The sequence below is a fragment of the Budorcas taxicolor genome, chromosome 14 (genome assembly GCF_023091745.1).
Source record: "Budorcas taxicolor isolate Tak-1 chromosome 14, Takin1.1, whole genome shotgun sequence".
NCBI classification, from domain to species: Eukaryota; Metazoa; Chordata; class Mammalia; order Artiodactyla; family Bovidae; genus Budorcas; species Budorcas taxicolor.
In genome coordinates, this window is record NC_068923.1 from 13,750,061 (window position 1) to 13,988,761 (window position 238,701).

The window sequence follows — 238,701 nt, forward strand, 5'->3', positions numbered from 1 at the left end:
AAAAGTGATACCAGCTGGAAAATTACAGACTATTTATAAAGCAATGAAAGCAAAACACTTTATTCTCACATCTATGGAACTCAGTGTAAAGTATAAAATATAAAATATCCACTGAGTATTTTCCAGACAAAAATATATAAATATATCACCTTAAATACTTTTTCTTTATTAAAGAAGGTGAAAGGATTTATCTTAAAACTTAGAAAAAGGAACATTTCTCTGCATTGGCAATAAGCAATCAGAAAATGTAACAGAAAATGAAATCTCTTCTACAGACAGCAAGACACTCTGAAATACTGGGGAATTAACAAAGAGCACTCAAGACACTCAAAGAGCACTCAGAGACTCAGGGTTGGACATTGCTCAAATGGAACTTAATACATGGCAACAGTAGCTCCACCATAAATAGCAGGAGGGCGGGTTGTTCATCGGAAAGTGTTGAGAAAACGGCCTCCCTCAATGGAGAAAAGCAAAAGCAGACCCTGACCTAACAACACGCACAGTGGTGGTCTCTAAATGAACTACAAACCTACAAATGGACAGCAAGGAATGAGTAAAATACAAAGGAAATATTTTTCAGACCCTAGGATGGAAGGGATGCTCTGAAACCACTTCATATGACTGGGCTGGAAATGCTAGGACCCTAGGTAATGCTGGTCAGCACTTGAAGTTCAAATATTCTTCTCTTATGTAAAGTCACAAGTCTGTATGGCAATTTCCCCTAGACAGTAATCAGAGACCTGGGTTCCCCACCTGAGGATTTTCCACTGGCTAATTCAGAGGGAAGAGAACAGGTAACAGGGATAACGAGCTGCTTCTCCACTCTTCCTATGTAGTCCCCGCTACAGCAAGATGTAGCCCCTGCTAAGAGAACAAACCAAGTCCCATCCAGTCCCTGAAGCAGCTCAGCTGAATCCCTCTGGACAAGGTGCAGCTTCTCCACCAGGTCCTTGAACTAAAGGTGACCTGGCCTGTGCCTTACGCCCAACTTGCAGTATGGAGAAGGAGGAGGATGGCAAACAGCAGCATCCAAGCTGCCTGCCGTGTCCAAGGGTTAGTGTGTTGTGGGGCTGCTGTGCATATGGTATGGATACTTTAAATGCAATGATTGCACACACTTAAGTGAGCTGAGCCATTGTCTCTGTGCAGGGTGTGCATCGTCCCCTGTGGGCAACTTTACATGAGTGCTGGAGGCCCTCTCCTGGTGGGGAGGCATCCCTGGGACAGCACCCAGTACTCATACTCAGCTCCAGGAGGAGAGCTATGGGCCCTGTGCCTCACCAGGTCTGACTTGGCTCTCCAGCACCTTCACTGTCCATGACCTATCCTCATACCCACCTGAGAAGTGAGGCAAGAGGCTGCGCTGGTCAGGACTGCCCAGATGTAGAGGGGCCACTGATTGGCAGTTGGGAACTAGGTTAGCTTCCATTTAGTTCCACATGCAAAGGCCCCATCTAGTCATGGGTTAAAGCTCTGGGTCCCCTGTCTTGTGTTCATTGCTTTCTACGTGCCTGCTCTCCTCCTGTCTCTCTCCAGCTCATGGTACCATGAGACCATCTGCAGTGCTGGGCTTGCTGACCACACTCGGTCAGCACAAGTCACAGGCCACAGGCAGTGGGAAACTCCCTGCCAAGCTGTGCTCTCCTCCCCCTGTGCCTATATCTGTCTTCCTGAAGCCTGAGTCTCTCTAGGGGGGCTCTGCTGAAAGTGGCAAGAAGGAACCAATCCTCACCAACAGTCCATACAATTCTGAACCAACTTCTGTAGGGTGATGGTTATAGTTGTAACTAGTCTACTAATGTATCTCAAGCAAGGGTCATATCAAATGTTGTGCCATACATAGCAAGGGTCACCAGCTTCCACCTGTAACACCTCTGCCCTCACTTCAGTTCAGTTCAGTTCAGTCGCTCAGTCATGTCCGACTCTTTGCAACCCCATGGACTGCAGCGTACCAATCTTCTCTGTCCATCACCAACTCCTGGAGCTTACTCAAACTCATGTCCATGGAGTCAGTGATGCCATCCAACCATCTCATCTTCTGTCATCTCCTTCTCCTCCTGCCTTCAATCTTTTCTAGCATCAGGGTCTTTTCCAATGAGTCAGTTCTTCGCATCATGTGGCCAAAGTACTGGAGCTTCAGCTTCAGCATCAGTCCTTCCAGCGAATATTCAGGATTGATTTCCTTTAAGATTGACTACCCTCACTGCCTGACTATTAAGCCAACTGCACATGGAGTAGGTTCTGTTGCAGCACCAACCTACTCTCTGGTATCAAGTACTGGATTAGTTAGAATAAAGTTCAACTGATGTAAAGTGGCTTCAGTGCGGCAGAGGTCTGTTTGTGCCTTTTCAGGGCTGTATGCCTGAAGAGGGAGGAGCATGGGCCCCACCCTGCCCAGAGCTCAGTCACTATTTCAGCCAGTCGGAACAGGACAAGGTGAGACCCTGAAGATGCACAGGTCCCTTCAGCCTGTGGACCACATGACACATCTCACAGCATCGCCCTTGGAAACATCACCTTTGCTTGGATGGGCAAGTGTCAGGTAAAATTCCACTCTGGAAAGGACAGGGAGAATGAAAACACAGTGAGGAAGATGAACAGGCTCTCCACATCCACCACAGGGAAAATAACATGGTCCACACAAAGCCAGGCAGCAGCAACAGGAAACAGAAGATGAAAAACAGATAGATATCCAAGACAAAACCCACAAAAATGTGCCCAGCGAAAGGACATTTGAATAGACCATGGCTGATACTAAGATAAAAGGTAAAGGTCTGTGGACTGAGTCAGCACTTTTGTTCAGCAATTGATAACCATCATTATCTCTGTGTATTAATTACAGTTTTAAGAAATGTCAAAGCCATCTGTGGTAAAGTGTGCTTAGGAAGAGTATCACCAAGAGGTGGACTTTCCTACCAACTTTTCAAAATTCTCCAATGAATAAAGACCAATACAACCTCTAGATATACAAGAGCCTGGGAGATAAGGCCTGAGCCATAGGTCAAGTCAATGTAAGGAGGGACGGTCCGTTAACTTCTAAGAGAAAGTTTCTTTGAAAGCAGGGAAAGTGGAATAAACTTATTACTGAAAAGTGCCTGAACAGCTCATACTGCTCACTTGACTGCATTCTCGCTCTGCCTCACTCACAATGCACTGCCCATTGCACCCCCTCCAGGTCCAACTCATCTGTCCCCTCCAAAGGGTATGCACACGTGGTGCCAGCTTCTCATCAGACTCCCAGAACCACTTTCAGTTGCCAGACTTGTTTCCAGAGCTGCCTGTCAGGGACTGTTTCTGCTGAATCTCTCATAACCTATTCCAACCATTTTGATGCTAATCTTTCCTCCACAAAAAAACCAGACGGCAGTACCATAGAAAGTTCTGGAGAAGGGTTCTGAAGACATGGGAGGGAACTCACATGAGGAACCAGGGCAGCAACTCTGAAGACTGTGCTCAGGAAATTAGCTCCCAGGAAGCAAGCAGCATCTCAAGCACCTGGCGGCAAGAACACAGGCACCGAGACACCACTGGGCCACGTTGCCCCGGGGAGGGGAAAGCATGTCTGCAGCTCACAGTCAGGATCCAAAGCCGACAAACTCCCCACACAGCAACCGTAACCAACCCATGGGAAGCCAGCTGGTGCCATGACTTCATCAGGAGGACCTGCCTCCCCCACCAGAGTCTCTCAGTAAGAGGCCACACAGTGATGGGGACAGCTCTGCCCACTCGCCTCCTCTCCCCCAGAAGTGGATAGAGAACACACCAACGCAATTTGTCAGCTGTCTCCCAGCCCCTTGCCAGCCTGTGTCCACCCGAGTTCAGCCCGTAGTAAACCCCAGTTTACAGGAGTCTCTTGACTTTTCAGCAGGATGTCAACAGTTTGAATTTACACAGAAGTCTCATCTAATTTCTTAACAAACTCTGCAATGTGCCTAAGGCTTCTCAACCAAAAAGGGACAACCCCTTTGAAGTTAAAGTTATCACATCCCTCACAATAGAACAAAACATTTTGAAAAGGCCCTAAAAGCAAACAAATAAGAAAACCTCAGGACTTCCCTAGTGGTCTAGTGGTTAAGAGTTTGCCTTTCAATGCAGGCAATGTGGGTTGGATCTCTAGTCTGGGAGCTAAGATCCCACATATCTCGAGGCCAAAAAACCAAAACAAAAGCAGAAGCAATATTGTAATATCTTGAACAAAGACTTTTAAAATGGTCCATATCAAAAAAGAAAAAGAAGAAAACCCCAATCCAGTTCCATCAGGCTTGAAAGTCCATGGATCCCAGTTACTTTTCTTGAAGCTGAAATAGATGATGAAGATGAAAGAAAAAGGCAGGGGATAATGAAACACTTCATTGTACACTAAGGCCTGTGTTGTAAAAACATGATCTAAGAAAATATATTTGAGCTGAACTGCGTTCATTTAAAACACTCAAACAGAGAGCTATCCTCTGAATCTGAAGGAAGGTATGCTGCCCTGGAATGTTTACCATGTAATCTGGCAACCTGCTTCAGTGAGCAGCACACTGACAGTTTAATTCCTTAAGGGTTGAATTTCCAAAATGAAAGTCATAAAGTGAGCTTTCTCATTAGTAGGGCTCTACTGCTGTGAAATAAAGGAGAATTTATGACAGAATGAGTCACTCTCCACAGGGCAACTTCTGCTGCTGCAGGAATGCTGCCTGCGCACCTAACAGTTTCCCACAGTCATCATATAGATGGGCTTGCCCTCCAATGTGGAGTCTGTGTGCTTCCCTATGATTAATAAGACCTCTTCTCAGGCAGAAGGTTTCCCCACATCTACTACACATGTAAGGTTGCTCTGCACTGTGGGTTCTCTGATGTTGAGTGAGGTTGACAGCTTTGTTGGAAGGATCTCCCACATTCAGTGCATTTGTAGGGCTTCTCTCCAGTGTGGATTCTCTGGTGCTGGAGGAGGGACAGGCGTGCCCTGAACACTCTCCCATACTTGGTGCACATATAGGGCTTCCCTCCATTGAGAACCATCTGATGCTGAGTAAGCTGAGAATGCTGGCTGAAGGCCTTGCTGCACTTGCTACACCAGTAAGGCTTCTCATCAATGTGGACTTTGAGATGCTGAATGAGGAGGGGGAAGACATTGAAGGCCTTCCCACACTCACTGCATGCATAAGGGCTCTCCCCAGCATGTATTCTTTGATAGTGGATGAGACGTGTGCTCTGGCTGAAGGCTTTCCCACAGTCACCGCATTCATAGGGCTTTTCCCCTTTGTGCGTCCTCTCGTACTTATCATAATTATCTTTCCAAAGGTCTTCCCATAATTGTCACACTCGTGGGGCCTCTCTCCAGCGTGAACCTTATGATGCTGCACCATGGAGGAGAGCACACTGAAGTCTTTGTCATACTTACTGCACTTATAGGGCTTCTCGCTACTGTGTGTCCTCTGATGGTGAATGAGACTAAAACTCTGGTTGAAGGCTTTCCCACACTATCACACTCATAGGGCTTCTCTCCAGGGAGAATTTGCTGATGCTGAATAAGGTGTCCCTTGTGGCTGAAGGTTTTCACACACTTACACCCGTAAGGATTCTCCCTAGTGTGAATACTCTGATGTGGGATGAAGCAAAGGTGAGCCCTGAAGAGTTTTCCACACTCATTGCAGACATAAGGCTTCTCTCCAGTGTGAACCTTCTTATGTTGAATAACCTGTAAGCACTGATGGAAGGATTTTCCACATTCACTACACTCATAGGTTTTCTTCATGTCTGAGTTCTCTGCTGTTGGATAAGAGAAAATCATGTGTTAAAGGCTTAACCGCACTCACCACAATCATGGGGCTTCTCTCCAGAATGGGTTCTCTGATGCTGTCTCCAGAAGTCCTCCCCACACTCCACACATGTGTATGGCTTCTCTGCACTGCATACTCTCTGATGATGGATCAGGTCGGAGACATAACTAAAGGCTTTTCCACACTGACTGCACTCACAGGGCTTTGCCCCACAGTGGACTGTAAGAGGCTGAATGTAAGGTGGATGTGTACTAAGAGCTTTCTCATGTGTGTCACACTCATGGAGTCTTTCTCCAGTGTGAGTGTTACAGTGAATTCTCTGGTACTCGGAGCAAAAGCTTTTCCATACACAGCACAGTTTTCAAAGGGTTTTCTGGACTGTTGATGCTCTGGTTCTCACTGAAAACTGAACTCTGCCTGGGCACTTTCACAAAAACATCTGCATGACAAGTTCATTCTCCTACACAGACACCCTGAAGGTTAAAGGAGGTCCACAGTTGACTGCAAGTTTTCTCCACAAGACATACTCTGAGAGAGACTCTCCCTGAAGATGGCCTACTGTTTTTGTCAGGATTCACATCTGCAGTGCAGTCTTCAGCAGCACTGAGCTCTGGGCCTCTCTCCTCTTTGGAGGTCCTCACACCTGCCACTGTCACTGGCCTGAACTGGGTCTTCTGGGAGAATTCCTCCTTCAATCCCTCTACTGGAGGTTTCTCCCAGCAATTCTGTATCCCTCCCTCCATTTTAGATATCTCTTCAAAATCAGATCCCTTGGAAATACTCCTTACATGTCCTGATTTTGTTCTCTAGAAGTCCACTTTTCAGAAATTTCCTGCTTTGGAGCCAGTTCTGTATTTTCCATCCTATATTCACAGCATAAAAGAATGGAAGAAAGAGTTATTCATGTTTTATTGCAGGAAATACTTAAAAGCATAAAGTAGGAACATTTATATGAACCAATTATCTCCTAGGATGATTTAGATTCTCAGAATACAAAACCAAAATATGACCCCACTGGGAAGAGAAAAGAGAAGGCAAGGACAGAGAAGCAATTGCTCAGAGCCGTGAAAGCTGGCATGGGAGGGAGGGAGGGAGAGAAGAAACCCAAGGTCAAAGACCTCCCTCTGAGATGGACTAACAGGCACAGATGGGGCAGGAGCTTCCAGGTGTGACCTGAGGAAGAGATGCCCTCAGAAAGTGAGGAGGGAGACTGGCATGCTTAGTTGTCCATGGCTAACACTAACAGACATTCAAACATTTATTGATGTCAGGACCTGCCCAACATCGAACTGACCTGAGGGAGTGGTGCCATAGAAAAATAAAGAAAACAAGACTCAGAAATAAAGTAGGGATCAGGGGGCTGATGTGGCATCAGGGGATGCCATTTGCAGGCAAAACCCCAGATCCTAATCCTTGCATGCTTTTTTATTGCTAACATCCACTTCCTTGTGTGTGCTCTAGAGATATCTGTTTTTTACAATCTCAGATCAGGGATAAATATATACAATTCACAGTCCTCAATGTCAAACCTTCAGGCCTTTCATGACTCTGTTTAGCCCTTCAGCTAGTGATGACCTTTCTCAGCAACCGCTCAAGGCTCTGGTTATGAGAACAGTCACTAATGGTTTTCCATCAGTCGCATCAGTACTTCAATATCTTGTTTTCAAGATGTTTTCCCACGATGTACTTTTTACTGCTCCCAGCCTTTGCCTGGGGGTGATGAGAAAGTCATTCTTATTTTTCAAAGAAGACCTATTAATTATAGTACAGGCCTGTGCATAGCATATTCCCTACAGTTGAAAAATAAATGTATCAAAAATAACTTATAATAAATGAAGGGCATACAGAGTAATGAGTAGTGGGAAAAATTCTTTGATCTAGACAATTTGGTTATGCAGAAGTAAATTATGGAAAATAGGAAAAAACAGAAACTAAGAAGCAATCTACCCATTCAATAGCAGGTGCAGCACAAGGTGACAAATCCAGACATGTACATCAGTGCATGCCACATGTCTCCAATGTGTAAAAGTACCTGAAAATTTGTAAAAACTATGACACAACAGAATTCTGTGATTCAATGAAAGGGAATTTACCAAAAACAAAACTACCCCTCGAAAAGCACTGAATTATGTGGCTACAAAGCCTGTGGGAAGATAAGCCTTGTGAGAACTGTGAGAGGAAGGCCTGTTCTGAGAGACCATGAAAGCACAATGGGCTCTCTCTTTTGAAAACATTGGTTATTATTAGAGCTGTGACTTTCAGACTGTTTAGTCAGAATGGAGAAACTGGGCTGAAAATATTAATAGGGTAGGCTCTAATATGGGCCAGGTCATCTTTGCAGAACTTCTTCCAGTGCTTCAAAGGCATTGATTCCACTATTCAAGTCTGGAAGGTAAAAAGCGAACAATAATTAATTCCAGAAACAGAGGAGCAGCCTAAAGAAGCAGGTCATAGATGGTAAATGTCCTGAATTCTTGTGGCTTCTGCCAGGGGCATCTGAGGAGTTAAGAGTCCTCCACTGCCGGGAGCCAGCACAGGAGATCCCACCCATGACAAGGTCATGTGGAGGAGACCTGACAGGCAAGGCAGATCAGGACTCAAGGGACTCCTTGGACCTGCTCGAGCATCTACCCCAAACCAAAATCTGTCTACTGTTTACTATATTATGCCTTTCACCAACTCTTCTGACATTAACAGGGGGTTATCCCCGACCAACTTTCTCTGGAGAAAATCAACTTAGGGCTCTAGTTGATAAGTCTCCTGGGCATGAAAGGAGCATTTCAATTCAAACCCCCCTGTTAGCATTCTAGCTTGCTTGGCAGGTTTATCCAGACTCTTGCAACTACTCATATGTTTGTTCACAACATCCCAACCATGACACAGGAAGCCTAAGCATTCTAAAACTGTAGAGCCCTTCGAGGGGTGAAAAAGTTTTATTAAAATAATACTGATGAAGGGTTTCATTGTTGAGCCAATGCTTGCTGCCAAATTCCCATATCCCTTATCCATTGTGTGCCTGGGAGTGCATATTAGAATGTAGGAAAAACAAGTAGTAGCCTTGGCATTAGCAACATTAGACCTTGAGTTAATAAGTTCTTTCTTTGTTGTAACCCACTGCACCTTTGCTCTATAAAAATGTAACTCTGTTTAAGTATTCTAACGGTGATGCAGATTAAGGAATTTAAGAAAAAACACTTCAAGGGAAAATAAGTTTTCTGGTTGACCAACCTTTATCAAAAAAGAGTCATAAAATGTCAACAGGCCTCCGGGCCAGAAGATAATGTACAAAACATAAGACCCTTGTTTATGAAACAGTATGCAGGAAAATACCTGGTTTTGATAAAGGTTAAAACTGATGGAATGTTGAGCTGACTCTGCATGACTCTGCATCTTTCACTTTGCTCTATGTACAACTCAGGGTATAAAAGCCCCTTTTGAAAATAAAGTTATGGGCCTTGCTCACCGAAGCTTGGTCTCCCCGTGTCATTCTTTTGTTCGCTGACGCCGTTCATCCTGAGGGTATCCCTGGACTCTGCTGAGGCTGGACCCCAGCATTCCACATTCTGGGACTAGAGTCTGAAAAGATGATCCTCATCAAGAGGTGTTATGTCACCAACTAGAAAGCAGAATGAAGACTGTGACAAAACAAGAGACCACAAAACAGAGTGACCTGTGAGTTGAGAAGCAGTGTCTCACACCAGTTCATGCTGCCTCCGATGTCGGGAGTCCTTGGTTGCCTGTTTGTATTTTATGATTTTAAATGTTACTATTTATTTAGCTCTTTCAAAACATTGAAGTATAATTGATGCCTGTTTATATTTTAAATTAAGGCAATAAAAAATACTTGGGAACTCTATGAATGAGCGTGTTTATGAATCAGAAATGCATTTGAGTGAGATGGTGGCTATAAGGCCAGGACACCCCTAAATGTCAAAATTTGGAAGCCTTTACCTAGAGTTATTTGGTTTTTTGAAGCAATCCCCTTGTTTCTGCCCTATGTAGAAGATATTTTATTGCTGGGTGTTCTTTTTGCAGGACTAGAGGAAGGATATGGAAGGATCAGCTGTCTTCTGTATTTAGTTTTTTAATCTGGTATCTAAGGATTCAGGTTTGACTTTTTTTTTAATCCTTCATAAGTGATAGAATATTTTTCATCAGGAAGTGTAAAATGTCTTGTTGTATCTCTTTTTGTGATATTAGTAGCCAATAAAAATTATAATTTTCTTAATTTTAAAAATTGGCACATTCCACAACTACTGAAGCCACATACAGCAACTACTGAAGCCCATGTGCCTAGACTCTGTGCTCTGCAACAAGAAGCCACTGCCATGAGAAGCCTGAACACCGCAACTAGAGTAGCCCTGCTTGCCACAACTAGAGAAAAGTCCACATACAGAAATGAAGACCCAATGCAACCAAAAGAAATAAAATGAAAATTTGGAATTGCAGGAATTTCCTGGCAGTCTAGTGGTTAGGACTCAGCCCTTCCACTACTAGGGCCTGGATTCAATCCTTGGTTGGGGAACTGAGATGTCACAATTTGAGCAGCACGGTCAAAAAATAAGCAAATTTTTAAAAATTGGAGCTTCAAAATACTAATTTCTAATTTGGGCCTCCCTGGTAGCTCAACTGGTAAAGAATCCACCTGCAATGCAGGACACCCCGGTTTGATTCCTGGTCTGGAGGATCCCCTGGAGAAGGGATAGGCTACCCACTCCAGTATTCTCAGGCTTCCTTGGTGGCTCAGATGGTAAAGAATCCACCTACAATGCAGGTAGACCTGGGTTTAATCCCTGGGTTAGGAAGATCCCCTGGAGGAGGGCCTGGCAACCCACTCCAGTATTCTTGCCTAGAGAATCCCCATGGACAGAGAAGCCTGGCAGTCTATAGTCCTTTGGGGTCACAAAGAGTTGGACAAGACTGAGTGACTAAGCACATACACAATTTCTAATTTGGTCATTCTTTTTTTTTTGGCTAGAACTTCTATGAAGGAACTTCTACTCATCAATTGTCTAGTTATCCTGAGGGATAAAACACTTAGTAAAAGCAGAATCAACCCTTTATTCTTTTATTTGCCAGTTTTCAAAATAACAAACCAAGTCCCTAGCATTCCTCAAAGGGGACCAGTGAGTCAGAAATTCTCCCCTGGGTATTAGAGCAGCCCTAACAAGCCCTAAGACCAACCCCTAGATGTGACAAGGTGATCAAATGACATTTTATCTGTCACCAGGAGACTTAATCCTCTTTCATGAGTGTAACATCATATAAAGTCTCTATAGCTTTTAATCTATAATAATTAACAATTAAATGACAAGAAACCAGGAGAAAAAATATACAACTGAAACAACTTCACAGGTGGTTCAGATATTATTAAGAAACAGTTTAAAACAAATAAAACAATGATTAGTATACGTAAGAAAACAAAGAGCTACAGAATGCACTAGAAGTCAAATAAAAATTAAAATTCAGAGTTCAATAGACAAGAGAATTCATTGGCAGATAGCAGGTAACAAAACAGAGGATTAGGTAACTGGAAAGTACATAAGTAAAAGTATTCAGGTTAAAACACAGTGAGGAAAAAGCAGGGCGGAGAATATAGAAAAGAGCATAAGGAGTAGGTACAACCAGGCAGGAAGCATATTGTGAGTATCTCACAGTCCTGGGAAGAGAGGAGAAAAGGAACAGGTAAAAAAAAAAAATAGTTTAAGAAATTTTGGCCTAGGTGATCCAGTGGTTAAGAATCCACCTGCCAGCACTATTTACAATAGCTAGAACATAAAAGCAACCTAGATGTCCATCGACAGATGAATGGATAAAGAAGCTGTGGTACATATACACAGTGGAATATTAATCAGCCATAAAAAGGAACACATTTGAGTCTGTTCTAATGAGGTGGATGAACCTAGAATCTATTATACAGAGTGAAATGAGTCAGAAAGAGAAAGATAAATACCATACTCTAACACATATATACGGAATCTAGACAAATGGTACCGAAGAATTTACTTACAGAGCAACAGTGGAGAAACAAAGAGAATAGACTTATGGACGTGGGAAGAGGAGAAGAGAGGGTGAGATGTACGGAAAGAGTAACATGGAAATTTACATTACCACATGTAAAATAGACAGCCAAGGGGAATTTGCTGTATGGCTCAGGAGACTCAAACAGAGGTTCTGTATCAACCTAGAGAGGTGGGATGGGGAGGGAGACAGGAGGGAGGTTCAAAACGGAGGAGATATATGTATACCTATGGCTGATTCATGTTGAGGTTTGACAGAAAACAGCAAAATTTTGTAAAGCAATTATCCTTCAAGAAAAAATAAATTAATTAAAAAAATCTGTCTGCAGCCCAAAATAATAAATAAATAAAAGATTTAGGATTTTATTTTTAAAAAAGAAATACTGGCCTACATTTTTCCACAACTGGCTAGTGTCTGTAAGCCATAGATTCAAAAAGCTTGAAGAACCTAAGTAAGGTCAATGCAAAGAACACACTCATGGGTATAATACAGTCAAACTGTTGAAAACTGAAAAAAAAAAAAAAATCAAAAGTAACAAGAGGAAAAAGATGTATCATCTTCAAAGCAAAATAATACTGCAGACTGGCTTTTCAACTTCAGAAGTGGGAGATAGTAGACAAAAGGACAATTTTAATGTACTGAAGAAAATAACTGCCAACCTAGAATTCTAGGTTCAGCAAAAATATTCTTCAAAATTGAAAGCCAGGACACTGTGATGATAGTGGAATGAACTCTTGAATCTATATCACAGCAGAACACAGCTGGCAAGAATCATTAAAATAAAACAGAAAACCCAGCCCAAACTAACAACCTTCTTAATGTCTCTGGAAATTGTACTAAGGGTGAATAGCAAATTAAGCAATGTTTATTCAACAAAATTCTACTAAAACTTTGTCGGAAAAACAAGAGTGTGTGGCATCTGAACCATGGCTCATTGCACACCCACCCAGCTCAGCATGATGGATGTTCTGCTCAGGTGCGACTAAGGAGGAGCTTCCTCTCTGCTCGATATCCAGGGAAAGTGCCCACATCTCACCAGGTTAGGCTGCCAGCATTTATCACCCCCTCCAAGTCGATCTGTTGATCTGTTGCTACTAGAGAAGAGCAGAAGGCAATTACTAAGGGCTCCCAAAAGAAAGAAGCAGCTGGGCCAAAGCAGAAACAACGCTCAGTTTTGGATGTGTCTGGTGGTGAAAGTAAACTCTGATGCTGTAAAGAATAATATTGCATAGAAACTTGAAATGTTAGGTCCATGAATCAAAGTAAATTGGACATAGTTAAGCAGGAGATGGAAAGAATGAACATCACCATCTTAGGAATCAGTGAACTAAAATGAATGGAAATCAGTCAGTTCAGTCACTCAGTCATATCTGACCCTTTGCGACCCCGTAGACTGCAGCACACCAGGCCTCCCTCTCCATCGCCAACTTCCAGAGTTTACTCAAACTCATGTCCATTGAGTTGGTGATGCCATCCAACCATCTCATCCTCTGTCATCCCCTTCTCCCCCCACCTTCAATATTTCCCAGCATCAGGGCCTTTTCCAGTGAGTCAGTTCTTTACATCAGGTGGCCAAAGTATAGGACTTCCAGCTTCAGCATCAGTCCTTCCAATGAATGTTCAGGACTGATTTCCTTTAGGATGAACTGGTTGGAACTCCTTGCAGTCCAAGAGACTCTCTAGAGTTTTCTCCAACACCATAGTTCAAAAGCATCAATTCTTTGGCCCTCAGCCTTCTTTATGGTCCAGCTCTCACATCCATACATGACTACTGGAAAAACCATAGCTTTGATTAGACAGACATTTGTTGGCTTTTTAATATGCTGTCTAGGTTGGTCATAACTTTTCTTCCAAAGAGCAAGCCTCTTTTAATTTCATGGCTGCAGTCACCATCTGCAGTAATTTTTGGAGCCTGCAAAAATAGTCTGTCACTGTTCCCATTGTTTCCCCATCTATTTGCCATGAAGTGATGGGACCAGATGCCATGATCTTAGTTTTCTGAATGCTGAGTTTTAAGCCAACTTTTTCACTCTCTTCTTTCACTTTCATCAAGAGGTTCTTTAGTTCTTCGATTTCTGCCATAAGGATGGTGTCATCTGCATATCTGAGGTTATTGATTCTCCCGGCAATCTTGATTCCAGCTTGGGCTTCATCCAGCCCGGCATTTTGCTTAATGTACTCTGCATATAAGTGAAATAAGCAGGTTGACAATATACAGTCTTGATGTCCTCCTTTCCCAATTTGGAACCAGTCTGTTGTTCCATCTCCAGTTCTAACTGTAGCTTCCCAATCTGCATATAGATTTCTCAGGAGGCAGGTCACATGGTCTGGTGTTCCCATCTCTTTCAGAATTTTCCACATTTTATTGCAATCCACACAGTCAAAGGCTTTGGTGTAGTCAGTAAAGCAGAAGTAGATGTTTTTCTGGAATTCTCTTGCTTTTTCAATAATCCAATGGATGTTGGCCTTTTCTAAATCCAGCTCGAACATCTGGAAGTTCGTGGTTCACATACCATTGAAACTTGGCTTGGAGAATTTTGAGCATTACTTTGCTAGCATGTGAGGTGAGTTCAATTGTGCAGTATTCTGAGCATTCTTTGGCATTGTCTTTCTTTGGGATTGGAATGAAACTGAAAAATGAATGGGAATGGGTGAATTTAATTCAGATGACCATTATATCTACTACTGTGGCAAGAAACCCTTGGAAGAAATGTAGTAGCCCTCATAGTCAACAGAAGAGTCCAATATGTAATACTTGGGTGCAATCTCAAAAATGACAGAATGATCTCAGTTTGCTTCCAAGGTGACCCATTCAACATCACAGTGATCCAAGTCTATGCCCAGTCACTAATATGATGACTCTACCCATGGACATCACCAGATGGTCAATAATGAAATCAGATTGATTGTGTTCTTTGCAGCTGAAGATGGAGAAGCTCTATACAGTTGACAAAAATAAGACCTGGAGCTGACTGTTGCTCAGATCATGATCTCCTTATTGCAAAATTCAGGCTTAAATTGAAGAAAGTAGGGAAAACCGCTAGGCCATTCAGATATGACCTAAGTTAAATCTCCTATGATTATACAGTGGAGGTGATAAATAGATTCAAGGGATTAGATCAGGTAGACAGAGTGCCTGAAGAACTATGGATGGAGGTTCGTAACATTGTACAGGAAGCAGTGACCAAATCCATTTTAAGGAAAAAGAAATATAAAAAGACTGAATGGTTATCTGAGGAGACTTTATAATAGCTGAGGAAAGAAGAGAAGCAAAAGGCAAAGGAGAAAGGGAAAGATACACCCAACTGAATGCAGAGTTCCAGAGAAGAGCAATGAGAGAGTAGAAAGCCTTCTTAAGTGAGCAGTGCAAAGAAATAGAGGAAAACAATTAAATGGGAAACACTAGAGACCTCTTCAAGAAAATTGGAGATATCAACACAACATTTCATGTAAGGATGGGCACAATAAATGAGAGAATTGGTAAGGACCTAACAGAAGCAGAAGAGATTAAAAGAGGTGGCAAGTATACTGCCGGGAGCCAGTGTGAGGAATCCCGCCCGTGACAAGGTCATGAGGAAGGAAGCTGACATACGCAAGGCGTGCTCAGACTTCAGGGACCCCTCTGGAAATTCCTAAGCATGTACCCCAACAAAAATCTGCCGGCTTTTGTGCTCTGCTTTTCCACTCTTCTGACATTTTCTGGAAAAAGTCAATTCAGGGCTTTAGTCTTCTGCATTTGAAAGAGTGTTTCAATCCAAAAACCCCCCTGATGGTTTTCTAGCCTGCCTGCAGGACTCGCACAGCTGCGCGTGTGATTGTTTGAGGCCTCCTGACCGCAGGAGGCACGGGAAGCTTAAAACATCCCAGGAACGTAGGGGCTTCCGAGGAGTCAAAATCTTTAGAATAGGACTGATTAAAGGTTTCATTTGTTGAGTCAGTGTTTGCTGCTGAATTTTCATATCCTTTGTTTTTAGATATAGTTGGTATATAGAAAAACAAGTAGTAGACCTTGTATTAGCAACATTAGATCTTTGAGTTAAGTACCTTCTTTGTTATAACCCACTGCACCTTTGTTCTATAGAGATGTAACTTTAGCGCTTTTAAGGAGATGCAGATTAAAGAAAAACACTTCAGGGGAAACAAAATTAACATTCATTAAGGAAGAGAGCCAAAACGTGTTAACAAGCCTCTTGGCCAGAAGATAATGAAATCACCTGAGACCTTTTGTATACAAAATGATGTATAGAAAGAGTCTGGGCTGCGAACGCTACATTATTTTGTGTTACCCATTGATCTCCATGTTTTATCAAAAGTATAAAAGGCCTTCTGAACAATAAAGGACGGGACCAGCTTCTCGGACCAGTTTCTCGAACTAGTCTCTCGGCCTGGTTTCTGGGGAATCTGGCTCCCCCCGTGTCTCTCTCTCTCTCTCATTTTCTCTCCCTTTCCCTCTCTCTGCTCTTTACTTTAATTTCAGGCTGAATTTCCATCTGGGGCGCAGAGGCTCGCCAGGTCTACTTATTTGCCCTGGCTGTAAAGACCCGCGCGAAAGGGAGCTTAAGGCGAGGCACCCTTAGATATTCAAGCGGGCGCCGGTGGCCCAACGTAGATGGTGCAAATTCCTTGTCTGGAATTTTATTGGTCTTCCGCGTAAACCAAGCTATTCAGCCCTCTTCCTCCACTTAATCTTCCTACTACACTATAGTTTCTTAATCTAATCTTATATTAATAAATAAACGAGTCTTTCCACGCCAACGCCGTCCACCCTTCGAATTCCCTGGATCCACCGGGGCTGGACCCCGGCAGTATACAAAGAAGAATTATACAAAAATGATAACCATGATGGTGTGGTCACTCACCTAGAGTCAGACATCCTGGAATACAAAGTCAAGTGGACCTTAGGAAGTATTACTACAAATAAAGCTAGTGGAGAGGATGGAAATCCACTTGAGCTATTTCAAATCCTAAAAGATGATGCTGTCCAAGTGCTGCACTCAGTATGTCAGCAAATTTGGAAAACTCAACAATGGCCACAGGACTGGAAAAGGCCAATTTTCCCAGTCCCAAAGAAAGGCAATGCCAAAGACTGAGCAAAGTACTCTACAGTTTTGCTCATTTCAAATGCTAGCAAGGTGATGCTCAAAATCCTCAGGGTAGGCTTCAGCAATACATGAACTGAGAACTTCCAGATGTAAAAACTAGATTTCAAAGAGGCAGAGGAAGCAGAGATAATTTGCCAACATTCACTGGATCATGAAGAAAGCAAGAGATTTCCAGAGAAACATCTACTTCTGCTTCATTGACTACGCTAAAGCCTTTGACAGTGCTTTAGCCTGTGACAGCGGATCACAACAAACTGTGGGAAATTCTTAAAGAGATGGGCATACCAGACCACCTTACCTTTCTCTGGGGAAACCTGTATGCAAGTCAAGAAGCAACAATTAGAACTGGACATGAAACAATGGGCTGGTTCAAAATTGGGAAAGGAGTACATCAAGGCTGTATATTGTCATCCTGCTTATTTAACTTATATGCAGAGCACATCATGTGAAATGCCAGATTGGATGAATCAAGCTGGAATCAAGATTGCCAGGAGAACTATCAACAACCTCATGCAGATACCATTCTAACGGCAGAAAGTGAAGAGGAACTAAAGAGTCTCTTGACAAGGGTGAAAAAGGAGAGTGCAAAAGCTGGCTTGCAACTCAACATCCAAAAGAACTAAGATCATGGTATCCAGTCCCATCACTTCATGGCAAATAGGAGGTGGGGAAAGTGGGAACAGTGACAGATTTTATTTTCTTGGGCTCCAAAATCACTGAATGGTGACTGCAGCCACAAAATTAAAAGACACTTGCTCCTTGGAAGGAAAGCTATGATATATCTAGACAGTATGTTAAAAAGCAAAAACATCACCTTGCCAACAAAGGTCCATATAGTCAAAGTTATGGTTTTTCCAGTAGTCATGTACAGATGTGAGAGTTGGACCATAAAGGAGGTCGAGCACTGAAGAACTGATGTTTTTGAATTGTGATGCTGGAGAAGACTCTTAAGAGTCTCTTGGACAGCAAGGAGATCAAACCAGTCAATCCTAAAGGAAATCAGCGCTGAATATTCATTGGAAGGACTGATGCTGAAGCTCCAATACTTTGGCCACCTGATGCAAGGAGCCAACTCATTGGAAAAGATCCTAATGCTGGGAAGAATTGAAAGCAAAAGGAGAAGTGGGGTGGCAGAGGATGAGATGGGTAGATAGCATCACCAACTCAATAAACATGAATCTGATCACACTCCAGGAGATAGAGAAGAACAGGGGTGCTGCCATCCATGGGGTCAAAAAGAGCCAGACATGACTTAGCAACTGAAGAACAACAAGAGAAACAGCAAGTGATACGAGAAACCTGGATCTACCTACAGAAGGGAGAAGATCTGAGAAGGAACAAGTGAAGGTAAAAGAAAATCTTTTACTTGTCTTATTCCTAATTAAAACGAAAGCTCACTGGTTTTCAGAGTAATAGTCTTGACAGCGTATTGGGTAACTATCACCTGTGTAAGGTGGATGGTAGCAGTGTCCTGAAGACAGGAGAGGAGTCGGGCCTGGGTTGTAAGTACCTGTGTTGCCTGTGAGGCAATGCAGTGTTATTTGAAGGTAGACTTCAGTTCAGTTCAGTCGCTCAGTCGTGTCCAACTCCTTGCGACCCCATGAATCACAGCATGCCAGGCCTCCCTGTCCATCACCAACTCCCGGAGTTCACTCAGACTCATATCCATCGAGTCAGTGATGCCATCCAGCCATCTCATCCTCGGCCATCCCCTTCTCCTCCTGCCCCCAATCCCTCCCAGCATCAGAGTCTTTTCCAATGAGTCAACTCTTTGCATGAAGTGGCCAAAGTACTGGAGTTTCAGCTTTAGCATTATTCCTTCCAAAGAAATCCCAGGGCTGATCTCCCTCAGAATGGACTGGTTGGATCTCCTTGCAGTCCAAGGGACTCTCAAGAGTCTTCTCCAGCTTACATTAGTTCTAATACACACTGCACACTCTAAAACAAACCTTAAAATTCTTTTAAAAGTATCATTGATATGCTAAGTAGTAGAAAAAATTGAATCCGATAAAATGCTCAGTTAAACCAGAGAAGACAGAAGAGGGTAAGATTTCTAAAAAGAAAACAAGTGTAATGAATAAAAAACTAACTACCATATTAATAATCACTTTAAAAGTGAATGTCTAGCTGCAAGACTGCCAAAGCAGATAAAAACGAAGACCTAATTACACATTGTCTGTAAGAAACCCACTTTAAATACAAAAACACAGATTAAAAACAAAGGGAGGAGAAAGGCTTACCATGCTAACACTAATGAAGAGAAAGTTGGAGTATCTATATTGATTTCTGACATCTGAACAAATAAAATTATCAGGGACAATGAGGGGGTATTAAATATGACAAAGGGATCGTGTCTACAAGAAAATACAAGGCTCCTTGCCGTGTATGCAGCTAACAACAGGACATCATGTACCTGAGACGGAAACTGAGAGTAGAGCACACTTACCAACAGCATTTGCTCACGTCCTGTTTGGGTGTCAGATTTTTGTATTCTTGCAATATTTCAAACCTATCATTATTATATTTGTTATGGTAATGCACAATCAATGAAAATTGATGTTTTTAATACTACATGTCTTGCTAAAGACTCAAATTATGGTTGGCATTTTTAGCACTATTTTTTATCAATGTACGTACATTGTTTTTGAGACATAATGCTGTTGCACACTTAACAGACTAATAACTTCTATTCACTGAAAAACTAAAAAATATGTGACTTTTATTGTGTCACTCATTTCATTGCAGTAGTCCAGAACTGAACCTGTCGTAGCTCCAAGATGTGCCTGTATTTTAATTGCCATACTTTTTTTTTATCTTTATGCTTATGTTGGGGATTTCACTGTTTAAAATTGCCTCAAGCATAGTGCTGAAGTGCTATCCAACGTCCCTAAGAGCAAGGGAACTGTGATGTGATGTCTTTTTGGAGAGAACACGTGCTAGATGCACTTCACTCAGTACAAGTCATAGTGCTGTTGGCTGAGTTCAATGTTTAGGAACCAATAGTACATAGCAAATAAGATGTCTTTAGAGAGAAACACACATAAAAGAAGGTCATGTATTGATTGGTTGATGAAGATGTTGTGACCAGAGGCTCCTAGAATCCTAACTGCATTTCTCCCAGGAGCAGTGGTTTGTTATTCCATAATTTGTAATTCTCAGCTACTTTATAGAACTACCAGGAATGATGAAAATTGCCTGTACCTAAATATTTATATCTTAAACAGGCTAGGGGAATGTGCCAAGGAAAGACTGTGTTAGTGGAGACTAGTGTGTCTCAGGAGATAGGAAGCAGCCATGATGGTTGAGAGTGAAACGTTAGGAGTGGTTTCTGGAGTGGCTGTGGGGGTGCAGACAGCCAGGCCCGGCTAGATGAAGGCTTGCCGTCCATTTTCTGAGCCTTTATTACATACTAGGGTGGGAGGCAATGGAGAGGAGATTTGATGACATGGAAGACTAGACTTTCTACTTCTTCCTCGCCAAAGTTCTGCAAACACCTCCTGCCTGATTCTGGGGGGTTTGAACAGGTGCTCATATTGTCAGGGAAGAAAAATGAGGTGGCTGGTCAAGCAGAGGGCAGTAGGGGTTGCAGGGACCTGTAAAGATAGGTAGGGAGTGAGGCTCAGACGGCTGGCAGATCAGCAGGGCCAGAGCAGAGTGAGGTCTGGAAATAGTTGCCTCCGTATGATTTATGGGGCATGTGCTGGCTGGAAGTCAGGAGCTTGGACTTTATGCTGGAAGTAATAGAAGATTTCTAGGCAGGAGAGCAACACAGTTTTATTTTCTAAAGACCATTCCCACCACATGGTGGCTCAGGAAAGACAGGAGGGAGGCAAGTGCAGCCAGAGAGATGAACAAGAACTCGAATGCAGTTCAGGCCAGAGACAGTGTGTGTTGCATGGTGGAGAGGGGTGGAGATTAGTTAGCAGATAAACTGATAGGTGGTGAAAGTAAAGTTCAGTTCAGTTCAGTTGCTCTGTCATGTCTGAATCTTTGCAATGCCGTGGACTGCAGCACACCAGGCTTCCCTGTCCATCACCAACTCCTAAGGCTTGTTCAGACTCATACCCATCGAGTTAGTGATGCCATCCAACTATCTCATCCTCTGTCATCCCCTTCTCTTCCTGTAAAATAAAGTCTGATGCTGTAAAGAACAATATTGCGTAGGAACCTGGAATGTTAGGTCCATGAATCAAGGTAAATTGGAAGTGGTCAAACAGGAGATGGCAAGAGTGAACATCGACATTTAAGGAATCAGTGAACTAAAATGGACCAGAATGGGCGAATTTAATACAGATGACCATTATATCTACTACTGTGGGCAAGAATCCCTTATAAGAAAGGGAGTAACCCTCACAGTCAACAAAAGAGTCCAAAATGCAGTACCTGGGTCAAATCTCAAAAATGACAGAATGATCTCTGTTCGTTTCCAAGGCAAACCATTCAATATCACAGTAATCCAAGTCTGTGCCTTAACCACTATTGCTGAAGAAGCTGAAGTTCAACTGTTCTATGAAGACCTACATGACCTTCTAGAACTAATACCAAAAAAAAGATGTCCTTTTCATCATAGGGGACTGGAATGCAAAAGTAGGAAGTCAAGAGATACCTGGAATAGTAGGCAAATTTGGCCTTGGAGTACAAAATTAAGCAGGGCAAAGGCTAATAGAATTTTGCCAAGAGAACACATTGGTTATAGCAAGCACCCTCTTCCAGCAACACAAGAGATGACTCTACACATGGACATGACCAGATGGTCAATACTGAAATCATATTGATTCCCTTCTTTGCAGCTGAAGATGGAGAAGCTCTATACAGTCAGCAAAAACAAGACCAGGAGTTAACTGTGGCTCAGATCATGAACTCCTTATTGCAAAATTCAGGCTTAAATGGAAGAAAGTAGGGAAAACCACTAGGCCATTCAGGTATGACCTAAATCAAATCCTTTACTATTATACAATGGAAGTGACAAATAGATTCAAGGGATTAGATCTGATAGACAGAGTGCCTGAAGAACTATGGACGGAGGTTCACAACACTGTACAGGAGTTATCAAAACTGTACAGGATGTTATCAAAACCATCCATGAGAAAAAGAAATGCAAAAAGGAAAAATGGCTGTCTGAGGAGAGCTTACAAATAGTTGAGTAAAGAAGAAAATCAAAAGGCAAAGGAGAAAAGGAAAGATATCCCCATCTGAATTTAGAGTTCCGAAGAATAGCAAGGAGAGATAAGAAAGCCTTCCTCCGTGATCAATGCAAAGAAATAGAGGAAAACAATAGAATGGGAAAGACTAGAGATCTCTTCAAGAAAATTAGAGATACCAAGGGAACATTTCATGCAAAGATGAACACAATAAAGGAAAGAAACAGTATGGACCTAATAGAGCAGAAGATGTTAAGAAGAGGTGGCAAGAATACACAGAAGAACTATACAAAAAGTATCTTCATGATCCAGATAACCATGATGGTGTGATCACTCACCTAGAGTGATCCACATCCTGGAATGTGAAGTCAAGTGGGCCTTAGGAAGCTTCACTACGAACAGAGCTAGTGGAAGTGATGGAATCCAGTTGAGCTATTTCAAATCCTAAAAGATGAGGCTGTGAAAGTGCTGCACTAAATATGCCAGCAAATTTGGAAAACAGCAGTGGCCACAGGACTGGAAAAGGTCAGTTTTCATTCCAATCCTAAAGAAAGACAATGTTAAAGAATGATCAAACTACCACACAATTGCACTCTTTTCACACGCCAACAAAGCAATGCTCAAAATTCTCCAAGCCAGGCTTCAACAGTACATGAACCATGAACTTCCAGATGTTCAAGCTGGATTTAGAAAAGGCAGAGGAACCAGAGATCAAATTGCCAACACCTGTTGGATCATAGAAAAAGCAAGAGAATTCCAGAAAAACATCTACTTCTGCTTTATTGACTACACCAAAGCCTTTGACTGTGTGGATCACAACAAACTGTGAAAAATTCTTCAAGAGATGGGAATACTGGACCACGTGACCTGTCTCCTGAGAAACTTGTATGCAGGTCAAGAAGCAACAGTTAGCACTGGACATGAAATAAATGGTTCCAAATTGGGAAAGGAGTATGTCAAGGTTGTATATTGTCACCCTGCTTATTGAACTTACATGAAGACATCATGCAAAATGCTGGGCTGGATGAAGCACAAACTGGAATCAAGATTGCTGGAAGAAATATGGCAATTTCTGGGAGAAATATTCAAGAAAGTGAAGAGGAACTAAACAGCATCTTGATGAAGGTGAAAGAGGAGAATGAAAAAGTTGGCTTAAAACTCAATATTCAAAAATCTAAGGTCATGACACTCGTCCCATCACTTCATGGCAAATAGATGGGGAAACAATGGGAACAGTGACAGACTGTTTTCTTGGGCTCCAAAATCACTGCAGATGGTGACTGCAGCCATGAAATTAAAAGCTGCTTGCTCCTTGGAAGAAAAGCCATGACCAACCTAGATAGCGTATTAAAAAGCAGAGACGGCCAACAAAGGTCCGTACCAGCAAAACTCTGGTTTTTCCAGTAGTCGTGTGTGGATGTGAGAGTTGGACCATAAAGAAGGCTGAGCGCTGAAAAATTTATGTTTTTGAACTGTCATGTTGGAGAAGACTCTCTCGAGAGTCCCTTGGACTGCAAAGAGATCAAATCTGTCATCCTAAAGGAAATCAATCATGAATGTTCATTGGAAGGACTGATGCTGAAGCTGGAGCTCCAATACCTTGGCCACCTGAGGTGAAGTGCCAGCTTGTTATAAAAGACCCTGATGCTGGGAAAGATTGAAGGCAGGAGAAGGGGACGACAGAGGGTGAGATGGTTGGATGGCATCACTGACTCAATGGACATGAGTTTGAGAAAGCCCTGGGAGATGGTGAAGTACAGGGAAGCCTGGCGTGCTGCAGTCCATGGGGTCACAAAGAGCCAGACACAACTTAGTGACAGACCAACAACAAACTAATAGGACTCAGTGACTGACTGGGAGTAAGGGCTGTGGAAGAAGAAGCATCTGGAGTGAGGCGCAAGTTCAGGCACACATGTCTGGGCTAAGAAGGCTTCTGCAGGAAGTAGTTCTGGGCCAAGTCATAGGGAGATTTCACAGCCAAAGAAGGCAGGGAAAACCCCCTTAGGATCTGTAATTTACTCACCTCTAAAACTCTCATTTCCCAGAACTTAGAGACATCCTAACTGTGGTTATTATAAAATATGTCTACCAAAAAATAAATTAAAATATAAAATATCTAAAACGTCTTTGGTATTACTCCCTGAAGAGAAAGCCTGAACTAGAACCAACCAGCTAGGCTTTGCTAGATTCTGATCCTCAGAATCTATGAGTTAATGAATGTTTGATATTTTCAATGTGCTAAGTTTCCTGGTAATTTGTTACCCCTCAATAAATACCTAAAATGTTAGCTTTTTGAGTTGGCCATAAAGTTAGTTCAGTTTCTTCCATAAGATGGCTCTAGTAGTGCTTAATTGTCTTTAACTTCATTGTGAGCAACTTTGTTAGATTGCACTGTGACAGCTGCTGTACGGGTGTGCATTTAAAACAACTTACCAAAATTGGTGAATTTTTCTTTTTTCTATTCAACCACTGTGAGCACAATGTAGGATATTACTTCCTCGACCAGGGATCAAACCTGTGCTTTCTGCAGTAGAAGCACAGTGTCTTAACCACTGGACAACTAGGGAAGTCAGTGATTTTTTGTGTGTAACCATTTAAATATTAGAGATGTTAGGGGAAAAGCAACATTTTTGGCCTATTATGCTTTATTATTTCAAGAAAGGTAAAAACACAACCGAAACGCAAAAGATTTGTTTGCAATGTATGAAGAAGGTGCTGGGACTGATTGAATGTGTCAAAAGTGGTTTGTGAAGTTTCATGCTGGAGATTTCTCTCTGGATGATGCTCCACAGTAGGGTAGACAAGTTGAAGTCGACAGCAATCAAATTAAGAACATTAATTGAGAACAAGCAAATTACAGCATGAGGGAGATAGCTAATATATTCAAAATATCCAAATCAAGCATTGAAAATCAGTTACACCAGCTTGGTTATGTTCATCACTTTGATGTTTGGGTTCCACATAAGTGAAAAAACCTTGAACATATTTCCATATGTGATTCCCTACTTAAACATAATGAAAACTTTCTGTTTTTAAAACAAATTGTGACAGGCAATTAAAAGTGAATACTATACAGTAATGTGGAACGGAAGAGATCTTGGGGCAAGCAAAATGAACCAACACCAACCACACCAAAGGCCAGTCTTCATCCAAAGAAGATAATGTTGTGTGTGTGATGGGAGTGGAAGGGAGTCGTCTGTTATGAGATTCTTCCAGAAAACCAAACAATTAATTCCAACAAGTATTGCTCCCAATTTGATCAGCTGAAGGCAGCACTTGACAAAAAGTGTCCAGAATTAGTCAACAGAAAATGCAAAATCTTCCATCTGGATAATTCAAGATTGCATGTTTCTTTGATGATCAGGAAAAAACTGTTAGAGCTTGGCTGGGACATTCTGATTCATCTGCCATGTTCACCAGACATTGCACCTTCAGATTTCCATTTATTTTGGTCTTTATAAAATACTTTTTTAATTTTTTTAATTGGAGGATAATTGCTTTACAATGTTGTGTTGGTTTCTGCCATACATCAACATGAATCAGTCATAGGTATACATATGTACAATATTCTCTTAATGGAAAAAAAAATTCTATTCCTTGGAAGACTGTAAAAGTCACCTGGAACAATTCTTAGCTCCAAAACATAAAATGTTTAGGAAGATGAAATTATGAAGTTGCCTGAAAAATTGCAGACTGTAGTGAAACAAAACGGTGAATAAATTGTTCATTAAAGTTCTCGGTGAAAATGGAAAATGTGTCTTTTATTTTTACTTAAAAACTAAAGAAACGGGCTTCACTGGTGGCTCAGTGGTAAAGAATCTGCCTACCAACCCAGGAGACATAGGTTCAATCCCTGATCCAGGAAGATCCCACCTGTGCTGGGGCAACTAAGCCTGTGCACCGCAGCTACAGAGCCGGTGCTCTAGAGCCCAGGAGCTGGAACTATTCAAGCCCGTGGTCCACAAGAGGAGCCACCACAACGACGTGCACCGCAACTGGAGAGGAGTCCCCGTTCACCACCATTGGAGACAAGCCCCTGCAGCAGTGAAGACCCAGCACAGCCAAAAATACCGCCCATCCTCTTGCCTCAGGAAGCGACCCAGATTTCACTGACAGAAATGATGAACAGCACCGCACACTCCCGTCCTCCTCATGCCTGTGAAAGAAAGTGAAAGTGAAGTCGCTCAGTCGTGTCCGACTCTTGTGACCCCATGGACTGAAGCCTACCAGGCTCCTCTGTCCATGGGATCTTCCAGGCAAGAATACTGGAGTGGGTTGCCATTTCCTTCTCCAGGGGACCTTCCCGACCCAGGGATCAAACCCGGGTCTCCGTCATTGTAGGCAGACGCTTTTACTGCCTGACCCGCAGGGAAGTCCCTGACGCCGGTGCTGCGGGGCCAACAGCGGCTGTGCAGTAGGGTGGCCCTGGGCCGGGAGCCTGGAAGCGCAGGGAGATGGTGCCGACCACACAGCAGCGTCCGGGGAAGCCCGCAGTGCGACACTCCTCCGAGGGATGAGGGGGTTCCCTCAACCCCCGAACCCCTCTCCCACCCTCTTCCACTTCTCTTGAAACAGAAGCCGCCTGCGTTTCGGTCCGGGGCCCCACGACCCGCCCACCTCGCCGTGTGGCTCGCCGCCGCCCTGCTTCCTGCTGCCAGAGCAGCCCCGCCAGGGCTGCAGCTCCTCGGAGGACTTTGCTGACCACTCCCCGCCCTGCTGGGGCCACTGTTACAGCGTCGCTCTCAGTGACAGCTATTCATGTCTGTTTACGGGCCTTCTTTATTTTATTGTTTATGTTTTTTTTGGCCGCGACGGGTGTTTGTTGCTGCACATGGGCTTTCTCTACTTGTGGCCAGCAAGGGCTACTCTCTAGTTGCAGCCGCAGGCCTCTCGCTGCGGAGGCTTCTTCTGTTGCAGGGTTCAGGGTCTAGGCTCTGCGCCTTCAGCAGTTGCCGACTGGGGGCTCTGCTGCCCAGGCACGTGGGATCTTCCCAGACCAGGGATCCAACCCGTGTCCCCTGTGTTGGCAGGCAAGTTCTTAACTGCTGGGCCTCCAGGGAAGCCCCCTGTTTTCCCACTGTTCCCGCCCCACTAGCAGGTGGTTCCCTTGAGTAGCAGGTACCTTCCCTTGAGTAGCGTCCCTTCATCCAGAGCAGTGCCTGCAACCTCTCCAGTATCTTGCCTGGAGAATCCCAGGGACAGAGGAGCTGGCGAGCTACAGTCCATGGGGTCGCAAGAGTCGGACACGACTGAGCGACTAACCCACCACCACCACCTGCAACCTAGCAGGTCCTGAGTGGGTCTCGTCCAGGCGGTACTCCGAGCGCCCGCGCCCCACCCACAGCGCGCACAGCCCCCGCCCCGCGGAACTCTGCGACGCAGACTTGTTTCCGTGGGAGCGCATTCGGCGTGGGACCCCAGCCCTTCTCGGTCCCAGCGGCAGCGCATGGCGGTAAGCGGTGTACAGATGGGGAACGCCTTTGGGCGGTCGGCGGCTCCTCATGACCCTCGTCCTTTCCCCCTTTCCCCAGGCTCCAGGACATCCTGCTCGGGAGACAGCGGCAGCCCCAGGCCCAGGTACTGCCCGTGCACCCTGCAGCCCCTGGTTCCCCAGGCTGCTTCCTAAAGCCCCGAGTCCTTTCACTGTAAGGCCTCAGCCAGTCCGTCTGCTTAGGGCGCCCTACGTGCCGTGACGCTGCCTCGAGGACCAAGAAGCAAAAGAAGAAAACCCGGGATGGGTCGTCTGTTGCCAATGGAAGCGGGAAGACCCCAGAAAAGCAGGCCCCCGAGGAAGCCCCCCTAAGCGCAGAGGCCCAGGCAAGGGCGGGCCTCAGCCGGGAAGGGTGAAGTCCCGGGCGCGTACTGGGCGGGAGCCCGCCTGTGGGTGTGGTCCCGCATTTACAGCGGGAAGTGGGTGAGATGCGGCGTTTGGGGTTCCTATGGGATGAGGCTGGAGGCCCCAGCGCCCCGATGCCCGCTTACAGTCACTAACCACAATCCATCATAGGCTGAGCAGCTGGCTCGGGAACTGGCCTGGTGCGTGGAAAAGCTGGAGCTGGGACTGAAGATGCAGAGACCCACCCCTAAGCAGAGTGAGGGCCCATCTGTAGAGTTGGGGGAGGGAAACGGTGACGGTCCTATGGCCTCAGGTGCTGCCAAGGGATGGAATTGTTGCCTTTGCGGTAGGACAGTTGGAAGTGAGGATAGAGGTTACTAGTCCTTTGTTTTCATTTGCAGAAGAACAAGCTCTTGGAGCAATCCGAACCTTGCGCAGCCAGAGAACCCCCCTGCCCCGGAAGAGGCAGCTGATGCGCTCTTTGTTTGGGGACTACAGGGCTCAGATAGAAGCCGAGTGGCGCGAGGCCCTGCAGGCTCTCAGGACTGGTGAGAAGCTGAGAACTGGTTGATGGAGAACTGCCTAGTTCAAGGGGGCAGAAGGAAAAGCCTGGGCAGTGAAAGGGGGAAGCCTCGAGCAGCGGGGCTCCCACAGTAGGAGGGGACTCAGGAAAGCTGCGGGGAGAAAGCCTGGGTCGCGGGTCACAGAACGCCGGCTTGGACTAGGGAGGCAAGGAGAGCAGCGTTAGTGAATCTCTGTGATTCTTAAGGATGTGAGATGATAGTACTTACCTTATAATTTTGAGAAGCCAGTAAGTTAATTTTTACAATGTTAGAGTTGTATGGGCAGTTAATGTTTGCTGCTGCTACTGCTGCTAAGCCACTTCAGTCGTGTCCGACTCTATGTGACCCTAGAGACGGCAGCCCACGAGGCTCTCTCATCCCTGGGATTCTCCAGGCAAGAACACTGGCGTGGGGTGCCACTGCTATTATTATTCAATTCTGATACTGTCCCTCTCTTCGCTTACAGCTGCCCACTCAGCCCAGGTGCAGCCTGTAAGTGAGGCTGCCAGAAAGAAGAGCCGAAGGGTCTGCAGACCTCGTCCAGAAGGAAGGTCCAAGGGCACCTTGGATACTTGTGATGAAGAGTTTAGGTTTAATTTCTTTTAGCCTCTTCCCTAGAGTGGCCACCTCTGCAGTGGGGCAGGGTTTCTCTGGAGTGCAGCACTTTTCCAGGAATGCTGTGGGGGCAGATGGGAGACCTGCATGTTGGCTGCTGACAAGCCCAGGACCCCATTTGTAGGTTTTCAGCTGAGATGTCCCTCCTGCCAGAATAGGGAGGTTCCTTTAGATGGTTCTACAGTAGACTGAAGTGAGTGTTCACACTGTGTTGTAGAACAGCTGTCCCCAGCCTTTTTGACACCAGGGACAGATTTCATGGAAAACAGTTTTTCCACAGAGAGGGTGGGAGATGAAACTCAGGTTGTAATGCAAGCAATGGGGGGGAGTGGATATAAATACAGATGACTCTTTCCTTGTTCGCTGTCTTTTCATCTCCTGCTGTGTGGCCTGGTTCCTAACAGGCCATAGACCAGTACTGGCCCAGGGGTTAGGGACCCCTGTTATAAAAGACTCTCAACAGTCTCAGGAGCAGACTTAAGTAGGTATTGTTAATAAGGGTTAGTGGGGAAGCTGTATAGTTGTACACTGGTGCTCACTTATGGAAGGATGTCCTCTCAAGTGGTGTGGCGCTCCATACCATTGAGTCCCATTGCTATAATAAAACTGTTTCTTAGAAATGTGGATAAGCAAAAGCATGTGCTAACAGTGCTGTTACGGGAAATGTAGATGAGGTGGTGTCAGGCACTGCTGGGTGCAGGCTCTCACCCCAGGGCTTGGTCCTTTGTATTGCCTTCATTCCTGAGCAGGTGTCATCCTCAAGGAGCCAGTGTATCCCCCAGCAGCCCAGGCTTTGTTCTGAGGAACAGGTAGCTTCTTGCCCTAAGAATCCTAGCCAAATACCAGCATTGAATCTCTGGGCAAGCTCTGATGTCAGCTGCTCCAGGTGATAGTCCCAGGACTTCTGCATTAAGTTGGGTTTTCACGGTGGCTTAATTCTCTTGTGACTGTGATGCCATCTTTGGTAGTGTCTCCCAAACTTGCAGACTAGACAGAGACCCAGAGCCCACCTGCCTACTCAGCATCTCTGCTTTGGTGTCTCACAGATATTTCACACTTGACATGTTCACATCTGATTAGTCCCTAAATCTATCTTCTGCTTTCCAGTGAATTCCACTACTGCCCACCTAGTTGATTAGGCCCCAAATCTGTCATCTCTGCAAAAGGAGTTCCTGGATCCAGTTCCAAAGAGTGAGTGAGTGTGTCTGTGTGTGTGTGCGCGCACCTTGGCTTCCTCACACCAACAGCAATTCTTGGATGTCGGCAGCATGTCCAAAATTCAACTCAGTTATGATGCTATCTACCCAGACAGTCAGATTCCACAGGAAAGTGCTCAACCTCACAAGACCCAGTTCTGCTTCACGCACTAGTTGCAAGTCCAGGTTGTTACCTGTATTTCTGACCAACTGGCTACAAATCAATCAGCTTCCCATGACCCAGTTCTTAGGTTCAGTTAACTTGCTACAGTGGGTCCCAGAACTCAGGAAAATTGTTTACTCACTAGATTACCAGCTTGTCAATAGGATGTGAATAACAAGCAGACGAGATACAGAGCGCCAGGGATGAGGAAAGGCATGGACCTCCATGCTCACCACCCAGAAGCTCTGCTGGCCTCTATGGAGGCTTCCTTCACCCAGAAGCTCTGCTGGCCTCTATGGAGGCTTCCTTCACAGACACCATCAGTTCAACCTCTAGCCTGTCCCCGCTCCCTAGAGGTAGAAGTTTTTATCCCTCTAATCACAGGCTTCATTCTCCTGCCAGCAAAGTGACACCTGACATCCCTCTCTACCAAGTGAGGACACACTGAGGTGGCTGTACTTTAGGCCTGGGAAAGAACTGACCAGGAGCTAAATCAGACAGCACACTGGTCTTGGACTTCTCAGCCTCCAGAAATGTGAGAAATAAACTGGATTTTAAACCACCTGGTCTGTGATTTTTTGTTATGGCAGACTGAGATAACACACCATTCTGTGGGTGGGGAAAAAAAGGCTTTTCAAGAAACGTTATAGGGAAAACTGTATATCCACACGCAAAAGATTATAAACTTGGACACTTACCTGTCAAGATATATAAAAAATTAGTTCAAAACAGATCAAAGACCAAACCATAAGACCTAAAACTATGAATCTCTTTGAAGAAAAGATAGGGGCACATCTTCATAATACTGGATTTAATAATGATTTCCTGAATATGACACCCTAAGCACAGGCAACAAGAGAAAAAACAGGTAAGTTTTTGTTTTTGTTTTGGCTGTGCTGGCTCTTCTCTGCTGTACGGGCTTTTTCTCTACTTGCAGCGAGCCGCTGTGTGCAGGCATCTCTCATTACTTCTCTTGTCGAACAGCAGGGGCTCTAGGGCGAGTGAGCTCCAGAGCACAAGCTCAGAGTTTGGCACACAGGCTTGGTTGCTCCGGGGCATGTGGGCATCTTCCCGGATCAGGGATTGAACTCATGTCTCCTCCACTGACAGGCAGATTCTTTACAACTGAGCCACCAGAGATGCCCTAGATAAGTTGAACTTCATAAACATTAAAAACTTGTGAATGAAAGGACACTATCAACACAGTAGACAGAAAACTCATAGAATGAGAAAATATTTGCAAGTATTATTAATCTGATAAAGATTACCCCTTTAATATGAATGGAAAGTAGATTTCTAATTTAAAAATAGACATGTAACAAAGGTTTACTGTATAGCGTAGGGAACTATAGTCAACATCTTGTATAACCTCTGATGGAAAATTATTTCAAAAATAATATGTTTATGTGTATAACTGAATCACCATGCTGTATACCTGAAACAATGTAAGTCAACTATACTTCAATAAAATATATATTTTTTTAAAAAAGGGAAAATTAAAAAGACTACCCTTCAAAATACATAAAGAACTCCTACACCTCAACAACAAAAAGAAACAGCCCAATTCAAAAATGGGCAAAGGGTCTAAATAGACACTTCTCCAAAGAAGACACAGAAATAAATAAAGGGTCAATAAGTGCATGAAAAGATGCTCAATATCATTAATCATCAGGGAAATGCAAACCAAAAGCAAATGAGATACCACTTCACACTCATCAGTATGACAATTATCAAAACAATAGAAAACAACAAGTATTGAGGAAGACATGGAGAAACTGGAACCTTCGTGAACTGACAGTGGGGATATAAAATGACACTGCCATTGTGGGAAAGTTTGGTCATTCTTCAAAAACTTAAAAGAATTACCATGTGATCCATCAACTTTATTCCTGGGATTATACCCCCAAAGTAGTGGAAGGATGGAAAGTACAAGCACAGATTTGTACACCAATGTTCACAGCAGCATTATGCACAAAGTCAACAAGCAGAAACACCCATAACCCATCAGCAGATGATGACGGGTGAACAAAACATGGTGTCTCAAAACAATGGAGTACGCTTCAGCCATGAAGAGACCTTACGTTAAGTGAAATGAGCCAGGACACAAAGGCAAATGTGTGACCTCACTTACATGAGTAAGCAAATTCTTAAAAGAGAATAAGGAAAAGGGGAAGAGTGCAGAGTTTCTGTCTGTAATAGAAAAGTTTTGGGAACAGATTTGCTGATGGTCATACAACACTGTGAATGTATCTAACACCACTGAGGTGTACACTTAAAAATGGTTAAAATGATACAAGCAACTCCTGCAGCTCAATTCCAGAAAAATAAACGACCCAATCAAAAAATGGGCCAAAGAACTAAATAGGCATTTCTCCAGAGAAGACATACAGATGGGTAACAAACACATGAAAAGATGCTCAACATCACTCATTATCAGAGAAATGCAAATCAAAACCACAATGAGGTACCATTTCACACCAGTCAGAATGGCTGCGATCCAAAAATCTGCAAGCAATAAATGCTGGAGAGGGTGTGGAGAAAAGGGAACCCTCTTACACTGTTGGTGAGAATGCAAACTAGTACAGCCACTATGGAGAACAGTGTGGAGATTCCTTAAAAAACTGGAAATAGAACTGCCTTATGACCCAGCAATCCCACTGCTGGGCATGCACACCGAGGAAACCAGAATTGAAAGAGACACGTGTACCCCAATGTTCATCGCAGCACTGTCTGTAACAGCCAGGACATGGAAGCAACCTAGATGTCCATCAGCAGATGACTGGATAAGAAAGCTATGGTACATATACACAATGGAGTATTACTCAGCCAGTAAAAAAGAATAATTTGAATCAGTTCTAATGAGGTGGATGAAACTGGAGCCAATTATACAGAGTGAAGTAAGCCAGAAAGAAAAACACCAATACAGTATACTAACGCATATATATGGAATTTAGAAAAAGGGTAACGATAACCCTGTATGCGAGACAGCAAAAGAGACACAGATGTATAGAACAGTCTTTTGGACTATGGGAGAGGGAGAGGGTGGGATGATTTGGCAGAATGGCATTGAAACATGTATATCATATAAGAAAGGAATCGCCAGTCTAGGTTCGATTCAGGATACAGGATGCTTGGGGCTGGTGCACTGGGATGACCCAGAGAGATGGTATGGGGAGGGAGGTGGGAGGGGGGTTCAGGATTGGGAACACGTGTACACCCGTGGTGGATTCATGTTGATGTATGGCAAAACCAATACAGTATTGTAAAGTAAAATAAAGTTTTTAAAAAATGGTTAAAATGGCAAATGTAATGTTTTTACTGGAGAAGGAAATGGCAACCCACTCCAGTATTCTTGCCTGGAGAATCCTATAGACAGAGGAGCCTGACGGGCTACAACCCATGGGGTCACAAAGAATCGGACACGACTGAGTGGCTAAAACACAATGTTATTACCACAATAAAAAAGGCAGTCTCAACTCTATTAAGTGACATAGGAAACTATGAACAACATGCTGTTTTAAAATTTACAAGGTGTAAAACTACATAAACACGTAGAACTCTCCAGTATGAGTTTTCCAGGACTGAGGAAACAGGAGCTGCACTCACAAGTTCCACAGTACTTCTCTTGTGGCTGCTATTTGAGTGTCTGGACACAACCTACGCTGATCGCAACAGTAGTGAGTTCTCTTTCTAAGGGTAGGCCACAGGGCTTCTCCCTTTTGCTTAGCTTTTTCCACTCACTTTCTCTAAAATGAACATGCACTGCTTTTAAGAAAAGAGGTTTTTTAAAATCAGAAGTGCCTGTTCACCTGTGACACCATGTGGACAGTAAGTAAAGAGAGGGTGGTCACGTGCGGGAAGCGCACCACAGACCTTGGGCCTCCCGACCGTCACAGGGAGAAGTCTTCCCGGAGGTGAATCCTCTGGTGCTGGGACATGTTGGAGCTGTGCCGGAAGGCCTTGCCACACTCACCACACGTGTAAGGCTTCTCCCCAGTGTGGATCCTCCGGTGCTGCAGGAGGTACGTGCCCTGGCTGAAGGCCTTCTTGCAATCAGCACACTTATATGGCTTCTCTCCGTGGTGTGACCTCTGATGGTGGATGAGTCTGGAACTGTTGTGGAAAGCCTTCCCACACTCGCTGCACTTGTAGGGCTTCTCCCCCGTGTGGATCCTCTGGTGCTGGATGAGGTGGGTGCTCTGGCTGAAGACTTTGCCACAGTCATTACACTCATAGGGCTTCTCTCCAGTGTGGCTTCTCTGATGTTCAACAAGCTTGGTTTTTTGGATGAAGGCTTTCTCACATTCATTACATTTATAGGGTTTTTCCCCAGTGTGAATTCTTTGATGCTGGATCAGATTGGAGCTCTGGGTAAAGCCTTTGCCACACTCTTTGCACTCATACGGCTTCTCTCCAGTATGGGTCCGACGGTGCCGGATGAGGATCGAGCCGTCGCTGAAGGCCTTCCCGCAGTCACTGCACTTGTAGGGCTTCTCGCCCGTGTGGATCCTCTGGTGGTAAATGAGGGAGGAGTAGGCACTGAAGTGCTTCCCGCACTCGCCGCACTTGTAGGGCTTCTCCCCGGTGTGGATCCTCCGATGCTTCATGAGGTTGGGCCTCTGGTTGAATGTCTTCCCGCACTCATCGCAACGGTAGGGGATCTCTCCAGAGTGCATCCTCCGGTGACTGATGAGTTCACAGCTCTGGTGGAAGGCCTTCCCGCACTCTTCACACTTGTAGGGTTTCTCTTCACTGTGCAGTCGCTGGTGCTTGACAAGGTTAGCGCTGTACCTGAAGGCCTTCCCACAACAACCACAATAATGCAATCTTTTCCCAACAGGAATTCTCTGATCTTCTTTAACAACTAAATTCGCAGGGAAAATTTCCCCTGAATCGTGAACTATATTTGTTTTTTTGCACCTGTGTACACGTTTATGGTTATTAAGGTATGATCTCTGTTCAAAACTCTGTTCACATATATCACATTTGTGAGATCTTTGATCAGGGATAGGCCTTGACCCCGACCTGAGGTTTCCTCCAGACTCCAGGCCACACTCCTCGTTGACCAGTGCGACTAGCCTGGGGCCTCTCTGCTCCCCAGGCCTGTCCAGGCACCCCTCTGGCTCCCTGACACGCTCATGGGCTTCTCCTGGCTCAGGTCCCTGGAGAACACTCCCCATGAGTGGGTCCAGTTGTCTCCCAAACAGCATTTCGCCTGAAGTGACCTCCTGGTTCTCAGTCCTGGTCCCATGAGCTGAAACAACAAACAGAACACCTCGAGGTCACCTGTTCTGACTCTGAAAAGAAGGTAAAAGATGCTGCCAACCACCTGCGGACTACCAGCTCCACCATCTCCAACGTCATGCAGACACGAGAGCCTGGCAGTCAGAGGCTAAAAGCCTTGCCCAGGGCTGCAATCACAGGGCAGTGCAAGTATCTGCCCAACTCTTAATACCCAAACTTTCCTGAACACAGAGCCCGCTGGGTGGGACTGCAGGATACTCGTCCTCGTCCCAAAAGGACGGAAGATGGAAGCTTCACAGCATCACCGAAACCAGAGCAAGGAGGGGCCCTAGAGGACACTAAGAATATCTGATTAAGAAGTGAAAGCTGAACAAGTCTACGGTTACCTGACAGCAGCTGATCCACCCCAACATCCACGGCGGGAAACTGGCTGCCTCCCCAGGAACAGAGAGAGCACAGCTTGTGCTAACTGAGGATTAGCGTGACAAGCACACAGGCCACATCCATTCTCAGGGCTCTCCCCAGGGACCTGAGAGACCACCCATGAGCCACCAGCACTTACACTCCAGACGCCACAGAGGATGCCCTCATCTGAGGCCTTGTCTCCACCCTTCCTTCCCTGACAAGACACACAGTGACTCCACGTGCAGGAACATGCTCATCAGAAACTTGTTCTCTGTGAGCCAAGACACACACACACACAACAGGCACAAGGTGGGGACAACCAAATGCCCTGCAGAAGTATAGTGGAAAATACTCTGCGGTATGTTCATGACAGAACAGCAAATGGTGATGAAACCAAACAAACTCCATAAAACACGGCAGCCCTGCCCTGCAGGAGTCAGAGAGAAGGCCCAGGGGAGCTATGGAAGATGACAGAGGAGGCCCTGTGGTCTCATAGGAAACTAGGAATGTTCCCTATTTTGAACTGGTGGGTAGACTGTACAAATTCACTGAGCTGTAAATAGGATTTGTCTCATTTCTATAAGTATTTATATCTGAAGAAACAAATTTACAAAAGAGAAATTCAAGTCCTTTGAGCCAACAGTTCCTTCCAGGGACACTAGGAAGACACCTGCAGGACAACACCCTCAGGTCATCCGCAGGAGTGAGTCTAAAGAACACCCTTCCCACGCACCTCCAGTGAGCACAGGGACACAGAAACAGAAATGCGTTCAGTGAAAACTCAGCAGCCCAGCAATGCACACAGATCACTGCATTCCTGCTAGGAAGTGACGTCTGTGTGTGGGCGTGGACTAGGCTCCACTGGAAAAGGGACAGCAGGCGCACACCGGCAGACATCTGTATCTGGGTGCTGAAATCCAGGGTGATGTGCACCCCCTCCCTTTCCTGTAGAAGTCTATAACCATCCAGTAGGTTAACTTAGAGGCGGGTGATGAAGTGATGTTCTTCCCTGCGGCCCCGTCTGACCACCTGATGCTCCTTGGAAGGCAGGACTCTGGAGGGCAGGGCTCCACGGGGTCCCTCAGGGCATGCCCAAGTGTCCTCCCCTCTTCTCCTCCATCAACACAGCCCCCTCTCACCCTTCTACAAGATTCAGTTCAAGAATCACCCCATAACTTAAACAACAAAGATACTGTACCACACGGGGGAAACAGCCATTATTTTGTATTAATTTTAAAAGGCATATAATCTAAAAAAAAAAAAAGGCATATAATCTGTAAAAATACTGAATCACTAAATTGTACCCCTGAAACTAACAGAATGCTGTAAATCAACTATATTTCAATTAAAAGAAAGAGCACCCAGGTTTTGGCAGAGGCCGCTCCCAAGGCCGCTGTACTGACCATCTTCCTCCAAACCCATGAGTCAGTTTGGTACCACATTCTGTGGGCCTCCACACACGCTTGTTCAGCAGGTGAGTTGGGGTGGCAGCCCCCCACGCACCTGAGCCATCGACGCTTGGTTGCTCTGCCCCATGCATGTCCAGGACCCACAGCTCATCCCCTCGCTCCAAATGTACAATCACCTCCGGTTTGGGACCTGCAAGTCCAGCTCCTGGGAAGGAGACGGGGCCTGGGGTGGGTGCCACGGACACAGTGCGGGCTCACCCGGGACTGCCAAGGGAGAGGACATACACGTGCGGGGGTGACAGGTAGTCTGGATACTCCCTGGAGGGGTGGGCGTGGGCATGCAGTTGAAGATCTGAGCACAAGGGCTCTCTCCATCAGGAGGCGCATCTGCCTTGGGCCTGGGGAAGGGAGGCAGTCTCATCTGGGGCCGCCTAACCAAGCCCCACCGGGGGCCCTCTGCTGTGCAGACCAGGCCTGCCTGGGACCAGAGTCAGTAATACGTCTCTGAACTCAGGGGATGAGGCCCCCAGCCCAGGCCCTGCTCAGCCCTCAGCCCCCAGGGCTGTTCCTTGGGTTGCATCCCAGCGAGGGGCCTCACCCAGCGATACCAGGTTCCTGTAAGTCTCCAGCATCACTTCCCTGTAGAGGCCCTTCTGAGCAGGGCCCAGAAGGCCCCACTCCTCCTGCGAAAGGAACACGGCCACGTCTTCGAAGGTCACTTCAGCCTGTAACAACAGGAGCTGCTGAGGCCCAGGCGTGGCTCAGGCTGGGCCCTGGGCTAGATAAGTAGCACAGAGGTGACTACAGGCCTGACCCTCCATGTGTGGCCTGGAGTAGTGGAGGGAGGGGTGGGCCCTGACCCTTTGGCTGCTGAGCCAACCCATTCAGGGAGGCTAGGCAATTCCAAGGTCACTCTTCCTCTGCTCAGCACCCCTCAGCATCCCACACCAGAGAAGCCTGACAGTTGCTAAGGCTGAGCAGACAGGGAAGCCCTGGGAAAAGATCTCCCGCCTCCCAGGGAGGATAGATGCTCACCTGAGGCAGGGCACACAGATGCAAAGCTGCCATCCCCCGGTACCCTGGGCTTCCTGGGATGGATGCAGGAGCCAGTCACTGCCTGGCCCCTCCCGCAGTTGGCCTCAGCACTCGGCCTCCCAGGCAGACTCTGCTCCCTGCAGACACGTGCAACATTTCAGATCATCTGCCCCTACCTCCTCCCAGGCACAGAGTTGTCTCGTTCAGGTGGAAAATGGAGAGTCATTCACTTTATATGAAAGAATAAAGATAACACATTAAGGGCTGAGAAGGAAAGAGAAGTTAAAAAAATTCAACAGAAGGCGAAGAGCAAAGACAAAGATTAGGAGCCAAAAGACACAAAATGAGAAGTCCAATGGTTGGGTAACTGAAGCAAAAGGATTAAACTCACCTACTGGACGCAAAAAACTCCCCAAGAAGAGACACAAAGTGCACCTATATAACCTAAAATACACAGAAAGGCCAAACATAAGGCAGAACAGAGAAACAGTAATTAAAATAAAGCTACAATAGCTATATTTACCTTCTCTGTATTTTTAAAGCTCTTTATTGGAGTAAAACTTTTATACAGGAAAGTCAACAAATCCTGACCACACTGGTCAAGGGGCTCAGTCCACAGAACCAGCCGTCAGTCCTCCGGCAGCTGCGGGCTCTGCCTGCTTCCCGACCTCCCAAGGGAGAGCTGCTACCCTCCTCTCACCAGCACAGACCAGGGCCCTGGGGACTCCATCAGACTAGCTATGCCTTCTACATTGTGTGCTGGCTTCCTCCCTTTGGCACACTATTTGCAAACTTAATATGCATTGCTGCATGTGGTTTAGCAATATTTATACCAATCAAAACAAAATTCAAACCAATAATCATTATTAGGAACAAAAGCAGACACTGCATGTTAATAATAGGAAAAATCCATCAAAAAGCTGTAATTATAAACACATATGTCTACCAACAAATCCTCAAAGTATAGACAGAGCTAAGTGCAGTGCCGATAAGAAACATACAAACCCTCCCCTGCAATGAGAGATCTTAACACACTTTCCTCAGAAGAGAGTGGATCAAGCAGAGAATACCTACTTAAAGCATAGAGAATACATACACATTTTTTTTCAAAATGTACACTGAATATTATAAGAAATACCACATACCAAGCAAAAAAAGAAAGTTTCAAAAAAATGCCAAAGACTGGCAAACATTCATATTGTGGTTCTACTATCTGATTAATTTTTTAAAAGTACCCCTTCAAGAAAAACATAAGAACAGAGACTGAAGGGAAAATGGAAATAAAGCTTACCTGAGGAAAAATGGGCATCCTTAACACATTTATTTTAACAAAGGGATTGAAAGAATAATCTAAGCATTAAACAAGAAACCAGACACAGAATAAGAAAGCAACTCAAGGAAAGAAGATGAAGAAAATAAACATGATTTAAAGAAACAGAAAATAATCTCAACCTTGGTTCTTTGAAAATGCTAATAACATCTGGCAAGTCCAATGTGGGGAAGGGGAAAAGATGGAAAAGGACACACTATTTTAAAGAACAAAAAGGGGAACACAATTTTACATATCACACATACAGCAGTGGTTTTCAGAATGCAAGCCTAGCCCCTGGCAGTCCCAGCACTCAAGTCCGGTTGGTAGCAACCCTAAGGTAACACAACAGAAGCGTCTGCATTGGTCAGGGACAAGATGGGGATGCTGGATTCCTCACTCCGCTGCTGTAACAATGCACCAATGACCCCAGTCAATGCATTCAGTCACAGAAAAAGAAGCAGATGCCATAGCTCAGTGGTTAGTGAGCACAGGTCCAAACTTGGGTCAGGGAACTGAGATCCTGAATGCTATCGCTTGACCAGAAAAGAAAAGAAACACAAGCCATAAAGATTGGAAGAGAATAGACAAAATCATCATTATTTGAGAATGATAAGACCACCTACATAAAAAATGCAAGAGTATTAGCCAAGTGTTGGGATGATAAAGTTCAACAGGACTGCCATATAGAAGGTCAACAGGCTAGTTAATATCACTCCTGTGTACTAGTAATCAGCAACCAAAACACAGTTTTTACAACACCTACAAAAACGACATGTTTATGAACAAAACTTTACTGAAGGACACTAAAACAAACAAAAAAAAAACCACCTAAGGAGAAGTAGACAGTGCTCATCAACAGGAGGACTCAATATAAAAATGTCAATTTTCCCCAAATGAATCTATTAATTCTATACAATCAAAATTGCAATAGGACTTTCCTGGTGATCCAGTCATGAGGAATCCACCTGCAGGAGCCATGGGTTCAATCCCTAGCCTGGGAAGATCCCACATGCCAAGGGGCAACTGATCCCATGTGTCACAACTACTGAGCCTGCTCAGTCTATACCCCAAGAGCTGCAATCACTGAGCCCACAAGCCCTAGAGCCCAGCCTCCACAAGGAGAAGCCACTGCAAGGAGAAGACTATACACCGCAACTAGAGAAAGTCCGAGCAGCAAGGAAGACCCAGTGCAGCCAAAAAACCCAGAACATATCATGATATCTGAGCACAATAACTATCATGAGTCATGACCTAAGATTAACCAAGGAAATGCCAAAGAACTCAGGCAGAGCCATACCCTACCAGATAGCAAGTCTTATCACAGGGCTGTGGTCATAAAAGTGAAATACAGCTGTCCCTAACTGTCCATAGGGAACTGATTCCAGGATCATCCTCAACTGGGTATCAAAATCCAAAAATGCTCAACTCTCCTATATAAGCTCCATGCATATACTACGACACACTTACAATGTTAACAGCAATGTACCATCCAATAAATGGGACCGGCACAACTGATTTCCACAAGTAAAATTAGATCCTGCCTTCCACGGCACACAAAAATGTATCTCAGGTTGAAGGCCTGTTTCTTAAAAATGTTTATGGCTGGTATAAGAAAATAATACAGAAAACACACTACCCAAACAGAAAAAATTGCTGAATTTTACTCTATCAAAAAACACTTCTGTATGAGACACCACAAAATTAAAAGCAAATGGCATGATGAGAGAAGATATTTTCAAACATACTTAATAAAAGTTATGGGCATCCCAGGTGGCTCTGCAGTAAAGAACCTGCCTGTCAGTGCAGGATATAGCAGGTTTGATCCAGGTCAGGAATATCCCCTGGAGAAGGACATGGCTAGCCACTCCAGTATTCTTGCCTGGTAAATCCCATGGACAGAGAAGCCTCATGGGCTACAGTCTACCAGGTCGCAAAGAGCTGGAAACGACTAAGCAACTAAACAGCTGCAACAATAAAAGATATACATAGGATATATTTAAAAATACAAAAAGAAACAAACAAACAAAAATCAATATTTAAACCAGAATTCCCTGGTGGTCCAGTGGTTAGGACTCTGTGCTTTCACTGCGGAGGGCCTGGGTTCAATTCTGCCCACATTCGCTGCCCAACTGAGGCCAAGCACGGCAACTACCGAGCACTCGCTTCAGCTAAAAAGAAGCCGGCTGGTCTCAACGGAGATCATGCAAGCCACAACGAAGACTCGATGCTGCCAAAAATAATAATTATTTAAAAATAAAAAATAAGACCATTCAACACACACAAAGTAAGCACAGGATGAAACCTAGTAAATCAGATAAAGAAATCAAACTGTCCAATAAACATCTGAAGATTTTCAGTGTAATTAAAAATTAGGAAAACGCAAACTAGAACAAGACTTCTCATCACCACAGATAAGGGAAAATATATAAAATGCTTCACAATATCTACCGCTGGGCTTCTCCCCATGGCTCAGTGGAAAAGAATTTGCCTGCAATGCAGGAGACTCGGGAGACGCGGGTTTGACCCCTGGGTGGGGAAGATCCCCTGGAGAAGGAAATGGCAACCCACTCTAGTATTCTTGCCTGGAAAATCCCATGGACAGAAGAGTCTGGTGGGTTATAGTTCATAGGGTCACAAAGAGTCGGGACACGACTGGGAGACTGAACACACGAAGGCCTGAGAAACAGGGACTCCGAGAGTCCTGCAGACAGTCTGCTGTCACTCTGGAAACCCACCTGGCCCTACCTGGCAGAGCTGAAACTCTTCGAAGCCCTGGGACAGGAAACCAAATTGAAGGTACGTGCCCTTTAGAAATTCTTGCTAATACACCAAAGACTCACAAGGATGTTCCTGCATATCTGTGTACAAGCAAAAAGTATTTTTTTTAAGCGACATATTAAAAACAGAAACCTGTGAGGCAAATAAAAAGGTTCCAAACCTTGAATAAAAGCCTCTGAGAAGAGAAACAAATCTGGCTGCGGGCAGAAAGGTCTCAGAGCGTCGGAAGCAGAAACAGGGGAGGAGGGAGAAACGTGCGGGGGGCGGGGCCCGCAGGGGAATGGGGAGGGGCTGCTGCGGGAAGGTGACAGGAGCTTGCGCGCGGGCCAGCTGGAGGCCCCCGAGTCAGGAGGCGGAGGTGAAGGGCCACGGTAGGGCAAGGCCGGCGCGCGCAGCGCTTGGTTACCGGCAGCATCTCACTCCGCGGAAGCAGCCCCTTGGGGCGATTAAGGGAAGTCCGGTGGAGGGACCAGGACGGGCTTGGGGCCGGTGACGGAGGCTCCACCGCAGTAGAGGGGCCCGGCGAGTAACGACCCCAGCCGGGAGGGACCCGCGGGACTCGAGGCCTTCGGGTGGGACCCTCGGCGGGAGATTTGGAGTCGAGGGAGCGTCCCCACCCCGCGTCCCGGGCGCCCCGCGGCCGTCCTCGTCCCCAACCGCCCACCCTCACCTCAGTGCCGCCCAACAGCGGCTGACGGACCAGGCCCCGCCTGCTCCCTAGGCCCTGAAGACCTAAACCTGATCGGAAGTGACGATCCTTCCTCCGAGATACTGGCAGGGGGCGCCTTCCGGTCGCTCTGGGAACAGGACTCCGCGTCTCGGTGGTCGGCTGTCGGCTTTTAAGTCGCTTCAGTCGTGTCCGACTGTGTGCGACCCCAGAGACGGCAGCCCACAAGGCTCCCCCGTCCCTGGGATTCTCCAGGCAAGAACACTGGAGTGGGTTGCCATTTCCCTCTCCAGTGCATGAAAGTGAAAGTGAAGTCGCTCAGTCGTGTCCGACTCTCCGCAACCCCATGGACTGCAGCCTACCAGGCTCCTCCGTCCATGGGACTTTCCAGGCAAGAGTACCGGAGTGGGGTGCCATCGCCTTCTAGAGGAACATAAAAGCTAAGCCTTGGCTCCAAAGGCTGCCGCCAGTTGGCAGTCTGGACTCACGACCCGAAGGCTAGGCGGAGGCTTTTGGTGCTCAAGATTCCAAAAATTCTTTGCAGCGACACTCTCCCTAGACAGCCACTCAAGGCACTACAACTAAGATCAGGAAGGCCCTTTTCTTTACAGCTAAAGGCAGAATGTGAAGAACTAAAGGGCCTCCTGATGAAAGTGGAAGAAGAGAGTGGAAAAGTTGGCTTAAAGCTCAACATTCAGAAAACTTAGATTATGGCATCCGGTCCCATCACTTCACGGCAAATAGATGGGGAAACAGTGGCTGACTTTATTTTTCTGGGCTCCAAAATCACTGCAGATTGATTGCAGCCATGAAATTAAAGATCAGTCCTGGGTGTTCACTGGAAGGACTGATGTTGAAGCTCAAACTCCAATACTTTGGCCACCTGATGCAAAGAGCTGACTCATCTGAAAAGACCCTGATGCTGGAAAAGTTGAGGGCAGGAGAAGGGGATGACAGAGGATGAGATGGTTGGATGGCATCACTGACTCAATGGACATGGGTTTGAGTGGACTCTGGGAGTTGGTGATGGACAGGGAGGCCTGGTGTGCTGTGGTTCATGGGGTCGCAAAGAGTCAGTCAAACACAACTGAGTGACTGAACTGAAAGGCAGAAAAGTACACCCTTCTTCAGGACCATGTGATCACTCAGAAAATGAAAATGCTTCCCTGGTGGCTCAAACAGTAAAGAATCTGCCTGCAAAGCGGGTTTCATCCCTGGGTTGGGAAGATCCCCTGGAGAAGGGAATGGCCACCCACTCCCATATTCTTACCTGGAAAATCCCATGGACAGAGGAGCCTGTGGGGGCTACAGTCCATGGGGTCGCGAAGATTCACACATGAATGAGTGACTAACACACACACTGGTCAGAGTAGCCCTTGTTTTAAACCTCTGCCCCCAGCATCAATGCCTGTAAATGAGGCCTTAATGCTCTTGGAACAAACCCTATTGGCCAGCCCCCTGGACAAAGCCCCAGGCTTTACCCAGTAAAGCAAGTTATGTCCTGGCAAACATGTCCAGTGCCCTTTTCTCCAAGTAGCAGCTTACAGTCCTCTCATGACAGTGGTCTCAGCAACAAAGGGTACTGTCTAGGTGTGGGTGGCTGAGGGCAGGTGGGACCCCAGATAGGCAAGACCAAAACTGAAGTTCACACTAGCAACAGGCATGGACCATGAGAACACGGAGCCACCTGGAACCAGTGACATCCTGTCACCGAGGGACCCTGCCGCACAGCATCCCAAGACAGCCAAGGTGACCAGCTGCTGTGTACCACTTAGGAAGGTGGCTGCCAGTGCCCTCCACCCAGGCTACAGAGGGGCACCCTTCCTCAGCCAGCCACCCACCACCCACCCTTACCGTCCCCTTACCATTACCTTACCCCTGTCAGCTTACCATTCACTCCTGTGGTCAGTTACCCACAGTGGCTTGAAGCTCTTGCTTTCACATCAGCTCACTAGCAGATCCACCAGGGGCAGGGCACTCTAGCTGGCCTGTGGAAGCACATGGTCCTGTTATGGGCCCCCAATCCACATTGGTGCCCAAGCCAGCATGGCCCTATCAGCTTTGACCAGTCTATCATTTAAGTTCCAGACAAGGTGCAGGTGAGCTATCGCCAAAAAGGAAGCCCGTCTGTGGAGCAGTCAGTCTGGTCCTTCCACTGCAAGACAGAACACCCTGGCCCTCAGCCTGTGGCACCAGGGGCACCACTCACACCCAACAGCACCCAGAACCTCAAGACAAGTTGAAGGTAATGAACAGGAGACATGGAGGTTACATTCCTTGCGAGTGGGATTCTCTGCTGTATGTGCTGGGGGCGCGGGGGCAGGTGTGATTTACAAGAGGCAAGGTGTGAAGCAACCCAGCAGCCTCACCCCCCAGAGCCTCCACTGTTCCCTGGTGCACAGGGCACTCCTCGGAGAGGGGACCCTTCCCTCTGAAACCACAGAAACACACAGCTCGGTTGTGAAAAGAAACAAGCTTTATTGAGCCGCAGCCCTAGTTCTCCTTCTCCTGCACAGTCTTGGTTCCCCGGAGACGCCCAGTCCGGCGGGCAGCAATGAGACCCACTTTCCGGCCAGCAGGGGCATCTCTGCGGATAGTAGAGGGTTTGCCGATGTGCTGGTGGTTGCCACCTCCGAAGGGATGCTCGACAGGCTGCACAAAGAAGGAGGTGATGGTGAGCTGGGGCTGACCCTGATCTACCTCAGGAGGGCTTGGGAACTGGCACAATCAACCAGCCTGCGCTTACAAACCTACCTCACACCACAGATCTCCCACCATAAAGAGGAGACTCTCCAGGAAGAAACTTGTCCACCCAGTCTTACAGGCCTTATACACCGAATACTGACCCCACTGTCCACTTCTGGGCTACTTACGTTCATGGCCACACCCCGCACCCGTGGCCAGCAGTTCCTCTTTGCCTTATACTTGTGGTAGGCACGGCCAGCCTTCAGAATGGGCTTGTCAATGCGGCCACCTCCAGCCACCACACCTGTTGGAGACCAGGAGACTCAGGGAGATATATCACCCACCCCACCCAGCACTGGGGGACACTCCCATCAGGCAGAGCATCCCCTGGTGTGTCCTTGCCAGTGCCCCACCACCATGTGTCCTTCAGGATCACATGATCCCAAGAGCCTCAAAAATGCCTGGAAACCATCACCAAGCAGTAAATCCTGCTACAGCCTGTCAGTCAGGGCTTCCCCAGTAGCTCAGACAGTAAAAAATCTGTCTGCAATGCAGGATACCCGAGTTCAACTCCTGGGTTGGGAAGAAGCCCTGGAAAAGGGAATGGCCACCCACTCCACTATTCTTGCCTGGAGAATTCCATGGACAGAGCAGCCTGGCGAGCTACAGTCCATGGGATCGCAAAGAGTCAGACACAACTAAGCAACTAACACACACAGCCTGTTGGCTGACAGTTTCTTCAGCTGCAGGGTAGCTAAACCAGGGCTTTACTCACATCGTCTATAATGCCCACCTTGAGCCATGGCTTTTTACAAGTCCTCCCCTTTGCAGGGTCTGACACTAGGCTCCTCCCCACCCCAAAGAGGACAGCTGACCTGGCCCACCACTTCTCTGCCATTGTTTTGCTTATTCTGTGAGGACACCCTCAAGAGCCTCCCCCAGGCAGGACTGGATTTGCCACACGGATTCAAAGATGTTGTCAAACAGCCAACAAACTTGAGTACATGCATTTCAACATACTGTGTGGCTTTAACCAGGTGCCCCACAAAAGCAAAGATCACCTAAACCTAGGTTATCCCAGAGTGCAGCTAAGCCTGCCTTTAGAGTCCAGCATGTTGAACCCACTCTCATTCAACACCCAACCAGGAGTTAAACAGCAAGTACTTGCACTCACTTAACAAGTATCCCGAATTAGACCACATATTGTGCTCAAGATTAAAAGCCCCGAGTGAAGCAGGCAGCTGGGTTCCTGGCCAGTCTAGCTGCTGGCTGTCCACAGGAGACTCACAGCATACAACCGCTGCCTTCCACTCACCGACCACAGCTCTGTTGGCAGAGGAGATGACCTTTTTGGAGCCCGAAGGCAGCTTCACTCGCGTCTTCTTTGTCTCAGGGTTGTGGGAGATGACTGTGGCATAGTTTCCAGAGGCTCTTGCCAGCTTGCCTCGATCACCAGGCTTCTCCTCCAGACAACACACGATGGTGCCCTCAGGCATGGTGCCCACAGGGAGCACGTTGCCGATGTTGAGCTGGGCTGCAAGATAAAGGTGGTATGTCCTCGCCACTGCTTGCCAAAACCAAGGCCACTCTCCTCCTACAGCTCTCCGGGCACTCACCGGGACGCCTGGCCAAGCAGGTGTCCCCAAGTGAAGACTGCAGCCTCAACGTTCCTCCCTCGACCCAACCTGTAAACCACCAGGCACCGCAAGTCCCTCCCCACCTCGGCGTGGAGCTCACCCTTTTTGCCGCAGTACACAAACTGGCCGGTGTGGATACCCTCAGCAGCGATAAACAGCTCTGTTCGCTTCTTAAAACGATACGGATCCCGGAAAACCACTTTGGCAAGGGGCGCTCCGCGGCCCGGGTCGTGGATGATGTCCTGCGGGTCGAGGCAGCGTGAGCGGCTTGCGGGGCCCGCTGGGCGCCCCGCGCCCCCACCCGTCCCGGCCCACGCCCCGAACCTTCACGATGCCCTTGATATATCCGTGTCGCTCGGCGAAATCCACGGCGCGCAGGCGCGCGGCGCCTTTTCTGTGCTTCACATGTGCGCGGAACACGGAGCCGGCGCCCTTTCTCTGCCCACGGATCACGCGGCCCATGGCGGTGGTCTGAAGGCAGCTCACGGTCAGTGGCCGTCCGGCCCTGGCATCCCCACCACCGGGCTTCAGGGACCCCGCTCCCTCGGCTCCTCCCTCCCGCCCTCAGGATCCTCCGCGTCCCCAGCCCTAGCCGTGCGCCCCGGCGCTTTTTCCATACTCAGCTAGGGTCCCTAGCGGTGCCTAGGACAACGGGGAGCAACGGGGGGCGCCGGATGGCGCCGGATGGCACCAACACGTCCTACCTGCTGTAGAGCGCGGCCGAAAGAGGAAACACGGCCCTAGAGAGCCGCCTTATCTTCCGGGGTGGGGCCGAGAGCCCTCAACCTTCCGGTCAAGGGCCGCCGCCGCCGCAATGCACGCCGGGACTTGTAGTTCTTTTGGCGGTCGCCCGTAGCCCCTCCCGCGCTCCCGGCCCTCTGCGCAAGCGCACTGAGTTAGAGGGGGCCGGCGCTACACTTCAGACCCGCGGGTCTAACGGCGAGGCTGCTCTCTAGCAGAGGGGCCGCAGATTAGGTGGGCAAGGTTACCCGGCAGGAAGTCTCCAGCAGGATACATCTTTCTTTAGGAGAGGGGTCTCCTGGAGAAGTGGAAGGAGTCCTTCCAGAGAAGGTCCCTGGAGTTAGGAGAAGAGGAGGTGGAACCCCTGAATGATAACAGAATAGGCACAGACGGGGAGAGTTTAGTGATCAAGACCCTGGGTGTGCAGGTTAGGCCTGAAGGGGGAGAGCCGGCGAGGTAGGGAGAGAGGGAGGGCAGGGGTATCACGGAGCAGAGGGACTTGCGTTCGGGACTCCCGAGTGGTGTTTTTGCTCCAGTGTGGCCTCGCAGGGGTGGATGCCAGGGAGACATCGGAAGATGACAGGAATGGGAAGGAAGTGGCCATGTGGCCAAGTTCTGAAGCCACGAGGGAACAGAGGGGACTGTGCATGAGGCCCAGGAAGAGGCAACCGGCTGGGCTTGTCAAGGAGAGCCCACCAGGGGGCAGCACTTCCCACAGCAGGGCCAGAGCTGAGGGGCACCTGGATCTCCTTGGGGCAGGTTGAGGGGTTTGGGGGTCAGCTGCTCAAAGGCCTCGAGGACCAGAAGGTCACAGGGATGGAGGTGGGGACAGTGCTTGGACTTGTGTGCTGTGGGGTCCCTGGGATGGAGTATGGGGGAGGGGCGGAGCGGGACACACGGCCCTCCACTCTCCCTTTGACCCTAAACTGGCTTCCCAAGCTGTGGATGCAGCTAGAATAAGGCTGACCAAGCCCACTCCAGGCTTGTGTCCAGGCTCTCACCGCAGTCTGGGTACAACAGGGGTAGCAATGCAAGCCCAGGAGCAAGGGCGTGTCTGGTGGCTGTGAGCCCCGCCTGGGGGCCATGGGCCCAGGGAAGCCTGAGACCTGCTGTTCCAGGGGTGGTGCTCATGTGGGCTCCTCCCTAAGGCCTACCTTGAGGCACATGTGTAGACTCAAGGGAGGGCAGCTGATGGTGGGGCTTGGAAGGTGCACACCCCTGCCTCATGCTTGGTGCATCTATGCAGAGATGGTAGTACTGGCTGGCAAACCTCCCACAGTCTGAGATCTGTGCCTCAGCTCCCCTCACTGGTCCGAATATCAGCTTCCACATGAGGCAACTGAGCCTGACATACAGCCAGGTCTCTGCAGATGCGGGTCATTCAGGGTGGTGAGGACAGCCTCCCTGGGCATGGGGTTCTCAGATCTTCAGGAGGGGCCCAACTGCTTCTGTCCCCAGATGAAGCAATCCCCACACAGTGCCTTTGCTCACACTGGTCAGCCGGGGTGCCCTCTAATACCACTGAGGTCCATTTCCTTTAAAAGTTCTTTTCTTCTCACACCTACACACATGAGTAATTTGGAATAAATTCAAGTAACCATGCCCCTCTACTGTCTTTTTCAGCTATGCTCCCCACACTAGCGTCTCTGGCAAACAGAACCCTATACTCCTGCTGTCTTTCATGGGAACAATAATACTACCGATCATAAGATCATTGTGAGGGTTAGATGAGTGAATATGCACGAAGAATATAAAGTAAGCCTACAAAAATCACCAGGCTGTAGAAGTTAGAGGGGCCAAGCTCAGGCACAGACAGGAGAGGTGGCCTGAGAGAGTGACCAGGGGGAGCACAGGGAGCCTTCAAGGTCCTGGGCAGGATCAGCTTGTTGACAAGGGTTGCGCTGCATGCTGAAGGTGTTTTTATCTCCTTTTTGCGTATTCTACTTCTAAAAAAATTTTTTTTTTTTTAAGTGTGCATGGGGGACTTCCCTGATCCAGTGGATAGGACTCTACACATCCACTGCAGGGGGCAGGGTTCAATCCCTGGTCTCGGAACTAGGAGTTCACATGACACAACTAAAGAGCCAAACATGCCTCAAGGAAGATGGAAGAGCCTGCATGCCACAACTAAGACCCAGTGCAGCCAAATACATAATAAATATTAGAAGAAAAATTTAAAAACATTCTCTGAAAGACACCTACAGCGATAAATGGTGGCCTGAGGTGCAGACAGGGCGTTGCCTCTGAGCTGTCAGGCAGTGGGCCCTCTGGCTTCAGAGCTCCTGCAACCCCACAGCAGAGACCTCCCCCACAGCAACACACACACACACACACCACTCAGTGATCATCTGGTCCCACACTGCAGGTCAGGCCAGCCGCTGTGATTTTATCTGCATTTGGGGGCATCTTGGGGGCGTCTTGGGGGCCTCTTGGACATTAGGGGTTGTGTATGGGGCCTTCTTAACTTACTTGTCCCTTTCCGTGGACAAATAGCTCTTCTGTTCACTCCACAATTTCCTGTGTTCTGCCCATGTGCTCTGTGTTGTATACCTGGAAACTGTCTCATCCACTTTCCTAATTTGTTGTTCTACAGAAAAACTGAATATTCTGGAGTTGTCCAGCAAACACACACAATAGAGCCTTTATACTTTCACTTTGAGTTAATTGCTGCTCATTAACATAAGCGTAATGGGGATTTTCTTTTGATTTTGAAAAAATATTAATGACTTCCCTGATGATCCAATGGCTAAGACTGTCTGCACCCAGTGCAGGGGCCTGCGTTCGATCCCAGGTCAGGGAACTAGATTCCACATACTGCAACTAAGACCTGACCAAGCCAAATATATATATATAAATATATTAAAGTGAAAGTGAAGTTTCTCAGTTGTGTCCGACTCTTAGCAACCCCACGGACTGCAGCCCACCAGGCTCCTCTGTCCATGGGATTTTCCAGGCAAGAATACTGGAGTGGGGTGCCACTGTCTATTAGCAAATCTCTGAAGTACTTGCAAAATGTGGTCTTCTCACTAATAAGCTAAGAATGTACTTAAACAGGTACCCTTTTTCCAAACAAAGTGCATTTTTAGCCCTGACTTTTTTTTTTCCAACTTTTAAAAGCATGGTAAAACACACACAATATTTGCCATCTTAGTCATTTATAAGTAATGCAGTTTAGCGGTACTGGGCTTCCCTTGTGGCTCAGCTGGTAAAGAATCCACCTGTAATGCGGGAGACCTGGGTTCAATCCTTGGGATGGAAAGATCCCCTGGAGAAGGGAAAGGCTACCCATACCAGTATTCTGGCCTGGAGAACTCCATGGACTGTATAGTCCATGGGGTTACAAAGAGTCGGACATGACTGCATGACTTTCACTTTCACTTTTGGTGGTATTAGGGTTATGGTTAGGAGATGGGCCCCTGGGCTGGACACCTGGTGTTTGTCAACAGGAGTAAAATTCAAGCTTTGTTCTCACCCTGACACTTCAAGGACAAAGCTAGTGGCAAAAACTGAGCTCTGTTAAGGCAATGAGATGACCACTCCTGAGGTTAAAGAAGCCTTCTCTGTCTACACTTGCACAGGAAGGCTTCATGGGGGTCGAAAAGCAAGGGAGCCCCACCCCATTACAAGTGTGGACATGCACCTACAGGCCTCTGCCTTGGGATTCATCTTAGAAAAAAGTTGTGCACACATATTGGGGAGGGCCTAAGGACCAGTCAGATGTGAAGAAACAAACAAAACAATTGGCCAAATGTAAACAAAGACCCCAAACACCAGGAGAGATAAGAAAGCCTTCCTAAGTGATCAATGCAAAGAAACAGAGGAAAACAATAGAATCGGAAAGATTAGAGATCTCATCAAGTAAATTAGAGATACAAAGGGAACATTTCACGCAAAGATGGACACAATAAAGGATAGAAATGGTATGGACCTAACAGAAGCAGAACATATTAAAAGAGGTGGCAAGAATACATAGAACTATACAAAAAAAGATCCTCATGACCCAGATAACCATGATGGAGTGATCACTCACCTGAAGCCAGACATCCTGGAGTGCAAAGTTAAGTGGGCCTTAGGAAGCGTCACTATGAACAAAGCTAGTAGAAGTGATGGAATTCCAGTTGAGCTATTTCAAGTCCTAAAAGATGATGCTTTTGAATATGCTATCTAGGTTGATCATAACTTTTCTTCCAAGGAGTAAGCGTCTTTTAATTTCATGGCTGCAATCACCATCTGCAGTGATTTTGGAGCCCAAAAAAATAAAGTCTGACACTGTTTCCACTGTTCCCCCATCTATTTCCCGTGAAGTGATGGGACCGGATGCCATGATCTTCGTTTACTGAATGTTGAGCTCTAAGCCAACTTTTTCGTTCTCCTCTTTCACTTTCATCAAGAGGCTTTTTAGTTCCTCTTCACTTTCTGCCATAAGGGTGGTGTCATCTGCATATCTGAGGTTATTGATATTTCTCCCAGCAATCTTGATTCTAGCTTGTGTTTCTTCCAGTCCAGCGTTTCTCATGATGTACTCTGCATATAAGTTAAATAAGCAGGGTGACAATATACAGCCTTGACGCACTCCTTTTCCTAATTGGAACCATTCTGTTGTTCCATGTCCAGTTCTAACTGTTGCTTCCTGACCTGCATACAGATTTCTCAAGAGGCAGGTCAAGTGGTCTGGTATTCCCATCTCTTTCAGAATTTTCCACAGTTTATTGTGATCCACACAGTCAAAGGCTTTGGCATAGTCAATAAAGCAGAAAGAGATGTTTTTCTGGAACTCTCTTGCTTTTTCCATGATCCAGCAGATGTTGGCAATTTGATCTCTGGTTCCTCTGCCTTTTCTAAAACCAGTTTGAACATCAAGCAGAGACATTACTTTGCTGACTAAGGTCCAGCTAGTCAAGGCTATGGTTTTTCCTGTGGTCATGTATGGATGTGAGAGTTGGACTGTGAAGAAAGCTGAGCGCCGAAGAATTGATGCTTCTGAACTGTGGTGTTGGAGAAGATTCTTGAGAGTCCCTTGAACTGCAAGGAGATCAACCCTGGGATTTCTTTGGAAGGAATGATGCTAAAGCTGAAACTCCAGTACTTTGGCCACCTCATGAGAAGAGTTGACTCATTGGAAAAGACTCTGATGCTGGGAGGGATTGGGGGCAGGAGAAGAAGGGGATGACCGAGGATGAGATGGCTGGATGGTATCACTAACTCGATGGACGTGAGTCTGAGTGAACTCCGGGAGATGGTGATGAACAGGGAGGCCTGGCGTGCTGTGATTCATGGGGTCACAAAGAGTTGGACACGACTGAGCAACTGAACTGAACTGAACTGAACTGAAAAGATGATGCTGTGAAAGTGCTGCAGTCAATATGCCAGCAAATTTGGAAAACTCAGCAGTGGCCACAGGACAGGAAAAGGTCAATTTTTCATTCCAATCCCAAAGAAAGGCAATGCCAAAGAATGTTCAAACTACTGCACAATTGCACTCATCTTACATGCTAGCAAAGTAATGCTCAAAATTCTCCAAGGTAGGCTTCAACAGTACGTGAACCGAGAACTTCCAGATGTTCAAGCTGGTTTTAGAAAAGGCAGAGGAACCAGAGATCAAACTGCCAACATCCACTGGATCAGGGAAAAAGCAAGAGAATTACAGAAAAACATCTACTTCTGCTTCATTGACTACACTAAAGCCTTCGACTGTGTGGATCACAACAAACTGTGGAAAATTCTTCAAGACATAGGAATACCAGACCACCTTACCTGTCTCCTGAGAAACTTGTATGCAGGTCAAGAAGCAACAGTTAGAACTGGACATGGAACAACAGACTGGTTCAAAGTTGGGAAAGGAGTACGTCAAGGCTATATATTGTCACCTTGCTTATTCAACTTGTATGCAGGTTTCAGTTCAGTTCAGTTCAGTCACTCAGTCGTGTCTGACTCCTTGCAACCCCATGAACCGCAGCACACCAGGCCGCCCTGTCCATCACCAACTCCCGGAGTTTACCCAAACTCATATCCATTGAATCGGTGATGCCATCCAACCATCTCATCCTCTGTCGTCCCCTTCTCCACCCGCCCTCAGTCTCTCCCACCATCAGGGTCTTTTCAAATGAGTCAGCTCTTCGCATCAGGTGGCCAAAGTATTGGAGTTTCAGCTTCGACATCAGTCCTTCCAATGAACACCCAGGACTGATCTCCTTTAGGATGGACTGGTTGGATCTCCTTGCAGTCCAAGAGACTTTCAAGAGTCTTCTCCAACTGATGATGCAGGGTATATCATGCGAAATGCTGGGCTGGATGAAGCACAAGGTCGAATCAAGATTCCAGGGAAGGAAATCCCACCTGCACAGCGTCACTGAGCACCTTCAGCTGTATTAGGGCCATTGGAATAATAAACTCAACATGGTGGTGTAAAAAAACAGATTGCAGGGGGAAATATTAATAGCTTCAGATGTGCAGATGACACCACCCTTATGGCAGAAAGCAAAGAGGAACTAAAGAGTCTCTTGATGAAACTGAAAGAGGAGAGTGAAAAAGCTGGGTTAAAACTCAACATTCAAAAAATGAAGATCATGGCCTCCAGTCCCATCACTTCATGGCAAATAGATGGGGAAACAATGGAAATAGTAGCAGGCTATATTTTCTTGGACTCCAAAATCACTGCAGATGATGACTGCAGCCATGAAATTAAGAGATGCTTGCTCCTTGGAAGAAAAATCTATGACCAACCTCAACAGCATATTAAAAACAAGAGACATTACCAACAAAGGGCCATATAGTCAAAGCTATGGTTTTCCAATAGTCATGTACTGATGTCAGAATTGGACCATAAAGAAGGCTGAGCACCAAAGAATTGATGCTTTTGAACTGCAATGTTGGAGAAGACTCTTGAGCGTCCCTTGGACAGCAAGGAGATCCAACCAGTCAATCCTAAAGGAAATCAGTCCTGACTAATCATTAGAAAGACTGATGCTGAAGCTGAAGTTCAATACTTTGGCCACCTGATGTGAACAACTGACTCATTAGAAAAGACCCTGATGCTGGGAAAGATTGAAAGCAGGAGGAGAAGGAGACGATGGTTAGATGCCATTACTGGCTAGAGGGACATGAGTTTGAGCAAGCTCCAAGAGTTCGTGATGGACAGGGAAGCCTGGTGTGCTGCAGACCACGGAGTCGGAAAGAGTCGGACATGAATGAGCGACTGAACTGAGCAGAAACAAAGATCCAGAAGGACTGTCCTATATAAGGGATTTACATCACCTCCTTACTGCGCTCATCCTCACTCAGGAAGCCCACACTCCTCTCCAGGTGTGTGTCTCTGCCTAGTTTCTGACTTACTGCGCTCCTCCTCATTAGAGGGCATGTTCATACTGTTTCTCTCCGGGTGTGTATTTCTGCTCTGCTTCTGTCTTGAATAAACATCATTTCTCTGTATGCTTTCCCAAACATTTTGCTGTGTCTCTAATAAACTTTGTACCTGTCTTTACAGTTTTCGCCTCCTTGAAACATTCTTATTTTCAAATGGAGGAAAGAGGCAGAGTCACTCTAGTTCTAGCCTCTAGCCCCTGGTGGTCTGGTGGTTAGGACTCCTGGTTTTCATCCAGCCCACCCAGATCCAATGCTGAGGCAGAAAACTAAGATCTCTCTTCAGAACTGCTCACTGCTGTTTCCAAGATCAGTATTAAGTATATGCATACTGTTGTGCAACCATCATCACCATCCATCTCCAGAACTCTTCATGTTGCAAAACTTGGGTGGTCATATGGTAATTCTATGCCTAATCTTTTTACAAACCCCCATACTATTCTCCATAGTGGCTGCACCAATTTACATCCCCACCAGCAGAATAGAAGTGTTGCAGTTTGTCCATATCCTTGCCAGCACTTTTTCTTCTCTTTTTTTTTTTTAACAGTAGCTGTCCTAATGGGTATGAGCCTTGACTTCTTAAATTTGCAGGATACTGAAAGGAAGAAGCTTTCCTCTGGGAAAATAACCCAAAAGCACTAGTGACAATCTGGTGAATGAATTTTTTGAAAAGAGCCTCTCTGAATCCCACTTCAGCCATATTTTTCCATTTATCGGCTCCATCTTGATGAAGCATGAATCCCTGTCCTGAGCAAAGGATGTGTTTCATTTCTGGAAATTCTGTTTTTCAGCTTTTATCTTCATTTAAAGAAAAGTAAGATTGCTGACCCACAGGTTAGTTGGTCTTCAAACAAGTTTCTACTGAGCATGTGAGGTCGTTGTTGAGCCCAGGAGAGTGAGGCAGAATGGAAACCTCATGGGCCCTGCCTTCAGGGATTCAGTTCCCAGTGGGAAAAAAACGTTGAGTACAGGGGCTGAGCCAGACAGGAATGGGTGATGACAAGGCCTCTCTATGCTGGACACACACCTGGGCCCGCGGCCCACCTCCTCAGGCCACCTCCAGCACCTCGTTCATTTTGCTCTTTGGACCCTGAGCCCCTGACCTCAGATATACTTTCCTAGGAGACTCAGGGAACTTCTGCTTCTGTTCAGGGTTCTAGGGTCTCCTGGTTCCTCCTGCCAGCTTTTGTGCCAAGCAAGGCTAGGTCCAAAAGGCATTCCTAGAGATAGCAAAGGAACACTTAGAGCTAGGCGTTGACACAAACCAACCAATCCAGAGCCCACACTTCTATCTTTCACAAGACTCTCACATCACACCAGTGCTTCCCTGTCCTAAGTCACACCAGGGTCAGGTATCAGATCACTGGAGATGACCCAGTAGCCTGCAGCCTGCTGAAATTTTTCAAACACATGGCCCTAATCTTCCTCAGGGTCCTTGCCCTGCCTTGCCCATTCCTTTCGCAGAAATCCCAGCAAAGGCTCTTGGCCACCCCTGTGTGGCTAGGGAAGCACTGCCTGGTGTGCTTGGTGTGCCCTGCCTCCTCCCATTTCTAGACACCTGTGAGTATAAAAGTCCACCTGCATTTCTGACATCTTCAGTTCAGTTCAGTTGCTCAGTCATGTTCAACTCTTTGAGACCCCATGAGCTGCAGCACGCCAGGCCTCCCTGTCTATCACCAACTCCCGGAGTCCACCCAAACCCATGTCCATTGAGTTGGTGATGCCATCCAGCCATCTCATCCTCTGTAATCCCCTTCTCCACCCGCCCTCAGTCTTTCCCAGCATCAGGGGCTTTTCAAATAAGTCAGCTCTTTGCATCAGATGACCAAAATATTGGAGTTTCAGCTTCAACATCAGTCCTTCCAATGAACACCCAGGACTGATCTCCTTTAGGATGGACTGGTTGGATCTCCTTGCAGTCCAAGGGACTCTTCTCCAATACCACAGTTCAAAGACATCAATTCTTTGGCGCTCAGTTTTCTTTATAGTCCAACTCTCACATCCATACATGACCACTGGAAAAATCATAGCCTTGACTAGATGGACCTTTGTTGGCAAAGTGATGTCTCTGCTTTTTAATATGCTGTCTAGGTTGGTCATAACTTTCCTTCCAAAGAGTAAGCGTCTTTTAATTTCATGGCTGCAATCACCATCTGCAGTGATTTTGGAGCCCCCCAAAATAAAATCAGCCACTGTTTCCACTGTTTCCCCATCTATTTGCCATGAAGTGATGGGACCCGATGCCATGATCTTAGTTTTCTGAATGTTGAGCTTTAAGCCAACTTTTTCACTCTCCTCTTTCACTTTCATCAAGAGGCTTTCTAGTTCTTCTTCACTTTCTGTCATAAGGGTGGTGTCATCTGCATATTTGAGGTTATTGATATTTCTCCCGGCAATCTTGATTCCAGCTTGTGCTTCTTCCAGCCCAGCATTTCTCATGATGTACTCTGCATATAAGTTAAATAAGCAGGGTGACAATATACAGCCTTGACATACTTCTTTTCCTATTTGGAACCAGTCTGTTGTTCCATGTCCGGTTCTAACTGTTGCTTCCTGACCTGCATACAGGTTTCTCAAGAGGCAGGTCAGGTGGTCTGGTATTCCCCATCTCTTTCAGAATTTTCCACAGTTTATTGTGATCCACACAGTCAATAAAACAGAAATAGATGTTTTTCTGGAACTCTTTTACTTTTTCTGACATCTTACCATCCCTGATTAAAACAAAATCCACATACATTTTAACTCAGTAGGAGATTCCTGAGTGTTCAGGGATAGTGACAGCCTTCAGCGGCTCTGTCCCACTTCACTGAATGTGTTATTTCCCTGTGCCATCTTGGAAACACATCTCTTTAAAAATATATATACATATTTTGTCCACACATCTTGTGGAATCTTAATTCCCCAATCAGGAAGTGAATCTGTGTGCTCGGCAGTGACAGTGTGGAGAACTAACGACTGGATTGCCAGGGAATTCTTGAAGATAATTTAATTATTGATTGATTGATTTTTGGCTGTGCTGGATCTTCGTTGCTTTTGTGTGGGCTTTCTTTTCCTTTTTTTTTTTTTTGGTGGGCTTTCTTTAGTTGCAGCAAGCCGGTCTACTCTTCATTGCCATGTGTGGGCTTCTCATTCTGGTGGCTTCTCTTGTTGCGGAGCACAATCTCTAGGCACGTGGGCCTCAACAGTTCTTGTACGTGGAATCCTCCTGGACCAGGGATCAAATCTGTGTCCCCTCCCATCCACTGCACCAACAGGGAAGTCCTCGAAAATAACTTTCAAGCGTGGCTTTTCCCCTGGGAACACTTATAGCGCAGAATCCTAATCCCAAGCTGGAAATAGCTGGAAAGTGATTTGGGTTTGCCCAGAGAAGAGGCACTGTGAACATTTAGGGGACCATGCAGCCCCCTGGCTGTTACCAGTCTGTTTGCTCAGTGGGTCCAAGGCTCAGTGAGGATTATGGAACTCAGGTATGGAGGCCCTGGAATGGCCTGCGGTGGACAGACACAGTCTCCTTCACCCCGCTCCCAGGTAGCACCCTCAGCACCCTGGTCCCCACACCTCCCACACTGCCCAGGTGTCTGCCGGGTGGACACTCTGGGCCAGACTCTTGTGGCAGCTGAGGTGGTTCTGTCATCAGTCTGAAGATCCCAGTGTCAGCCCTGGCTCCCCCTCTGGCTCCCTGGGTCAGCCTCACATTAAGTAGGAGTACTCCCCTCACCTTGAGGGGCTAGGCTGGGGCCCAGGTTTGCCAGGACCTCCTAGCTCAAGACGGTGCAGTGTGATGACACTCCAGCAGAAGGGGGACCCAGTAGGTCAGGACACCAGTGAGCTCAGGGTGCCTGAGTACTTGGCTAGGGGTTAGGGTTAAGAAGCAGGCGTACACCCAGTCCTTTCCCATTCTCCATTTCTTCATCTATTCATCCTTTTGCACAAATGCTGTCAAGAGTTATCAGGGAGGATGTGGAGATGGGAGAGCTGAGAATTATTCGCCATCTGGAGGCATGGGGTGGGAGACCCAGACCACATTGTGCAAGCACCCAGGGAAAAGAGCTGGTTACTCTGAGCATACTAGGTTTTCCCTTCCACCTCCCCTAGAAGTCTGTCCAGGAACTGACTGTCCATCTCCTTCCTTGGGCTTGCGCCCATTCACTGGGGTTTTGCCAGGGACCCCAGGGTTTGGATCATCAATGAGGCTGGTGTCAGGGCCCTCCCCTCAACCTTGCCGCTCCAGGGCTGTCCAGTGTGAGAAGTTCCAAGGGTCCGGACTGCACGGGAAGCTGTGGCCTCCGAAGACGCGCGCAGCATCATCCCCAAAGCTGAGGGAGCTGGGCTGCCGAAGGGGAGGCTCCTGCCGAATCCCGAAGAAGCTGGGGTGCCCTCCCCCTACACACAGGACCGCTAGGGTATGGGAGAACACCCAGAACAGGCTGCCCCAGGAGCCAGACAAAGCTGGGGTGGGAGAGGGCACAGCGAGGAGCAGCCTTGACCTGACACCCGGGCGCGCCGCCTTTCGCCTGAGGGCCCACCGCCTCAGGTCTCTCGGCGGGTCCTAGGCTGTCCCGCTGCCTGGAGCCCTGCGACGCAGCCAGGGACCCCAGCCAGACGTCCCGGTCTAGGCCGCTCCTCCTGGTGGTCCTCACCCTTTCTGCAGCCCTCCTAGGTTCATCTCTGGGCTGTCGGTGCCCCTCCACACTCTGCGGTGCCCGCGGCCCAAGACATCTCCACACCAAGGACAGGAGCATCTACTCTCTCCACAGGGCTCCTCTGCGCCCCACCTGGCCGCTCGCCCCCGTACTCCACTGGGCACAGCTGGGGCAGCGGCGTCTCTGTAGTCCTGGAGCCTGGAACAGGCCCAGCAGGCGCGTTCTGCCCGGCAGCAGCCCGCACACAGAACCCAATGGGGGGACCAGCGGCCCAGACTGTGACCAGAGGTGCGCGGGGCCGGCCCGGGCGACCCTCAGGTCGCTCTCCTCCGGCTTCGTCCGGGTTTGCTCCCCTCCCCTAGGCCACACAGCAGCGGGCCCCGGCCCTCGCTTTCCCTCGGCTCCAGCCCCGCCCTCCTTGAACTGTGACCCCGCCCTTTACCGGATTCCGCCCCGCCGGCTCCGGGCTCTGTCGGTTCCCAAGCTACCTGGCCCGGCCCCTTCGGCTCCCCGGATTGGGGGCCGGCTGGGAACCACCGAGTCGGCTGAGCCTCCGAACCGCCCAGAGCAACCGGAAGTCTGCGAGGCGAGCGGCGGCGAGCGTCCGAGGCCCGTTTCCGGCGTCGTCGCGCTGCTAGAGTCTCTGGTGGGCCCGGGAGGGTGAGTTGGTGCTGAGGGCGTAGATTAGAGTCGGGGTGGCCCACGTTCCCTTCTCCCCTTGGGCTAAGAGGTCTCCTACCGGCCCCCGCGTCCTCCCGCCTCCGATGCGGCGGGCCCCGCGCTCCCCTGGCCTCCGCTGGGAAGCGCTGGTGGAGCGGGCGGCTCTGAGAGCCCGTTGGCGTCAGGTAGGGCGGTGGTCGAGCCTTGTCCGTCTTGGCCGGGAAGAAACGGGAGGGGTCATCTCACAGATCCGGCCTCGCGGCAGCCTCGTAGCCTCCCCTCCGGTTCTAGGCATGCTCCAGCCTGCATACCCATCATCTCCCTCGGGGGCACTCTTTTACCCTCTCTCACTGCTCCTTCAAGACCTAGACTTCGTGAAGGTGGCCAAAAGGGCTATGTCTTGGGATTGTAGGCTGTGTATTTTCTCTTAATTCTGGCTGCTACTTAGAGCCTGTACTTCTCTACAGGGGACCCAGGATCCAGCACTGGGAGGCACGTGCCTGCTGCTGGCCAGGCCCAGGTGGGGAACCGCTTGACAGGGGTCACTGCTGTCTGAATCAGCTCATGGCCTAAAGCTTCTTCCCTCAAGCCGCCTTTGGAGTCAGAATCTCCCTTAGGAAGTCCACTTCTCTTTCTGACCTCCCAGGGGAATGCCCGGAGAGGGGTCAGGTTTTTGTACGAGGGTTGGGGTGTGGTCAGGTGTCGCCTCCTCTTCTCCCTGCAGTCCATCTTTCTGGTTCCTGTCTACTCCAGCCGCCCGTCACACCGTGATTCATCTTGCTGCCTGAGATCTTGCCCCACTAGTCTTTCCTGCCTCGGAGGGTCCTTGCCTCTGGACCTTGCACACTCTGTTCCTGCTGCCTACGAGTTCCCTCCCCACCCCCATTAGCACCGAGTTAGCACCTAGGGGAAGTGACCCCATCAGACTAAGTCAGAGTTTCCTAGTTTAAATGCTTTCTGAGTCCCTTGTACTTGTGCTGTCATCACAGTTGTAATTTTGGTTTGTTTGCATGGTCAGTTAACTCTTTCCCCCACTAGGCTGCTCCAAGAAGGTAGAGTCCTTGTGTGCTGTTCACTACCACATCCCTATTGTGTAGCCAAGCACCTGGTACACGTGGCAACTATCCATTACATGTTTGTGGAGTAATTCTTCCATGTCACACCCTCTGAAAGATGAATGAAGCTTCGGAAGGCAGATACTGTAGTGCTACGGCCATTTTGGCCCCACCACAAGTCCCTGCCAGAGAACAGTTGGAGTTGGAAGTAAAGGATTGGAGGACGTGGTACCCCCTCGATGAGTTTGGAAGTGAGAGGTTGGGGCCTCCAGGATCGTGACCTCTGACTCTTTGGTAACTGCCAACAGGTCTCTCAGCCAGGACACGTGGATTCCCACCCACCGAGCCTCATGGTAGGAGTCTGACTTCCCCTGTTCCCTCCCTCGTCTTGTGAGGCCCCTATCTGCTCCTCTGGGCACCCACCGTGCCCAATGGGCCTGGACCTAGACCCTCGGCCTCTTGCTGACCCCTTGCCAATCTCGGGTGTGTCCAAGGTAGTGAACAAACCCTGCTCAGATTGGGCCTGCCTGAGGCTCTTGGGGGAGGGTTATAGATCCGCATGGTCTGGGTCCCGCCCTCTCCTCCATACCATCCCTCCCCTTGATTTTATTTTATTTTTTGGCCACACTGCACAGCTTGCAGGATCTTACTTCCCTGACCAGGGATGGAGCCTGTGCCCCCTACAGTGGAAGCAGAGTCCTGACTGCAAGACAGCCAGGGAATTCCTTCCTTCCCTCGATTTTAAAACCAAAGGGGCCTGGTGACTGTCTCACTCAACCTTGTGGTCTGTGTGCTTGAGACAGCCAGGAGACTGGGGTGTGTCCTTTCAGGAGGCTGTGACATTTGGTGATGTGGCCGTGCACTTCTCGCGGGAGGAATGGCAGTGTCTGGACCCTGGCCAGAGGGCTCTCTACAAGGAGGTGATGCTTGAGAACCACAGCAGTGTGGCTGGACTAGGTGAGGCTTTATTCGGACACCCCTACCCCTTCCATCATCGGTCAGCACCCACCTATTTTGGCCTGTGTTAGAGGCTGCAGATCTGGGGGCCATGTGGTCGAGCCCTCATGACTAGGCAGGGGCTTGGGACTGTGAGTCCTTGTGGGTCAGAAGCTGACCCCAGGAGGAGTCTTGGTGAGCTGAGGTCTTGCCCCAGGCTCCCAGGTTTGCATACGTCATGTGATTCAGTGCTCACAAGGTAAGTGGACTTTCTGCCTGAGTAGGTAGAAATACAATCCAAACTTGAAATAGTGTAAACAGCTACTCAGATTTTCAGTTTTTCTAGTGTGTACTTATTTACAACACTCTTCATTTTTAATGTCTGTTATGTTTGTATTTGTTTCTCTTATTTATTTTTGCAGCATTTTTTCACTGTGTTGACCATGATTGATACTGCCATGAGACTGTTGTTTCATCTTTCAGAGACCCAGCTTGTGCCCAGGAGGGGCAGGGCGCTCCGTTACTGAGTCTTTCCGCCTTTCTTCTTCCTCCCTTTTAATTTATTGGGTCTGCTGTGTTGTTTCTTTTCTTTCCTTTGTACCTTTTGGCTGTGCTCACAGTGTAGACGGACTTCTAAAAGTTAGATACGTGGACTCTCTGCCTGAGTGAATAGAAATAGAATCCAAACTTGAAATAGCTTGAACAGCTACTCAATCAGGTTTCTTATTGTTTCTTGAGTTTAGTATTTACCTGTTCTGTGTTTACCATTCTTGTTTCTAGTTGGTGTATTTAAAAACATGAAATTTTATGCATAAATATCACTTCAGCTGCATCCTACAAATTTTGACTCATAGTAAATACAGTTGCCACTTACTAATTCATCACATAGTTTCCGGATAGTAATAGTTTTGAGCCACCCATTGTGATTGCTGTTGTGTCCAGCTGCACTTAGATCAGGTGCAGGCTGTAGTATTGTTTCATGGCCTTTGCCCGACCCCCTTTCTGGCTGCCCAGGGACGTTTCTCTGAGAGCAGCACACGTGTGCTTGTCAGGAACCTATTTCCTGTTGAGTGTGGGGTCCTGCTGTCACCTGAGCCTTTGACCTTCTCTGCCTGCTGCCTTCCCCAACCCGTGGCTGAAAACCTGAGGAGTGCTCTAGCCAGAGGGCTTGACCAGCCCTTGGGTGGGCTGGGAGCACTTCACATGGCTGCCCCACAGCATGGGGGCTACTGGCCCCAGAAGGCAGGTGCCAGGGGGTGCCTGCCAGTCTCCAGCCCTCTGCTGAGGCCCTGGGCTCTGTGTGAGGGCTTGAGGCTGGGGCTGCTGGCTGCTGACTGGGCTTCACACCTTCTGATTTAAAATCCATTTTGTTGGTTGATTTGTTGTTGTAGTGTTTCTTAAGCAACCCTGCCTCTTGGAGCATCCCTGAGGGGACTGAGGGGGGTGCTGGCTGGGTCTTCTTCTCTCCCCGTGGGGGAGAGCTGGCCTGTGTTGTGCAGACTTGGGTGACAGGACTCCCTGGCAGTCCTGGCCCTGTCTCCATTTGCAGCAGGGCCAGAATGGGAGTCCACACGTTCCTCTCTATCCAGCCTCAGGAGGCAGCAGGTCTGGACAGGAGGCCCCTGTGCTCCAGTAGCCCGCAACCCTTCACTCTGGGGACCAGGGAGAACTGAGCCCCGAGCTACACTCCCAGCCACAATGATGCCGTCTCCTCCTCTGCTGCCCCCACAGCAGGATTCCTGGTCTTCAAGCCTGAGCTGATCTCCCGGCTAGAACAGGGGCAGGATCCATGGGTCCTCGACCTGCAAGGAGCAGAGGGGAGAGAGGCAGCCAGGACCACCCGGACAGGTGAGGCTTCTGGGCACAGGAGGGATTCAAGGTCCCCATGCCTGGCGAGGGCTCAGGTGGGAGGCTGGAGGGGGACCCCAGAGGCCATCCATGCAGCTTTGCTGAGCTGCCTGGGTATGCTGTGGGGTGGGCCTGGAGGCGAAGGCCAGTCATGGGGTAGCCTCAGGAGAGACTAAACTACAGAAAAGCAAGGGCATAGAACTCCTGTGCATTATGGCAAGACAGTGTGTTTTTGAACCACGTTTTGTTAGTTTGAATTTTACTAATCTTATTAAGCAAAGGCACACGTGTGACTCTTGAGTAGCTGTTCACCTGCCACTGCCACGCTTTCTCCAGAGTTTCATGGGGTCTGGGTGACCCAGCCTCTCAGATGAAGTTCCAGGGCTGTGTTGGTGTCCTGAAGCTGCTGTAACAAAGCACATAGACTGGAGGCTTACCACAGCTGAGATTTACTGTTCCTTAGTTGTGGGGAACCACATGTCCAAGATCAAAGCAGTGTCGTGTCCCCTCTGAAACCTGTAGGGGAGGATCCTCCCTGCCTATTCCAGCTTCTGGTGGCCCCAGGTATTCCTTGGCTGGTGGCCACATCCCTCCATGTGGAGGGCAAGCAGGGAGGTGGGCCCTCTGGAAACCCCCAGGAAGGAGGCGTCAGTGTAGCGCAGTGTAGTCACTGTGGCCGCCTGGAAGCTGAGGGGCAGGGCAGCAAGGGATGGACACATCAGTGTGAGTCAGAGGGCAGGACTGGCAGGGGCTGGAGAGAACCCTGCCCAGTGGACAGCTGAGGCCCACCTCTTTTGGACTCACCCCTGTGTGCCCCTTAGCAGCTCTTGTGTCTCATTTTTCTCAGTACAGAACACCCCTCTGTTCAGTTTTCAGCCCCTCTTTCCTCCTTACTCTACTTCCTCTCACAGGCACCCTAACCCTGCCTCTTATCCTCCACCCTTTTGGGCTCACTTTGCTTCTTTGTGGGTTTTTCCTCCTACTCATTCCCTGTGAGATGACCTCCCCTCCACGTAGGAGAGTGGCTCTTTGCAGTCTTCCAGGTATATAGTAACTGAATGAATGCATTAAGCATGAACAGAACCAGATTTTGACCACTGTCAAAAGGCACTGACTTCTCATCACATCTTTCCAAATGCTCAGTACAGCCTGTCCTGGGAGGGGGCTCAGTCCCAGGGATGGTATGCACCCCCACCCCCCAATCGCCTTTCTCTGAGCACAGGGGATTAGCCGCAATTTGCTTCCTGTTCATTTCAGATGCTACAGTTGGGACTGATGGTGAGCAGGCCTGTGAGGACATGGACAGTCTTAAATCAGAATCTGGGAGGGTCATGGTCAAAACCTTGCCCCAGGACTTTCCCCAGAGTCCTGGCTTTGGAAACACCTCAGATCCTGCAGTCTGTTCACAGAGACAGCCAAGCTCCCTCTTCCATAAAAACTTCTTGAACATGGGGACCATGGCTCCCAGGAAGGCCTTCGCTGAGGACGAGTTCCAGGGTCATGGCGAGCGGGGAAGCAGTGGCCACTTGGGTTGTCAGCCTGATCAAAGTCAGGGGTCCTTCCGAAGGTGCGATGTATGTGGCAGGAGTTTGCGATCTCCTTCAGATGTTGCTTTGCACCAGGAAATGAATACCCAACAGAAACCCAACAGATGCCAGGAGTGCCAAAAAAAGTTATCTGATTGCTTTCAGGAGAGACATCTGAGTACCTTGCCTGGAGAGAAACCGTATGAGTGTAGGGAGTGTGGGAAGGTCTTCAGGTTGTGCTCACAGCTTACTCAGCATCAGAGGATCCACACTGGAGAAAAGCCGTTTAAGTGCACCGACTGTGGGAAGGCCTTTCGCCTGAGCTCAAAACTTATTCAGCATCAAAGGATTCACACTGGGGAGAAGCCCTACAGGTGTGAAGAATGTGGAAAAGCCTTTGGGCAGAGCTCCAGCCTCATCCATCATCAGAGGGTCCACACGGGAGAGAGGCCCTATGGCTGCCGGGAGTGTGGGAAGGCCTTCAGCCAGCAGTCTCAGCTGGCCAGGCACCAGAGGACCCATACAGGAGAGCGGCCCTACCCGTGCCAGGAGTGCGGCAAGGCCTTCAGCCAGAGCTCAACCCTAGCTCAGCACCAGCGGATGCACGCTGGGGAGAAGCTTGAGCTCCCGAGAACCCCGGAGAGTCCTAGCCTGGGTGCACGTCAGAGGATGCATGCTCCCGAGAAGCCATTTAAGTGTGACGAGTGTGGGAAGGCTTTCCGGTGGGTCTCCCGCCTGAGTCAGCATCAACTGACACACACTGGAGAGAAACCGTATAAATGCAACAAGTGTTCAAAAGCTTTTGGTTGCAGCTCACGACTTATTCGCCACCAGAGAACTCACACTGGAGAAAAACCATTTAAGTGCGATGAGTGTGGGAAGGGCTTTGTCCAAGGCTCACACCTCATTCAGCATCAGAGAATTCACACCGGGGAGAAGCCGTATGAGTGCAGTGACTGCGGGAAGGCCTTCAGCCAGAGCTCAAGCCTCATTTACCATCAGAGGATTCATAAGGGGGAGAAACCCTACGAGTGCCTCGAATGTGGAAAAGCCTTCAGCATGAGCACACAGCTCACGATCCACCAGAGGGTGCACACGGGCGAGAGGCCGTATAAGTGCAGCGAGTGTGGGAAGGCCTTCAGCCAGAATTCCACCCTTTTCCAGCACCAGATTATCCATGCCGGGGTAAAGCCCTATGGATGCAGCGAGTGCGGGAAGGCCTTCAGCCGGAGCTCATACCTTATCGAGCACCAGAGGATCCACACTCGTGCCCAGTGGTACCGTGAGTACGGGAGCACCCTGGAGGTTTCCACCCACGCGAGTCGTAGGAGAGTTAATCCTGTAAAGAAACTTCACAAATGTAATGAATGTGAGAAAATATTCAGGTGGCGGTCGCATCTCATTATCCACCAGAGAATTCACACTGGAGAGAAGCCTTACAAATGTAATGAATGTGGCAAAGCTTTTAATAGGAGCTCAAGGCTTACTCAGCATCAGAAAATTCACATGGGCTAGACCACTTACCTTTACAAATGTGTATAAATGTGAATAAACCTACAGCCTTAACTTATTTGAAATGGGATCTTTTACACTGAAGATTTAGAAAACTGGGGAAGATTCAGAACTGCTCTCTTAGGTGTTGAGATTCATACGTGGTGTATGTTTTTGCTGGCACGTTTGACCTTATCCCCTCCAGTAAAGCTCGTGTCTCACATCAGGGTGACACGTGTAGCATTTGAGCTCTCAGAGAGATGACCCTGCACCTTGTGGACGAGACATGAGACGAGCCCCGGCAGCCCCACTGGCTGAGGGGGTGAAAGAAGTCACCTGGGATGCCTTCCTTAGGCCCCAGGTACCAGACTGGTTTCTGCAGCAAGGATGTGTTTGTGCAGGGCTGCTAGGGGGTGCCCGGGCTCCCCTTCTGCTCTCCTCAGCGGATACGCCTCGCAGAGCAGCCCTTCTCTTCGGGGAGGTGCTGGGTCCATGCAGGCACGCCAGGAGCAGCACCCAGGCCTGGGGACAGTCCCTGGCCTGCTGTAAGTCCAGAACCCAATGGCTTCCCCCAGCGTTGTCTTACAGTGGTTACAAGAGTGAAAGAGCAGCCCCGAGGATGCACCAGAGGCGTACCCTCAAAACACCAGCCCCACGGACCACCAGAACTGGAAGGTCTGCAGGCAGATGCGTGAGCTGGTGCGTTTGCATAGGCCGATAGGTGCTGGAGACACCTGCTCACCAGGATCAGCGTGGGGATGTGGCCTCAACGGGCCCCACAGGTCCCCGGGCAGAGGGCCCATGGGTGCCGAGCACTGGGTGCCAGTGAGCAAGCCCACTCTGCTGGCATTGCCTCCTGCTCAGGTTTTCTCTGCCAGCATGGCCCGGCTTGGGTCGAGTGGTCAGAGCATGTGGCCATCTTGTCACCAGCGGGAGGAACGTGCAGGGAACATCACTGCTCTGGTTGACTGACAGGCTGGGCTGCAGAGCAGCTCCTGGTGCAGCTCAAGGCCTGCGAGCTGCAGGATGAGGCTGACGTGCAGCAGTGGCTCCCACATGACCTAGGGCCCTGGGCTGTGCAGGGGGACTCAGGATGAGGAGTGTCACCAGCTGCTACCCAGGACCACCCTGAGACCTGGCTATCTTTGGCACCATTGACGATAATCATAGGGCAAAGGGCTGTCTCCCATGGAGGGGCCACTTCTCCCGTGTCCAACAGGTGACCCTGAGGACACTTGCGGGTTTATTGCAACAGGACTTGGGTCATGTCACACGTTGTGTTAAGCCCAGGTTCGCCTTGTGTGACCTAGCCCAGTAGCAGCCTGTGGGTTTCTCTCCGAGAACAAGTGGCAGCCGCTCCAGGTGCCTGGAGAGGTTGGGACAGCAGAGTCCAAGGTATTCTCAGCAAGTAGACGGGACTCAACCCCCCAGCAGCTCAGCCTGATTGGCTGCTTCCCTGGCACAAGGAGTGTAGGTCGCAGCACTGTCTTGGGACAAGGATTGCCCCACCTGCAACTTCGGTGTGCTCCTGCCCTGGGTGGGGCACCATGCAGACGGTGTGCGCCTATAGCAGCTGTAACCCCCTGCTTCACCCACAACTTGTGTCTGAAAGTCAGTGCAAGAGGGCAGGGACCTCTCCAGACACCAGAGGTTACGTCCCCACCTCAGCTGCTGTGCTCAACCAGGTGGTCACTGCCTTCAGAGCCGGGCAAGGTGGGCACCTGTAAGTGGGCCATATCTTAGGCCTTTTGAGCCACCTAACAGTGGGACAAGATCAAGGTCCTGGGTGGACATGCCACACCCCACCTTCTGCTGGTGCTAGGAAAGTAGTTTGTCATCGGATGGGCCCTCCCCACAAGGGAGTCCTCCTGGCCACTTCCTGGTAATGACGCGCAAAGGGGTGCAGTGCCTCTGGACTCCAGGGTCTGAGCCACAGGATGCTTGTCTTTCCTGACGGCACTTGCAGGCCAGCCAAAAAGGGCCAGAGGACGCAGCCTTAAACACACTCTAGCACCTGGACTCGGAATCAACATGGTCCTGTTGGGGGCTAGCCCACTGTGTGCCCCGCGGGCCAAATGCAGGCCTGTGCCCACATCTGTGAAGCCTGGTGATCAGCCTGAGGACACTGGCCTGGGACCTCCGCAAAACCTGAACTGGAGTCAGTCTGTAAATGCATGCATGTCTGAGAAATGTAATCACAGACAGCCAAGGAGTCTTCGCCAATGCGGCAGCTGCTTCTGATCTGACAGCCTCCTGGTTTTGCTTCCAGGCCGGTCGGCAGGGCTCCTGACCATGTGGGCTTGGTGCTGCTCACAATCCACATGTGCTTGAATCACCTTCGGAATTTTCATGTCCCAGTTTACCTGGTAAAAGGCCTAAGAACTAGAATGGTTTTTACATTTTTAAATGGTTGGAGGGGGGTGGGGAAAGACTATTTTGTGACATTTGAGAATTATATTGAAATCAGATTTCAGTATGACCAAATAAAGGTTCTTGGAACACAGCTGGCCCTTTGCTTGCAAGGTGCCTCTGACTGTGTGGCAGTCCTGCCTCCAGCCTTTGAGGTATTATTTTTCCACTGTTGTTATGTTTTGTTCACTTAAATGTCCCAGGATAACCAAAAATTCAATAGAAATAAATCTCAAGGCCTACATTGGGTGAGGAGTCGTCTTAGCTGCATCCACGTGAAAAAGGTTTGTGGTATTGTGTGTCACCTGATGACGTTGCATTCAAACGGCTGCTGCATGGGTTTCAGATCCCAGAGCACGGAGAAGTGTCTTCGTACTTGTGTGTGTGTGTTGGGAGGAGAGGAGAGGGCTGCCTGCCAGGTGTGGGAATTCTGGACTATTCAATCCTACTTCCAAGCTGTATTTCCCAGTTGGGGTTTCAGGAACAGTAAACTCATTTTAAGAATTTCTGTGAAGTTCTTGGCACTCCAGTGGTCAGGACTCAGCTTTCTGTAGATCCCACAAGATGCCCAGCATGGCCAAAGAGAATTTCTAGAACACTTATAGATTCTAAAATACTTTGGATTTCTCTTTTGGAGACAAATTAAACTCATAATTTTGACCTGAAATTTGTCTTCATTATCAGATAAGCTTTATGATACTTTGAGCATTGTGGAAGCTTCACTAATAAAGTGGGGTGTCTGCAGAGCCCAGTGGGTTGTCACATCCGTGTGTCCTCTTGTGGATGTGGCTTGCACTCAGAGCCCAGGAGAAGTTTGTTGAATGAATGCTGTGTTTGAGGTACATCAGGCTTTGAGGTGAATCTTTAGAGGCCCACAGATGAGAGAAAATGCTCCAGCGCCAAGAGTTTCCACAGAGGTCTACATAAGGTCAAACATCTGCTCTCTGCAAGGTCTTGTTCTTGTCTGGGGACACGGCGGCAGGGCCAGCTCTGCAGTCAGGGAGCCCTACAGGTGTGCAGGGAGGTGCAGCGTTTAAAGCCACTCTCACCCCACCTGGTTTTGCATGGCCCTGGAGGTGAGAATGGTTTTTCTGGTTTTGGCTGTGCTGGGTCACGGTTGTGGCACACAGGATCTTTAGTTGTGGCATGCAGGCTCTAGATCCCCGACCAGGGATTGAACCTGGGGCCCCTGCACTGGGGAGTGTGGAGTCTTAGACACTGGACAACCAGGGAAGTCCTAAGAATGGGTTTCAAATGGTTGAAACAAATTTTGTGATGTGAAATTAAAATTTAGTGTCCATAGGACATTTTATTGGAATATAATCATGCACATTGGTTTCATTGTTTTCTCTGGCTGTTTTTGAGCTACAGTGGCAGAGCTGATAGAATCATGACCTGAAAGGCTAAAATATCCTCTAGCCGGTTAGAGAAAAGGTCACCACACCCAATGCAGGTGAGGAGGGCCGCCTCTGCTAGCCAGCAAGCCTGTGCCCCACAGCTGGAGGGAATTTCTCCAGCTGGATCATGTCTACCTCCTGCACACAGTAAGGCCAGAGGCTGTGCCTGGTCTTGAGTCTGGTGGCCCTCATTACCTGGCTCCATTCAGCGCCAAGAGCCAGCAGTCCCGGGAACAGCCTGGTGCCCATCGTCTGCTCATGAAAACCTCTCTCTCTCTACAGTGATGCCTATGTCACTGTTTGCCCGTGTGCGCCTCCTTGAGACAAGCACGAGGGCTCACAAATGGACAACCTGCGGTTGGCAGTATTAGAGCTGTTGAGCTCATCGGAGGCCAAGGCGAGGGGTGACATAGTCAGGGCCCACCACATCCAGCCTCCCAAGGATGTCAATGTTCTGGTCCAGGTGTTCCTGACCAGTGACTTAAAAGGCACAGATGGTGCCTTCTGGGGATGGGGGAGAGAAGCAGGTGAGCAAGCAGAGCTCTGCACCCCCAGTTAGTGGCCTGGACCCCTCAAGGGTGGAGATGACAGCACGTATAGACACAGCCTCAGAGGGCCCCAGACCCTGAGTCTGCTGACCTTCCAGGGCCCGGGGAGGGGATGAGCACGGTGGACACAGCCACGTGGCTGGCGGGGAGGCAGCGGGGCTACCCTGGCTGGGAGCACAGGGACAGAGGCCTCTGTGGCCTGGCAGGCAAGAGGCTGTGCAAACCCTAGTCCTGAGGCGCAGAGCTCCGAGCCTCGGTCAGAAAAGCACCCCTGCCTGCTAAATCAGCCGAGAGGATGAGGTGGGCTTCAGCTGAGAGCTCTTGTCCTCCTCCAGGGTCCCTCAGGAAGGGACCCTGTGTGTGTTCCTGCCACGCACGTGCCTTAAAATCACGGAATCATAGCCACAGGGCCCTTTTGTGGCAGCAGAGCTAAGAGCTGGGGCACCTGGGCCAGGCTTGGACTCCAGGCCTTGTTCCTGGTTGCACCAGTGAACTTTGCTATGCTAACCAGCAAAAGAGACACGCCTCAGCCTGTGGACATCTGCCCTGAGCGCGTGTCCTCACCCTGGGGCCAGCGGCCTCGGGGGACGGGAGCCAGCACCGAGTGCCTCTCGCCGCGGAGAACCGCCCACCAGCTCCCCCATCAGCTGCGTGTCCTTGGGCAAGATTCAAACCTCTCTGCGCTTCGCCACCACGTCGGTGCCTTTGAGTTAAGGGGCTAACATGAGCCTGGTGGAGCGCCTACACCTGATGGTTCCTTCAACCTGTACCTTCTCCCCACTCGGCTGCGTCGTCAGGGCCTGGCCTGTAGGGGGCGCGCAAGGACGTGCTTTGGGAAGTTAGGTAATGTCCGAATCTTTGGGTCTCTGAGGATTGCAGCCCGCCAGGCTTTTCTGTCTACCGTGGCATTGCTCCAGGCAAGAATACTGGAATGGGTAGACATTCCCTTCTGCAGGGTATCTTCCCGACCCAGGGATCGAACCCTTGTCTTCTGCATTGCAAGCGGATTCTTTACCATCTGAGCCACCAGGGAAGACCCTAGGGCTTTAAAATGGTCCCCCCCTTTTTTTTTTCAATAACACTATGCTAAGAGAGTTCCAGAAAATCATCTATTTCTGCTTTATTGACTATGCCAAAGCCTTTGACTGTGTGGATCACAATAAATTGTGGAAAATTCTGAAAGAGATGGGAATGCCTGACCACCTGACCTGCCTCTTGAGAAATCTGTATGCAGGTCAGGAAGCAACAGTTAGAACTGCACATGGAACAACAGACTGGCTCCAAATAGGAAAAGGAGTACGTCAAGGCTGTCTATTGTCACCCTGCTTACTTAACTTATATGCAGAGTATATCATAAGAAACGCCGGGCTGGAAGAAGCACAAGCTGGAATCAAGATTGCCAGGAGAAATATCAATAACCTCAGATATGCACATGACACCACCCTTATGGCAGAAAGTGAAGAGGAACTAAAAAGCCTCTTGATGAAAGTGAAAGAGGAGAGTGAAAAAGTTGGCTTAAAGCTCAACATTCAGAAAAGATCATGGCATCTGGTCCCATCACTTCATGGGAAACAGATGGGGAAACAGTGGAAAGAGTGTCAGACTTTATTTTTGGGGGCTCCAAAATCACTGCAGATGGTGATTGCAGCCATGAAATTTAAAGACGCTTACTCCTTGGAAGAAAAGTTATGGCCAACCTAGATAACATATTGAAAAGCAGAGACATTACTTTGCCAACAAAGGTCCATCTAGTCAAGGCTATGGTTTTTCCAGTGGTCATGTATGGATGTGAGAGTTGGACTGTGGAGAAAGCTGAGCGCTGAAGAACTGATGCTTTTGGACTGTGGTGTTGGAGAAGACTCTTGAGAGTCCCTTGGACTGCAGGGAGATCCAACCAGTCCATTCTGAAGGAGATCAGCCTTGGAATTTCTTTGGAGGGAATGAATCTAAAGCTGAAACTTCAATACTTTGGCCACCTCATGGGAAGAGTTGACTCATTGGAAAAGACTCTGATGCTGGGAGGGATTGGGGGCAGGAGGAGAAGGGGACGACCGAGGATGAGATGGCTGGATGGCATCATTGACTTGATGGATGTGTTTGAGTGAACTCTAGGAGATGGTGATGGACAGGGAGGCCTGGCGTGCTGCAATTCATGGGGTCGAAAAGAGTCAGACACGACTGAGCAACTGAACTGAGAACTGATGCTAAGTAAAACGCCAACACAAAAGGCTACACAAGGTATGATTCAGTGTGGAAAATGGTCACGTTCTGCCTTCTCTGTTCCTACCTCTAAACAGTTTTAATACATAAAATCCATTTACTGCTTACTATTGGGGTTCCCTGGTGGCTCAGAGGTTAAAGCGTCTGCCTGGAATGCGGGAGAACTGGGTTCGATCCCTGGGTTGGGAAGATCCCCTGGAGAAGGAAATGGCAACTCACTCCAGTACTCTTGCCTGGAGAATCCCATGGAGGGAGGAGCCTGGTAGGCTACAGTCCCTGGGGTTGCAGAGAGTCAGACACAACTGAGCGACTTCACTTTATTGATATGTGATCAAAACAATTTTGTTGAAATACAGCTGATTTACAACGTTGTGATAATTTCTGCTGTACAGCAGTGATTCAGTTATACATACACATTTTCCATGATTTATCATGATCAGGGCTGGTCAAGGACTCTGTACACTGCTGCCCTAAAGGCACCCAGGAGAGGCCCGTGCTCCCCTCTCCCCAGCACTCTCAATTGAGTCTATGGACTCAGTTGTTGAAGCCCACACCCCTGCTGAGCTTGCATTTAAAAATGCGGCCTTCAGGGAGGTGATTAAGGTTGGATGAAGTCATAAACACAGGGCCCTGATCCCACAGGACTGGTGCCCTCTTAAGAGGAGAGCGCTTTCTCACACACACACACATACACACTCACACACTGTCACATTCTCACACACACACATATTGAATATAGTTCCCTGTGCTGTACAGGAGGACTTATTGTTTTTCCATCCTGTACACAATAGTTTGCATCTGCTAATCCCAGACTCCCAACCCTTCCCTCCTCCGCCTCCTCACCCTTGGCATCCACAATTCTGTTCTGTCTGTTTTGTAGATGTGTTCGTGTGTTATTTTAGATTCCACATGTAAGTGATATGTCTTTCTCTGACTTCACTCAGTATAATAATCTCCAGTTGCATAACATCACTGTCATTTTTAATTGAGAAAAAAAAGGAAACACAGAAGTTGCTCTGCTCTGAATGTTTGTGTCAAATGACCTAATGTCAAATGTGAGGAGGGGGGCCTTTGGGTGTGCTCAGGTCACGAGGGTTGAGTCCCCTCCCTTTTTTGGAGTCCCCTCATGTGTCCTCTCTCCACATGAGGACAGCGATGTCTGCAGCCAGGACCACGGCTCCCTGACCCTGCTGGCCCAACCTCGGCTGTCCACCCTCCGCACTGTGAGAAATGGATGTCTACTGTTTTCGGAGCTGCCCAGTCTCTGGTGCTCTGTCTGCCAAGCCCAAGGGGAACTCAGCATGCCCACTGAAGGGATGCATGCTCTGCAGCCAGTAGACAGACCATCATGTTCAGGGAGAGTTAAATGAACAGAGCTGCGTTAACACACAGACACAGCACAGAGAATATCTTCAAATCTGGTCAAGACGGTTTCTCCATGGCTGTCTATGGGCAAAGGAGCTTTTTGATTCTTTTTAGTTTTGATTTTTTAGGATTTTCCAAACATATCAGAAGTACATATTCCTGACACATGCCTGATGCTTGAGGAAGAAGTCATAGCAAAGAGGGCCTCCATCACTGGTTGAAGCAGACATGGTGCTCAGCTTACAGTGCAGGTCCTTGTGGGCAGGCCTAGGCAGCAGCGAGGATGGCCCATTCCAGCTCCTGTCCTCAGGGAAGAAGGGCCCAGGATGCTGGCTGATACTGCAGACACGGGGAGTCCGCAGCCCTCGGCTGAGCCAGGACTGAGTCCCACGTGGGACATGGCCCCCAGGGCACCTCCTCTCTGTCCCTTTGGCCCAACTTGCTGGGACCCTCGCTCAGGGAAAGGCCTAATTATTCAAGATCACGGGAGCATTCTGGGAACAGCACAGAGGAAACACTGCTGCTCTTGATGGGTTCTGGCACAGAGTGGGGACAGGAAGGGGGTGCTGGGGAAGGCTAGGGGCTTCCAACAGACATGGCAGGATGCCAGGTGGGCACCCAAACCCAATCGCTATTTTTCAGAGGAAGCTCCTGCCTGGTGCTTGGGCCTATTAATCCTACCAGGCTGTGACCTGGTTTCCTGGTAGAGCAAACCACAGAGGCAGGGACAGTGTCAGGCCCCCTACCTGGGTTGCAGTTATGCTGGAGGGGACAGGGCTGGTCAAGGGCTCTTCACACTGTTGCCCTAAAGGCATCCAGGAGGGGCCCATGCTCCCCCCTCCCCAGCACTCTCCCACTCTATTGTTGAAGCCCCAACCCCTTCTGAGCCTGTATTTAAAACTTCGGCCTTCAAGGAGGTGATTAAGGTTGGATTAGGTCATAAACACAGGGCCCTGATCCCATAGGACTGGTGCTCTCTTAGGAGGAGAGCACTCTCTCTCTCTCTCTCACACACACACATGCTCACATAGTCACACACACATGCATACACATGCACAGAGGCAAGTCGAAAGGTCAGGGGAGAGGCCTCACCAGGACCTGACTGTGCTGGCACGCTGACCCCAGCCTCCAGAACTGCAAGCAAGTCATTTCTGTCGTTCAAGCCACTTGGTCTATGGTGGTCTGAGCTGCCTGAGCCACCCAGCCGCAAGAAACCTAAGCGAGGCCCCCGCTCCCCTCTCTGCTGCCACCACCAACTCCAGACTCCTCACCCCATCCTGCAGCCTGCCCTCTGCAGTCAACACAGTATCTGGTGTGATCCTCTAACACGTTTATCGAAGCATTCACTCAGAGTTGAGCCGAGTTCCCAGAGAGGCCTTCGGCCTGCCCCTGCGCTTCCACTCATCTCCTCCCACTTGGCTGCAGCCCCACGCCCACAGGCTTTCCCTCAGAGCAGTGTCTCTGCCTCCTCTTGGCTCAAGAACCACATCCTCAGGAGACCCACCCCAAGACCTGATTTAAAGTGCAGCCCAGCTCTCCCACCGCCCTGCCTCCCATCTCCGGAGGCTGCTTGCATCTCCTGCAGCGCTTACCCTCTCCCGGACTACACTTCTTGTTTTTATTACACATTCCTCCCCGCACCCCCTCCACTAGAATGTGCTTTAAGGTCAGGGATTTAAGATGGGGAATAAAATGTGCACCCTGAAACATAGGGTTTCCAAGAGCAAAGGAGCAACAGCTCGGATGCTACACAGGGCAGGCTGAACAGCCTGTGTCCTCACAAAGGCCTTGGCCTGAACCCCAGACCACACGTGGGCCCACCAGCGCAGTGGGTGCCCTTACCTGGCAGCAAGACAGACTGACCACTGTGGAGAGGGCGCATGCGGTTTGATGCCTACCCAGGAGGACGTATTTTTTTTTTTTTTACAGTTGCTTTACTTCCAAAAAAAGGGAAAGACACAGCTGTCTACTTCACTTAGAGAAAGACATGGTTACACTCCCTCACTTCTCAGAAGGGCGGGCTTCGCTCTGGAGAGCCCATCTGAGACAGCCGCCTGGGCAACCAGAAGGCACTGGCGAGAGGCTCAGTCCTGCAGCTTGCGCTCGCACCTCTTCTCCAGGTCGGCCATCTCTTTCAGGACCAGGGCCACAGCAAACCGCAGCTCCTGGAATTTGGCCGTGGGAACCTCAAAGCGGAGGGCGGACCCATCCGAGAGCTTCAGGTGCATCAGGACGCTCGGCTGCAGGGAGCGGGCCAAGGCGCTGGTGGAGATGGCCACGTCCACCCTCCACCGAAAGTCGGCGACGTGGGGCAGCCAGGCCCCCTGCTGCCTGGCCACAGAGTCAAGGAGAGGCCGCTGGCTACCAAACACCACGCTGGCCAAGTCCACAACCAGGTCTTGGGGGATGCAAAGCTCCTGGAGCTGGTTCTTGAAGGTGTCGGGCTTCAGACTGGCCGGGGGCAGCCGGAGGGCCTGCTGGAGCAGGGTGTGTGTGCCAGCTATCAGGGCACCCAACTGCTCCTCAGGCAGGCCAGCGCCAGCCCTGAGGTGCTGCACAGCCTCCCGGCAGTCTTCTCCCTGCAGGCTGCTGACCACCAGCTTCAGCAATTTTCTGAACGTGGCCCTGTCCAAGCTGCCCAGGAGCTGGGGCATTGCTGCCACCTCAGGGGGCAACTGGGCCCCCAGGAAACTCACGCAGTCACTGTGACTGTCACCAGGGCGATGCAGGTGTGCAGCGGCAGGACCCACAGCAGACATCGATGCTTCCTGCTCTTTGACAGGCAGCCTAGTAGGAGGTCTCAGTCGAGCCGGCCTGGAAGGGGTGCGAGAGAAGCCCAGTGACCCCCACACACTTTGGGCCAGTGAATTAGGACTGACAGGGTCTCCACCTCCCAGATGCTGATGCTATGAACCACTGATGACAGCCAGTGTGACAGGAGGTGCCCTGGAATCATGTGGCAGAAAGCCCTCTCCAGTCCCTGCAAGAGGGGAGGCAGAAAGCAGCTGAAAATGGAGATGAGGTGAGGAGGAGAAAAGGAAGAGAACCAGGAAAAGGAGAGCACGCATGAGTTCGCAGAACCGTCCTCAGCAAGGCGGCCCGGGGAAAAGGGGAGCTCTCCAGGCTTCCTCGCACCTCGCTCTCCAGGAAGGCCGAGCGCCCGTCACCCTGGTCGTCAGCGACCAGCCACTGCCCGAACTCCGGGTTTTCCCTCAGGGCTTGGCCTGTGCCAAGACAACCGTCCACTGCCCCGCTGCCGGCCGCTCGGGCTCCGCTCCCGGGAGGCCCGTGAGCTGCCTCCAGGCTCGGAGAAAGGAGCCCCCGAGGCGGCCTCCAAGCTTCGGCGGAGCCACCGCCCCACCAGCGGTCAGCGACCTTCGGCCCCGCCCCGAATTGCCATATCGGCTTCCTGCCTCCGGGGCGCTCGCCGTTCCGCAGACAGGGTAGCCCTCTCCCACCCCGCAGCCCGCACCTTACACCAGGTCCTGAGCCTGGAGCAGCACCGCGAGTAGCCGGAAGCAGGGCCTGGTTCCCGGAACCGACTGAGAGGTGACGCTCGCCAAGCCCTACCCTTCTCCACGGGCCGCTCTAGGGCTGCTGGAGGACTGCTCTCGGTGCTCCGCGGTCGGAGGGGCGAGGCCCAGGCGCCGCGTCCGCGGGAAGCTCTGCGGTTTCAACTCTGCGGTTTCCGCCGCGGCTGTGGACCGAAGAGACGCGGTCGGCTCTGGGGTGTGGGGGCGCGGGAGGGGCTGAGTGCAGACTCTAGGCCGCGAGGCTCGCCTGCACAAAAATGTGAGCGAGCTTCGCCTCTCAGTTGTTCTCTTTGAATGGGTAAATTGACGGGGTGTCCATTTATCTCCATGCAGTGATATTTTAGAAGTCAGTGAGGGATGTTCCCTGGCCTTCAGATGGTTAGCACCTCGGAGCTTTCACTGCCGTGGTTCAGGTTCAAGACTCTGCAAGCCGCGGGGTGGGCCCCGCCCCCGGCTCCCCCCAACCCCAAAGTCAATGAAAAACAAGGCAGACAAGTCCACAAAATGAGCAAGGGGGTTGAATAGATTATCTCAAAGAAGAACAATGTAAAATGCTGATGAGCACCTGAAGAGATGTTGGGCTTTGCTGGCCATTAAGGAAATGCAAATAGAAGCCACACAGAGTTGCCATTTCACACCATCAGTGTGGATACTGTCAGACAAATCATGTGTTGAATGTGCCCCGCCCCTCAACTCTTCTGTAGAAACCCTAATCCCAGTGTGACCCTATTTGGAAATTGGACCTTTTGGGAAGTATTTAGGTTAGGATGGGATTAGTGTCCTGCAGACTAAAAAAAAAAAAAAAAAAAAAAACCAGTGTGAGAGTTGTGAGTTAAATTTTATTGGGGGCAAAATGAGGAGTACAGCCTAGGAGACAGCATCTCAGATAGCTCTGAGAAATTGCTCCGAAGAGGAAGGGAGGGGGTCAATATATTTGTGATTTTGGTTAAGGGGGAGTATATGTGACAAAGCACATATTTGTTGCAGGTTTCTGCTAGCCACAAGGAGCAGTAGTGACTTGTAAATCATGAAAGATTTTAGTGCTTTTCTAGATATGAGGAGATACAAGAATTGGGCTCATGAAATCATCTTCTGAAAATATCTACTTGAAGACTTGTTCTGCCAGTTTTTCCCAGAGCACAGACAGCATCATTTCTGCTCTCCACTCTGAGCTCTTTTCAGAGGGTGTTGAAAATCAGCAGCTCCAGCAGCACATGATTTAATCCTTGAAGAGGTAGATGACAAGTGCCAATTTGTAGTTGACAACCCTTTAAAAAGAGACAGAGTGGTGACTAGCCCTGTCAACTCTGAGGACACAGCCAAAAACCTGCCCTCTTCCAGGGGATCTTCCTGAATCAGGGATCGAACCCGCGTCTCCTGCCATCTTCTGCATTGACAGGTGGTACTTTACCACATGGAGAAGGAAATGGCAACCCACTCCAGTACTCTTGCCAGGAAAATCCCATGGATGGATGGAGGAGCCTGGGAGGCTACAGTCCATGGGGTCGCAGAGACTTGGACACAACTGAGGACTTCACTTTCTTTCACTTTCACTTTACCACTAGCGCCACCTGGGTAGTCCTGAATGGGGCATGTTCAAGCCTTATTCTCCACCATGGTCTGTCTGGCTCACCTCCCTTACCAAACCACAGGTAGAGTCTGCAGATGGGAGTTATGGTCTTGGTTGGAGCCCTAGTGTTTGCATTTGTAAAATAAAAGTTTATTTATTTTTTTTTATCTCAAAGGGCTCTAGCGTTCAGCCAAGATGGGTACCTCAGGAGCTAGCAAGGCAGGAACTTTCAAGTGGTCCTAGTTTTGAAAATTGAAGTGAATGATGTCAGGTTTACTGGGACAAGAATATCAGTAGGAAAATTCACAGTTAAGCACCAAGGAGAGAGGGAGCACCCCCAGGGCTAAAAAAGAGGAGAGAAATAGAAAACAAAGCTTCAAACTTGGAAATGATGCTGTGGCAGCTCTGGGGCCTTGGCCAACATGGAAACAACAGATTAGGCCCGAGTGACTCCAGACTAGTGGTGGCAACTGAGGCTCCTCCAGTGCTGGAACTCCAGAGGGCTCTTATCCTCTGTCTAAAGATGAATGAGAAAACATTCCATTTCCTTGCACAGAGATTCTGGGCATCTCCATGAACAAAGGAGATGGAGCTGGTAGTGCAGGCAGGCTGAGGTAACTAGAGTTCAAAGGGAACAGAAGAAACTACTAATACTGCAAACTGAAGTAAGCATTCACAAACAAGCATTTGGAGATACCGAAAACTTAAAATCATATCTTTCAAAACTAAAAATGAAAATGCACCCCCTCAAAAAAAAAAGAAAGAAAAAAAAGGAAGAAATGCAAAGAGTGATCAAATGAAGGAAGGGAACTTTTTAAAAAGTTATTTTCAAGCCGTATATCCAACCTACTTCCAGATGGTTCAGGATAAAACAAGAAATATAAATGTGGAAAAAGTTAAAAATTGATTAACCTGAATTAAGGTTATCTGGGAGTTCTCTGCATTATTGCAACTTACCTGTAAATTTTAAATTATTTCAAAATAAAAAGGAATCTCTCTGTCAATGCAGGGAACATGGGTTGAATCCCTGGTCAGAGAAGATGCCACATGCCTCGGAGCAACTAAGCCAGTGTACCACAACTACGGAGCCTGTGCTCTGGAGCCCACACTCTGAAAAAAGAGAGGCCACTGCAACAAGAAGCTACCACTCATTGCAACTAAAGAAAGCCCATGTGCAGCAATGAAGACCCAATGCAGCCAAAAAAAAAAAATCTATGTGATTCAAAAGCAAGAAATTTGGACTTGCAGAAGATAGCTATACAAATACCACAATACCTGCTTCTGTTCCCATACTTATGAAATAAATTCCATGGAGTCAGGAGAAACAAACAAACAAATAAATAAATTGTATCTCAATAATGCTGTTAAATTTTTTTTTTAAGTCAGACTGTCTTATTTTCCAGACACAAAATCAAAGGATGTCTGAAGGCTGTTTAACATCTCAGCAGCCAGCCTTCTGCAGGGGAGGAATAAGAGTGGGTGTGGGTGCCACCAGTCACCTCTAAACTTCCTAGGACCAATGGAGCTGAGCCCCTGGCCCTGTCAGAGGACTGCAGGGTGACTTGGGCCAAGCTTCTCAATTCTGTGCTCAGCGTCTCCACCTGGAAGACAGAATGATGACAGTGCCTACAGAAAAGGAACAATTAAGCCAAGCCTAGTATGCAGAGGAGCGTTTTGTGTGATGCAATATTCAAGAAAATTAGAGATACCAAGGGAACATTTCACGCAAAGACGGGCACAATAAAGGACAGAAATGATATGGAACTAACAGAAGCAGAAGATATTAAGAAGAGGTGGCAAGAATACACAAAAGAACTATACAAAAAATGTTTTAATGACCCCGATAACCACAATGGAGTGATCACTCACCTAGAGCCAGACATCCTGGCATGCGAAGTCAAGTGCGCCTTAGGAAGCATCAGTAGGAACAAAGCTAGTGGAGATGACGGAATTCTGGCTGAGCTATTTAAATCCTAAAAAATGATGCTGTGAAACTGCTGCACTCAATATGCCAGCAAATTTGGAAAACTCAGCAGTGGCCACAGGACTGGAAAAGGTCAGTTTTCATTCCAATTCTAAAGAAAGGCAATGCCAAAGAATGCTCAAACTACTGCACAATTGCCCTCATCTCACACGCTAGCAAAGTAATGCTCCAAATTCTCCAAGCCAGGCTTCAACAGTACGTGAACCGAGAACTTCCTGATGTTCAAGCAGAGGAAAAGGCAGAGGAACCAGAGCAGAGGAAAAGGCAGAGGAACCAGAGATCAAACTGCCAACATCCGCTGGATCATAAAAAAAGCAAGAGAATTCCAGAAAAAAATCTACTTCTGCTTCATTGACTACGTGAAAGCCTTTGACTGTGTGAATCACAACAAACCGTGGAACATTCTTAAGAGAGATGGGAATACCAGACCACCTTACCTGCCTCCTGAGAAATCCGTATGCAGGTCAGGAAGCAGCCGTTAGAACCAGACATGGAACAACGGACTGGTTCAAAATTGGGAAAGGAGTACGTCAAGGCTGTATATTGTCACCCTGCTTATTTAACTTATATGCAGAGTACATCATGCAAAATGCCGGGCTAGATGAATCACAAGCTGGAATCAAGATTGCCAGGAGAAATATCAATAACCTCAGATACCCAGATGACACCACCCTTACGGCAGAAAGCAAAGAGCAACTAAAGAGTCTCTTGATGAAGGTGAAAGAGGAGAGTGAAAAAACGCTTAAACCTCAACATTCAGATAACTAAGATTATGGCATCTGATCCCATCACTTCGTGGCAAATAGATGGGGAAACAATGGAAACAGTGACAGGCTTTATTTTCTTGGATTCCAAAATCACTGCAGATGGTGACTGCAGCTCTGAAATTAAGAGACACTTGCTCCTTGGAAAAAAAGCTATGACCAACCTAGATAGCATATTAAAAAGCAGAGACATTACTTTGCCGACTAAGGTCCGTCTAGTCAAGGCTATGGTTTTTCCAGTAGTCATGTATGGATGTGAGAGTTGGACTGTGAAGAAAACTGAGCACCGAAGAATTGATGCATTTGAACTGTGGTGTTGGAGAAGACTCTTGAGAGTCCCTTGGACTGCAAAGAGATCCAACCAGTCCATTCTGAAGGAGATCAGCCCTGAGATTTATTTGGAAGGAATGATGCTAAAGCTGAAACTCCAGTACTTTGGCCACCTCATGGGAAGAGTTGACTCATTGGAAAAGACTCTGATGCTGGGAGGGATTGGGGACAGGAGGAGAAGGGAACGACAGAGGATGAGATGGCTGGATGGCATCACTGACTTGATGGACGTGAGTCTGAGGGAACTCCGGGAGTTGGTGATAGACAGGGAGGCCTGTCGTGCTGTGATTCATGGGGTCACAAAGAGTCGGACACGACTGAGCGACTGAACTGAACTGAACTGATGTGAGAATTGGACCATAAAGAAGGCTGAGCACTGAAGAATTGATGCTTTTGAATTGTGGTGTTGGAGAAGACTCTTGAGAGTCCCTTGGACTGCAAGGAGATCCAACCAGTCCATCGTAAAGGAAATCAGTCCTGAATATTCATTGGAAGGACTGATGCTGAAGCTAAAATTCTAATACTTTGGCCACCTGATGCGAAGAACTGACTCATTGGAAAAGACCCTGATGCTGGGAAAGATTGAAGGCAGGAGGAGAAGGGGTCGACGGAGGATGAGATGGTTGGATGGCATCACCAACTCAATGGACATGAGTTTGAGTAAACTCCAGGAGTTGGTGATAGACAGGGAGGCCTGGTGTGCTGCAGTGCATGGGGTGTCAAAGGGTTGGACATGACTGAACAACTGAACTGAACTGAACCGAACTTACCCTCTCCAAGGTCATAAAGATTCACCTCTCTCTATTTTGTTTGTATCAGTATTTTGCTTTTACTTTCTTCTGCTTTTCATATTTATGTAGATAATCTACTGGGAATCCAATTTTATATTAGATGTGGATCCAGCTTCCTCTTTGTTCATATAGTTCCTCAAGAAAGAATATGTTTTTTAAATAACATATTAAAGAATCAATCTTTCCCCATTAGTTTTTATACATTAGTGAGATTCTGATTCTTTTTTTTCTGTCCCATTTGCCTATTTGTGTTCCTGGGCCTATCAAGTACCACTGTTTTGGAGTAGCTCCTAACATCTGGTAGAGAACCTGCCTGCTGAATGTCCTCCTTCAAAGCTGAACTAGCAGAAACTTCCCTAGTTGTCCAGTTGCTAAGACTGTTCGGTCCCAATGCAGAGGGTTTGGGTTCAATCCCTGGTCAGGGAACCAGATTCTACCTGCTGCAACTAAATAAATAAATTTTAAAAATTAAAAACTGAACTAGCTATTTGTAGACCTTTATTCTTCCATATGTATTTTTAAAATATGTTTTTCATAGTACTCAAAAAAATCTTACTAGAATTTAGATTTTTAATATTTTGCTGTTTTAGACCATTTCAGTGAAGATTGACATCTGTACAGTTTTATGCCACCTGGTCCATGAACATAGTAGGTTTCTCCATTTATTTAGGCTTTCTCTTGAGGTACTTTGATATATTATTAAGTGTCTTCTGTAAAGGTTTCATATATTTTAAATTTGCTTAATTTCCACATGGTTTATTGCTTCTGTTGGTGAAGTGAAGGGCATTTCACTTTCCATCATATTTTCCAGTTGGTGGTTTCTCAACTGTAGAGAACCATGTTGGGTTTTGTGAGCAGATCTTATTGAACTTACTGATTCTGATACTTTGTTGTCTGTATATTTTCTGTGTAGAATTTGATATTATCTTCAATTTTTGATACTTCAGCTTATTCTCTTCTAATCTTTAGGCTCTCTTCTTTTCTTTTACTGTTGCATTGACTGAGCACACCCCCCTACCCCCAAACCCCCAACATTAGTTAGCAGCTTTTCTTTTTTTTTAACGTTTATTTATTTGGCTGTTCCAGGTTGTACTTGTAGCACCTGGGATCTTCAGTCTTTGTTGCTGAGGCATGCGGGATCTTTAGTTGCAGCATGCTAATTTTTAGCTGGGGGATGTGAACTCTTAGCCACAGCATGTGGGATGTAGTTTCCTGACCAGGGACTGAAACTGGGCCCCCTGCATTGGGAAAACAAAGTCTTAGCCACTGGACCACCACGGAAGCCCCAGTTAGCGTCCTCTCTTGCTCCTGATCTTGAAGGATCCATATCCAAATATTCTTCACTGAAAATAATTTGTGTGGTATTTTGGTAGCCTTTATCCAGTTCATAAAGTTTCTTTTTTATTCTCAGCTAGGAATTTTTAATCATAAAGAAATGCTGACTTTTATCAACAATTAAGAGGACATGATTTTATCCTTAGTCTGACCATATGATGAATTACACTGATAGATTTTTCTGATGTTATACTATTCTTACATTCTTGCATACACTTCTGTATTTTTGTATGCTGACATTCAGTTAACAGTTTTTATGTAGGAATTTCACATGTATGTTTACAAATAAAATGAGCCTGATTTATCCCAAACTAACAATGTTTTCCTCCCTCACTTCCTCTTTGGGAACCATAATATTGTTTCTATGTCTGTGAGTTTGTTTCTGTTTTGTAAACAAGTTCATTTATATATTTAAAAAATTTATTTATTTATTGGCTGCCCCACGTGGCTTGTAGGATCTTAGTTCTCTTACCAGGGATTGAACCTGGGTCACTGCAATGAAAGCACCAGGTTGGAACCACTGGACCACCAAGGAATTCCCTGTATCATTTATATATTTATTCATTTTTCCCATGTGAGTTTTTCAGACCCACAAATAAGTGATATCACATGGTATTTGTATCTTTCTCTGACTTACTTAACATAGTATGGTAATCTCTAGGTCCATCCAAGTTGCTGCAAATGGCATCATTTTATTCATGACTGAAAAATATTCTATTCCCTGGAGTAGGAAATGGCAACCCACTCCAGTATTCTTGCCTGAAGAATCTTATGAACAGAGGAGCCTGGCAGGCTATAGTCCATAGGGTTGCACAGAGTCAGACATGACTTAGCACAGCAGCAGTATTCCATTGTGTGTGTGTATATATATATATCACATCTTCTTTATCCATTCATCCCAAATTAATAGTGTGGGATTAACCGATACTACTATATATAAAATAGGTAAATAATTATATATAAAATAGGTAACCAACAACGACCTACTGTATAGCATAAGGAAGTATACTCAATATCTTGTAATAACCTGTAATGAAAAAAAACTGCAAAAACTTGTAGAACAGAATCATTTTGCTATACAATTGAAACTAACATAACATTGTAAATTAACTATACTTCAATAAAACAGAACAATATGGTGATGAAAGTGAAAGTGTTAGTTGCTCAGTCATATCAGACTCTTTGCAACTCCATGGACTGTAGTCCACCAGGCTCCTTTGTCCACGGAATTCTCTAGGCAAGAACACTGAAGTGGGTTGCCATGCCCTTCTCCAAGAGATCTTCCCCACCCAGGGATCAAACCTGAATCTCCCACACTGCAGGCAGATTCTTTACCATCTCAGCCACCAGGGAAGCCCCAATATGATGATGAGGTGCAGCAAGTCTTTGTGAAGAATGGTCATCTGGGGACCTGAGGACCTGGCAGGAAGAAATGAAGTCAAAAGAGGTGTTTTGTTTTTAAATATTTATTTTTATTTATTTGGCTGCGCCGGGCCTTAATTGCAACACGCAGAATCTTTTCTTTTCATTGCCATATGTGGAATCTTTAATTTCAGCTTGTGACCTCTTACAGAATGGGAAATCTTGGTTGCGGCATGAGGGGTCTAGTTCCCCACCCAGGGATCAAACCTGGGCCCCCTGCTTTGGTAGTGCAGTCTCACAGAACTGAACCACCAGGGAAGTTATGGGTTCTGTGTTTATAATGAGAAATATCAGAGTGTCTTTGTGTGCACATCCAAATAATTGCAATAAAACAGAGAGAGACAAACCGATGATGCAGGAGAGGAGACAGCTGAACAACATCTTTGAGAACGGAAGAGGGAGTCGATCCCAGTTCGTCAGAGGAGGGCCTGCCTTGTCTGGGAGCAGGGAAACACTGCCTGCCCATTTTCAGGAGGGAAGGTGAAGGGCAGGGATGGATATGGGCAGGCTGTGGGTCTGGTGATAAGAAAAGGGTTTTTTTTGTATCTGGGAGGCTCAACTGTGCTTAGTTCCTCAGTCATATCCAACTCTTTATGACCCCATGGGCCATAGCCCACCAGGCTCCACTATCTATGGAATTCTCCAAGCAAGAATCCTGGAGTGTGTTTCCATTTCTTTCTTCAGGGGATTTTCCTGACCTAGGGATGGAATCTGTCTCCTGCATTGCAGCTGAATTCTTTACCATCTGAGCCAGCAGGGAGGCTCTACTAGAGAGGCCTAAGAAATACCTATGTTCACTTTGGAGGGTGGGAGACTTACCCTCTGTAGGAAAATCACAGAATTGCCAAGGAGGTATAGTGCTCCATCTGAGTTTAAAGTGAAGCCAGCCAGCTTAGTTATGTGGTTTCTGCAGTACTTGTCATGGAGAACGGTGGGGTTCATCCAGACTGGGCTTTCTCAGGTATACACGATGGAGGGGAGCTAGAGACAGGGGAGTAGAGACCACTGCCCTGTCCATGGGAGTTCAGCATGAGGATGAGCCAAAAGGGAAGCCAGAGTGGTGACACAGTCAGGGATCAGGGAGCCAGGAGGCAGAGAACTGCTGCAGCAGAGCACTGAGGGAGTGAACTGCAGGCGGGAGGTGGGACTGAACTGAGAGCTCTTGAGCTTGACCTTTCAAGCCTTTGTAGTTCCTGGTGTTGAAGGATCTGGACTGTGACCACAGAGTGGTGTGGGCTTCTGTGTTTTGTTGTGAGAATTTCAGGCTGGTTAGATTCTATCCGTACCAACATGGAAGCCAAATACTACAACTTCTGGAAATTAATATTGTCTATGTAATAACCATTTTTTAAAAGCCTGAAGATCAGGCTAAACGCAGGTTAGAAAACACTAAAGAGAACAGTGGTGAAACCGAACTGAGCAATTACGAGGTTAAGATGACAGAGCAGAGAAAATCTTAAGAGACATGGAGGACTCAGGCCATCCAGTTTATCTGACGGACACATAGGGAGGTTCCATAGGATGGAAGAGCCGATATTTTAGAGACAATGATCGGTAACTTTTCAGAATCGAGGAAAAGTGAAATCTTTCCTGGGGAAGGTAAAATTACACCAAATTCACAAGTAGGAAATGTCAACTGCACCGTACAGAAGAGGATCGAAAGAATCTCATGGGCGACCGCACAGGCAAGGTCAGCGGCGGTGCAGACGGCGGGGCGGAGGGGGCGCTTCGGCGTCACTTGGCCAGCGGCCGTCCCTCTGAGCCCGCCGCACCCTGGGAGACCAGCACCGGGGACACCCTCGTCCGCCCGGCCGCCCGCCACAGCTCCGGACTCGCGGGTACCTCACGGGGGCCGCACCCTCGCCTTGGGGGCGGGGCCAGCGCGCGTGTACGCCCACCTCCCGGCAGGCCGTGCGCGCCCCCGCCGGACCCCGCTCCCGAGGTGCCGCGCGCGGCGCACGCGCCAGAGCCCGGCGGCGGCGCCCCCTGGCGGGCAGGGCCGCGCGGCGCGGGGGCGGGGCCGGAGGCGGGGGGTTGCGCTGGTGACGGGAGGACGCGCGGCCGCGGCGGACGGGGCGGCGGACGGGTCCGGCGGCGGCGGAGGAGGCGCGCGGCGAGCGGGCGGCGGCGGAGGCTGCAGCGCTGCGAGCAGCTCCCGCGCGGCGGGCGAGCCGGGATGAGGGGTTATGGCGGCGCGGCCCGCGCGCAGCCTGAGGGTGAGAGCGCGGGCGGTGGGCGGCGCGGGCCGGGAAGATGGCGGAGAGGCCGGCGCTGCGGCCCCCGCCCCGCCTCTCGGAGGCCCCCAGCCTGGCCCGTGGGGATTCTAGTCCGCGCTGCCGGAGGGGCGGGCGGGCTGCGGCCAGCGGGGCCCGGGGCCGGGGCCACGGTGAGAGTGGGTGTGGGGTCAGGCCTGGGGGTGCGGGGGGTGAGGGTGCCCGGCCCGGGGCTGTGAGCGTGCCCGGCCGAGGGTGGGCGTGAGTAGAGTGCGGAGACTGAGCGCGGGGCGTCGGCGCGGTTCCGGGGCGCAGTCGGGGCCAGGGAGTCAGGACGCGCGTGGACGGGTGCCGGCCGTGGCCGCCTGCCCCTCCGATCGGGCCTCTGGGGCGGAGCGGGCAGGGGCGTCCCCGCCTTCCCCCCCGGATCGCCCTCCCGGAACTGGAATTTGCTCGATTGCCCGCGGGTTGCGGGATTGGTGTGGGTGGAGGCGGTGTTCCGTGCGAAGGCCGAGATCGAGGCAGGCTGCGCGCATCTTGGGGGTCAGGACGTCTTTTATTTTAAAACGTGCAGCTGGCTGCGAGGCCGTGGCAACTGTGGGTGTGTTACATGCTGCTCCCACCAGCAGCTGCTGTGGGCGCTGCGCAGCCTTCAGCAGCTGAAATGCGGCGCCCCTCCACCCGCTTCGGTGTCGTAGGGTTTAAGCAAACCTCCTGTGACCTTTGCAGAAACCTACAGTTGCAAGGCTTCGTTTTCCTCCCCTACTGCAGACAATAGGAGATTTGTCTTTGAGGCCAGCGAGGGGAATTGAACCCTGTACATCCTGGGTGCCTCTGTAAACAGCAGGTGGTTCCCGGTCAGCGTCTCCTCTTTCACAGTGAGCAAGGTGTGTTTCTCCTCGCTGGGGGAGGGGAAGGAGATTTGATAGCTGTGACTGTAAAGCAAGGAGACTCATTCCGTAAAGCAGCTTGGCGTGGACTCTGTGACCTGAGCTCTGGCTGGGGAATGAGCAGGGCTCGGGTCTCCCTGCCCACACTTTGTCTAGTCAGCTGTCTTGCCCAGAGGCTGGAGAACAGAGGGGAGAAGAGGGCGGGTTCTGGAGCCAGACTGCCTGCCTTTGAGTGGCCACTCTTCTGTGTCCTGGCTTTGTACTCTGCCTCTGCTTACTCATCTGCAAAATGGGTGGTTGTGGGACTCTGTGAATTCATCGTGCCTGGCACTGTGTCCCTCTTGAGAAAAGTCAGGAGCTATTTATTATGGCTGCCAAGATCTGGTTTTCAGGACGCACCTGCTGGGTCAGCTGTTTTGCCTTAGTTTAACACGAACTCGAGGTCTGTGGCTCTTTTTTCTTACACAAGCTGGTGAGAAGCATATTTGGAGAAGCAAGTCTTCATAAAGGTAAACAAGGAGCAAATCCCACATGCTTAGATTATCATATAGAACTGTTAAAAAAATCTTTTTAGAAGAGAAAAGCTTCTGATGAACTAATCTAGACTCCTGCAGTACTTATTGCCCTAGGAGGTAGGTAGGATCGTTGCTAACAGAAATGAGATGAGGAGCAGTTCTTGGGTAGTTCTCTTCCTGAGTTAAACTACCAGAGCCCTTGTTATACTTTCCAGTGTTACGCTTGTGACAGAAAAGATACTTTATTAACCAACTCTAAGCAACAGTGAGGGCATAGGCACCAGAAAGCAAAGACTTGGCACTACCAGTGCAGTGATGTTCTGTCTTGCTCAGTGTTGGGAGGGGTAACTTAACTTGCTCCAGAACAAAGTGGAAATTTTTGTCATGTTTCCCAAGGAGATGGTTCTCCTTCCCAGATCCTAGACTCACTCTGATCACTTCATCTCGTCCCCTTTGTCTCTGTCACACTGAGACGAGGGGAAACCCCCGCTTTAAGTAGAGTCTTTTGGCATTTGTGGAGTTTAAGGTTGAGAACATGATTTTCAGAACAAATGGTAATGAAACAGCTTCTGTGAGCAAATTTTAAAATATCTAAAGATATTTTAAATATAGATTTAGAAACGTCCATCCTGCCTTCTCTCCTGCATGTGTGCTGAATAGGCTGCCCTCCAGCAGTGGTAACAGTGAACACGGTGTCTTATGAAGCTTCTACCTGGTTCTTTGGTGCTTTTGAGAAAAATATCTGTATAATATGTTCTCAGTTTTAGTAGTAAGTGCCTTTGCTATGCTTGTTCACTGACCCATGTGGCCATTTGATGTGGGTCTTATACGTTCCCTCTTAAAGTTAGCTCTGTGGGTGTCCTGTCTGAGAAGCACAGCCCGGGGGTGCAGAGCCCCAGGCCTGGCGACACCTGGCAGAGCTGAACTGGACGGGCCTGCCCCCAGCCCTCTTCTGATGCTTCTTGCTCCTCTGGTGAAGTCTGCACCTTCAGCTGTTGGCTCTGCCTCCTGCCTCCTGCACCTGCCCCTCTGTGCCCTCTGCCAGCCCCTGGCACTGCCCTTGATGTTATGTGGCAGCTCTGGCCTGCTCCTGGGGTCGCTTCCAACCCTCCCTGCCATCCTGCAGCCACACCATTCCACCCTGTGGAGAAGAACCTCCCCCCTGCAGCCCTGGCTCACTTCTGCTTCTGCTGCACTCCTGTCTGCACCTTCCCACTCTGCTCCAGATGAGGGTCTGTAAGCTGCAGCCACTGCCAGCCCGCTGCCTGTCTTTGTAAATAAAGTTTTATTGCAGCACAGCCACACTGGTTTATTTTTATATCATCTATGGCTTCTTTGGCAGAATTGACTAGTTGGAACAGAGACTTTATGGCCCACAATGCCTGAACTGTTTACTTTCTGGCCCATTTCCAGAAGATTTGCTCTAGAAGTTCAGAGGGGAAAGGCTTGCAGGGGCTCCAGTGTGAGGGAAGGCTTCAAGGAAGAGGTGCTCTTTGAGCTGCACCTCCCTCATAGCAGGTGCGTGGGGGCCAGGAGTGAGGAGTTTGCAGCAGCACAGACAGAGGGTGTGTCAAGTTTTGGAGCAAAGGCAAGAAGGTGAGTTATGTGCAGTTTGGGGGGTAGAATGTTATATGAGAAGTAAGAGGAAATAATAATGTGAAGATGTCTGAACTCAGCTGAAGGACTATAGAGTTTAGTTCTCTGGCTATAGGAGCCACTTCAGGTCTGTGAGTCCTGGTAAAATGGTTCAGGACATGTGACTGGCAATGACACATAGGATGGATTGGAGAAGGAAGAAATCAGAGACTTAAGGATTGCAGCAACAACTCAATAGAGGTTTATTTCTAGCTCACATTTCATTTGCTTGTGCCGCTTTTCTCTCAAGTCTTCATTTGTGGACTCAGGGGCATGCCCTTGTTTGGGATATGCTGTTCTTATGACAAGAGAGTGGTAGAAACTGTGTCTCATTGAGCTTCAGTGGAGAACTGGCAACTCAGGTTCTGTGGCCAGAACAGGTTACCTGGCCAAGCTTTGGCGAGGGGTCGGATGCTCTTCCCAAGGACGGAGTGGGAGGCTGCAGGATGGACAGCCCTCTTCCAGGGCGAGGGTGGGCTCACACCTGGAGACAGGACTAGGACCCCCCCAGGGAGGAAGTGAGCCTGTTCAGTGCCCCGTTTGGGAGGCAGGGCCAGCCTCACTTCCTCTCTTGGCCTGCCTGCCTCCTGCTTCACTTCCAACCTTGGCCATGGGTGCCCCGGGACCATCATCTCCAGGTTCCTGCCTAGAAGCTTGGTGCACTGGGTCTTCCCCCAGCCGCCGTCTCCTGCTCACTGTACCTCCCAGGTGGTTAATGAGTTCATATTTCCTCTGTCCGGTCCACCTGCCAAGCGGGCCCGTGCGCCGTCCCGTGGGCGCGGTAACTCTGCCTCCTGGATGGGCTGCCTTCCTCTGTCTTCCTGCAGGTCTTCAGGAGATGTGTCAGGATGGTGGTTCTCATCCAGGGGTGGTTTGCCTCTGGAGACATTTTTGGTTGTTCCAACCAGGAGTGGGTGCAGCTGGCAGTGTATGTGCGGAGGTCAATAGGCCGTGACACCCTCGGTGCTCCAGGGCAAGGAGCAGGCTCAGGGCGTGTCTGCCAGTCACGCCGCTGCACGGGTCTCCTCGGAGTCCGGTGCCCCGAGACCACCCTTCATGGCCTGGTGTGCCCCCACTGGCATCCTGTTCTCCGGCGACCCTGCCGAGTGCCACCAGGCCTAGCCCCGCTCTGCATTCCCTCCTCCCCTGAAGCACGCAGAGCTCCTCTGGCCCCGCTGGGGCTGCCCAGGATCCGCTGTGTCCCCACGCCAGGCAGGCCCTGCACAGCCTCCAGCCGTCCCCCTCTGCACAGGGAGTCCTTGAGGGCATTCTCACTTTTGTGTCTCAGGGCTTTATGCAACAGTTGCATTGTGTCTTGGCATCGGAGGGGATGAGTGGCTTTGGGTGGGGGTCATCCAAGTGCTCTTGAGGACATGGCAGTAGGCAAGATGCCTTTATTGGTTTGCTCTTTTTAACTGCTTCCAGGTACCCAAGATCTCTCATCTCTTGCATTCCTAAGTGTGAATGTTTTAATTGTCTTAGATTATCTTGATTTCACTCCCCAAAGGGTTAAACATTTTTTTCGGCTTGATAGTGTATTCAGGGCGTGAAGGTACAGAGGGTGTGTGGTTAAGCTGTCTTTTGCTTCCGTTTTCTGCCCTACAGGCCTGGTCTGGTGGAGGCACCCCCTACATCTCCTAGACGCTTTGTAGCTATGCAAGCAAACACGTATATGTGTTATTTCCTGCTCTTTTCTTTTAAAAGTTTCTCAACTTTGCCTTTTTAACTAAATGTGTTTGGGAAGTCACTCCGTATCAGTACATTTTTCATTTCATTCTTTTTCATGACTGGCTGTGTGGGGGTGCTGTAATTTAACCAGCCTCTGCTGGTGAATATCGTATTTTGTGCAGTTAAAATAAGGCTGCAGGTACAGCATGGTGCCAACGTGTGGATGTGGCTATAGGGCCCATCCCTAGAAATAACACCTCTGCCTTTAACTACCGTTTATTCTGTTAGATCAGGTTTTGCTTTTGTTTCTTTATGTCTTTAACTCTGTACTTTCTTTGGTTATTTGTTTCTCCCAGTTATCCGTCTCCGTCTATGTTTAAATAATATAGTATGGTCAGCCTAAATGAGCTTCTCAGTTGGAAATTGGCTCACCTTTCATGTGCTCTTATTGGTAAGAGTGACTAGGAAAACTTATCCACACAGAAACTTGTGTACAGATGTTCACAGCAGTATCATTCACAGCCCAAAAGTCCGTCAAAAGGGGAAACAGCCCAAAAGGGGGAAAAAAAGGGGAAAGGGGGAAACAGCCCAAAAGTCCATCAATAGGTGAACAAAGTGTGTTCGTCCATACAGTGGAATATTGATTGGCAATAAGAAGACATGAAGTACTGATCCATGCTACAACGTGGATGAATCTTAAACATTATGCTGAGTGAAAAGCCAGACACAAAGATCTGGCTTTGTACGGTTCCATTGCTATGAAATAGGCAGATCCATAGAGACAGGAAGTGGGTTCAAGGTGCCAGGCCTGGGGGATGACAGCTGAGGCCTATGTGGGGTTTCTTTTGGAGCAGTGAAAGTATTCTGAAATTGACGTTGCTGAAGGTTGTGCATGTCAGAGAATGTGCTAAAATATTCCAAAAATCTGTGCTTTAAATGGGTAAATTTTAGGGTATATGAATTATATCTCAATAAAGTTGTTAAAAATAAAAGTGACTAGGATTTTTCAGAAGCGAACTTTCCAAGGTGGGGGCCAAGGCCTTAGTGTTGACTCCATCCCGGGGTCGTGATGAGTAGTCTGGTGGTGGGGACAATAACCCCGAGTCAGTCCCTGAGGGATGTGGTCCATCACAGGTGAATCGGTCACATCACTTCGCAGCCAAACCTTGGCTCATGTCTGAGGGTTGGGTTGCATCTCCATCTGTCTTCCAGGGGCGTTGGGCTGGAGCATGACTGAATTTCAGAGGATGCTGTACACTACTGAGTGTTACACGTGTGTAAGGTTCTAAAAAGTTAATTTCAACACCAGGAGGCCAAGTCAGCAGAGCATGTTTCCTGTCCTCTTGCAGGCTGGTGGACCCCGAGTGTGGCTGCAGAGCGCTGTCCCAGGCCTGGCACGCCTCCTCTGGCCTCCACTGCTGGGGCCTGTGTGCTTCCCTGGCTGCCCTTCTCTGCTTGTTCCGCTGTCTCCCTCAGTCCTTTCCTAACATTCCTGCAGGCCCGGCGTGAACCAGAGGCATGGGGGCTTCCTTCATAGGTTGGACTTTACAGGAATGTCATCCCGAGATACTGCTGGTGGTTCCGTGACAGCCCCTTCAGCCACTTGCTGTGACTTCTCTAGTGGCCAGCCTGTGTTCCTAGCCATTGGGGTTGTGGGAAGCATGTAAAATAAGAATCTCCCAGCCCGTAGACCTCACGTTGTTTGTCACCTGTCTCTGATGTGCGTTGGTTTGGCCGCCGTGGATCTTCGTTGGCGCATGTGGGATCTTTAGTTCCTGACCAGAGGTTGAACCTGGGTCCCCTGCATTGGCAGTGCAGAATCTTTGCCACTGGACCACTGGGGAAGTCCCTGATTGGTGTTCCTCTGTAGATGATTGCTCTAGTTATTTTATTCTCGTTAACAAATCACCCCACAGCTTAGGGCCCTAAAACAGTCTTGTATTATCACCTCTCATGGTTTCTGTGGCTTAGGAATTCAGGAGACACTCAGCATGGGATATTGTGTGACTGCATTTCAGACGGGGCTAGGGAGGGGTCATCTCCAAGCTTCCTCACGTGCACTGGAGTCTGACTGAGGAGTAGCCAGGACCCACGCACAGCACCTTGCAGCTAACTCCTTGCTGGTGGCCAGAGCATGCATCCCAAGAGCTGGCAGTGGAGCTGCAGCTTCTTTTGCAGCCGGGTCTCAGTGGTCACAGTGTCACTTCTTCCCCATCACGCCCACTAGGAGGGAGTTAGGTTGGCCAGCTGTGGTCCAGGAAGGTGGCTTAGACTCTGCCCTTTTGTCTAGGCCTGGGGTCCAGGAACCTGCTGGTGTCCTTTCAGACCATTGATCTTGCTCTCTTTGGTGGTAGCTATTAGGACATTCAGTCCTTCATGCAGTGAACCTGCCTGTGGGTTTATTTTATTTACAACAACAAAAATGTACACGTGTGCACCAGGTGGTACTGTTGCTCCAGAAATCATTGTCCGGGGCCGCTCTCGCTGTGTCTTCTTCAGTGGTTCTCTTGAATTTAACGGGGTCTCCAGTCCGTTCTCCCCGGCACAGTGCTTCCCTGCTTGTTTCTCAGGCATTCGGCATGAATTTCAGTCCTGTCCTCTAGTTCACTTAGCTTTTGAGTAGGTAATTCTTTTCCTCATGCACCAGCACTCCTAACCTGACACAATTTAAAGTTGCTTTCAGGTTGCTGTTTTGTTTATGAGGAATAACCAGAGTCTGCTTTCAGATACGCGCTGCACAGGCAGCCACGGCCCGTGGGTGGGAGACCAGGCTGCTGAGAGCTGGTGTCGGAGGTCGCTTGGGGACGGTGAGTGGGGGCTCGGCAACTGGGGGGTGTGGACAGCATCCCTGGGGGTCTGCAGCAGTGAGAACAAGGACAGGTGGCCGTTATGGGGGTTTAACACGTGGACAGATTGTCTCCCCTGCTCTTCCCCACACTGACACGTAAGAAGGATCAGAACAAACACTCCCAACTGTGCTCCATCGAGGAGGAGGCAGAGGAACAACCCCACCCTTCCAGGTGGTCCCGTGATGCACCTCTGCAGGGGCCACGACCCCCAGGAATGAGGGGCCAGGGTGAGGCTCAGTCGGAGGTGGGGCGTGTTCAGGGGGAAGGGACGGCATGAGCAAAGGCCCTGAGGTTACTGAGATTGGGTGCAGCAGGAGCAGAAATACTCCCCTCGCAGCTCAGGCACAGTGCCTGTGGGTCAGAAGCAGGCTGGCGGGGATGAGTTTCCAGCCCAAGTCTTCTGGCTGCAGGGCTGGCCTTTCCCTGATGCTGGATGCCTCTGCGCGGTCCACCTGCCAAGAGGGCCTGTGAGGCCCATGCCCCAGGAGCACGTGCCCGGACACTTCGGACGTGCACAGCAAGTGAGCTAGTCACTCAGCCTTGTCCGACTCTTTGTGACCCCGTGGACTGTCATCTGGCAGGCCCCTCTGTCCATGGGGTTCTCCATGCAGTAACACTGGAGTGGGCTGCCATTTCCTCCTCCAGGGGTCCTCCTGACCCAGGGGTCGAGCCCTGGTCTCCTGTGCAGCAGGCGGGTTCTTTCCCGACTGAGCCCCAAGGGATGCTTCTCCCAGCTGAATTTCAAATCCAGCCTGAGGTTTTTTCCCCTGCACGTTGTTCTAAGGAAATGTTTGATTTAGTTTTTTGACATAAGTAAAATTTTACCCCTTTAATAACCATTAACTGAAATATGTGTTAGAATAACTATATGATTTTTGAACTTGAAACAATTTTATCAACATTTAGTTGATTTACAGTGTTAATTTCTGTTGTACAAATGATTCAGCTATACATATATATATGTATATATACTCTACGAACTTTTAAACTATCAAAACCCAAAAGATATTTTACCAAAATATGTTAATCAGGATGATTTCCATGGGGGTATGCCTGTATTTGTAAAGTGGTTAATGTTAATAGATGATGAGGTTAGGAAATTATTCTTTCTGTATTTTGAGATAATTTCTATGTTGAAAATTAAATTTTAGTTAATTAAAATTTCTAAAATCCAGCTCCTACTTTTCCCATAAAGATAATATTTTAAAGAAAGCATATTGACTTTCAGGTGAGGATGGCAGGTTGAACCCGTGCATACAGTTTCCGTCTCCCAAACACCTGCTGAATAGATAGGAAGGTGACACTTAATAGATCGGCTTCCAGGGCCAGGGTGAGTAAAGGGAGGGAGACAAACCAGGACAGTGTGGGAGCCGGGAGGAGACCTGAGGACTCCGGGCTGTATTCTGCGGCAGGAAAGCCGACACTAACCCTGTTGGCACCCCGGGCTCATCCGAAGGCTCCCAGGAGCTCAAGGCAGCGAGAAGAGACCACAGTGAGGAGCAGAAGACGGGAAGCCGACAGGAAGGGCCAGGGAGATTTGAGACAGACCAAATGGAATCTCTAGAAACAACCCTAACCCACTGGCTAAGTGTCAGATTATAAGTAGCTGAAGAGAGGCTTTGTGAACTAGCTGAAAGGAGTTTAATGAGAACAGCACAGAGGTGACGGGATGGGAAGCGTGACAAGGTGGCTGAGCCTGGGGGGCGGTGCACCCCTGAGCTGCCGCCAGGGGGTCACCTAAGCCCCGGCTGGGGCACCTCGTGAGGGGGCAGGCGGTCTGTCCCTCTGGGTGAGTGCAGGGAGCCTGCTCCGGGGCTCTGAGCCCAAACCTGCAGGCAGTCTCTGCTCAGGCCGGCTGGGGGCCTGAGGGTGCCCTCTGCTCAGACTGTCAGTGATCTGGGGAGGTGTCAGCTCTCCCGCCGCAGCCGAGCGTGGGTCTCCTTTCCCCGGCGGTGATACCTGCGTTGTCTTCCCCGTGCTGGCCCTTCGTGGTGGGGGTGTCCGTCTCTGGGCGCCACTGCCTCCTCCAGGCCTGCTGTCCAGCTTTGAGCGTTTGCTGCTGTTTCCCCATCATGCGTCCCAACCTTCATGAGCTCCCACAGTTGCTTCATGCTGGACATTACTGATGACTGCAGGGTCAGGGCCGTCCTGGACGACATCCACCTTGAGGCCAGTGTGACACAGGCTGGGTGGGAGCTTGTGTGTCCCCGACCTGCGTCACCGCTCCCGAAGCGCCAGCTCTTACTGCGGCCTTGGTGAGCCCTCCTTACTTCCTTTGTGCTGCAGCCAGGAGGGGCAGCCTGCCTGCCGCAAGCCAGGCCCTTGGAGATGGAACAGACTGGAGATGCCCTTCTGCTGTGCCCCGGCTCCTGCTCTCCTCCTCAACCTTCCCTGCTCCTCATGACAGCGGCAGGTGCGGGGCGGGGGCGTTAAATGGCCCCACGAGGACTCTGTTCATCACCAGTGTGACCCAACTGTGGGACAAGGGATCATCGCCCTCTCATTTGGCTCCTCCCAGGGCTGCCTGCATCAGGGGTAACTGGATCCAGGTGCCACATGGTCATTCACCTTTTTCTTACTGTTTATTTCTGCCTCCTTTTTTTTTTCTTTGAGAAGCTTCTCCCTGTTGGGGACAAAGCACCCAGCAGCTTCAGGCCCCAAACCCAGGCTGGGACTTAAGCAGGCAGGCCACATCCTCCCCTGTGGTCCTCTAGGACGTTGCCGCTTCACTGCACCCGTCACGTGGGGCGAGGTGCAGGCAGGGCCTGGGCTCAGACACCTGGAAGGGCTCAGACACCTGGAAGGCCTCAGGGAAGGGGTCTGCTAGCAGAGGAGGGAGAGAAGTGTGGACGGACAGCCTGGCCCAGCTGCGGGGCGTGAGCTCAGACGCTGGCCTTTTAAAAACTGGGGTCTCATTTTCTATCCTGTGAGGTGAGGACCTGGGTGAGAGGGGAAATGTGATCATGCTTTTAGAGCTCTTGCCAAGTGTTTTCTGTATACAGTAGGTGCTCAATAAGTGATGCAGCCAGGGCGAGGGCTGTGCCTGTTGAGACGCTGAAACTGAGGCAGCTTTGTGGAGAAGTGCATCTTCCGGGTCTGGTTGGGCAGTGGCATGTTCCACTCGGGCCACCTGCTGAGCTGTGGGTTCCACGCTTCCTGCCCTGTCTTGGCCTTACAGCTGCTTGCGGGGTGACTGTGCGGGTGGGCTTCTCGTGCCGCCAGAAGGCTGTCTCTGTCCTGACCTGCTGTCCTGGCTGTGCTGCCCAGGGAGCATGGATGCCCCCCCAAAGCTAGGGCAGGGATGGTACTCAGGTGCAGACCAGTGCACGGGGGTGACTGTGGTTCTGGGTTTCTAGGTTCCTGTAGAGGTGACATCCTGCAGTAGCTGCAACCCCACCTGCTTGAGGCACCTCCTGACGCCCGCCCCTCACCCCGTCCCCGCCCAGGCCCCTGCCTTTGGAAACACTGCCTACATCTTCCTTTTTCCTGTGAGCTGTGACCCCAGACAACTGCTGGGGTCAGGTCTTCTCATTCACTGAGCGCTGTGCCCGAGCAGCTGGTCCTTTGGCCTTTGTTGGGACCTTTGACTTTTATGCCCCGATGGAGTCTGTTTTCAGTTGTTCCTGGGATGGTCCCTGAGATGAAGCCCAATTCACGTGCCGACTCTTCTTTCTCACGGACGTGAGCCCCCACCTCTGGAGCTGCACAGCCTTCTCGCGGACCAGGGTGTCTTATCCACTCTTGACTGTCACAGTTTCACATCCTTATGTTGAATGTATCTGGATCTTTAAACATATGCTTTGATGGTCTTTGTCTTACCTAGACCACCCACCCATTTGTATTTATGAAAATTACTGTTTGAATTTATTTCTACCATCTTACCTCATACTCTGTCCTGTCATTGAGAACAGATTCCTCTTTTCTCCATTTGGACTATTTTTTTTTTTTCTTATCTGAACTGGAATTCACTCACTTGACTTCCCTCGTGGCTGCCCTGGGTATTTTAACACAGAGAATTCATTTATCAAAATTTAATTGATATTTTTACTCCCTTCCAAACAGTCTGGAGCTATTAGATACTTCCTCCCAGCTCCTGCTTCCTCTGGGTGGGAGGGCTATGTTTTCTACCTGCTGCCTTCAGGGTATCAGCCTTGGGGTGTCTCCAAGGGTCATCACCCAGGCACGTCCAGGGCTTTCTGTCCATTCCCTTGCCTCTCCTGAGTGGTACAAATGCTCCTCAGATGCACACAGCAGAATGATCCCCATTCCTGGTTTTACTTGGCTTTTGCCCTCCGGGGTTCTGAATTTTTTTCCTGTCTCATCAGCAGATTAAAGTCTTTTTTTCCATAGTTTAAAACTGTCATAATAGTGTGTGTTCTCTCTTAAGAGGGTTGGTCAGAGCTACATGTTTCATTATTGTGACAGAAATGGTAGGGTTCTCCAAAGTCTTTTCTCCCAGGAGGTCCTGGGGCTAGCCTCCTATGTGTGTTTGGGGAGAGCCGTGTCTACAGCATGAGGGCCCCAGTTTTCCCGGTGGCCTGGCTGGCTTGGCCCTGCCAGGAAGGCATTGTCTCTCCTGTTATTGGAACTTGGCTCCTTGGTTTACCGGTGCACGCTGCAGTCACATGTGTTCACACGCTCAGGAGTCTCACAGCCCGCACCATGCAGGCTGTAGGGGCAGAGAGGCCTGGCTGTGGGCCGGGGTCCTGCCCGGCCCCAGCCTGCTGGGGGCAGTGCTGCTGGGCACCAGCCAGTCCAGCTCCCGGGGCTCGTGCTCCAGATGCAGCCCATCAGGAGCCAGCACCGAGCATGTCTGCTCTGCAGCCCGCGGAGGGAGCTGGGCTCAAGCACCTGCTCAGCCACAGGTGACTGGAGCGCACCTGCAGCCGGGTGCTGAGGAGCGGGTGGCAGTCCCCAGTGCTGCAGCCTCGGCCTGGCAGGTCTGTGGGGCGGGGAGGGGCGGCCCTGCCTGCAAGGTGGGGGAGGGCGCCCAGAGGCCCAGTGAGTTCACCGGCGGCTGCACTGCAGGTGCGCAGCCACGGGCGGCTGTCGGCACGTCCCAGTGCATTTTTTGTGAGTTTTCCATGTGTCTCTGCTTCCCCTCCAGCCAGGTGCTTTTCAAGAGGTGGGGGTGCAGAGCTCAGGTGTGGAGTCGGCCTAGGGCTCCTGCTGGCAGCTCCAGGGCCTGCGCGCAGGCAGTCTTAAGGGGTCTTGGCGGGCAGGGAGGTAGGAAACTTCCCTCAGGTGTGGGGTGTTCGTGGAGCATTTTGGGGAGTTGACCAGGACAGAGTGAGGGTGGCCAGTGGTGAGCCTCAGTTACCCGTGGAAACAGGTAGAACATCCACACCTGCCACTGGAGAAGGCCAGACCCGAGACTGAGCAGCAGGGCAGGGCAGCCAGGGGTGTCCTGTCTCCAGTCTCACCCATGGAAGCCTGGCGGAGGGCTGGGCAGGCAGGAGGCGCCCTGGGGAGCAGCCGGTCGCCGCCCCTGTGCTCTGCTCTCCCGCAGTGTCAGGGGCACCCTTTCCTCAGGGAGGCTCTGTGTTCTCCTGGGTGGGGGCAGACGGGGCCAGGAGCGAGCACAAGAGAGTCTGCTTCACTGGAAACTCAGGTCCTTTCACTGCAGTGAGTGCAGTGGACTCGCCGAGCGCAGGTCTGGGTGCTCAGCGAGCACTGGCAGAAGGCAGTGCTCTGGCAGTCACAGGGAGGCTGTCCAGCTACAGGAGTGCCCCTGGCTCCTTCCGCTAGAGTCCAAGCTCGCTCTGCTCACCACACAACAGGCCAGTGAATCCATGAGGTGAGGTGCTGAGGCAAGGAATACTTTATTCAGAGTGCTGGGTGACCAAGAAGATGGCAAACTAATGTCTCAAAGTGACCATCTTGCTGGTGTCTGGATGCCAGGTTCTTTTATGTGTCAGAGACAGGTGGGAGGTGAGGAAACAAAGTAAAAAGGTCATTAATCTTTCGAACATTTACTAGGATGGCAAGCCTCCAGCAGGGGGTTGTGTCATTTTAGTCCTTCGTGCCATCTACAGGTAGACGGCTCTGAACAAAGGCACTTTAACAGTCGGGGAGAGGGGCAGGATTCTCTGAGGCAGCCCACTATGTGTGATTATAATAAGAGCAATGAAAAGCAAGTCAAAGAAACAGTTTCAGCATGGAGTCAGAATTGACTTCTCCATGCAACCCTGCCTTTGTCGGGATCCTGTCCTGTCCTGCTGCCTGGGATCACTGCACTACCCCACACCCCTCCCTGAAGCCCCCATGGGGTTTTGTGGGCCAAGGCATCTGGGGGCTGGGGGCTCAGCCTGGAGGGGTGGGACTGGCTGCCCTCTGGTCTCTGGGGTGACGGAGTGTCAGCGTTGGCCCCCCGTGACCATGCACACCACAGCTATCTCTCACTGACCTCCTAGAGCTGGGGTGCCGTGTGGGGCTGTTCCAGTCACAGGCCAGGCTTTGTGTGAGACCCGGCTCGCGAACATGTGACAGGCGCTCTGCTCCCTCAGCTGTCCTGAAGGGGCCCCGCGTCTGTTGTGTTGGTGAGGAAGCCCAGGAAGGTGAGGAGGAGGCTGTGCCCTGGGGGTGAGCAGAGCAGGGCCTGTGTGTCCTGATGGCCTGCGCGTGACCCTGAGGCCAGGCAGGAGCCGAGTGCTGGCCCCACGGTGGCAGCTTTCTGGGAGCTTGAAGGGCAGCACCAGGCTCCCAGATTCACTGCACGCACGTCCAGTTGACTCCGCACAGCTGTGTCCTTTCTGTGTGGGTGCATCAGACATCCTTTCCCAGAAGGGTCTGAAAAGCTGGTTCTGACCTATAGGCCGATTCTCTGACTTGCCGAGGGGTTAGGTCACAATGTTCAGCATAACGGCATGGCCGGGCGCTAGAGGAGGGAGTCAGTGAGAACAGCTGGGCGGGAGGCGCGGAGGCGGAAATGCCAGCCCGGCCTGTTCCGAGCAGGAGAATGCGGCCTTGTGCCTCCAGCTCAGAGCCAGGCTTTCAGAGCTTGAGACTGAGTTGGGCTCATTGTTCAGAACTTGGAAAACTTATTAAAAACAGCATTGAGAATGGAACGTAGGCCTTCTGGAAATGATGGCTGAGCAGAGACTTGTTTATTCTTCTTCCCTCCCTGAAACTCACTGAAATGGACAAAAAGAATGAAAACTGGGTAACAGGATTTAATCTACAGTGAATCAGGGATAAGCACAGCCGGAGAATGGTGTCAGCCAGACAGGGAGGAGGAGAAGGCGAGAGCCTTGAGCAGGTTGCAGTTTCCCCACTGGAGCACTTGGGAGGGACCGTTGATGACATTTACTTGGCAGAAAGGGGTCTGTGGTCTGCACGGGCCTTGGGGTAAACCAGATGTAGGTGGGTGTCTGGTGAGAGATGAGCTGAAGGAGGAAGGCCCGGGTGTTCCAAGTGCATTTTCTACAAGAGCCAGATTCTTACTGGGTGAGGTGGGGGAGGGAGGGGAAGTGGCCCTCCCCGGGGATGTGCTGGCAGGGCCTTGGGCCTCGTCCCCCTTACGGTGGGGCTGAGAAGAGGCCTCCTGGTCAGTCAGCTTGCAGGTGGGCAGGCGGTCACCTCAGAGGAGCTTTGGCAGGAGGGCCTTCAGATGCCCGTGGAGCCAGCTTCCAGCCCCTCCCCTCACAGCACTGCAGAGGCAGGGGCCCCTGTCCTCAGTCAGAGACCAGGAGACTCTTGCTGGAACCAGAGGAAGAAACATCTGGTTGTGTTTGAGGTGCTGTTGCACGCAGTACGCCAGCCTGCGCAGAGCAGAGAAGAGCCGCACTGGGCGTCCTGGGAACCCAGACAGCCTTACCGGGTGCAGGTGCAACGCTGTCTTCAGTCGGAGTTGGGTTTCTGTCACTTGCAACCAAAAAATGTCCTTGGACCAGAAACTCATTTCCAGAGCAGAGCCTGTAAAGAAATTTGGCGATCAGGCTTTCAGGAGCATCAACGCTGGCAGGGGCTCCCCATTTCTGGCCTGTCCCTGTCCTCATTTGCAGACAGACAGTGACCAGAAGCTAGAGTGGGAGCCTCTTGCAGACACTGGGGGGAGGAGGGGAGGGAGCTGAGCACTTGGGAGAAGAAGTAGGGGCGGGGCTGGCAGAGCCGAGGGCGGGGTACAGGGCTGTGGCAGCCACGAGGGCCCACGAGCAGCGCAGACACAGGGCGGCTGCTGCATCGGGGACTGCGGCCCCAGGACAGCTGCTCTGGCCGGAGAGAACGGCCACACAGAGACAAGCAGACGGAAGATGGCCAGAGAAGTGCCGGGTGAGGAGCTGTGGTTGGTGCTGAAGTCTGGAGAAGAGGCCGTCCAGGGAGGGCAGGAAACGCCCTGGGTTGGAGGGCTGGCTTGCATGTTGCGAGTCGGGTTTGGGAAGAACTGGGTGTGAAATGAACAGCACGGCCCAGGCCGAGGTGCCCAGACAGAACCCCCTGCTCCAGAGAGAGGGCTGTGGGCAGGGCCTGGGGGTGCCCTTGGGAGGAGGGTCCTGGAGTTGGGAGTGTCTGCAGCAGTGGTACTCTGCAGGGGATCTTTGTCTCTTCTCCTCATCCTTGTTACTTGTGTGTCATATCAACATGGACTTAGAAACATTTACTTTATACTTCACATTACAATTTAGTATGGCTTTTTTCTCAGAATGTTCCAGCTTTGGTCACTGGAAGCTCTTTTATTTGGCACTGCTGTCCCTTTGACAGGCCCCTTCACTGTGGGGCTGTGTTTTTGTCTTAAGTCTTCCTAACCTTGTGACTGCAGAACTCTCCCTCCAGGGTCATCGTGTCTGTCTGCTTTCCGCAGTCTCCAAAGATTCTGGGCGTGAGTGTAGGAGCTGCTCTGCCTGTTGCTACTCTTAGGCCCTCTCATGTGTTTGTGTGAACTGACCTGTATACACACGCAACGTCTGTGCAGATCCCCACATTACAGTAAAGGGGGGCAGGCGCCTGCCCAGGACGCCACCTCCAGTCCACCACCTCGCGGGTTGTGGATGCCTCCCTCGCTGGTTCCTGACTGTCCACTGCTGCTGCTCCTCACTCCTTCAGATGTCTCCCTGAAGTGGGAGGCATGTGAACGGAAAGGTGTGAAAGCAATGGCGTGGAACCCAGAGAGCTTTTGTAAACCAAGACATGCGCGATGGCGGCCCGCGGCGCTGGTGACTCCAGGTCAGGTTTCTGTCTCTCACCCCTGGGAGACACACCCACGCGCCGCTGGGGACGGTGAGCAGGTCCGGGTTGCCGCAGTGGCCCCCTGTGCTGAGGCTGGGCTGTGGGCCCCCGGTGGGAGAGCTCCCCCGCGCCCGCAGCCCCGACGTGCGCGCCCGCAGCCCCGACGTGCGCGCCCGCAGCCCCGACGTGCGCGCCCGCAGCCCCGACGTGCGCGCCCGCAGCCCCGACGTGCGCGCCCGCAGCCCCGACGTGCGCGCCCGCAGCCCCGACGTGCGCGCCCGCAGCCCCGACGTGCGCGCCCGCAGCCCCGACGTGCGCGCCCGCAGCCCCGACGTGCGCGCCCGCAGCCCCGACGTGCGCGCCCGCAGCCCCGACGTGCGCGCCCGCAGCCCCGACGTGCGCGCCCGCAGCCCCGACGTGCGCGCCCGCGGTGGGTCTTTTGCGCCTCAGCCACTCGGCTGGGCACGCCAGTGTCCTAGGGTGCTTTTAGTTAGCATTTCCCAGTGACGAAAGAGGTGGCGCACAATTCTGTCTGCGTTTACTGGATTTTTTTTTTTTAAGTGTGTTTTCAAGTCTTTTGTCTTTTTTTCTGTCAAATATTAGGTTTTTCTTATTTATTCCTAGGAACCTTATATGAGTTCTGGAAATAGTCCTTTGTTAGGTCAGATAGGTACACACGCATATGTAATGCATTATACATATTCTGTGCAGCAAATACCTCCCACCCAGGGTTTGTGTTTTTGCTTGTAATAGGAAGAAAATGTCTATTTTTAAAGATTTTATTGACTTATAGCTGATTTACAATGTTGTATTAGTTTCTGGTGTACGGTGCAGCGATTCAGTATACATATATATGTTCTTTTTCCTATTCTTCCCCATTATGGTTTATCACAGGATCTTGAATTCAGTTCCCTGTGCTATACAGTAGGAGTTTATACATCCTATATATAGTTTGTATCTGCTAATCTCAAATTCCCTATCCTTCCCTCCCCCACACCTCCCTTTGCCAACACAAGTTCCTTCTCTGTCTGTGAGTCTGTTTCATAGACAAGGTCATTTGTGTTATAGTTTATATTTCATGTAAAAGTGATATCATATGGGATTTGTCGTTCTCTTTCTGAGTTCCTTCCCTTAGTATGGTATCTCCAGGTCCATCCATGTTGCTGCAGACGGCATCATTTCACTGTTTTATATGCCTGAGTAATACCCACAATGGTAAAGATTTATAAACAGAGGTTCTTAGGTTGTAGTCCAATTTTTAATGCTTCTTTTGTCGTGAGTGGTTTTGTGTCTGATTAAGTGTACCTACTCCAAGACCACAAAGATTTTTTTCTGCATTTTCTCTAAAAGTCTTACTGTTTCACTTTATTTATCTATTTTTGGCTGGGGGGTGGTCTTCATTGCCATGCGCAGGCTTCCCTAGTTGCCGCGTGCGTGCTCAGTTGCCCCGAGGTGTGTGCGGTCTTAGTTCCCTGACCAGGCATGGAACCTGTGTCCCCTGCACTGGAAGGCGGGTTCTTAACCTCTGGACCACCAGGGAAGTCACCTTATTGTTGTGTCTTTAACGTTTGGAGCAGTGGTTTACCTAGAATTGAGTTTGATGTATCGGATGAGGAAGGGGTCGAGGTTCATTGTTTCCCATGTGTAAATTGTGCCATTGCAGCACCATTTTGGAACAGCCCCTCGGTTGTAAATCCGGGCCCTGTGTGTGTGTAGACCACCCTCAAGTGCTGCCCAGCCTCACCGCGGACACCCACCTGGAAGCACCAGTGGGTGGTGCCGTCCCTGTTCAAAAGCAAGGACCCTGCTCTCAGAGGAGCAGGCAACTCGCCCAGAGCCAGCTGGCGAGGGGTCTGAATGCCCTCCCCAGGAGCCAGATCCCAGCTGGGTTCAGGGTCGGGCACTTCATTCTCACCAGCGACCTGGGCCATGAAAAGGGCTGGGCTGGCTGTTGTTGGTGCCGCAAACCCCAAGGCATAACATCGTGGCTTCTGCTGTCTTGTAGGGCGATGCCTTCCTGACTGATGCTGGAGGGCGTCCCGATGACCGGCTGACGGCCGTCCGCCTGGCTCCTGAAGAAGAGGCTGCCATGTCCCAGGCGCAGGACTACGAGTGCGAGAGCCAGCATGCCGGCCTGCTGGAGTCTCGGGTGTCAGGGTCCAGCACGAGGTGAGGAGGCTGAGCCGCGGGACCAGAGGAGCCGGAGCCTTTGGCTCAGCTCGGCAGCAGGCACGTGGGGCTGGCCCGGCCACTGTGCTGCAGGCCGGGGAGGGCTTCTCCGTGGGCAGTGGGCGCCCTGCCAGCCCCCAGCTGGACCCTGCCCCTTAGGCCCTCTCTCGGCATCCATGCCGGGGCAGGCAGCTGCAGGTGGTCACTTTCGTTTGTGTAATTTATGGCATAATTTGGGAATAATTCCACAAGTTGCCCAAAGAAGAGTGCAGTGTACGTTGGGGCCCTTTACCCGGATTCACGCTCTGGTGGCTGTGTGGTCACTGCTCCCCCCACCCTGCTCTGGGCCACTGGCAGGGTGGGGCCTGTGTCCCAGCACAGGGGCCGCCATGTGGCTTGAGGCTCCCGTCTCCTGCGCTGCTGTTTGCCTTTGGCCCCTGGTTCCCTGCCTCCTTCTTGACGTTTCTGGCCCCTCCAGTGCCTTTCACCCCGCGGCTGCTGCATGTCCCCTGGAACATCTCCACTTCTTGTCTCTGCCTTTTGTGACATCGACATCTTTCCAGTGGACAGATTGAGCCCTTGGTTTGGTCTGTCTGAGGGCTTCTGAGTGGACTGTGCCCCTCTGCAGGATCACTGCCACCCGCCACCCCTGCTCTCGGGACAGTGGCTGTTTTTCCTGCCCCTGCACACCTCACCAGCTTTGGGGCTTCGACCCTTTCTGGGCCTTCCTGGGGTGGGTGTGGAGCCGGCCAGCCTCCCAGCCACGGCACCCGGCCTACTCCGGGGGGCCAGTGCCCGGCGTCTTGCATTCACTTGAACCTCTCCACGTGGAATCATGAGTTTGTTGTTTTACGTGGTTTATCGTTTATTCCGCACTTTGGGTCCTATCGCAGGGCCCCGTGTCACAGGCGACGTGTTTGGCCACACCTGCTTCCCTTTCTCCTGATAGATTGCCTGGGACACACTTGGCACCCATTAGGCTCTTCTGGAAGTGAGTCTTTGAACAGGTCACTGTCTGAAGTGAAAGTCTGCAGAACTTGGAGAACAGAGAAGCAGTTGTCCACGCAGCCCCTGGGCGCTGGGGAGAGGCCGCGGCCGGTCACACCCAGAGACCGCCGCCATCTTGAGTCTTCCTCCCACTTCATGCCAGACACTGTCGGCAGATGAATCTCCCTCAGACTCGACAGTTTCCACAGTGTGGCTGGGCCACGGTGGTCCGTCCATCACCCGCAGGTTCTGACCCTTCTCAGCCATGTTCCCTGCCGCTCCCACTGACTGGAGCTTGGTGTGGGCGACACTGACCCCAGGGACAGGCGTGTCTGCTCGGTCCACTTGGGGTCTGCACAGAGCCTGCCTTCCCCCCAGGCCATGGGGTCTGCTGCGACCCACCTTACTCCCAACCCTCACCAGACTCCGGGTTCCAGCATATTCTCTGCCCCCTGGGTCCCTGGGGTCTTCATTAAAAGTGCTGTGGGGGGCACCCAGAACGTTCTTCTGAGAAAATGGGGTCCTGCCCACATGCACACAGTAGTGTGCTGAAAAGGAACCAGCTTCTTTTCTTTATTCAGAGAGAACTACCACCAGTAAATTTATTTGAAAGTGTATTTAGAGGTAGAAAAGGAGCTTCCCTGGGGCTCACAGTGTTCAGTCCAGTACTTTCTGAGCATCTCTGCTGGGCTGGGCCTTCCTTGGGCACCTCCGCCCTTTGTCCCGGCTGATCCCATGCCGCAGCTCGAGGGGCAAGCAGGCCATCAGCTGAGGGGGATCGCAGAATTCACTTCCCTGAAGCGAGGAGTGAGGTCACAGGAGCGAGGTCTCCAGGCCCTTTTGTCCCTGTGAGGAGTGCCCTCGGGCAGTGCCTTCTGGCTGCCAAGCGTGGGGGCTGTGTCCTCAGGCTGAGAGTGGACGGTGCCGGCTGAGCTGTGTTGGAGGAATCTCCATTCTAGGGGGTGAGGGAGCACGAGGCTTCCCAGTTAAAAGTGCCAGGTTCCCAAATTTAGAAGTTTGCTCTGCCCTCTGTGTGGAGAACAGCCAGCCAGCAGGCAAGAGCGGACGAGTTGGGCCTCACACCCTAGCTGGGCAGGGTGATGGCAGTGGAGGTTGGGCTTGGGAGGGGCTTCTGGGGACACGGATGACAATGGGCACACATGAGGCCTCCTGCCCACTTTCCGCGGGCACTGGCCTTGCAGGGTCGCTAGAGATCAGAGGCCACGCGAGGCCTGCGGGGCCCAGAGATGCTGCAACCTGTGGGCACTGCTGCAGGACTGCCCCGCCCTCTGCGTCGAGGGTACCCTCTCACGGCCCTGTCCCTCTAGCCGTCCGATCCCACGATGCCTACTCAGCCCTGCCCCACCTTCTGCAGAATGGCGGGTTAGGCGGTGGTCCCACGCTTGCAAGCACAGAGCCCCAGCGCCCTCCCCCACTGGGCTGCCTGGTATGGCCATGCTGCAGGGGTTGCTGCCCCGACATGGCCAGGCCCCTCAGGCTGCCCCCTCCTGTGTTCCCTCCGCCAGCCCTCAGGGTCCTCAGGGCTCTCCCTCTTTACTGCTCCTCATCTCCTGCCCCTCTCGGCGCACACCTTCTAGCTGCTGTACCCTGCCCACTCGGCCAGCCTACCTTGGCTCTGAGAGCTTCCAGAAGACACTGTGCATCCAAAAGAGGCCCCCGAGCCTGCAGGGCGTGTGTGTGTGTGTGGTGGGGGCTCATATCTGGGTGTGAGTGTGTGAGTGTGTGTGGTGGGGGCTCATAGCTGGGTGTGAGAGTGTGGAGTGTGTGTGTGGTGGAGACTCATATCTGGGTGTGAGAGTGTGGAATGTGTGTGTGTTGGGGGCTCATATCTGGGTGTGAGAGTGTGGAGTGTGTGTGGTGGGGGCTCATATCTGGGTGTGAGAGTGTGGAGTGTGTGTGGTGGGGGCTCATATCTGGGTGTGAGAGTGTGGAGTGTGTGTGTGGTGGGGGCTCATATTTGGGTGTGAGAGTGTGGAGTGTGTGTGTGGTGGGGGCTCATATCTGGGTGTGAGAGTGTGTGTGTGTGTGTGTGGTGGGGGCTCATATCTGGGTGTGAGAGTGTGTGAGTGTGTGTGGTGGGGGCTCATCTGTGTGTGAGAGTGAGGAGTGTATGTGTGGTGGGGACTCATATCTGGGTGTGAGTGTGTGTGTGGTGGGGGCTCATATCTGGGTGTGAGAGTGTGTGTGTGTGAGAGTGTGTAGTGCAGGCTTATCGCCCTGCAGGGTTGTGCCTTCTCTCCTTCCCGCCCTGAGCACATTTGGCCTCAAAGGGCGGGATGAGGTTCTCAGAGAAGATTGTCAACACTGTCCCCTCAGTCCTCTGCTAAAGCCCACCTGTGCTCCCGCCTGGAAAATTGGGCTTGCAGCAGAGAGTAAGGAGACGGGTGCTCCCCTTCTCTGCAGGTTCTGGAAGCTTCTGACCAACCCAGTGCTGGTGAGGACCAGGCCTATCACAGAAGTGGTATTTAAAGGATTGTTACTTGTGTAGAAACTTGGAAGCAGAGTGAAATATGCTACCTACCTGTCAGCTGGAGCAAATTGCCTTATTCTGAACAGTTTTAATTTACACTTTTTTTTAAGGACCTTAGGTGGATGACAGGCTTGTCCTCGGGGCGGGGTGTGCTTGGGGGGCTTTTGGGGGGTACCAGCTCTGCTTTTGACTGTGACAGCACAGTGATGTTGGCGTCCCCTCCCTCTGCGGGTGATGGGTGGCGCTGGCAGCCAGTGATGGCTGCTGCTAAGAGCAGCCAAGCATCCGGGAGGGACGTGATGCGGTCTGGGAGGACGGTGAGCAGTACCCATGGCCCAGCCCCCTGTGGATGGGGAGCCAGAACCCAGGGCAGCCCTGATGTGGGGCCGGGCAGAAGACCCTGCCACCAAGGACTGGGCCCTGATGAGCGTTTAGAAAATCGGGAGTGGATGGAATTTCTGTAAGCTCTGGTTTTACTCTGTATGTGAGGAGATTTCTTGCTTTTGAGGCTGGCAGACATGAGGAAGGTCTGGTGCTGGATACGCCAGTCCGCGGACGTGCGGCCCAGAGCATGTGGCCTGACGGGCGGGATCCTTGGTCTTGAGATGGGTGGGGTCCCCCAGCCCTGCCTAACGCCGCCCTCTCCCCCAGGCTGGAGTGGGTGGAGATCATCGAGCCGCGCACGCGTGAGCGCATGTACGCCAACCTGGTCACTGGCGAGTGCGTGTGGGACCCGCCGACCGGCGTGCGCATCAAGCGGACCAGCGAGAACCAGTGGTGGGAGCTCTTCGACCCCAACACGTCGCGCTTCTACTACTACAACGCCAGCACCCAGCGCACTGTGTGGCACCGGCCGCAGGATTGCGACATCATCCCCCTGGCCAAGCTGCAGACCCTGAAACAGAACACGGAGTCGCCGCGCGCCTCGGCGGAGAACAGCCCCGGGCGGGGCAGCAGCGTCAGCCGCGATGGCAGCACCAGCTCGTCCCTGGAACCCGAGCTGGACGCCGGTGACAGGGCGCTGGAGCCTGTGGGCCGCGCCAGCCGGCAGGCCGCGCCGGGGATGGTGAAGGACGAGGGCGACAGGTGAGGCAGGCCCCTGCACCCTGCCGCCTCTGGGGGACCACCCGCTCCCTTGTGCCCACCGGGGCAGAGCTGGCCGAGGCCCTCTGGGCCCTGCTGGGGCTGGAGTGTCTCTGGATAGTTGTGAAATTGTTTGGTTCTCTCCACTGTGGGAAGTGCTCCCGGGATGGGGGCACCCCAGAGCTGGCCTCCAGAGCTCCTGCGATGGAGGGGTGCCCTCCCCAGGCCCGCCTGCCTGTTGTTCTCTGGACGCAGATCCATGGGGGTCCGTCGGCCGACCCCACCTAACTCCAGGCCTCCCTGCCCGAGCTTGACTGACCTCGCCAGCACTGAGGGCGAGAGGTGAGGGCATCACCCCTGTCTTGCAGAGGAAGGTCTGAGGCGGTCAGCACCGGGGCAGAGCCCTGTCCTGGGCGCCCCAGGGTGTCGACTTGTCCAGCAGCCGCTGTGGCTGTTTTCCCTCCTGGTCTTGCAGACAGTGAGGCCATGGACACCTGGGCCCCCACGTCCCGCTGGCCTCACATCTGGATGTCACCCCCCTGTGCTTGTGCGCCCCGAGTGCCCGTATGGCAGAGCCTGAACCGCAGGGAGCTGCTCTCCAGGGCCAGCACTCAAGGGTCCCAGTCCAGAAGAAATGGCTGGAGGGCATGTGACCTGGATAAACCCTGATAGGCTGGAAGTTACCAGAGAGAAGCCAGGGAGGAGCAGAAATGGGACATGGGCCTTGGAGACCAGGCAGGCTAGGTTTCACCTGGGGACAGTGGAAGTCACAAAGTAGTTGAAAGCCGACTTAGGCTGTGGGTCTGTTTGCTCCTGGGAGGATGACATGCCAGGCCGGGGGTGCAGTGCCTGTGCTGAGGGTGTGCGGGAGCCTGGCACGCACAGGGCAAGGCTGTGGGCAGGGGCCTGGGCACGCGAGCCAGAGCAGCCTGAGAGGTTGCTGGGAATTGTCTTCATGAAGCAGAGCCTGGGATGGTCCCCAAGGAAAAAGCAAGCAAGTGAGCTTTAAAGACAGCCCTGCATCCCTCTGGTGTTCTGGCAAGCTCAGACCGGTGCCGCTGCCTGTCCAGCAGACGTGACAGCCTCTGGGCCCAGGTCACCTGCGGCATTGCTGGTGGCGATTGCTGGCTCTTCACTGCAGGCCGGTGAGGGGCTGGACTCTTCTTAGGTTCTGTTGGCAGACGTCCTGCGGGCCAGGGGTGTCCTCTTCCCAGAAGTGTCTGGGGTGTGGTATGGTGACTCGGATCATGGTGTTGCCTTTGGATCGGCCTCCCACGAGGAGCTTAGTTGGAGGTGGATTAGAATTGTGTTTAAACTGTGGGGCAGTTTGGGGGACTAGGCACCTTGCTTGTGTCATTTTCTCCCATTCATGAAAGTAGTACATTTTATACATTTTCCCCCAAAGACCTTGCATTTTTTTAAGGTTTATTTTTAGATACCATATAAAGTCGTATTGTATGATCATTATTGGCATTCAGGTACTACTTTTTAAAAATTAATTTTATTTATTTAATTTATCTTTGACATTGCTGCACGGGCTTTTCTCTCGTTCCGTTGAGCGGGGACTACTGTCTGGTTGTGGTGTGCAGGCTTTTCATTGCCCAGCTTCTCTTGTGGGCACGGGCTCTGGAGCGCGCGGGCTTTGGTAGTTGTGGAGCACGGGCTCAGTGGCTGCAGTCCCCGGCTCTGGAGCACGGGCTCAGTGGTTGTGGCGCAAGGGCTTAGTTGCCCCGTAGCACGTGGGATCTTCTCAGGCCAGGGATCGAACCCATGTTTCTTTCCTGTATTAGCAGGTAGATTCTTTATCACTGAGCCACCAAGGAAGGCCCCAGATGTCATATTTATACGTCAGTTCTGTTTTTACACTTGCTGAGTTCTTATTACAGTCGAGCACACTGTCTCCAGAGTTGCCTGTGACTCCACCAGCTGTCCCAAGCTGGCCGGTTCTCCCCGAAGAGGTGGGGCCAGGGAGGCAGGCAGGCCGATGGCCCCGCGACCCTGTGCGTCGGGCTGGGACGTCCCTTTCTCTTATTAGGTTTCTCAGCATGAGTGGGTGGGGAATCCTATCCAGTATGTTTCTGTGTCTTGTGGGTTGAATTTGCCCCGTCCTGTTCTCAGCACCTGTGAATGTGACCTTGTGGAGACACAGGGCTGTTGTGGACACCGTTGGTTAAGCTGAGATGGGCCCTCCTGCGGTGGGCAGGGCTGTGGTCCCTCAGGACTATTGTCCTTGCAAGAATACGGAGACACACAGGACGACACCCTGCTGGCCGAGGCAGACAGTTTCTCTTCTCTGTTAGCTCTAGGGTTCTCTGTGTGTTTGTTAGGTCAGATCTGTTAATTGCATCAGTTGAGTTCTTTACTAAATTTTGATCTGCCGAGACACATGGATTCTGGGAGGTGAGTCCCCCCCCCCACCCCCCGGGTGGTGGGAGTGGTCTGTCCCTTCTTCCTGTCTCCCGCTGCTGCTGTCCTTATGCGTGGAAGCTGTGGGTTGGCTTTAGGGAGGTTGGCAGTCAGGTTTTTCCAGCACGTTTCCCTGTGTCGTATTGCTGATGCTTTCTGCCTTGACTTGTGCTTGGGAACCAGGGTCAGCCACTTCCACATGGTTCATATTTGGCCCCGAACAGCTGTCCTTCTTGCGTGTGTTAGGTGTCTTCCTCCTCAGGAACCTCTAGGGTCTGGTCACCTTCACCTGTTCTAACACTTGGCCTTGGTGTGGTGGGATGGTTGTGGGGTGCTTCGTGGGGACCCCTGATGCAGCGGAGGAGGTGGTGTCACCTCGGCTCCTCCAGGTCAGGCCCTTCCCGCCCCTTCCTCCTGTGCTTTCCCATGTGCCGCACGCATGCATTGCTGCCCGGCGTGTTCCTGGGTACCCCCCCAGGATGCTGCATTCACCCCGCAGCCGGGGGAAGCCTGCACCCTGGCTCTGCACCTGGGGCCCGTTGGGGGCCTGGGGCAAAGTGCTGGGCAGGCAGAGCCTCGGGTGTGAGGTGGCTGCTTCTGCAGACTTGCTCTTGCTCAGTGTGCAGGCGGCCTCACCCCACAGACCCCCTCACACCTGCTGATGGTCCCTGGAGCCCTTGATTTTGATGCAAGCAAGTTTACTGTAATTTTTACCTTGTTTGTTTTTAATGTTTTGTTTAAAAAGTTCTTTCCTGGCCTTGGTGCAAAGGTATTTGCTTACGTGTCTTGTGTGTTAACTGCGGCCTGCATCCGCCCACACCACGTGCTGCCCTGTGCCCTGGCCACGCTGTCTGTGTGCTGTCTCGGGCCATCACCTCTCAAGGAAACATTTCTGTCTCCCTTTGTATTTACGACCATCTTAGCTAATTGTGGGCATTCCTTCTACCATTCAAGGCCTGGAGTTTAAGCTCCTCAGAAAACCCAGGTGGCTTTGCATGCTTAATAGACTAGTTCAGTGTGAACGTAATGTTTGTTTGCGCTGAGACACCAGAACATTCACGTGACTGGCTTTATTGCACTGGTCTGGAACCAGTAGTGTAGCTCAGAAAGTGTGTCTCCTGTGTGGGAATGGGAATCTTGTTTCTTGTTCCAATTTCTGCAGCCCGAGAAAGAGAAGCTAAAGGAGCTTGATGCTGCTTGTGACTCAGACATCCATTGTCATCAAAATGACTGTTGCAGTCTCAGTGTCTCATATAAGCACTGTTTGCCTTATAATTTTAGGTTGAATTCATTGAGAAACATTGTCAAATCTAAAAAATCCCCTCACATTCAATGTTTGATGATAGTAGTTGAGTAGAATCTTTTCTCAAAGAGAAAATTTCAGTCTAGGCCATGAGTTTTTTAAACACTGCAGCAAAGCTGTCTTGTTTTCAAGCTTTTCAACTGCTGTGTAGTTGGTCAGGTTGGGATACTTCCCTTCAGTTCCTGACACAAACCTGTGGGACCACTGGTGACCGACTCCAGGAGGGTGGAGGATGCTGGCGGCCTGGGGGGCTGCCTCACAGCTCACGACGGGCTGCTGAGTGCCTGCCTGCTTCTGGGGCTCACCGTGCCCCCTCAGTGCCAGCCTGTGCTCTGTGCCGGCCCCCAGCGCGTGTTTTAAGCATGGTCAGTCATGACAATCTCAGCTGCACTTGAGGCTGGACTGAATTAGGTGTTTCCTCAGTTTCTTTGGTGGTAATTTCACCTGTAGTCATTCCACAGAGATGACTCGTGGAGGCCAGTTCCCCAGTCCTGTCAAGCTCAGCTCTGACTCCTTAGTGCAGTGACAGCGTGGAGAAGCGCCAGGAGCCCCGGCACCCCCCGGGTCCCGCTGCCGAGCAGCTCTCAATGTCCTCCCCTCTCCCCAGCACTGTCCGTGCTTCGAGGCTGCTGGTCTAAAGCAGGCTTGTTTCCTCTGGACACATGCCCTCAGCTGCCGTTGTCGGCATAGTTTGATACTTGTCGTCCCTGAACAGCGTGGTTGCTATCCTTGCTGGACTAACAGATGAGCCACTGGGAAGCACACGTGGTGTGAAGGTCCCTTCTGTTTTCAGTGAAGTAATTCTGCTGCGACGAGATTCCCGTCTTGGCTCTGACCTCTGTGCACCTTGCGGCACTCCAGCGGGGCCGTGTGTCTGCCTGGCTCAGCAGCACAGAGCCTGCAGCCGCCAAAGGCAGAGCCGCCCAGGCCCCCATCTGTGGCCGGCAGATCGGCCGTGCCGGGGCACTCAGGCTGCTGAGTTGTGGCTGCACCCAGGACCTGTGGTGTGGTCACACAGGACTGTGTTCCCATGACATGCTCCTGACAGACACTGGAATTTGAATTGCATGTAAATTTCACACACAAAAAAATTTCAGTGTATAAACCATTCATTCCCCACCTGCTGTACAAAGCCAGGCACTGGAGCTGGATGAGGCCCACGGACTGTAGTCAGCTGCCCTCCAGCCTGAAGTGGAGTGCGGGCTCCCCCCATGGCCAGCCCAGGGGCCCTGGCGACCAGGCCCGAGCCCTTCTGTGCCCCACTCTGTGCCCCCTGGTCCCAGCCCAGCCTGTAGCCCAGCCCGGAGGCCACAGGCCAGAGCTCCAGCTCCTTGCTGGGCCTGGGGCTGTCCTGGGTGAGGACAGTGGGCTCCATCGGGGCATCGTGGGAGAGGGCGGTGAGGGTGCGAGAAACCCTGCCCAGGTGCAGGCAGGCCTGCGGCAGGAGCTGTGGTGAGACCAGAGGGCCGTGCCGTGTTCTGTGGCGTGCGGCGTGCGGCGTGGACCCGGTGTGTCTCTAAGCAGTTGTACTTCGGTTCACGTCTCCTGTTCACTCTGCTGCATTTCAGCTCCTCACCGTCAGGAGTGCTCCTTGAGAAGGACTATGAGGTTTACCGGGACTACAGCGTGGACGGCCACCTTCTCCACTGCAGGTAGGCCCTGCCTCAGGCCCGTCCATCTCCTGGCCGGGGGTGGTTTTCCTGGCAGCTCTTGGGTGAGCTGTAGAAGGGTCTGGCCTAGCAGGAAGCGACCAGCTGGACGTGCAGAGCACACCAGGCCCTGCCCTGGCCCATGGGACACGAGGAGAAGCTGTTGGGCCACTGTGCGGTGTGGAGTACTGTTGTGTCCATGGTACTGGCCCTGGTGGATCCCTTGGAGGTTCCTTAGTGTGTGGTCCCCCCAGAGCCCCAGGTGCATCGGAGTGCTTTCCAGGCCACATCGGAAAGACTGGTGCTCACCAAGTGGGGCAGGGAGGCTGACCACCCTCGGGCCTGGGTTGGCCCTGCTGGGTGTTGGGGTTTCCAGATACAACGCTCGGGACCCTGGGCAAAGCAGCAACAGGCTGAGCAGGGGCCTCCCCTGGGTTAGCTCGTGTGTCCAGGCTGGAGCAGGCACCTTGCCCGTAGCTGATGGGGGCCAGACGGGGTGCTGGGTCCCTGGATGGAGGTATTTGGAGCGTGAGGGGCCTTTGACAGTTTGCTCAGTTTAGATATTGAGACTGGGTTTGTTGATACAGAGAGGATCTAAGCCTGCCTGGGCCAGCAGTGTGGCTGTGTCCACAGGCATCCTCACTGGTCACCGGGAAACTCGGGTTTGACTGGGGCTTGTGGGCACAGAGCTGATGTGGTCTCGTGGCCTGTGAGCAGGGCCCACGTCTGGGGCAGAGGCTTCCCTCCGAGGCAGTCCAGGTCCTGTTTCCTGCCGCTCTTCCAGGGCCCTGAGCATGGAGCAACGCTTCCCTGATGAGGCGCCTCCAGAAACAGGCAGGACGCCGTGGGAGGGGGGTCTTTCCCCGGAGTGCCTCCTCCCCAGCAGAGCCGACAAGGAATTGGGGCTAAGAGAGAAGGCCGCGCCTCCTCCTGGGTCTGCGGGTGGTGGTGAGGGGCTGCGGGGGTTGTCCTGTGGGAGGGGAGGTGATCAGGGGCTGGGAGAGAAGGACAGGACTTTGGCTGGGCCTTGGGGCGCTGAGAGGCATCGGCTCTCCATGATCCAGGCCGTCTCTGGGCCGCTGGGGGTGTGTTTCCTGAAGCAGGCCGGCACCCGCCTCCCTGCTGCCCCGTGCCTGCCTCTGCCTTGGCTCCTGGAGTGCTCTGGGCCGGGAGAGCACCACCCCACCCTCCTATCTGGCTGCCACAGCCCTGCCCACATTTGCTGGGCGGTGGACCACGTGCAGTGTCTCCTGTGTGCCCCTGCTGAACCAAGGCTGTGATTTTCCACGTGTCCTGCTTTTAGTCCTCGTGAGAACTGGTGAGGACCAGGGTGGAAGTGGGAGGTGATGCCCCGCAGCCCAGGAACTACAGGCTGGAGTTCAGCCCCAGATCTCTCAGACTCCAGAGCTGATTCTCCAGGTCTGCGGGCACGCTGCCTGCCATCCTCTGCTCTGCTTGGCTGGTCTGTGCGGCTGGCCAGGAGCAGCCTCGGGCAAGCAGGGGCTGAATTCCCGAGGGGAGCCTGCCTCCCGAGCCCTGCTCACTCTCACCCTGGTTCTCTCAGTCTTGCCTTACCCACGGCCAACAGTTAGGACTCGCGGCTCAATCAGAGGACAGAGGCACAGGACCAGAGTGCACAGCTGGTTTCTTAGGATACTTGGGATTTCTACTTTCTGTGATGGTGGATTCACTTACCTGAGACCAGCCTGTACAAGAACAAAATAGACCAGATTTCCGCAGGCATCAGAGATCCACAGAGGAGCCAAGACTTGTGGCCGTGGTCTGACAGCCGGTGCAGTCCAGAAGACATGATTCTGCCTCAGGAGCCTGAGAGGGGACAGGAAGGCTCTGAACAAGGCTGTGCACACAAGCTGGTTAACCTCGGCAAAATAAACCAATTCTTTAAAAGATACTGTCTGCCAAAACTCACAGAAGAAGAGATACACAATCTGAATAGGTCTATATCTGTTAAAAGAGATTGAATCAATAATTAATAATCTTCTAAAAAAGAAAGCAGAAGTTCTGAATGGGTTCACTGGTGAGTTCTACCAAACATACATGGAAGAAATTTTATGAGTTCTCTACAATCTCTTTCAGAAGATAAATGCAGAGGGAATACTTTCTTGTTCTGTGAAGCCAGTATTATTCTAATATCCAAATCAGAAAAACACAAGAAAACTACAGACCTGTCTCTCTCATGAACATAGATGTAAAAACCCTCAAAAAAATGTTAGGAAATCAAATCGGCTGCTGAAATCAAATCTACCAATGTATAAAAAGAATTATATATCATAACCAAGTGAGATTTATCCTAGGTATGCAAGGTTGGTTCAGCATTTGAGAGTCAATATAATCTATTACATCAGTAGGCCAAAGATGAAAAACCATAGCTCAGTTGGTAAAGAATCTGCCTGCAATGCAGGAGACCCCAGTTCGATTCCTGCACAGGGGAGATCTGCTGGCGAAGGGATAGGCTACCCACTCCAGTATTTTTGGGCTTCCCTTGTGGCTCAGCTGGTAAAGAATCCACCTGCAATGTGGGAGACCTGGGTTCGATTCCTAGCTTGGGAAGATCCCCTGGAGAAGAGAAAGACTACCCACTCCAGTATTCTGGCCTGGAGAATTCCATGGACTGTACAGTCCATGGGGTCGCAAAGAGTTGGACATGACTGAGCGACTTTCACTTTCACTTATGATCGTATCAACAGTTGCAAAAAAAGCATTTGGTAAAATCCAACAGCCAATCTCAATTTAAAAACAAACTCAGTAAAATAGGAATATGTGTGTGCTTAATCGCTTCAGTCCTGTCTGACTCTTTGCAGCCTCATGGACTGTAACCCATGAGGCTCCTCTGTCCGTGGGATTCTCTAGGCAAGAACGTTGGAGCGGGTTGCCATGCCCTTCTCCAGGGGATCTTCCCAACCCAGGGATCAAATCTGTGTCTCTTAACATCTACATTGGCAGGCGGGTGCTTTATCATTAGTGCCACCCAAAAAGAGAGGAACTCCCTTAACTTAATGAAGAATATCTACAAAGAATTTACAGCTAACGTCATACGTAGTAGTGAGAAGCTCAAAGCTTTTCCACTAAGATCAGAAGCAAGACAAGAGTTTCCCTTCTGACCTCTGGTGCTCAGCATCATATTGGAGCTCTTTGCTAATGCGGTAACACAAGGAAAGGAAATACAGAGAATACAGGTTGCGGGGGGGGAACATAAAACTGTCTTTGCTTGCAGATGACTTGATCACCTATGTAAAACATCTTAAAGAATTGGCAAACTCCTAGAACTAAGTGGTTGTAGCTAGGTAGTAAGATACAAGTTAAATATGCAAAAGTCCATTGCTTTCATGTATACTAGCAATGAACAAGTTGAATGTGAAGTTAGAAACAGTAGCATTTACATTAGTATCACCCAGAATGAAATACTTAGGTGTAAATGTAACAAAATATGTACAAAATCTATATAAGGAAAACTGTAAGATTCTGATGAAAGAGATCATAGAAGAACTAAACAAGTGGTGGAAGGTCTCTGCTCTTTCCAACTTGACCTACAGATTCCATGCAGTCTCAGTCAGAATCCCAGCAGGTGGTTTTGTGGATATTGACAAAGCGATAACAATGTGTGTGCTTAATCGCTTCAGTCCTGTCTGACTCTGCAGCGTCATGGACTGTAGCCCATGAGGCTCCTCTGTCCATGGGATTCTCTAGGCAAGAACGTTGGAGTGGAGGCAGAAGACCTAGGACAGCCAACACAATAATTTTCAAGGAGGACAAAGGTGGAGGAATAATACTACCTGAGTCCCAAGACTCACTATGACACTGTTGTAAGCAAGACAGGGTTGTATTGGTAAAGAATAGACACATTAATGGAATAGAATGGAGAGACAACCAGTAGACCACCATAAATATCATCAGCTGACCTTTGATGAAGGGGTAAAAGCAATGCATTGGAGCCAAGATGGTCTCTTAAGAGACGTTGCTGGAGCACCTGGACGTCCACACGCAAGAAAGTGAATCTGGACATGGAGCTTACACCCTTTGTGGAAATTAACTCAAGATAGATCACAGACCTGAATCGGAATACAAAACTATCTCCTAGAAGGTAACAGAAGAGAAAACCCAGATTACCTTGGGTTTGGCAATGACTTTTTAGGTATAGCATTAAAGGCATGACTCATGAAAGAAACAATTGATAAGCTGGACTGTGTTAAAATTAAAAATTTCTGCTCTGCAAAAGACGAACTAGGAGAAAATGTTTGCAATAGACACAAATGATAAAGGACTGTAATCTGAAATATACAAAAAATTCTTAAGATGGAACAGTAAGAAAACAACCTGCTTTTAAAAGAGCTAAACAGACACCTCAGCAAAGAACCTATACTGTTGTCACAGAAAGCATGTGAAAGATGCTCAGCATCACCTGTCAGCAGGAAATGCAAAGTAAAACAAGAGTGAGATACTTCTGCAGGCCTATTAGAGGGGCCAGAAGGTGAGCACTCTGACACCAGGTGCTGGCGAGGGTCGGAGCAAGGGAACCCGTGGTCAGTGCTGGTGGGAGCGTAGGAGGCTGCAGCTGCTAAGACTGACTGAATACAGGGACTTCCCTGGGGTCCAGTGGTTAAGAATCCTCCCTTCCAAGGCAAGGGGAATCGGGTTCAGTGTCTGGTTGGAAAACTAAGATTCCACATACCACAGAGCAACTAAGCCCTTGCACCCCAAGTACTGAGCCCATGCACCACAGCTGCTGAGCCCACGGGCCACAACTGCTGAGCCTGTGTGCCATGACTGGAGAGATGCCTTTGCACTGCAGGGAAAGTTCCAGCATGATGCAATGCAGATTTCATGTACTGCAACTAAGACCTGACTCGGCCGTAAATAATAAATACATTCTTTTAAAAACCTGAATATACTCTAAATGATTTGGCAGTACTGCTCCTTGGTATTTACCGAAAGGAGTTTGACATTTTATGTTCATATCAAATCCTGCACACAGATGTTTTTAGCATCTTTATTCATAGTTGCCAAAGCAAGATGTCCTTCAGTAGGTGAATGGAGAAGTAAACTGTGGTTCATCCAGACAATGGCTGATACAACACTAAAAAGAAGTGAGCTGTCAGCCGTGAAGAGTCACAGAGGAGCTTAAGTACGTGTCACAAAGCGAAGACACCAGCCTGAGAGCCTGCACACTGCGTGATTCCACCCCGACATTCTGGAATCAGAGTGTGTAGGTTTTCAGATTGCCTTCTTTGGAGGCCAAAGATTTGCTCCTTGATTTGGCTTCAGATTCGCCTCCTATGGAGACAGTGAAAGATCAGTGGTTGCCAGGGATTTGGGGAGGGGGATGAACAGACAGAGCATGTGGGTTTGGGGGGGCAAAGAAAATGCTCTGTACGACACTACAGTGGTGGATATGTGTCTCTACATTTATGCAAACCCACAGAATGTACAACAGTTAGAGTGAGCCCTAATATCAACTAAGAATTTTGGTTGATTATAATGTGTCAGTGCTGGTCCATCAGTTGACAACAGATGTTCTGATTCTTGCGAAATGCTGATAATTGGGGAAGCTTTGTGTGAGTAGGTGCAGGGGGTATGTGGGAAATGGACATTTTTTTCTGCTTGGTTTTGCTGTGAACCTCAAAGTACTGTTTTTAAAAAAAATGTTAAATATCAGTAGATATTCTAGAACTGAAAAACATATAATAAAACTAAGAACTCAGTAGATGGGTTCTTAAAAGGTTAGTAAATTAGACGGTAGATCAGAAAAAAGCATGCAGTGCAGAGAGGCCAGGGGATGGAAAGCACAGGACACAGCCTGAAACTTTGTGGAGCTCAGCGCAGAGGACAGCATCTGACTCCCAGAGAGGGAGAGAGGAAACGGGATGGAAGTAATATTTTTAAAGATATGGTCAGGCGTTTCCAGAAATCATAAGATATGTCAGAGGGCAGACTGAAGAAGTGCTAGGAAGCAGAGACACTGACGCAAAGTTTCCAGATGTAGGGCGACATGTAGAAAGTGAGAGTCGCTCAGTCGTGTCCGACTCTTTGTGACTCCGTGGACTATACAGTCCATGGAATTCTCCAGGCCAGAATACTTTGCCCTCTCCAGGGGATCTCCCCAACCCAGGGATCGAACCCAGGTCTTCCTCATTGCAGGTGTATTCTTAGAAGGAAATTTTTAAAGCAGCTGGGAGTTTCTTGAGGGGGCAGGCAGAAGCGGGGAGGCTCGCGCACTGCTCCGGACCTCTTGGTCTGCCCTGTCGTGGCTGATACAGCCGTGGGACATGGGGCTGACTGTTAGTTGGTGGGCACGATGTGTGATCAAGTCACTGTATCGCCAGGGGAAGTGTCTCCGTGTTGTCATCAGGCAAGTGAGACTCAGAAGAGCCTGAACGCCCCCAGTGCCCCCTGCTAGGTGGAGGGGCCAGGATCTGGGCACACAACTCCCCGGGGCCACAGGTGCCCTTAGAGACGGGGAGCGGTTTTACCATCTCGGTCCAGGTGCGGAGTGCTGAGCGTGGCAGTGGGCAGTGCCAGCAGGGCAGTCAGCCCTTCTGGACTCCGGGGGCCTGTGGTTGGAGTCCAGGTCCTGAGAGGTGCTGTGCTGCGGGATGATTGGCTGTGCTACGGGAGTGGGGCAGGTGCTGAGCCCAGGATTCCAAAGCCACAGAGGCCTCTGGGAGGCCCCTGGCCCCCGGCGCTTCCGTCCAGGAGTACTTCTGTGCCTGGTTCTGGCCTGGGACCAGAGCAGAGCCTCTCACAGGGGCCCTGGAGGAGCGTCCCCATGGGCAGCAGCGGAGAACCCCCAGAGGGCTGCTGGGCTGACCCAGGAAGTATGTGAGGAGGGCTCCCAGGCCACGGGGCCAGCTGCTCCAGGCTGCACGACCCGGGGTCAGGGCCTCAGCAGTGAAAGGTTCACAGCTCATCACAGCACCCGGCAGTACCAGGCCCCGCAGCCTGCAGCCCTTGGGGCGACTGTGAAGAGGACAGTGAAACGACCAGGCCTTCTGGGCCTGACCTCACATACCCGTGAGGTCAAGGGGGCTGGTCATGGGTCCAGGCTGGCGAAGGGGTCAGATTTCCACCCCACCCCGGGAACCTGCCCCCACCAGACTCTTCTCAGGTAACCTGTTCCCTCCAGGACTCCCCCCAGGACACCCCCAGGTAACCTCCCCCCAGTAACCTGCTCCTCTTAGGACCCCCCCCAGGTAGCCTGCTCCCCCCAGGACTGCCCCCCCACATAACCTCCCCCCAGGAACCCCCCAGGTAACCTGCTACCCCCACGACCCCCCTCCAGGTAACCTGCTCCCCCCAGGGCTCCCTCCAGATAACCTGACCCCCCCAGGACCCCCCCCAGGTAACCTCCCTCTAGGTAACCTGCTCCCCCCAGGACTGCCCCCCAACATAACCTACTCCCCGCCATGACCCCCCTCCAGGTAACCTGCTCCCCCCAGGACCACCCCCAGGTAACCTGACCCCCCCAGGACCACCCCCCAGGTAACCTCCCTCTAGGTAACCTGCTCCCCTCAGGATCCCCCCCAGGTAACCTGCTCCCCCCAGGACCCCCCCAGGTAACCTTCTACCCCCAGGACCACCCCCCATGTAACATGCTCCCCCCAGGAATCCCCTCCAGGTAACCTGCTCCCCCCAGGGCTCCCTCCAGGTAACCTGCTACCCCCAAGACCCCCCCAGGTAACCTGCCCCCAGGACCCCCCCAGGTAACCTGCCCCCAGGACCCCTCCCAGGTAACCTGCCCCCTGGCCAACTCCCCAGGTAACCTGCTCCCCTCAGGATCCCCCCAGGTAACCTCCCCGAGAACTCCCCCCAGGTAACCTGCTCTCCCTAGGACCGCCCCCCGCATAACCTCCCCCAGGACCCCCCCAGGTAACCTGCCCCCAGGATTCCGCCCCTCCCCCCCGTAACCTGCTCCCCCCAGGGCTTCCTCCAGGTCACCTGCCCCCTGGCCAACTCCCCAGGTAACCTGCCCCCCCAGGACCTTCTCAGGTAACCTGCTCCCCACCCCCTACCAGGACCTCCTCTCTCCGCTGGAACTCGGGCACCAAGGAGCGCATGCTCATCAAAGTTGCCGACAGGGAGCCCAGCTTCCTCTCCCCCCAGGGCAACGGCTACGCTCTGGACAGCCAGCCTGGGGGTCGCTCCCGCAGACCCTCCGGAGGACAGCACTCGCCCAGCCTGCAGACCTTTACCCCTGACGCGGACAGCCCCGTCTTCTTCCCGGAGCGGAGGCCGTCGCCTTTCCCGAAGAGGGCTGAGCTAGGGAGCTGCTCCCCACTGCTGGCCCAGCCCCGCCGGCCCACTGGAGACTCGCAGCCTTCCTCACCACGCTACGCCTACGAGCCCCCCCTCTATGAGGAGCCCCCTGTGGAATACCAGGCCCCGCTCTACGACGAACCCCCCATGGATGTACAGTTTGAGGCCGGCTCGCCCCGGCGGTCTCCTGGCCGCAAGCCACCCAAGCCAGCCTCCGTGTCGCCCTACCAGCAGCTGGTGCTTACCAGGCAGAAGTGCCCCGAGCGCTACCTGAGCCTGGAGTACAGCCCTGCCGGCAAGGAGTACGTGCGGCAGCTGGTGTACGTGGAGCAGGCCAGCTCCAGCCCCAAGCTGCGGGCAGGCCCGCGGCACAAGTACACGCCTCACCCGGGGGGCGGCTCGCTGTCCCTGCAGCCCAGCCCCTGCCTGCTGCGCGACCAGCGCCTGGGGGCCACGTCCTCGCTGGGGGTCGTGTCTGGGGACTACAGCAGCATGGAGGGGCCTGAGCTGCGGCCCACCCTGCCGCCCACGCCCCTGCCCCAGGCCCAGGACGATGCCATGTCCTGGTCTAGCCAGCAGGACACCATGTCTTCGACAGGCTACTCTCCCGGCACGCGCAAGAGGAAGAGCAGGAACCCCTCCGTGTGCCATGCTCCCAGTGCCCCACCCGCCGAGGGCCCCGGGGACTGTGACCCGCTGGGCCAGCAGCCCTTGACGGAGGAGCGGCCTCTGTGTGGACCTGGCCTGACGCCCATGAAGCGCACAGAGGGGGAGGTGGGGGACGGGGAGGGCCCCCGGGGCCCGACTGAGCCCTTCCTGGCACAGGCCCGGCTGGCCTGGGAGGCACAGCAAGCCCACCTGCACATGAAGCAGAGGGGCAGCTGGGACTCCCAGCAGGACGGCTCGGGCTATGAGAGTGATGGGGCCGTGCCGCTGCCCATGCCCGGGCCTGTGGTGCGTGCCTTCAGTGAGGATGAGGCCCTGGCCCAGCAGGAGAGCAAGCACTGGCAGAGGGGTGCCTTGGACAGGCTCGCCTTCCCGCAGGTTCTGCTCGAGAAGAGTGTCTCCGTGCAGACCAGCCTGGCCTCCCCGGAGCCCTACCTGCACCCCTCTCAGGTAGGCGCTCACAGGCGGGTCCTGGGCAGGGGTGGGGCAGGTCAGCACCCCGAGACGTGGTATGGCCTCACAGTTCCTGGTGGGCCTGAGGACAGACGGCAGATGGCCGCCGGGTCTCCACCAGCACAGAGGTCTCTCACCTCGGCTCCTGGGGAGGCCCAGCCAGTGCTGCCTGGTCACCAGGGGGCCAAAGGCACGTCCTGATTCCAGGACGCAGAGGCAGCCACCCGCCCTCTGCTCCCCGAGCCTCTGCCTTCCACCTGTGAACAGGCACAGTGAGAAGCTGTGCAGGTGAGTGCCGGACCCTCCTTGGTGGCCAGAGACTCCCGGGGCCAGGCTCCTTAGGTGCACCCCCAGCCCTGTGCAGAAGGCATGCCGTGCCCACGAACTAGGACGTCTTAGGTGGCTAGCATCCCCTGGGGCAGGGCCACCTTAGTGCACTCCAGATTGGAGCGTTCAGAGCAGCATTTCTGTCTGTGGCTTGTAACACAAGCGAGCATCAGGACAGACGGGCAGGGCAGGGGCGGGTGGTGGGTGGAGTGTGGGCAGCTGCATCCTGCAGCACCCAGCTCCCAGCCTGATCTGGATGGAAGGACACGTGGGCTCCAAGGGCCTGACTGAGGTCCATGCCGGGTGCTGCCGGGGGAGGTGGCTCCCTGCCCCAGGGGTTGGGAAGGCCATGCAGGTATGGGCACAACCTGCCAGGAGCCCCTTGAGAGTACAGACTGAGTGCGCTATGCAGAGTGGGGAGGGACCAGGGGCATCCCTCCTGCCTCTGATGCCTGGGAATCCTTGTGTCTTTGCTGGGGAGAGGGGTGCGGCAGTGGCGGCCCAGAGAAGGTTGTGTTCCTCTGTCAAGCACGGTTGGCGTCTGGGGCTTTCTGTGTCCTTGAGGGGCTGCCCTTCCCACTTGAACCAGCAGAAGCCACAGCGCCCTCCCCCTTGCCCACCCTCATGCACGGTCGGCCCCCTGCCTGGGCGGCCATATGAGTCCGGGATGCAGTGTCCTGTGGGCTGTGCGAGCACCTCACACTCCCAGACTGTGCTGGCCCCCCGGCCCTCGGTCTCTGGACCAGGGTGGGCACCTCCTGGAGGCCGAGCCCCCAGGGAAAGGTTGGTCTTCTCAGCCTCGTGAGGCACTTAGACCAGGGTGAGGAGGGCGGGCCATGGGCGGGTGGGCAGACAGGTGAGGACAGCGGACATGGCTGAGGCAGGCAGACGGGTGAAGCGGGCGGACGGGTGAGGTGGGCAGACGGGTGAGACGAGCAGACGGGTGAGGAGGGCAGACATGGACTGAGGCAGGCAGACAGGGTGAGGCGGGTGGACATGGACTGAGGCGGCCGGACAGGGGTGAGGTAGGCAAATGGGGGTGAGGAGGGCGGACATGGATTGAGGCTTGCAGACGGGCGAGGAGGGTGGACCTGGGGCGAGGTGGGCAGACAGGAGTGAGGAAGGTGGGCAGACAGGAGTGAGGAAGGTGGGCGGACAGGGGTGAGGAGGGCGGACAGGGGTGAGGAGGGCGGGCATGGACTGAGGTGGGCAGACCGGGGTGAGGTGGGCAGAGCTGAGTCCCAGGCCTCTCTCCTCCAGCAGCGTTGGGGCCTGTGTGGGGTGGGGGCCACACCTCTCCACTGGCTGGCTCATGTGGGCCCCTCTGTCCCCCAGTCTGAGGACCTTGGCACCTGTGCCCAGTTCGAGAGCAGCCGGCAGGCCCGGAGTGTGATGCCCAGCGCCAGCTGCGTGTTCCCCACCTTCACGCTCCGCAAGCCATCCTCGGAGACGGATATCGAGAACTGGGCCTCCAAGCACTTCAACACCCACACACAGGGCCTCTTCCGACGGAAAGTGTCCATCGCCAACATGCTGGCCTGGAGCAGCGAGTCCATCAAGAAGCCCATGATCGTGACCAGCGACCGCCATGTGAAGAAAGAGGCCTGTGAGGTCTTCAAGTTGATTCAGATGTACATGGGCGACCGGCGCGCCAAGGCAGACCCACTGCACGTGGCCCTGGAGATCGCCACCAAAGGCTGGAGCGTGCAGGGCCTGCGGGACGAGCTCTACATCCAGCTGTGCCGGCAGACCACCGAGAACTTTCGCCTCGAGAGCCTGGCCCGTGGCTGGGAGCTCATGGCCATCTGCCTGGCCTTCTTCCCACCCACGCCCAAGTTCCACTCCTACCTGGAGGGCTACATCTACCGGCACATGGACCCTGTCAATGACACCAAAGGTAAGAACAGCCCAGGCAGGCACTGGCTCTGCCATTGGCTCAGGGGCGGCTGCGGCAGGGCCCCTGCCTGGGCTCAGTGCTGGACCCGCGGGCAGCAGGTGCACAGAGGCACCGCCTCTCAAGGGCACACCGTTGGCCTCCGCAGAGACACAGGGTCCTCAGGGAGCCCCTCTCAGCACGGAGGCCCTGAGGAGAGCCGCGGCAGGCGTGCCGCCGTCCTGGCCGCTGGCTGAGAGATGTGGCTGCATGTCGCACCCGCGTCCCCACCAGCCAGCGTCCGCTGCCTCCGAGGCCCCACCCCAGTGGCCCTGCCTGATGAAGGCACTTACTGCATCCACCCCGGCCGGGCTCACGGCTGTACCTCAAGGCCATTTCAGAAGGGCTTCTGAGAGCAGCAAGGAGCTGGGCACTTGGCCCAGCACCAGGTCTGAGGTGACCAGTAGGCTGTTGTGGTGCTGTGAGCTGAGATGGCCCTGAGCTGCATCAGGGGTCAGAGGTTGGGACCGTCACGGCCAGCAACCTGCTGATGGCTGCCTGGGGCTGAGTGCAGGCTGCATCTGGAGGCCATGTGTCAGGTCTGTGTGGCCCTGACCTGACCCACGTGGGGAGGACGCTGGGCCACAGTCCTGCCAGCCAGGTGGTGCACATCCCAGGCCTGGGCCAGGGCCAGGGTGGGGCTGTGGGAGCACCTGCCCGTGCAGCGGCCGTCAGCCAGCCTGTGCTCCTGAGTGTCTCCTGTGCTGTAGGTGGCTTGCGGGGAGTGGCCGCCTGGCCTGACCGGGGCCTTGCTCCTGCCCAGGTGTGGGTGCCGAGGCATGTGCACACAGTGGGGAGGGCTGCAGGCAGTGTGGATCCTGGGAGGCGCACCAAGCACAGGGGCCGTCCAGCACCCCAGCCGTTTGGAAGCACATCTCGGAAGCCTTGGCAGTTTCACTCAGGCGTGTAGCTTTGGAAGCACAATCCCTGAACACCACAGAGAGGTCTCCCCAGGTTGCTCCCAGGGTGAGGCAGGCGGCCTGGGTCTGTCTCTCTCCTCTCAGACCTTCCCAGGCACAGGTGGGCCCTCAGTAGCTTCATGGTTCACCTCAGCCTCCTCCAAAAAGGACTTGAAATGTCCCTGCTGTGAGCTGGAGGTTTGGAAATGTGTTTCCACCACTTAGCACGCAGCCCGCGGGGCTCCAGCAGTGCTGCTGAGTGATAGGTGAGTGAGTGGTGGACGGAAGCCAGAGGCTCCAGGCCAGCCCCTCTCTCACCGGGGCACTTGTGCAGAGCCGGACACTGTCCAGCAGGACACTGCCGCTGGCTCCAAGGTCAGTGAGCCTCCGGCCTGACGTCTCTGCTGTGGGAGCCAGGCGGAATCGAGGCTCAGCCTGGCAGCCATGCTTTCCCAGCCCCAGTGGTCTCTGTCCACAGACCACACTAGGTCTGTGTGGTTCTGCCAGCTGGGTCCTGTGTCTGGGCTGTGGGGTCTGGTCTTACATCAGTGGCACAGGGTTGCCCTCTTGTCAGAGCCCTGTCTCCAGCTGTGAGACCCACTCCTGGGTGAGCAGCTGCTGCTCGTCACCAGCCCAGAAAAACGGCCTCGAGAGAATGTGGGTGCTGGCTGCTGGTCAGGAAGACAGGCCCCCTCAGCCCAGGGGGACGAGCCTGTGCCTGGAAGGACATGCAGTCTGTCCCGGGAGCAGCGGTGAGGGCAGACCTGAGCTGGCTCCCACGCGCGGTGGCTTGGCCTCACAAGCTAGTTCGTCTGCCAGCATGTGTATGACATCTACTGTGTGGTCACGAGCTCAAGGGACCAAGGTACCCCACAGTGAACCCAAGTTCACGTGAGCTCCCGCCCCCCTGGCTTAACCTCATCTCACGTGATCACACCTTTGTGCCAACCACCCCCAGATGACTCACAGCTTCTGTGCCCCAGACCCCCCCGAGCATGCTGTCAGCACAGGCGTCCCAGGGGTTTGGCGACAGCACACTGACTGCAGCTCCTGCAGGAGCACCCTGAGGGACGCTCAGTGCAAGCACCTCATGCCTGCAGCAGGCGCTTATCCTCCAGGTAAAGACGGCAGGCTGAACATGTACATTTATTTGCATCCCACCTTGAGTTCATGGTTAAAACAGTGAGGAAATCTTTTAAAGACAAAAAAAGAAACCTCACAAGGAAATGTGAAATACTGCAGTCACTATGGAAAATTGAATGGCAATTCCTCAAAAGATAAAAATATAATTAGTATAGGACCCCACAATTCCACTTGTGAGCATATACCCGAAATAATTGAAAGCAGAGATGTGAATAGATATTTGCACACCTGTGTTCATAGCACCATGTTCACAACAGCCAAGAGGTAGAAACCACCCAGGTATCCACTGATGGATGAACAGATAAAGTAGAATGTCATCTGTACATAAAGTGGAATATTATTCAGCCTAAATCAATTCAGTTCAGTTTAGTCGCTCAGTCGTGTCCGACTCTTTGCGACCCCATGAACAGCAGCACGCCAGGCCTCCCTGTCCATTGCCAACTTTCAGAGTCTATGCAGACTCATGTCCGTTGAGTCAGTGATGCCATCCAACCATCTCATCCTCTGTGTGTCCTCTAACCACAATGGAATTAAACTGACAATCAGCAGCACAAATATATCTGGAGAATCCTTGAGTATTTGGAAACTAAACATGATACTGAACAATTCATGGGTCAAATAAAAATGAAAAGAGAATATAGAAAGTATTTTGAACTGAAAGAAAATAGAAACAGAACATGTTAAAATTAGTGTGATGGAGCTAAAGCAGTCCTTAGAGGGAAACTTACAGCACCTAATGTCTGTACTAGGAAATATCTCAAATCATGTAGCTCCTACATTGAGAAACTTTAGAAAAGAGAGAGAGGAAATTATGCCAAAAGTAAGGAGAAGAAAGGAAATGATGATTAGAGTAGAAACCAATGAGAGAGAAAACAGAAAAAACAATGTGGAAAATCAGTGAAACAAAATCCTGATTACTTGAGAAGGTCAACAAAATGAACAAACCTCTATACGGACTAACAAGGACAAAAAGACATAAATTACCAGTATCAAGAATGAAAGATGATATCACTACAGATTCAACAGATGTTGAAAGGATAATAAGAAAATACTGTGAACAACTTATATGTCAGTCAATTTGACAATTTAGAGGAAATGGACAAATTCCTCTAAGAACACAGACTACCAAAGATCACTCAGTAAGAAATAGATAACCAGAAAAATCATATATCTACTAAAGAAATTAAATTAGGACTTTAAAACTCTCCCGCAAAGAAAATGCCAGGCCTAAATGACCTCACTAGAGAATTATCAAATGCTTGCTTGTGTAGCAATTCTTTACCAACTCAGAAAACAGAAGTGGAAGGACTATCTCCCAGTTCTCTCTGTATCAAAATTAGAAAAGAACATTACCAAAAATTTGAAAAAAAAAGCACAGATAGTATCCCTCATGAACACAGTACAAAAACTTAACAGTATTTTTAGCTAATTGAATTCAATAATATATTAAAATGATAATGCATCTTGAGTATGTGGGGTTTATCTAAGAAAGGAAAAGTTGGTTTAACATTCTAAAAATCAGTGTGATTTGTCATATTAGCAGAATAAAAAAAATCGTATGAGCGTATAAGTGGAGAAAAAAGCATTTGACAATATCCAGCATTCCATTCCTGACAAAAACTCTGAACTGAGACGAGAAGGCAGCCTCTCCCACCTAGCTACCTGTTTATCTGCCCAAGCCCTGTCAGCGAGGGCCGTGCCACCCCGTAGAAGTGAGCACAGCTGACGGACAGCTGTTGGTCTCTAGCCTTTTCCATGAGAAGGAACCAGAGCTCTTTGGAGAAGCAACTGATTCTAAGGCTGGGGTTGGGAATGTACACATTGTTGTTTGGTTGCTAAGTCGTGTCCGACTCTTTGTGACCCCATGGACTGCAGCACGCACGCCAGGCTTCCCTGCCCTTCACCGTCTTCCAGAGTTTGCTCACACTGATGTCCGTTGAGGGGAGGAAGTGCTGGAAGGGATGAGGGTTGACACAGGGCTGTGTTAGAAAACACAGCTTCCGGGGCCAAAGCTGGAGCACTGAACAGCAGAATAAAGCATGTTGGATTATAGCCCAAAGTGTAGTTAGGTAAATAACAGCTTCCCCATCCAGAAGACTTACAAATAGTTTATGTAGGTAAGGGTCCACCGTGATGGGAGGTAGCGCCCACCTCAGTGTGGACCATGCACCCCAACTTCCTTCTGGAGCATTGGACGGGGGAGGAGGGGCTGCGTCAGCGGTGCCAAGTGGGAGGCGCCCCGACTGGCCAGAGAGGGGAGCCCAGCCCCCACCTCTTGCTCTGAGCGCCCCCTCAGCCATGTAGGAACCCCACCGCTGGCCTGGGGCCTCCTGTCGGCCAGAGGGTCAGGAGCTGACCACAGTCCCTCCCCACTGCCCGCAGGCGTCTTGCTGGCGCCTCCCCAGCCACGTGGCCTGGACAGGCCCTCATACCCACCCCTGTCCCGGGAGTGTGAGCAGGACACTCGCCTTCCCACCTCAAGGAGCCCCGCAGGCTGGGCCGTCACCCCTCAGCTGCCCGGGGTCAGCCCCGCGTGGGGCCATGTGGGCTCGCGTTCCTCTGTGCTCTGTGGCCTCACCCTCTGTTTGCTCCTCAGTGACCCAGCACATGAAAGCGCTCCTGGAAAGGAACACTAAGAAGAAGTCCAAGTTGAGAAAGAAACCCAAGCCTTATGTTGAGGAGCCGGATGGTAGGGCCTCTCCCGCAGCCCCGGGCGCTGCGCTGCACAGCTCTGCTCTCCGGCTCGGCCGCCTGGCCCCCTCTCTCTAACCACTTCCGGGCTGGGGCGCGGGGGGGGCACTAACTGCCAGGCCTCCTCCAGAGGGGACAGAAGCCTGCTTGTCAACAGGGCTTCCTGGGAGAGGTCGCACCGCCCTCTCTTGGCTTCTGAGGTGCTCAGGACACTCTCTGGTATGCATGCTGGGCGCACAGTGTGGAGGGGCCTGCTGGAGGCGGCCCCTGGTGCGGGAGTGCCCTGGGGGCCAAGCCGGGCCTCAGTTCCCCAGCCTCCCTCCCCCAGCATTCCCATCCCTTCCGTTCTCTTGGGCCCTGGCTCAGGAACCCCATCCCGGCCCAAGCTCCGGGGAAGCCTTGTTAGCTCAAGGCTGTGCCTCCCCCACCAGGAGAGCCAGTGGTGCATTGCTGTGCCGTGAACTGCCCCTCTTGGCACCAAGATCCTGGGACTAGATCCCAGCCTGCCTACACCTAGTTACCCACACTTGCCCCACTCTTCTTCCTCTGGGAAGTGCCTGGCTGTCTGCTGCCTGTGCCAAGAGAAAGGGGGCAGCTCCCATCTGGGATTCCAGGGCACCCTTGGGCCACTGTTGTCGGGGGTAGGAGCAGGTGGGGTTCTGAACTCCTGCCCAAGTCAGTCCACAAGAACAGGGCAGCTATGAGCGGGGTCGGGGGTGATTGGAGCCCTGAGTGGGTCAGAGAAGGGAGCCAGACCCTTGGGACCCTGCAGAGCACATGCCAAGAGGCAGCAGGTTCTGGCCACACTTGGCCTTTGAGGTTCATGGCCTGGGCCCTGGCACAGCAGCAAGGCTCTGGGAGAACTGCTTTGTCAGCCTCTGGATGCGGGGCTCAGAGCAGAGTCCCCCACACCGCCAGAGGGTTCCCTGGGCTCACAGCAGGGTCCCCACACCGCCAGAGGGTTCCCTGGGCGGGGCTCTGGGCACTCAGCAAACACCCCATAGTCTTGGCCCAGGAGGATATGCCCTGGGACTCCAGCAGTAGTGGCTCTCAGCTGAGTCCTCACTCTGCCAGATTCTGAGGTCGGCCCTTAATGGGCACCTGTCCCCGTCCTACAGATAGGGAATCAGGCCGGGAAAGGCTGCACCACCAACACTAGGGGAGAGGTGCAGGAAGCCCCATGAGACCCTGTGGCAGGAGGTCAGGGCAATTCTGCCCATGGGCCTCAGGCCCAGGGACAGAAGCAGTCACCCAAGGGAGAGGGAGCTTGCACCCAGGACGGGGAAAGGGAGTGCTGCTGCCAAGTGCTCCCAGTGCTCAGGGCACAGCCCAGGCTGCTTTTGCTTGAGCGCCATCCCTTCTCCCTGAGCCCAGAGCTTGCCCATGTGGGCCACATGGGCCAGGGGTGGAAGGTTCCAAGCGCTGTGTCCCAAGTGGGCTAATGGGAGGCAGCAGCTAGGATCTCTACCAGGGGTCTGTGGGTCCCCAGGGACCTGAAATAGATTCTTCAGGGTTTAAACACATCTAGAAGAAACATTTGTTTTCATTCTGGTTCCTGTAAAATAGAACTCCATCACCAGTTATGACAACTGTTCTGTGATAACTAGAAATGAAGAGGTTTTCATGGATGAGACATGTTTGTGTCCTTCACACTGAGGTTCAAGGAGCCCCACATCCTCAGACATCTCAAGAAACTGCTTCCTTTGAAAAAGACTCTGTGTTTGGATTTGAGGCTTGGGTCCAGAGGCCCATAGGCAGGTGGCACTCAGCAGAGAGAGTCTTACAGGGAAGGGGCCTGACCTGAGCCTGGAGGCACATAGTTCAGCCCCTCTGTCCGTGGCGCAGGACAGCCCGGCCCAGGTGGCTCCTCTGTCCTGTCGCCCCTTCCCTTGCCTGCCTGGGCCAGGAAAGATGTGCCCACATTGCAGACCCTCCCTGGACTAGGTCTTCTAGCCCCTCTCCTCTCAAATCTGGAAAGACCCCTGGCCAAGGTGCTCGGGGCCTTGCTCTTGGATTGCCACCCTCCATGACCGCTAGTTAGAAAGCCTCCCTCCTTGAGAAAAAAGACCCGTCCTCCCATCACCTTCAGCCCTCAGGCAGAGCCCTGAGTGGTTCTTCCCCAGCGTTGCCCTCCCAGCGAAACCCAGGTTCAGGACTTGGGGCATCCACTCCACACTATCCCCCTCCCACATGAGCCAGGCCCTGTGCCTCCCTCTCCCTGACTCCCACCCAGGCAGCCTTCAGCCACGTGGGCATGGACCCTGCGGGCTAAGGCCTCTCCCTGGGCTGCCCAGGGCCTCCTGCTGGAATCAGAGATACAAGAAGGCCTGCAGTCCAGCCAACCTAGAGCTCTGTCCTGTGTGACCCTGGGCAGTGGTGCTAAGTGCCCACAGGCCTGCTGCACACAGAAATCCCCCTTCTCAGGGGTGCCCCAGGCCCTGCCCTATCCGGCCTGCCACTTCTCCAGGGAAACACCGCACCCCCAGCCTGGCCTTACTCGCTAGGGGGAGGGTTGGGTGGGTTGGCAGAGGGCTTCCTTCTGCAGTCTGGCTCCTCTGGAGGGGAGAGCAGTGCCCCTTCCCTTCCACATAGGTTTACTTCAAAGCACAGCCCAGGAGAGTAGGGCCCTGGGTGCCCACGTTCTTGCAAGAGCCACCTCTCCTCGCCCCTCTTGCTGCTTCCTCTCAGTCACTGGTTGGCCTGCAGCCCCTGCTCTTACATGTCCACACCAAGCCAACTGGTACCATTCTTTTCCAGGGGTGGCAATAAGCACATATGCCAAGTACTGTTACCACAAGCTGCAGAAGGCAGCCCTGACCGGGGCCAAGAAGGTATGAACCCCCTGCATTGCCGGGGAGAGGTGGGCGGGCAACTTGTGCTGGTGAGGCCCAGACAAAGTCCAGCGGGCGATGGGGCTGCAGACTTGGGAAGGGGGCAGGTGGTGAAGTGAATGGCTCATCCTTCACCCTCTCACAGGGCAGAGGGTGCCACTTGGAGCTTCTGGTGCTATAGGTGGCCCAGCAGGAAGCCACCATGTTGACTTGGGGGCCAGGGAGTTGGGGTACCCTGGCTCTGGCTAGGCAGAGACCTGGGGCTCACAGGAGAGGTGGTGAGCCAGGGGTAGGCCTTGCAGGGGTGTCAGGGGACAGAGGGCTGGGTGCTTGGCCACACTGGCACAGACCGCTGGGCTGCCTTTGCAGGGGCTGAAGAAGCCCAACGTAGAGGAGATCCGACATGCCAAGAACGCGGTCTTCAGCCCATCCATGTTTGGCAGCGCGCTGCAGGAGGTCATGAGCATGCAGAAGGAGCGCTACCCTGATCGGCAGCTGCCCTGGGTGCAGACTCGGCTGTCGGAGGAGGTGCTCGCACTCAACGGCGACCAGACGGAAGGCATCTTCAGGTGCCCTGCAACCTGGGCCCTGGGTGTGGGGGCCTTGGGTGTCTCCACCAGTCTTGGGCCGTCAGGGCCACTGGACACTGGGTCCCTGCCTCAGGAGCACTTCCGAGAGGCCAGCATGCCGGAGAGAGGCGCCCTGTAGCAAATGGAAAGGCTGGGCATAGGACTGTTCCCCCTGAACTACATCATGCCTGAACCCAGGCGGGGAGCTGGTCTGGGACAGTGATCCTTCAGAAATGGCCACCAGGGCCCCAGAGGGCACTTGGACAACAGCCATGGGCAGGGCTGGGAAAGATGCAGCAACTCCCAGCAAGGGATCCTCACCTGTGCGTGGAGATGATAGCCCTGCCCCATGGGGGTGCCACACGGCCAGTCACCTGCCGTCATGACTCGCCTGCCCAGGACAGGTGGGGAAACATTGTGGGTCTGAGCCTCAGGGATCATTCTGAGGAAGGGATCTGCATGGGGGTAGTCAGCAGCAGGATGAGGGCCTGGGGCAGGGGACCCCAGCCACACCTCCCCTCCGATAGGAAGGAGGTCATTCGGGCAGAGGGGTCATGAAGCCCTGACCTGGAGCAAACCCAGCTCCTCCTCCCTGAGACCTGCCGTGTGCTCGGCAGAGTCCCTGGGGACATCGATGAAGTGAATGCTCTGAAGCTGCAGGTGGACCAGTGGAAGGTGCCTACAGGCCTGGAGGACCCCCACGTCCCAGGTGAGCCCCCAGCCCCCTCAGCTGGAGCAGCTGAAATGGTTCACCCCTCCCTGCTTCCCATGGAGAAGGGGCAGCCCTCTGGTCCGTTTCCAGTGCAGAGATCCACTGCTGCTGGTCAGTCTCCATGGCTCACAGTGGCTGTACAGCCCTCTTGATAAGTCCTCTCTACAACATTTGCATGTCCTTCAGGACAGTGTCCCCCTGCTCGGGGTCAGTCCTGACGGTCAGGACTGGGAGCCCACTGGCTTCCAGCCAGGCAGCCCACACCGCTGTGTGGACACCTCCAGTCTGGTCCTGACCCCTGGGTGCCAGCATACAATCACCGCCCGCCACGGCCCGGTTCACCCCTTGCTGCTGCTGGTCCCCGACGGCCCCGCTCGGCTGAACACCCCGCGATGCGTTCCCAGCGTCGCTGCTGAAGCTGTGGTACCGGGAGCTGGAGGAGCCCCTGATCCCGCACGAGTTCTACGAGCAGTGCATCGCGCACTACGAGAGCCCGGAGGCCGCTGTGGCCGTGGTGCACGCGCTGCCCCGCATCAACCGCCTGGTGCTGTGCTACCTCATCCGCTTCCTCCAGGTAGGCGGTGGCACCCCGCCCCCTCTGCGCTGCTTCCCGCCCCCTCCGCTCCCGGCTCGGGCCCACCCGCCGCTCCCCCCGCAGGTGTTCGTGCAGCCTGCCAATGTGGCCATCACCAAGATGGACGTCAGCAACCTGGCCATGGTGATGGCGCCCAACTGCCTGCGCTGCCGCTCAGATGACCCGCGGGTCATCTTTGAGAACACTCGCAAGGAGATGTCCTTCCTGCGCGTGCTCATCCAGCACCTGGACACCAGCTTCATGGAGGGCGTGCTATAGCGCGTGGGCACGGAAGGACCGAGGGTGGGGACAGAGCCTGCCCGGGTGCGCCTGGGCAGGGGGGCACGCGGGGAGGGGGGAGGGGATGCCCCAGACGCGGAGGTAGCATGCCGGCTCCGCCCATGCCCGCCCCAGCCCTGGAACCCCCATCTCCCCCACCCTGGCCCTCGGCCAGAAGGCGCAGCCGGGAAGGGCGCCTCCGCCCCGCCCCCGGCCTCTGGCTGGTTCGTTAGGCGCGACCCCGCCCATCGCCAGCCGCCGGTCGGCAGCGAGAAAGTGCCTTCTGTTTCCTGGAGCCAAGTGACACTGCCCCTCCCGGCCGGCCCGAGAGCACAAGCCGCCCTCCCTGGGGCAAGCCATCTTGCTGGGGTGCTGTGCTCAGTCTGGTCCCAGCCTAGGCCCAGCCCGGCTACCCCTCCCTTCCTCTGCCCTGGGGGTTTACTGGTCCTGGTCTTCGACTTTCACCCTCCCCAATTCCTCCCGCCCCTCTACCCTACCCCCCGCCACCTGTGGCTTCCAGAGTGGTGACTGCACAGGAATTTGGGGTCTTCAGGGCTCTGGGCTGTCCACCACCAGAGCAGAGTCCGGCCAGTCCAGGGCCCAGTAAGCTCTCTGGGCGGGAAGGAGCCTCCAAGCCAAAGTCCTCCGGGGTGGGGGGCAGGGTTGGGCAGGCATTCTTGGGGCAGGGTGGGGGAGGGGCGAGAATATTTTTTCCTCGTGTAACTATAAATTCAGAATCTATCCCGCATCCCAACCCGCCTGTGTATAGAGATATAAATAGAGCGAAAGATATAAGAACTAAATTTGCTAATGACATAGTCTTAACCCAAATGCTATTTATTTCTGAGTCGTCCTCCCCCATCCTCCGCAGACAAGTTGCTATCATTCCTTCATTTTCTTCACCTTCTTGGCTTTGACCAAAAAGCGAATCCTGCCCTATCCCCGTCCAAGACCTGCAGCAGATGAGAGGGCAGGAGCCCAGAACGGGGGACCAGAGGGGCACCAGAGGCTGTCCTTCCTCGAGGCCAGAGCGCTCGCGGGCAGGGTGAGGATAGGGAGGCGGAGGTACCCAGACTCTACATTTTCCATTTTGGAATTTTGGGTTCCAATCGTTATAAATCTTAATTTATCCCCAGTTTATATATATATATATTTTTTAGAGTTGAGTTTTTATTTATTATTAAAAAAAAGCCCAGCCGTGCCGAGGCCCGGTGTCCCCCTGGGAGAAGGTCCTGGGTCCGGTGGTCTCGAGGCTTGGGTACCGGCAGCCCGGCCAAAGACTGGCTCTGACGCATGGACTCGAGAGATGAAAACACTTTGTGCGAATAAAGTACGTATGGACACTTCCGAGTCTGTCGCCTCCCATTCCTTCCAGTGGCAGCAAGGCAGCTATCAGCAGCCAGTCGGTTGCGGGTGTGGGCACCCGGATGGACGTAAGGTCAAGGGAGAATAGGGGAGGGGTTCGGGAAGGAGAGGAAGGTACCTCCAGGGGATGGGGCGAGGCACCTGAGATACTCCATTTGAGCCCGTAAGCTCTGCTTGATTGCCTGCGGGTGGGGTGGGGGCGGCAGGCGGGGTTCTGACCTATCGTATGGCCCAAGCTGGCATAGGCTTTCTGGGCGGTGTTTATTCACCACCTGCCTACAGCAGCCACCCTCACATGCAGGCTGCCCAGCCGGCCCGGCTTCCTGAGGGCGGGGGTACATTGCACGTACCTCGCTCACGTGAGGACAGCCAGTCTCCGCGGGCGGAGGGACAGGGCCTGCATGCCCAGCGAAGTCCAGGCCCAGCCGAAGTCCCTGTTCCCGAAACCGACCGCACCTGCGTCTCACACTAGAACCCCAACGTCGGGCGGTTCCGCTCGCCACCCTTTCCCCAGCCGGAACTGCTGGGCGGCGTGCCCCTGACACCTAGAGAAGGGAGTGTCGGGAACGCCAGGGGTTGGGAGGAGAGAAGCGGGTAGGGGTGGGCGGGGGACGAGCTCCGTGGCCGCAGACGGAACCCAAAGCACGAGGCCATGACCGCCGGGGGACCGGTGTTCCCACAGCACCTGCCCCGCATGACCTCCGGCCGTTTCCGGCGCAGGAGAAGGATGTGGGCGATGAGCGGGGCGCTGCGGCCCTGGGTTCTAATCTTGGCACGGTCCCCGGGAGCCCGGACCTACGCTGGGGGCGGGGGCGTCTCCTACACGCAGGGCCAGAGCCCAGAGCCTCGGACGCGCGAGTACTTTTACTATGTGGATCATCAGGGCCAGGTGGGCGGGGGCGGGGTCTTTACAGTAAGGCAACCCGGCCTCCCAGGTCGCGCTGGAAACACTAGGACGCGCGGCTATGGACCCCTATGGCCCCAAAGGGTTAGGCCCCCAGCGGGCAACGTCCCGCGCGTGGCTGCGCCCTGCGGGCTTTGCATCTCCCAGTCCTGCGGCCCCCGCCGCCGCGCCTGATTTGGAAGCCCTGGCGGTGGCATCCACCTTACACACAAGGAAGCAATTCAGAGAGCCTCTGCGGAGGAAGTGGCACATCTCACTAAAAACTAAAAGGGAGGAGGGAAGAGGCGCGGAAAGGGCATGCCAGCTGAGAGAATCTGTGCTTGAGGAAGTAAGGCGGGAGGGGGGGCGGGATAGATGTGGGGAGGTCGGCAGGGCTCCCAAATTTATCTTCCACGAGTCTCCCTGCACATGGTGTCCACAGACGAGCAAAGAAGCGGACATCAGCCCGGGCTTAGGCCCACCAGGGCCTTCTCGCCCTGGGACAGCTCTCCCGAGCTGCTACTCAAGGGCCACGGTCTGCTTCTCTGCAGCTTTTCCTGGACGACTCCAGAATGAAGAACTTCACCACATGCTTCAAAGGTACCGATGCTCCTTCCACCCCCACCTTCCCTCTTCCTTCGGGAAAGACTCTTAAGGGTTCGCGCTGCCCAAACTGCCAGCCGTCCTGCCCGCGTTAGGAGGCTGGCCGTACTGTGCTTAAAAGCTCCCTAACTAAAGTGAGGCCTGGGCGGCTCTCCGACAGCCGGCGCAAGCCCTTGGTGCAGCCCAGGGAGAGCCGCCTGCCTGGGGCAGTAGGGCCCAGGGGACTCGGGGTCTGGCGTGCTGAGCAGTCACGCCCTTTCCCCCTCCTCCCTACAGATCCGCAGTTCCTGGTCATGTTCTTCTCCCGCCTGAGACCCAACCGCAGCGGGCGCTACGAGGCCTCCTTCCCCTTCCTCTCGCTCTGCGGCAGGGAACGCAACTTCCTACGCTGCGAAGACCGGCCCGTGGTCTTCACGCACCTTCTGGCCGCGGGCCCCGCGCCCCAGCGCCTCTCCTACTGCGGCGGCGGCGAGGCCCTGGCTGTGCCCTTCGAGCCGGCGCGCTTGCTGCCTCTGGCCACGAATGGGCGTCTCTACCACCCAGCCCCGGAGCGCGCGGGCGGCGTGGGCCTGGTGCGATCGGCCCTGGCCTTCGAGCTCAGCGCTTGCTTCGAGTACGCGCCAGGCGCGCCCGAGCTGCCCTCGCATGTGCGCTGGCAGGGCCGCCGTTTCGCACTCACCATGGACCTGGCCCCGCTCCTGCTTGCTGCCACGCCGCCCTGAACCGCGGGCCAGCATCCGCTGGCACCCGCAGCGCCCCGGGCCGCGTCGCTGCGCACGCGCCACCCGGAGAGCGCGCCGGCCGAGTGCGCGTGCGCGGCGAAGGTGCGCCGCGGCCCCGCCCCACCGGCGCTGTCCGAGGTGGCGCCGCGGACCGAGTCCCGACGCCGGCAGGGGCGGGGTCTCCGGGGCCCTACTCCCTCCACACACCCCCGGCCTGGGGCGTTTTCATCCTGTGGTCTGCCCCGCGCTCGCGACGGCGGATCGGGGCGGCCGGGCGGGAGGCGCGGGGGCTCCAGTGCGCGAGCCCGAGCGGCGCCCGTCCCTCCCCCGCCGGGTGCTGCTCTGTGGGCCGGGGTTCGGCGGGGGAGCCGCGCCGCGGGAGCGTCAGGTGAGGGGGCGCCCGGCCCAAGGTCAGCGGGCGTGGGGCGGGATCAGGGCCCATCCTGGCTCTGTCTCTGTCGACTACCAAGAAGGGCGTGCGACCTAACGGGGACCACGCCCTGCCCTGAACCTGCCCTGGACAGACCGCGCCGAAGGGGATGCAGGGGGCCCATCGGGCCTCGCACTGCGGAGAAGAGCGAAGCAGGGCTTCCTCCATTATCCCTTCACTCACCCCTCCTCGCACAGATGGGCCCCCTGGAGACTGACAGCTGTTGCCAAATCCAGTATGTTACACCCCACCTCCTACCCAGTCAGATTAGGAGAGTTTCGGCTGGGTTAAAGTATTTCTGAGCTAGCCTCCCCTGCTCTTCCTGCTTGAGTCCTCAACCATGCCCAGGCCAGCTCTTCCACACGTATCAGCATCTAGGGGGTGTCCACGTGAGCAGCAATCCTCTTAAGTCCTTAAGAAGAGGCCAAGAATCTTCTCTGAGAGGCCTTGCCGCTGAAAGCTGGGTGGGCACTCTAGGCCAGCCCTTTTGCTGAGGGAAGTGGGTCCCAGGGGCTAAGAATGCTCCCCAACTTCTTGGGGTTCACACACATTCTGAGACACCTGGGAATTGCTTCTGCCTAGACCAAAGCAATTACATTAAAACTTTCACTGTGCCTTCTTCTCTTCAGTAATTTTAAATAACCATGTGAGTTAAATTTAGAGCAAGATTTAAACACCAAGGCCACTTGGTAACTTTCCAGAGGACACACTCCTCCTAGTAGACCTGGTGAACAGGCAGGTGTTCAGAGCAGAGACCATTTGAAGTGGAGGCTAGCTGATGGCACACCTCAGCCCCACCATCCAACTGGACTCGTTGTGCTTTGAACTGGACTCATTGTGCCTTGAAGGAGACTCAGGTCTTCTCTTTCTAGGATCACAGCTGCATGTGTATAAACCCCAAAACAAAACACTACACACTCCTTCAAAGTCCAGGAGATATCTGAGCACAGAACCTACTTGGCAAACTACACTAGAAACTCAGTTGGTGACCCAAGGTTCCTTCTTTCACAGCCCAGTCATCCCAAGGACCCACCTACCCCCAAAGATGGATGCATCTTTCTAAGAGTCAGCATGGAGAACACAGGCCCCACAGCTGAACTGGCTTTCCTATTTGCCTCATCCTCCAATTCCCTAGCAAGTTCCCTGAGAAAAAGCTCTAATTATAGCTAAGCTGTTCTACCCACTCCCACCCCAAGTAGGGCAGGGCCAGAGCCTGGACAAAAGTATGCCTCCATTTTCCTGGGGCTGCTGCTCCCCCCACCCCCCTGCCCCTGCCCCCCGCAGAGACCAGTTGTGCCCGTGTCCTCAAGTCACAACAGGAAAATCCGAGTGTTAGGGACACAGCATGAGTTCTAGGGATAAAAATGACAAGAGTAAATTCTAGATCAAAATTAGGTGAGGACAAGGACAAACACTAGCAGCAGGGAGACTTGTGCCCTGTCCTGAGGTTATGCAAAGGACCCCTGATCTGGGCTCTGTATCTTGAGGTCTCATGCCAGTGCTCAAGGGTGAGTTCATGCACACCAGGGGATGTGTCTGCTCAGAGCCTTCCCTTCTAGTCCATGCTTTGGTGACTGACCCTGAACTCTACCCACGGGTTCCCAAGCCCATGGCAGCCTCTTGCACCTAAGCTCCAAGGAGTGGCTGGATGTTGGGTTGTAGAGGGCACTTCAGTCCATGTGTCCACGTGCATGAGCAAGAAACCCTTCAGTACCAGGCAGATGGGGGATGGGGAGAGAAAAGTGTTGGGGTGGTATAGGCTTCCCTCCTGCGGCCTGTGTGTGTGTGGCGAGACTCTGAAGACAAGAGAAATTCTAAATTGAAACCTGATGCTCCAGATCTTTGACTTTTTTTTTTTTAAGCTTTTTATAAAGGAAAGCAATGAAATTTTATTTTACTACGTTCTTACACCTATTTCAAGCTTCAAAACTCAGACACCGTGTGTGCCTCCGTTCATGCTTTTCCCTGGCTCTCAAATGTTAGGGACAGGCCTGCCAACCTGTGTTTCAGGAGTTGCATCCCATCGGGGCCAGACTGTAGAGAGGCTGCTGGAAAGGCTGCAGGTTTGTGGCCTGCAGCCGGTCCCGCGGGAGATGGCCCCAGGGGCGCCTGCACTGCTGCTATTGTCGCTGCTGTCACTGCCGGGTCTCCCGCCTCGCGCTGCCGCCTGCCCCGCCGCCTGCCGCTGCTACAGCGCCACGGTGGAGTGCGGTGCTCTGCGACTGCGCGTGGTCCCTCCTGGAATCCCACCCGGGACGCAGGTGGGCACCGCGTGGGGCTGCCGGGCTGCGGACAAGGGGTGCCAGCAAAACGGAGGGACGGGTGTGTGAGTCTCCCCATGGGTGAATGGGGCGCTCTAGGGAAAAGAAAGACCCCTTCAGAGGGGTAAACGCCGTCTCTCCCTCCGACACAGACGCTGTTCCTGCAGGACAATAGCATCGCGCGCTTGGAGCCCGGCATCCTGGCGCCCCTTGCCTCCCTGCGCCATCTCTACCTGCACAACAACAGCCTACACGCCCTGGAGTCGGGCGCCTTCCGCGCGCAGTCGCGCCTGCTGGAACTGGCGCTCACTGGCAACCGGCTGCGCGGCTTGCGCGTCGGCGCTTTCGCAGGCCTGGCCCAACTGCGCGTGCTCTACCTAGCTGGGAACCAGCTGGTACAGCTGCTGGATTTCACTTTCCTACACTTGCAGGTGAGGTGGGAGGAGTGTGCAAGAAGGGTAGAGGTCCTCCTGCACTGCCACCTGCCCTACCGGGCTGGAGTAGTGAAGGGGAAAAAAGGCAGCCCAGGCTAGTCTGGTAAGAAGGGGACCTGTCCCCCAGGGCCCTTTTCTCTGATGATCTGTCCCTGCTTCAGCGACTGCAGGAGCTACACCTGCAGGACAACAGCATTGAGCTGCTGGAGGACCAGGCTCTGGCTGGGCTCTCCTCACTGGCACTGCTGGACCTCAGCAGGAACCAGCTGGGCACCATCAGCCGGGAGGCCCTGCAGCCACTGGCCAGCCTGCAGGTCCTGCGCCTCACAGGTAACTTTCTGGGGGCAAGGGGCTCTCATGCAAAGGCAGCTTCCTTGGCCACAGTGGTGGCACTAGGCAGCCAGCTGTGGAGAGGGATCCAGTGGCAGCCCTGGGGGGGGGGGGGGGGGCAGCACTACCTACCCACAGCCATGACAGAAAGCTGCTAGGAACACGAGTAGAGTCATAGCTGCCTAAGGGAGACAGAACATGTACAAGGCCCTGAACAAACCAGACAGAGCTGAGCAGCTTCCACATTTCTGAGCCAGGAGAGGGCCTGCAGGAAAAAACTGGAAACATGACCAAGACTGGGGACATTCCCTCCAGACAGCTCCTGAAGACAAAGCTGGCAGGATGTGCAAGGTCTTAGTGCTGGTGGGATGTCTATGTGGACACAGAGGTTCCCCTCAAATAGCAAAACTTGTGGCAGGGAGAGACGCCAGGAACAAGAGCTTTCTCAGAGACTGGTGAAATGAATTGGACATGCATCACAGAATGGAGTTTGGGGTGGGTGTGTGTGGGGGGTGGGTGGGTGTGTGTGGGGGGTGGGTGGGTGCTGCCCACACTAAGGAGCCCCCTGACAGAGGTGGCAGGGGTCCCCCACGGTGTTAGGTAAGGGGCTCCTGCTCTTGCCAACAACCCCAACCGCACAGGCTGTGTTCCAGAGCCACCCCTGAGCTACATGCCTGCTGCTGCTCCGCCTACAGAGAACCCATGGCGCTGTGACTGTGCCCTGCACTGGCTGGGAGCCTGGATCAAGGAGGGAGGCCAGCGACTACTCAGCTCCAGGGACAAGAAGATCCTGTGTGCAGAGCCCCCGCGCCTGGCACTTCAGAGTCTTCTGGAAGTATCTGGAAGTAGCCTCATCTGCATCCCACCGTCTGTGCACGTGGAGCCGCTGGAGGTGACAGCCAACCTGGGTGAGGACCTGCGGGTGGCCTGCCAGGCTTCAGGCTACCCGCAGCCCCTGGTGACCTGGAGAAAGGTGGCGCAGCCTCGCGAGGGTGCGCCTCGCGCCCAGGCCCAGCCGGAAGTTGGGTGGCGGGGCCCAGGAGGTCTCGGGGCCTCCGACACCGGCAGCGGCATGCTCTTCCTCACCAACATCACCCTGGCCCACGCCGGAAAGTACGAGTGTGAGGCCTCCAACGCCGGCGGCGCCGCCCGCGTTCCCTTCCAGCTCTTGGTCAACGTGTCCCGGCAGCAGCAGCTGGCGCCCGCGCCGCCCCCAGCCGGCGGCCCAGTCAGCCATGAGCCCCTGCCCGAGACGGGCAGCATGGCCTTCCGTGCCCTTGGCCTGGCCACACAGACGGCTATCGCGGCTGCCATCGCGCTCCTGGCGCTCACGGCTCTGTTACTGGCGACCATGATCTGCCGCCGGCGGCGCAGGCGTAAAAAGGCGCCGGGGCCTTCAGGGGAGGGAGCGCTCTTCGTCAACGACTACTCAGACGGGCCCTGCACCTTCGCGCAGCTCGAGGAGCTCCGCGACGAGCGGGGCCACGAGATGTTCGTCATCGACCGCTCCAAGCCGCTCTTCGCCGAGAGCGCGGCGGAAGCTGCTGAAGCGCCTGGAGTCGCGCAGGGACTTCCACTGCAGCCCCCCTCCGCCTACGAGATCCACTGCTGAGGGGCGGGGCGCGGGCTGATGACGTGGGTACCGCGGATTGGCCGGCCCGACTCACCCGCGAATGCCCCAGCGTGGTCAGTAAAGGGTGGAAGCTGCGCAGTGTAGCGAGCTGTGTATGCGGGTTTAGGGACCCGGGCTGGGCAGGGCTGGGCAGGGCTGGGCGGGGCTGGGCAGGGCTGGGCGGGGCGGGGCGGGAGCACCTGCGGACCCCTGCAAATGAAAAGTCCTGGGACGCGAATGGGGGGGTGCCCGGGGATAGGCTCCCAACAACCTACTGAGACCCTCCAGAAATGATTCCCCCACTCCCCAAATTAACCCAACCTCCAGCTCTGCGGGTCTGCCTCTGGTCCCACTGCCCTTTGGAGACCTGGACCTCTGAAATGTGGGAGAGGGTGACAGATTGTGGAAATGCCAAGAAAAACGAAGGGGCAGCAAACCAAAGACATGGTCCCCAGTGACCAGGCTGGGGATGACAGGACAGATGAATCACTCTAACCAATTAAGACAGAAAAAAGTCACAGATTTAAGTTCTAAGCACACTGCACGTTTGTACCTTTAAAACACCTTCTGGCACCAAAACCCAGAGAAGGTAAGAGGCCCCAAAGCGCCTAGGAGCCCAACCCTCCGTGAAGTAGGCCCTTGTCCCAACTTCCAACCCAGAGCAATCTGCTCTTGGGGAGGGCCTAGAGGAAAACATCATCTCTCAGCTTGAAGACCCCAGGACACTGAAGGGCAGCTAAGTGCAGCCAAACCAAGCAGGGCCATGTAGGCCTGGAATCCAGCCCCGGGCCCACAGATGGTCAGCCAGCCAAGGGAGCAGGTGCAGAACAAACTGCACACGGTGCTGCAGAAAGCATGGGGAGGCTCAAGGCGAGCCCTGGAGCAAAGAAATGAGAGGCCACTGCCATTGTGTCAGGCCTTCACAGGGTTCCAGGATAGGCTCTGCCTACCCAAGGGGCAAGGGGCCTCCAGCAGCCCTGGACCCCGGGACAGTCTCTCACCCAGAGCTTGGAGGTCACAGGCTGAAGTAGTCTGCAGCCAGGCGCCCGTAGATGTCTGTGGTCCAGAGCACATGCGCACGGCCTGAGGCCAGTAGCAACTGGTGCAACTCGGCCTCCACGCGAGCAAACTTCTCCTCATTGATGGAGGCTTCCAGGAGGACAGAGGCAGGCGGTGGCCAGGGCAGGCCCTCATAGCAGTCCACAGGGAAAGGGTGCACCACTGTGCGCAGCTCAGCCTGCACCACTGAGTCCCGCAGTAGCTCCCTGAGCCCTGCCACAGACAGCGGGTTGCCATAGAGGCCGAGGTAGCGGAGGCTGGCGCAACGAGTCAGCACAGGGAGTGTGGCCAGCAGCTGGGTATCAGCAAGCTGGCACTCGGTCAGCTCGAGGTGCAACAGTGTGGCTGCTGCTGCCTGCAACAGACCCTGGAAGGGCTCCAGTTGGCTCCCAGACAGGTCGTTGCCACTCAGGTCCAACTTCTTGAGGTGGACAGCATGGGAGCTCCGTGCCAGAAAACGCAGGTCCTCGGGCAGCAGGGCACAGAAGGCTAGCTCCAGGCTCTCCAGGGGGCTCTGCAGGGTGCTGGGGTCGGGTTGGGGGTGGGGGGACACAGGGGGTCACAAATAGGCAGAGCCAGGGGAGGGTCTGTGGAGGGGAAGGGAGAGGCAGGGCCACTCACCTGAGCAGCTGGTCCAGCCGCCCTGAGAGGAGAGAGGAGCCCATGCTGAGCTCCCGCAAACAGGTGAAGCGGCCCATCTGGGCCAGAAAGTAGCGGAAGTTATCCTCACCGTCCACGGAGGGCTGCCGAGAGTCCCCATGCACATAGTGCAGCCGCAGGCTGGCCAGGTGCTGGAAGCGGGCCACGTGTGGGATGATGACGGACAGGCCACGCAGGCCCAAGTTGTTGAAGCGCAGGTCCACGCGGCGCAGGCAGCCTGCATCCAGAAGCTGCAGCAGGGCCACTGTATTGCGCATGGGCAGGTCCTCAGCCCGCAGGTCCCGACAGCAGAGCCGCAGCGGGCTGCCTACGCTACTGCGGAGTGCCTCCCGCAAGAATGCATAGGAAGCCCGGTTCACCCGCAGGTCCACACGCACCTCCACAGGAACAGGGGCCAGGCCAGGCTCTGCAGTCCTGCCCTGCTGCTGTTCGATGCACGTGCGGGCCACAGCTGCCGTGCAATCCCACATGCTCATGGTGCCAGGGTCCTGCTCCACGCCGTCATCCAGGAGGCCCGTCATATCCAGCACCCGCAGCGCATGCTTCCTGGGAGCATGGGTGGGCTGAGACAGGAGACAAGGGGACAGAGCCCACACCCACTCCCAGCCACCTTGGGACAGAAGCAACATGCCTATTTCTGCATTGAGCTCTTGTACCAGCCTGGAACCTCTTGGGGGGACCCACTCTGCATCCCCCCACCAGGCCTGAAGGTCCCTCCAGTGAGCCCATACCTGCAGAGGGGCTGTGTGCCAGGCTCAGTCTCTGGGGTGTGGAGCCGGGCAGTCAGGCCCAGGATCACGGCTTGCATGCTCTCTGTGCTGGGCCGCTCCTGCAGCAAGGCCCGGCTGCAGTGGGCACACTCCTGCAGCAGCTGCTGGAAGCTGAGCAGCGGGAAAGGCCAAGTGTGCACCAGCTCACGCAGCACTACCGTCTTCTTGTCCATGAAGGCCACTTTGAACAACAAGGGGAAGAGCTCTCGCGGAAGCAGGGGCAGGGCCTGGCAGGCAGCAGACTGGCACTGGAGCACCTGCCGTGTGCTCAGGAACACGAGGGTGTGCATGGCGCTAGGCCAGGCAGGAGGTCACCTGCAGGGAAGTGCCCTTCAGTGGGGAGGACAAGCTCCAGCCCCACCCCCTCCATGCTGGTAGTGGGAAAGCTCAGCCTGGTGCTTGGCACAGAGCAGAGAACCATGGCTCTGATGAGCAAGTGCTAGATACTTCACAATAGGCTGAAAAAAGGAGAAAGGAGAACAAGGCCACCCCCCATCCTGGCCCCCGAGAAGCAGGGGGGCCTCTCTAGGGAGATAAAGCCACCAAGCAGCATATAAACAGCATGGCACCCGAGATGACCAGCCTGTGTAGCTGTGCTTTTGATGGCTGCTGCTCTGCAGGGCACACCATCTGTTTTTCAGACCTTCCAAAGCCACTTATCAAGAGATCCTCCCCTTCTTAAAAAGCCAACCCCCACCCGCCACCCTCCCACCCCTGGCCAAGCACTAGAGGGATGAGATAATCCCAGGGGCTGGAAGGTACATCATAGCACCCTCTCTCAGCCGCCTCACAAGCTCCTGCAGGCTGCCCTTGGATTCTGCACAGCACAGCAAAGAGAAGTTGAAACTATAGATACAGTTTAATAAACAGTAGGACAAGTAGAACGGACCAGAATCCAGTGAACTCTGAGTCTGAAGAGCTAGAGTAACCCAAGCCCTCAACATGTACTAACTACTATCTTCCAGGAGCACTGTTAGACATGGAGACCCCTGGAGATTTACAGAGAGAAAGAATGCCTCACCCATCGGTGTCCTTGGCATCTGTGTAAATGTTTCTCTTCCCTGGAGAATCATGTTAAGAGGACAAGTATCAAACCCATGGGATTCAAAGACCCCAAACTAGGGGCCTTTCTTGAGATACGTAGAGGCAGCTGTCAAAGGTATATCCAAGCTGACAGGGAGCACAAAAGAGATGCCTGAGGCCACAAGGTACCTGCGTGACAGCTCTGCTGCTGACTTACTGTGTGCCAGGCACCTCATCCTCAAAACTGCCTCCAGACCACTTCCCTGAAAATGTTAGGAAACTAAGACCTAGGCCTTGGCAGACAAAGTTCCCGGGTAACAAGCTTGGGAAGGGTGGCAGCCTGGCCCCAGGGCCCCAGCTCTTGCGGACCTCATACACAAGTCCTTAGGGCGCTGGTTCCTGAGAAGCCCGGGACGTCAACCCTCGGTCTCTCTCTGCCTGAGGATAAATCTCCCGAGGACGATTCATACCTCGCTGTGAGAGGACAGACCAACCAAGCACCTGTCATGAGAGAAAAGGAAAGCAGCCAGTGTGGTCACTATGGGAGGAGTCTCGGCGTGGTGGCCACCGCCCCCTCCCACCGGCCCACGACTCCAGCGTTTCCCTGAAGACGCCCCCGCACGGCTCCTCCGGGCGTTCAGCGGCGGGAGCCCGTCAGTTCGACGCCCTCCGTCTCTCCGGCGGGGCCTGCCTCTCGAAGACGGAGCATCGTCCCCCAAGACCCGAGGCCGATCAGCCCGGCACCCGACTCGGGTCTTCCCCTTCCCTCAGCTGCCCCGCCCGGGTTTCCGCCCCCGCCCCCGCCTCCGGTGCGGCGCCGCCCCGAGTGCCCGCACGCTCCTTGTGCGGCCAGGCAGAGAAGGAGCCACAAGCCGCAGTGCTCCGTAGCCCGCGCTCACCCGGACCCAAGCAGCCGCCACCGCCGCCGGCCCCGCCTCGCTGTACGTCGCGCTCCGTCTGCGCCGTCGCGCGCCGCGATGACGTAAACGCACCTCATTGGCTGCTGCAGCAGGGCCCCGTAGATTGGCTGCCCTAGCCCAGGGTGTTACGCCTCCAACGCTGCCGAGCGTCCCCATTGGCTGGCGGCCGGCATCGCCCTCTAGGCGGGAGATTCGCTGGGCGCCAAGCTTCCGGCGAACATGGAGCGGCTGCGGGACGTGCGGGAGCGGTTGCAGGCGTGGGAGCGCGCGTTTCGGCGGCAGAGCGGGCGGCGGCCGGGCAAGGTGCGGACTGCCCGTGGGCGGGGAGCTGAGGGTACGGCATCCGCCTGACGCGTTCCCTTTACAGGAAGACGTGGAAGCGGCGCCCGAGGAGACCCGCGGTGAGCCCGCGGGCGCGGGACGGAGGGAGTGGCCAAGGCCGTGGGCCGGGGGCGGGAGGCCTCCACGCCCCCTTCCAGGGGAATCCTGACTCCTTAACTCCGATCCCCCGACCCCGCTCTCAGCGCTGTACCGAGAGTACCGCTCCCTGAAGAAAGCACTGGGCCAGGCCGGCGGCGTCGAGCCTCACAGCTCGGGGCAATCGCTTCCCGTCGCGGCCGAGCAGGTACCTGGGCTCGACATCCCAACCTCTGGGTCAACATCCTGTGTGCCGGAGCCGGGAGGAGTCGTGACCCAACTTCTGTGGGGCACAGAGCTCGGCGGGAGCGGGGGGCAGACGGGGGAAGTGTGAGAGCGTGGAGGAAGGACAGCCCCTCCTTGGGTTTCTCGGGGGTGGAGACATCTCTGTTCCCCCTCACACACCAGCTTCTCCGTGGTTTAGGTCTCTACTGTCTCCTGCAGATGTTGGAACCCAGTTGCTGGGGGAACCACCTGAATCGGGCTGCGACCCAGAGTCCCCATCCTCCCTCAAGGTGGAGCCCTCAGGAGTCTGCGCAGGACTATGGGAAGAGGCTTAAGGCCAACCTAAAGGGCAGTCTGCAGGTGAGGGATGAGGGCCCAGTAGACAGTGCATCCAGCCTGGGTCCAGAGCTGCAGGTGGCCCCAGGCAGAATTACCAGATACCCATCCCTGTCGAGTGTCTTACAGGTAGTCACATGCTCACCTATGCACACACAACCAGCACAGCTCCACAGAGAAGCTCCAGATCAGCCTCTACCCTCAGCTTCCTTTATGTCCCAACCTTTTGTCTCTCACCTTACCCAGCTGTTACAGGTGGGCCTCCAGCACGAATGAGTCTGTAGCACCCTAAGGGCCTGAGTTCCTGCTTGCTTGTCTCCCTCCCAGGCTAGGTCAACCCTGGGCTGGATACCCCGGCTTGCACAAAGATCCTCCTCCAAGATCCCTTCACCGGAGCAACCAGGCACAGCAGCCGCCCCCATCTCTCCAGAAAATGTCAGTCAGGTGCTCCCTCAGCCTCCCAGGCCCCAGCTGAGGCCAGGCCGGCTACAGCAGCTGAGGGCATCCCTGAGCCTGCGACTGGGCTCCCTCGACCCTGAGTGGCTGCAGCGGTGTCACAACAGGACCCCAGATTTTCTGGAGGTTTCCAGGACCTGCCAGCCTGGCCTGGGTGCGGAGGATTCACAGCTTCTGACTCCAGCTGTTGCATCTGTCCTTAGCCTCAGCGCTGGTCCTGAGGTGCCTTTACAGGGCCCAGAGGCTCCAGCCCTACCAGCAGCTGGTGTCAGTGCAGGGAAGTGTCAGCCTGGTGACCGTCAAGGCAAGAAGCGGAGACAGAGTGGGGAGCTGGAGGGAAGCCTTGCACAGACCCAGCAGGGCACCAACCAAGCAGGACCCCTGCCTGAGGGAGCTGGGGCTGCAGGGCCTGCAGAAGACTGTCCAGAGCAGCCTGTGAAGACACAGCCCCCAGGCAGGACCCCAGCCTCCAGGTATCACTGCTCTAACCTCCCACCAGGGCTGCCCTCAGTTGAGCCAGTGTAGGGAGGGCTGTGGGCACTGCCGACCTGTGCATTTCTTCCAGATCTGCTGTCCAGGACAGGGGGAACTATGTGCGGCTCAACATGAAGCAGCGACGCTATGTGCGGGGCCGGGCCCTGCGGGGCAGGCTCCTTCGCAAGCAGGTGAGGAGGTGGTACCAAGTTCTCCCCCAACCTGTCCTGTTGCTTGCCCTGTGACCCTTCTTTGTGTCCCCAACCAGGCATGGAAGCAGAAGTGGCAGAAAAAAGAGGAGTGTTTTGGGGGTGGTCAGCCCAGAGGCCCAGCTCAGGATTCTTGCTCCCAGCATGGGCAGCTCAGCCACTGGGCGTCCCGATGCTCTCAGCCCGGTGAGGCCTCTGCCCTGGACGCCAGCCTGCTTACAGGGGTGTTGTGCTCTTTGGGGAGGCAATTCTGGCTCAGGCAAAGGCCCTGCTGACTCCCTGCTTCTGGTCCAGAACCTCTCCTGGCACCTCAGAAGGAGGATGTCAAGGTGGATGGCGCACAGACCCAGCCCACATTACAGGAAGCATCCCTGAGGACAGGTGCAGCCTGCTGCCAACTCTCTGGTGAGTGAAGAGGTGAAGGAGAGGCTGTAGCAAGTTGCTTTCTTGGTCCTATGACGCCAGACCAGCCCAGGGCTCCTATGCTATTCATCTGTTCTCAGCAGGTGAAGAAGACGCTGAGCCTGGGGCACCTGAGCTGTTGGTGCCCACGGGGCCATCTGTGTCCAGGATGCCCTGTCCACCTCTTTCCGTGCCTCCACTCTACCCACCGGGGCCCTCGGGTCAGGTGGCAGGTCAGCAGATGCCTAACAGCCCAGGCCTGAACGGAAGGGTTAGGATGACTCAGAGCCAAGCTGACTGACACCTGTGTCCACAGACACGCCGGCTGAGGTGTTTCAGGCCCTGGAGCAACTGGGGCACCACGCCTTCTACCCCGGGCAGGAGCCTGTGATCATGCGGATCCTGTCTGGTGAGCTGGCGGGCAGGAGCGTGGTGGGGCTGAGGCCAGGCTGCAAGACGGCTGCCTTGACTCTAGATCACACCAGGTATGTCCACCCTGCTGGTGCTGCCCACGGGGGCTGGCAAGTCCCTGTGCTACCAGCTCCCAGCGCTGCTCTACTTCCGCCGAAGCCCCTGCCTCACCCTGGTCATCTCTCCTCTCACGTCACTCATGGATGACCAGGTAGGTGGACAGTACCCACGGACACATGCCAAAGACAAGGACCGGTGTTCCTGGCTCTGCTGACCCACTTGGGCTGCTGCTTCTTGCCCCACCCCCCCCCAGAGCTGCAAGTTATCAGGCCCTTTCCACTCTGTCCAGTGTTGGCAATGGCCCAAAGGCACAAGGACACAGCTGCTTAGACCCAGTCCCACCCACCAGAGGAGCAGCTTGGTAGGAGCAGCTCCACTGGGATCTGTCCCCAGTGCGCCTCAGTCAAGGCCCACGCGCGGCTCTGGCCTCTCCTCCCCAAAGGGCCTGGAGGGGAGCCAGCAGTAGTTGTCAGGTAAAACCACCCTGGAAGGGCTTTGGGAAAGGGCCAGGGCCATGCAACAGGCTGTGCTCCTGTACCTGCAGCTCTCTGGCCTGCCCCCTGGCTTGAAGGGGGCCTGCATTCACTCGGGGATGACCAAGAAGCAGCGGGACTCTGCCCTGCAGAAGGTGAGGGGGCCTCCCAGGGCCAGACGGGCGGAGCAGTGGGTGGAGCTGGGTGCCATTGCTGACCAGTGGGCCTCCTCAGGCTCGTGCGGCCCGCGTGCAGGTGCTGATGCTGTCCCCAGAGGCAGTGGTTGGGCCCGGGGCCGGCACCCTCCTCTCTCAGCTGCCGCCGGTCGCCTTTGCCTGCCTCGATGAGGCCCACTGCCTCTCTCAGTGGTCCCACAACTTCCGGCCCTGTTACTTGCGTGTCTGTCAGGTGAGCCTGGGCGGGTAGGGCAATGGACAGGGGTGGGGCGGGTAGGCGCAGCTGGCTCACCGCCCCCTCACAGACGCTGCGGGACCAGATGGGCGTCCACTGCTTCCTGGGCCTTACAGCCACGGCCACACGCAGCACTGCCCTCGACGTGGCCTGGCACCTGGGCGTGACCGAGGAGTCTGTGCTCAGAGGGCCAGCTACCATTCCTGCCAACCTGCACCTCTCTGTGTCCTCAGACAGGGACCCGGACCAGGTAAGGGTACGTGCGTGGGCCTGGCAGCGGCCCTGCCTCCCAGCTCTCTGCAGTGATCCTTGTCCCCACAGGCGCTGGTGACTCTGCTGCAGAGTGACCGTTTCCGGGCTCTGGACTCCATCATCATCTACTGCCACAGGCGAGAGGACACAGAGCGTGTCGCCGCCCTGCTGCGCACCTGCCTGCGCGAGGCCCGGGATCCGGGGCCCCATGGTGAGGCGGAGGCAGGCCTGTGCCCCGCAGACACGTCCCGGGCATGCGCCCCACCTGACCACCCTGTGTCTTCTCTGCAGGCAGAGCGCTGGAGGCCGTGGCCGAGGCCTACCACGCTGGCCTGTGCAGCCGAGATCGGCGACGGGTGCAGCGGGCCTTCATGGAGGGCCGGCTGCGCGTGGTGGTGGCCACAGTGGCCTTTGGGATGGGGCTGGACCGGCCGGACGTGCGGGCTGTGTTGCACCTGGGCCTGCCCCCCAGCTTTGAGAACTACGTGCAGGCGGTGGGCCGCGCAGGGCGTGACGGGCAGCCGGCACACTGCCACCTCTTCCTCCGGCCTCAGGTGGGTGCCCACCCCACCCCCCACAGTTCCCCCAATCCCGCCTGGGGCTGTGCCCTACGTTCACACCACTCTGCCCCAGGGCCAGGACCTGCGGGAGCTACGCAGACACGTGCACGCCAACGCCGTGGATTTCTTCGCTGTGAAGAGGCTGGTGCAGCGTGTGTTCCCTCCCTGCTCTTGTGCCCGGCAGCCCCCAGAGCAGGAGGGTGGCAGGAGCAAGGAAGAGTGCTTGGCCGGGGCCCCTGTAGCTGCGAGTGCCCAGGATCCTGGCCAGCCCAGCGTCCCACACACACCCCGGTGCCCAGGCCATGAGCGGGTGCTCCCAGTGGAGCCAACCGTGCAGGCCCTGGATATGCCGGAGGAGGGTGAGGAGCAGGGGCGTGCGCGGCGGGGCTGGGGGGTCCCACAGGCCCCGAGTGAGCTCTGCTTTTCCCGCAGCCATCGAGACGCTGCTGTGCTACCTGGAGCTGCACCCACGGCGCTGGCTGAAGCTGGTGGCACCCACCTATGCCCGCTGCCACCTGCGCTGGCCCGGGGGCCCCACCCAGCTCCAGGCCCTGGCCCGCAGGTGAGCACACATCCCACCCAAGCTGTCGATGGGGACAGAGAACAGGGCTGCCAATCACATGCCGCCCCCCTGGCATAGGTGCCCCCCACTGGCTCTGTGCTTGGCCCAGCAGCACCCCGACACGAAGGGGGGATGCAGTTCTGTGGAGTTGGATCTGGTCAAGCTGGCGGACTCTATGGGCTGGGAGCTGGGCCCTGTGCGGCGAGCTCTCCTCCAGCTGCAGTGGGACCCAGAGCCCAAGACAGGTGCGCCCACCCCCAGCCCCGCTTGCTACCCGCTCTCCGCCCCTCCGCCAGTTTCTGACATCCTATCTGGCAGGTGTGCCCCAGGGCACTGGGGTGCTGGTGGAGTTCAGAGAGATGGCCTTCCACCTGTACAGCCCGGGGGACCTGACGGCCCAGGAGAGGGACCAGATCTGCGACTTCCTACACAGCCGTGTGCAGGCCCGAGAACGAGAGGCCCTGGCCCACCTGCACCACACCTTCCGGGCTTTTCACAGGTGCAGGTGGAGGTGGGCAGGGCATGGGCCACCCCACCCTGCCCCTAGGCAGGCCCCTCTGACAGGCTCTCCCCTCCACAGCGTGGCCTTCCCCAGCTGCGGGCCATGCCTGGAGCAGCCCGACTGGGAGCGCAGCAGCAGGCTCAAGGCCTTGCTCAGTCACTACTTTGAAGAGTCAGAACAGCCAGGGGGCCTGGAGACAGAGGATGACCCCGAGCTGGGACAGGACAGGGTGAGTGTCAGGGACAGGACAGGGTGAGTGTCAGGGCCTGGAGGGGTGGCTGCAGAGGATGCGCCCGTCTGTGGGCACACACCCGCCTCCTGCTGGCACCACGACAAGCCATGCACAACACTGAGCCGTGCAGAACAGCGAGCAGCGGAAGCCGGGCTGGCCTGACTGTCCCCCCCGCCACAGCTCCAGGACTGGGAAGACCAGATCCGCCGGGACATACGCCAGCTCCTGTCCTCCTGGCCAGAGCAGCGGTTCTCAGGCAGGGCTGTGGCCCGCGTCTTCCACGGCATCGGTGTGGACCTGGGAGGCCTAGCCCTGAGGGAGTTGGGGGCTGGGGGCACACCTGGCCCAGAGTCCTCAGCCACGTCTCCTCCCCTTCCAGGGAGCCCCTGCTATCCGGCCCAGGTGTTTGGGCGGGACCGGCGCTTCTGGAGGAAGTACCTGCACCTGAGCTTCCCTGTCCTCATGCACCTGGCCACGCAGGAGCTCCTGCTGTGGGGCCGCTGACCACCCTGCTGCAGAGGACCCAGTACCCCCGTGTCCCAGACAGGGGCCTAAGTGGGGCTGCAAGGCCACAGCATGGGGGGGTTGAGTGTAGTGGGTCCTCAGGGTAAAGATGGAGGGGGATGCAGTGATCAGGACAGTGGCACACCACCCCGAACACAGCCCGCCACCAGGAGCACGGGGGCAGAGAGGCCCCAGAGTGCAGAATAAAAGCTGCTCGAGTTGTTTTTAGGATCCTTCTTTCCACTGGGAACCCCACAGTCTGGGGATGACTCTGCACAGTACTTGTCCCAGAAGCACACTCCACTTTATTTATGAGTTGAGCCTTTTAGCTCAGACCAGGGCGCTGGGCGCAAAGCCCAGGTACAGCATGGGGGTGGCTGAGAGAGCTAAGAAGAGAGAGAAGCAGAGGCGTGGCCCCAGGCTATCAGCCAGGGCTCCTGCCAGCGTGCCCACCAGCAGCTTCCCCAGCAGCTCCAGAGTGGCCAGGAGACTGTAGTGTGTGGCCTGCGGGTTGGACAGAGAATGTCATGTCAGGACCTGCTTGGACTCCAGGCCCACAGCCCCCCATGCTGCAGCCATGTTTCTTACCTGCAGGGCGCTGGGTGCCAGCTGACTGCAGCGCATCATCATGGTGAAGGTGGTGGTTGTGACCAAGCCCCCCAGGAGGTGCTGCAGACACAGGCTCAGCAGGGCTGCCCCTGGGAGGGTGAGAGTCAGCAGGGCCCAGGACCCCAGGCTCCTCCCCGCTGTGGCCCACCCCTCACCTCTCAGGACTGTGCCAGGGACGGGGTTGGCTCTGGGGCTGTTCAGCTGAAAGAGCAGGGCTGTCTGGTAGGTCAGGCCCCCAAGACGGAACCAAAGCACTGACCTCAGGAGGGGCAGTGGCTGCCTGAGGGGGAGACGGGGCAGGTCAGAGGGCACAGGGAAGAAGAGGGGAGCAGGTGGGCAGGGCGCGCTGAGGGGGGCTCACCAACGCCTGGCCAGCAGGACCCCACCCAGGGATGAGCCAGCAATGGAGCACAGCACAGCGCCCACACCGTTCCACAGCCCCAGCTCTGGGGTGGAGATGCCGCTGTCCAGCAAGAGCAGTGGGAACAGGCCGCTGGCACCCTGCTCACCTATGGAAAGAAAGTCAGTAGGGGCAGCCTGCCCTGCTTCTCCATCTCAGCTTCAGGCTCCCCCAGCCCTGCCTCTGCTGGGCCGCAGACAGCTGGGGCAAGGCTTTCGCTAAATTCAGGGTCAGTACGAAGCAGCTCAGAGAGGCCTGAAGGGGTATGGCTGGGACTAGACCTGCAGAGGACAGGAAACAAGGCCCAGCCACAGTCAGGGTAGGCTTCAGCCCTCAGATCAGACCCTACAGAGGGAAGGCAGTCCCACACCAGTTCTTAGGGACCCACCTGTACTACTGCCTGACTCACCCAGCTTGTAGGTGAGCACGAAGCCCGCTGTCCACAGGGTCCCAGGCACGGCCAGCAAGTCCTGCTGAAGGCGCAGGCTGGGGCGGGGGTTCGCTGAGGGCGGGGGTACCGGCAGCTGTCGCAGGGCGGGCGCCACCCAGGCCAAGGCCGCAGCCAGCCAGTAGGTGGCGGCCAGGAGCAGGAAGAGCAGCGTCCAGGAGAGCGCGGGCAGGAGGGCCAGCAGCCCGCCGCTGGCCAGCGCGGCCCCCAGCTTGTAAGCAACCACCTGGACGGTATTGCCAGGCCCCAGCTCGGCTGGCTCCAGGAGCCGCACGGCCAGCATGTCCAGGGCCACGTCCTGCACGGCCGCAGCTAGATTCAGCAGCAGGAGCAGCGCCGCCACCGGGACAGGCAGTGCGGCCCCGCCGGCGCCGGCAGGAGGCAGGGTTGCCAGCAGCCCGCACACCAGGCCCAGGGCAACCGTGCTGAGCGCCAGCCAGCCCCTTGGGGAGCCCCACGTGTCTACCAGCGGGGCCCAAACGAGCTTGAACAGCCACGGCGCATACAGCGCCCTGGCCAGCCCCACGCGCGTCAGGGAAAGGCCGCGGGCGCGCAGCAGCACGGGCAGCAGGCCTGACTGCAGGCCGTAGGGCAGGCCCTGCACCAGGTAGAGACCAGCCAGGGGCAGCAGCTTCCCGCGCATGGCCATGGCCAGGGGACGCGGCCCTGGGGCGGGGGCTGCCTTCAGGACCAGACTGGGGAAGGATGAGGGGTCCCACTCAGAGCAGGGGCAGGGCTGTTCCCAGGGTGGGGGTCCGGTCCGTCCAGTCGCGATGGGGTTAGGGGTCACACAGCGGCATGACTGGGGCTGGGTCAGGGGTGGCCAAGCTGGCATCCGCGAACGCGCCTTCGGGTCCCGCGGGCTCAGGCCCCCGAGGAGCTGGACGTCTCGGTTGCGGGGTTGGGTAGCCCTCGCGCGCCACAGCGCAGCCCGGAAACGAGGCGGCCATAGAGGACGCGGGCGGGCTAGAGCGCCGACAGCCCGCGCGCGCCCCTGGTGGCCGACTGGCTTCGAACGTCGGAATCCGGGACCCATCCAGGGCCCTCCCCGGCCGTCTGATCCGCTCCCAGACGCCCCTCAGTCTCCGGAAGTGCCGCAGGTGTCCTACCTGGGGCCTGGTGGCTGCCGGTTCCGCTGGGTCGCCTACGGCCCCACAGAGCAGCTGTCCTCTCAAGCCTCCACTGTCGGCTGCTGCTTCCTTGGCTCCGGTGCCCCTCAGCTCCCTGAGAGCGTGTTCTCAACTCCCTCTGCAGGCCGGTGGCTGAAGAGGGTGGTGGGAAAGGCCTGAGCCCCGTTCATCCCAGGACGCATCCGGCTGCTGCCTCAAAGGCCCTCGTGTCCAGTGAGAAGGCCCCGAGAGCCTGTCTAGGCTCCAGCTGGCCTCAGCAAGGAGGCGGTCCCCGCCTCCCAAGGGGAAACCCGAGCCTGAGCGCGGGGTCTCACACAGCCTCTCCGGCCCAGAGCTGTGCTGATGCCTGAGGACACCTGAGGCCCAGGGGAGTGAGGAGTGAAGCTTGCACTGTGGCTAAGAACCCCCTCCCGAGCTGAGCTGGGACCTTGGCCAGTAGTCTCCCCACGCCTGTGGATCTCTGAAGCCAGCCAACCGGTAAACCAACTCATAGGCACTTGAGCCAAGACCCTTGGTCAGCTACCGAGGCCACGTGGAGTGAGTTTCCTGTCATTTCTAGGCATTTGGGTGGCCCAGGTTTCTTCTTCTGTGAAATGGGGACTAAAGTGCCCACCACAGAGGACCCACAAGTGACAGTAGGTGCTTGTCCTTGAGGGCCGGTGCCCCAGCTCTGGGTGGGGGTGGGGGGGTGGGGCCTCCTTTCTGTTTTCCAGCCCAAGGACTGCATTTGCACGGGGATGTCACACACAGCATGACAAAGATGACCATGTGCCCTTCCTCCCCCCAACTCCTTAGCCAACATCGCTCCTCCTGCAGCTGTCAAAAGAGGCAGAACCGCTGTCACCTGCTCCGTTTGGAGAACCAAGACACCCTCCTTGCCCTCTAACGGTCGCTCGGTTTCCCTCTGCCAACTCTGCCAGTTCCCATCTAGCCAACTCCATCCTGTAAGAATGTCTGTTCCTCAGGAAGCCCTCCTTAACCATCGCCCCCTGGCCCCCAGGCCTGCACAGAATCCATACAGACAGGCAGTCGAGTGGACAAGGCTGTGAAGGTGCACACAGGTGTGCACGCAGCCTCCAAGCAGCCCGGCCAGCCCATTGCTTTATTAGGGCCTGTGGAGGGGCAGGGGCTCGGCCACACAGCCAGCAGGAGCAAGTCCAGAGGCCCCAGGGCAGAGTGCCCTCAGTCGGAGGTCGTCCCTACTGGCCAGCCCTGGCCTCTGACGGGTCCTCAGGAGTACTCTCGGGTGAACTTAGCATGGAACTGGCTCAGCTTCTCCAGCAGGGGCCGCAACTTCTCCATGGGGGGCAGAATAGTCATCCTGAAAGGAGGAAGAAAGTAAGCCAATGCGGTGGGGGTCGAGGGGAGGGGCTGCGCCAGCAGGGCCTCACCGAAAGTGGTAGGTGCCTTCCCGTTGTCCGAAGCCACTCCCAGGCACCACGCAGATGCCAGTCTCCTCTAGGAGGCGCAGGCAGAAGAACATGTCGGGAGCCAGGCCCAGCTCCTGGGGGTTCGGGAGGAGGATGGGAGTGGACGCTCAGGGAGGACGGTCAGGGAGGACGTCCCCGGCCCCGCGGGCCCTGCCCAGCCTTACGTCGGACCTGAGCGCGCTGCACCGCACGCGGGGGCAGCTCCATGCGCGGGAAGGAATACATAGCGCCCTGCACCGGGTTGCAGCGGATGCCGGGAGCTTCGTTGAAGACCTGCTCCGTGAGCTTGGCCTTGGCAGCCAGCTCGGCCAGCACCGCCCGCCTCTCCTGCGGCCGAGGGGGTAGGGTTGGTCAAGCCAGGCCGGGGCGAGGCGCCGCGACGCCCGCGGCCCCGCCCACTCACCGCCTGGAACCGCGCGAAGGAGGGATCGGAGGGCGCCGGCGGGCTGACAGCCACGTCGAGCAGGACCTGGCCCGGGGTGGGCGGGCACAGCCGCACGCTCCGCAGCTTCTGCATCTGCTGCTTCACCGCGGCGTCCATATTCACCACTTCCACGTAGCCGCCGCGGAAGCCGCACCTGCGAGGCGAAGGCGGGCGTCGAGGCAGGGCTGGCTAGGAGGGGCCAGCCTGGCGGCGACGAGAGCCCAGCCGTCGCCCAGGTTCTGGGCCCTGCCCGCCCAGCCTGCACGCACTCGCCCATGAAGCCCTTGGAGATCGAGTGGAAGGAGGCGAGCTCCTGTCGCGCCGCGTACGGCGGCCCCATCTCCGTGAGCACCTTCTTGAACGAGTGGAACTGCGAGCCCTCGGCATACACGTTGTCTTGGTACACCTGAATGGGAGGCGGGGAGACAGCGGGCCGTGTCACCCAGGCGCGTGTCACCCAGGCGCGTGTCACCCAGGCGCGCGCCGCGCCCGCCGCCCCCTCCCCGCGGGCGCCCAGCCAGCACCTCATCGGCCAATAGGAAAAGCCTCTCCTCAAAGGCGAAGCGGATCACGTCCTCGATGCACGCGCGGGTCTGCACCTGCCCTGGGGCGCGGGGGTGCGACAGGTCCGGGGTCAGCCGAGGGGGCGCTCTGCTCTGCGCAGGGCGGCGGGAGGAGGGAAAGGGTGACCCAGACGCGGCGGACAGGGGTGCCTGTTCGGGCCGGGGCGGCAGGGCGGGGACGGGTGGGGACGCGCACCGGTGGGGTTCCCGGGGTTGATGACGCAGAGCGCGCGGGGGCGGCAGTGGTCACGCGCCTGGCGCAGCGCGCGCCGCAGCTCGGCCACGTCGAGCGCCCAGGCACGCTCCTCATCCAGGTAGTAGTCCACCTGCACCGCGTTGAACTCGGCCAGCGCGGCGGAGTAGAGTGGATACTGAGGGGTGGGGATAAGCACGCCCGTGCGCGTGCGACCCTCGCCGGTTACCAGCAACTTCAGCACCGTCTGCGGGCGGGATGGGAGGTGGGGTTGGCAGACCCTCCCGGCTGCGCACTAGGAGCGGCGGTGGCTTCCCGCACTGGCCCCGGCCTACCACAATGGCATCGCTGGCCCCCGTGGACAGGAAGATGTTATTGGGGTCGGCGGGAATGCCTCCATCGCGCCGCTCGATGTACCGCGCCACGTCCTCGCGGATCATCTGGACGCCAGCGCTGATGCTGTAGGCCCCTGAGCGGGGGACGAGGCAGGACGGCCGGGGTGGGACAAGTGAGGTCCCCTCGCTGCCCTCGTGAGAAGGCCCGTCCTCTTCCAGCGGCGGGCCCACCCCTCTCCCGGGACAGCCTCCCTCCAGCTCCTGCTCACCACCCCTCCCCCGGGCTTGGGCGGGTTCTGGCGCTCACCCAGGCTGTGGCCCCCACACGCCTGCAAGATGCGCTCCGCCCTCCTCTTGGCGTCGTCGGGGAAGTCAGGGCTGTTCAGGAGATCGGGGTAGACGCAGAGGGCCAGGACCTGGGAGGAGTGAGTGCTGGGGCCAGGGTCCACGGGCTGATGAGGGGAGGGTGCAGGGCAGTGCTGAGCCTCACCTGGCGCGGGAAGGTGATAGGGATCTGCCCCATGGCCTGTGCGTCCCCGATGTTAGCGCGAATGACCTCGGTGAAGGGCTTCTTTACGCCCTGGAGGGAGGAGGGGAGCACAGTGAGGGGGGAGCTTATCACTCCCACAGGCCTTGTCTCCTAAGGCGGCGGGTGGGGGGTGCGCAGGACCGACCAGGGCCCTCTCACCAGGCCGTGGGGGCGCGGGGGTTGGGGGACCAGCCTGGGCCCCTCTTGCCAGGCCCCAGGGGTTGGGGGTTGGGGGGCAGGGGGGACCGTCTGGGGTCCTCTCACCAGGCCCGGGGGTCAGGACAATACCTGGCGCAGCTCCTGCTCCAGCTCCAGTGCCCGCTGCACGATGGGGCCTCGAACTGCATACTCCACCCTCCGGACACAAGGATTCATGGAGTCCAGTGTCAGCACCTTCTCCTTCAGCCCATTTGCTGCCTCCTGGCTGTGCTCAACTGCCCTCAAGGCCATGACTCTGCTCAGATGGGCAGGAAGGAGGCTCAGGAGGCGGCAGGATCCAGAAGCGGGGATGAGGTCAGCTGGTCCAGGCTCGGTGGGCCAGGGCTGGGAAGGGGGAGCCTGGGAAGGGGGCACCCTCTTGGCTGCAGCCTGCTGGCCCCACTGAGAGGACAGAAGAGGCTGAAGGAGCCGGGCTGCCAGGCCCCGCCCGTCTGGGCACAGTTCTGCCCTGGGAGCCACAGGGAGTGGGTGAGAAGGCAGGCGGGGCTTGGGGTGAGGCCCGGTGCCCGCCCAGCGTCCCCAGGACAGGGGACAGGAGACCCACATGGGGCAGGGACAGGCAGAAGGTGCCAGCAGCTCTGCAGGACGAGGCCTGGGGGCGGGGAGGGGGCTGAGAGCCCTGAGGGGTCCACAGAGCCGGGAGGGCTGGGCCCCCGAGCAAACGGGAGTGAGGCCCGGGACCTCAGCATAGTTACCCCAGTAGGGCTCGGCCGGGGCCCAGCCCTCTCGGGCCCCCCATCTTTGCTCCCCGCCAGCAGAGCAAGCCTGTCTCCTGGGTAACTGAGCCAGGCCTCAGGAATCTTGGGGCTGTTGGCGGAGGGGAGCAAGGCTTCAGACATGGGTTCTACTTGGCCCTCCTGCACTGCGGACCAGGCCTGGGCCAGCAAGAGCCCTGTGTTTGAACCTTGGTCCCCCATCAGTGCTGCAAGGCTGGAGTCTCTGAGTTGGGGTGCTGGGGCAGGGGGGTGCTGGGCAGCTCTGGGCCTTCGCAGGGCCCTTGGGACACCTCTGCAGCTCTGGGCTGCTGTCCTGCCCTTTCACCAAACACACACCAGCCTGGAGCTGCCCTTGGGGCTGCACCGGGGGCAGGGTGACCTAAGCGCCCCCTCCCTGAGGCTCCTGATTGGTGCAGAGAGTGGGAAGGGAGCTGTGATAAGCCTCGGTCAGGGCCCACCTCCGCAGGCCCTGCAGAGAGCGATAGGCCCTATGTGGCCTGCCCAGCCCCAGGCTCCGACCCCACACCGAGGGTCAGGGAGCACCCTCGGGCAGAAGAAACCAGAGCCCGGGCAGCTGGCTCTCACCTCGTGCCTCCCGCTCCACGGCCACCGCTGCCTCCCAGAGTGCAGGCCTCTCTGGACCCCAGGCAGGAGCGCAGGCTGATACGGGCCCAGCCTCAGGCGGAGCCTGCCTCTGCCCGCCCCCTGGCAGCAGGGCCCAAGTGGCAGCTGTGGTGGCGAGTGGACCCTGGGCAGCGGCCCCGGCCCACATGCTAAATTTAACCGGCAGCCTGCCCTCCCCAACCCCCGGCTCTGCCAGGGACACCCCTCCAACCACTCATGCTCAGGGAAGGGCGGGACCATGGACCCTGGGCTGACCAGGTAAGTAAATGTCCAGCAGAGAGGGTGACCCCAGCCTATGACACCCAGCACTCGTGGCCAGGCCAAGCAACCTGCCAGGGACAGACAAGCTGGCAGGGCCCAAGCCCTCCCAAGTGAGGCCCCTAAGCAGCCCTGTCACCCCAACGCATCATGCCTGGCCAGCTCAGAGCCTGTTTGCCAGCCCAAGCGGAAGCTGGCAGCCAGGGCTCCAGGGCTGCATGCCAGGAACAGGGAACCCACCCCCGAAAGGGAGGCTTCTGACACGAGCCTTGAACCACTTTGCCCTGCTGGCTCTGGCCAAGAGCCTTATGGGAAATACCCTCTCCTCTTCTAAGCCAGGGTCCCTGCCCTCCAATGAGGACACCCTCAGCCCTGGCCCCCCAAGGAGTGTCCTTCCAAAGCTACTTCTTCTGCAAAGTATTACATAGGGGCCTCCAGGAGCCTGGGAGGCAGGGTGCTGAAGGGCCAGGCTTCTTGTCTGACAGGCATGTGCCCCACACCCATACGGGGCTGGGCACCCCGAGCGAGCCCCAGCGTGCGCTACGGGCCTCGGCTGCTCACGGGGCAGGCACACCCAGGCCCAGCAACACAGCCGCTCCCTGCTGGCAACAGAGGCCCAGCTGAGACACACGACAAGACAGTGGCAGAATAGCCCTTTATCGAGAGTCACAGAGCAACACTAGGTCTCTGCAGCTGCTGTCTCCCAGGTATAGCTTCTGCCCCAGGTCTGTTCCTCAGGGAGGCTGGCAGCCTGGCCCGGGACACACACTGGACACGCAGAGCAGGGGCGCGGGGCTGGGCAGTGGGACCTTCGCCACCCCAGCCACCAGCCCCTCACATGAGCAGGCAGCACGGTCTCTTCTCCACGGGGGCCTCCTCTGAGGGGGCTGTGAGTTTGAGCAGGGGTGGGTCTCCACTCGCCCCACACCCACTCTCTGGCTGGGGGGTCTCAGTGTCCACAGGCAGGCCAGCCTCAGCGGCCTCAGGCCCCTCAGCTGGGGGTCGTTGCAGCTTGGCAGCAGCCCGCTGGCGCTTGAGCTCTGCTAGGGTGTGGTGGGCCTTGGCGCGCACCAGGGCGTCGGGGGAGGCACTCTCCAGGGGGCTCAGCTGGTAGGAGACGCTCCGGTCCAGCCGCTTGGAGTACAAGTGCCGTGCCGGGGGCCCCCCCACTCGGCCGTTGTGTGGCTTGGCCTCCTCGGGGTCCTCCTCCTGTGGGGGAAGCATGGCCTGGAGGCCATCAGCAGGCACCTTCTGGCCCGGGGCCCCAGGCAGCACGGTGGTCCAGGAGCCAAACCAAGGGTGGGGGCGGAGCTGACCCCCGAGCATGTGGCTCTTGTGTTTGAGGACAGGGTCACTGGCCCCACCAGGGTGTGGGGGCGGCCCGGGCTCACCTCCAGGGGCAGCGGCTGGAGCTCTGCATCGGTCTGGCGGTCCTCATCCTCTTCCGACGGCTCGGGGCTGGCAGGCAGGGGCTGCTGCCACACGATGGCCTCCTGGGCATGCTCCCTGCGGTACAGGCTGGTGCGCTGGGTCAGGCTCACCCGCCTCACCACCTTCCTGGGGGAGCAAGGAGAGGGTGGTGGAAGACATCGCCTTCCCTGCGGACTCTGCCTGGGCTGGCACCCTGGGCTGCCAGCTGACCTCAGCGGGGACAAAGCCTTGGGCCCAGCCCATGGGGTGGGGCCGAGGGGGCCTGGCGGGAGGGGCGGGCACTCACCCACGGCTGCCAGCGCTGGAGGTGCGGCGGCGCAGCAGGGAGCGCTGGCGGCCCTGGGCGCGCAGGAGGGCGTCATGCTTGTGCTTCAGCTCCAGCAGCTTGGCGCGCACCTCCTCGTCCCCACACACATCTGCAGAGGAGCCAGAGGGTCACGGGCCCTGCCATGCACCCCCTACACCGCAAGGACGCACCCCCGGCTCACCGAGAGGCGTCTCGTCCATCAAGGACTTGCCGTTCAGGTCAGCCCCATGTGCCACAAGCAGCTCCACCAGGCGCACCTGTGGGCCGGAGCGAGGGGGCTGCTGAGGTCTGCGGAACCTGCGGGCTCATCAGCCCCGCCGTCCACGGGCGCTCACCTGGCCCCAGTAGGCCGCCGCATGCAGCGGCTCCCAGCCATCGCGGTCCTTGGCGCTCAGGCTGGCCTGGTGCTCCAGCAGCAGGGCAGCTGCCTCACTGAACCCGTTGGCCGCGGCGATGTGTAGCTGCAGGCACACCACCTGCACCTGAGTCCCGGCTCGGCTTGGGGAGCACCCTCCCCCGCCCAGTCCGGTGCCGTGTCCTCACCAGCGTGGCCCCATGGTCCCGGGGAGTGTCAAGGTCAGCCCCCGCCTGCAGCAGGTCCCGGATGTCCTCTAGCATGTGCCGCTCCGGCAGGGCCCGGGCCTGCTCGATGCTGTCCTGGGTGATGCCTGCGGGGCAGGGCACTCAGGGCTCGCTCTCCCAGAGCAGCCTCCCCTGCCGCGGGCAGGGGCAGGGGGTGCACTCACCACGGCTGGCCATGGCTGTCTCCAGGCAGTCCAGCGTCTGCTCGTCCTCACACAGGTCGTAGGGCATGTTCCCATCCGTGTTGACTGCCAGGAGGTCAGCACCACTGTGGAGAGGATGGACAAGGTGCTGATCATGGGGCCCCTGTGCCGGGAGGGAGGCCCCTGCCTCGGGCAGCACACTGTGGGGCTGCAGCTGAGGGGCCCAGGCCTCTGCTGAGCTGAGAGGCACCCCTGCTGGATGCCCCTGCGTCTGTCCTTGGGCTGCTGGACTGTCAGGTGGCCTGAGCTCCCAGCCCCTGGCTCCTGTGAATGTGTCCAGTGGGTCCACCTGCCCCAAGGGGTGCCAAGATTCTGGGTGTCCTGGGCACTCTGCAGGGAGCGGGGTATCCTCTGTGGAGAGGAGTGGAGTGGGGCTGGGGGCTGCACACCCACCCCTCCCCACGCCCAGGCATCTGTGTGTGAGTGGGGGAACGGTCATCCACCCGCATACCCAGCTCCGACGCCCTGCAAGGCCAGCTGAGGGGGGCTCCTGGATCCTGGCGAAGCTGACCACCCTCTCCATTCATCAAGGCAGGTGTTCAGGAGCCCAGCCCTGCTCTGCCCTCCCCATTAACAGCCCCACTGGTGTCCAGGTATCCCCTTCCCAATTCCTCCCTTGTGACTCTGACCAGAGTGGCATTTCTGTGCAGACCCTGGGAAGGTCAGACAACCAGAGAGGGAGGTCAAAGCCTGCCCTCAGGGAGCTCCAACGGGCGGAGGGCCACGCTGCCCTGCGGGGTGCCAGTTCCCTGCAGAGGCAGCACCATGGCCTCTGCCAGGCCCCAGCTGTGCGCACTGGGGTGCAGGCAGGGCATGCCAGGGCAAGTGGAGACAGAGACCCAGGGGAGAAACCTGGGCTGTCTCCACATGAACTGCCCCCTGCGGGGAAGGTCCTGCCTGCCCTGACCTGGTAGAGGTTCCTGCTCTGGTCACCCATGCTCCCAGTGGGCCCTACCGAGCAATGAGCAGCTCCACCAGGCGCAGGTGGCCACAGGTGGCCGCGGCATGCAACGGTGTCCAGCACTCGCTGTCGCGGGCGTTGACCTGGGCCCCAGCTTCCAGGAGCTGCTGCACCATCTCCCGGAAGTCATCGATGCAGCTCTGCGGAGCACCCAGCCTGAGTGTCCGAGCCCACGCCGCGGCCTCAGCCTCCCCTCCCACCACCAGTGGGGCTGACCTGATGCAGGGCCGTCAGGCCATCCTCATTGGCCAGATCAGGGCTGACCCCGCTCTCGAGGAACTGGCGGACTGCAGGGAGGACAGAGGCGGTCAGGGCTTGGGAGCAGAAGTTGGCTGCAGGCCCATAAGTCCTGCTCAGGCCCCTGCCCAGGGCACCTGGGTCGCGTGCTGTAGCCAGGACAGCAGAGGAGCACAGGGAAGGCATGAGGGACCCCAGAGCCCAGGCCGAGGGCTCGGGGCTGGGCCCCCAGGCAGGGTATAGACAGACAGCAGCGCCCTGCCTCAGCCTCAACCTCAGAATGCCTTCCCAGTTAGGGCCTTCCAGCCTTCCAACTCCTCCCAGAAAGGGCCCCCCAGGCCTGGGGGCCGGCATGCACCCTCAGATACCCCTTGGTCAGGTCCCGTGTTCCCCCAGCCTTACACGCTCACACACTCACACTCACCCCTCCCCTGGTACTTGCAGCCTGCCCCACCGCACCTCGGTGGCCAAGACTGAAGGCCCAGGGTACCCAGGCCCAGCCCTCCCCAGCTGCACCCCTCACCCCACAGCTCCTGTTTGCTGGCTGACCCACGGCCGCCATGCCCAGCCCCCTTTCCCTGGGCACACCCTGCCCCTCACACCCTGCCCCTCCTTGCCCTCTGAACCCGAGCTGCCACAGCAGAGGCCCCGCCCGGGAGGAGACAGAAGGAGTCCTCAGGAGCCTCCCTGGGAGGGCAGAGGGGCTGAGAGCGGGCAGAGGGCAGTGCCAGGAAGGCAGTCCTGCCCAGCCTGTCCTCCGGGAAGGAAGAAGTCAGAGGCAGAACTAAGGGCGGGTGTTGAGGGGGGCCTGCTGGGCAGCCCTGCACCCTGGGTCTAATCTGCTGGCGGGGGGCGGGGGGGATGCATGTGTCCTTTATGGAGGCGAAGGCTCAGAACCCAGGCAAGCAGGCAGGCGTCATGGGCCAACTCCCAGCACCCTGGCCAGAGGCAGAGAAGATGGCAGCTCCCAGCCCACCCCGCCTTGGCCCCTCGCCCAGCAGGGCCCTTGGCAGGCTTCCCTGGGCTCCCACCAGGGGGCTGTGGCTCCTGAGGCCTGCGTGAGGAGTGGGGACAGGGCTGCTGGCCCGGACCAGACTTCAGCCACACTCACCTTCTTCCAGGTCATTCCGGGCAGCCGCCTCGAGGAGGGTGACGCTGGGCGGGAAGAGCACCCGCTTCTGCGGCTGACCGCTGGCCCTCCGGCCCTGTGCCTCCTTCTCAGCCCGGGCCCACATCTTCACCTGCTGGGCCCGTCGCTTCTGGGCATGCTTGAGCCGCTCGTGTGTGCTCATCCTGCCCACCATGGGCATCTCTGCCAGCAGTTCCAGGTGCTCGGCCATGGTGGGGGCTGCCTGCCACGGGGCCTGCGGGGGGCACCGGCTGGGGCAGCACGGGGGCCAGGCTGGGCCTGAGGTGGGGGGCAGCCGGCTGGACTGGAGCCCTCGGGGGCATCCCCTCCTGAGGTTCGTGGCCTCTGTGCCTGGCAAGGCTGGGTCAGGAGGCCTCACGCTGTGACCAGGCCGGGGCAGGTGTGAGGGCCACGGGCCCCAGGCAGAAAGGCAGCGCGGGACGGCACCTGCAGCCCGCCTCCCGGGGCCTGAGCACCTTGGCCGCTCGATGGGCAGGGCCTCCCTCCCGCGCTGGGTCAGGAGGACACCCTGCAGGAAGCAGGCGGGACCTGGCCAGCGTCAGTCCAGGGTCTGAAGCTAATCACCCAGATGACAAGGCTGCAGCTCCCGCCTCCTCACACAGGGGCAGGGCAGGGCAGGGCACACACCCCTGGGAGCCCTTGCCTTCCAGTCTTAGGAGACCAGGTGGGGTCCAGGGGCACCCATGGCCAGGCCTTCCTCCCCCACCGACCCCCAGCACCTCCAGCCTTCCGGGGGTCAGTGCTAAGAGGAGGTGCAGCAGCAGGGAGGGTTGGGCGGGTGTGTGTCCAGAGTCCGGGGGGCCTGGCCCCCAGTACCCGAGGCTGATGCTCTCTAGGCAGGCAGGGCACCCAGGGCCCGGGAACTGTGTCTTCAGGAAGGGCCCCCTTTGGAGTAGCCAGTGGCCGAGCTGCACACGCAGGTACTCCCTCCCGCTGGCCTGAGAGGAGGAAGCAGGAAGCCGTCAGGGCTGGACGGGGACAGGCCAGCCCCCCCAGAGCCCCGCCCTGCCCACAGAGAACCTTGCGCGGCCCGCATTCTGGCCCCACACTCAGCATTTCTCTGCAGCTCAGAGAAAGGAGCAGGCAGATAGCACACCCGCTCACAGCAGGCCTCCAGCCGGGCGGCCCCTCAAGACCCCACGTCAGCCCTTGACCCATGTGCCCTCGGGCTGGGTTAGGCAAGCTCACTTTCTCCTGCAGCTCTGCCAGCTTCCTGAGGGTGCCCAGGCCACCCTGCTCAGCTGCAGAGAGTGGAGGGCACGGCCTGTCCTGGCCATGGGCTGCTCACCGCTTGAGTCTGGGCCTCTTCCTTGCCAGGCTTTCTAATTCAGGCCATTCAATGCCCCCTCAACTGTCCTGGGCTACATGCAAGCCCTGCTTGTGTGAACATGGGCGCAGTGGCCTGCCTGACCTGGAGCTGTCAGGACAGCCAGCCAGGCAAGCAGCTAGGCTGTGGTACAGCCCCACAGTCCCCACCATGGACTGTCCCGCCCAGCACGCCTGGGGTGGTCACTGGGCACAGCCTCAGGACACTGCTCAGGAGGCCGTGGCCAGGCTCCACCTAGAAGGTACCCCCTGCAGCTCAGCCTGACCACCTGGAGTCCCCCTTCCCACTCGGACAGACCTCATGGCCATCTAGAGACTGACCAGCCTTCCTTTGACCAGACTTGTACTAGTGAGTGCCCATTCCTTCTGGAAGGAAACCGTCCTGGGCCAGATCAGGTCAGGTCAGGCCTCTCCAGCCTGCGGACCCCCAGTGTACCCGGAGCCTTGCTTCTCGGGTCTGCCTGGCCCTGGACGTGGGTGGCACTCCACGATCCCCTCTGCAAGCCTGGCCTCAGAGGCTTCCTGGGGACAGGATGGGGGACCAGTGAGGCCAGGAAAGAGCTCTCCAGGTAGCACCCCTGCTCCGGGCAGCCCACCCCCTGCTGGCCAGCTCTGCCGACTGCAAGGCCAGCACAGAAGCTGCCCAGACTGCCTGCCTGGGTCTCCCGGGGCTCCGTGTCCTGCCTCTGCCTGCTCCCCACCCATGAGGCCCCGGCCAGACCCAGGTGTGGCAGGGCTTTCTGCCTCCCTGCTGGCCACTCACAGGTCCCTCATGTTCCCCTGGAGAGACTGGGCACCCCCTCCTGCCCACATGTGGGACGTGCATCTCTCTGGAGTTGGCCTTGGGGCCTGCCAGCAAACCCAGCCTGAAGAGCTTGCCCCACAAGACCATAAGGAAGGAGCAAGGCCGGCTGCCTTCTGCCTGGGCCTTGCCCCTGCCCCATCGCTACTGCCCAGGGGGGCAGGAAGGGCAGGGGCTCGACAGAGACCTGCTCCCTGTGGCCCCCACACCCTCGCCAGGCAGTGTGCACTGGAGCGGGGCACTCACCCCCACTCTGGGGGCCCACCTGCCGGAATCCCCAGGTCCCCTCTGGGTTCCTTTAGCAGTGCTCCTTGCAGGAAGCTGCCTGAGGGTGGTCTCTGTGTGACCTTGGGTCTCTGGACTGCCTCCCCTGAGAGAAAGGTAACCCATTGACATCCAGGGACCCTGGGCAGTGGGCATCCATCCTGGGAGCGTTTCTGTGGAGGGCAGCATGGTGCTCAGTCCTGCCCAGGGTGAGTCTAAGCTTTGCCCACTCCCCCACCCAGCCTCTGCCCTCTCTGCCACCTCCCCCAGCCACAGTCTAGGAACAGCCCCCTGGAGCCAAAGACTCACCCCTGACTGAGCCACAGAGGCCAGCACAGCTCGGCAGAGTCCCGGCAACTGACCACCTCACCACACCCAGGCTGAAGGGGACTGAGCAGGGCAGCTGCAGCCTCAGTCCACAAATCCTGTCCCAAGCCTCCCTGGAATGTCAAACAGAGATAATCTGCACGATTTTTCCAGTTCTAAGCTCCACGCCTGAGGTGTGGGATGAGGTGGGAGGAGCTTTCTGGAAGGACCACAGAGACTGCCCACCTCCTCTGAGCCAGCACCACGGGAAGCCCTGAGTCTGTTGGGAGTGGCCCTGGGCCCTCAGGGTGGACAGACCCATGCCCAGTCTGAGTGCCTCAGGGGCCCCTCCACACCTACAGCCACCCTGCTCCAGCATCTCCACCCTCCACCTGGGAAACTGAGGCCAGGCCTGAACCCTGGTGCTCTGCTGAGACTCCCCCATGCTGCCTCACGCCTATGCCCAGCATCTGTGTGAGAATCAGGGTCACAGCAAAAGCCCAGCGCCAGGGCAGCCAGGACCCGGGGCCGGCAGTGGGGGTAGGGTGGGGGGCCTGAGGGGCATGACCTGCGGGGGGGCATGACCTGCAGAGAGGGGGAAGGTATGGAGGGAGGGTGCCCACCTTCCCGCAGGTTCTGGGGCTTCACATCTTGGCTGCTGGGGCTGCTCCCTGTGGCTTTATTTACAAGAGTGAATGGTGGGGCAGGCGTGCTCCTCGCTCTGGGAAGGGTGAAGCGTGCGGCACCACCTGCAGAGTCAAACAGAGATGTGCCCTCAGCAGGGGAGGCCATGGGGCCAGGGCTCCGGTGGCTGAGGGGCCAGGACTCCATGGCCAAAACCCTGAGACAGAGCTGACCCCGCCTGGTCGCAGGCAGGGACTGGGAGGCAGGACTCCCCCGACCCCACCCCGGATCTGGCTTCCCAGCTCCCGCTCAGCTCACCTGGGATGCCACCAATCCCCGCCTCATGGCCAGCTGCCGAGGGCACGAGTCTGCAGGGGGCGACGCTTGTCCCCGCCCGCTGCGTGCCCGCTGGGTGTGTCCCCGGGGCTGAGAGCCAGAACCTGGAGGAAGGCCTTGAGTCAGTGCCGCCTGGGGAAGGGGCCGAGGCCCCAAGGCAGGGCCCGATTTGTCCTAACCCTTGTCTGGCTGTGCAGCTCTGGGGGGCCCTGGGTGGGGCGAGGGGCATGGGGCGAGGGGCATGGGCCTCGGTGCAGGCACAGGCTGGGCTCCACGAGGAGGAGAGCATGGTGCCCTGGGCCCTGTGCTGGCCCCGTGATGGGTCCACCTGGCGGGCCCGGGTGGCACCAGCCATGTGGGGACAGGCGGCAGAGCCGTGAGCGGCTGAAGGCAGGGGCTGGGCCGAGCGGCTGGGCAGCGGGCAAGGGCGCCCATGCTGGCGTGGCGAGCATAGAAGGCCTGCTCACCTTCCGAGATCTGGGGGTGCTGCCAAGGGCACCATCATCACAACACACGTGCACGGCAACCCCCAGCAGGCCTGTTCTGGAAGGCTCTAGAGGCTAGATCTGCAGCACACATGTCAGGCCTGCCGTTGCCGCAGCTTTCAAGTCCTCCTTGCCTACCTCAGGGTTATGACATGAGGCCCTGAGGGGTGTATGAGGGAGCTACCTATACACTACTATGAAAAGGTCACTAAGAAACAGTGTTCAGCGAAGAACCAGGGACTCACAATCTGTACATGAGACAGAGCTTCACTGTGAACAGGCCTGTAAACCTGAATCAGCCACAGGCCCGGGGGGTGGGGGTTGGGGGGCTGCAGGGACCTCGGGCGGCCGAGAGCTCGGGGCCACTCCTGCTGTTTGGCTTCTGAGCCGCATGAGGGCAGGTCTCCTCTAAACAATGTTAAGTGCTCTGTCTGGGGAGGGCAGGTGTGAGCACAGCTGTCAGGCATCCGTCAGCCTGGGGGGCGGGCTGAGGATGGAACAGGCCCAACAGGCTGTGGGAGCCACAAAGGCTTCCAGATGCATGAGAGCCGGCAGGAGACACCCGCAGACCTGCTGGGGAGGGGGTGTGGTGGGGTGGGGGGAGCGCCCCGGGAGGAGGGCCAGCAAGGGGCAGACGGAGGAGGGAGGCCCCGGAGAACCAGGACGGGGAGCATCCAAAGTGAGCAGGGCCACAGACGCCCCTGAAAGAGGGTCCGGAAGGGAGGGGTCTGCGGAGGCACAGATGGGGGAGCTGCGCAGGGCTGGGGAGGGGTCTGCAGGAGGCATGGGGGCCAGCACACACCACAGACACAGCCGTGCTGAGGGACAACCGCAGGAGGCGCGGACCATCCAGGTGACCCCAGTAAGGGGTGGGCCTTTCTAGCCTGACACAAAACCCAAAAACCAAAAGGGAAATTAACAAATCCCATCCTGCTAGATTATTTTAATGTCCGCACTGTGAAACAAAACAAAGCCTATAGAATCAAAAGACAGATCCTCACATCAGTTTCGATGGCTTCACACAGAGACGGAGCATGGATTCCACTGGAAACACCAGGCCTACACTCAAGCAGTACAGGCAAGCTGGAAGCAGGCCCTGCCCCCTCATGGACAGCATCCATGACTGGATCACAAAGATTGAGGGCATCAACCAGGAGAATGTACCTACTGAGTGCCTACTGAAGTGTAGAGAGCCTTCATCCTGCTCAGCCAAGGTGCCGCCCTGCAGGCAGCCAGCCTGGCACACCGCTGGTCTCCTCATGTGACTCGGCCGCAGTCCCAAGGCAGGGCCCTGCCACCCTAGAGCCTCTCCGGGCATGCGAGGCAGGCAGCACGCAGGCTACAGGAGAGAAGCAGGCCCGTTCCCCGCTCTGACACCCCCCCAGAGTCAGGCACAGCTCAGTCTTTGCTCTCCCCCTTCCCGCCAGCCTTCTCTGGGGGCTGCTTTTTCTCTCCCCACCTCGCCCCCAGGCCTGGAAGTGCCACCCCGTTCCTGCTGCAGCCTGCAAGCCTCTGAGTCCTGGCTGACACATCCATTGGCTGCACCGACCACCCACCCCAGCCCTTTCCATGGGCATCGTGCCCCATCGCCGTGTCAGGTCCAAATTCCTGGTAGGCTCGATATCCCTGTGGACCAGCCTTCAGCCCCTGCCCCTTGGTGATGACCTCATCCTCAGGCTCAGTGGTACCCTGGACCCCATCACCTCCAGGAACTCCCCCAACCCCGCCCCGGCATTTCAGTTCTACAGCTGGGTTCTCTGCCACCACCCTCTCCCAGCTCACTCCTGACCGCAGCACCCCAGAGCCCCAGCCTCACAGGCTCCCAGGCCCTGAGCTTGTGGGAAAGTCCTGCCTGGCACAACGCAATGGCTTCGAGTCGGAATGTACCAGCCAAGCTGCCGACTGAACATCACACTCAGACTTGACAGCCCCAAAGCCTTCCGCTCCCCTCTTCCCCATCCCCACACTCAGCTGCTGACATGTTTCCTGACAAGACAGAAACCATAAGAAGAGGACATCCACCTCCGTGAAAAAGCCAGCAACCACGGAGCCCACCATGGGGCCTTCCCGGGCCTCGAGGTACCCCACCCCAGGGCTCTCCAGCACCCTGGGAAGGACCCAGAACCCGGGCTCCCAGCACCAGCTCTCTGCTCCAGCCCCTTCCTATCAGCAGAGTGATGATCTCAACGTAATTCAAGAAACAACAAATCCCACTGGAGGAGACGAGGATGCTTGCTACCACTAGCTCTATTCCTATTGTATTGAAGGTTCTAGCCAATGCAACAGGGCAAGAGAAGGCAATAAAAGGAGTAAGAATAGGCAGGGTGAGGGGCGTCCCTGGCGGTCCAGTGGTTAGGACTCGGTGCTTTCACTGCTGGGGCCCAGCTTCAATCACTGGTTACGGAACTAAGATCCCACACGCCAGATGCTGTGGCCAAAATACACACACACACACACACACACACACACACACACACACACACGTATGTAAAAGAACAGGAAGGGTGGGGAAAAACCCAATATTTGAGAATGACATATTGTATATGATAAAAACCTGCAAAGTCCTAAAAAACTATGAGAATAAATAGTGATAGATACTAGGCTAATGTACAACAATAAATTATATTTGTAAATGCCAGCAACAGTTAGAAGATAAAATTGTAATGACGCTATTTACGTCCAAAAGCATCAATGTGTATGAATAAATCTAATAAAAGATGTGCAAGACCTCCACACAGAAGACCACTGAAACTTCTTAAAGTTCACAAGAAAACAACCAAAAGGGACAGGCCACACGTAGGCGTCAAAAGACTCCGAACCATAACGATGCCATTTCTCCCCAAATTCACCCAAGACTCAATGCAACCCCAGTTAAAATCCCACTAGTTCTATTTGAAACTCAAACTAATTTTCCATTTAACAGGGCAAAGGGCAAGACTTGTCAGTAAAACCGTAAAAAAGGAAGACATGAAGTACTTAGAGAAACAGAGAGAGGGAACAGAAGGGAGTCCGGAAGCAGACATCCAGTTGCGACAGGGCAGCAGAGCAGAGTCTCACTGAACGCGGCAGGCCGGCCGCGCAGCAGAAGAAGACACCCACCACACCCCCGCCCCGAGCTGTGTGTCCACACGTGACAGGTGAAGCCAGGACCACGAAGGCCCGACGCCAAAAGCACAGCCCTCTCGATGAATGAGACAGGTCTCAGCACAACTGCAGCGTTCTGTCCTGCGGAGGACCTGCAGAGGAGACAGGCTGGAGACCAGGGAGCAAACGGTGATGGACACCGCGGCGGAGTCGGGCCGCGGGGGCCAGCGCCTCCCGCTGTGCCTGCCCCTTCACCCCACAACCACCACCCACAGCGCCACGGCCGCCGCTCCTCCCAGGCGGACCTCCGAGGGCGACCCACACAGCCACCCGGTGCCCACCTCCAGGAAGGAGCACCGAGGCCAAGTGAAGTCTGGGCACAGAGGCCCAGAGAAAGACACCTGGCAGGTCTGAGGACGGGGGGGCAAGTGGGCAGGTACAGGGAGGCGCAGGGCATGGCCAGCCCTCCCCTCCAAGAGGGGCAGTGGCCACATTGAAGGTGAAGCTGGGGCACCCAGCTCCCTCCAGCCCGCTCCTGCCCCAGCCCCTCTGGGCCTGCACCTCACAGGCCGCTGCCTGCTGCCCTGCTCCTAGTCAGGGGTCCAGCTCTCTCCACACTCAGCCCCGGAGCATTGAAAATGCAAGCCTCAACCCAGTCACCCCTCGCCTGAAACAGTCTAAAAGGCCTCCTGGCCCCGTGAGGTCCGTGAGGCTCAGCCAGCCCATCAAATCCCGGGCTGGGCCTGCTCCCAGCCCGGCCCTCAGCGGCCCTGCCCACCACCCCACTATCGGGCCTGCAGGGTCGGGGGTCCCTGTGCCCAGGATGGGCTTTTCCACACAGCCTCCCGCAGGGTATCGGGGTGTCCTCTTAAAATCTTTATATGGTGAAGTGTGATACTGTGAAAATGAATAAACAGAAACCTCATTAAAAATCCAGGCAGACTCCACACTTCCACTGCATGGGGCCCAGGCTCGATCCCTGGTTGGGGAACTAAGATCCCACAAGTCATCAGGCGAGGCCGAAAAGATAAACAAAAATAAAACAAATGAAATAAGATGGAGTCTGGAGGCCAGAAGGGAGCACTCTCACACCCTGTCACTTCCCTTCAATTGCAGACCCCACAGGGGCAAGGTTACCACAACACAACCTGGCAGAAGGAAAGCAGATTTTCTCCCCACTTGGCAACAGCGCAGCCAATGAGAAGCCTCCACACCCGGTTTCCTCCAAAGGGCTCTCTGTTCATTACAGCCCCTCACACTCCCCTTCTCCTCGTAAGCTTCCCCTCCTTTGTCCTCTGCGCTTGCCTGTGGCTCCCCATGGGCTACAGGTCCTGATTTGCCATTGTTTGCGCCTGTGAAATAAATCCATTTCCCTGATAAAATAACTGGCTGTTTTCAATCAGTAATACAAGTCCTGAAAATGCAAAAATCACAATGGACTAATAATGGAGATGCAAACCGATGTGAGCTCCACCCCATCAGGATGGCGCCAAGCAGCTCAGAGTCCTCCTACACTCCTCCGTGCAGTGACCACCACCTCGCTTCTCTTCACGCCAACACCCCCCACATCCCTCCTGAGCTCAATCTGGTGCTGAGAGGCCAGAGTTCCAGATGGAGCCGTGCCCTGTGCTCTAGGCTGCCTCACCCCACTGTGTGGGATCCACCCACTCCAAAGTGTGTAGCTCCAAGGCTTTCCGCCTTTGGCTGAGTAACAGCCCGCTAGGAGCCTGTCTGCACAGCCGAGGGCACACTCTGATGGGTGTGGGCCAGTGAACACCCTGAACACTGACACTGGTGTGCAGCCGCCAACCACAGGCTATGACGAGTCAACAGACATTACCACTGCTCTCCAAAGCTGTACCAGTTTCTAATCCCAACAGCAATGGGGAAACAGTCCAGTTGGTTTTATTCTTTTTGCCACTCTTCGTGCAGTGGTCAGTTTGCAGTTGTCTGAGTATTAATAAGATGAGACATCTTTCTGAAGACAAGTCTCCTATATTCTAAAAGGAGGCTAGGGGGCATCACATTTAGGTCTGCAGTCCACCTGGAGCTAATGTTTGTGTCTGGGGTGAAGAAGGGAATCTGCGGAGTTGTAAAATATGCCTGCAAAGTAAGCGACACTCCTCCCTTCAAAAGGTAGACCTAGTCCCCCCCACTTAAGTGTGGGTGGTGGCACTTCCGTACTTGCTCAATGCCCGCCATGGTCAGAGTGTGCAAGGCGCCCTGATTGCACCCCTGCGCTCCTCCAGGCTACTCACTCTGGGGGAAGCCAGCCACCCAGAAGCAGACCCTTCCCCGTAGTCAAGCCTGCAGATGTGAGAGAGAAGCGCTGTATTTGGGGGCAATTTGTTTGACATCAATATATAACTAGGACAGGCTCCAATTTCATTTTTGAAATTGATAAAGTGTTAGTCAATCTGTCGTGTCTGACTCTTTGCAACCCCAAGGACTGTAGGCCGCCAGGCTCCTCTGTGGGGTTCTCCAGCAAGAATAATGGAGTGGGTTGCCCTTCCCTTCTCCAGGGGATCTTCCTGACTCAGAGACTGAACCCAGGTCTCCTGCATTACAGGCAGATTCTTTACCGTGTGAGCCACCAGGGAAGCCCCTCTTTGTTCTATATTTATATCCAATTGTCCCAGCACCATTATTTAAAAGTTGCTTCTCTCCATGTTGTTCTGCAGTGTCACTTCGGTAATAAATTAAGTTCCTATACATACATGTGATTCAACAGACATGAGTTTGAGGAAACTCTGGGAGACAGTAAAGGACAGGGAAGCCTGGCGTGCTGCAGTTCACAGGGTCGCAAAGAGTCGGACACGACTAAACGACAGAACGACAACATACATGTGAGCCTGTCAAGACTTCTGACTCCGTCCCACCGGTCCCTACAACATCCTACCCACTGTGGCTTTGTAATGAGTCTCCTCTCTGGCTCCCCAGCCCTCTTTCTTGCTGGGGGCGCACAGTCCTGCTCACCTTCTGGCCTTAGCTGCCCTCTGACCCACCCGTGAGATCTGAGTCCTTTCTCAGACTCCCCTCAGCAGTAGAACCACAGGAAAGTGAAGCCGTTTCAAAGCTGTGACCTACAAATGTGACATTTCCTTTGGCTTAGCTACAGCTGCTCAGCCTCCATCCTGTGAGAGATGATGAACCCAGGATGCCGGCACAAGTGTACACGTGATGCGGGCAGCTGCCTCCGCCTGGGGCCAGAGCATGCACTGGAGGCCATTTGGACCATGTGAGGAAGGGGCTGCAAGCGCAGCAGCAGTTGTGGGGCTGGAAAATTGGAAGGGTCCCTCACAAGAAACCAGGGGAGCCCCAAAGCTCCCTCCTCCAATGCCTTTCCATCTAAGTAAATCTAAAGACCAACTCACAGCAAGGTGTGAGAAGTCTAGATGGCCAAATGAAAGAAGTTAGGCAACTGGAGGTATCCGCATGTCAAAAGAGTCTCTGAGAAGAAACGAATCGCCAGTCTATGTTCGATACAGGATACAGGAGGCTTGGGGCTGGTGCATGGGGGTGATCCAGAGAGATGATATGGGGTGGGAGATGGGGGGGGGTGCGGTTCAGGATTGGGAACTCATGTACACCCGTGGCGGATTCATGTCAATGTATGGCAAAACCAAAACAGTACTGTAAAGCAAAATAAAGTAAAAAAAAAAAATTTTTTTCTGAGAACCAAGGATAGACGCCAGCCCTGGCCACTCTCACTGCCGAGGGCCTGGATTCCATCCCTGGTTGGGGAACTAAGATCCCACAAGCCACACAGAACAGAGGGGGAAAAGCCCAGCCCTCTCTTAGCTAAGAGGAGAAAGGATGGCTTCCAGAGGCCTGAGCACCACACCTTCCCAGTGCCCAGGCTCCAAGCTCGACGCCCCACTGCCCACAGCCACGACAGCCTCATGATTCCCGTGCGGTCTGGAAACAAAGGCCTGTCAATTCAGCAGTGTCCAGAAGTGGAAGTGGGCTTTGGAGAGGGCAGCGTTGGGACCCTGGATCTGCTCTCTGACTGGACGCTCAGCCTGAGAAGAAGGGGTGCACGGGTTCTGGATGGCCACCGGAGCACACACGTGTCCCCATGAACTGAGGAGAGCTAATGATAGGTTTACAGGTGCCTGATGTGAGAGGGAAAAATGGTGGGAGCCCCGCAGGCGGGGGCTGGGGGGAGACACGCCACTGCGCAGGCAGAGGCATCTGGAGCAGCCTGAGGCCAGAGACTCTCCAGCAGACTGGAAGCACACGACCCTGCCCGACCCTATGAGCCTGACTGCTCACCTAGAGGTCCCGTGAGGGGACAGCCGGTGAACAGTGTCTGGCTCTGCAGACAGAAAGACTGACATGTCTCCAGCTTCTGTGCCACAGGGCAGTGCACTAGCGTGCAGAGTAAAATGTCACTCTGCCGACCATGCAGTGTGAAACCAAAGGCACGCTCCACTTCCGGGTGTATAAACAGAAGAACTGGAGGCCGGGACTCAGCTATTTGCACACCAATGTTCACAGAAAAACTGTTCACAATTGCTACAAAGCAGAAACAACTCCAGTGCCCGATGCCAATGGACAGATGAGGAAATAAGAGGTGGTACATATACATACATGATGGAATATTCAGTCATACAAAGGGACAAAACCCTGACACTTGTCAGAAATATATCAAATAAAAGGACACGTGTATGATTTCCTTTTATATAACAGGTAAATTCAGGCATAGAAAGCAGGGGCTGGGGCAGCTGGTGTAAGGAAATAGTGCTGAATGGACAGTTTCTGTTTCGGGTCATTCAAAAGTTCTGGAAATTGACAGTGATGATAGCTGCACAACACTGCAAACGTATTATTCAAGTAAACGGACCACATGCTGGAATGCACACAAGATTCAGTGAGTGTACATGGAATGAAAGCATATAGAGAAAGTTCACTGACCACAACAGAATTAATCTAGAACTCAATAACATAAAAATATCTGGAAAAATTCCCAAATATTTGGAAACTTTAAAGCATACTTCTAAATAACCTACAGGCTAAGGAAGGAATCAAAATGGAAAGTAAAAGATACTTTGAACTGAATGAAAATGAAAACACATCAAATACAGTAGATGCATTTAAAGCAGGGTTTAGCACTTCCTTAGTGGAAGAACCCACCTGCCAACGCAGAGGACATAGGTTTGGTCCCTAGTCCAAGAAGATCCCACATGCCAGAGGGCAAGTAAGCCTGTAAGCCATGACTACTGAGCCTGTGCTCTGGAACCAAGCTGCAACTCCTGAAGCCCACACACCACAACTAGAAAATAGTCCCCGCTCAGCAATAAAGACCCAGAGCAACCAAAAATAAATAAATAAAACAAAGCAGGGTTTAGAAGAAAACTTTTAATTCTGAATGCATAAATAACAAGGATGGTCAAATCAATGACCAAAGCTTCCAACTTAGTAAGAAGCTAGAAAAAAAAGAGAAAATTCAACCCAAAGTAAGTGAAGGGAATTTATAATAAGAACAAAAAGTAATGAAACAGAAAATGGGGAATCCCCTGGTGACCCAGTGGTTGGAACACCATGCTTCCATTGCAGAGGCCAAGGATTCAACCCCTGGTCAAGGAACTAAGATCCCGCATGCCTTGTGGACCAAAAAAAAAAAAAGAGAGAGAGCGAGAGAGAAAGAAAACAGACAAAAAGAGAATACTGAAACTAAAAGTTGTTCCTTTGAAAATATTGATAAAATCAAGATTCTCACTAAACTGATCAAGAAACGCAGACAAAAATGACCAAAATCGTAAAAGAAATACAGGCTATCATTACAGATCCTACAGACAACTAAATGGGAACGTTCTGAACAATTTATAATCATAAACTTAACAACTTAAGTCAGGGATCAACAAACTACGCCTATGGACCAAATCAGCTTACCATCTCTTTTGTAAATAAAGTTTTATTAGAAAAAAACCATGCTCATTTGTTCAGGTATTGTCTGTGGCTGTTGTGTGTTACACAAAGAACTGAGCAATCACAAAAGAGACCATATGGCCTGAAAAGCCTAAAATATTTACTATTTGGCCCTCTATATATATATTTTTTAAATTGCCATGTTTGACTTAGATAAATGGGCAAATTATCTGAATGAAACAAATTATCAAAATGGGGTCAAGAAGAAATAGAAAACCTGAACAGCCCTATAACTATTAAAGGAATTAAATTTCTAATTAAAAACCTTCCCACAAAGAAACTCCATAGTTTGCTAATTAAAATAAACAAGCAAATCAATAGAAGCAGAAAAAGACTTGGAAAAATTCAGTATCCATTCATGGTTTTTGTTTTTTTATTTTTTTTCCATTCATGATTAAAAAAAAAAAAACCTTAGAAAACTAGGAATAAAAGGAAAATCCCTCAAAATCTGGTAAAACCCTCAGGACTGAGAACAAGGTAAGAGCACCAACTCCTACCCCTCTTACTCAACACTGCAACCCCCAGGCAGTGCACTAAGGCACGAAATAAAGAGCATACAGATGGAAAGGAAAATAACTTCTTAGATACAGGAGGCATGTAGAAAGATTTGTAGAAAATCCTTAGAAATCTATAATGGGGCTACTCGAACAAATGAATATATTTAGAAAGGTTGCAGGATACAAAGGACAGTATGCCAAAATCAAATTTATGTCTCTGAACTAGTAACAAAGGATAGAAACATGTAAAATGTTAAATATATCATTTGCAAAATTAGTGTCTCCAAACGGAACAGGTGCTGACGCTGGCTGCTAAGGGCAAAGCCTGGTCAACTTCCCCTCAATACGGCTTGAAAGCAGTTAATCGATCACTTCACTTGGACTCAGTTAATTACTTCTAAGGAACAAATGGAAACAAAGCCTGAAACCAGGAGGTACCAGCTCCGGACCAGGTCCTGGAGGGCAGTGCAGCCTCTCGCTTGCGGGTCTCTCCTGAACTGGGGCCTTGGGGTGAGGCTGCCCAGAGGCCAGAAGGGTGGGGCCAAGAGCCTGGCTGGCCCTCAAGGAGCCACCTGGCGGAGCATCCCCACCACGGGCTAAACCTGCAACCTGAACCACCCGGCCAAGCCACTGTACAATTCCCGACCCACGGCAGCTGCGAGAGAACAAAAATTCATTGTTTTAAATCATAATGTTTAAGGGTAATTTCTTTACAGCAATAGATAATTAATACAGAGACCTACATAAATGGAGAAATATGTACCATGTTCTACATTCTTACAATGTCAATTCTTCCCCTAACAGATCCCTAGCTTCCACATAATCCCAATCAAAATGCCAGTAAGCTCTTTTCGAGAAAATGACAAGCCAATTTTCACATTTACATAGAACTACATCATATCTTCGGAGAAGGCAACGGCACCCCACTCCAGTACTCCTGCCTGGAAAATCCCATGGACGGAGGAGCCTGGTGGGCTGTAGTCCATGGGGTTGCTAAGAGTCAGACACGACTGAAGTAACTTAGCAGCAGCAGCAGCAACATCATATCTCGAAGGGCCAAAATGATTTGAAAAAGAAAAACCAAGTTGGAAAACTACTTATACTTGACCTCAAGACTTATTTTAAAGCTAATATAATCAAATCTGCAGGATATGAGCAATAAGATCAATGAATAGAGAATCCCGAAGTCTACCCACACATACTGTCAGCAATGGAGTAACACAATGGGAGAGGGTGGCCTTTCAAAATGATGTTGGAATGCCCAGATATCCAGGGAAAACAATGACCCCTGACCTCTTGACCATTAAAGAAAGCATAAACCATAAAGAAAAAATGACAAACTGAACTTCATCAAAATTATAAGTATCTGTCTGTTTAAGACACTGGTGACAAAATTAAAAGCCAAGCCAGAGACTTGTATCTGGCAAAGGACTAGCACCCTAAACATATAAGGAATTCTTAGAGCTTGATGAGACAACCCATTTTTCATGGGTAAAAGATCTGGACACGTCACAAAATAAGATATACAAATGGCTGAGCAGGCAAATGAAACGGTGTGCAACACCATTCATCATTAGGAAATGCCAACTCAAGGCAGAACAAGCCATCAACACTCAGAAGAAGGGCTAAATTTCCAAAGAATGACAAAAGGACACAGAACAACTGGGAATGTGATATGACTTTCCATTTTAGAAAACAGTTGTGGCACTTTTGGTATAGAGTGAAATACAAGTACGTACTTCAACCATCATTTCTGTCATCTCAACCCAAGAGAAATAAAGTGTATGTCCATACAAAGACTGGTAAACATGAATATTCACAGCAGTTTTATTCACAATAGCCAAAAACTGGAAGGCACCGAAATGTCCATCAACAGGTGTGTGTATGGAGTAAACAGTGTACCTATACAATGGAATACCAAACCGTCCAGCAAGAAAAACAATGAACCATGGAGACATGCAGCAATCTGAATTTCCAAAACGTTCTGTCTGGCGAAAGGAAGTCAGACACAAAAGTGTTCATCCTGTATCCGTCCACTTATGTGAAATTCTAGGGAAAGAAAACAGGGACAATGAATCTATAAAAACAAAAGCAGATCAGTGGTTGCCTGGGGCAGGGAGGACCGTGGACTGGGCACAGGGAAAGGGACTTTCAGGGATGAGGGAGATGCTCTGTGTCTGGATTGTGGTGGCGTTTACAAGGAGCATATATCTATCAAAACCCACCAAATTATTTTATATAGGTGCCTTTTATTATACGTAAACTACACCTCAATAAAGTTGGATGTAAAAAAATAAAAGTATACAACCTAAGTCTTCCCCTGGCCTCTAACTCCGATGATCTGGCCTCTCCTGGCCTTGTCTCCTCCCATACCCCTCCACTACCCACTCAGCACTGGCCTGCTTCCTGCTTCCTGCACCTCAGGGACCTCGGCTCCATATCACAGAGGCTGGAAGCTGAGCTCGGGAACCACACTCTGGGTTTAAAGTGCCAGGAGCTGAGGGCACTGGTCAAGTTTCTTGACCTCTGAGGAAATCAGTTTCCTCATCTGTAAATGGAATAATAGTACCTTCCTTATAAGTTCTTATGAGGATTCAATGAACTAAGACACAGCGCTTTTGGGGTCTGGCACAGGGGCTGGCAAACTAACCCACTGTCTGTTTTGGTATGGCCCATGAGCTGAAAATGGTTTTGACCTTAATGATTGGCAAACAAATTAAAAGAAAAAGAATACTTGGTGACACATGAGTATCACGTGAAATTCAAGTTTCAGGGTCTGTCAGTAAAGTTTTGTGGAAACAGAGCACATTCACTTGCATATTGTCTGTGGCTGCTCTTCCACAAAACGGCAGGATAGCTGCCCCAGGGATCACGTGGCCCTCAAAGCCTGAAACCCTGACTCTCTGGCCCTTCACAGAAAAGCTCTGCCAGCCCCGATCCGCCACCTCATCGTTGCGCCCCTTTCTGTCAGCTGTGCCTTCTGTCTGGAAAGTTCTTCACAAGATCTCAGCATAGCTCCTTCCTTCCCGCAGCTCAGATCCCAGCTTAAACGTTGCCTCCTCAGGTCCCCTGCAGTCAACCCGTCACTCTGCTGCGTCTTCACCCCGCTTCCATTGTTGCACTAGTCACTGTTTTCTTCCCCGAGCCCCGGGCCTGACCTGCAGAAGTACCCATGACCGCAGGAGCTGATGGGTTCCCTACACTGAGGGACGGCGCGGAAGCAGACGCAGGTGCCCAGCCCAGGACTGAGCCGCCGGGTGGATGAACTGCCACTCAGCTGTGAGTGCAGCTGTGCCAGGGCTGGGCTTGGCACTGGGATGCAGAGCCCACGCGCCCTGAGCGCAGCCCGGAGCAAACGCAGGAGGCCTGTGGCCACAGCGAGGCTGGCCGCGTGCCCTGCCAGCGCAGAAGGGCCATCCAGCCTCCCGGATGGTGGGAAGGGTCTGCAGGAGCTTCACCTGAGTCCTGGAGGCTCCCAGGGCTCACCTTCCAAAACAGAAGGAGGTTCTGGGGGTGGGTGGGGGTGAGTCTTACAAAGCACCCCACACAAAACCTACCCAACAGCAGTGGTCAAAGAATGACCAAGGTCTCGGGCAGTCCCGGCAATCTGTGTCTGTCACAGCCACCCAGGAAGCACGCAGCCCAGACTCGCTGTCTGCCATCGGGCCTCACCACACAGCCAGCACAGGGCCGGGCAGCCGAGCGCCTCTTCCTCCCCAGCCCGCCGTCCCAGGCGTCTGTGGAATTAGACATGACTGTCCCTCTGTCCTTTTTTCTCAGTCTGATGTGCTGGCAGGGCCGTTCCTAAAGACAGAGAGCTTGGAAGGGAGGCGGAGGCTCACTCTCTCCCCTCCCTGCCTCCTCCACCACTACTGCAAGGGTTCAGGAGGGTGGAGGCCCGACACACATGGCAAGGTGCTCAGGAGTGGGGTGGGGGCAGAGGAGGGGGGCGAGTGTGCAAAGACAGGCATGTCGTCCAGCAGTCTCTGAGGAAGGATGTTCAGGAGGGACAAGGATCAGATCTGCTTTTCAGACCCATCACTCTGCCTATGGTGAGAAGGGTGGAGTCAAAGCGCCGAGTCGGAGCGCAGAAGAGCGGCCAGGAGCAACGGCTCCCATCCCAGAAGGAGGTGCAGGCTGCTGGTACAAGAGATGGACAGGACAGCCAGGATCTGGGCAACTGAGGAGCAAGTCTGAGAGAAGACACTACCACCCAGACACTTGCTTTGGCTAACAAGTGGACCGGGACAGAGGCACTGGCATGGGGAACTCTTGGGGTGCAGGTGCCGTGCTGGGCCACCACAGGCTCATCTGAGACTGGGGTTCCAAAGCTGAACACAGTGAAATTCAGAAATCCCTAGAACACAGACACCAACGTGGAGCCCACAGGTACCAGGGCCTCTTGCTGGGCGCCTGCCAGCCCAGGAACCTTCCAGGAGAGCAGAGTCCAAGCAGGTGAGGGATGAAGCCAGGGCAGGTCCGCGGAGAGCCCACAAGGAAGGAAAGATAGACCTGCTGATGCTGCTCCATCCCAGCGTTGAGCCAAGAGCCGCCGGCACGGTGGAGGCAGGCAGGGAGCTGGCTGCTCAGAGCGCCACACAGCCCCCAGGCAAGGATCTCGGGGCCAGCGCGGTCCAGGATCCGTCAGGGAACCATCCGCCCATAAGGCGACTCTCGCTGCCCCTGAAGTAAGCCAGGAGGCCAGCCTGGGGCACAGAGGCCCTTCCTTCACAGCTCTCCCAGGGAGAGCCCCCAAGCATCACCAGGGAGCATCCCCGGGAGCAGAGGGGCTGAGAAGAGCAGTGCGACCCCCACTCCACCCCCAAGCTAAGGACGGGGTAGGGAAAGGAAGGCCCAGAGCTCTGAGGAGGGCCAGCCAGAGCTCGGCCCTGGCTCCCGCTCCCCCACACCTGAAACGCCTCCGCACCCACGGAAACTAATCCCACAGTCGCCTCAGCCTCCACTGCAGGACAGGGAGGGGCCCCACCGGCGTGGACCTTCCCGCCCAGGCCCCTTGCGCCTCCGAAGCCGCGCGGGCCGGCGCTCGCCGCACAGCTATGGCTATTCCAGCCCGGACACCCATCGGTGGGCTGGAGCCCAGGATCCCTACAAGGAGGTCACTAGAACCCCTGGAAGTTAAGGAATTTGGCACAGAAAGGTTCAGGTTTTTCCTCTGGCCTCGCTCCAAAGCACACACGAAGCCTGGCAAGTACCTTCTCTGCAGGCCCGAATGTCCTCAGCTGAAACGGAGGTAACTCCGGTGCTGCCTACCTGGCCAACAGGTTACACGGCTGAAAACAACCCCGCATTCGGCTCAGCCGCGAACAGCGCCCCGGCCCGGCCTTGACGGCCGCCACTCCAGGAGCCTTCCCGACCCTCAGCACCGGCGCCGAGCGGGGCCTGGGCGGCCTCCCGCCGGGATCCCAGCCTCCCGGTCTCCCCGCCCGACCGCCGGCCCCGGAAGTCCGCTCCTCACCTTCCGCCTCGCGCCAGCAGCCACCTCGCAGCCGATCGGAGCCGGTCCGCGGGTCCTTCTGCCCAGCGCTCCTCCCGGCGCCGCGGGGGCGGGCCCGCGCCCGGCCCTTGCCATGGCAACGCGAAACTTCCGGCCCGCGCTCCCCAGGACCGGAAACCGCCGCCCGGGGGCGGGGCTTGCCCAGAGGGACTGGGGAGGTTGCGGACCGCCGCGTGGGCAGGGAGCAGTGATGGCCGGCCGGCAAGGGGAGGGCCTGCCGGGGCGAGAAGCGCAAGTAGTCACAAGTTTGCCAGGAGGGTGGTCGTCTGATTACTCTGATCTTTTAAGAAAGGGTCCGAGTTCACTCGACAAAGCAGGGGCATTAATGGGGGGAGAGCATGCGCCAAGGTGGGAACAGTTGAGGTGGTGGTTTAGGAGGGCGGGGCCCGCTCTGTGGGGTCTGTGCGGCCAGCGATGAGTAGTCAGGACGTGAGGAGCCCTGAACGCCAAACCAAGAGCTGGGCTTTATCCTGGAAGCAAGGAGGGGACAGTGGAGGAAAAGCGGTGCCTTAGACCTGTTGGAGGAAAAGACCTCTCAATAACTGAACTGGGCTAGAAGACACAAGAACCTCTCAGCTAGAGCCCTGGAAACGAACAGGACTTGAAGAGGTGACATGGGAGTCCAGAGGAAATATGAAGAATCTGGTAATGGAGGTAGCAGTGTAGCACCCCACCAACATCATCTCAGCCCCAGGCTTCCTCCTCCAGAGCACCCATTACCCATCCCTTCTCTCAGCACCTCAGTGAGAGCTGCACACCCACTGTATGCTCCAGATTTTCAGCCCTCTAAGGGTTTACACTAAATTAGCTGCCACCTAAGCTACTTGGCGGAGAAGGCAATGACACCCCACTCCAGTACTCTTGCCTGGAAAATCCTATGAACGAAGGAGCCTGGTAGGCTGCAGTCCATGGGGTCGCTAAGAGTCGGACACGACTGAGCGACTTTCCTTTCACTTTTCACTTTCATGCATTGGAGAAGGAAATGGCAACCCACTCCAGTGTTCTTGCCTGGAGAATCCCAGAGACGGGGGAGCCTGGTGGGCTGCTGTCTATGGGGTCGCACAGAGTCGGACACGACTGAAGTGACTTAGCAAGGTTATAATTGGGGGCGGACTGGGCAGGGGGAGTGCTGCTGCTGCCTGAGAAAAATCTTGAGTAAAGTGATATAAAGTGTGTCCCTGTGCTTCCATGGCTTCCCTCGGGTCTGGGGGTTTTAATAGCAACACCCTACCACTGCTGGTGTCCTGGGCCTGATAAATGCCTTGTGCAAACTTGCCCAGTCCTCCCCCGGGGGGGGGGGGGGGGGAACCCAGGCTTTCAGGTAGCATACAGAGCAGGGTACAGAGCACTTGAGAGGCAGAGCCACAGATCAGGCCAGGGAGGAGTTGAGTGGACAGAAGGGTCTGGGACCAGGAGAACCATGGTTCAGGGTCGCTGCCAAACACACTTTTCCAGGGCCGCACCTTTGGGCCAGGCCCTGTGCCTGCTAAAGCACTTAGAGGCTCTAGCCAGGCCTGAGCAGGGGGTGCTGGCACCACAGGCTTCATGGGGCTCAGACTCCACTCTTCCCAGAGTGCCCCTTCTCCACTCAGGCCAGACCCCACCAGCCTGGGGAGCATCGCCCTCCTTTTAGAGTAAGCTACAGGGCACTGGGAAGCCCTGTGTACCCACACATAACACAGCTGTCCTCACTCCTGCCCAGGGCGATGCCAAGTGGTGCTCCCAGGCTCCCCTGGGTAGGGACCATGATCCACAGGGATGTATTCTCAAGGCGTGGCCCCAAGATGTATCCAGTAAACCCCTATGGCTAGAAGGCCTGCCCCTCCACGCACACCCACCCAGGGGCACTGCCTGAGTGCCCCAGAGGACCAAGTGACCTCCTCCTCTGAAAAACTTCCAAAGGATCTGGACCCACAGGCCCAGAAGAGGGGCAGAAAGACAAATGAGCTTCCAGGAAGTTCTAAGGCCAGGGAGGTCCAGCTGTCCCAGGGCCACTGAGGTGCAGAGTGAGTGTACAGTGAGGACCCACTGTGGACCAGCACCAAGAAGGGAGGGAAAGTGGCCTCCAGGACCTGGGAAGCCCGCTGGGGCCCTGCAGCAGCCTGTGGGAAAAATCCCTTGAGTCAACTGTATCTGTCTCTTATTTATGAGGTTTCCTCCAGGAAGCCCTCCCAGACCACCATCCAAGTCCTGCTAGCTGCTTGGCCTTGAACTCTGGGCAGGGCCCACCCCTTCTTGGCAGCTCATCTTGGACCAATCACTACTCTGTTGAATGGGAGCCTGAGATCTGGGTGGGATAAAGTAAGTGTGTGTCATAGCCCCTTCCACAGACTTTTCTTTCCAGCTTTAGGGGGGTGCTCAAGGCAGTCCAGGGGTGAGGAATGGAGCCTGGGTGGCCGGCTGCAGCCCCCACTGGAATCTTCCCTGCCCTTTCCCTCCCTTCCAGATTAACCGAAACCTGCTAATTGTGGCTGCCCTCAGCACGCTCCCCTCCCCCATCGCGTATTTCTGCCTCCCCTCCCCTCCCCCTTCCATCCGAATGATAAAGGGCTTGGCCCGCCAGCCCCCGCCTGGCCTCAGGTCCCAGCTCTGCCTCCCCACACTACCACACTACCCCGTGCCCAGCGCCCACTGCCCGGCTGGGTCCCTGCCCACGTTTCCTGCTTCCCCTGCATGGGGCCCTGCAGCAACCCCGGCCTGGGGCTCCCTAAGGGGGATTCGCCCTCCCAGCCCCCCAAGAGGAGGAAGAAGAGATACCTGCGGCATGACAAGCCTCCCTACACCTACTTGGCCATGATCGCCCTTGTGATCCAGGCTGCACCCTCCCGCAGGCTGAAGCTGGCCCAGGTGAGAGGACCCCCGCCCGCTCCCCCTCGCACTCGGTGATCGGACCTGTGCCCCTACGCGTCCTCCAATGGCCTGAGGCCCAGGCTCCGGCCTCCACCCAGACCTGGCCGTCCCAGCCATACCAGAGGGGCCAGTCCCGGCCTGGACACCCAGGGAGAGAGCTAAAGTGCTCGGGCAGACCCCTTCCTGGCGAGGCAGGCCACACAGTGGCGAGGGGAGGGGCAGCGTTGCCCCCACCCGCGCGCCCTGGCTTACGGCGCCCACCGCCCACCCGATGGTTTCAGATCATCCGTCAGGTCCAGGCCGCGTTCCCCTTCTTCAGGGATGATTACGAAGGCTGGAAAGACTCCATCCGCCACAACCTCTCCTCCAACCGGTGCTTCCGCAAGGTAGGGCAGGGCGAGGCTCGGAGCCTGGGACCGGGACGCCGGCGGAAATCCTGATATCCGGGGTCGTGCGGCCCCACCCAAGCCTGCTCCCCTCCCCCACCAGGTGCCCAAGGATCCCGCGAAGCCTCAGGCCAAGGGCAACTTCTGGGCGGTCGACGTGAGCCTGATCCCGGCCGAGGCGCTGCGGTTGCAGAACACGGCCCTGTGCCGGCGCTGGCAGAGCAGGGGCGCGAGGGGAGCCTTCGCCAAGGACCTCGGCCCCTACGTGCTGCACGGCCGGCCCTACCAGCCGCCCAGTCCCCAGTTGCCGCCCTGCGAGGGCTTCAGCATCAAGTCTCTGCTAGGGGACTCCGGGGAGGGGACACCGCGGAGCAGCCCCAGAAGGTCAGGCTCAGAGCGCTCAGGGGAGGGAGAGGTGCCTGCTGCACTCCCGCCCTGTGAGAAGCCTCTGTGGCCCGTCTGCCCCCTCCCAAGGCCCATCAGGGCAGAGGGGAAGACTTCCCAGGGGGAAAACAGAAAGCCCTCCGTCCTGTCCCCTGAGCCCAGGGCCTGGCCTCTCCACTTAGTGCAGGGCACCCCAGACCCCGGGGTTCTCTCTGGTGGAGGTCACAGGGCCTCGCTGTGGGGACAGCTGCCCACCTCCTACTTGCCCATTTACACTCCCAACGTAGTGATGCCTTTGGCCCCACTGCCACCCACCTCCTGCCCCCGGTGCCCTCCCTCCACCAGCACAGGCTATTGGGGGGTAGCTCCGGAAACCCATGGCCCCACAAGGCTGCTCTGGGATTTAGATGCTCTCTTCCAGGGGGTGCCACCCAACAAAAGCATCTATGACGTGTGGGTTAGCCACCCCCGAGACCTGGCTACCCCCAGCCCAGGCTGGCTGCTCTCCTGGTACGGCCTGTGATGCTCCCAGGGCAGGGGCTGCTTTCCTCTGCCACCCCTAGGCTTGTTGAGGAGAAACCAAGGTCTGTGTGACTCTGGCAGCCTGAGACAGAGGCACCAGCCACACTGCGAGTCCACATGTTTATTGGCTGCCCGAGAAGAGCTATGGCCCAGCAGGGCATCACCAGGCCCCGGTGGTTAGTCCTGTCTCTCCTACCCCTAGAGGCAAGGCTGGATGGAGCAGGGCTCTGCCTAGAGTAGCCCTTCCATTACCCTTCCTGGTCCCACCTTCTCCAGCTTTCCATCCATCTATCCATCCATCACCAGCTGTCACCTCCCCTCCCTGGCTCGGGCTGGGGGAGGGAAGACCTAATGGGGCTCCAGCCTAAAGCCCTGTCCTCCCTCAGCTGTTGCCTGGGAAAGAGGAAGCACCTTTGGGGGGAAGGGGATCGAGAATGGAGACCCTCCTTGGCTTTGGTGATGGTGGTGGGGAGGCAACAGTAAAGGAATAGACAACATTTCAACGCAAGTCTGATGAGATAGTGACTCTGGTGACCACTTGGCCGCGGTCTGCCTCTGTGGCCCTGGGATCCCCTGCTGTGCGCTATGATAACAGCAGATGGTGATAAGGGGGGCGGGTGGGGGGGGAGGTGTGATAATTACCCCAGGCAGAGCACTCCTCCAGAGTGGGAGAGGAGGGTGGGCTCCAGCAGTCTAGGGGGCAGCGGCCCCCAGAGGTCAAGGAAGTCATGAGGGAATAGGGATTTTGCTGCCTCTGCCCGCAGAGATGTGACCCAGGCTCCTTGGGCAGGACTAGGAAGGCAGGTCCTCCGGTGGTGCCAGAGCCGAGCTGGAGCCGCTGTCTAGGCCGGGGCTTGGAGGGCTGCCGGGCGACGGCGTAGGGGTGCAGGGAGTCCCGGAGAGTGGTGTGTCGGTGCTCAGGGAGGAGGGCGTCCCGGAGCGGGGGGCCCTGCAGGGCCTGGCCGGCCCCAGCTCCACTCGGCCCACACGCTCGGCGAACTTGAGCGAGCACACGGTCTCGCCGAGATCCTCGGGCCGCGTGGAGATCTGCAGGTAGCAGCGCTGGTGGGCGTGCCCTGGTGGGCGGTGCCTGGCATGCAAATCCCTACCCTCCCCGCAGGCCGTCCCGCCCACCTGCAGCAGCAGCACCGCCGTGGCGCCCGGGCCCAGCGCCGGCTGCAGCAGGCGCGTCAGCTGCGAGTCGCGGAAGGGCACGTGGGGCCGGCGGGCCCGCAGCGCGGCCATCACGCCTCCCAGCGCCAGCAGCGAGCGGTTGATAGTCCGAGCCTCCCGTAGACGCTGGGCGCCGTCCCGGTCTTCCTGAGACGAGCTGGCCGCCCCCGCCTTCCAGGCGCGCTCGGACCCCGCCAGGTCGACGAGGTGCAGCGTGCCTGCAGGGGCGAGCGAGCCCGGCGTGGACGGAAGCCCGGCGTGGGTGCAGTGAGGCCCCCACAGGGCTCAGGCGCCGAAGTACCTGCGGTGCCGGGACCGCGCGATGGGGACGCTGTGCGCAGTGTCAGCGTGACCAGGGCATGCGAGCGAGAGCTGCGCTGGTTCATGGCGGTGGCGGCGGTGGCCCGGTTGCTCCTCCCCAGGCTCAGCATCTGCAGGACGGGTGGACAAGGGCTGGCCTGCAGCGGGGCCCGCGCCCCCAGTGCGGCTACAGGTCAGGAGCTTGGAGGGCTGCGGAGCCCCACTGAGCAGCCTCACCTGGTGCAGAGATTCCAGGTTGGGCACGTCCCAGTGGGTGAGGCCGGCCACCTGGATTCCCCCCTGGCCTGCTGGGCCCTGCCTCACTGCCAGGCGCTGGGGAGGCCCTGGGGCAAGGAGGTCCCTGGTGAAAAAGGGTAGGGCTCCGTTGGGGGTTCTGGGGGGCGGAGACAGAAGAGGTTGGGGCTGGGGGCAAGGCAGGAGACACCAGGTGCCCCTGACCTGACAGCCTCGTTGTAGATCTCCACCATGCTGAGGGTCACACGGTGCTGCCCGCCTGTGCCCATCTCCCGGAACAGTGACTGCAGCGCCCTAGGAGCGATGCCGGGGTCCTCGGGCGGGCCCTGGGGATGGCATGGGGTGCCTCAGCAAGCTCACATCCCAGCCCCTGGCTCCGGAGCTCCCCAACTGCGTCCTTTCCCACCTCCATGCTGTAGGTCTTCCCCGTCCCTGTCTGACCGTAGGTGAAAATGCAGACACTGTAGCCCCCGAGGCAGGACAGCACAGCAGACTCCAGCTCCCTGAAGACCTAGGGGTGCAAGGGGTTTGGAAGGGCCCTAAGCCTGGGGCAAGATAACTTGACCATAACTTGATTCCCCTGGGAGGAGACTAGCTTTAGGGGAACGTAGGGAAAGTGAGGATCTCCCAACAGACAGAGGAGGCTCCCTGGACAAAGTGGCATTTCCAAGAATTTGCCAGCCAAAGAGGGAAGGAACATGACAAATAGCGGGAACAGAGTAATAGAGTCCTGATGACTGACTGCTTGGGAGACTTGGGGGTTTGGCTGTCAAGGGTCCAGACCCTGGGCTCGATGGCCAGGTTCAAACCCTAGATGGAATTGGAGGCAAATCACTCATCTTTTCCTCTGCAAGGTGGGGACTGTAGTGACACCTGTTGTGAGGATTAAGCGAGAATGTGGAAAGAGGGCTAGTGCACCACGTGGCACGTGAAGGATGAACCCAGAGGGCCCATGGCTGGGGGTTGGCAGCAGCCAGGATCCTGAAGCCGTCCCTGGGCGGGTGCACAGAAGCAAGTAAAGGGGACATGGAGCTGGGACTTGGCATCCTGCTGGCAGCTGGACACCAGCAGCAGCCTCCTGAGCAATGACACAGTCAGGGTCAGCTACCATGCCCAGAGACGTCTGGTAACTGTGTGGAGCCAGTGCTGTCTGAAATGTTGATTGCCAGACACTAGAGCAGAACCCAGAACAGCCAGTGAGATGGCTCAGACTCCATGGCTAGAAAGGAGCACTAGGGGTGCTCCTGCAGAGAGGGGGCTCAGCTCCAGATGCCTTTAACTCTTTCCTCCAGAACCGGAGGGCCCTGTCCACCTGGAAGACAGTGCAAAAAGGGGCCCCTGTCCAGGGCTGTAGCTGGCATGGAGGCTGAAGACAGGGCAGGGGTGGTGTGGGGGTAAATGGAGGTACGTGGCAAACAGCTGTGGGGCCCCAGAAAGTGAAAGAGGGAGCCCTGGCCACCTGCCAGGCACTCTCACCAGCCTGTCCCTGTGAGGCCACCACAGTCTGATCTCTGACAGCTCTGCCTCTCACCTCACCGTCCCAGCTCTCAGCCTTGTTCCTGAGCTAAGGAAGCTCCAGCTGCACAGTGTGTGTGCATTGGAGAGGGTGTGGTGGGCGCTGGGACTTAAGCCTCTGCTTTCCAGCTCCCTGGGTCTGGCAGCAAAGGGGAGGAGGGCAGGATCTGAGCAGGGCATTGGGAGAGCTCAGGTGCTGGAAGCTCACCTGTGCTCCCCACTCCCCTAACCACAAAGCAAGGAGGGGTACCCCCCTCAGAGTGGGTCAGTCTGAATAGTGGGCCAGGGGAGTGGACAGCCAGAGAAGCCTGGGGGACGGAGGTCCCCGGGCACAGCAGGGCCCCAGCTGTGCCCTGCAGCCCTGCGGGACTGTCACCTCACGCACACTCTCCTGGCACAAAGTTACTTTCGAAAATGTTAATCTTCCTTTACCCCATAATTTGTCTTCCCCGGCCTGCAAGAGCTTGGTGGCCAGATGCAAAGGAAAAGCCCTGGGAGGAAAGCAGGTGCCCAGCTAGGATGCCAGCCCTGCTCCCAGGCCCCCCGGCTCCTCTCCCTTCCTTGCTGGAGTCCAGCCGCCCTCTCTCCTAGGAGGGCGGACAGACAGGAGCCTCCTGAGGACTCTCCAGGGTATCTGAGAGACACAGATCCAAGGGTGGAGCATCACCTCCTCCTGGCTGGCGTGCGGAGGGAAGACCCAGTCTAGGCGGAAGCGACGCTGGTGCCCTCGATAGCAGGTGGTAACAGTGCCACCCGGGCCAGGCTCTAAGCTCACCAGGCTGGAGGGTGTCCCTGGCCTCAGCCGACACAGCACACGGATGTTTCCTGGGGTGGAGATCAGGTCCAGGGGCTGCCTCCTAGGTCCTGAAGTGTGAAGAGCTTCCACATCCCCAACCTCTGCCACGCCAGCCCTTTGCTCCCCAAACCTGCTGTACCCTTGAGCTCCAGCAGCCGCCCTGGGCATCCAGGCAGAGGCCCCTGCCGCACCTCTGCGAGCTGAGTCCCAGCCCCATCAGCTGACAGTGCCCCCAGAGCCCAGGAAACCTGGGGGAACAGAGACGTAAGGGAGGGGCCGGCACAGGGAGGGGAGGCAGTGGAAACAGCTGGGGTATGCGGTGCTGAGGGCAGGATCTACTATGCAGCCCAGCTGTGGTGATCTACTGCTTTCTGTGGCTTCAGGCCCTAGTGGCCAGGGATGATCTCTCAGTGACCTGGGATGAAGCTCAGGGACCTGAGGAGAATGGTGGCTCCTGGCAACCGTGTGAGAGATCCACTGTCACCCCAGCCTGCACAGGACACAGTCACTCTGGCTCCAGAGCCCCTGGTCTCCGTCAGAGCAGACAACACCCTGGGAGTGGAAAGGAGGCGGGGACAGGGGCTCCCCAAGGGAAGGCCAATGAAAAGGCTGCCAGAGAGCAAGTGCGAGGGAGGGAGCAAGCAGTCCTGACCTGTCCCTGGGCTTCGCTCAGAGAACCCTGGCAGCTCTGGGTAAAGGTGCTGACGAGTCCCCGGAGGTCCCCACAGCCCTGACGCAAGCTGGCCATGCGAGCACGAAGTCCTGCGGGGGAGGCCATAGTGAGGGGAGGCCAGATGCCACGCCTCACCATGCGCTCCACAGCCCCAGAGCTTACCTGCCAGCTGCCCTCGCATCTGCTGCAGCTCCCTCCTGCAGTTCTGCTCAGTCTCCTGCTGGAGCTGCCGGAGGGCCCCCTGAAGGCCCTGCAGCTGCACCTCCTGCACCCCTAGCTGCCCCCACCCAACCCCACCCCTGTCACTGAGGAAACAGGCACTTACCAGGCTCTGCCTCAGACACCCCCTTCCCAGCGCCCCAGACTTCCCAGCCCCTGGGCCCAGTGCCCACCTGGACTCGGAGGGCTTCCGTGGTGTCCTGGGCTTCTTGAAGCCGCCCCCGGAGCTCCAGCAGGGCTTCTGCCTCCTCCTGCAAGGGGAGTGGGAACCAGTCAAACTGTGGAGGCAGGAGGCAACTGGGGGGTACATTCCAGCTGCCCCATTTTACGGATGAGAAAGTTAAGAGAGGGTTGTAAAGCTGGTCACACATCCATGCCTCCCAATTCCATGCAAGGGTACTTTCCCCAAATCCTTTACTGGGAGAAGCCTTGGAGTGAAGTGAGGGGATTCTCAAGTGCCCCCACCGCCCCTTTTAAAAAAACATTTATTAGGCTGTGTGAGATCTTCAGTTGCAGCATTCAAACTCTTAGTTGAGGCATGTGGGATCTAATTCCCTGCCCAGGGATGGAAACAGGCCTCCTGCATGAGAAGTGCAGAGGCTCAGCCCCAGGAGCACCAGGAGGGTCCCAGCGTCCGTCTCCTGAACAGGGCTGCCATGCACTTGCTGCCCACAGTCTGGGCCCAGGTCTGAAGGGTCAGAGCGTGAGTCCTGAGAAAGCACGGGCAGTGCTGCTGGAGAGCAGTTGTGCGGGAGCCCCAGGCTGCAGGGACAGTCGCAGCTAAGAAGCAGGATACCTGGGGGGCCCTGGTGTTGGGGGCAGGGCCCCAGTGCAGCAGGAGGTCCCGAGTAAGGCTCAAGCTCTGTTTCAGGGCTTTGTTCTCCAGAGTCAGATGCTGAACCCTTTTCTCTGAGTCTGTTGCTCCCTGTGAGAGAAGGAAGCCCTCAGGACTTACCTGGAGGCTGGTACCCTCTTGGGTCCTTCGTCCAGCCCCCATCCAGCAGCCTCACCACTCCCAGGCGCAGCTGGCCCAGCTCCTCCTCCTGATGTTCCAGCTGCTGCTTCAGCTCTTCCAACTGGAAAGGAGGGAGGGGCACAGGGTGGAACACCTCCTTCCAGTCCCCTCCCAGACTCCCAGGCCCTTCCCAGGTGCCCAGGTCCCAGCTGCTCTGGACTCCTCACCTGTCCAAGGATGAGCTGTTCCAGCCGCTGCCAAGCCCTCTGGTCCTCCTCCAGCTGAGGAGGCTGCTGTCCCTGGGCCTCGCCCCTTTGTGAAAGGGAAGGGCTTTCTTCTTGCAATGGGGATCCTGGGGTGGGGTGGACCCAATTAGAACAGAAGAGCTCTGTGGCCTGAAAGGGGGCAGCTCACATCTGGCTGCTTGGGTTCTGGGGGGCGTCAACCCCTGGTCAGACTCCCTCTTCAGCTCACTACTCCTTACGCACCAGCAGGAGGAGGGTGTTGCACCCCTGAGACAGGCTGCGTCCCCTGGGACAGGGCCTGCCTGCCCCTGGGACTTCGAATCCATGCCAGGAGAGCCAAGAGTTGACCAGTCACCGTCAACAGTGGGGGAACATCACCGGGCTGGGAAAGAAACAGGCATCAAAGTGGAGAAGAATGGGGGCCGGGTGGAGGGAAAACGGGGATGGATGGTGATCAGAGGACCTGCGGAGACAGAACAAGTTGCTGGAAGAGTTTCAACTGCTCACCTTGCTCAGGTCGGGAGGAGTCCCAAAGCTCTCTTCCGCCCCCAGCTGGACTGAGAGGAACTCGGCGAGACGCACGAGAGCCTCTTCCAGGGAGACCTCCGCCGGACAGCGCTCGGCTCCCCCTCCCGACCCATCCTCGGCCTCCGAAGAGCCTGCGAGGCCAGGGAGCGGGATGGGGAGGCGCGCTGGGTCTTGTGTTGGACGCCAGGCCACCAGCCGGCGCCTGCCAGGTCCCTCCCTGCATCTCTCAGCAGCGTTCCCGATGCACCAACAGTACCTACCGACCAGGCCGGTCAGCTCGGTCCACAGCTCAGCGGTTGGCTGGTAGGCGCGGCGGCGACTCCCGGGTTTACAGCGGGCGCTCTAGGGAGGCAGTGGGGGAGAGGCCCTGAGGAGAGGCCAGGCAGCCCGTGGGGTCCCTGCCTCCGGGAACTGAGCCCGGTGGCTGGCTCCGGGCTCTCAGCCTCCAACACCAGAGACGGGATCTTCGGCACGGGCCCTCTCCCGCGTCAGCGCCCGGGGACCTGCGAACCGTTCTCGGGAAAAGGGTAGCCGGCCGAGCTGAGCGCTCCCCCGCTCACCTGGGCCGGGTTTTCAGCGTCGGCGGCCGCCGCGGCCCCGCCATCCCTGCGGAAGAGGCTGTAGAAGATGTAGATGAGCAGCGAGTAGAAGGCGTACATGGGAGCGCGGGGCGGCAAAGGGCCCGGCTTCACGCCGCCCCGCGTCCCCGCGCCGACACCGCGCTCGCCCGCCGCAGAGCCCGTGCGCATGCTCCGGCGGCCGCCCCCTCGGCGCAGCCCCGCACCCTCTTCCAGTATCCCTACCAGTCCTCCGCGGAGGACCGCACGCGGAGCCAACCCTCAGAGGATGCTACCCGCAGGCGTCCAACCTCCCTATCCACGAACCTCCTGCTCGGCCCCTCCCCTCAAGGCCCGTCCTCGGCCCTTTCCAGGCCCCGCCCCGGCCCCTCCTCAGCCCCGCCCCTAAAAGCCCCTCCTCTCACCGCCCCTTCCTTCAACCCCACCTCACCGGCCTTCCTTTCACCGCTCCTTCCTCGAGCCCCTTCCCTCCCCGCAAACCATGGACTTGCGCGACCCATCCCAAGCCGAGACCCGCCTCCTCCCAGCCCCGCCCATCTCTCACGTCCATCCGGCCCCATCTCGTCCCGGGGCCAGACTTCCTGGCCCCGCACCCCCCCCCCCCCCCAGCCGCTCTACCCGCCGATCGTCTCGTTGGTCGGCGCTCGGAAGCCGCAGGCCGGGCGCGAGAGGCGGAGCAGCAGCCCGAGGGCGGCGCGGTGGGCTGGTCTGGGGCTCCAGCTCGCCGCTGCGTCGTGGTCGCGCAGCTCAGCGGCCTGAGTGCTGGGCTATTGCTCTTTCCCGACCGGGTTCCGAGGACGGCGCCTCCCCGAGCGCAGGGCCCTGCACCCTGACTTGGGTTCCACGACGCCAGAGATAACGCCCACCCAGCCCCGGCTCCTCACCGCATTTTCCCTTCCCGGCCTATTTAGGCCCTTCTTCCCCAAGGTTGTGGCGTCAGGGCTCCCGCGAGTTTCGGATGAGCCTATAACAATATTTAGAAATGGGACTCTGGAACCTGGGAGTACCGAAGAGACACCCTTAGGGCTCCCCGTCGCCGGCTTCTACATTCTTCTCAAGTTGAGGATCCCTTTCCTGTCCCCTTAAACTCACTACCGCCTGAGGTGTCATGACCCCCAGGCCAGGGGGCGAGTGGAGCTCCGCCCTGTCCCACCTGGCGCTGGGAGCAGTGTCTCTACACGCAGCCCTGAGCACTGCCCAGGTGAGTACATTGGGGTGGGGCAGGGGCGTAGCCTACTCCCAAATTCCTAGAGGGTGGTGGGAAGTTAGTGTGTGGGCCAGGCTTGCCTGAGACCCCCCCACACCCTCCCCTGCTTAAAGGGAGGTCCTGACCCTTTTTCCCCACATTTCCCTTCCCTTTGTTGACAGGCAAATCGAGGGGCCGCTGCTGGTTTCTTGCTCCAGGCCCTGGCCGCCGCCATCATGCTGGCTTCAGGGCTGGGCACGGATGAAGACTGTCTTGCTGGAGCCTGGGTGGCCACTGTCATTGGCCTGCCCCTTTTGGCATTCGATTTCCACTGGGTGAATGGGGACTGCTCCTCTGCCAACCTGCTTCTGGGAGGAGGCATGGTGCTGGCAGTGGCTGGTGACCACCTTGGTGCTGAGGGCCGCTCTGTGGCTGGTCAGGCAGTGGTGCTGGTGGTCGCAGTGACCATCCTCATTGTGGCCGTTTTCACAACCAACTCTTATGGAATGTGGGGGGGTGTGATGCTGGGTGCTGCAGGTCTTCTGAGCCGGCTGGAGGAGGACAGACTGCTGCTGCTGCTGCCGAAGGAGGACATCTGTCGCTGGGCCTTGGCAGGGGGCAGCTGGGCCTACCACCGGGCCTTGCACACACAGCGCCTACAGTGGGAGTGATGGCTGGAGACTACAAGGCAAAGCTTCTGCCCAGCTACCACCTTCCCGCTAGTGATAGACTCTCCTTCCTAAAGCCAGCTTTCTGCAGATTGACTATCTCCCTTTCTGGCTCAATGTGAAGGCTTGCCCAAAACCAAAATGAGGGGGACCGGGTCCCAGGCACGTTCTCAGACTTGATTTTGGGCAGGCCATGGTTGTGGATCCAGAGAGAGGTCTCCAATAAACCTGAGGGATTTAGCAGGAATATGGACTCTGCCTCTTCTTTAGCCAGATTGAGGAGTCCTGCAGTGAACTTCCTAAGGCTCCCAGGGCAGCAACTGGTTTTCCCGAGCAAAAGAAGGCAATGTGCAGGACCAACTCTGGGGGTCTCCTTCAACTTGGCCTGACGGCACTGTTGTCAGGAGGGCCCCTGGACTGAGAAGATACAGGAGCCCTTGCTCTCCTGGGACACGATGGAGTTATGAATATCCTTGCAAGGTCTGGCTGGTGGTCCTCTGAGGCAGTGACCATCACTGGCCGCCGGCTGGGATGAAGGCAAACGAGGCCCACAGCTGCTCACAGAAATGTACATCCCCTCCCAGGGCTGACTCAACCTCTACTCGTTTGCCCTTCGGCCTGTACAAGGCAAGTCCTGATTTCCTAAGACCCTCGCTTTCCTTAGTAGACCGCACTGCAGCTCCGAACCCCGGGATTAGGAGACGGGATTGGGCAGAGAGGGAGAGGTAGCTGGCAGTTTCTCGCTCCGATGAGCTAGGCTAGAGCCTCGCGCACTCAAGACTGGGTGTCTGGGGACAAAGGCGCAGAGACACGTAGACGTGGGAGTCCAGGGTTGCCCTCCTTGCCCCGGCACCCAAGGCGTGTGGTCCGGACCTGGCGTGGCAGGAAGCACCTTGCTCACCAGGTACTGTACGCCAGGACTTCCCCACCCGGGTGAGCACCCCTCTGCTAGTCGCCCGGGACCCCGCCCACCTTCTGCAGGGGCGGGTCCTCGCGCGCCTATTGGCTCTGGATGACTCGCTGTCTCGCCCGAGAGGCCCTCCCATTGGCCTCACGCAGCTCACGTGACTGGGAGAAAGAGGGGGCGTAGGCGGCGGTGGAAGGTGGGGGAGAGCGCAGCGAAAACAAAGATGGCGACCGCGCCGGGGTCGGTGGCCGCGGCGGCTGCGGGGCTACGCGCGGGCCAGACCCACTGAGGCGGCGGCGCAGGGAGCGGGGCTGCGGGGTCTCGGCGGCGGCGAGAGGCCAGAGGGAGCGCGCGGCGCCCCTAACCTCCAGCCGCGGGAGCGCGCCGGCACCCGCCCTCCGGGCCGGCCGGCCGCGATGTCCGGCGCCGAGGAGGCTGGCGGAGGCGGCCCGGCCGCGGGGCCAGCCGGCTCCGTGCCGGCCGGTGTCGGGGCCGGGGCCGGGGCCGGGGTCGGGGTCGGGGTCGGGGCCGGGCCCGGGGCGGCCGCGGGGCCGGCGGCAGCGGCGGCACTGGGTGAGGCAGCGGGGCCCGGGCTCCCAGACGAGGCGGGCCTGGCCGGCGCCCGGCAGCTGCAGGAGGCGGCGGGCGACCCCGACGCGCCGCCCAAGAAGCGGCTACGGGCGGCCGAGGCAGCCGAGGCGGCGGCAGCGGCGGCGGCGGCGGGCAGCGGGAAGCTGGAGGAGCGGCTCTACTCGGTTCTGTGCTGCACGGTCTGCCTGGACCTGCCCAAGGCCTCCGTGTACCAGGTAGGGCCGCCGGCCCGACCCCGACCCGGCTCGGCTCCAGCCCCGCCGCGGCCGGCCCCCCTGCACCGCGTCTCCTCGGAGGCCAGGCCGGAGCCCTGGGGCCCAGAAGTGGGACTCTGGCGCCTGTTCGGAAGCTCCTTTCTCGTTCTCTGGCAACTTTTTTGTTTCCTGTTCGGAACCCCCTTTTTTTCTCCTTTTTGTGACTGCTCTTATACCCTGATGGGAACCTCCTGTCTCCCACTTAGAGGCCCCTTCCCTTTCCCGCTTCTCCTGTTCTCTTCTCTTTAGCACTCCCCAGCCCACCTTCAAACTGACCCCAGAGAAAGCTGGCGACAGATGTGGGCTCCTTCCCACTTCCCGGCCTACTCCCCGCAGCCCTGAGCTCCCTGGGCTCTAGGAGCCCCTGGTCTTGGCTCTTCCTCAGGAGTTCTTGTCACTTTCTATGCAGACACCGCCCGCCCCCAAACTTGTCCTCATGCTCGTCCTGTATCCCTTTATCCTTTGCAGTGGAAAAATCCCCTTCCCCTTGTTATTTATTTCTGGAAAAACTTCGAGGAGGGAAGGGCTCACATCCTTGCCTTCCCCCTCCCCTACCCTCACTCCTGGTATGAACTGCCTACCTCAAGCCCCACAGCCTGGGGCCCCTTCCCCAGCCCAGCCCAGGGCCTTCTGGACCTGCTTTGCCTCAGACTGGGCTCCTGCCCCATCCCTTGTCACCCACACCAGGCCTGGCTTCCTAGGGTACTGGCGCTCCAGGAGGTCTGTTGACTTTCTTTATATATGAAGAGGCAGCCTAGTGGCTGGACTCCAAGTCCTTAACCAGCTCAGGCCTACCAGAGAGGGTACTTGACCCTGGGGGATCCTGTTCATGCGCCTCACAGCAACAGGGTCCCACTCTGGTCCCAGGGTCGCTGGGCAGTGTTCTGCTCTCTCTGCTGTCTTTCCACGCCATCCCCCATCTCTGATTTCCCTCCCCCAACTGCTTTGAGGAACTCTTGTTACCTTTGTTTGCATTTACAGGAGCTGGACATGACTGATGAGGCCTTGTCCCCCTGCTTGCGCTCAAACTGGGGGCTGTGGTGAGAAGGTCGTTTTTGTGCTAAATAGTGCAGGGCTAGTGTGGATTGTCATTTCCCAGCCTCTGGATCTCCGGCTCCTTCCTGCTATGGCAGGAGGCTACTTGGGACGACCCCAGTGTGCCTGGATGATGGAGAGAAGTGGGGAAGTGGATTGAGCTCCTTGGGAGAGGACACGGGTTTTCGACTCACCTTCCTGGGTTTTGGGAAGCTCCTGGCCAGAGGTCCTAGCTCACGGGTACCACAGGCCTCCTGGCTCAGTTCAAATGGGGGTAGTGCTTCTCATAACCCCCTCAAGGCTTCGGGATGCACCTGAGGACCTGTCCTTCCTCTTACCCTTTTTGGTTGCCCATGACCTTTTGATTCTTCAAGGACTTTTCCCTGGGCCTTAAGTGAGACACTGGGAAACCAAGTCAATGGTGTGGAGTCCCAGAGGAATTTGGGGGTGCCTTGTCTCTCCTCATGTGAGTGGGCTGGAGCTGGACCTGGCATGAGAACAGACCATGCAGTGCCAGCTCTTGGTCCACTCAGCAGGGAGAGCTGCATTTCTGCCTCTGGCCAGAGCTGTTGGTGACCGGGCCTCAGCCTGGCTGGTTCAAACCGGCTCACACTGTGCCGAGAGCTGAGGTCTGGCCTGGCCTGGCTGGAGGCAGGCAGCTGAGCAGCTCTGATGAAGGGTGAAGGCGCTGCAGCCACGTGGGCTTTGGCCTTGCCCATGACCTCGTGGGCTCTGCTCAGTGCTTCCCCAGGAATGGGCCTGCTGAGCAAGGAGAGCCACGGATGGTGCCGGCGCAGGCTGTCTGCCCCACCTCCATCCTTCCCCAGTGACACCAGGCCTTGGCAGGGAGTGAATTTCATCTCATCTCAGGCTTGAGAAAGCTTTAGAGCATGTAGTCAGTGGGAGAGCCATTGACTCTGGAAAGTTAGTCAGAGCCCTGCAACAGGTCAGAACTCACTTTGGCTCCTCGAAGACTTGCTGTGGGATGGGGACCCCTGGTGTGGATGCCCAGCCGTGCCCACACTGGAGCCTGGGGTGAGTGGGGCCTCGAGGGAAGGCTTCTTGGTTGCTCCTTGCTGCGAGTAGTATTCCAGGTCACCTTCACTGCCACCCTGGATGGGGTCATTGATGGGGGAGAGGTTGAAATGGACCTGGAGTCCTGTGCCATTTTCTCCTGGGAGGATCTGGGCAAGGATGGCATGGGTCCTGCATATACTGCCTTGAAATGAGTGGACGCAGAGCTCTCTGCATGTCCCTGGTTGGGGCCCACTGCTTGTCATGTCTTCCTGGCCTGGGTTCAGCCTCTCCACTTCTGCTGGCCATCTTGATGAGTTACACTGATGGGCTGTCTGGTGTGCTCGCCTTTGGTGTTGTGGTATATTTTGCTCTCTGTTGCTACAGGCAACATTTAGCCTGACCCCGCCAGGATACATGGCTTGGGGCCGGCACCAGCCATGCCATGCATCTGAGGGCTGTTGCAGTTGGTGCCCAGTTCTGGGGGTGAGAAGAAGAGCCAGTGACCGTGCTGAGCCCTCGTGCAGTGCCTGGTGCTGGGGTGACTGGGTGTCTCCATAGGCCTCTGGATGTGGCTGGGCACACAACTCGAGAGCTTGCTCTCTGGCCGCCAGCTCCTACCTCCATGCCTCTGGAGAAGTCTAGGTAGTGCCGAGAGCAGACATGGTGACATGCGTGGGCTTGGTCACCTGTCCCTGCTTGGAAACCCTTGCCCACACCCAGTCCGCCACACCACCTGGGTTGGGACTTTTGCTCTGGAGTCAGACCAGGGCGCTCATGCAACTGATTCTCAACATGGCCTTTGTTAGGTTGGGTCAGGTCGGGATTGCAGCAGATACAGCAGGTGCTGGCTTTGCCATTCTTATGTGGGTGTTAGATGCATCCTCGGTGCCTGGCCTGACAAGGTGTGCAGCAGCTTTCCAGGTTCTCGGATAGGCACAGCAGCGGGCAGCCAGGTGGGGGTAGGCGGCCGGGGGGACAGAGGATAGGAGCTCTGCGCTGGGCGCGGCGGGCAGCTCTGGGGCCCCAGGCGCTGTGACCCAGCTCCTCTGCCATCTTCGGGGAAACACAGCTTCAGCAGGTGGGCCTGGGGTGCTAACCCCTCAGCTGACCCCAACCCCCGTCCGGGCTCTCCCCCAGCCCTTCACGCAAGGCAGACCTGTCCCTGACCCCGCTGATGTCAGCAAAGGCCCTGAGCCGTAGACCAGCCTCTGGAGGACGGGCCCAAGAGGCTCTGCCACCCCAACTCGGTTCTCAGCCAGGAGAGCGCCTGTGCCCCTATGAGGATGGAGGAGTTGGGGCCTCTATCACGGGCTGTGGCGCCAGCTGGCCTGGTGCCTGGTCCACTGCCTCCGGCCTGAGCCCCCTCCAGCCCTTTCCTCTGGCGCCCCTTCAGCCTGGGGGCCCTCTCCAGTCCTTTCCCCTCCCACTCTCGCAGGCCCTGCTGAGGCAGCACCCCGGGCTGAGGCCATCCTCTCCCTGCTGCGGGATGCCTTTCCCACCCCACCTGCCCAGCTAGTGGCACCGTCGGCCCTGGGGGAGGGTTGAGGCCGTGCTGCTGTGCCTTCTGTCCCCATCAGGCCTCAGGTCAGCCCAGGGCCTCGGCTACCTGGTGGGCATTCGTGTGGGTGAAAGGCGTGAGGTGGGGTGGCTCCGTCTCTGCCCGGGTCCTGGCCAGCGTGGGCACCTGCCTCGGGGATCCTGTGAGTGCCCTGCCTCAGCGCCTGTTGACCTGCCCGGTGCTGCAGACTCTCTTCGGGGTGATGCTCAGGGGTCTCCCGTGGGGCTCCCCACCTGTGTGCCTGGGGGTCCTCTTCCCTAGTGCCGAAACTGCCAGCTCCCGCTTTGAGAACTTGTCTGCTTAGCCAGAGCTAGTCTGTGGCCACGAGAAGTTGTGTTTGCTTGAGCTGGCTGTCACTTGAGTTAACATTTGGTCCAGGCAGCACTCCTGGTCCCTGCCCAGGTCCCCGAGCCTTGGGGTGGGGTTCAGGGGCTGCTGGCCCAGAGCTTCAGCCCTGAAACCTGGGGGAAGGTTGGAGTCCTGGTTTGCCCTGAGATGCCTTCTGCGTTTTGATGAAAGAGGTCAAGGAGACATTGGACAGAGGATGCAGGGGTGTGCCATGAGGCCCTACTGGGCCAGGTGACGGGGGGTAGGGGGGTGCAGCTCCAGCTGGGCTGAGGGGCACTTAGATAGTTGGTGCCTCCACTGTGCTTGGAGGGTGGGCTGGTCCCGTGAGTCTGGGTTCTGAGCCTGCCTTTACTGGTAAGCAGTGGTGTTTAGGGGGCACCCCAGGGTTTGAGGGGACCATGCACTCCAGGCTATAAGGCCTACTGATCAAGGACATGATCAAGTACTGAGGGCACTTTGCAAGACCTGCCTTTGTCCCAAGGCCCGGGGCTTTTCCTCAGGAGTGCAGACACGGCCTCCAGCTCCCTTAGGGAAAAGTGGTTCAAGAAGAGGCCTGACCTGCACGGCCTGGGTGCACTGGCCAGGTGATGACCTCGGGGGCAGGTGCGAATGCCCCCATCAGGGCTGTTGCAGAGGGACGTGGCTAGAGAACCCAGTGGGAGGGAGGGCCTTTGTTGAGGCAGGCTTGTGCCTGGAGCCTTTCCTGACGCTCCTGGGCAGGGGTGTGCAGAGGCCTGCTGGTGGTGGCAGTTAGTTCTGTGCCCTCGTGTGGTCCTGTCATACCTCTGCTGCACATGGCAAGACCAGCTTGTTCTCATTGCAGTTTTTTTCTTTTTTTGTTGGGGGGGGGGGGCGGCGTGACATAAGCTTGTGGGATCTAGTTCCCCGACCAGGGATCAAACCACTGGATCTCCAGGGAAGTCCCTTTGCCTTATGTGCTTGAGAAAATTGAGGCCCAGAAAGGGAGATGACCGGTCTGTGGTCATCCTGCCAGTGGCCTGTGGGGTCTGGTCAGCCTGGAGCCCCCTCCCCAATCCTTCCTGTCTCTCAGGTCTTCCTGGCAGGTAGTGGGCAAGCAGCCCAGGCTGGGTGCGGCAGGAGCTGCTCCATGGCGGGCCCAGGCTCTCAGGGGCTTGGCCCTGGCAGTTGTGTGGGTCACTCTGGCCTGCCCTGTCTGGTGCTGTCCATCAGAGTCTTGGCACACAGCCAGTGCTGGGCTGAGCCCTCTGAAGCCCAACTTCTGGCTAGGCAAGAGGCCTGCTGCCTTGGCCAGGCCTGTGTGCAGAGTCGGGTCTTGCTTGGGGGTCCAGGAGGTCCTGGATGTGGGGACGGCTCGAGTGTGGTGACTGCAGACAGGCCCGCAGGTGGGTCACCTGTTGTCTGCCCAGAGAGTGTCCCTTGGGTGGCCGATAAGCAACTAGCTGTGGATATTTGCTTGTCCCTCAGCCCAGCCAGCAGCACTGCTTCACTGTGTTCCATCTGAGAACTGAGCTCTTAGGGCTGGAGGGGCCGTCACCATGTGTCCGCAGGCCAGGAGAGGGCTGGTGCCTGTGTTAGGTCTGGAGGCTCCGGGGGGCTGAACGGGAGCTGGCCTGGAACAGGGTTGTGCCTGCAACCCCTGGGTTCCGAGGGGAGGCCTGCAGGTCACCCCGTCTGCTCCTGAACAGTGGGCTTTCGGGGCAGGGCCAGGAGCGAGCAGTCACACGCCGGGCAGCCTTGTGTCCCTCCTGAGGCCCCCAGGCCCCATCCCACATCTCTTGCTCTCAGGCCCACACGTTGGCTGGGCCACCAGGGACCAGAAAAGGCAGCTGGGCCAGGCCCAGCAGCAGCTGCTGCTCTCCACCCAGACCCTTGGGCCCTGCCTGAGGGCATCTAGAACTAACGTTGGCCACACAAAGTAGTGTGGGGTCCCAGGCCCTGGGTTCCCAGCGTCCGGCCCGGCTCCCTCCCTGGGGTGCTGGGCAGGTGTGGTGCTGCCTTGCCTGGCACTTCCTCCCGTGAGTCAGTGGTCAGGTTAGCAGGTCCTGCTCGCCTCTCTGCCTCTGGAGGCCACAGCGACCCTCTGTGGATGTGGCTTGGTGCAGCCAGGCCCTCGGGCCCACCCGCACGGGGGCTTGGAGAACACACCCGACCTGGGTGGGCGGCAGCAGCCTGTGGTGCCCGGTCCCCCACCGTCCACTCAGATCTCTCTGGCTTCTCCACAACTCGGGGCGTGGACGGGACAGATTCCTTTTCTGCCCTGACTGTTCTTGGCACCAGTCTCACCCCCACCCTCTGCCAGCCCGCATGTCCAGAGCAGACCCTGCCAGGCTCCCCCCTCATCTCGCACACTTTAACCTTTCACCTGACTTAGAAATTGAGATTTGAGTGCAGCTGATCTAGGGCACTTGTGTGGACCTGAGTTCTGTGTCTGAGGCCTTTGTCTCTGGCCCCCAGTCAGCCCTCAGCACGTAATCCCCTCACCCACTAGACCCCAAGCATGGCCTGCCGGTGCTGAGAGCTCACTCAGCCTCCTGCAACCCTCAGCTCCGTGCCCGGACCCTGGGCCGGTGGGATGGAGGCTGGTGTTCATTGAGGACCCACCTTTTGCGGGCCTGGCCTGGCAGTAGCCCCGCTTGTCTCAACTGCATTGCATCCCACTTGCAGAAGGGTCCTGGGCCCCAGGGGAGCTGGTGGGCGCACTGTCCGCCTGCTCATCCTCTGCCCTGGGCATCTCGCAGGGGAGGTGGGTGCCCAGAGGGGGGCACCACACTCCCTCCCAGGCTCAGCGACCACCCAGTGTGCCCCAGAGGACATGGCTCGTCTTGTTTCTGCACCTCTGATTCCCTTGTGGGCCTCTTCTACCCCAACCCTGTGAGTCCCTGCAGACCCAAGCCCACAGCTTGTGTGTGTCAGTGGCACAAAGTGGGTGCTCTGGGGTTGTGTGGAGTACCCTCCCTCAGTGAGGGAGCTGAGCCGGCAGCCTGCTGTCCACACACCAGGCCCCCAGGCTGGAGGGGAGGCGGACAACTGCAGCGTTTGGGCCTTGGATCCAGAGGCTCAGAAAGGGAGGGGCCGGCTCCAAGGCTGAAAGACAGCAACCGCCTGCAGACACGCGCTGCCCCTGAGCCCAGCCCAGGCCAAGGGCCTCCCCATCTGCCCAGGCTGTGCTGCCAGCCATCAAGAAAGACGCTGGCGGGAACCCGCCCCTCGGGGGGGACTTGCCTTGCCACCTGTGCCAGCCCAGGAGGCCAGTGTGGTGGGGCCTGGGTGAGGGTGCACCTGCCGAGGGTGGGAAGCTCACCGAGAGCACGTGTCCTCCAGGCGTCCCCGAGTCAGGCTCTGCTGGCGGCAAGGGCCACCTCGAGACCCGTCCTCCCCCGGGGCCGTGCGGGCTCCGGAGGCCAGCCCTGTGCTTGTCAGACCACTGCCTGCCCGTGGCCCCTGCAGCTGCAGCCCCGGGAGGGGCCGGCCGTGGGGCGGGTGCGCCTCTGCCTGGTCCCGCAGGTCCATGAGCTTCATCTCCCTTTCCTTCTCCGCAGTGTACTAACGGTCACTTGATGTGCGCTGGCTGTTTTATCCACCTACTAGCAGATGCCCGGCTGAAGGAGGAGCAGGCCACGTGCCCCAACTGTCGTTGCGAGATCAGTAAGAGCCTCTGCTGCCGCAACCTGGCCGTGGAGAAGGCCGTGAGCGAGCTGCCCTCAGAGTGTGGCTTCTGCCTGTGCCAGTTCCCCCGCTCCATCCTGGAGAGGCACCAGAAAGAAGAGTGCCAGGACAGGTGGGTGTCTGGACCGGCTGGCCCGCTCTCCTCCAGGCCCTAGCAGGGTGGGGTCAGCGGGAAGCTGCTGGGGCAGGCAGGAGGCCCCACAGACAGGGCTTAGATCCACACCTGGCAGCCTCTGGAGTCACCCTGGCCCTCCAGAGTTCCTCGTGGTCGTGTGGTGACTTCTTCCTTGGAGCCTGTCCTTGGTGGTCCTGGGCCAGTAGAGTGTGCCCAGCCCAAGGGCTCTGGGATCGTGGCATGAGGGGGCACTGGCTCTGCAATCCCCTAGGATTGCGGAGGGATCCCCTAGGATCTCTCCAGGCCACTGAGCCTCCCTGGAGCGGAGCCATGCAGGGCTCAGGACTAAAGTGGGGGGCCCACCCCGGTGGGTATAGGTGGTGTGAACACCCACAATTCACACATGCCCTGCTTCTTCCCAGGCCCTCCTGAGCTCTCACCCCTTCTTGGGGCTGGCACATGGGGTGTTTGTCCTTCAGGGAGCAGTTCGCGTGAGCATGGCTGGGTGGAGGCGCCCCTTGGGAGGACCCCTGGCACGGCCACCTTGCGTGGGCAGGATGTGACTGCAGTGCTCACCGCCTCCCCAGGGTGACGCAGTGCAAGTACAAGCGCATTGGCTGCCCGTGGCACGGCCCTTTCCACGAGCTGACGGTGCATGAGGCCGCGTGTGCCCACCCAACCAAGACAGGCAACGAGCTGATGGAGATCCTGGATGAGATGGACCAAAGCCACCGCAAGGAGATGCAGCTCTATAACAGCATCTTCAGTCTGCTCAGCTTCGAAAAGATCGGCTACACAGGTGAGGCGCCCTGCCGCCTGCTGCACCCAACACGGGCCGGGGCGGGGCCAGCAGCCAGGAGCCGGGGCCGCTGCACCCGGTGGCCAGGCTCGGAACGAGCTCCTGGTGCCTGGGAGGAGGCCTCGGGGAAGAGGGCTGGAGGCCGAGCAAGGGGGCCGGGCAGGACCCTGGGGGCCCCTGCATGGCTCTGCAGAGACCCCTCTCCCTGGGGTCCCCGCCCTGGTCCCGTGACCCCGACAAAGTGGTGTCCTCACTGCAGGGGACTGCACGGCTTGGGACCGGTGGAGTCTCACTGGAAGGTGGGTGTGTCTGGGGGGCTCCAGGAGCTGAGGGCCTGCCCTGCGGAGCCAGGGGCAAGAAGAGCAGTCATCACGTCGGGTCCTGCCGAAAGGCAGTTACTGCAGTGACCGCGGGCTTCCTGGGGCCAGTGAGAAGATGGGCAGGGCTGGGGCTCCAGAGTGAGCTGAGGGGGCCCGACTCAAACCGCAGAGCTGGGAGTGGACGCCAAGGGATGGGCAGGCTGGACTGCGCCCAGGCCCGCTGGATCTCCTGGGCTCTCCCGGTCACCACCACTGCGTTTGGACACTCTGGGGAGCAGGAGTCAGGCCAGAGCTCGCTCTAGACAGAGGATGGCAGGAAGCCTGTGCTCGCTGGAGCTCATGCCCGGCGGCCAGCTCCAGGTCAAGGGCAGTCAGGCGGCAGTCAGACCGTGCTGCCTGGGCCGGACCTGGCTCCATGCGGGCCTGCGGAGGCCCAGGGAGCCAAGGGCCTGGCGTCAGCAGCAGAAGGCCGTGGCTCTGGTTAGTCGTAGCCTCGGCTGCCGTGGTGGGCACCGTGTCCCAGACCACCCAGCCTGGAGAGTCCCTGTGGACCGAGGCATCGTGACTGCGGCAGTGGCCGGAAAGGGAGGATTGGCCGCCTCTGCAGAGGAACTTGCCGGCCAGGGGCCACGGGCTCTGCTGCAAGGACTGTGTGACAGCAGTCACCACTGATCAAGGGGCCCTTCGGCCAGCCGGCAGAGCCAGGACTGGGCCCTCAATGGGGCTGAGCCTTGAGACCCAGTGTGGGCTCGGGGGCCACATGCCAGCCCAGCCACCGGCTTTTCTGGCAGCTCTGTATCGGAACCAATAAAGTGCACTTTTTCACAGAACTGCATCCTGTCTGTGTGTCTGCTTACCCCAGCCCCCCTGGGTGGGGCCACTCCCCCTGCGGGGCCCCGGGGGGTGGGGAGAGGAGGGGCCAGTGGGGGTCCGGCCACGCCGGCCACTCTCCCCTCGAAGCCTCTGGGTTCCCTGCCGCTAACGAGTGTCACTTCTGTTTGTAGTTGTTCCCCCAAAGCTTGCGTGCGCCTTCGTTTGCCCTAATGGGTTTGATTTGCCTTGTGACAAGTAGAGCTGCTGTGTCCGGGTAAGTTGCCTTCCTCCCTGGCCGAGCCCTTCTCCTCGGCCGGCCGGGAAGGCGCCACCCTGGCCCTGCCCCCTCTGACCGCCGGCCCCGGCCTGTCTGTCTCCACAGAGGTCCAGTTCCGGCCGTACCGCACAGACGACTTCATCACGCGTCTGTACTATGAGACGCCTCGGTTCACAGTGCTGAACCAGACGTGGGTCCTGAAGGCACGTGTGAACGACTCGGAGCGCAACCCCAACCTTTCGTGCAAGCGCACCCTCTCCTTCCAGCTCCTGCTCAAGAGCAAGGTCACTGCACCCCTGGAGTGCTCCTTCCTGCTGCTCAAGGGCCCGTATGACGACGTGAAGATCAGCCCCGTCATCTACCACTTCGTGTTCACCAACGAGAGCAACGAGACGGACTACGTGCCGCTGCCCATCGTTGACTCCGTGGAGTGCAACAAGCTGCTGGCCGCCAAGAACATCAACCTGCGGCTCTTCCTGTTCCAGATTCAGAAGTAGGCGGCCCCACCCACGCCTGCTGCCACGGCTGCACCGCACCCTTGCCCATCTCAGCAGAGAAGGGATGGAAGCGAACCCTGGGATGTCTGCATGTGTGTGCGAAGGTGGGAGCCCCCTCGCCCTCTGCCCCACCTCCCCTGTCCTGGGCGCTGGAGGCTGGGCCCCCGAAGAGGAGACGCTGCTCGGGGACCCGAGGGGTGTGGCGTGGCTCAGCAGCCTGGCCCCAGCCCCAGCGTGCAGTGGGCCCCATGCCTGCTCTGGGCTGCACACCGGACCACCTACAGCTCCTGGGCCGGGCTCGGGGGCACTGACCACAGACAGCATATTTGATTGCAATTAAAAAGGCACCCTTGTTTCCTACTTTCTGTTTTGTTCAAGAGGAAGGTGTGGCTATAGTTGAACAGGATGGGGTCTTCAGTTTGGCCAGGGTCAGAGCCCATCCCTCAGGAGAGACTTGGAGTCGCCGCCCCCTCTGTCGTAGGCCTGGGGGAGCAAGCGGTCAGTTTCCCCAGCACACCCACCCCCAGCTGCTCCAGGGAGGCAAGACTTAGCCACAGGGCTCAGCAGGCTCTTCGGAATGCAGGGTGATTTTCTGTTTCTTCCCAGGAAAATAAACCCTTTACAGGCTCTTGTCTAAGTTACATAAATTTAGCAAAAGAGACTCTATCTTCTGTATTCAGCCTCAAGGACTCAGTGTCTCCAGGCCATGAGGAGTTTCGGGGTGTGCTGGCAGTGAGCAGCCCCGGCTGGCTGAGGGTCTGAGTGGTCCAGCTGCCCCCGGACTGCTCTCGGGGACCATCCACTGGTCCTGCACCCAGTGGAAGTCAGCGCTGGGCAGGGTGGTTCCTCCCCCAGGGAGGTGGTTCCTCCCCAGGGAGGTGGTTCCTCCCCTAGAGAGGTGGCTCCCTGGAGGTGCAGGCCTGTGGGCCTCACTTGGGGAGGAGCCCTGCCTGGGACCCCGAGGCCTGTTCGTGAAGCGGGTACGGGCCCTGCTGAGACCAGGCTCCCCGCACTCACGGCTTCAGTACCAAAGAGCTGGTTCCCTCCCCGCAGGCCAGCCCACCCGGGCCTGGAGCAGCGCCTGCTGGCCTGGCCCCCACTGCAGGCTTGGTGGGCAGGGCTACCCTGGCCTGTCTCTGGGGGCTGCTCTCTCCTGGCCCTCTGGTGGGAGCTGAGCAGAGAGGTGAAGGAGCTGTGGGGTACAGCTTGAGCCCAGTTCCTAGTGGCCGAGGCAGCCCTCCCAGGCCCAGGGCTCCCCTGTTCGCCACCCAGGGCATGGTGCTGGCAGGAGACGACTCCTGCTAGGCCGACTCAGTCTTGCCTACCCTCCGCAAAGAAAGACTCCACCCCAGCCACACCCTGCTGTGGTCCCACTGCCCTCCAGCGCTGCCCCCACCTGCCAGTGGGCACAGGCGAGGACATTCAGGTCCATGTAGGCTGCGTCTCCTGTGTGTGGAATGGTGCCATGACACCATCTCAGGTCTTTTGGGGCCAAACACCCTCTCTGTGGGTTCCAAAGTGACCATATGGCGGGGGCAGGACAGGGCGGGCTCGCCTGGTCCGTGTGTGTGTGGGTGCCTGTGTGAAGCTGAGGCAGCAGAGGGCTAGGCCACCTGGCAGCTCTCCTGGGTGGGCAGGTGAAGATGTGTGACGGGGGTGAAACCAGGGCCGGGCAAGCCATGTTGTGTGTGTGTGGAAGGCTGGGAGGAACGGCACTTTGCCGCCCCAGGTCAGCTGCGCACGGAGGGGCACAGCCCAGGAGCTCCACCAGCCTGCGAGACAACACTGGGGGTGGGGGTGGGGTGGGGCTGGTGCCCAGCCCCCCCCCGTAGGGGTGTGGGTGTCTAGGGGCGCCCAAGACTACTAATCTATCCCATAGCCCCACCCTGTGACAGTCACCTCAGCAGCTGAGCCTTACAGCCTATGGAACCGGGCACCCTGGGACACTAGTGTGTTCTTGGCCACCGATGGAGACTGGTGCCATGAACCTGCTGTGGCATCTCACCAGGAGTCACTGGTTTACTAGAGGGTGTCCAAGTCATGTTGTTAGAAAGGAGAAGGCCCCAGCGGTCTGTCTCCAGGATCCCGGTCCATCTTAGCATCCTGAGCTGGTGAAGGTGGGGGTGCAACCTCGGCAGATGTAGGGGCAGGCCTGGGGGCACAGGTCGAGCCCCACTTCCCCCTCTCACCCCACTTCCTTTTAAACACTACATTTCTCAGCCCAAAGTAAGACATCTACAAAAATAATAAATAATTTTTTAAAAAGAGGAGTCGAGGTATTTTTACAACATACTATGTTGCTTTTGTGGTCTGTAATCTCTGGATACTTTCTGTCTCTATCTATAGTTTTTAAAAAGTTTCAAGCCAAGTTTTGTTTGTATTTCCTTACAAGACAGCCTCAGGGATGGGCCTCCCAGCCAGGGGCTAAGGCTGGCCCCAACCTGCAGTCTCCCCACCCCAGGCCCCCAGCTCTTGCTGGCAGTGCCTTGGATGCGCATCCCTGCCTGACCGGTGGGGAAGGCCAAGGCTAGAGAAGCTGAGTGCTCTCTAAAGTGAGAACAGGGCCAGAACCTGAGCTGCCCTGTGGATGCTGGTGCTGGAGGGCTGGAGGCACAGAGGTGTTGGGGTTTTGGGAGACACCCTCCCTGTTCAGCTGGGACAGTCTGTTCCCACGGCTTAACTCCCCCATCCCCACCCTGCATCTCACTGTGCCCCTGGAACCTCACAGCCTGCCTGCCAAGCAGCCACCTTGGTTTCCTGTCCCTGGGATCCATGTTAGGGACGATGGGGGGCAAGGGAGAGCAGCACACCCTTCAAGGAGGCTGAGAGTAGGCCCTCCGGCAGCTCCTCAAGCTCAGCCTCACCCCACCCCTGCAGCCACCCACTGGCCCTGGGCAACCTTCCCTGGACCTGTGGACCAGCCACCCTCCATACAGCTCCCTCCCCAGCAGGACTTGCTGCCCATCCACTGGCTGAGAGTTTTACCCCATTGGGTCTGATTCTATTTCTGATTCTTTGCGACCCCATGGACTAGCCGGCCAGGCTCCTCTGTCTATGGAATTCTCCAGGCAAGAATACTGGAATGGATAGGCATGCTCTTCTCCAGGGGATCTTCCTGACCCAGGGATCAAACTCAGTTCTCCTGCATTACAGGCAGATTCTTTACGGTCTCAGGGAAGCCCCATTTTATTACATTTGCCTCCCAGTCCTTCCAGACCTCCTCTAGGGCCTTTGGGGCGCCAGCCCTGGCACCTAGGGCCCAGGGACCCGCAGTGGCAGCGGGGACAGAGAGCCACACGGCCTAGCAGGTGTTTGGTTCTCCAGGCGTGGGGTACAGGACGAGCACTTAGAGGTCGCCAGGGCTCCCCACGCCCTGGATCTCCGGGCTCTGAGGCCACAGCGCTCCAGGCTAGGATCCTGCCCCCTTTACCTCTCAGCACACGACGGTTTTGCAGTTTTAACGAGCGCACGCTGAGTTTTCCAGGAATACAACCGTCGAGCACACTGAGAAGTTCAGTTCATTTTGGAACTCAAACCCCCCTCCCGCCGGCAGCACTGGGGGTCGGAGTCCCCGCGTGTGAGGACTCCGGCGCGTTCGCGGTTGATGCAGGTTCTGCGGGGACACAGACCCGAGGACTCAAGTGCCCGTGGTCCCCGAGGCCTTCCTCTCCTCCCCTGCGAGAGCAGTGCGTTCCTCAGGGCAGGTCGCGCGGGTGTCCAGAACAGCAGCAGCAAGCGGCGGGAGCCCCCTAAGGGCGGCTGCGATGGTCGGGCGGGGCCCGGGCTCCGCGCGCGGAAGACTCGGCTGCTGAAGGCGCCTTCAGCGCTTCGAACACTAGCGCAGCCCTACTACAACTCCCAGGATGCTTTGGGCGCCTGGACTACACCTCCCGGGATGCTCTGCAGCAGGACGGGGCCTGCGCGCGGGGCCAGGGAGGGCGGGGCCGGCGCGCCAGCAGAGAGCGCGGGAAGTCCGGAGCCCGGGGAGCGACGAGTGCAGGATGAACCTGGAACGCGAGCTTCGCCGTGAGTTCAAAGAAAAGCGCACGAGCGCGGGGGCTGGAGACTGCCCTGGCCCTCCCGGACGGAGAGGCTCAGCTCTCAGGCCTCGTCCCTCTCTCTGCAGAGCTGAGCAAGGCCAAAGCTAAGGCCCAGAGGAGCGGCCAGCTGCGGGAGGAGGCCTCCGTCTGCCACCAGCTAGGGGAGCTCCTGGCCAGCCATGGTGCGTGGGGGTGGAGTAGGGGCCGTAGGGCCCTGGGACCGGGAGGACCGGGGGTGGGGGCTTCCTGAGTACCGGCCGGCCTCCATCTCACTGGCCTTGCTGCCCCTGGCCCACTGCCCAGTCTAACTGAAGCCTGTACCGCCCACCTAGGCTGCTATGCGGAGGCACTGCGAGAGCACCAGCAAGAGCTGCAGCTCCTGGAGACCGCCGACGACCCCCTGGGCTGCGCCGTGGCCCACCGCAAGATCGGAGAGCGGCTGGCGGAGATGGAGGACTACTCGGCTGCCCTGCAGGTGGGCGGAGACCGGCCCTCCCCAACGCTGGCCACAGTCAACTCTCCGTGGTTCGCATCTCCTGGGGGCAGAGCCTGCTGGGTCTCTGTCGTCCAGGCCTCTGGCTGGAGGGAAAAGGGGGACATGGTGTGATGCAGCTTCAGCTTCAGAGAGCCCTGCACCAGCAGTGGTCACCTGGTCCTTGGATGCATGCACCACAGCCTCTCCTGGGAGCGTGGCTCCAGAAACCACTGATGAACATGTTCTTGGAGTTGAAATCACCGGGGGCTGGCTGGGAGTGATTTCAGACCCTTTATCCACACAGAACTGCCCTGGCTTCTGTGTTCCCACATCACCAATGACTCCCAGACAGTCTCTCCTGGCGTGACTGGCTGGTTAGCATGTGGTGCCACCGTCCCCGCAGGAGTGCTTGGCATAGAGGAAACAATGTGTGTGCAGCCTGGCTTCGGCCTGCACCTGGGGGCTTGGGGGACATGTGGGGCTTGCTTGCAGTGGGGATTGGCTCACAGTGGCCATTCTTCTGTCCCCACAGCACCAGCACCGCTACCTGGAGCTGGCATGTGCCCTCTCCAACCATGTTGAGCAGCAGAGGGCCTGGGCCACCATTGGCCGCACCCACCTGGACATCTATGACCACCACCAGTCCCAGGACGCCTTGCAGCAGGCACAGGATGCCTTCGAGAAAAGCTTGGCTATCCTGGATGAGAAGCTGCAGGGTGACTGCACTTAGGCCTGGCCCTCCCCACTTTGGCTTCCTGTACTCTGCAGGGAGAAGAGGCTACAGCCTCCCTGCCCATGTAGCGGGTCCCCTGTCTAGGTTTCCTCCCTTTGTGAGTCTGAGACTGGCCCTCAGAAGCCCCCCCCCCACCCCACCCCTCACTTTGTGGCCCTGTAAAGCCCATGCTCCTCCTGACTCCTAACCTTGGATCTGGCTGCCTTTGCTCTATTCCCTTCACTATCAGCAGCAGAACCCCTGGCACGTACAGGGAGAGGCTAGAGGAGGCTCAGGGAGAGGCTGCAGACCCCAAATGGGGGTGGGGCACTGAGTGTCTGCAGGGGCGTCTTCCAGGTTCACTGCCCAAGCGAGAGCTGAGTGAGATGAGGACTCGAGTCTACCTCAACCTGGGCCTCACCTGTGAGAGCCTGCAGCAGGTGGCCCTGTGCAGTGCCTACTTCAAGAAGAGCATCTTCCTGGCCGAGTAAGGCCCCACCAGGCCCCAGGGGGATCTGGGTTCCTGCCCCTGGAGGAAGTGGCCAGGGCGAGGGCAGCCAGCTGGCTCACCCCTGCGCCGCATCAGTCTCCTGGGAGCAGAGGCTTGGCTTGACTTTGTGGGGCCGGAGCCCTCGGTGGGGTCAGTGGGTGCCTGCTCTGCTGTCCCTGTGCAGGAGCCCCAGGCACCGACAGCCCCATCCCCCCACAGGCAGAACCACCTGTATGAAGACCTGTTTCGAGCCCGCTACAACCTGGGGGCCATCCACTGGCGGCGGGGGCAGCACTCACAGGCCATGCGCTGTCTGGAAGGGGCGCGGGAGTGTGCGCGCGTCCTGAAGCAGGGCTTCCTGGAGAGCGAGTGCTGCCTGCTGCTCTCGCAGGTGCCCTGGGCTCTGCCCTCGGGTGGGCCTGGACCTTCAGGGGCCTGCGGGCTCACCTTCCTTTGCCCCCCTAGGTCCTCCTAGACCTCGGGGATTTCCTGGCTGCCAAGAGAGCCTTGAAGAAGGCCTATCGGCTCGGTTCCCAGAAGCCTTTGCAGAAAGCTTCAGTCTGCCGGACCCTGAAGTATGGTGAGCCTAGGAGGGGACCCCGGGGCTCGACCACCCAAGACAGGGTAGGGAGGGCTCCTTCCTTCAGCAGAGGAGGCCAGGGCATGCGTCCTTGGGGAGGGGGCACCGTCGGGAGGGGACCATCCCTGCCACTTCCTGTTAGGAGGGGTCTCACTGTTCTCCGAGCTTCCATTCAGCAAGAAGTGTAGGAGGCATGCTGGGTGGTCAGGAGGCTGGTATCTGCTCATAAGCCAACGTCTTCACTGGCAGACCCAAGACAAAAGATGCCCTGCTTAATGGCAGGAGTATGGCTGAGTGAGACTGATAAGTGGCGCCAGTGTACTCCATTCATAAGTAATGGTCACCACGGTCCCTGCCTGTGTCCCTGACACAGGCCAGTCACTACCCTGTGCTGACCTTAGTTGGTTCTCTTGCTGAGACCCCACGAGGTAGCCCCTCCTACCACCCGCTTATTGGGGGTGAGCAGGGGCTGGGTCTGGTGGGTGCTGGAGCTGGGTCAGGCCTGGCCTGGCCGTCCCTGCATAAGGCTCTTTCTGGCAGTGCTGGCAGTGGTCCAGCTGCAGCAGCGACTAGAGGAGTCTGAGGAGAGTGACCCCGAGGTTGCCATGGGCATCTGTGAGCAGCTAGGGGACCTGTTCTCCAAGGCAGGTGACTTTCCCAAGGCCGCTGCAGCCTACCAGAAGCAGGTGTGTGCCAAGCGGGCGTGGCGGATGACAGGGGCTGCAGGGGGTGGCACAGCCCTGGCCTCATGGCGGCTGTCCCCCCAGCTGCACTTTGCGGAGCTGCTCAACAGGCCAGGGCCCGAGCTGGCCGTCATCCACGTGTCCCTGGCTGCCACTCTGGGGGACATGAAGGACCACCGCCAGGCTGTGCACCACTACGAAGCGGAACTGAGGCTGCAGGAGGGCAACCCCCTGGAGGTGAGCAGTCACAGCCCCGTCCTGCCCAAGGCTCCATTGCAGGACCGCCACCCTCGGGGGTGGGCACAGTTGGAGGGGGCTTGCACCCCCAGGGCGCCCACCCGCCATCTCGTGTTTGGGAGCAGGGGCCACAGCCATCAACTTTGTGCTTCTCCAGGAGGCCAAGACCTGGTTGAACATTGCACTGTCCCGTGAGGAGGCTGGTGACACCTACGAGGTGCTGGCGCTGTGCTTCCAGAAGGCTCTTGGCTGCGCCCAGCTGGCTGGGCAGCCCCAGCTGCAGGTGGGGAGTGCCTGCCTGCCCACGCTGGGATCCCGCACACAGCATCCCCGGAGCCCAACTGTCCGCGGCTCTGTCTCGCCCACGGCCCTGAGCTGGGTGCCCCCTCTCCTCAGAGGCAGATCTTGCGGCACCTCCATGCGGTACAGCTGAGGCTGCAGCCCCAGGAGGCCCCCGGCACCGAAACCAGGCTGCAGGAACTGCAGGCGGCTGGAGACGAGGATGAGAGGGATGGGGAGGACGAGGAGGACGATGATGCTCTGGAGGCCACAGAGCTGGAACTTTCCGAGAGTGGTGAGGCTGGCTCCCTGGCCCCTGCTTGGGGTGGCTGGGGCCAGCTCACGGGCTTCTGACTCCTCAGGAGGGAACAGCTGGGCACCCGGCAGGTGGAAGAGGGACGCCATCCACTAGGCAGTTGGGTGAGAGGAACCCACGGTGGAGAAGCAGGTGCTGGGAGGATGGGCACCCCGGAGGCAGTGGGGCTGGGCGGGCGCATGCGGGTGTTGCGTAGTGGAGGACACCTGCACCCCGCGTCAGCTGCTCTCAGCAAGGGCGGGACCCGGGAAAGAAACAGCAGAGGTCTGGGGCTGGGGGAGACTGACCCACAGGGCAGTCTCAGCTCGGGAGGCCTCGGAGCAGGGACCGGTTCACGTGGGGCGGCGGGCTTGGCTCTGATACAGAGGACGAAGCCGATGCATCCCCGCCGCTGGAGGAGGATGAGGAGCTACGAGGCTGCCTGGGCCGGCAGAGGGTGAACAAGGTGAGGACTGCGGGCTGAGGACAGCGGTGACGCCCTTCCGTGGTCACTGGTGCCATCCGGCCCCTCACGCCTCTGCCCCCACCCTGGGCTGTGCCCACAGTGGAGCCGGCGAAACGACGTGGGAGAGACGCTGCTGCACCGAGCCTGCATCGAGGGGCGGCTGGGCCGCGTTCAAGACCTTGTGAGGCAGGTAGGCACCCCCCTGCAGGCTGGGCTGCGCCCAGGACCTTGTGAGGCCGGTAGGCACCTCCTGCAGGCTGGGCCGCACCCAGGACCTGGTAAGGCAGGTAGGCACCACCCCCACAGGCTAGGCCGTTTCCCCAGGGAACAGGGCAAGGCTTGAGGGCCAGAGCCAGAACTGGGTACCCTGTGCCTCCTGGTGGTGAGCATCTCTTTCTGCTGTGATCTGGACCAGGCCAGGCTGAGGGGTGCGCCTGTGGTGCTCTTTGCAGGCTTCAGTGCCAGGGAAAGGCTAGGCTGGTGGGGGCACTCGAGGCCAGGCTTCTTCCCATTCTTGGGCACAGGGCCATCCCCTAAACTCTCGGGACTACTGTGGCTGGACACCTCTGCACGAGGCCTGCAACTACGGGCATCTGGGTGAGCATGGGACAGGGTTTCTGGCCTGTGATGGGGAGAGGGAATGTGTCCTTCCCGAGAGAGGGCCTGGGAGCCAGCTCACGCACCTGTCCGCAGACATCGTCCGTTTCCTGCTGGACCACGGGGCTCCGGTGGATGACCCAGGTGGCCAGGGCTGTGACGGCATCACGCCCCTGCATGACGCCCTCAACTGTGGCCACTTTGAGGTGGCTGAGCTGCTCATCGAGCGAGGAGCATCTGTCACCCTCCGCACCAGAAAGGTGAGTGGACGCAGGCCAGGTAGGTGTGGTCAGCGGTGGGTGGAGCTACTGCCACCAGCCCTGCCCAACTGGTACCCCCAGGGCCACAGCCCACTGGAGACGCTGCAGCAGTGGGTGAAGCTGTACGGCAAGGATCTGGACAGTGAGACGCAGGAGAAGGCAGCTGCCATGGGGAGGCTACTCCAAGCGGCCTCCTTGGGTCGAGGTAATAAGCAGGGCCTCCTCTGCCCCTGGGGATTCCACTCCTCAGCCTCAGAGTCTTGGGCCCGGTGTAGGGGTCATGTGCCAGGCACTGTCTCACAAGAGATTGCTCTCTCTGCAGCTCCCCACAGCTCCCAGGCTCCACAGACTCTCCCAAGTAACCATCTGTTTGACCCTGAGACCTCTCCTCCCTCAAGTCCTTGCCCAGGAACCCCAGAGGTCTGTGAAGCCAGCACCAGGGTGTCCCAGGGGCTGGCAGTGTCCCCTGTGGCTAGACCTCGGAGGAGCAGGCATAAAGTGGCCAGCAGTAGCAGCTCAGAGGGCGAGGACAACGCCGGCCCATCCCGTCCCACCCAGAAGAGGCCCCGGCACGCCGGCCCATCACTGCAGACCAAGGCCCCGATGCCCAGGCCTGCCGGCGATAGGGAGGCAGCCACAACGAGTGCCAGCTGGGCAGCCTACCGGGTGGCCATGCATGGAGTGGGCAGTGCCCAGACCTGCCGCCTGGGCCCCAGTCCACTGCGAGGGCCCAGCGAGACCCCCATCCCCCAAGCAGCACTCATTCCTAAGGAGGAGTGCTTGGCCGGGGACTGGCTGGAGGAGGACTTCCCGATGAGCTCCGGTCACCAGGGCCGCCGCCCAGCCCGCCCCCAGAGCGGTGGGGATGGCGGCAGACACTGTGCCTCTGGCCCAGGCAGCGACACAGCACGCAGGCCCCGGGCCCAGGCCCGGCAGAGCCGGCTGCCCTATCTCGAGAGCCGGAGCACGCCGGCCAGAGCAAACAGAGCCGACAGCCCAGCCACAGAGCTCACACGGAGCCCCGACGTCCCCAGGGCCGTGGCACCTGCTGGAGAAAACCCCACAGCAGGCCAGCTCCCGGTGGGTGCTCATGCCTGGGGCAGAGTGCCACCCAAGCTGCGGGAGAGGATGGGCAGGGGCCTGTCTCTCCTGGCTTGAGCCCCTTCTTCCCTGCCTCTACCCCTAGGGTCAGGTCCTGCCCCCTCCCATCCGAGTCCGAGTTCGAGTTCAGGACAACCTCTTCCTCATTCCCGTTCCACACAGGTAGGGTGTCTCCTCCCAGCGCCCGGCTCTGTGCTGGGGGTGGTGCCCAGGCGCAGTAAAGGGCCCTTGTCGAGATGAGACGTGATGAGAGCCCGCTTGGTCCTATCCCTCGCCCCTGGGGGACTGCTAGCGGGGAGGTGCCAGCAAGCAGAGGCTCAGGAAGGCCCCGAATGGTCCAGCAGGCCCTGGGATCCCTAGGAGTGGCCTGGAGGTGCCCCGGTGTGCACCTTGCAGGCAGGCAGGAGAGGGAGGAGTTCCGCACTCCCAGATGGCAGGGCAGGAACCTGGCCGGGGCCTGTACTCAGCCCGCGCCCGTGCCCACACAGGGAGGCCCACTCCGTGGCCTGGCTGGCTGAGCAGGCCGCCCAGCGTCACTACCAGGCCTCCGGGCTGCTGCCTCGGCTCTCCCTGCAAAAAGAGGGGGCGCTGCTGGCCCCTCAGGACCCCATCCCCGACGTGCTGCAGAGCAACGAGGAGGTGAGTGGCCAGAGCCAGGGCCCTGAGCTGGGGGCGTCCTCCAGGACTGGGGTCGGGGCCGCTCACCGCTGTTGCTCGCCAGGTGTTGGCTGAGGTGACTTCATGGGACCTCCCCCCGCTGAAGGACCGCTACCGCCGGGCCTGCCAGACCCTGGAGCAAGGTAAGGGTCCAGGCAGCCCTGCAGAGGCCTGGGCAGAGAACTAGACCAGGCTCACGGCCTTCAGTCCCAGGACCCCAAGCATTGACCAGGGTCCCCCACCCCCACACCAAGCCTCAGGGTTTTCTCCCCTACCTAGCGGCCCCCTAGTGTGTAGGTAGTGGGGGCAGGAGGTGGCTCCATCTGGAGGTGGGTCAGCATCACCCACCCTGGCTCTGCAGCATGCCTCGGGGCCCTGGGAGCTGCCCTGGAGCTCATGCTGGAGTGGGGGGCAGGGTGCTACCTGACTGGCCACGGCTGACTCCCACGGCAGGACAGGTAGAACCTGTCCTGGTGACACCACGTCCCTCCCCAGGGGAGCACCAGCAGGTGCTGCAGGCCGTGGAGCACCAGGGCTCAGCCCCCACATTCAGCGCCTGCTCCCTGGCACTGTGCCAGGCCCAGCTCACACCGCTGCTGCGGGCCCTGAAGCTGCACTCGGCACTCCGGGAGCTTCGCCTGGCTGGGAACCGGCTGGGGGATGGGTGTGTTGCTGAGCTGCTGGCCACCCTAGACACCGTGCCCGGCCTGACCCTCCTCGACCTGTCCTCTAACCAGCTGGGCCCTGAAGGCCTGCGCCAGCTTGCTGCGGGCCTCCTGGGGCAGACCACCTTGCAGGTAAGAGGTATGGGGAACAGCAGCATCTGAGTGACCACATCTAGCCCATCCCTGCTGGAGAGGTGCGGTTGAGAGCACTGGCTGGCGCCCAGATCCAGGTGGTAAACACCAGACCCTCTGGGGGCCCTGTGTCTCCCACAGAACTTGGAAGAGTTGGACTTGAGCATGAACCCCCTCGGGGATGGCTGTGGCCAGGCCCTGGCCTCTGTCCTGCGGGCCTGCCCTGTGCTTTGCACCCTGCACCTCCAGGCCTGTGGCTTTGGTCCCAGTTTCTTCCTGAGCCATCAGGCAACCCTGGGCAGCGCCTTCCAAGGTGAGCTACCAGCACGTCCACTCCCCGGCCCCAGGGATTCAGAGAGCCTCGAACCAGGGCACCAGCTTGGCTCTCGGGAGCATGTGGGTGGACATAGGGGTGGCTTGCCTGGCCTGGGCAGCTCCCCAGGACCCAGACCCAGTCCCAGGTACACTGCAGGCCCATCCCTGTTGCTCCCCAGCTCTGAGCATTCTGCTTGAGGGAGACGATTCTACCCATAGTCCCAGCACCGAGAGGCAGGAAACTGGGCATCCTCCAGGAGGTTTTCCACGGAGGCCTGAGCTAGGAAGTGGGGCTCAGAGCTGGGAGCATAGTAGAGGGGAGGAGGCGCTGGGACTTGGGTGGTAGATGGAGTGCCCCCACCCACCCCTGCCCCACCATGCGTAGGTGTCCCAGTCTTGGGGCCACCCTGTCATGAGTAGGGACAGGTCGGGTACCCAGAAGTGGTGGGAAGAAACTGAGCTCAGGAGTCTGGTGCTACCCCCTCCCCAGCATGAGACCCTGGGCCGGAGACCCCAGTGCATAGAGAATTTCCCAGTGCATAGAACCTTGGAGACAGTGACAGCCTCCCGAGGGTCACGAAGGCTCTGGGCCAAGGCCTGGGGGCAGGAAGGAGCCTGATGGAGGTTCTGGCCTTCATATAGACACCAAGTGCCTGAAGACACTGTCCCTGTCCTACAACAGCCTGGGCCCCACTGCCCTGGGCCAGGTCCTGGGGAGCCTGCCGGCCCACAGTCTCTTGCGCCTGGAGCTGGGCTCTGTGGCCACCGGCAAGAGCGACCTAGGCCTCATGGAGCCCGTGGTTCGCTACCTGAGCCAGGTACGCATTCGAGGGGGCACTAAGCCAGAGGCACCTTGACCCCCAGGACTGGGGGTGGGGGAGCAGAACAGGAGTGGGGAACGCTTTCTATGGACCTGCTTGCCTCGGGTTCCGAGGTCCTGGCCAGCAGGAAAGGCACCTGGGTGGCGCAGGTCTCCTGAGATCACGTCGTGGTGTGCCAAGTATGACCCACTCCTCTGGGTAAAAGCATTTCCTTCTGACCTGCAGACTTGGGGGGACCCTGCTCCCTCTGGCTTCGGGGGTGAGGCAGGCTTCACTCCCATCATTCTCAAGGGATGGGGGCGGTGTCTGGCACCCTGGGTGCAGGGCCTCTACTGGGACGCAGGGAGGGCAGGTGTCCCCCTCCGTTGTCTAGGAAGGCTGTGTCCTGGAGCACCTGAGCGTGTCGGCAAACCACCTGGGCGACAAAGACGTGAGAGCTCTGAGCAGGTAACGCTGCCACTGTCCTGTGGTCTGGTCTCATAGCTGGGCGCCTGGGGAGGCTGGGGCCTCACAACCTGCCTCCCTTGGGCTCTCACATCCCTTTGCTGGGTCCTCTCCTGTCACCCGTGTGCCACGGCCCATGCCAGGGCCACTACTCCGTGGCCTCAAGCTTCAGTGGCTCTCAGGAGTGTCTGGTGTCACCTGGGGCAGCTTCCCCTCATGACGGAAACTGACCCCCATGTTTCCACCCTGTCTCAGATGTCTCCCTCTCTGCCCCTCACTGGTCTCGCTGGACCTGTCTGCCAACCCTGAGGTCAGCAGTGCTGGCCTGGAGGAGCTCCTGTCTACCCTCCAAAAACGGCCCCAAGGCCTCAGCTTCCTGGGCCTGTCAGGTGAGCTCTGGGTGTAGCGGCCGCAGCTGCCCAACTGCAGCTGGTGACACAGCCCATGCTCGGGGACCTGCCTGAGGCCCAGGTGCCTCCTCTTAAGGGGCCATCCTGCCACTAGCTAGGCTGCAGGGTGGAGCTGGGGCCCCTGGGTGCTCAAGTGGAGGACAGTGCCCAGCATGCCCAGAGGCAGGTGCAACCCTCACCCCCTAAACCACAGGGTGGGAGGAGCGTAGGCCTCTGCCTCCAGCCTGGTCAGCCCGACCCTCAAGACCGTGGCTGGGGGACCCACTGCCACAGGGACTTTTTTGTTCCTCTTGTCCAGAGGGAGGGAGGGCAGGTCAGCCTAGAGTGGCAATACCTGCCTCCGAGGGACCCTCCTGCTTCTGGCCAGGGTGCCCTGACCATACCATCTAGGCCTGTGGCCTGACTTAGGTGGTTCAGTGGCCACACCTGTTGCAGGACCCCGTCTTGAGAACAACCCCAGGGAGGTGTATTGGGTGAACTGGGGCATCCTGCTGGGGCTGGGGGCAGGGCAGACCAGACTTAGCCTTCCAGGAGAACCAGGGCTGGGAGTGGGTGTGGTGCAGGAACACCCCTGGGTTCCTCCTGCTGCTCGCCCCCTGCCCCACAGGGCCAGGCTAGTTCCTCCAGGAAGAGCCTCCTGAAGGCAGGCTGGTAGGCAACCTACCCCTCACTCAGCTGTTGGGCCGCTACCCACACATCTGGCTTCCTGGCACCTGCAGGCTCTCACCACTCCCCCTGCTGGGTACTTGTGGTCTCTGAGGATTGAGCATTGGCAGTTCAGTGTCCTGAGACTCCCAAGAAGCCATGCTAGGTCCATCTTACAGACAGAGACATCATCAGACACTGTCAGAGGCACAGATGTGAACACAGTGTCTCCTATAGCTGACCTCCCTCCTGCCTGACCACTGGCTGTGGGAGGGGTCTGCGGTCCTAGGCAGCCTCTGGGAGAGCACCCTCTATCCCTGAGAATGATCTGGCCTCTTCTGGGCTTTGCTCATGCCCCTCATTGCAGCTGTTGGGGCCTCAGGGGAAGTGCATATCGTCCCTAGGGCAACGCTGGTAAAGAAAAAAGTCCTATGAGACCCGAGGCAACCCCACGGGCTCCCGCAGGGCTTCTCCTGTTGCATCCTGCCAGGAGCAGCTCCCCAAGGCTGACTTCTGCCTCCCCTCTGCAGGCTGTGCTGTCCAGGGCCCCCTGGGCCTGGACCTCTGGGACAAGGTTGTGGCGCAGCTTCAGGAGCTGCAGCTGTGCACCAGATGTCTCTCCGCTGAGGACCGGGATGCCCTGCACCAGCTGTTGCCCAGCCAGCTGGGCCCCAGAGTGTGCACCCTGGACCAGGGCCCCAAGCTCTTCTTCAGGCACCTCTAATTGGCCAGCCCCATGGTGTACCCTCTCCAGGCCTCTAATAAAGAAGCCACTGCTGCTTCCACTCCTCTCTGCTGCTGCTCCTTGGAAGGCAAGTGGGAGGTGGAAGGCAGGGTTGTAAAGCTTAGAGCCCACAGGAATTGAGGATGTTACTGGAGCAGGTTCGTCTGCCCAGGAAACAGCAAGCAAAACCCAGAGACGACAAGGTTTGCAGCAGAGGAAGGATTTATTCACAAGGCAGCCAAGTGAGGTGATGGGAGGACAGGTCTCATATTTGCTTCCTCAAAGACGAGGGGCTTGCGACATTACAGTATAAAGAAGCAGGTTGGGGAAATTCCCTGGTGGTCCAGTGATTAGGACTCTGCACTTTCACTGCCAATGGCCTAGGTTTGATCCCTGGTAGGGGAACTAAGATCCCACAAGCCTCAGTACCCCCCGCAAAAAGCAGGATGATTTTAGATGTGGGGAGAGAACCTTGGAGGCAGGGAAGAGGTGAGATCATCTGTTCTGCAGAGGCACATCTGAATTACTTCTTCATGGGACACGTTAAAAATGGTAGCACTTGATGGGGTGGAGCTCTGAAGGCAAGAGGTCATTCGCTGGACCCCAGAGCAGGGCCAGTTATAGCGTCGTACAAGCAAGCTTTTGTATCAACAATTAAAGCAAGCTCGATCCATGAAGACAGGTTACAAATGGAGGGCCTGAGGGAAGGGCTACCCACTCCAGTATTCTGGCCCAGAAAATTCCATGGGCTGTACAGTCCGAAGGGCAGCAAACCTTCACACAGTTAACTTGCAGTGTTACTTCAGTTTTTTATATGTGTGTACGCACACGTTATTTTTCAGATTCTTTTCCATTATAGGTTATTACAAGAAATTGAATATAATTCCCCATGCTATACAGTAGGGCCCTGTTTACCGCGGGGTTCTTAAGCGGTAAGACGAGCTCTAAGGTTTCTGTTACCACTTTCTGTTAACCCTGTGGGGCGGTTTCAAGGGCAGAGCTGGCCGCTTAGAGGCCCTCCAGGGGAACGCAAAGCCACCTGTCCGCACCTACCTTCCCTCCCTCCCTCTCGAGGATAGACTCACTCTCAGCCTCAGCCCTCAGGGGCGGGGCGTAGTCGGCGCGCAGGCGCAGACGGCGGGGCCTGGCGCAGGTGTAGCGTGCGCAGCCGCAGGCGGAGGGGCCTGACGCGCAGGCGCGGGAGCAGACGTCAGGCGCGCCCCGCCCTCGCGCCGTCGCTGGGACCTGCGAGGCGGTCCAGGTACTCCGGGCCAGGGACGGGTGGAAAAGGCGGTCGGACCAAAACCCACGGTCTTCGCCACGCCGCGTAGGGTCCTCTGCGTCCCTGCTCCTCGGTCCCCTCTCGGAGTTCTGTGTCCCGGGCCCCCGGGTCTCCTGGGTCCGTCCGGGGCTCTGAGGCCGTCTCCCGGGCCTGCGCGCCCGGCGCTCGCTGGGCTTTATCTGGGAGCTCGCCGCCCTGCTCGAGCAGGGTGACGATACTCAGCGTGTGGCCGCGGGCCTCCCCTTTCGTGGCTGCGTGGGGTCCCGCTGTAGGGCCACAGCCGAGCCCCTGATTGTTCCTGGCCGTCCCACCGCCTCACGGTTGCTGAGCGGTCTCCGTGTCCCTGCCCCGCCCCCGCCGCGCCCTGCTGAACTCACAGCCTCGTCTCCCAGGCCTCATCCCGCCTTGCCGCTGCACTCCCTCCGCGCCGGGTCCCGGAGCTCAGCACGGGCTGTCATCTCGCTACCTTGGTTCACCCTCGGCCATTTTCTGTGGGGCGCCACCCACCCGCTCAGTACCACAGTCTCAGTCTGCCCGTCCGAGCTTCTCCCCTGACCTCCAGGCGCCTCTGCAGCGTCCTTGGAGCCTGCGGAGCTTCTCAAAGCCCACACGTCCAAACCGTAGTACATCCACCTACTCTCCACACCTACTTTGTTTACCTTCTCCGTGTCAGCTTATCTGACGGTCATGGTGCCTTTGGTCCGAAAATAAGGATGTCGTTCTTGAGTGCTTTTTAATTTTTACCCATTTTTAAGTTCTCCGTTGCACCTGGTGGGTCCGTCTCCAAAGCACGTCTGAACCTGGCCCCAGCCACTGCATCAGCTTCTCAAGTGGGCAGGGCTCCTGCTTCCACTGTCTGCTCAGCTCACTGCCCATCAGGGTCCCCGAGGACTTGTCCCCAGTTGTCCAGTGACTCCAGCTCGCTGCATGAGGATAAGCCCAGACTCGTCTTGGCCTGTGAGTCGTGCGTCCTTTGGCAAACCACCCCCCGACACACACACATACCCGCACCCACCCCACCCCACCCCCCACCCCCACCTCTGTCATCCCCTGGACTGTCCTCATTCAGAAAGTTCACCCCAACCCCCATTGGTCTGCTCCTCCAAATTTATCCTTGTGCGAAGACATACTCGGGATTGTCTTTTAAGAGGTTGTGTCGTGTGTTCTCTTCCCCAGGTCACTCCTCCAGTGGCTGCAGCATCTTCCTCTCTCTCCCGGTCACCTGACTCAGAGCTGGCAGGATGTTTCACGGGATCCCAGCCACTCCTGGCATGGGAGGCAAGTATGGCCCATGCTGGGCCCAGGGACCCAGAGGGTGGAGGCTTTCAACCTGCAGAGGCCAGGGGTTGCCGGCAGGCTATAAGGTCCGACACAACAAGGTCCCAGGGGGTAGCCAGGGGCCTAAAGACCTCCTCCAAGTGAGGTCAGCTGGATGCAGAGATGACAGCTATAGTGTGGTGGGACTTCAGGGTGTCTCAAGTATCCCGGAGTCCCCAAGCCAGGGGGATGGTTGCAAAGCATGTGACAGACGTTGTGTGCCCACAACCACATCATAAGCAAGTTGTGGTCACTCAGCTGTGGGGCAGTAGCTGAGCAACAGGGGTGGAATGGAGCACCTGGGCCTGGCATGCAGCCCCTGGACCCAGAGGCCTGTGCTCTGCTCGGGTCCCCCGCAGAGTGAGGGGGGCCTGTCCTCTGCTCGGGTCCCCCTGGAGACTGAGGGAGGCTGGGTCTGAAGTTCCTGGGGCCAGGGTGGTGGCCAGGCTCGCTGGGGTGACTTTCCACTCTGCCTGTTCTGTCGCAGCCCCTGGAAACAAGCCGGAGCTGTATGAGGTGAGTGGTGGGCACCCTCCTGGCCACGTCAACTGTGGTTCTTGTCTACGTGGTCCTCTCTGGGGCCCCGCAGCCTCACTGGTGCTGCTGGCCGACCCTCCGCCCGGTCTCCCGACAGGAAGTGAAGCTGTACAAGAATGCCCGTGAGCGGGAGAAGTGAGTCCAGCCCCCACGCTGCCTGCCTCCCTCACCATGGGGGTCTTCCCAGGGAAACAGGTCCCCAGAAGCCTCTGCTCGGGGTAGGGTGAGGAGGTGGCCAGACCAGGAGCTCCGCCTCAGTGGCACCAAGGCAGGGCTGGCAGGTGTGCTCAGGCCCTCGGCTTCCTGCCTGGGCAGCCGTGCCTGAAGTCTGTGCCCCCTCAGGTACGACAACATGGCAGAGCTGTTTGCAGTGGTGAAGACGATGCAGGCCCTGGAGAAGGCGTACATCAAGGACTGCGTCACCCCCAACGAGTGAGAGCCCACCTCCCTGCACCACTGGCCCACCCTCCGAAGCTCAGCTCTGGCCTCCGGGGCCAGGTGCTCAGTGGGGAGGGAGAGTGGGCAGTCCGGGGGCAGTGCCCGCATGGGCGTGACTGCACCCAGCTTTCTCCAGGGTTCTGCCCCCGCTCCACTCCCTGGAGCTTCATTGGTGAGAACACTTCGAAGGGGAGCTGCGGGCTCGGGCAGTCAGTCCATGGGGAGCCACTGGCCAGGCCTGGCAGCCCGGAGGTATGTGGGGCCTTTGTCTAGTGCGTTTGCGCCCCGCAGCAGCACTGTGAGCTGTCCGTGTAGGGGCACAGCCAACACAGCCCAGGAAACAGGCTTAGGAACCTGGCTGGGACCTGCGGGGCCAGCTTGCAAAGTCCAGGCTGGTCCTCTGTGGCAGCCATATTTTGGGCATAACACCCCCACTGTACCCTCTGCACCTTTCAAAGCTTCATGAGGAAGCCTCTGCCCTCATGGCCGGTCTCTGGCCCTTCACGTCTTGTCCATGCAAGCTGCCCCATGTCTGGAAGGGCAGAGGATAAGCAGAAGGGACCCAGAGGCGCTGGCCTGGCACAGCCAGCAGCAGCCTGGCCTCTTCCTCCAGGTACACCGCAGCCTGCTCCCGACTCCTGGTCCAGTATAAGGCGGCCTTCCGGCAGGTCCAGGGCTCAGAAATCAGCTCCATTGATGAATTCTGCCGCAAGTTTCGCGTGAGTGAGCAACTCCTTCACCCCGAGGGACGCGGGCAGGTGTAGGGGCCCAGGGCTGCGGCCGGGCTGCCCTGTGAGGGCCAGCCATGATCCCTCCCTTAGCTGGACTGCCCGCTGGCCATGGAGAGGATCAAGGAGGACCGGCCCATCACCATCAAGGACGACAAAGGCAACCTGAACCGCTGCATCGCCGACGTGGTCTCGGTGCGGGCCCTGTGCACATGAGCTGAACCGGTGGGGGGGTCCTCCAGGGCGGGGGCTGGGGGTCCGCTCCAAGGCCTCGCCCCGGCACAGGCCTACGTGGGACGTGTCCTGCATTCCCACCCAGTAGCCCTCTGGCTGCAGGAATGGGTGCAGGGGTAGGCCTGTGTGACCCTCCAGCTAAGGCGAGCAAGGGGCGGGGTGGGGCAGCCCCAGGCCCCTCTTTACAGAGGAACCAGGGTGTCGGGGTTCTGAGCCGGGGGTCCGGGAAATCACACGCACACACACTCGCTCCCAGCTCTTTATTACGGTGATGGACAAGCTGCGCCTGGAGATTCGAGCCATGGATGAGGTGCGGCCCTGGGCAGGGAGAAGGGGGGGGGCATTCTGAGGAGCCAGGCTCAGGGGGGCGGGTCTCAGCGGGCGCTGTTCCCTTAGATCCAGCCTGACCTGCGGGAGCTGATGGAGACCATGCACCGCATGAGCCACCTGCCCCCAGACTTCGAGGGCCGCCAGACAGTCAGCCAGTGGTGAGTGCCTGTCGCTTGCCAGGGCCCCCAACCCTACTCACCCCCAACCCCTAGCCCCAGCCCCTTCCCCTGCGCACACACCACCTGGGTCTATAGCTACACACACACACATGCATGCACGCACGCTTTGGCCCCATAGTCCCTCCCTCCACACACACATATATACATACACAAACACACGTATATACAAACACACACACACACGCTGCAGCCCCATAGCCCTCCCTGTCCACCACTGCACACACACAGAAGCGCTATAGCCCTCCCCCCCAGACAGAGCCCCTCCTCCAAGCCCCATAGCCTTACACACAAACACCCCAGCCCCACAGCTTTCCCCCTCCACCACCACACACACACAGGCACTGCACCCTGTGCCCCGCAGGCTGCAGACCCTGAGTGGCATGTCGGCCTCAGACGAGCTGGATGACTCCCAGGTGCGCCAGATGCTCTTCGACCTGGAGTCGGCCTACAATGCCTTCAACCGCTTCCTGCACGCCTGAGCCCTGGCCCCCCAGGCCCGCCTTCCGCCATGGTTCCTGCTTCCCCGGACACCTGCTTTCCACGACCACCCGTCTGTATCTGTTCATGGCATCTGGAGTCCCCTCTTCCTAATAAAGCTGTTTTCTGATCTCTCTGCTGCTGAGGGCACTCCTCCCCCTCCAGCCCTTCCCTGTCTGTCCTCTCAGCCCTGGGAGCAGGCATTGGCCTCCCTGGTGGGCACAGTCTGACAAGCAGGCAGGGGTGACTAAATCTGCCGGCCACAGCCACCCCCAGTCTGAGAGCAGGAGGTTGTGCTGCCTGGGCTTGGTGGTCTGGCCACAGCCCCACCAACATCTCCGGCCCTGGAGACGGGCAGCTGGGGCAGGCTTACGCCTTTGCAGCAGGACCCGTCCTCGCGCAGGGCTCACTGGAGTCCCAGCTGACAGCTGCCAAGGGCAGTCCTGACCCAGGAGCAGAGCCAGTGGACAGTTCAGCACCCCTGGACTGGCCTCGCCCAAAGCCTGGTGGGGAAGCACCCCCTGCTCCCTGTGCCCGCTCCGGGACCTCGGGCCCGTGCTGTTCACATCCGCTCCCTTTAGGCAGACAGCAGTAAACCAGAGACCAAGGCTCTGGGTGCCAAGGTGGGTTAGTCTCAGCAGCTATGGCGTTGGGACGAGGGACAAGCCAGTTTCACTGTAACATTTTCTTAGCGGTGGTTCTTCGTATCTGGCTTCTAAAGGCAACAAGGTAAAGTGTGGTGTTTCGAGGGGGCAGTGAGGAGGTGCGCTTATGGACTCAGCAAGAGCAGAGGATGACGGGAATGAGCGGGGTTGCTGGAAAAGGAGGAGAGGGGTGCAGGAAGACAGGTGGGGTGGGGACTGGCCGGTGAAGGCTTAGGATTGTACCCAGGAGTCCTGGATGCCAGTGAGGCTCTCAGAGCTGTGTATGTGTGTTGGGGGGAGCAGAGTTCACGCATGTGTGTGTGTGTCTCTGTGTGAGAGCAGAGTGGCAGCTGGGGGCTGACGTCAGTGTGGACTGTGCTGTGTGTGGTGCCCACAGTCGCTGCTGCTGGTCCAGAGACAGCAGTGGGGAGAGAACTCAGGAATTGCACTCGGGCTTGAGTCTTGGGAGGCCCGAGGCTCCTTTGGCCTTCGGGGCTCCTCCCAGTGACCTTGAGGGAGTGGGTGGGGCTTAGCCCCAAAGCCCTGCTGTCTAGGGAGGTCAAGGGGCAGAGGGCCAGGGAGGGTCCTTGGGGTCTCATTGCCTCCACCCACCCATCCCCAGAACCCTTCTCACAGGCGCCCACTACTCCTGCCACCTCCACCTACCATTCTGGATTCTGAAAACTCGAGAGACCTCAACACCCCCTGAGGGAGTTCAGGGTGGAGTGAGGCACTCTGTGCTCCAG

General features: G+C 55.6%; 19 protein-coding genes across 45 annotated transcripts; 11 read left to right on the top strand and 8 right to left on the bottom strand.

The window, feature by feature from the left end:
• Window positions 1-27,446: 27,446 nt before the first annotated feature.
• Window positions 27,447-30,964, top strand: C14H8orf33 (chromosome 14 C8orf33 homolog). 2 transcript variants are annotated; one of them, XR_008200589.1, is made up of 7 exons: window positions 27,447-27,481; window positions 27,561-27,606; window positions 27,704-27,846; window positions 28,037-28,121; window positions 28,267-28,413; window positions 28,895-30,234; window positions 30,805-30,964. XR_008200589.1 is itself a non-coding variant. In XM_052651682.1 (6 exons), the coding sequence occupies exons 1-6, from the start codon at window positions 27,476-27,478 to the stop codon at window positions 29,032-29,034; spliced, it is 567 nt and encodes a 188-aa protein (XP_052507642.1). In that variant the 5' UTR covers window positions 27,447-27,475; the 3' UTR covers window positions 29,035-30,964. The 2 variants fall into 2 exon arrangements, 1 of the variants encoding a protein (XP_052507642.1); XM_052651682.1 differs by having other exon boundaries at window positions 28,895-30,964.
• Window positions 30,965-33,828: 2,864 nt separating this feature from the next.
• Window positions 33,829-43,315, bottom strand: ZNF34 (zinc finger protein 34). 10 transcript variants are annotated; one of them, XM_052651671.1, is made up of 7 exons: window positions 43,256-43,315; window positions 42,553-42,665; window positions 38,887-38,939; window positions 38,496-38,724; window positions 38,059-38,185; window positions 37,555-37,665; window positions 33,829-35,656 (listed from the first exon to the last, which is right to left on the bottom strand). In XM_052651671.1, the coding sequence occupies exons 4-7, from the start codon at window positions 38,526-38,528 to the stop codon at window positions 34,293-34,295; spliced, it is 1,635 nt and encodes a 544-aa protein (XP_052507631.1). In that variant the 5' UTR covers window positions 38,529-38,724; window positions 38,887-38,939; window positions 42,553-42,665; window positions 43,256-43,315; the 3' UTR covers window positions 33,829-34,292. The 10 variants fall into 10 exon arrangements, with proteins under 10 accessions (XP_052507631.1, XP_052507633.1, XP_052507632.1 ...); XM_052651673.1 differs by having other exon boundaries at window positions 38,496-38,632; window positions 42,543-42,665; XM_052651672.1 differs by having other exon boundaries at window positions 42,543-42,665.
• A 2,393-nt stretch (window positions 43,316-45,708) lies between these two features.
• RPL8 (ribosomal protein L8) lies at window positions 45,709-48,338 on the bottom strand. Its single transcript, XM_052651541.1, has 6 exons — window positions 48,279-48,338; window positions 47,899-48,045; window positions 47,675-47,816; window positions 47,253-47,471; window positions 46,126-46,241; window positions 45,709-45,904 (listed from the first exon to the last, which is right to left on the bottom strand). The coding sequence occupies exons 2-6, from the start codon at window positions 48,034-48,036 to the stop codon at window positions 45,746-45,748; spliced, it is 774 nt and encodes a 257-aa protein (XP_052507501.1). The 5' UTR covers window positions 48,037-48,045; window positions 48,279-48,338; the 3' UTR covers window positions 45,709-45,745.
• Window positions 48,339-60,926: 12,588 nt separating this feature from the next.
• ZNF7 (zinc finger protein 7) lies at window positions 60,927-70,148 on the top strand. 7 transcript variants are annotated; one of them, XM_052651656.1, is made up of 6 exons: window positions 60,937-60,977; window positions 61,445-61,497; window positions 62,341-62,385; window positions 62,863-62,989; window positions 64,700-64,816; window positions 66,074-70,148. In XM_052651656.1, the coding sequence occupies exons 3-6, from the start codon at window positions 62,383-62,385 to the stop codon at window positions 67,855-67,857; spliced, it is 2,031 nt and encodes a 676-aa protein (XP_052507616.1). In that variant the 5' UTR covers window positions 60,937-60,977; window positions 61,445-61,497; window positions 62,341-62,382; the 3' UTR covers window positions 67,858-70,148. The 7 variants fall into 7 exon arrangements, with proteins under 7 accessions (XP_052507623.1, XP_052507616.1, XP_052507620.1 ...); XM_052651660.1 differs by having other exon boundaries at window positions 64,703-64,816; XM_052651657.1 differs by lacking the exon at window positions 60,937-60,977 and adding an exon at window positions 61,051-61,162.
• Window positions 70,149-75,274: 5,126 nt separating this feature from the next.
• On the bottom strand, window positions 75,275-79,300 carry COMMD5 (COMM domain containing 5). 3 transcript variants are annotated; one of them, XM_052651697.1, is made up of 2 exons: window positions 79,250-79,300; window positions 75,275-78,586 (listed from the first exon to the last, which is right to left on the bottom strand). In XM_052651697.1, exon 2 carries the CDS (start codon window positions 78,529-78,531, stop codon window positions 77,857-77,859), a length of 675 nt encoding a protein of 224 aa, XP_052507657.1. In that variant the 5' UTR covers window positions 78,532-78,586; window positions 79,250-79,300; the 3' UTR covers window positions 75,275-77,856. The 3 variants fall into 3 exon arrangements, with proteins under 3 accessions (XP_052507657.1, XP_052507656.1, XP_052507655.1); XM_052651696.1 differs by having other exon boundaries at window positions 79,245-79,299; XM_052651695.1 differs by having other exon boundaries at window positions 75,275-78,752; window positions 79,245-79,268.
• Window positions 79,301-89,652: 10,352 nt separating this feature from the next.
• Window positions 89,653-139,881, top strand: ARHGAP39 (Rho GTPase activating protein 39). 2 transcript variants are annotated; one of them, XM_052651438.1, is made up of 12 exons: window positions 89,653-89,717; window positions 108,442-108,605; window positions 112,735-113,169; window positions 118,444-118,527; window positions 126,555-127,911; window positions 129,577-130,138; window positions 134,813-134,905; window positions 137,665-137,738; window positions 138,108-138,307; window positions 138,925-139,016; window positions 139,424-139,593; window positions 139,678-139,881. In XM_052651438.1, the coding sequence occupies exons 1-12, from the start codon at window positions 89,688-89,690 to the stop codon at window positions 139,870-139,872; spliced, it is 3,456 nt and encodes a 1,151-aa protein (XP_052507398.1). In that variant the 5' UTR covers window positions 89,653-89,687; the 3' UTR covers window positions 139,873-139,881. The 2 variants fall into 2 exon arrangements, with proteins under 2 accessions (XP_052507398.1, XP_052507399.1); XM_052651439.1 differs by lacking the exons at window positions 139,424-139,593; window positions 139,678-139,881 and adding an exon at window positions 139,304-139,381.
• A 2,008-nt stretch (window positions 139,882-141,889) lies between these two features.
• C14H8orf82 (chromosome 14 C8orf82 homolog) lies at window positions 141,890-143,474 on the top strand. Its single transcript, XM_052651441.1, has 3 exons — window positions 141,890-142,126; window positions 142,672-142,720; window positions 143,000-143,474. Exons 1-3 carry the CDS (start codon window positions 141,890-141,892, stop codon window positions 143,443-143,445), a joined length of 732 nt encoding a protein of 243 aa, XP_052507401.1. The 3' UTR covers window positions 143,446-143,474.
• A 381-nt stretch (window positions 143,475-143,855) lies between these two features.
• On the top strand, window positions 143,856-148,552 carry LRRC24 (leucine rich repeat containing 24). Its single transcript, XM_052651440.1, has 4 exons — window positions 143,856-146,136; window positions 146,289-146,567; window positions 146,732-146,900; window positions 147,542-148,552. Exons 1-4 carry the CDS (start codon window positions 145,705-145,707, stop codon window positions 148,510-148,512), a joined length of 1,851 nt encoding a protein of 616 aa, XP_052507400.1. The 5' UTR covers window positions 143,856-145,704; the 3' UTR covers window positions 148,513-148,552.
• A 493-nt stretch (window positions 148,553-149,045) lies between these two features.
• LRRC14 (leucine rich repeat containing 14) lies at window positions 149,046-152,947 on the bottom strand. Of its 2 annotated transcripts, XM_052651808.1 has the most exons (5): window positions 152,924-152,947; window positions 152,394-152,525; window positions 150,963-151,316; window positions 150,193-150,777; window positions 149,046-150,095 (listed from the first exon to the last, which is right to left on the bottom strand). In XM_052651808.1, exons 3-5 carry the CDS (start codon window positions 151,289-151,291, stop codon window positions 149,528-149,530), a joined length of 1,482 nt encoding a protein of 493 aa, XP_052507768.1. In that variant the 5' UTR covers window positions 151,292-151,316; window positions 152,394-152,525; window positions 152,924-152,947; the 3' UTR covers window positions 149,046-149,527. The 2 variants fall into 2 exon arrangements, with proteins under 2 accessions (XP_052507768.1, XP_052507769.1); XM_052651809.1 differs by lacking the exon at window positions 152,924-152,947 and having other exon boundaries at window positions 152,495-152,526.
• Window positions 152,948-153,163: 216 nt separating this feature from the next.
• RECQL4 (RecQ like helicase 4) lies at window positions 153,164-159,430 on the top strand. The gene is made up of 23 exons (XM_052651644.1): window positions 153,164-153,247; window positions 153,312-153,345; window positions 153,469-153,569; window positions 153,806-153,946; window positions 154,250-154,851; window positions 154,944-155,043; window positions 155,121-155,247; window positions 155,356-155,466; window positions 155,565-155,696; window positions 155,780-155,872; window positions 155,949-156,085; window positions 156,479-156,562; window positions 156,642-156,815; window positions 156,889-157,068; window positions 157,140-157,281; window positions 157,362-157,624; window positions 157,704-157,989; window positions 158,063-158,192; window positions 158,271-158,437; window positions 158,511-158,691; window positions 158,773-158,923; window positions 159,107-159,215; window positions 159,306-159,430. Exons 1-23 carry the CDS (start codon window positions 153,164-153,166, stop codon window positions 159,428-159,430), a joined length of 3,654 nt encoding a protein of 1,217 aa, XP_052507604.1.
• A 290-nt stretch (window positions 159,431-159,720) lies between these two features.
• On the bottom strand, window positions 159,721-161,825 carry MFSD3 (major facilitator superfamily domain containing 3). 3 transcript variants are annotated; one of them, XM_052651816.1, is made up of 5 exons: window positions 160,849-161,825; window positions 160,401-160,548; window positions 160,195-160,319; window positions 160,019-160,128; window positions 159,721-159,934 (listed from the first exon to the last, which is right to left on the bottom strand). In XM_052651816.1, the coding sequence occupies exons 1-5, from the start codon at window positions 161,720-161,722 to the stop codon at window positions 159,761-159,763; spliced, it is 1,431 nt and encodes a 476-aa protein (XP_052507776.1). In that variant the 5' UTR covers window positions 161,723-161,825; the 3' UTR covers window positions 159,721-159,760. The 3 variants fall into 3 exon arrangements, with proteins under 3 accessions (XP_052507776.1, XP_052507775.1, XP_052507777.1); XM_052651815.1 differs by having other exon boundaries at window positions 160,019-160,319; window positions 160,828-161,825; XM_052651817.1 differs by lacking the exon at window positions 160,195-160,319 and having other exon boundaries at window positions 159,725-159,934.
• Window positions 161,826-163,046: 1,221 nt separating this feature from the next.
• GPT (glutamic--pyruvic transaminase) lies at window positions 163,047-167,119 on the bottom strand. Of its 4 annotated transcripts, none has more exons than XM_052651749.1 (12): window positions 167,012-167,119; window positions 165,780-165,945; window positions 165,453-165,542; window positions 165,270-165,378; window positions 164,963-165,096; window positions 164,631-164,874; window positions 164,396-164,475; window positions 164,141-164,277; window positions 163,851-164,025; window positions 163,619-163,774; window positions 163,409-163,521; window positions 163,047-163,338 (listed from the first exon to the last, which is right to left on the bottom strand). In XM_052651749.1, the coding sequence occupies exons 2-12, from the start codon at window positions 165,939-165,941 to the stop codon at window positions 163,248-163,250; spliced, it is 1,491 nt and encodes a 496-aa protein (XP_052507709.1). In that variant the 5' UTR covers window positions 165,942-165,945; window positions 167,012-167,119; the 3' UTR covers window positions 163,047-163,247. The 4 variants fall into 4 exon arrangements, with proteins under 4 accessions (XP_052507709.1, XP_052507710.1, XP_052507708.1 ...); XM_052651750.1 differs by lacking the exon at window positions 167,012-167,119 and adding an exon at window positions 166,406-166,506 and having other exon boundaries at window positions 163,409-163,475; XM_052651748.1 differs by lacking the exon at window positions 167,012-167,119 and adding an exon at window positions 166,406-166,504.
• An 837-nt stretch (window positions 167,120-167,956) lies between these two features.
• On the bottom strand, window positions 167,957-191,388 carry PPP1R16A (protein phosphatase 1 regulatory subunit 16A). The gene is made up of 14 exons (XM_052651704.1): window positions 191,311-191,388; window positions 175,820-175,941; window positions 175,501-175,626; window positions 174,881-175,011; window positions 172,141-173,117; window positions 171,009-171,079; window positions 170,787-170,932; window positions 169,793-169,896; window positions 169,590-169,714; window positions 169,382-169,507; window positions 169,228-169,303; window positions 169,026-169,155; window positions 168,700-168,865; window positions 167,957-168,517 (listed from the first exon to the last, which is right to left on the bottom strand). Exons 5-14 carry the CDS (start codon window positions 172,367-172,369, stop codon window positions 168,143-168,145), a joined length of 1,548 nt encoding a protein of 515 aa, XP_052507664.1. The 5' UTR covers window positions 172,370-173,117; window positions 174,881-175,011; window positions 175,501-175,626; window positions 175,820-175,941; window positions 191,311-191,388; the 3' UTR covers window positions 167,957-168,142.
• Window positions 191,389-194,022: 2,634 nt separating this feature from the next.
• Window positions 194,023-195,492, top strand: FOXH1 (forkhead box H1). Its single transcript, XM_052652058.1, has 3 exons — window positions 194,023-194,196; window positions 194,481-194,585; window positions 194,689-195,492. The coding sequence occupies exons 1-3, from the start codon at window positions 194,023-194,025 to the stop codon at window positions 195,490-195,492; spliced, it is 1,083 nt and encodes a 360-aa protein (XP_052508018.1).
• Window positions 195,493-196,080: 588 nt separating this feature from the next.
• On the bottom strand, window positions 196,081-202,904 carry KIFC2 (kinesin family member C2). Its single transcript, XM_052651693.1, has 18 exons — window positions 202,711-202,904; window positions 202,411-202,492; window positions 202,130-202,281; window positions 201,866-202,004; window positions 201,605-201,729; window positions 201,433-201,498; window positions 201,219-201,347; window positions 200,596-200,673; window positions 200,366-200,480; window positions 200,183-200,292; window positions 199,670-199,778; window positions 199,402-199,559; window positions 197,626-197,730; window positions 197,424-197,545; window positions 197,202-197,325; window positions 196,966-197,095; window positions 196,626-196,882; window positions 196,081-196,538 (listed from the first exon to the last, which is right to left on the bottom strand). The coding sequence occupies exons 1-18, from the start codon at window positions 202,897-202,899 to the stop codon at window positions 196,284-196,286; spliced, it is 2,445 nt and encodes an 814-aa protein (XP_052507653.1). The 5' UTR covers window positions 202,900-202,904; the 3' UTR covers window positions 196,081-196,283.
• Window positions 202,905-203,403: 499 nt separating this feature from the next.
• Window positions 203,404-204,808, top strand: TMEM276 (transmembrane protein 276). The gene is made up of 2 exons (XM_052651534.1): window positions 203,404-203,929; window positions 204,097-204,808. Exons 1-2 carry the CDS (start codon window positions 203,837-203,839, stop codon window positions 204,583-204,585), a joined length of 582 nt encoding a protein of 193 aa, XP_052507494.1. The 5' UTR covers window positions 203,404-203,836; the 3' UTR covers window positions 204,586-204,808.
• A 1,097-nt stretch (window positions 204,809-205,905) lies between these two features.
• LOC128059137 (zinc finger TRAF-type-containing protein 1) lies at window positions 205,906-217,400 on the top strand. Of its 2 annotated transcripts, XM_052651533.1 has the most exons (4): window positions 205,906-206,295; window positions 213,814-214,052; window positions 214,643-214,854; window positions 216,370-217,400. In XM_052651533.1, the coding sequence occupies exons 1-4, from the start codon at window positions 205,906-205,908 to the stop codon at window positions 216,759-216,761; spliced, it is 1,233 nt and encodes a 410-aa protein (XP_052507493.1). In that variant the 3' UTR covers window positions 216,762-217,400. The 2 variants fall into 2 exon arrangements, with proteins under 2 accessions (XP_052507493.1, XP_052507492.1); XM_052651532.1 differs by lacking the exon at window positions 216,370-217,400 and having other exon boundaries at window positions 214,643-216,085.
• Window positions 217,401-220,762: 3,362 nt separating this feature from the next.
• TONSL (tonsoku like, DNA repair protein) lies at window positions 220,763-231,816 on the top strand. The gene is made up of 26 exons (XM_052651838.1): window positions 220,763-220,787; window positions 220,888-220,983; window positions 221,134-221,276; window positions 221,809-221,992; window positions 222,346-222,475; window positions 222,698-222,869; window positions 222,944-223,058; window positions 223,599-223,744; window positions 223,826-223,978; window positions 224,136-224,261; window positions 224,375-224,552; window positions 224,939-225,018; window positions 225,119-225,208; window positions 225,543-225,615; window positions 225,712-225,875; window positions 225,957-226,080; window positions 226,198-226,955; window positions 227,062-227,138; window positions 227,465-227,615; window positions 227,698-227,776; window positions 228,129-228,430; window positions 228,572-228,743; window positions 229,388-229,563; window positions 229,940-230,013; window positions 230,266-230,399; window positions 231,596-231,816. Exons 1-26 carry the CDS (start codon window positions 220,763-220,765, stop codon window positions 231,787-231,789), a joined length of 4,116 nt encoding a protein of 1,371 aa, XP_052507798.1. The 3' UTR covers window positions 231,790-231,816.
• Window positions 231,817-232,994: 1,178 nt separating this feature from the next.
• Window positions 232,995-237,447, top strand: VPS28 (VPS28 subunit of ESCRT-I). Its single transcript, XM_052651690.1, has 11 exons — window positions 232,995-233,050; window positions 233,827-234,028; window positions 234,248-234,349; window positions 234,876-234,904; window positions 235,023-235,060; window positions 235,268-235,357; window positions 235,977-236,082; window positions 236,185-236,286; window positions 236,582-236,635; window positions 236,722-236,813; window positions 237,196-237,447. Exons 3-11 carry the CDS (start codon window positions 234,313-234,315, stop codon window positions 237,311-237,313), a joined length of 666 nt encoding a protein of 221 aa, XP_052507650.1. The 5' UTR covers window positions 232,995-233,050; window positions 233,827-234,028; window positions 234,248-234,312; the 3' UTR covers window positions 237,314-237,447.
• Window positions 237,448-238,701: the final 1,254 nt, after the last annotated feature.

Bases quoted from the DNA above. Each gene is read 5' to 3' on its own strand.
- C14H8orf33 (XM_052651682.1), top strand. The intron at 27,607-27,703 runs GTACTGCCCGTG...CCGTCTGCTTAG, and splicing joins AGCGGCAGCCCCAGGCCCAG to GGCGCCCTACGTGCCGTGAC. The intron at 27,847-28,036 runs GCAAGGGCGGGC...AATCCATCATAG, and splicing joins CCCTAAGCGCAGAGGCCCAG to GCTGAGCAGCTGGCTCGGGA.
- ZNF34 (XM_052651671.1), bottom strand. From the start codon at position 38,528: ATGGCAGCTTTGCATCTGTGTGCCCTGCCTCAG. The intron at 37,666-38,058 runs GTGAGGCCCCTC...TCTCCTTCCCAG, and splicing joins CAGGAACCTGGTATCGCTGG to GAGCTGGACTTGCAGGTCCC. The intron at 35,657-37,554 runs GTGCGTGGGGGG...TTGTTGTTTCAG, and splicing joins ACCAAGCGTCGATGGCTCAG to CTCATGGGACCAGGACTGAG.
- RPL8 (XM_052651541.1), bottom strand. From the start codon at position 48,036: ATGGGCCGCGTGATCCGTGGGCAGAGAAAGGGCGCCGGCTCCGTGTTC. The intron at 47,472-47,674 runs GTGAGCTCCACG...TTTATCTTGCAG, and splicing joins TGTGTACTGCGGCAAAAAGG to CCCAGCTCAACATCGGCAAC. The intron at 45,905-46,125 runs GTAAGTAGCCCA...TTCTTTGTGCAG, and splicing joins TGCGGGGTGTGGCCATGAAC to CCTGTCGAGCATCCCTTCGG.
- ZNF7 (XM_052651656.1), top strand. The intron at 62,990-64,699 runs GTGAGGCTTTAT...CTGCCCCCACAG, and splicing joins CAGCAGTGTGGCTGGACTAG to CAGGATTCCTGGTCTTCAAG. The intron at 64,817-66,073 runs GTGAGGCTTCTG...TGTTCATTTCAG, and splicing joins AGCCAGGACCACCCGGACAG to ATGCTACAGTTGGGACTGAT.
- COMMD5 (XM_052651697.1), bottom strand. From the start codon at position 78,531: ATGTCTGCTGTGGGTCCTGCCGCTGCACACCTGCATCGCCCTGGTGAC.
- ARHGAP39 (XM_052651438.1), top strand. From the start codon at position 89,688: ATGGCGGCGCGGCCCGCGCGCAGCCTGAGG. The intron at 130,139-134,812 runs GTAAGAACAGCC...TTTGCTCCTCAG, and splicing joins CCCTGTCAATGACACCAAAG to TGACCCAGCACATGAAAGCG. The intron at 139,017-139,423 runs GTGAGCCCCCAG...ATGCGTTCCCAG, and splicing joins GGAGGACCCCCACGTCCCAG to CGTCGCTGCTGAAGCTGTGG.
- C14H8orf82 (XM_052651441.1), top strand. From the start codon at position 141,890: ATGACCGCCGGGGGACCGGTGTTCCCACAGCACCTGCCCCGCATGACC. The intron at 142,127-142,671 runs GTGGGCGGGGGC...GCTTCTCTGCAG, and splicing joins ATGTGGATCATCAGGGCCAG to CTTTTCCTGGACGACTCCAG. The intron at 142,721-142,999 runs GTACCGATGCTC...TCCTCCCTACAG, and splicing joins CTTCACCACATGCTTCAAAG to ATCCGCAGTTCCTGGTCATG.
- LRRC24 (XM_052651440.1), top strand. From the start codon at position 145,705: ATGCTCCAGATCTTTGACTTTTTTTTTTTTAAGCTTTTTATAAAGGAA. The intron at 146,137-146,288 runs GTGGGCACCGCG...CCTCCGACACAG, and splicing joins GAATCCCACCCGGGACGCAG to ACGCTGTTCCTGCAGGACAA. The intron at 146,568-146,731 runs GTGAGGTGGGAG...TCCCTGCTTCAG, and splicing joins TCACTTTCCTACACTTGCAG to CGACTGCAGGAGCTACACCT.
- LRRC14 (XM_052651808.1), bottom strand. From the start codon at position 151,291: ATGCACACCCTCGTGTTCCTGAGCACACGGCAGGTGCTCCAGTGCCAG. The intron at 150,778-150,962 runs GTATGGGCTCAC...CCATGCTCCCAG, and splicing joins GGCACACAGCCCCTCTGCAG to GAAGCATGCGCTGCGGGTGC. The intron at 150,096-150,192 runs GTGAGTGGCCCT...ACCCGACCCCAG, and splicing joins CGGCTGGACCAGCTGCTCAG to CACCCTGCAGAGCCCCCTGG.
- RECQL4 (XM_052651644.1), top strand. From the start codon at position 153,164: ATGGAGCGGCTGCGGGACGTGCGGGAGCGGTTGCAGGCGTGGGAGCGC. The intron at 153,248-153,311 runs GTGCGGACTGCC...TTCCCTTTACAG, and splicing joins GCGGGCGGCGGCCGGGCAAG to GAAGACGTGGAAGCGGCGCC. The intron at 156,086-156,478 runs GTAGGTGGACAG...CTGTACCTGCAG, and splicing joins CGTCACTCATGGATGACCAG to CTCTCTGGCCTGCCCCCTGG.
- MFSD3 (XM_052651815.1), bottom strand. From the start codon at position 161,722: ATGCCAGCTTGGCCACCCCTGACCCAGCCCCAGTCATGCCGCTGTGTG. The intron at 160,320-160,400 runs GTGAGCCCCCCT...TCTCCCCCTCAG, and splicing joins GTCCTGCTGGCCAGGCGTTG to GCAGCCACTGCCCCTCCTGA. The intron at 159,935-160,018 runs GTAAGAAACATG...TCCAACCCGCAG, and splicing joins TGGCACCCAGCGCCCTGCAG to GCCACACACTACAGTCTCCT.
- GPT (XM_052651747.1), bottom strand. From the start codon at position 166,256: ATGTGGGTCTCCTGTCCCCTGTCCTGGGGACGCTGGGCGGGCACCGGG. The intron at 164,278-164,395 runs GTGCTGGCTGGG...CCTCCCATTCAG, and splicing joins TTTTCCTATTGGCCGATGAG to GTGTACCAAGACAACGTGTA. The intron at 163,775-163,850 runs GTGAGTGGGCGG...CCTCGGCCGCAG, and splicing joins CCTTCGCGCGGTTCCAGGCG to GAGAGGCGGGCGGTGCTGGC.
- PPP1R16A (XM_052651704.1), bottom strand. From the start codon at position 172,369: ATGGCCGAGCACCTGGAACTGCTGGCAGAGATGCCCATGGTGGGCAGG. The intron at 169,897-170,786 runs GTAGGGCCCACT...TCCTCTCCACAG, and splicing joins GTGGAGCTGCTCATTGCTCG to TGGTGCTGACCTCCTGGCAG. The intron at 168,518-168,699 runs GTGAGCCCGGGC...CTTCCCCCACAG, and splicing joins TCCAGCCGCTGCCCCTGGAG to GAGGAGGACCCCGAGGAGGC.
- FOXH1 (XM_052652058.1), top strand. From the start codon at position 194,023: ATGGGGCCCTGCAGCAACCCCGGCCTGGGGCTCCCTAAGGGGGATTCG. The intron at 194,197-194,480 runs GTGAGAGGACCC...CGATGGTTTCAG, and splicing joins GCAGGCTGAAGCTGGCCCAG to ATCATCCGTCAGGTCCAGGC. The intron at 194,586-194,688 runs GTAGGGCAGGGC...CTCCCCCACCAG, and splicing joins CCAACCGGTGCTTCCGCAAG to GTGCCCAAGGATCCCGCGAA.
- KIFC2 (XM_052651693.1), bottom strand. From the start codon at position 202,899: ATGCGCACGGGCTCTGCGGCGGGCGAGCGCGGTGTCGGCGCGGGGACG. The intron at 200,481-200,595 runs GTGGGCACTGGG...GGGTGGGGGCAG, and splicing joins CGGAAGCCCTCCGAGTCCAG to CTAGGGGTGCAGGAGGTGCA. The intron at 197,731-199,401 runs GTGATGCTCCAC...TTGCACCCCTAG, and splicing joins CGCACGCCAGCCAGGAGGAG to GTCTTCAGGGAGCTGGAGTC.
- TMEM276 (XM_052651534.1), top strand. From the start codon at position 203,837: ATGACCCCCAGGCCAGGGGGCGAGTGGAGCTCCGCCCTGTCCCACCTG. The intron at 203,930-204,096 runs GTGAGTACATTG...CTTTGTTGACAG, and splicing joins CAGCCCTGAGCACTGCCCAG to GCAAATCGAGGGGCCGCTGC.
- LOC128059137 (XM_052651532.1), top strand. From the start codon at position 205,906: ATGTCCGGCGCCGAGGAGGCTGGCGGAGGCGGCCCGGCCGCGGGGCCA. The intron at 206,296-213,813 runs GTAGGGCCGCCG...CCTTCTCCGCAG, and splicing joins CCAAGGCCTCCGTGTACCAG to TGTACTAACGGTCACTTGAT. The intron at 214,053-214,642 runs GTGGGTGTCTGG...CCGCCTCCCCAG, and splicing joins AAAGAAGAGTGCCAGGACAG to GGTGACGCAGTGCAAGTACA.
- TONSL (XM_052651838.1), top strand. From the start codon at position 220,763: ATGAACCTGGAACGCGAGCTTCGCC. The intron at 220,788-220,887 runs GTGAGTTCAAAG...CTCTCTCTGCAG, and splicing joins CCTGGAACGCGAGCTTCGCC to AGCTGAGCAAGGCCAAAGCT. The intron at 220,984-221,133 runs GTGCGTGGGGGT...CCGCCCACCTAG, and splicing joins GGAGCTCCTGGCCAGCCATG to GCTGCTATGCGGAGGCACTG.
- VPS28 (XM_052651690.1), top strand. From the start codon at position 234,313: ATGTTTCACGGGATCCCAGCCACTCCTGGCATGGGAG. The intron at 234,905-235,022 runs GTGAGTGGTGGG...GTCTCCCGACAG, and splicing joins ACAAGCCGGAGCTGTATGAG to GAAGTGAAGCTGTACAAGAA. The intron at 236,287-236,581 runs GTGCGGGCCCTG...ACTCGCTCCCAG, and splicing joins GCATCGCCGACGTGGTCTCG to CTCTTTATTACGGTGATGGA.